At 38.3% G+C, this 245,578-nt stretch overlaps 5 protein-coding genes and 1 long non-coding RNA gene across 6 annotated transcripts; 2 read left to right on the forward strand and 4 right to left on the reverse strand.

The window, feature by feature from the left end:
• Positions 1 to 8,656: 8,656 nt before the first annotated feature.
• LOC140143031 (uncharacterized) lies at positions 8,657 to 9,946 on the reverse strand. Its single transcript, XM_072165064.1, has one exon. The coding sequence runs from the start codon at positions 9,944 to 9,946 to the stop codon at positions 8,657 to 8,659; it is 1,290 nt and encodes a 429-aa protein (XP_072021165.1).
• A 5,812-nt stretch (positions 9,947 to 15,758) lies between these two features.
• LOC140141778 (uncharacterized) lies at positions 15,759 to 18,640 on the reverse strand. The gene is made up of 3 exons (XR_011857448.1): positions 18,467 to 18,640; positions 17,267 to 17,335; positions 15,759 to 15,815 (listed from the first exon to the last, which is right to left on the reverse strand). It is a non-coding gene; the product is annotated as an uncharacterized lncRNA (long non-coding RNA).
• A 4,790-nt stretch (positions 18,641 to 23,430) lies between these two features.
• Positions 23,431 to 24,279, forward strand: LOC140143034 (uncharacterized protein F54H12.2-like). Its single transcript, XM_072165076.1, has one exon. It carries the CDS (start codon positions 23,431 to 23,433, stop codon positions 24,277 to 24,279), a length of 849 nt encoding a protein of 282 aa, XP_072021177.1.
• An 11,872-nt stretch (positions 24,280 to 36,151) lies between these two features.
• On the forward strand, positions 36,152 to 67,453 carry LOC140141889 (cytochrome P450 2J4-like). Its single transcript, XM_072163759.1, has 3 exons — positions 36,152 to 36,630; positions 61,018 to 61,977; positions 67,026 to 67,453. The coding sequence occupies exons 1-2, from the start codon at positions 36,267 to 36,269 to the stop codon at positions 61,278 to 61,280; spliced, it is 627 nt and encodes a 208-aa protein (XP_072019860.1). The 5' UTR covers positions 36,152 to 36,266; the 3' UTR covers positions 61,281 to 61,977; positions 67,026 to 67,453.
• Positions 67,454 to 83,323: 15,870 nt separating this feature from the next.
• Positions 83,324 to 96,552, reverse strand: LOC140141794 (uncharacterized). The gene is made up of 4 exons (XM_072163657.1): positions 96,454 to 96,552; positions 96,246 to 96,296; positions 92,135 to 92,185; positions 83,324 to 83,803 (listed from the first exon to the last, which is right to left on the reverse strand). Exons 1-4 carry the CDS (start codon positions 96,530 to 96,532, stop codon positions 83,571 to 83,573), a joined length of 414 nt encoding a protein of 137 aa, XP_072019758.1. The 5' UTR covers positions 96,533 to 96,552; the 3' UTR covers positions 83,324 to 83,570.
• A 1,113-nt stretch (positions 96,553 to 97,665) lies between these two features.
• On the reverse strand, positions 97,666 to 229,477 carry LOC140143035 (uncharacterized). The gene is made up of 54 exons (XM_072165077.1): positions 229,294 to 229,477; positions 227,452 to 228,558; positions 215,108 to 215,256; positions 214,720 to 214,841; positions 213,957 to 214,099; positions 211,654 to 211,871; positions 209,154 to 209,242; positions 207,103 to 207,212; positions 203,533 to 203,662; positions 194,892 to 194,974; positions 193,665 to 193,784; positions 190,581 to 190,652; positions 189,914 to 189,946; positions 189,243 to 189,401; positions 187,628 to 187,716; positions 185,804 to 185,945; positions 182,909 to 182,950; positions 181,442 to 181,615; positions 179,804 to 179,920; positions 175,670 to 175,780; positions 170,797 to 171,039; positions 170,046 to 170,261; positions 168,708 to 168,865; positions 158,840 to 158,947; positions 158,383 to 158,501; positions 156,512 to 156,660; positions 153,472 to 153,686; positions 151,979 to 152,115; positions 150,243 to 150,301; positions 147,924 to 148,094; positions 144,659 to 144,703; positions 142,369 to 142,541; positions 140,019 to 140,086; positions 139,133 to 139,233; positions 138,564 to 138,833; positions 137,928 to 138,088; positions 135,942 to 136,047; positions 129,148 to 129,392; positions 125,537 to 125,708; positions 115,734 to 115,991; positions 115,004 to 115,186; positions 114,215 to 114,429; positions 112,820 to 112,884; positions 112,244 to 112,344; positions 111,114 to 111,377; positions 109,993 to 110,150; positions 109,336 to 109,441; positions 108,351 to 108,595; positions 102,158 to 102,332; positions 99,574 to 99,828; positions 99,110 to 99,283; positions 98,690 to 98,758; positions 98,130 to 98,198; positions 97,666 to 97,805 (listed from the first exon to the last, which is right to left on the reverse strand). Exons 1-54 carry the CDS (start codon positions 229,475 to 229,477, stop codon positions 97,666 to 97,668), a joined length of 8,787 nt encoding a protein of 2,928 aa, XP_072021178.1.
• Between the last annotated feature and the right edge of the window lie 16,101 nt (positions 229,478 to 245,578).

Raw genomic sequence — 245,578 nt, forward strand, 5'->3', positions numbered from 1 at the left:
ATGTACCTCCCCTTTCCTTGCCATTTCCTGCCTTTTCTCGCCAAACTTGACCAGGATCTAAGCAAGACTTAGTTATCTTAAACTTGTCATTCCTCACCTTTTTTAACAGACTACCTCGCCTTTCCTCACCCTTTCTCGCCTAGACTCGCCACTTCTTGCCAAAATGGGTACTTTCTCGCCTTTGTGGGTTTCTATTGATAAGAGCAGCAGAAATTTAAGCATTACAGGACTTACCATGACCTTTCATTGGGGCCCGCATGATGCGGCATGTTGGCATCTTATGTGGTCGCTTAGATGTAGAGCTAACATGATAGCCACCAGACAAGTAGTGGCTATGGTCCGAATGGCGGAAAGCGTGAGCGGTTCGCTCTAAACGCTTCAAGACACGCTTTCTCTTATTTGTCAGTAATGCTTGGGCTTGAGCTGCTCTTATCCTGAGTTTGTCTTTACTTGCTAAAGTAAGCTGGGAAGAAGTAATGCACTCATTTCCTACTACCTCTGCCATCACGCGTTTACCTGCATCTAGCCAACCAACATTAAAAGAAATAGTTGACAAGCACATTGCTGTCCGAATCTGTGTTGCAGAGCTGTATTGCTCTTTTGGAGCCATTTTCCAGAGCAAGCTGTTGTAGGACTCATTGGCGTTCTGTGTCAGACACTGACTGCAATGCGATAGTAAGTCAACATCAGATAGGTCCTGTTGATAAATACACAGTTTCACATTCCATTATTAAGTAATGTCCATAATGTGTGATCACTTTGCGATTCATGTTTAATATCAATACTGTCAACATTATTAACATTCACTTGTTGCGATGAAGGTAATTTGTGGTGATATGAGTGGTATAAACTGCACTGAAGGTTATGATGAATACATCTCATGTCAAATATTTTTGATATACAATCCTTTCTTGGTATATACTGCAAAAGATTATTAGTGCTGTTAATAGTCACACATCCATTGAGGAACAGAATATTGAAACTTTCACTCCATTTAAAGCTTATTTATAAACTTTGCTTCAGTGCTGTGCTGAAATGAATGGGAGATATGTTGTAATGATCTTACAGAAGATGCCTAGATTTTATATAGTTTTGTGTAAATTAAAAGGAAATTTGATTTAGTTGCTTGGTGCTGTGGTGAAGCTACAAAGTTGCACTATCACATATATATCCTTACATCATATATGGGCTTCATTACTGCTACCATGGCTGGTGTAAATGGATCATCAACTGGTTCAGAGTTGTTAGTACCACTAAGCTCATCTTTCTTAAAATTGCACCAGGTGTCATTTCTTGTCGGGCAGTAACTGTGGTCCCCAGCATAGTGATACAGGCCAGCCATGGTTTCTGCTGACGCTGCTTCAGGATTCCCTTTGTTGGTCCTCAAAGCCTTGCCATAAAATGCTTGCAGCGCATCTACTCTTTTACGGTGGAGACGACCCTTCCCGTCCAATGTCTTCCCGTCGGCAAGTTTCACTCCTTTCACCACACAAAAGGAAAGGAATCAATGAAATCAGCTTGCTTTATGTAATAAATTGAGGTTTTATCTTATTTACATCTGTTTTATGATGTGTCCTGTCAAAATTTAATGACGTTTTAAAAACCACATATGATAAGCTTTTACACTTGTATAAAACTGTATGATACTCCATAGGTAGTTATTGCTACATGATCCTATGGCTGTGGAGCAGGCGTCTACAGGATTTCTCTATGCACAGCAATCATTGTGAAGTACGACTCTGGTCTCCAGCTATATACTGTCCTCTGATGGATGACCAGTGAAAAGGTTAAATACAAACTTTAATTATTAATACCTTTTTCTTCTCTACAAGCTTTCTGAGTCTGCATCCCATCCTCTTCTGTATGTGGCCGACACATTCCTCTTTAACGGTTGTAACATCTGGCCCATATGGCTGCTCCTGTGTAATTCTTGAAAATGAAGACGAATCACCATCCCCTACATAAGTTGTGTATCTCAGTCCAAGAGTGTCTTCTGATCTGTAAAATGAGTTTCAAATTAACGTCTATGTGAATACACAATATAAAATATAGGACGGAGTACCATCAAATTCCATCAATACAAAAGTTAATCACTTTGTGCATTGCAAGTTGACAACAGCAGAGTGTACAACAGAAATTTTGACCCCAAACTGACATCACTGAAATTAAAAGAAGAAACAAATGTTGTACACATCATACAGAAAAATCAAAACAAATGGTGCTTGAGAAATAAATTCATGATTGGTAATAACCTGTTAAACAACCGAGAAATGCCTTCTGCCTCCATTGCCTGGCTAGATCCATCGAAGTTCTTAGGGCACACATCTGAGTGCCCTACAAACCAATCTAAATATTCTTTTAAGCTATGCTCTTCCTCTTTGTGTTTGCTACATTCTCTGTGTGAAAAACAATATGAAGCAAATCAAAATGTAAAAATGAAATCCATGTGAGCAACTACATTGACTCATGATCAGTGTGAAGAGTGTTTATAGTGTTTGTTGAGGTTGTGGAAACTTGCTTGCCAGATTAAATGAAAGCAGTCACTCTGCATGAAGTTCCACAAAACAAAATTGAAGGTATACATGTTGCTCATGAGATGCACAATAATCACGGTTCATACTGTAACAGAGACACATTCAATGTTTGTTATCAAATTGTACATGACTACAATAATACAATTTCCTGACACTTTTCTTGTTAAAATAGAAAATGCTTGATAAGGGAATGTGATGGTTACTTACTTAACATAAATTTGAGATATACTCCATGTCCAAAATTTCCCCTGTATCTACACTAATGGCTGTCACCACACAATGGTGTGATGACAGACCCCGGTTCTTCCATGTGCCATCAAAAGATGCGGCACAGTCTACTACCAACTCATCAACAGCCTCGTCCCTCCAGGATGGTCTCAGGTGCCACATCTGGCACACTATCATCCAGGATTAGAAATCTTTTTAGCCGCCAAGCGTTGCTTGTACTTTCATTTCCTGAGTTACTGATATAAGCTGTTGTAAATAACATTTTGTCATGGATTAAGGAACACATTTTTCACATAGAAATGCACTTAGCATTATTATTACACCCCAAAACATTGAAATATATTGTGCAGTTTGTGAGTTACCAACATCATTTTACACTGTTGTCAATGTGATATACAACAATAATGTGATGGTTTAACCAGACCTATGTGATAACTTAGCTACGACACATTATCTTCATGCCTGTGTTCATCGTGGTTTCTGTAAGTTGCAAAGGTATTGTTTTGCTGCAATTTGCTCTTGCGTCCATCATCGTGGAACCTACAGGGTGTGACATGGGTTAAGGCTAGGTTAGAAGTATTTGACCTATCAAAGCATGTGTAAAATGTCTGATTATTTATTTTTTAAAACAAAGAAAGATTACATACACTGAAAAAAAAAAAGGCCAAGTGAATGGCTTTGCAAAATAATACACATGAACCCATTAAATAGTGTAAACTGATATAAATTGGGACCATGCAACATAATCACAATGCTCATAGCTCACCAATATAACATTAACTGAAGAAGGAATATTGACATTTAGTGCACTGTTGACATCCATCACCTTTGCATTTGTGGCTGACATTTAGTGCACTGTTGACATCCATCCCCTTTGCATTTGTGGCTGACATTTAGTGCACTGTTGACATCCATCACCTTTGCATTTGTGGCTGACATTTAGTGCACTGTTGACATCCATCACCTTTGTATTTGTGGCTGACATTTAGTGCACTGTTGACATCCATCATTTGTGGCTGACATTTAGTGCACTGTTGACATCCATCACCTTTGCATTTGTGGCCGACATTTAGTGCACTGTTGACATCCATCACCTTTGCCGTTGTGGCTGTGCAAAAATGATGAAGGGGAGGGGGATTTGCAAACCGCATAGCAAAAATTGCCCAGCCCATCCCGTGTGAATTTTTCCAAAAATTCTTTTCTTTCAATGTTACCCTCTCACAGGGCTCATTATTATTGCACAGCCTCGGGCTAAAATTATGACTAATACATTACTAAATTTACAATGTACATGTAGTAGCAATACGAAATGACAAATTCTGCATGCAAATCAATACCAACTGTAGCGCCTAATACGCTACTGAGGACGATGAATTGGTACTAGTTTCTACGGCTTCCAAACGCTGTTTTTACATGGATCCCTTGTTTACGTATAGAAGTTTACCTGACCGGACTCCAAGACTCACTGCCTAACGAGATGAATAAAGTTTCTTTGTGTCTTTAATACAGTGTAAATCTTACCAAGCAAACATCCATAACATAGCTGAGTTATTAATCCTTATGATTAGCAGCCTCATTTGTTCGTAATCATGCAAATATTGATCCAAATCAAATCAAACAGGTAGAAGAATTGTAGATGTTCCGAGATTCACAAGTCCTCCATATTAGAAGCAAATTACGCCAGCAAGCGAGGCGCTATTTAAGGCGTACAACCAGGGGAGTGCGAATGCAAGGAACCTCCACTAATCTTGAGAAATATATATAAAACTGCCAAATCTGCACTAACATTCCGGTAGCCTAATTGTGACACCTAGAGCACAATTACCAAAGATTGGAACAATATAGTGCTGATTTGATGCTTTACCAACCATCATTAACTTCAGTTCTAAGTTTGATCTCATACACCACAATAATCTTTGAACTAACAAAATTCAATAAATTTGAACTAACTATAATCAATGTGAATTACAATGTGTACAAACATGTGTTGACACTGGTCTGTATATAAACTTAATACAAAACTTTCATGAACTTTGAACTATTATACAATAAGCTTGTGTAAACTAACAATTACTGGCTTCCATTATAACCTAGAAGTGATGTTGAAACCTCAATTTGGAACCTTAATTGAAGTGCTCTATGCCAAATGAGCATACCTAAGTGAAATATGATCACTTGTTTTAAGTGAACTGTACATGTACATCAAAATACCAAAATAAACTTGACTTTGAAACCAAAGTATTTGTGACAATAAGTGACTTTCTTACTGTGACCGAGCACATGTCTAGTAAACTAAATCAACATTACATGAATCATGAATTACAAAGTTGACTACAATAGTACAATCATGAGCTTACATTATCAAGTGAGGTAGGCAACAGCAAGGTCTAACTTATAATGATGCTGGGCTAGCTGAAACAACAGCAAAACCTGAAAATTGCCAAAAAAGGTGTGTTAATTAACACACAAACACAGAGAAATGAGCAACAACATTCTTTAGAGCTGGCTGTTCCCTGCAATCAGAATAGCATTTTACAAACCATTTTGCTCGTGCTAATGTGCACACAATATTTCCTCAAAAAATTTAATAGGCTGGCAGTCTTTCACACAAAGTGGCAATATGGGAGAACTTGTGGCCACAAACTTATCACACCATAAAGCAAATTACAAATTCACAAATGATCAATGCCTGCAGCAGATTCCAAGCAACACAGAATGCTGTAACGCAACTTACAAAGGAAGCCCTTGAATTACACATCATCCTGGTGGTGAATGAAAACTACTGCATCCATTGTGAGCTTTGGGAATACCTTATAAATGATACACAAATAACAGTAGAATCCCCGCTGGCCACATTAATATTGTTTCACTGTATTCAGTGTCCATAAGATGTGCTATCCATGGGTACCTATGAGTTATCCAGTAAAATTAAATTCACACAATTACTGGAACTTAAAGAGGTACTGTAGTCTCTCAAAATGTCATAAAAATAGAAACCTTCCTTGAATCTTCATGCGTCACACAGAGGGTAGATTCCTCATCTGACTTAACTTCGCTGATCTGTGGACACACCCAAACTTCTGAAATCTTCATGCGTAGCAGAAGGTAGTTTCCACATCTGACTTTGCTGATCTGCTGACGCACCCAAACTTCTAACAGAGCCTGACTGTTAGTTGGACTTGCATCGTGCAAGTAGTAAGTCTGTACAATGTAGGCACTGGAAGTTGCAGTACAAGCCTTAAATGTCACAAAATTCAATGATAACAGCTGTGACCTTTCACTAGTCCACATGTACAGTGTAGGGCACTGATTGCACCATACATGTAATTATCTCATTGAAATCACCAACTGCAAAGTCTAATTTTCTTGTTTTCTTCATTGGTTTTGCTAGTTACATACAAAGTGCGAAAAAGGTTTGGGATGCACCACGAGGGGCAGATCAGTCCTCGCCGTGAACCTTGCACTAGGCTGGGCCGCTTCACCGGTTCTTGAATCATATCTATCTCTTTACTTTCAGATTCCACTAGTAAGCAGAGTTTGCTGATTGGACGTACTAATGTTGAAGAGGCGGTCTTTACTTGCACCTGTCGAACTAGTCCATCATTTCCTGGCATAGCTGCGATGACTCTTCCAAGCTGCCATGAGTTTCTTGTTCTGGAACTGTCAACAATTATCACAATATCCCCAACCTTGAAGTTCTCTGTTGGACTAACCCATTTCTGTCTTTTCTGGAGAAGGCACAGATATTCTTGACTCCACCGCTTCCAGAAAATATCCATGAGGTATTGTACCTGCTTCCATCTCTTTCTTGCATAGGGACCGGTTTCGCTGGCTAAGATGGGTGGCAACGTTGGCTTTCCCTTGAGAAGCAACAGATGATTTGGTGTTAACGGTTCCAAATCACCAGGGTCGCTTCTGACACTGTGGTGATAGGCCTTGAGTTGATTATCGCCTCAACTTCACAAAAGAAGGTGCTCAGGCTTTCATCAGTAAGTGGCTGTTGCTGCATTATCGACATCATTATCTTCCTCACCGTGCGAATTTGTCTCTCCCAAATTCCTCTTTTTTTGATTTTGCCGGTGGGTTGAACTTCCAATTGATTCCATTCTGCAGCAAGTAATCCTGGATCTTTGCTTCATTCCACTTATGTATTTCGCTCTTAACTCTCTTGCAGCGCCAACGGAGTTAGTCCCGTTGTCGGATATTAGTTCAGTTGCTTGTCCTCTGCGGGAAACGAACCTTCGAATTGCGTTTATACAGCTATCTGTGTCTAAAGAATCTGCCTTCTCCAAATGAATGGCTCTTGTAGATAGGCATGTAAACACGACACCGTATCTCTTCACTAGACATCTTCCTCTCTTGACTTCAAAAGGCCCAAAGTAGTCTAGGCCTACTCTAGTAAACGGGGGGTCATCTGGCATTAGTCTTTCAGATGGTAAATCTGCCATCATCTGCATTCCAGGTTTAGCTTTGTTCTTTCTACAAGTTACACATTTGTGTACTATCTTCCTGGCTGCTGAGTTAGCTGCAATAACCCAGTACTTCTTGTAAAGGCATGCAAGCATGTGACTTCTGCCACTATGACCTGTACAGCGATGAATCTCTTCTAGAATCAACTGTGTCACGTATGACCCTTTTGAAGTATTACAGGAAACTTAGTTTCCTCGGGCAGGGCTGATCTGGACAACCGCCACCCACTCTCAACACGCCATCGATCAAGACCGGATTTAGCTTAGATAATGGACTTGTCTTCTTCACACTATGTACAGGTCTCATACTCTGGTCCTTCTGGACTATCTGATCCCCTGGTAGCTGGCTTATGGTCTTTAGTTCTTCATGAAAGGCTCTTCGCTGAATGTACTTTATAACAGCTTTCTCTGCATCTTGAAGATCAGTCAGAGTTGGGCGACCAGTAGTGATGTCTGGTTCTTTGTTGTCTTCAGTAGATACACCTGCATTGGTGCTTTCTTCGTCTTGTTGATGTTCTTGACAGGGATGTTCTGGTAGTTGTCCCTTTCTCTTGTCTTTGACTTTCTGGAGCAAATGTTTCTTAACTCTGAGAATCCAGGTGATAGCCAGTCTAAGACGATACCAAGAAGAGTAGTGCTCAATTAACTTATTCAGAATATCTGCAGATTCTTCAGTGTGCACTGTAGCAACTTTAAGCTTCTTCTTAACCTCAGGATCATCTGTGAGGTCCATGCCTGTATCCCCAGGACTTTCAGCATTCTTAGGCCATTCACTTTCAGGGCCATATAGGAAATCAGGGCCTTGGATCCATCTTGTATTCCTTAGGAAATTCTCCACTGACATTCCTCGAGAACATTCGTCGGCAGGATTTAAGGCTGTGTTAACATACCTCCACTGTGATGGTTCTGATCCATCGTGTATCACTGCTACTCTGTTAGCCACGAATGTGTGAAATCTTGCTGAGCTGTTATTGATATATCTCAGTACGGTCATACTATCAGTCCAGAAGAATGTCTCAGTAGGAACGCCAACGTCCAATTCCTTATGTATCATCTGGTTCACTTTGACAGCAACGGTGGCCGATGTCAACTCCAGCCTAGGAATTGAGATTTTCTTAAGAGGAGCCACTCTTGATTTACTCATCACCAGTGAGCAATGTACTTTGTCATCTTCAGTCACTGTCTTCAGGTATGTGACTGTGCCGTATCCCACTTCACTGGCATCACAAAAGTGGTGCCATTGTGCCTTTACAGTGTGTGGGGGCTTTAGGCATCTGTCTACTTCAAATTCTGTCATCTTTGGTATTTCTTGAAGCCATTTTTGCCATCTAATCAGGTAGTCACATGGAATAGGCTGGTCCCAACCTAGTTTCTGCTGACACAAGCTCTGTAATATGTGCTTTGCTGGCAGAATAACCGGTGCAATCAAACCCAGTGGGTCATACACCGAACTAACGGTTGATAATATTCTCTCCTTGTTGGAGGTTTCTCCTGGAGATCAATGGAGTACCCAAAGGTATCACTCTCAACCTTCCATTTCATTCCAAGTGCTCTGTCTGGTGGCAAAGGATCTTGACTTAGATCTAGGCTTCTAATGTCTTTGGCTCTTTCTGCAGGAGGTACAGTCTTTAGGACTTCCCGGCTGTTACTCAACCACTTAGTGAGTCGGAAACCTCCACTTCTGCAAACTTCTTGTAGGTCCTTGACAAGACTTACTGCTTCTGACTCTGTGGGCACCGACCGTAGGCAGTCATCCACGTAGAAGTTATGCAACATGGTGTCGATCACTTCTTGACTATACTGAGAACTTGCTGCTTCTGCTGTTCTCCTTAGGGCGAAGTTTGCAATCGCCGGTGAAGAGGTGGCACCAAAGGGGTGAACACACATCCGGTATTCTTCGACTGGTCTTTCAATATCACCTTCCTGCCACCATAGGAAACGTAGGAGATCACGGTCTTTCCTGGATACTTCCACTTGATGGAACATGGCTTCTATGTCACCCATTAAAGCCACTGGCTCCTGCCTGAATCGCATAACAACTCCATGCAGATTGCTTGTGAGGTCAGGGCCTTGCAATAGCTCTTTGTTCAATGAAAAGCCCTTATAAGTTGCTGCGCAGTCATACACAACACGGAGCTTGTTCTTCCTGGGGTGAATCACGCCATGATGTGGTATGTACCACGTTCTTCCAGGTGAGCCTTCCAACTCTTCCACCGGTACTCTCTCTGCGTAGCCTTTCCGGATCATGTCATTGACTGTCGCCTTGTAATCTGTGTAGAAGGTCTGATTCTTGGATAGTTTTCTCTTAAGGTGTGCAGCTCTGACTTCTGCCTGAACCTTATTATTTGGAAAAGTAACTTCTTTGTCATCAAGTGGCAGGCCTATTTCATACTGTCCATGGTCAGTGAACTTTATGGTTTTTTCAACATTTGCCAGAAACTGCTTATCCTTCATGCTCTTCTCTGGCATGTCATCAGCTAGGCTCTCCTGAAAGTCATGATTATAGAGTTTCACTAGTTGACTATCGATGCTTTCTTGCACTGTTATTCTGTTCACTGATATACCTGCTGTTGAGTTGATAGACTTATGGATTCCATACACAATCCATCCTATTGGAGTGTAGCATGCATAAGGACCTTCCTGTTGGCTATTTATGACCTTCAGAGGCTCTGTAGCCTTTGGAATGTTGTTTCCAATTAGGATTCCCACTTGCATGTTGCTTGGCTTCGAGCAAGTTTTACTTCTTGCAAGTACTTCCATTGTGCAATGTCCTCTGGTTCAATCAATTGCTGTGGATTAGCTGGAATATGCTTAGTTGTGAATGCTTCTGGGAGTGTTATTATGTTCTCTCTATTCATGTCTGAAAGCTCTAGGCCACTGAGTATTACACTGTCTGTCAGGTTGTCATCATTTATGGTCTGAATTTCCAACCTTGTGGTCTTTCCCTTTGCATTTAGCTGTCGCTGAAGTTCTTCTGAAATGAAGACAGCATCACTTCCGTCGTCCATGAATGCAATTGTTTCCACTGTAATTCCAGTCTCTCTTGAATGTACCAAGACTGGTACAAGTAATGGCGACGAGTTTGATGACATCTTTCCGGCGCCAGTAAGACCACACATCACATTGCCTTTACTGGTATCTTTGGTTGGTTGATTGGTTGCACTTGCATTTTGTCCAGCATTTTGTGCATATTGCTTAGCTTTGTTCTGTATGTGCAATACAGTTGGGTGAGATTTCTTGCATTTTTACAAGTTAACTTCTTCGTGCAATCCTTGCTCATATGTGTAGCTTTTTCAGACACCAAACACACTCCTAGTTTTCTCAAACACTTCAGTCTTTCACCTACACTCATCTCCAGTAGCTTGTTACAGTCTTCAAGAGTGTGATCACCTTCACAGTGGCTGCATGGCTTACTCAATTGCTGAGTATTTATAGCAAAGGAGTTTTTCTTCACAGCTGGCTTTCCTTGTTTTTGTGGTCTTCTAACACCTGTGTCATCCTTTAGGTTTCCAAATGCTGGATTGTTCAAGATGCTTGCTTCTTTCGCTACGAATTGCACCTGGTCTCTGATAGTTTCCCGGCGATCTTTCTCCTCTAGTATTTCATCAGTCTTGCTGCGCCCATTTTCTTCTCAGAAAGTACGGCATTTTCTTACTTAGCATCCTGATAGTGCTGTTATGTTCCAATTCACTCATGAAGTCCAGTCCCTCCATCATCACCTCCGTCTCCTTTATGAACAGAGCAAACTCCTTCAACGCACCCGCGTCCTCAGCCTTTACCTCTGGCCAATTGTATGCTCTTTGCATAACTGCCTCCGCTATCTTGTGCTTGTTCCCAAAGTTTTTCTTTAAAAGTCTTTTGGCTTCTTTGAACCCTTCTTCTGGTTTAAGGTGGTGGCAGCTTTTGACCAGACTCTTGGCTTCACCTGTGGTTGATTTTTCTAAATGATACAGCTTTTCTTGATCACTGGGAGTATTGTTTTCGATAATGAATTCAAACGCCCGTGTGAATGATGCGTATTCTAGTGGGTCACCATTGTAAGGCGTTATGGTGTGTCTTGGTAGCTTAGTTTTCAAGTTCTGCTCTAGTAACAACTCTGTCAGATCACCTTGTCGTTTCACCACCCCTGCAATAGTGTCTTTATAATCTTTCTCACTATCCTGCTCCGTCGCATCAACATCTAATGAACTTGATACGTTGACATTCTGCACCGTGAACGAGCTAGGATGTTTTCCTTGTGATGTAGAGTTTGGCTGGGTTGAAAACGCTGATCTACTAACTTAGGAGTAGGAACTTGCTGTCTGCTATGATACTGGTAGGTTGGCTGATGAACTGAATAATTCTGGTGCCATAGCTGGTACTCTGTGTCACCACTTGCATGCCACGGTTGTTGACAAGCTGAGTTGTGTAATATTGTTTCGCCTTTAACACCATGCATACCAATGTAATTTGGAGCTGGGCCCATGGTGGTACCTACTTGAAATGTATTAGATCCAGGTACCTTGATGCTTTCTGTAGGCCTACTTGGCTGAATAGTTTGTTGTCTTGGGATACTCTCTCTTGCAGCACCAAACATGTCTATATGATCTGGAGCTGTAGACCTACTTGGCTGCGTAGTCTGTTTACTTTCCATGTTAAATGGAATCCTTTCTGTTGTAGCACCATATTCATGCGCTTGACTTGAAGCTGGCCCTGTAGTAACTGCTTGACTTGGAGCAGGATACATAGTCTTTATACCCTCTAGGATTTGAGTTGGTACCTTGGTACTTGGCTGCAAAGTTTGCTGACCGGTCATGTCATGTGAGGTATTTTCTCTCTATCGTCATCTAGCTTACTGGTATTGTGGTACCTATCCAGCCATTTTCTGACGCTATCTTTAGAGTTCACTTCCATCGAAATCATCAGTGACGATGCATCACCTTCGACTACAGAACCTCCTTGTTGCTGGTATAAGCAATTTACTTCTTTCGCAGCATTGTATTCTCCTTCTAATTTTATTTGTTCCTGCCTTCTGGTCAATTTATGCTGCTCATTCTCTATCTCTAGTTGCCGTCTGATTCGTGCTGCTTGCTCCTGGCTATTTCTTATTATTTCCTGTGCCTTTCTCAAACCCTCATCTTCTGCCAACTTAGCCTCTTCTTCATTCAATTTATTCTGTAACTCTCTCTTTTTTCTTCCAACAAGTCATGTTCCTTTGTTATCTTTAATCGTGCTGCCAACTCAATTTCTTTAGCTTGTGCACTTTGCTTCAATTTCAAGGAAATTTTGCTTGTATTGGATGAGCGAGTAACATGTGATTTGGCTGATACGTGAGATTTGGCCGATACAGGGGATTTGATTGATGCACTTTCCCTTAGGTCAACTTCATCTACTATATTTTTCTCAGTTGTCATGATTAAAAACAGTTATTTTCCGTTCTGCAATCAGTCTATTCGACTTTTTGTTCTTAGTTTTCTTTCACCATTCGATCTCCTTATGAAATCGCTTCTTGCACCCTTTGCGATCGTTGATCAGGTGACTAAACATGTGACCGTGTCCATGCGGTGCGAATTTGCAGTGGGGCGATTTTGCGTGACATAGTGACAAATTGACACTCAAAAGTTTTCAATGTTTACACTAATTGTTTACGCTGTAAACTTGACCCTGACGCACGCTTCTTTCTTCCAAGGCTTCTTTAATATCTTGACTTTGATATCCTTAATTCTTCTACTACAATGTAGCGCCTAATACGCTACTGAGGACGATGAATTGGTACTAGTTTCTACGGCTTCCAAACGCTGTTTTTACATGGATCCCTTGTTTACGTATAGAAGTTTACCTGACCGGACTCCAAGACTCACTGCCTAACGAGATGAATAAAGTTTCTTTGTGTCTTTAATACAGTGTAAATCTTACCAAGCAAACATCCATAACATAGCTGAGTTATTAATCCTTATGATTAGCAGCCTCATTTGTTCGTAATCATGCAAATATTGATCCAAATCAAATCAAACAGGTAGAAGAATTGTAGATGTTCCGAGATTCACAAGTCCTCCATATTAGAAGCAAATTACGCCAGCAAGCGAGGGCGCTATTTAAGGCGTATAACCAGGGGAGTGCGAATGCAAGGAACCTCCACTAATCTTGAGAAATATATATAAAACTGCCAAATCTGCACTAACACCAACTAAATGTGGTAAAATACTGCTCTGAAATTCTGTGGAAGTCTGATGATACATAATACAAATCAAATAAAAAAGTCAATATGATTAGTAATCCAAGTGATGCCATCCTTTGCCATTTTATGTATTAGTTTGACTATTATTATTTCTTAGAGACATTAACACCATGTTACTTCTTCATTGTTGGGCATATATAACCTACACTTTCTGCCATGCTGGCCTCATGTGACCGCCAATGAGATCGCACAAGTGGCTGCGGCAAACTCAGGAAGGCACTTAAGGTGACTGCTGCACTTCTCCCCTTCCCGATACTCCTCATGCCTAAAATAAGGCTCCTTTATACAAAGAAATAGAGGTATGGTACAGCACATAAAACAACAGTATATTAATGTAACAGTAAATGAGGAACTTCAACTTATGGGAAGTTGACATGATGACCATGAAGCATACTTTGCTATTACATTACTGCTGAACAGATTTCCAAGTAACAGATGAAATTTGTGTTTAAAACATATGCAAGGATCATTTCAAACAATCTAACCTTTATCTTTATAGTTAATATTGCACAGTCTAATAGACATGTAGATATGCAAGTGACATTAGTGAATGTGGACTATTTATTATTCCCTCTTTACCGATTAATTTCTTCAGAGTTATGGAGTTTCTCAACAGGCTTTGTGGAGTGATTAAACATATCCGCTTCGGTGTATTTGCGGCACCTAGAATTAGTGCACTGCAGCCCCAGGCGTGTAGCCCATCCGTGATCCTGTTCCACCCAGAGCTGCAGTGCACATCCTGTAGAGAGGCAAAACTTGCACACGCAAGTGTTCTTTATGAATGTTTCCAGCAGATCCATCGTCCACAAGACGATTTCCACATTTGCCATCGCCTTCTATTTGAGGCTCTGGTATCTGGGAAATTAAGGACCAAATCAAAATCAATTACACAAAACACAGTAAAGTTTCAGAACAATAACAACTTAGAATATTTATTGTATATCCAATGATGCAACATTCACAGCATACAGTGAATTAAAAAAAACCAACAAAAACCCACAGCAGCACTCAATCTGGTGAGATTAAACAAATTATATGAACCTGTTGGGCTAAATAAAAAAAGGTGGAATATAATATCTTCTTGTAACTGTAACTACCAACATATATTGAATTGTGCAATATTAGGCCAATTTGATAAAATATGGGCTAAAACATGCACTTTCAGTCACAAACTCAAATACTTAACACAGGTCTATAACCATTCACAATATTGAGCAAGACCCAAAGCTGTAAGAAAGTACTTGTAATCTTACTATTTTATGCTGTGATGATTGCAATACACGTTGTGTGAAGTGAAAAAACACATAGCAGTTCCTAAATCTAAAAGACAATCACATACAAATTAGCTATTTGTTATTACACATTCTGTAATCAAGAGTACCTCTGTTGATATACATGGAGGATTAACATCACATCCTGGATGTAGGATTGGGATGTAGGGTTGTGATGTACATCTTTTCAATGCTCAGTATAGATGACAGACAAGTGTAAATGTTAAGCTCTTCACTATGTCCCTATGATGTGAAACATGGAGATTATGAACTCACAACCAAGATATTATTATTATATATAATGGTATAACTTGTATTTTTATACATACTATTCTAACCAGATATGTTGGCCTCATACTATAATGAACCAATTGTTTTGACAACCGGGTATTGAACCAGGAACCTTCTGTGAGTCAGGTATTGAGGCCTTGATAACTTGTTGGTAACAGCATCCGCTAAAACAACTGGAAGATCCTGGGTTCAATTAGCGGTCAAGAAATTGACCATCTCAAAAGAAAGATTAGTTATTGCACAATGATTACATAAATAATGAGAAAGGGTATGTATACAAGTGGATATTCATACATGTATGTACTGGTAAATAAAATTGAGCAAGGCTTAGTACATACCCCATTTGAGCCCTAACCCCCCGACAGTAGCGTGCACCTGTGTGTGATACATACAAGACTGTGTATCTGTATGGAGCAGTGACTTTGCACAATGGTGCTCTCTGCAGATGCACTGCTTTTAATCTGTCTCAAAATGTAAACACACAGGAAAGTAACTTGCTGTGAGGAATGTCATACAACATACTGAAATGTTTTGTTGCAAATATTTCCGTCTCCATAACAAATTGTACATTGTGTTGCAAAGTTAAAATGACACTGAAGATTTGCACTGTATTGCAAATTAATAGCAATGCACATGGTGTTCTAAGTTATAGTTGTAAATTAAAATGAAATATCAGTTCTGTCTTAGTGTCTTTTAATGTTGAAGAAATCTTCAGCATTTCAATAGCATGCTTACCTTGGTTTCTGCAACGAATAGTGGTGGGTGTGGATCTGCTGGAAACCCCTTTATGTGATGGTGGTTGATTCTGCAATTATAAGTTTAATTCATTGTTATTAAATGTATTCCCAATTTCAGTTGGCACTTTTTGGTGGGTATGTTCCCCCAGAATTTTGAAGTGGTGGGTCTTTACGAGCTGAGAGCGTACCGGTAAAAGGGAAGTCTTTTGGACCTGTTAGTGTTAACAGTCAAAATCATTGGTCTTTTTGGGTTTCTGGTTGAAAATCACCTGAAAAACATAAATACAAGGAATGAGCAATTTTGGGGTCTTTTAGAGCTGAAATTATCAAAATCAAGGGTGTTTTGGAGCTCTATTTTGGTCACTTTCAGAGCTGCAAAATCCAAAAAGGGGGGTCTTTCCGTGGGAGCATACTTGTATGGCCATTTGTGTTAAATGCCCCCCCCCCCTTGCTGATTGTTTGGCGCTACTCAAAAAACTTGGCAACTTGCCGAAAATTGGGCTAGTTTACAAGAGTCAGGTCTACTTTAGCCAGGCTCAGTAGCAAGCGGGGGACAGGGTGGATTTAAGTCCATGGGCCCCGGGGTTCAGGGCCCCAAGCACAAAGACGAAAAATTAAATAAGAGCTGATAATGGAGAGCAGGGTCGGATTTTTATACCCCTAAAATTTTGGGGCCCCAAAATTGGCATATGCATCTTTCTTTTAACCTCAATAACGGCATGTTTTCTGGTCAAAATAGGGCAAAATTGTTCAATTTTCCATGCTTTTTGCTGCAGCTTTCAAATAGCAGAATTCATGTTGATCTTGGGCCAAAATAGTCTGAAATTGAATTGAACAAAATATGATAGTCCCCCTTTAGTTAAACCAAAAATTGACAACTGACTTGAGTGCACATGCTTTCCTCGGCACGTGAGTTCGGGGCCTCAAAATTTTGGCCTGGCCCAGGGCCCCCATAAGGTAGGCTAAATCTCGCCTGGTTAAAAGGGCCTGTACTGCTCCTTGTCCATGGCCCCTGAGGCTCTTGCTACGCCCCTGACTTTAGCGCTGAAAACCTTTGGCAACACTCCACAGAACTCAGTCATCCAAGAAACGTAGAAAATAAATTATCAAACAATGATGACAGTCACATGAAGTATGACCATGCTGGCTTTACCTTTTTGGAGGCACTGGGCCAGGCCAAAATTTGGAGGCCCAAACTCACCGTAAGGAAGGATATGCACTTAAGTGGACAAGTTTGGTTTAGGTATAAGATCCATAATGGCAGCGGAACCATTACAATTTAGAGACAGACACGCATATATTTAACCAGGATATTTGCGCCAGAAGAGCACAAAAATGAAGTGAAATTTGCTATGGGCCAGTGCCCAAGAAGCACTCAAAATTGTGCAATTGCCTATTTTGGCCAAAAACATGGTAATTTTGGGCCACAAAGCAAGATCCATAACTCAATTGTAGAGGCCCCAAAATTATGGGGCCATGGAACAAGGTCCATGGGTAATAGCCAAAAATGTGTCTTTACCTTGCTAGTATTCCTCTTCTCTGGAACAAACCCACTGCTTGTTGATGGTTCATTTTCCATTCTAGCTGACTTGATTATCTGGCATATTCAGAGAAAAACAATAAGATAAATAACAGAATTTAATATGTACTAGACCAGTTGAATGTCAAAAAAATAAGCCAATAATTATGTATGAGATAAGAAACCAAACACAAGATGCAATCCACATGCCAACATTGACAAGTTTAGATTTGTGACTGAAAACCAGTGAATATGAAACTGAATGACATTGACTACGGTACATAGTACAGCGTCAAGCACCCTATGTTTGAACATAGCCTCTCAAATGATGTCATTGCAAATTCAGTCCTGAAATAGTTGGTGTACTTTTACCCACTGGTGTAATTATAACTGGATCAGGTTTTACATATAACATTTGTAAGTGCAGGGAATGACCTTTTTTTCGCTTCCCATTAATAACTGCAAGTTCTACATGCGATGCCCCCCCCCCCCCCAAAAAAAATAACCTGTTTTTTTTAATATGGGTTGAAGGACATTTGAAGTAGGGTCAATTTGGGATTATTGTGGTATTTTTGATGAAATTTCTTTCCTGAAGGCTAAATATTACCCTATATGTGACCCTCGCACAACTGAGCCCTGAAGTCGCCAATCATCATTTTTGAGATATTGAACCAAAATATTCTGCTTGAAATTAGCTTTAAAATGATGTATATCATGTATATAGTACTTGACATTTAAGTAGTGAAAAATCAATAAAACAGTCAATAAAGCCTTTGTTTTCTATTGTTTACTGTTAAGTTTGATGGAGCATATCTCAATAGTGGCACTGGCGACATCCGCCTCAGTTGTGCCGAGGGTCACATATTATCACCGAAAGCTTGAAAATTGTGCAAATGTAATGATTTTTTGGCTAACATATCAATTTTGAACATGTACAGAGTATTTGTGAAAAAGTAATTTCTAAAAATCAATTAAATGTTAGCCCCAAAATGGCTTATTTGACCTGATTTTAGCCAAAACTTGTTAAAAACAAACATTTTCCGTAAAATCTGGGTTGGTCACTCCCGTAAAACCGAGGGTTTTTTTCATTGCCTAATGGAATCTGATGCATCCGGCTGATGCGACTCATCATTTTGTGCAACAAAGGTTTGAAATAAAATATTATTCAAAATCTGACAAATTATAATTTTTTAAACTTACATTCTTCTCAGTTGCTCCTCACTGCAGTGCTATGGGATAACGCAAAAAGATGACACGCTGAAAAGGATTGGAAAGATTTGGCATTAATAAAAGTGCAACCTTCCCTGACCCCTATTTTAGCACCAAAAATTTGATTACCCCCTACCACCGATACACCTTACCCTCTAAACAGGCAACAATTGAATTGAAATTGATCAGTTATTTTAAATAAAATAAACACACTATCTGTAGTCATCTTGTGACTGAATGCCTACATTTTGGTCATCAAACATGTGATGACCCTCCTATTTTTCTGTGCAAATATTAATACACACGTCACTTGTATGACCCACCCTAGGACCCCCGGGGGATGTGCGTCATGGTTGGGTCATTTACCAACCAATTAGTGACGCAGGGTACGGTCATTTACTCAATATATGCGTCTACAAACATACCCCGAGGGGTGCGTCAGTGTCAGTCACTTTACCTAGGTGCGCCAATGGTTAGGCGCATCAGTGTCAGTCAAAATACCTAAATGCCTAAAATGGTGAGTCAAATTTGCGTCATGAGGACAGTCATAATCCTTAACATGTGCGATTGTGCGTCACAATTTTGACCAGGGGCTCAGTCATTGTCGGCAAATGTCAGTCATTGTTTAGACGCACATGTGGGTCATGGTATAGTTAAATCCGACGCACCTATGTAAAGTGACTCACCACTCCCGGGGGTCATAGGGTGGGTCATACAAGTGACATGTGTATAAACCCCCTCCAGTATATTTGGGAGTGGGGACCCACCCCCTTCCAAAGAAAATGCCAGCCCCTTAGGTTGACAGCTAGTTATAAAAATATACTACTTAGGACTCAGCTTTCAATGCTTGTTGTGAGTTGAATTCAAAGCTAGACACTTCTCGATAATAATTATGTACCGTACTGATGCCTGCTCAACATGATCATTCGGACATTCAATCAAATTCAACTAGTATGCATATATGCAATGATGATGCATGCCACGTGTACATGCATCTGAAAACATTTTATGTATCAGCAGTTTATTCAACACGTATGATATGTACTATACTAGGTCTTCATACATGTATTGACAACTGACTGGTTCATTGATTGCGATATTCCAAATTTGTAGTTACTACAAAGTACAACTGCTTCATAAGGCCAATGAAAGTCAATTCCTTGTTTCCCGTTACACAATTTTTCATGACTGTGTAGGTGACCATTTCATTTTTCATTATTCATTATTTTATGCCATTTCATTATTGCATCTGTACGTTACAGGTGAAAACCAATAACTACCCATGTATGTGATAAATCACAGTTTGTAGTTAACTGATGTAGTTTACAACCACATGAAGGTGATTGTACAACTATTATCCAAAGTTTCACAATATTTTTTACGGAATAACATCAGAGCAGATAAAAAAGTGCGGGACATACGACATAGAAGTGAGTAGGTATTCATGATTAATATAATTAATTATTTTACCATACTGCAAAGAAAATCCGTGAAAATCAACAGAAAGATATTTATGATATATTTAAAACCACAATTATTTATTGGTTTGTTAGAAATCAACATTATATTAAAAAGAATGAAATATTTGGCCAGCAATTGGTTTTGAGCGGAGTAGGGTAACGGGAAACTAGGAATCGACTTTCATTAGCCTAACTAGGCATGTTCATAATATTTTGAAATTGAATAAATTCATCTAAAATTGCTTTCATTCAAAAGAGAATCATTTAACTTAAAAAATGAGGGGTCAATCATGTATGTAGGCCTACTATTGGCAATGTTATGAGGAAAAGTATGCTCGCCTGAATGTCCCAAATTTGGTGTCCCAGCATTATAATTATATCAGTAGCTTCCTATGTCTTATTATGTATATATTTTATGGCTAAATTTTTGAGCACGAAGGGCCATTTTACAAAAATGCACTAATGTTTCATGAAATGTGGCTTCTCCTTCTACTGCAATACTTGGCATAGTCCATCAGCTTGGATTTCCGCCAAGGCTTTCACTACTTGAATAGTATAGTATTCCACAAGTGCATTTTCACTCAAATTTATGCAGATTGGAATTTTTAGGGTCAAAATCCAAATTTTCTTCATTTCCCTATTGGATTACACAGTTAAGGCAGGATCTTGGATCACAAGATGCTTCCCAGACAAACAAGAACCTATAATTAAATTAGGAAATTCTTGGCCAAACTGGAACATGCTTGTTGCGTCCGTGTAGTGTACTAAGCGTGTACGCAGTGTAAGGCGCGTGTATACTTTCTTCTGTACCGCGCTATATTCGCGTGTGTCTATCGCGGAGCCACTAGCGTTCACAGTGTTCCAGTTTGGCCAAGAATTACTTCATTTGATTATAGACCAGTGACTTTGACTCGCGTAGCCGTAGTGAAGCTGACACTGCTTAGCAACGAATTTGACAAGGTCAAGGATGCATACTCGTACGCAAACAAGCAGACATGTCCGCGTCTCTCGGAACATGCTGCATTTGACGCGGGCGACAACGGCGCAGTAATCACGCAAGCGAGCGCGTCAAACATGTATGCAATATTTCTCCGTGCCTAGCCCTAACCCTGTCAATCCGTCAATATCACCTTGGATACGGGCCGGGCTTTGACCCCCCGCTGTGGTAAAGGATGGGCAGTCATAGGTCTAGGTATGTCTATGAGATGCTTAATGACGCCCGCCCTCACATGTTAGAGAATGTGATCATGCCTAGCCTAACAGGCTAGCAGTGCAAACAAAATTCGACACACATAAGATCAAGTTTGGCGGTTTTAGGTCGGTCTGATTTTTAGGGCAAAACTGAACTCTTTCGACAATTCTTAATTTATAGTTCATATTGTTTTTCTTACCTTAAAAGTTACCTTTGAGCTTGTAAATATTATAACCCACGACGCGATGACTTTACATGTATTTACTTTGGCAGCTATACGTACGTAGACAGTAGTAGTAGGTTTACCGAGTAAACTGTGTGGCGATCAGCTGTTCCACGACCACGTCAATAATTTACATAATTATTAGCAGGTCAACTAATTTCAATATGAATAGTATTACTGATCCGCCCACTAAATGGCTATAAATCAAAAGTATATCATGAAAATGGTAGTTTTTAAGATTTATACGTATCAGAAGTCAAATAAAATAATAATGAAAACAAAATGAAACCTAACAAATAAGAAATATGAAAATAAAAACGGGAAATTGTGAATAGCTCCGCCTCTTTGTCACGCCCATTTTGGGCACCTTTCCATGTCGTAACTTCCGGTAGCTCGCACAATTTATAGTTTTATAAAGCGATTTTGAATAAACCTATTATGAATGACATCTCATGATGTGACGTTGTGTTCCCATTGTTCATTGCCTGGGAGCATGCGTAATCATGGTGCTCATTTTTTTTTCATTTAGGACCTGTGCTTTGTAAAGTCCACCACAGTAAAATAAAGCTGTGACCATGATGACAGTGTCAGTGGTTGTATGTACACACCAGTCCCTTTGCCTTGTATCTAGACCTGGTCGCGCCGGAGTCGCGAGGTAAAGCGACCAGTCATCGGCATCCCCTAGGTCAATTAGAGTTTCATCGTTTGTAATGTTGGTTCACAATGTGAACTTAATGTGAACCGAACTTAGTCTTTAAGTTGATTTTGAGCTATGTTGTATTTCAAGTATTTTTTCCACTGAATGACATGTGTTTGTCAGATATGGGATGTTGGATTCAACTTTTGCAGGAAAAACCTGAAATAATCAACAGAAGATGATAATCGTGAGTATAAATCAAACCACAGAGCAAAGCATGTCTTGGCTTTGAAACGTGTCCAATTTCGGGTCGATACGTTCAATAAGTAAGCTTATATTCAAGGATTTTTTCCTCAAAAACTGCGTAGCACGAATTCGGCAGATTTGACATAAATGAGCTGAACGTAGCACTAAACGGAACGATTTAGACAGGAAATAACTACTGAATGCACGTAAATTTACTTTTCCTCGCTCCAACCAATGCTGCAGAACTCTTTTTCGTTGAAAAAGTGGGAACATTCGTGAATTTTCATTGACAAAATAGCATGTACACATGATCGTTTTCCCAAGATGCAAAATCACATGAATTTTCTGTCTTGACGAGACTAATTTAGGCATTTGTTGAACTCCGAAGTTCGAAATAAGTATCATAATTCTTTCTTTGGAGTTTTCAACATTTTATACCGAAATGATGCGGAAATCGGTAAAAGGGAAAGATATGAAATCTGGGGTGAAATAAAAAAGTGCGTGAGCCGATGTGGAACATTATATATACAGACATATTTACATAATTTCCTAGGACCTTGCACAAGTGATCATGCTCAAATAATAAACTAGAGAGGTTGGTGATTGATATGCACCATAAATTTTGAACCTATGATCAGTATTGCTAGGCAAAAATTAACAGCAAACATGGCCGATTTTTCCATTTTGGACCAATTTGAAACCAAGCTTGGCCCGAGCCCTTAAGTACCACAACAACAAACATTAAAATGGCTTTTGTTCACGATCAAAGTTGTGAATGTACATTATCTCAATTAGACCTATTTACCGTACCACCCACACAAACCACCGTGGTCAACGGAACATGGACAGAATTTTTCCCTGTGTCAAGCATCACTTCAGATACAGCTCCTCTAGAATTCAACATAAATGGTGGTCATGGTGGTGACGAGTATTTAGATATGAGTAGCACCATTCTTCAGGTTCAAGCCAAAATTACCAAGGCTAATGGAGATGATCTGGAGGCTGAGGAGCAAGTGGGCCAGTCAACCTGTTTCTTCACTCTCACAAGCGGACATCTCTCTGAATGGACGTCTGGTATCTCATTCTAGTAGCACCTATGGCTACAGAGCTCTATTTGAGACTCTATTGAACTATGGAAAAGATGCAACAGAAAGTCAGCTTACATCTAGTTTGTTCTACAAGGACACGGCAACCAAGATGGATGTGGCAAATCCTCTTGCCACCAACAACACAGCCAACCTGGGACTAAAGAAACGGGCCACATTTACAGCCACCAGCAAGGTGAGTGACATGAGTGGTCCTCTTCACGCCGACATCTGTTTTCAGAGCAAGTACCTTCTTTCAGGTCTAGATCTTAAAATAAAACTGCACCGTGCCAAAGATTCATTCTGCCTCATGAGCGACGAGCTAGCCGCAGACTTTAAAGTGAAGATCGTTGGAGCCTCTCTGTTAATGCGGAAAGTCACATTAAGTCCACCCATTATTCTAGCACATGCTAAAGCTTTGGAAAAAGGCACAGCCAAGTATCCCGTCAAGAGAGTTTTGGTCAAGTCATTTACGGTACCACAGGGAGATCTGTCCATCACTAAGGAAGGACTATTCACAGGTCAGCTTCCTACTCGTCTTGTAGTTGGATTGGTCGACAACAGAGCTTTCAACGGGACTTACAATTTAAATCCGTACAACTTTCAGCATTTTGACCTGAACAAATTTGGAGTCTATATTAATGGACAGCAAGTACCTCTTCTGGCTCTTCGTCCTTTCACACCTAAATTTTCTGCAGAAGGTGGACAGCAATTCGTTCTGAATTACCAAACACTCTTTTCAGGACTTAACAGACAATACAAAGATTTCGGTGGTTGTGTGAACCGAGAAGAGTACCCTAATGGTTATTCCATCATATGCTTATATTTAACTTCAGATTACTCAGGAGGCGGGCATTTCCAGTTGAGAAAGAACGGCAACCTGCGGATGGAACTAGGTTTTGGTGCACCTCTTCCATCAACGGTCAATAGCTGTCAATGCTGTTGTTTTTGCGGAATTTGAAAATATTATTGAAATTGATCAGTCCAGAAACGTTTTCCTTGACCAGGGAAGTTGAATACGGAGATAGAAACATGAATACTAGTGAATTGAATAATACTTTAAGTAATGTAATGTAAAAACTCATTTGTGGGTGTATTGCCATCAGATAAAATGTCAAAAATCAAAATGCAGAAACCTTTATCATGTATAGTCAATACTGATCCATCAACAGCTCCAGGCTCCCACTGGTTAGCAATTTACATAGACCAGCATGGTAATGGAGAGTTTTTTGATTCCTACGGCATGCATCCTAGCCAGTACGAAGTCTGTTTGTTGACTTTTTAAATGATCGTTGTAAAAGATGGTCATTCAATCAAGTGGGATTGCAGGGACCATTTTCTGCCACTTGTGGCCAATACTGTCTATTTTACCTTTTGCATAGATGTAAGGGAATGCCTTTGAATGAAATTCTTGGTATATTCACAACTGATAAGAACATGAACGATATAATGGTCAATGAATATGTAAGAAAAAACTATCCATTAGCAACTAAAATCTATGACATGAAAACTTTGAAAGAGCAGATCGCCATAGCCTTAATAAAATATAAATGATTTGTTTCATGAAATGGTGTTTGACACAACAAGCCAGTCATAACATATTGATTTAGATTGATGTAAATAAGGGGGACTACTATCTGGCACGTGTGTCATTGATTGTCAATAAATAATAGTCATGTGCCATGTATCATAATCATAACAAAGTCTTGTGTAAATATTGTAAATAATTATGTTAAAGTTTGCAGTGTTTGAAACTTTTGTTTTGTATGTACATAATTGGTTTAATAAAATGAATTCTTTCTTGATTCTGAATAAAGATGTCTTTGTGTAATTTTGTTCTGAGTCTGTCAAATACATAATACACAGTGAACACACATTCAAATGAAAAAAATTAACACACTGTCTCAGCAATTTTTCAATTTTTTTTTTCTTTTATTACTACAACTAAAATACAGAATATTTAAGTATAACATATTTACATTTAAAAAGTCTCAACATTAAGACAAAATACACAGCAAGCCTATTTACAGTAGGTTATGTTTACAGTCAACCTTCCCATGTTGTATTGTACAATGACATCTAAGTAATGATTTTTCTATAATACAATAACTTTAATATTTTCCAAAATGCAATTGGCTGTTAAATCAATTTCCTCTGCTACAATCAATATATATTTTCCATGGTCCAAATACAAAATTTTCTATAATCGAACTGCATGAGGAATCAATATTTTCTGTATTAGAAAGTCTGGTGTATCAACTAAATATATACGTATATAGCCCTGGGTAAATAAATTACAATTTTTCCCAAACTAGGTTTGGAATTTTATCAGTTCTTGATTTATTTGAAGATTTGCGTTTCTTAGTTTGAGATTGGAAAGGTGGGGGTGTTTTTATATCATTGTTTACTTGTCCACTCCCCCTTTTTGCTTTATAGTCTTTTATCATTATCCTCCTTTGGGGGTTACCCACTAGATATTCTGGTACATTCATTCGTGCAAGACCCCGATTAAATTCACGCCATCCCAATGGCTCTAAGGATTTACCCCGAGAGCGCAAGGTATCATGTAACAAATCGGTCATATTAGATCCTGTAATAGTTTCATCATTATACACAAGTTCATTGTTTTTATTCCAGCTGATAATTGTGAATTGTGAATGTGAATGTTATAATGTCACAGTAGTTACAAATTAAAAAATTGGGTCAAAAAAAATTGACTCCTTCCACCCACCACATCCTCCACAGTGATATACCAACATGGATTTGGAGTGGACCCTGAGTGATCCCATGTTCCAAATACCTGGACAAAATTGATAAGTGCACTGATGTACATCTTCTCAATAGACCCATTTCATACTAAATATCTATTCAATTTGATTACACACCTCCAGGCGCCTGAACTTGTCAGGGGTGGTGCAATAATTATGTGTAACCCGGGGTGGTGAATTATAGGGGGAGGGGGGGGGCAAAGATTTTTTGGCAGGCCAAAGGGGGGAAGCATTTTTTTGGCAGGTCGAAAGGGCGGGTCAAGCAATTTTTGGCAGGTCGAAAGGGTGGGTGGGGGGCATGCAATTTTTGGCACAGATATTTTGGGCACCGTTTCCATATTACACCCTAAAAAGGTGTAGGAAAACGTTAGGAACACGTTCAAATATGCAACATTTCTTGCTCGCTGCGATCGCATTATATGAAAAGACATAAGGTTTTACATTCAGGTTCCCAAAAGTCTTGCGTGCATGTAAAGGGGGGGGCAAAGATTTTTGGCACATCAAAAGGGGGAAAAGGTTTTTGGCACGTCAAAAGGCGGGGGTCACAGATTTTTTGGTAAGGCCAAAGGTGGGGCGATTTTGGCAGACCATTTTGAGAATTCACCATCCCGGGGGTACACATAATTATTGCACCACCCCTCAGGAACGGACACATCATGCAGTGGTGGCGCCAAGGGGCGTGACATTTCCCCCAATCTTAGGCTTTGTCTTCCGTACTATCGCTTTGCTCCAAAGCCAACCTATTTTCCATCCAATTGAAAGAAAAAATGAAAAACCATGCCATATGCCCTCTGACACTAATAGTAAAGACCTGGCGGCTCGGTGAGTGGACTTTCGCGGTTGGTGGGTTTTGTAGACCAATATCTCAGGTAGACAGTGATCTTTACTTCATAGTGGTCCTACTGCATAGTGGTCCTACTTAACTTGTTGGTGACTTTGTAGCTTGCCTATAGTGAAGCTTGCCTTTGGCAAGCTCTGTACATGTACATGTACTGCTGGGAGTGGTATTAATTTTTTTACAGAATGGTCTAAACCAGGCAGGGATGGCCTATATACATTTTCTTTACTAATACTAGTCACTTGCTTGGGTTTATTTTACTTGAGATCACTGGATCTTCTAAGGTACTGCGAGGGCTCTGATCAAGAGCTACCGTACTACACAGTTAAATGTTAGAATTTGAACTTTTTAAGTCCAACTCGTAATTTTCTAAGAAATTTGCACCCATTGATATAAACCTATTAATTTTTGGCCAAATCTAACACAAATTGTCTTAGTTTTTACAACTTACAACCAAGAATTTTTGAGAAATTTCAAACATTTTGACTACAGTGATGCAAAGTTGGTCTATTTTCCACAAAAAAACCAATCCGAGTGACTACTTTAGGGGGCATTCATTTCTTCGAAGGGGGGTTTACAAAAGGCTGCGTCAATAAAATCGCGATCCTCCCCTTTTCGGTAACAAACATTTTATGACCCACCGCCCCTCCTCCACACACACCACAGCACCTTACACCCTAAGGGACTGTGCAATAATTATGAGCCCTGGGGAGGGTAAAATTGGGGGGAAGACATTTTGGCGAGCCGAAAGGGGGGGGGCAAGGGATTTTGGCGGGCCGAGAGGGGCAAGCAATTTTGGCGAGCCGTTTGGAAATTTTACCACCTGGTGGCTCATAATTATTGCACAGCCCCTAAAGGGAGCACACCACTAAATCAATGCGCCATTTGTGAAACCCTACTGAGTTCCGGTAAAATTCAGACAGTTTTTGAGGTATTATGGGCTGCTCTTTGGACTAATAATCAGAAAGAGTAGCGAATTGTAGCTTAAATGAAAGTGTAAAGCCTGCGCATGAATTTGAATCACCAAAAAAGTGACATTTTTACAATTATCAAGAAAATAGGTCCGCGTATTAAAAAATGGGCAGAAACAGGTTGAAGCATTGACCTTTGTCTGTATTTGAAACCTTTCTCTGTTTTTGAGACCTTTCTCTGTTTTGAGACCTTTCTCTGTTTTTGAGACCTTTCTCCGTTTTTGAGACCTTTCTCTGTTTTGAGACCTTTCTCTGTTTTTGAGACCTCTCGCTGTTTTTGAGACCTTTCTCTGTTTTTGAGACCTTTCTCTGTTTTTGAGACCTTTCTCTAGCTGTATTTGAGACCTTTCTATGTTTTTGAGACCTTCTGGTACTATTGAGACCTTATTGTGTGGTTGTTTATGCATTGTTGGTTGTTAATTAATAACTCTCAGAAGTAGGCCTACTTAACCTTTTCATGGGGGGGGGGCAAGGGTTCGAATCGCCCCCCCTGCTAGTTACGCCACTGGGAACTGCACATACACACAAGACGAGATGTACAGTGGGTAAGAGTTTTTATTTTTTATTGTAGTCTCGCTGAGGAGAATAATTAAATTAATGTCGCATGTAATAATTACTGTCGCATGTCCGAATGTAGATATGAATTTATTCAATTCAATATTAGGCCTACTATCGTTTTACTTTTCGTTTCATTTGTTGTAATGAAAAGAAAATATATCTTGGAAAGTCTTGTCCGAAAGGCCGGTTTAGTATAGAGGCCTATAATATTAGTATTGAATGAAATTAATTTTTATTAAAATAAATTTTACACGCCTCTTAATGATGACTATTATAATAATGATCAACTTGACATTGTGACCACATTCTATTAAAGTTCCAACGGTTATCGATTACCAATTCACGCAGATCTCAAATGATGCACATCAATAGCACCGGTGAGATCAGAAAAGGGTCCATGTTTACGGTAATCAGTGGTAATCGTCAGCACATCTCAATTCAGCATCGAAGTGGTTACGTAATTCTCTTGGTTACCGGATCACGCTATTTTGATATGCCTTCAAGTGCCATATACTTTGTGTGGTGATTGTTTCGATCGTGGTTCATAACTCAAGCGCGTGATCCCGTTGACATAGTAACATTACGTAACTTCGATACTGAATAGAGGGTATTCATTACTACGTCATTGATGTGATTGCTCATGCATAAAATTCCTCCACATAGGTTGTTTAGCTTAATCGGGAGAGTGACCTCTTGAAATGATGATCACAGTTATCTTTGAGTTATTACAGTGAGGCCCACGTACAATGTTCAACACAAAGTGAACAATGCTATAACTTGAGGACAAACAAACCAACACCGCCAAATTCGACTGACATGTGTACAACGTGGGAAGCTATGGGAAATTGAACACTTGTTGTCTGATCATGCATGTGTTTATGGTTCGGGTAGCGGTTACTTAGCAACTCTCGTTCCGCTTGGGTTTATTGCATACACTCTATAGCCACCGGTCTTCATATTATAACTATGATATACCATGGATATACAAATCATCTAAACCAATAAGTATGATATATTATGACGAGTAATAGAAAACCCCTGAAAAACTTTTTTCTTTATCTTAAGTCTGGTTATTTTCTTTCTTGGCCCAAATTAGATGACTGACAAAAATTAAGCGATTTCACTCAATTATGCAATTTAGGTATCCAATATGGCCGCCGGAAGGGCGAAAATTAGACATTTTTGGGACATTTTTGGGACGTCATTTCTCCTCAACCCTACCACCTACAGAGTTAAAATTTGGCATGTATACTGTTGAAATGTATTCACTGTTTAGTTTTTGCATTTTCAATCACATATTTGAATAATTCTAAAAAAATATTAAGCATGCGCATAGCTAATTTTGCATGCGGAAATGCCACAAACAAATTGCAGTTCCCCATGCGGAAATATATTGCAGTTCCCCATGCGAAAATACACCAAAAATATAGCAGTTCCCCATGCGGAAATACACCAAAAATATTGCAGTTCACCATGCGGAAATACACCAAAAATATTGCAATTCCCCATGCGGAAATTCACCAAAAATATTGCAGTTCACCATGCGGAACTGCACATCCCGACCTGCATCACCGCATGCGGAAATGCAAGTTGGGATATGTAGTTCCTCATGCGGAAGTGCGTGACGGAATGTGTAGTTTCGCATGCGAAACTGCAAGCTGATATGTGCAGTACTGCATGCGGTACTGCACATATAACGGTCGATTGTAATACCCGATTTGAGACCATAACGTGTTTTTGAGACCATAACGTGTTTTTGAGACCATAACGTATTTTTGAGACCATAACGTGTTTTTGAGACCATAACGTGTTTTTGAGACCATAACGTGTTTTTGAGACCCTAACGTGTTTTTGAGACCATAACGTGTTTTTGAGACCATAACGTGTTTTTGAGATCATAACGTGTTTTTGAGACCTTTTTCTGTTTTTGAGACCTTTCTCTGTTTTTGAGACCTTTCTCTATGTTTGAGACCTTTCTCTGTTTTTGAGACCTTTCTCTGTTTTTGAGACCTTTCTCTGTATTTGAGACCTTTCTCTGTTTTTTGAGACCTTTCTCTGTTTTTGAGACCTTTCTCTGTATTTGAGACCTTTCTCTGTTTTTGAGACCTTTCTCTGTTTTTGAGACCTTTCTCTGTATTTGAGACCTTATTATACTATTGAGACATTGTTGTGTGTTTGTGTCTGAGACCTTTCTCTGTTTTTGAGACCGTATTGTGCTATTGAGACATTACTGTGTGTTTGTTTCTGAGAGCTTTCTGTGTTTTTGAGACCTTATTATACTTTTGAGACCTTGTTGTGTGTTTATTTCTGAGACCTTTGTGTGTTTTTGAGACCTTGTTGTACTTTTGAGACCCTTGTGTGGTTTTGAGACCCTTTTGGCCCTCACGGCCGCCCATAGTAAAGGCCATTATATACGCACTCATGCATAGGGAGACAAACATGATAAAGTTAATCTGCTCTTTTCATTCTCGATCATTAACCTTTGGAACATTTCACATGCATACTGTTTGTCTCAATGCCTTCTCGGCAATCTCGGGCCATTATAGGCCTATACAGTACGACAGCAACTTAGCTCATTTCCGGTCTTTTTTACCGGCGTGACCTCTGCTGTTACGTAACGCAATGTTGAAAATCAGGTGGCAAATACGGTTTTTAGAAAACATCAAAAAATGGAATACACGAGTCGTTTCTCCCTTCATTTCCATATTGAGCCCATAGATAAGATATGAAACATGAGTATAAGGCAAAGAATAACGTGTAAAAGTTGAATTATGTGGAAAAAATGAATGCTTTTGGTGCGCGAAGTAGCCTAAAAAATTAGAGAAAATGCATGTCACGATCACTAAAATGGTTATATCTGCAGCTTTGAGGAAACGCAGCACTAATGCTTTTCTGTTGTGATAAACATTAATTAAACATAGCTTGTATTAAAATTTCAGCGAAAATGAGCGGTGGAACAACCTAGTCGTAGGTTGAAAAGTTGTGTTCTTTGAGTCCTCGTGCCGGAAGCGCACGTTGCAAGTGTCACGATGCTTCACGAAATGGATCCCAGCCGGCGCTGTCTATTATACATGTTATATTGATTAATATAGCAATTAAAAACGTCTATTGTTATATATTTTATAAATGCAAAATACTCTATTGTGTAACAAAATATTGTAGTCGTCAAAGAAGGTAGTATCATCTCATTTAACTGAAGTACAAGCAGTTTTGAAAAGATTGTTGTTGAGTGAGACCTTGAACACGTTGAACGAGAAATAAGATAGCAAAAGAATACCCTTTGCCCGAACAAGTTGCGATGGCTTAGTGGACAGAACGAAGGTGTGCAGTGCCGAAGGTTGAGAGTTCGATTCCCATGTTATCTTATCGATGATGTGGAATTTTTCAGTTCGTTTTTCTTTTCTTTTTTCCTCTCCCTTTTGTCTTTAATAATATAGGCCTAATGAATGTCGGCTTGAAGGCACACTTTTTTCATGATTTATTTCTTGTTCATGTTTAAGCCTAATCCTACATTCGAGTTCATATCTTTTAAAAAAATGCATTTAAGTTCAGTAGCTTTCAATATGATATAATCAAATAAAGCATGTCAAACTTAAGTAATTTTTAAAAGTTCAAGAATATATATAGGCCTAGGCCTATCAAATAAAGGAACGTCAACACAGATTTTCACGATTTTTTAATTGGACTAGACCCCTCCTATATCGGCAACATATTTTATGAGCTTTTATGCATACATATCAAATCATGAGATGCACGAATTTCAAACCTAATATTTTGGCATATTTGTAATTTTTACACAATGTTCAACTTACACCTCGGATTACACCTAATATAATTGGAATCAGCCAAGTTCGTCGTCTAGACAAATCCCCCATAGAACACCACAGTTAAGCGGTCAAGATATTAAGTGTTTTCTTTCATTTTATCTCGCTCCTTCTGCTTCAAATGTAACGTGAAAACCTTCCTGGCAGTTATTTACTAATATTATAAATATTGTTATAATTTTTGGAATAACAAAACTTCAAATTTGCCCGAAATCGTATATTATGGCTTTAATAAAAATATGAAAACTAGGATTTAAAAATATGAGTTAAAATCAAATCAAAAATCAAAGAGAGGTACTTGCGGGGTTCGAACCAAGATCGAACTTCCAAATACATGTATTTACCACTAAGCCATACCAGAGATATGATTAATTCGATGACAATAATAGCAATGTTATTCCCACTCAGTAGCTCTCAGTGCCTCACTCGTACATTCTATTTCTGGAATGAATTAACACCGTCCAAATAATGTAACACAAACCTTTATGCTGACTTTTAAAATTGTTTGAACGTTGGGAGTATTATTTTCAAGTTAAATAACCAACAATGGACAATTGACAATGAAAGTTTCTTTGCAGGAAAAACATCGGACGTACAATATATGGCGTGACAGTAGTCACGCACAAAGATAAACATTTCAACATGTTCAATATACGACTACGAATATATACCCCAACCAAAATTCACGAAATTTTCAGGCAAGCTAACTTAAGTTATTCTATAACATGACACCCATTTTTGATTCCGGCGCTTTTTCTTGCTTGATGATATGAACATTTTTGTGTTCGTGACATGCAATTTTTCTCATTTTCCGAGCTACTTTGGACATGTTCAAGCTTCTTTTTTCCATTTAATTCAACTTTTACACGTTATTTGTTGCTTTACACAAATGTTTGATGTCTTATCTGTGGTCAGGGTATATGAATGATGCAATATACGACCCGTGTCTTCCATTTCTGGAGCTATTTTGATAAAAAGCGTTTGCCGGCTAAAATTTCAACATTGTGTTACGTAACCCGTGTTCACCAACCCGTATAAATTTTCTGTCGAACAAAAGAGGTAACGAAGTTGCTGTCGTACTGTATAGTAAATCTTGAAACCGCAGAACGATCTGTTGGTCAGCATAGATATTGAATAAAATGGAATCCCATCACATCAATTCAAAGCTATACCCGTTTTTGAAATACTGGTTACCAGCGACTTAAAATGCAGACGGTGATGGAAGCGATATCGCCAATTTTGAGGTCGCCATTGGATTAACACATAATCATGAAAGCTTCACAAACAATTCTAAATTTGTTATGTGGTGTCAAAGCAAAATTATTTTACTCTAAAATCGTCGGGGTTCGACAAAGTACCCCACTGCAAGTATGATAATTTTCCATTTGTAATTGCTAACCATGTATTTTGAATGGGGCTGTCAGCCCTGTATCTTCGCCAGCCTCGTACGTCACGTGTTGCGCTTCCTATGCCGCCTGTTAAAATGTATGAAGTATGATCGCCCGCGATCACTAATTTATTTAAGTTTCGCTATCTCTTAGGTTCGCTATCACTAATTGCAATTAAGGTTCTATACCTAAGGTTCGCTATCACTAATTTTAATTAAGGTTCGCTAGAACTAATTAATTAAGGTTCGCTATCTCTAAGGTTCGCTATCACTAATTTTGATTAAGGTTCGCTATATCTAAGGTTCGTTATCAGTAATTTTCAATAAGGCCATATCACTAATTTTCAATAAGGTCCACTATCTCTAATTTTACACAAGGTCCCCTATCTCTAATTTTAAATAAGGTTCGCTATCTCTAAAATAAGGCCCACTATCTCTAATTTTAAATTTGTTTCTCTATAGAAAGCCCTTATTTAAAATTAGAGCCGGCGCGCGCGGGCTTTATTTTAAATTAGAGATACCCTGCAAACACAAAACGTTTTCGACATCATTCACAAAAGGTTATAAAAGGTTACCAGAAAACGTTTAAATGTCGGGTTATATAAAGGGTATATTAAGGGTATAAAACGTTTTCATAACATTAAAAATCATTTTTTGATAATCTACTGCTCAGCAAACAAAAAATGTTTTACAGAAAACGTTTAAATGTCGGGTTATATAAAGGGTATAAAAACGTTTTAATAACATTCCAAAAACATTTTTGAAAACTTGATACAAAACATTCTAAACAGAATGTTATTTTGGGGTTGAAAAAATATTTTGCGAAAAATGTTTGCCCAAAATATTTGCAATAACGTTTTAAAAACGTTTTCATGACCTTTATATAACCCGACATTTAAATGTTATTAAAACGTTTTGAAAAAAACATTTTAAGAACATTTCTGTGTTTGCTGGGTGCAAATATTTTAACATAATGTTATTTAAGTGTTGACAAAATATATGGTAAAAATGTTTGCAAAAATAGTTTACAATAACATTTTGAAAACATTTAAAAATATTGTTGTAGTGTGTTTTCATACAAAACGTTTTAAAACGTTTTCATGACCTTTATATAACCCGACATTTTAATGTTATTAAAACGTTTTTATGTAAACCAAAAGCCAAAATATAACTTATTAAAAACGTTTTAAAAACGTTTTGTGTTTGCTGGGTAGCGAACCTTTTTTAAATTAGAGATAGCGAGCCGGATTTAAAATTAGAGATAACTTCGGGCCTGAGATAGCGAATCTTAGAGATAGCGAAACTTAGAGATAGCGGGCCTTATTCAAATTAGAGATAACGAACCTTAGGGATACCGGGCTTGTTAAAATTAGAAATAGCGGGCCTTATTTTAAATTAGTGATAGCGAACCATAGATATAGCGAACCTTCAATAAATTAGTAATAGCGGGCCTTATTCAAAATTAATGATAGTAAACCTTATCTAACATTAGTGATATCGAACCTTAGAAATACCGAACCTTATTCCAAATTAGTGATATCATATCAAACCTTAGGTATAGTGAACCTTTTTTGTAATTAGTGATAGCGAACCTTAGAGATAGCGAACCGGCACCATGTCCAATAACTCAATAATCCAAGATTTGTGATATCCACAATCAGAATCCTGGTCCGGCAAGATTGAAAATAATCCAGTCCAACAAAACTTGACAAGCCGTCTGACAACCAATATGACCACAGTCCCTTTATGGGGTGTTGTCTGTACGACCAGGGATATGAGATATTTTATCCTTTTTCAGGGATTTTATCTCATTTCCTTGGTCTGACCCAGAGACTAGCTAGAGAGGCTGTTTAAAAAACAAGAACTGTCTCTAAAAAGAAACGCGTTTAATCAGTGTTGATATGGCTAGCTCACGGTTTGTTTTTAAGCCCTTTTTAAAGGTGGCGCCTTTACTTTTGAGGCATAGTTCATAAAAAAGTGAAATGTAACTCTTTGTGTATGTGTGTGACGGGGGTCTAGGTGTGTTTTGTTTGTTTGTTTTAAATCAATACTAGAGACTTAACTTTGTTTTGTTTGGTTGTACTTTTCCATATATCAAAAAAGCACGGGCAGAGCCGGGAACGTAGCCATATTTTAGGGGGGCCTTCAATCAACCCTTTGAAAAAACGCTGCCTTTGAACGTTTTTTTACAGGAAAAAATGGATTGTTTTCGGATTTGTGCATCGCATCCTCTGGCTACGGTTTGCCGATAGGGTCGGAAAAGCAACCACTTATTAGTTCTACACAATGGAACTGAACAGTATTGCTTTAATTTTTCAAAGTACCGGGCTGGCAAAGTAAATCCTGGTAAGCTAGCAATAGGAAGCCAATTGTGTCATTTTATTGCTATCATATCCTACCACGCATGGATAGAGCCCTACAATGCTTACACGAGAACAAAATTATCACAAATGTATGACCTTCTCGGCTTGGGTTTTTTTCTTCATTTATATCCTCATTATACTTTCCTGTGATAGCTAGCTACCTATTTTATAGCGTAAACAGTTCCCGGTAAGCCTGCATTCAATTCAATGCATTGGGCTCACATTTCCTATTAAACAACATGGCCGTTATTGAAGCATTGATCAGTGCATTGGATTTAACAACCGGGCTTATAGCTTTATTAGCCTTATTTGCAGTATTATTTTGGATTCAAACGCCACCGAATCTTCCACCGGGACCGAATGGTTGGCCATTCCTAGGTTGTTTCCCGAATCTGGCCTGGATTAAATTCAGAACTGGATTAGAAATTCACGAAGTGTTCAAGCAATTTGGAGATGGTTACGGCGATGTGTGTAGTTTGTACTTGGGACGGCGATTAGTCGTGTTACTTAATAGTAACCGGGCTATTAAAGAGGCGTTTCAGAACCCTGGACTACAAGACAGACCTCAGAGTGCAGTACTAGATGACGTAGTCATCGCCAGAGGTATGTCTATACAATTTTGCTGAACCATGAAATGGCATCAGCCTATATAGTGTTGTATGATACTTGCTTACAGAATAGGCCTACTTACTTACCCCGGGGGGATCACTCACAAAATGGTCTGTACGCATGCGTGACCAAAAAACAAGTAAAAGGGGGTGTTTTTTTAGGCAAGGCAAGTTACGCGCGTGACGCGTTTAGGGTCTAAAAAACAGTGATTTTCAAGAATAAGGGTAGTTTTGAAACTGGACAACTTGTTTAGGGTACCTTTTCAAATTTTCGGTAAATTATGAGTCCAAAAGGGTACATTTGTTGCATTTTCACCAGCCAAAAACTCATTTAGGGGTAAATTCTACACTAAATTACCTTATTAAGGGGCTAAATTTGCTGGTAGGGTAAAACTCGTTTAGGGGGTGTTTGAAAAAAATTTGGTCACGCATGCGTACACTGCCATATTTGAGTGGCCCCCCCGGGTTACTTACTTACTTAACCATGCCAACTGACTAACGAACCCTTTGGTCTGAAATGACCATATCTCGAAATGCCACAAAAGTATGACCCGGGAGTATGACCCCCCAAGTGGTGTCAAATGAAAAAGAATAAAAAAGTAAAATATATATTAACCAAAATATTTCCCCACCCAGGGGTGACACTCATCATGAGACGCGGGTCAATTTTCATATGGGTCCTTTAAATACCTCCAAATGCCAAGAAGGTATGACTATACCCAAGTGGTGTCGAATGAAAGAGAAAAAAACAAAGAATATATAAAAATTTATATTAAAAATTATTCTCCCACCGGGGATGACACTCCTCATAAGCCCTGGGTCAGTATTCATATTTTGGGTCCCTTTCATATCTTAATGCCAAGTATGGATTCCCTGAGTGGTGCCAAATGAAAGAGAAGAAAGTAAAGAATATAATAAAAACAATCTCTCCACCAGGGGTAACATTCCTCATAAGACCTGGGTAAATATTCATAATGGACACATCTTGAAATGCCAAGTGTCAAGAACTTGAGGTATGATCCCCCAATGGTATTAAATAAAAGAGAACAAAGTAAAGAATATAATAAAAAATAATTTTCCCACCGAGGGTAACACTCCTCATAAGACCTGGGTCAATAACTTACGCCACATGGTTCAGCTATGGTGCGGTAACCGCTCTAGTTTCTTTGTGACCTCGAATTGTTTGCTAATGTACATTTTCAAAGCATTCAACTGTACTGAACATGCTAAAACTGTAACTGTCTTCGTAAATATTAAAGCAAACATTGTGATTGAGATAGAAGACTAATACATTGCAACCCGGGGGGGGGTCACTCCCATTGTGGCCTATACACCATCCGCGATAATCAACTTTTGAAAAGGACCCTAAACAAGGATTTAACCCTTGGCTAAAACGATACCCTAAACACGGATTTTCTTCCTTGCATCAAATTTCATACCCTAAATTTCATTTCCGCGTATTAACAATTGCAATTTTGCTACCCTTTTTTTTTTATTTTTATGTTTTTGACACCCTAAACACGTTACGCGCGTATCGTGCCTACCCACGAAAAACTACCCTTTTTACGCGTTTTCATTATCGCGGATGGTGTACAGGCCACAATGGGAGTGACCCCCCGGGATTGCAACACAAAGGGGTTGCTACATGTACCTCTGAGCATATCACACAAACAATTTTTTCCAAGTTTTGAATTTATCTTAGATTCAACTTCATATTGGTTAATTATTGTTCGAGCGATTTGCTTTCTAGCATTGTCTAGAAGCAAAATGATGTACATCAGTTTACAGTAGAAAACAATTCCCAGCGGACAACAGCGAACCACCGGCCTCCCCCAGCCCCGGGGCTAGCTCGGCCACCGGACCATTTCCTGGGCTTTATTACCCAGTGATGTGCCAATCGAGTTCCTGTTGAAAACGCACTATGTAGCATTTTGTTTATATCAAAGATACTCAATATCGATAGTGAAAATTAATTGTGAATTGTGAAATGACCCGTAAAGTCTACTACAATATTAAAGTAAATCATGTTTGCACTATTGATTGTAATGATTGATGTGACTATGGAATTAAAGATGATACGATTATTGATTATATTATACGTAACGCAATGTTGAAAATCAGGTGGCAAATACGATTTTTCAGAAAACATTAAAAAATGGAATACACGAGTCATTTCTCCCTTCATTTCCATATTGAGCCCATAGATAAGATATGAAACATGAGTATAAGGCAAAGAATAACGTGTAAAAGTTGAATTATTGTTGAAAAATGAATGCTTTTGGTGCGCGAAGTAGCCTAAAAAATTAGAGAAAATGCATGTCACGATCACTAAAATGGTTATATCTACAGCTTTGAGGAAACGCCGGTCTAATGCTTTTCTGTTATGATAAACATTAATTAACCAGAGCTTGTGTTAAATTTTCAGCGAAAATGAGCGGTGGAATAACCTAGTCGTAGGTTGAAAAGTTGCGTTCTTTGAGTCCTCGTGTCTTATGCGCACGTTGCAAGTGTCACGATGCTTCACGAAATGGATCCCAGCCGGCGCTGTCTATTATTATACATGTCATATTGATTAATATAGCAATTAAAAACGTCCATTGTAATATATTTTGTTAATGCAAAATACTCTATTGTGTATCAAAATATTGTAGTCGTCGAAGAAGGTAGTATCATCTCATTTAACTGAAGTACAAGCAGTTTTGAAAAGATTGTTGTTGAGTGACATACTTGAACATGTTGAACGAGAAATAAGATAGCAAAAGAATACCCATGAGCTAGAACAAGATGCGATGGCTTAAATATTGTTTAAAAAAATTTCATATTTAGGCCTAATCCTCCATTCGATTTGATATCTTTTTAAACAATTGCATTCAAGTTCAGTAGCATTCAACATGAAATAAAGCATGTCAAACTTAAGTAATTTTTAAAAGTTTTAATTGGACTAGACCCCTCCCCTATCGACAACATAATTTATGCATACATATTAAATCATGAGATGCACGAATTTTAAACCAAATATTTTGGCATATTTGTAATTTTTACACAATGTCCAACTCACCTCGGATTACACCTAATATAATTGGAATCAGCCAAATTCGTTGTCTAGATAGAGCAACTAACTTTGATGTCTTATTATTTATTTTATTTATTTATTTATTTATTTATTTATTTATAACATTTGGCACAAGGCCAGCCAGATCCAATATTGATTACACAATAAATTGAAGGATTGCCCTTACATAAAATCAGAACATTACTAGAAAATACATATAATCAATACAGAATAAAATAAAACAAAGACATTAAATCCCCCATAGAACACCACAGTTAAGCGGTCAAGATGTTAAGTGTTTTCTTTCATTTTATTTCGCTACTTCTGCTTCAAATGTAATGTGAAAACCTTCCTGACAGTTATTTACTAATATTATAAATATTGTTATAATTTTTGGAATAAGAAAACTTCAAATTTGCCCGAAATCGTATATTATGGCTTTAATAAAAATATGAAAACTAGGATTTAAAAAAAATAGTTAAAATAAAATCAATAATCAAAGAGCTGTGCTAGCGGGGTTCCAACCAAGATCGAACTTCCAAATATTTACCACTAGCCATACCAGTGGTTTGATAGATTCGGTAATAATAGCAATGTTATTCCCACTCATGGCTCACTCGAGTATTCTATTTCTGGAATGAATTAACACCGTCCAAATAATGTAACACAAACCTTTATGCTGACTTTAAAATTGTTTGAACGTTGGGAGTATTATTTTCAAGGTAAATAACCAACAATGGACAATTGACAATGAAAGTTTCTTTTCAGGAAAAACATCGGCCGTACAATATATCGCGTGACAGTAGTCACGCACAAAGATAAACATTTCAACATGTTCAATATACGACTAAGAATATACCCCAACCAAAATTCACGAAATTTTCAGGCAAGCTAACTTCAGTTATACTATAACATGACACCCATTTTTGATTCCGGCGCTTTTTCTTGCTTGATGATATGAACATTTTGGTGTTCGTGACATGCAATTTTTCTCATTTTCCGAGCTACTTTGGACATGTTCAAGCTTCTTTATTTTCCATTTAATTCAACTTTTACACGTTTTTTGTTGCTTTACACAAATGTTTGATATCTTATCTAAGGTCAGGGTACACAAATGGAGCAATATACGACCCGTGTCTTCCATTTCTGGAGCTATTTTGATAAAAGGCGTTTGCCGGCTAAATTTCAACATTGTGTTACGTAACTCGTGTTCACCAACCCGTATACATTTTCTGTCGAACAAAAGAGGTCACGAAGTTGCCGTCATACTGAATAAAGCAATGAAGCTTAGAACTTTATTTTGGGACAACGTATCTATGATGAATTCATTCAAAAGTGCGTATATTAGGGGTGGGCAAGGTGGGCGAAATCATCCACCATTGGAAACTTTGGAGGGACGGTTTGCAGGGACGAAGCGAAGTAAGGGGAAAGGAAAGCAGGGGAAATGGTAGGAAAGCAGTGGAAAGGAAAGGAGAGAAAGGGAAGACAGAACAGAACAGAACAGAATTGGGGGGAAAAGGGAAAGAAAGAGCCCGGCATGCCGCGCCCCGGGCGGCATGCCCGGGGCACTCCCACTTTAGAGGTGACCCGTATTTAGCGCTGTTAAAACAAAATGTTTACATCGTCGCTGTCGGGGACAGGTAAAAGGCGAGTTAAAATGGGCGAGTTACATGAAAAGCGAGTTAGATTGGCGAGTTACCCCCTGCAGAGATTAAAGAGTGACCCCTGCTGAGAATATGACAAGTCCCATCGGCGAGTTAAGATTTACAACAAGTCCTGCTGGCGAGTTACGACAAGTCCCATAAGCGAGTTTCGTGGGGGGTAATTGACAAAAAACCTAATCTCTGTGGGGGGTAACTCGCCTTTTTAACTCGCTTTTCTTTAACCCGCCTTTTTTTTAACTCGCCTAGTTACAGCTCCCAAAGACCCCATATTTGTTTACGAACACATGCTCTGTCACCCGAAGACCCCTTATTTTTCCATTTGATCCGTCACCCTAAGACCTACGGAAGCTCTGAAGGGACATGACGAGTTGACGACTTGACGAGTTGACGACTTGACGAGTTGACGACATAAACGATGACATAAAAGACCCTTATTTTTCAATTTAAACAGCGACTTTCATTTATCACTGATGTTGTTAGTTATTTTGAAAATTTTTTTGAAGCATTCATGATTTAGAGCTATTAGAAATTCAAATGTTCGAGGTTTCTGTGGCAACTGTTTCGCCTGGCACCCAAAGGTTCCATTTTGTAAAAAGGTCATGTTCTCACCCAATGACCCCATATTTTTCACATTTTGCTCTCACCGAATGCCCCTTGCTGTGAAAGTGTCAGCCCTACAACTATATCTATTCAATATTGAAGCCCCCCCCCCGAGAAAGCCAAGATAAAGAAAACGACGAAAAAGAAAAAAAGAAAGTGAATAAAAACAAAAGGGAAGGCTAAAGGAAAAGGGGAAGAAGAAGGGGGAGAAGACAAATTGAGTGAAAAACAAACCCATTTAGGACGGGGGAAGCAAATTCAAGCGCAAGCAAAGAACGGGGGAATAGGTGAAAAAAGGGGAAAAAACCCTGAGCTTTGCGTATAGAACTGCTTCTTTTCAATCTGCATACATCATCCTAAGCTCAGTGGACAGAGTGAAAAACTGGTACATTTCTTTTTAAAAAAAAGCTGTGAGCCGATTGAAATATTTTTTTCCAGTTTATTAAGGGAACTGGAATGAGCGTTTTGAGCGTTTCGACAGCATTTTTTGTGGGACATGAGAGCACATCAGACCTATCGAATTGCATTCTGAATACGAAGAATGTCTTTCTGATATCAAATAATTTTCATTTTATGAAATTCACGATATAATACAAATTTTATAACAAATTATTAAAATTTGATATTTTTCATATTTTGGAGATATAACAGTCCTCGAAGTAAATTTTATAAATTTAATGATAGTCTTAGGCCTATGTATAATATAGCTGGGAGGAAAAGCCGACGATCAATTGAAAATGTTGACCTTTCATATTGAAGATATGGATTTTTTTCCCATTTATAATTAGGGCTTAGTGGTGTGTTGTTTTAATCTTTGGAGTGAAGGAGAAGGTGGTTTTAGCTCGAATTATTTACCCACAGATGGAACCCAGACGGTGGGACAGTCTAATATAAAATTGGGTATCACGAATCGTTGTATATGATGTGCAGTTAATATTCATATTTTCTTTTATACAGTGCTTTTATGCTTCAGTTTTGACACAAAAATAATTTCATTGAAAACCCTCTCACTCGGTTATTTCAAAAAGGTAACCACGCTTCACTAGAATGTGCAATAAATTAGCATCAAAATATGTCTTATTTTAACAGCATTCTGGAAACTATGGGCGTTTGGCGAAAAGAGGGGTAGTTATTGAATGCAACATAATCTTGCATAGGCCTAATTATAATGGCTCACATCAATACTGAACAATTCGGAATTTGGAATCTACCAGTTTATTGATCGCGACAGCCCAAGTAAAAATCACTTGGGAAGCTAACAAACAGAGGGAGTACGGTTAATGAAAATATCAAATGTGAAAATCTATCAATTGCACACAAATTAATACAAATCAGAATTTTGGGCTTAAATGTAATAGCCAGGGTATGTAAAATGGGCAAATGGACTACGGAGAAGTCTAGAGCATCATTCATGTGCTTAGCCTTGTCGAATTCCTTGTGCCTATGTCGTGTCGTGAAACTTAAATTTGTCAACACGCGCCCAACGACATTAAATCAACATTTCAGAAAAGTAGACCTGCATTATTTTTATTTTTATTAAAAGAATATGCCTGCATAAAAACTAACTGTTTTGCATGGGAACTGACATGTTAATATCAAAATCCCATAATTTATTCAGACTGTAATTCAGTCAATTTGGAGAATGGCCGGCTTAAGGGGACTCGATCTTTTGTGCGTAATTATAGAGGGCCAGGGGATTCACTCTATCATTTAAAAAATTATTTGAAGAAGTTAAAGAGCCCTAAGAATAAAAAACTGTAGTGTAATTCACTCCAGATACAATTTCTTTATATGACAAAAATTTATTTTTGTAATCGATCAAAAAACAAACGTTTTATATCAATTTTAAATTTAGCCTGAATCGGTAAATATGGTACCTCTCGCCCTTTTTTAGGTCAAGGCTGTTTTTACCATTATGCAGCGAACCATTGTTGAAGCTATTTCACATACATGTACAAAACATTCTAGAGGAAGAATGGGGCCATATACTGTTGAAATATCTTTTGTTGATTTCGAATGATAATGTCATGAAGTCGTAAATTTTAAGGTCAAATTCCTAAAACCAAAACAAAACATTGCGACGCAGATATTTCCCGACTTACGCAATTTCATCATCACATCAGTGTCTTTATTATTTGTTTGAAACCTTTCCCAAACGTTGGTGCTCTTTATGCATAAAACGGCTAATCTATCTTTACAAAACTCCTCCACTCAACTGCCACCGTGGTCGAGCGGTAAAGCGTTAGACGCGTAATCAAAGGAAGTTACGAAACGCTGGTTCGAATCCCAACGAAGCCTGTGGAAACTTTTTTTCTTCAAAATTCATGATCGCATTCCGAAATGAGTCACTTGTCGGTAAATCATGTATCGCACATCGTCATCATCCCTATTTCTTCGTGTCAAAAATTGCCGCGATAGTACAGCGAATCCTCTCGTTTTTCAACAGCTATACGCATGGCGATTTTGTTCGAGATAGGCCGAGCGACTCAGGCTAAGCATATACCATGACTATCATATGAGATACCACAGAGTTTCTATATTCTACACATTATTACGATTTGTGAATGCTCTAGTACCCCATATGATGTTTCTATTACAAGAAAAATCGATTTGTTTTCAGGTAAAACCAGGGTTTTGTTTCCAGTACACTAACTCGAAAAGCAATACACTAATTAGCGGGGCCTTGCAGCTTGCTGTGGATATCTTTTACTGCATTTTATAAGTAAAGATTTTGAAATCCAAAGTAAAAATTGTGATATATTTAATTTTGAGAATTACAATTATACTTTATAGGTATAAAGGAACACGTTTAGCCCATTCAGTTAAGTTCCAGGTGCAAGTCCTATAACACAATGCATATGTAAACTTTCTTTATCTGTGTCAATAATAGAATATTGATTTCAACGGAATATAGAGCTGTATGGAAAAAAAATTTATAATACAGGGTGTTGACACTGTGTATCGTATCCTTTAATAAGCATTCGTGTCTTTTGTATACAAGAACAATCATCAAGACCGAATAATTAGGCATATGCTTTGTGAGTTTTGGCTAACAACACGCCGCAAAAGCTTACAAAGCTCGTTGCGGATTATGTTTTAAAATTCACTTATCGTAGATCCAGTCACAGACTTTAAGCATCATATTTCGAGGCGCGGAAAGACACCAAATTGGTGTCGTATGACCTTTGACATTCTTTTGTGGCGAGTGACATGACCTTTCAATTCACGCCGAGTGTCCTTGACAGGCTTGATTATGCTTCATGGTCATGAAAGAATTCAAAAGATAACCTCTGCCCCAATAATCCCAAGCTATTGTCTGAAACTGCACCTCGGAAGATGTATGGTAAAAACTCAGTCCTCAAATGATAAATTACTGACTATCATTGAGGACTGAGTTCCGCAGTCTAATGTAGATCCACCATGAGCTGTTGTGCATATGCATATCGATATGGTGTGATACGGAGCTCAGCGAAATGAAATCGCAAAAGCGCGCCGGTTCGAATCCGAACGGTTCTAATTTTTTTCTCTACTTTATTATAGTTCGCATCGCATGAACTTTACTTCTTCATACATTTTGGAAATCGTATGGCCTCAAGTTGTGGCAATTTCTAAAAGGGCAAATACATGAAGAGGTTTCCGGCTTGTGTTATCTTATCACATCAAGGAAACTGAGAGTAATTAAAGCGTACTATAAAGCCAGAAAATATACGATTTCGGTCAAATTTGATTTTGTTTTTCTTTGTCAAAAATTCTGAAATAATATTAGCAAACTGCTAGGAAGGTTTGCAAATATGTCGGGTCAATTTAAGCCGAAATAATGGGGTAAAATGGAAGAAAACCTACTTACAATCTGGATTATAACTCTTTTTCAAACTTCCTCACTCCCCTTTAATACACATTCATGTATAAGAATGAACTTCATGGAATGTAACTTGAAGTTTACGAATCGTGCCAAGTTAGCTATGAAATCCGGATAATAATGAAATAGATTGAATCTGGTGGGGAAAAGTTTAAGGACCCCTGTAGGTTATTGGTTTTAAATTGGTTTTAAATGCGTGGGTTGAAAAAAAAAGAATGAAGTTTCAGAAGCCTTTGACATTTCTCATGGTCCCCAGTTGGACGCTCGGACATTATGCGTCATTATCATAAGAACATGTTTCAATGGTTCCCACGTAAACAGACACCCATTATACCCAGTCGGCAAACCCACTATACAAATTAGGTTCCCTAAAATTCAATTGTTTGCCAATAAACCCAAATCTTTTGCAGAATTACGCGTAAAGCGTGATGTCATCATCACGATAAATGCACAGACGTATCAATAAAATAATAAATTTGGCGGGCTGATACGTTTTCTTGCAATGTGGTTTTCTTGTAAGTTGTATAAAGGATGACGGCTATTTTTACATAAGCAGTAAAGTAGCCAGCAGCGGGGGCGCAGACAAAAAATGAAAGAGAAAATCGGGAAGGAAAAGGACAACATTCACTCCGATGTTGGACCAAAATAGTGTAACATACAATTTTTTATGCGCGCACATTGTCCCAATAATAGGCCTAATGCCCTTTTTTTACCTTTTTTGGAAGCTCGAAGACATAACATAATATGTACAGTCTCTCTAAAAAATAACGGTATAGGGCCTACTGTATGTGTATTGTGTATCCCACCGATTTTATACCGGGTCAAAATGATGCAACCGACATTTTTTTCCTCTTTGCCCCCAATTTGTTTTATTTTGCCCCTCCCCCCCTTCCGGCCATGAAAGCGCCTGTATATGGTCAATTCCAGCCAAAGCGGACAAAATTCTCTCTGGGGCCATTTTGAAAATGTTTTCCTTTTCAATTCTAGACTTATCAAATGAGACGGTCATATCTAGTGAATCATCAGGTGGAAGTGCCATCGGATTGAAAAATAACTTTTCTTGCTAGACCAAATAAAGTGTTAAATGCGCATATGCATGTTACCCACGAATTCAAGCCTTTTTCACCTGTTGTAGGCCCCTACGCCATAAAATTTCACTTTCTTTAATATCTTTCAATATTTTATGTGTGACTCATATAGGCCTACACTAGAAATCGGTGAAGACTTTGAACGTAAAATAGAATTTTATTACATATATCTACAAAGAAATATCTTGGTTATTACATATTTGAAGAAAGAACCAGGTGTACAGTTAAGATTGTGTCAATTCTTAAAACTCTTTCCAAAGTGGCTGTCATTTAACATTACTGTATTATTTCGAAAGATTAGAATAAATTCTTCATATAAATATAAAGTTCGATTTTGTATCTCGTCGCAGGATGAGGATCTCGGATGGATTCGTGGGTAACAGCGTCTGGAAAATAGCATTTCCTAGTATTTTCTTTTAATAAAAATAAAAAATACTTTTCCGCATGTCAATAATTCAGGGTGCAATGGCACTAAAATGAATTTTAATCAAAATACAAACTACATGGAATATTTAGAATGGATCATTATGGCATGTTGGGTATAAAAATTTTGAGAATAATGAAGTTGCCAAATTCAAATAGACAGAGCAAACAGTTTTATATTATTATTTTAGTAAAATCATTCCATATTTTCATGCAGCAATATTCTATTAACTCGTGTTTGACAGTTCCTACGAACTAAAACACTATCAATACATTGTTAACTAAAATTTAAGTAGAGATTCGTGGGTAACCAAAATGTTCGTGGGTAACACATATTTGAAGGTATGTATTGGTAGGCGGCAAAATAAAAAATATTACAGAAGGTTGGAAACCATCATGCGGTTATTCCTCCATTGTGTTTCAATGATTCCCGTATTCTCTAACCGATTGCATTTACCCAAAAAATGGTAATTTAGGATAATCAATCAAAACCTCGTGATACAGCTTCAGTATACCTTCAAGAGGACGCTATTAAACAGGACTGTTTTGGAACCTATTTCGCATGTTTTCAAAATGTTAAGATGCATAAGAAACATATAATTTACGAGTAAATCCTTGGATTCGTGGGTAACGCCGAATTCGTGGGTAAAGCTATAAGTACTATAGTACCGTTTGGGGTTTGCGTTTCTTAGGTGCATAAACTGTAAGTACTGTAAAAATTATAGCATACCCATGGCTTGAATATGTGCTGATTTAAACTTAAAATAAATAAAAATTCCTTTAAAAAAGGAATGGGGCGCCCAATGTGAGCTTGGACGTGACGGTGAATTCCATGGTGTGTAGATTTGGTATTATAATGATTTTTCTAGGGAAGAGTAGAAGATGATCAAATGCAAGAGAAATGTGTTTGATTGGGGAAGGTGTGTGACAGGACCGTTTTGGATGAAATAAATGGGATTGAAGCTTTCGTGTCAATTTGCGATTATGTGGGGTGGGGATTTCTGTTTTGGGACCTATTGTAGTGAGGAGATTGCTTTGGATATTGAATATTGTTGAATTTCGTTATGCAGGGGTATATGATGAATAGTGCTTGGACGTGATATGGTGAATTCTATGGTGTGTAGATTTGGTATTATAATGATTTTTCTAGGGAAGAGTATAGGAAATGATCAAATGCAAGAGAAATGTGTTTGATTGGGGACAATGTATGACAGGACCGTTTTGGATGAAAAAATGGGAATGAAGCTTTCGTGTCAATTTGCGATTATGTGGGGTGGGGAAAATTCTGTTTTTGGGACCTATTATAGTGAGGATATTGCTTTGGATATTGAATATTGTTGAATTTCGTTATGCAGGGGTATATGATGAATAGTATAGAAGACACAAATAAGTAAGCTCCCCTGGCAAAATATGTGGGGGGGGGGGGTTATCCCCACCCGGGATCTACGCCTATGTTGACCAATAGAAAACGTTAAGTTTTTATAAATGTATAACGTCTGTGATACATATACATCATCTACTTGCTAATACACTGAAAATCAAATAGAGATGAAGGATAAAGAGGAAGAGTCTTTCAAAATGACACAGTTCACGAATCAGGTGTATAGTCATTTGTTGTAACTTTCCATTTTCATATCTAACCTACTCTGCACTAAATCTTACAATAATTCGTGATTTGAGGCATAATGATACCTACATCCTGACTCTGACATATAGGCCTATAACTCCCCAGCAAACAAACTTTCCAAGTCAATTATAGGCCTACCATGCAAATAATAACATTTGGCCTACTAGAGCTCTAATTAAGATAACATCTAATTAAGCAAACATTACTGGGTAGCATCGAGGTTTAAGAACTGTTCCCATGATAGATAAGCATGTTGTGGATCCTAGTGTATGGTCAAACTATATGCCGTGTTGTTTCCATACAGTTTGCCGCCCAATTGTGCCACCATATTACAACTCTGGCAATAACCGCTATATAGATTTGTTTATGGTAATTGGCAAACAAAGGCCATTGATCTTATGGTCAAATGTCATCGTCTATCGGGTTTTAAGACAAACGGTGGTCAGGTTGAAGGCATACAAAGGTCGCGGATTATGTGGTGTTTTACAAATCCATTAATTTTGTCTTTTAAACAAAGAATATACGCACACCATTTTATCCTGTGCATAACAGAAAACAATAATAAAATAAAATCCAAACATATTGTGGTTTTATTTCTGAGCAAGGGCATAATTTTAGCAAAACAATTGCGGAGTAAATCTAGTAAGAGTGAAATTAGAAACTTCTCACAAACACATGCCTATATTGTGGGACGCCTCCGTAGGGCGCCCCAACAATCACCTTGTTTTTCAAGGTTAGCATCTATTCGGGATTCGTGGGTAACAAAAGTTTAAACCGTCGTAGATTCTTGTTTAAAGCGGTGAACGTATTTTTACGATTTACAATTTTGAGCGCTTGTCAAACTAAATTCAGTGTCCAAAGTCATTAAATGTTAATTTAAGTTATGGCAATTATATTTGCTGGACTCGTGGGTAACAGTTGATACGTGGGTAACGTCAAATTTGATTTTATGGAATTTTATGGGTAAAACGTATTTGCATAAAATAATCACTTGGACCTCAGAATTATAGAACGAAACTTCGTTTCATGATATAGTCATTTATGGCATATTCACTTAACATTTTTCAGAACGATCATTTTATTTTTGATACGCGGATAACAAAATTATTAGCCAAATTGACTTAATGGCCTCTAGAGTCCACAAACTTTGGTGGAATTCAATCGTTTTACATATGATGAGAGATCACGCAAACGTCTTTCTAAGGCTGCGATCACATAGAAGTATACTATTCGGGTATACGGTGCACGTTTTGCAGGTGCACGCGTATAGCTCAAATCGGGCAAGGTAATTTCATAGTACCGGGTCACATAAGAGCTATTCGAAAAGGCCGTACACCTGCGTATAGTTTAGTATAGTGGAATCGTGCGTGTTCGATTTTAGTGCAGCGTATACCGTCCTAATTTTAAAAACCTAAACCATATGTGGGTAAATTCATTTTTTTAATAGATGCACTATCTAATTCTGCACATTATGACACCTCATTGAATGCAATGTGACCTCAAGAAGTAGGCCTAAAGTTACAAGCATTTGATAAGACGAAGAAAATGGGTAAACTGACATACTCGCTATCCGCTATACGAAATACGCTCATTCCATCAGGCTGAGTTCACATAGTATACTCCTATATGAACTCAGCCTGATCGAATGAGCGTATTTCGTATAGCGAATACCGTATACCGTATACCGTATACTTCTATGTGAACTCAGCCTAACGGTAATAATTTCATTTTGATTGAAGGACATTCAATGACATAAACACATCAAAAGAAATAAGCCCCCTCTGAACATGTCGTCATAACATAACTCCGCTTCTGGATATCGTTTGAAGTCAAATGATATACCATTTTAAGTTTATGATGTTTATTTTTAAACACGAAATAAAACAAAATTGACCGGGGAAGATTTACGGCTCATTCGCCGTGGACGGTCACATATAGCACCCAGTGTGGCATAGATTTCTTTTTGGGGCGCCCGCTACGGCGGCCACTATTGCCTTGTGGCTTGAAGTGTAGTTGTAAATTGCTTCAAATTTCGGTCTTTCTAGATTTATTTCGCTTTTTTGCTTAAAAGTAGGCTCCTTACGTGCTTAGAAATAAAAACGCAACTTACTTGGTTTTGATTTTATTATTGTTTACTATGCACATGATGTCAGTAAAGAAGTTGTATATGCATGCAGCAGGAATTAAGGCTTGAAATACAAAATTAGTGGAAACCCATTTAAGTCTTACGATATGGTACACACACGGAAGATGCCATTAGTTGGTTGATGTATATCCCTCCTATGATTTATGCTTTGTTATCAAAAGCACGACACATGATATTATGATTTGCACAAAAGCAGTGATAGATGATCATGATGACTCGTTGCTGTTCAAATGGAAATATAGGGATCTTTAGGTGACAAATCGAAAGGAAAAATGTCTTTAGGTGACAGAGCATGTGATCATAAAAAATATGGGGTCTTTGGGTGACAGCGGTACTGAAAAGGGGGTCTTAACAGCCCTACATACGCGTCACCTCCAAAGTGGGAGTGACCCCACCCCCGGATTTCAGCACATCACATCAAAGCTCCCGTTGGGCGCCCATTCCTTTTTTAAAGGAATTTTTATTGACAATGGGATGGGGTGGACTTAGTGCAAATCTCTGAAGTAGAGTGAATCACGTATTTTTGCTCACAAAATAACTTTTTTAGTCTATCAAGACATTAAAAGCTGTTATCATTACGATAAAGCTGACGGGTTGCCACCTAGTTAGCTATTAACCTCATTTTTTTTCACGAACAAATGTAGTAAATATCTAGAGAATTCCGTCAAGGAAAAATGGAACAATTTCAGTCATGCTAGTGGTCCAAACTGCAAAGCGAGGACAAACCCGCTAAATCTCCCATTACCTGTCCAATATCAACGATTGAGAAAATTAAAAATGGGCAAACAGTAAACCCCCTGTAACCAACCCGTTTTACAGTATGCTTCGACTATATTTATAAATACGTTTTTATAAATACGCGCGTGACCACGCAATGCCATGATGCATGGCAGCTTGTAGACTCGAAGTGACCTTCTACATAGTGGGTGGTCTTCCTATACATTTGAATGCAAAGCGGAACAACTTGAGACTAACTGTGCAGCAAATTTGTCTATTTTGTTCAGCTTAGTGATTATATTGCAATCGTTTCCGTCGTTGACTATTTTTTCCGTCGTCAAATACTTTCAAAATGTTGTTTTTAATAACATAATTAAAAATTCGGAATCCCCTCATGTGTAATAACTTTGCTATTCAATTAATACTTAAATTTGATATTTATCTACAGAGTTCCTATCCTTTTCTGTATAGTGGTCAATGAATGAGGATTTGGTCACACTTGCTTGTCTTGGTATGTCGTGCCTATATGGGTCACGTGCGTATTTATAAAAGCGTATTTATAAATATAGTCGAAGCATACTGTTTTACCTGATGTTGGGAAAATTAAAAAACAAAACAAAAAAACAAAAAAATCCAGCTGCATTTTTAGAAAAAGGTGGTTCTCGAACCACGAGTCTCAACCTTCTTTCGCGACCGCCTGCTTTCGCGATTACGGTTCTCGTCTGGGCACGTTATTATGACGTTAACCTGGCTGATAGTGACTGTACGCACCAAGTTTCATACCCATCCGACAGCACACCACTCTTCGTCATACATACATTCTCCCAGCCACATTTCCCTAACATAATATGAAATTTAAAAAAAAAAAGGAAATTAAATTTTGGCACAAGTGGGGCTCGAACCCACGCTGCACTGCGCCGCTATCATGTATACAGAATCGACATATCACCAGCGCCTTAGACCGCTTGTTGGTGTCATCGTAAAAATTTAAACATATAATCACAACTTCATTACTTCAACATACCACGTGACAAGCAAAGACAGAAAACGTACCATATTTTGGAATTTTATTTGTTTAAAAACATTAATGTGTATTAATAGCGCTCAATTGTTAATAACTGCTTGTTCTACATACAGAAATCCGACAATAAATGGGCAGTTATACATGCACAATACATAACCGATTTGAACTCGCTGGGCTGCTCCGGCTGCACGTGCTTTACTCCTATATTATACCGGGTATGTACATGTGGGTCAGTATGGAGCCTACCATTTTTCGTGTATACACGGTCTGGATTTTTGCAATTTAACGGAGAAGTCCACGTAGGTCCCCACAGTTTCTTTCAGATATTAAAAGATTAGATTCCCATGAAGACGAAACAGTAATCTTTAGTTGGGACCTACGTAAAATTTACATAAAATTTTTGCCATCAATCCAGTGTTCATTTCAACTAAATTCAGAAAAAATTTTGGCGTATATAAAATTGAAATAAAATTCTCTGCTTTCTAAACCACATAAACTGTAGCACCATTGGGTATCACGAATCGTCATATATGATGTACACTTAATATTCAAATATTTTTTTATACATATGATGCTTCAGTTTTTACACAAAAAATATTTCTTTGAAAACCCTCCCACTCGACTATTTTTAAAAAAGTAATCAGGCTTCCTCAGCATGTGCAAGAAAATAGCATTAAAATTTTTCTTATTCTAGCAGCCTTTTAGAAATACTGGTGAACGGCGTCCACTGCTGTAATCCGACAGTCTTTATTAATCTGACCTCAGCTGACACCTGATGACCCCGAAATGACCTTCCAAAAATTTGGCTCTAAATGTTGACTGTACCCACCAAGTTTCATGCACATATGATGGTTTTAGTCATTTGACCTCAGCTGACCCCTGGGTGACCTCGGATGACCCCGAAATGACCTTCCAAACTGTACCCACCAAGTTTCATGCCCATACGACAACATATATGGAGAGTAAGAAAGAATACAGCAGGATGGGGTCCCCGGGGTAGTTGCATAAGGTACTTAATTACCCTATTTTGCGGTGAAAATCTAATCAGGTCGAGAACCTCTGGCTAACACTCTCCATGGAAGAAAGAGATGAGAAGGAACCACAACGACTTCGATCGGCCAAGTTTTAATCCGCTTATCCATTGACGCATGAAAAGAAAAGCTATCAATGGTACTTACTTTCATGTATGATCCATTTACCGCGATCGATGCTTGGCGAAATCATTACTGGAAAAAACTATAACAAACCCATCCAAGAACAAACAAACGCTACCCAGAAGTAAGATTATGGAATTTCACTGATGCTCTGAACATGTATAGTAGCTTTGTTTTGGGATCTACAGTCAAACTGTTTTCTTGATCGTGTTGTGTAGAAAATGTCCTTTAACACATCGAAAAGGTCATCAAAATCGGCCGTTTTTTTGCTGAGTTTCATCTTTAGCAAATAAGGTAAAATTTTTCGATGAAAAATAGATGCAAAATGTTCTTAAATAATGCACAATGTTCCGGTTGAGTCCGGTACATGAAACCTGTTTAATTTAATAGTTTAGATGTGCATAATCGTAACTAGCTAACTCGTTGCAGTGCCAAAGACTGCCAACTCTGAGAAAAAAGTCATCAAAGTTCGGGAAAATTGGGCGAAATGGAAGAAAAAGATGTAGGCCATATCAATGACCGATGATTATACCTGATCTCATGTACCAATACCTTGCGATGATCACGTCACCAGAGAAAATCCTATAGAGTGCTTGCACGGAAGGTCATTAGTTCAAATCATCCTTCAGACACGCTCCAGAAGACATGCAAATACATGGAGTACAATACCAATCACCTATTTAACGCGGGGTATTGATCAAAGTAAATCCTCATGAATAACAATGTCAATTAAATGTCGGTGAAGGGAGTGGACAAAGTGAATGCGTTCGTTGTGGTTCCTTCTTATCTCTTTCTTCCATGCACTCTCCATCAAATTACATCACTGTACCCCATACGGATCTCCAGATAATCTGTTCACAAGGTGTTTTGCTTGATAAGCATATTATATTTATAGATTATGCAAATGAGGTACTTAATTAGCATATTTTGCCCTGGAAATCTGATCAGGTCGAGAACCTCTGGCCGCGCTACTCCACACCAAGTTACGTCACTGTACCCCATACGGAATCTCGAGATAATCTGTTCACAGGGTATTTTGCTTGTTATGCATAAATTATGCAAATTAGGTACTTCATTGCCATATTTTGCGCTGAAAATTTAATCAGGTCGAGAACCGCTGGTCACGCTATATACCCGCCCTATCAAGTTTCATCATCATCATGATCATAGCGCTTACCATGCTTATACACCACATTTCGCCATACTGCATTTTAGAAACGCTTGCTGTTAGAATAAGAATTTTAATGCTAATTTATTGCACATTCTAGGGAAGCGTGGATACCGTTTTGAAATAACCGAGTGAGAGGGTTTTCAAGAAAATATTTTTCCTGTCAAAACTGAAGCATCCTCTGTAAAAAAGAAAATATGAATATTAACTGCACATCATATCTACCAAAAAACGTTTCAAACGTAAAAAGGGGTCAAGTTTAAAAATTCTTTCCTGTGTGGCTTTTCACCCTTTTAAAACTTGGTCCCATTCAGTAAAGTAGTACCGTAATAACATGAAGAATGAGTCCTAATTTCTACATGCAACAATTAGGTTTAAGACTGTTCGAAAGCGGTGCAATATGACGTAGGCTATGTATTATCAAAAACATTTGAAGGTTTATGTTTCATTATATTGTGTGTTCATAAAGAGTAGTAGAGTATTATATATACTTAGCAAATTGACTGTCTATCAACCTGCTACATATAGGCCCTACATCTGTACATAAGGCGCAGAATCGCACAAGACGATGAAGAATTTAACAAAGTTAGTATTTGCTTATACTTTTGCTAAATACATTATAACGTCTTTACGGAAAAACTTCAATCAAGCACGAACATTAATTAATTTACTCTACAAAATGAACACTGACAACTAAGAAAACAAACAAGTAGCCTAAAGATGACTTCGTATGGGTCTTTAGAAACTTTCATAAATGGGACCAAGTTTAAAAAAGGGTGAAAAGCCACACAGGAAAGAATTTTTAAACTTGGCCCCTTTTTACGTTTGAAACGTTTTTTGGTAGATATTAATTCTTTTTTTGAGGTAAAAATATTTCGCGGTTAATGGTTCTTTGTAGCCCTGCTGGGCAAACTAGTTGGATATTCGTAGTTTTACACACCATTGATGACATCATATGTTTTGACCTGTAATAAATTACAGGTCAAAGGTTATTACAGGTCAAAGGTTATTACAGGTCAAAGGTTATTACTTTGAGTAGTTTGTTTACACATTGATGTCTCGGCAAAGCGGGCACACTTGGCCAGCACTTGTAAACTTGGTTGGTCTTCTCGTTTTATACCTTGTTTTGATTCGTGCAGAGTAAGATCTGCTGGTAATTTAAGCTTTTGTAGCGTGTCCTTTATCGCCGTAAACTCGGCTTGTATATCTGATTCGGTGTCAATGCCCACGGCGGTGCGATCATCAGTGAATTCTGCAGGACCGTGTTCATGTAGTACGCGACGATTGAATTTATCGTCTGCTGACTCTGCACACTCTCGAAAGTCTCGTGTGTTAAAATCGCGTCCTTGCGCTGCACCTTCTTTGTAAAGCTCCAATTTTTTCACTCTATCAGTCAGTGTTTTGTTATGTTCTTGAATTTCACCAACTGCTACATTTAAATTGTGCAAAGATTGCAAAACTGAGTCCAATTTTTGCGAAAACTCCTCTGCCATGATCCTGTCAGCGAGTTTTCAAACTGGCAATTGTGTGTAAATCAATGGTGTGGATTTAACGTAGGTTTACAAAAACCATATTTCGCGATGAGTGGTTTTTTAAAGCTTCGAGAGCCAAACTAGTTGGACATCCATATTTCGCGGTTAATGGTTCTTTGTAGCCCTGCTGGGCAAACTAGTTGGATATCCATATTTCGCGATGAGTGGTTTTTTGAAAGCTTCGAGGGGCAAACTAGTTGGATATCCATATTTCGCGGTAAGCAGTTCTTTGTAGCCCTACGGGGCAAACTAGTTGGATATCCATATCCCGGATCCATATTTCGCGGTTTGTGGTTTTTTGTAGCCCTGCGGGGCAAACTAGTTCGATATCCTCATTTCGCGGTTAGTGGTTTTAACGACCCGTAACCACCCCAATCAGCTGCATGGGGTAAAATATTTATTAAAAAAATTAATAGCTGAACCCAATAGTTCAGCCAGGGACTGGAAACGACATATTGATGACTATAATAGAGTGTATTCAATAAACCCAAGCGGAACGAGAGCTGCTAAGTAACCGCTATCCGAACCATAAACACATGCATGATTAGACAACGAGTGTTCAATTTCCTCATAGCATCCCACGTTGTACACACGTCAGTCAAATTTGGCGATGTTGGTTTGTTAGACAACGAACCTTTGTTTTGCTTAGTGGCCGCTACGGTTCGTTGTCTGTGTGGCAGGTCACATGGGAAAAAGTGAACACGGAACAAGGGCACACGCCACAAGGGAACATCCTATGGATACGATTCTTTTTAAAGTGTATGTAGGTGGGATGAAAAGCCGACGATCAATTGAAAATTTTGACCTTTCGTATTGAAGATATGGATTTTTTTCCCAAAACACCAAAAAAAATTGGTCTTTTGGGAAAAAAATCCATATCTTCAATATGAAAGGTCAAAATTTTCAATTGACCGTCGGCTTTTCCTCCCTGCTACATACACTTTAAGAATATATCATTAGATTTATATAATTTACTTCGAGGACTGTTATATATCAAAATTTGAAAAATATCAAATTTTTATAATTTGTCATAAAATTTGTATTATATTGTGATTTTCAAAAAATGAAAATTATTTGATATCAGAAAGACATGCTTCGTATTCAGAATGCAATTCGATAGGTCCGAGGTGCTCTCATGTCCCACAAAAATACTGTCGAAACACAATAAACGCTCATTTTAGATCCCTTAAAGCAAGTAGAAATAGCTTGTACACTTTCAACATGGGAACACGTTTTGACGTATCTATAATTAGTAAAAAGATGTAGCTCAGCGGCCAGCCAACAAAAAAAAATTGTCTATAGTAGGCCCTATACGAGAAACAAGATTTTCTCTCTGAATTGGCCGTATTTTTACGTGTAAGAAAATCAATCGCATTATTTAGAAAATAAATGGGCACTTCTGGGTTGGGTATCTATAAATTCTATAGAATTTAAGTATGATATATTTTCGATGGTAATATATTTTCACTTTCAAAGTTTGTAGTTTTCATAATTGCAATTTCTGAATATTATATAAAAAGCACTAATAAGTCTATAAATGTAAGAGTATCGGATCATTTTGAATGTTAATAAATGCAAAACGCCGGCGGTAAACACCAGCAATATCAGGGATTGCCGCGATTCTTGCAGTAGCTTTTATGAATAGAATACAATAGTGGATACAATAGCGGATACAATAGCGGAACAATAGAGCTCTCTTACGGGCAAATAAACCTCGTCGCGTTTTGCTAAATTTCACTTCTTCCTTTTCATGATCTAACCGTTATTTCATTAAGTAACCGTTATTTTTAAAACTTGGCAAAACATCGACCGATGTTTTTAATATAACGATTCGTGATACCCAATTGTGGCACATTTGTGTGTCGTTTATGAAGCAGAGAATTTTATTTCAATTTTATATACGCCAAAATATTTTTTTAATTGAGCGAGAATGGCGATAGAAAAAACCTTGAAAATTCCTTTAAAATGACATTAGACCCTACCAATGATTACTGTTTCGTTTGTATAATCTAATCTTTTATTTCCTGAAATAAAATTAGGGGTCTAATGTGTATAAATGATGAAAACATCGACGTGTATACAAGAAGCTACAAGAAAAATTTACATACTTTTGGTATACGGCGAGCCAAAATCGATATAATGTATGAAAAAACTATTGTGCGTAGACTCATTTATTGTATAGAACACGCAGTTATCAACAATTGAGCGCTATTAATACACATTAATGTTTTTAAACAAATAAAATTCCAAAATATGGTACGTTTTCTGTCTTTGCTTGTCACGTGGTATGTTGAAGTAATGAAGTTGCGATTATATCTTTAAATTTACGGCCGAGTGGTCTAAGGAGCTGGTGTTATGTCAATACTGTATAGCCTATTTGTACAAAAATGGTTCATTGGGTATAACAAGATGAAAAAGGGGTAATTTTTAAAGAAGGGGGTCATTTGGTATAACATTTTTTTTAATGGGGCATTATTTTTAAAAAAATGGAGCAACATTTTATATTTTGTTTCTATTTTGAAACTTTACAATAAAAATTTACTGAAAAAAGAAAATTTCAAAGATTCCGCATAATTTTATGGCATTTTGATGATAAAATTGTAGAAAAAGAAGTTCATTGGTCAAAGGTCACTCACTACATCATAGCACACACCGCTTTCCCTATACATTGTACACACCCACCCTACCGTGAAACCCCACCCCACCACACCTCACACAGTTGACATTTTAAAGACTCAATACAAGTCAACCAACCATACACACAATACTTCAAAGACCCATGTAACACCTGAACGTATGCATCAGATCACCTGTATCAGACAGCATACAGTCATGTGGGGATATTGGGGGTGGGGGGGGGGGTGTGTGTGTGGCACACTACATGTAAACTTTTGCACCCAGGGTCTAGAGAAGCATACATGTATGTACATGAATTGCAATGTATTCAAAATTTGAAATTATACAGTACAGAAATATAAGATCATCATCATCATCATCACCTACGTCATCATCGTTATCATCATTGTCATAATAATAATACTAACAGAAATTCACCTGTAATTCTAAACATCTTTTCAAAATTGTCCCACAAAAATGTGCAGTGAGTAGCACACACAAACCACTATGGATGAGTACCATTTTACTGAGTGGGAACTGAAATGTAGGGTCCAGTGTGCATGTTTCTCTCTTTCAACAGTTTAATTTTAATGGATTGGAAAGTTCTATGAAAGAACTCTTTGATATTTTTTTGTAGTCCAAATATTTAATAAAATTATGCATTTAATTAATTATCAATTATTTCATTAATGATATAGCCTAAATAATATGATTCTGCCAAGTGACAGATAAATATTTGGTGGATATGTAGGATATATGACAGATCACAGATTTCACAGCCTCAATTAATTTGGAAAATGGCCAAATTAAGTAAAGTCAACAAATTTGAGATCTATTTTGACATTTTTAGATAATCATTTCACTTTTACATGCATTTAATCTGACTGGACTCGGACCGGACTCGGCTTCGAGTCCGAGTCCTTTTGTGTCCGAGTCCGAGCCGAGCCGAGTCTTTTTTGTGTCCGAGTCCGAGCCAAGTCCGAGCCCAACAAAAAGCGGACTCGAGTCCGAGTCCGGACTCGAACGATACATCACTGCCATGCTTACGGTTCTTCTCCCCAGATACAGCTCCTCAAGGTGGATTTGTTCACATTTCCAACCATATTTGCATGTTTGTAGAAGCGTTCCGCATAAATTATGCAAATTCAGTAACAACTAAATGCTCGTACTTTTCGCCGAAAAACTAATCGGGTGATCAACTTGTGTGTATCAATCCTGCCACAAGGTTTCGCTCCCATACGCCCGGCGAATCTTGAGATAGTCTGGTCACAAACAAAATTTACGCTGATTTTCGCATAAATTATGCAATTTAGATATGTTTATTTGCATATTTTTCACCGAAAAACATACAGTCACGGAGCACATTTGAATATCCTTCCTCCCACCAACACCAAGTAGCGTCCCCGTAAGTCTTACGAATCTCCAGATACAGTCCGGACGGACACCCTCTCCCCCCACACACACACCCGACAGTCCCATCCTGAACATAGTTCAGGCGAGACGAAAAAAGGAGTCTGCGAGACTTCGAAATGTCCACGATGAGTAGTGTTTTCTTATCTTGGACGAGAAATAAGAATTCTCTATAATTTATACCACGAGAATGTTTTAACATTTTACAGACTGTAAAAAATTACAGAATGTGGTTTTAATAACAGTTCTGATGAACATTTTCAGGACTTGTCTTATATTCTCTCATTCGTTTATTCTTTCAGGTGTTGCACAAGCTAGCGGTGATTCATGGAAGCAACAGAGACGTTTCACTCAAAACACTTTCAGAAGTTTTGGTGTTGGTAAATCGAGTTTTGAAGATCAAATTCTAACCGAATCAGAGGCGCTTCTGGACCAGATAACCACAAACAACGGCGAAGCATTTGACGTCCGTCATGACTTGGGTAACGCAAGTGCCAATGTCATCTGTTCAACTGTTTTCGGCAAACGTTACAACTATAAAGACACCAAGTTCAGGAAGTTTTAGACCTTCTCTACCGACAGTTCATTTTAGTTGGATCTGGTGGTCTCAATCTTTTCTTACCGATCATGAAGTATTTGCAACCTTCAAAGCAAGAAATGATGAGAACAAATTACCGCGAGCTCTACTCATTCGTCGGTGAAGTAATTGAACAACATAAAGTTGTGTTTCAATCGGAAAATCTGCACGATTATATCGACGTTTACTTGCGCGAGATTGAAATAAGTGAAAAACTTGGGCGTGATAGCCACATTAGTGATAAAACTTTAGTTGCGTCTGTTGGCAACCTGTTCGGTGGCGGAACAGACACCACTGCGAATACATTATATTGGGCGCTTTTATTGATTTTGAGATATCCAGAGGTTCAGGATCAATTGCAAAAAAGAAATCGACGATGTTGTGGGAAGGAATCGATTGCCGAGATATTCGGACAAATCCCAAATGCCTTACACCGAAGCAACCCTGCTCGAAGTTTCACGGTGGGCGTCCGTGTTGCCATGTGGGGCCCCACATGCCGCTGGAGAAGCGACTATATTGCTGGGATACCATATACCAAAAGATACCATTGTCTTAGCAAATCTTTGGGGTGTCCATCACGATGCTTCTATATGGGGTGAAGATGTTGATGAGTTTAGACCAGAAAGGTTTTTGGATGGAAACGGCAAGGTCTGTCGAAAAGAAGAGGTTTTGTCGTTTTCTATTGGTAAGAAGCAGCCCAATACTGATAATTTTCACAGTGTCCTTTCCACAGAGCCATATAATTCACATCTGAACTTTCTTACCACCAGGTCAACTTCTTGGACGTTACCATGAGAAAGGAGAATCAGATCTCTACACCAAGTCCATGACACAGACAGTCACCGTCCGCAGTATTAAATAGGCCTACACTCTGCCATCCAGACAGCTTGCCGCAGCTACGTCAGTCAAGCTCTCCGTCTCCGCCGCATTATATTTATACTACCGGTATTGTTTGTGACTTTTCACAGCAGACCACCAACGAAGTCAAATCTGTTCCTAGGTCAGATGAAGCAGAAGCCCAGAGCTAGTACACCAATAGCAGAGTCCCTCTTGTCATGCTTGTTGTTTATCATGCTAACATTCCTCCTCTCCACTCTATCACTAATGACAAACCCTAGTCCGACAAGTAGGACCTTTTTTCTTATAGTAGTCAGCACAGACTCTATATCTCCATGATCTCATGTTTTCGGGCCGCAGTCAAGTTGAGCAATCACAATCTGAATTTAGATGGTAACTAAGAAAAACAGGTCCTACTCGTCGATCTTCCATACTATTTAAAACCTCAGATCGGCAACAACGTACAGTTCCCGAGCAACATCCTGGTCTATCACTGTCTATACAGACATTGACAGACGATCTCACAATCTTCTTGTGCACTTCGTGAGAGCTGAAGCTCCCCCCTCTTTCTGATACCATTTCTCCCACACAACAAGTACCGTGTCCCATTGCAGGGATCATTAGTAGAGGCCACATCGGTCTATCTGGTTTTCGTGCATCATTTTTAGACAAAGGTGACAGCCAGGTTAACATTAACCATAAGAGTCTCATCTTTCTGATTAACCCGGCTGGCATTTCTGAAAAGTGACGTGAGCTGAGATATTTGGGTTAAAAAAATGCAATTTTTGTGATTTCCCCCCCCCTTTTTTTTACCAAAAATTCCAGTTATTAAAAAGATATAAATTTGAAGTAAATATGGTAAGAACTTCATATTTGCTGTTGAGAATACATGTCACATGTCTTTGAACAAGTTCGTTAGGAATGTTGATATAAACTGTGAATTTTGTTCATTTTGAACAATTCCAAGTAAAAACGAGGTGATTTACTCACGTTTTAGTGACGTTTCACCACTACACTAGTGGCTTCATCAGACTGGCAACTCATCACATCTGACAGCTTGCTTTTATAGGCAACATGATGCAAGAACAAGAAGGTTCGATCCCCTTACCTCGACACCCTAATCACTAGAAACCCGGATCAGTGAAACTCTGTATCTACCGAAAGAAAACACACACTGACCAATATCTTCAGTTCTCCTTACGGGTTAAGCAGCGCCAAGGATTTATCATTTAAAACCCACCCATATAAATCATATACCAAAATCGCTGAAAAGGTACGGTACCCTAAAACCGTGGCACATCCCCGTGTACCCCCGCTCAATCGCTATTCATGACCACACAATTCGTTTATTCCACTGAATACTGTGTGAACTACATCTAGACCTATAGGCCTACTCACACGCAAAATACGGGAGTTGTGAGGAGATAAGACTGTTTATATCAACTTACCATGCTGCACTGAAGACCTAGATGAAAATGATGACGTAACAGCTGTTATCAGTCGCTAGTATGCTTGACTCGCAATGCATTATGTTTTCACTCTCATGTAATCTCTTTCTCAGTCAGTTACTGACATATGTAAAACAAACCCATGACAAATGACTGTTAAAAAGACCAACTATGTTTAATCTCTTTCTCAGTCATGTACTGCCATACAAAACAAACTCATAAGAAATACAAAATGTGCATGCGCTTAACCTACAATTTTCGATCACATTTGAGCTCGATTATCGTATGTATTTTGAATGGTGTATCGGGCATATCACCTATCGTATGCATGTCATTTCGGTGAAATTAAATAGGGAAGCATCGCCTGCGGGCGCTGCTTCAAAAAACCAAAGGCATACTATATAGAGGGCGTATCCGAGCGTGTATCCTGGGTGTTTAAAAAACACGGATTTTCCACAGCCATGAAACCACATCGTACCATCCGCAATATGCTCGTCCATCCGAAGGATAAACTTCTCCCTCAACAGAAAGCGGAAGCCATTTATGAAATCCCCTGCGGTGACTGCCCCAGTTCCTATATTGGTGAAACTGGTCGCCCCTTTGGTATCCGACTCAAAGAGCACCAGAAAGAGGTGGAGAAATTTGAATCAAAACCATTTACTCGAGCAACACGCAAATCATCTGTCACGGACATTCACAAATCCGCCATCACTGATCATGTGGCCTCTACAAATCACTCCATCAATTGGGAGGACTCAAAAGTTATTGATCGTGAAGCCGACAAGACCATCGATCAGGTGGCTGAAAGAAGCCATCTGGATCCGCCGAAAAGGACATGACACTCTAAACAAGGACGAGGGGGGCCTACGCACTCAACAACATCTTTAACCAACTCATCACGCCCTCCACGGTGCATCCTGCTGCCTATAAAAGCAAGCAGGCAGATGTGATGAGTTGCCAGTCTGCTGAAGCCAGTGGCGTACCGTGGCCGCCCCTTCCCCGGGGGGCTGAAGAAAAGCCAATTTTGCCGCCCCTTCCTCAACAGCCCGAAAACGTTGCCCCAATTTTTTTTACGGTCCTTTTTAATTTGAAAAAGTGAAGAGCAAAAAAAAATAATAATAATTTATAGGCGCTACCGCCCCATTTTGATGTATATTACAATTTTTTCACATTGTTCGCCATTTTATCTTTACTAATTCTTTTTGCCGCCGCTCCTCTTTTTGCCGCCCTTCTTCTTCCCGCCGCCCTTCGATTTTGTCGCCCCTGCTTTGACCCCGGGGGCTGGCGCCCCAAGGCCCCCCCAAATACGCGCAAGGAAGCCACTAGTGTAGTGGTCAAACGTCACTAAAACGTGAGTAAATCACCTCGTTTTTAATTGGAATTGTTCAAAATAAACAAAATTCACACATGTCACATGTGTATTCAATATTGTTAACAAAAAAAAATCGTCTTTATAATATGAAGACGATTTTTTTGTTGTTAACAAATATTGAATACACATGTGACATGTGTGAATTTTGTTTATTTTGAACAATTTATCTTGATGCAATATTTTGGGTGAAATACATTATTTGGATGAATTTGTTCAATTTTGACCACAAAAAAGTTAATTTTACATGGTAAAAATGGAATTAAAAAAAAATTAAAATATTTGAAAGGAAACGAGCGCTTTACATTTATTCCGCCGTCATTATAATATATCGGAGCCACGTTTGCAGGCTACAAATGGCGCAGGGTTCATCAGTACAACGACTGTGACTACCCCTAACAGCTTCCCCTTGCACCTGGGTGGGGTGAGGCAAGCGATTCAAAGCGCCTTGCCCATGGGCGCAACACGGTGGTGGGACGGGGACTCGAACCCACGCACGTCGAGCAATCTCTCAGATTATGAGTCCAAGTCCGTAACCACTGAGCCACCGTGTCCTCCTTAGACAAAATATTCCATTTTCCCTCAAATATTTTGTCAAAATATAAAAGTGCAATTGTTTTGTTAACGAATATTGAATAAACACGTGACATATATTCTGCACAGCAAATATGAAGTTCATATTTTATTTACTTTCAAAGTTATAGTTGGTCTGATAATTGACAAAATAATTGAAAAAAGGTCAACCCAAATATCCAAGCCCACGTCGCTTTTTAGAAATGCCAGCCGGGTAAAATGATAAGATCAGAGTGTGTAGATACATTTTAACACCATAAGAAGTTTTGTCCAAAAATGTTGGAAGAAAACTTCAAAATCTCTATCCGGGATCTCTATATCTTAAGGGAACTGGAATGAGCGTTTTGAGCGTTTCGACAGCATTTTTTGTGGGACATGAGAGCACTGCATCAGACCTATCGAATTGCATTCTGAATACGAAGAATGTCTTTCTGATATCAAATAATTTTCATTTTATGAAATTCACGATACAATACAAATTTTATGACAAATTATTAAAATTTGATATTTTTCACATTTTGGAGATATAACAGTCCTCGAAGTAAATTTTATAAATTTAATGATATAGTCTTAAAGTATATGTAGCTGGGAGGAAAAGCGGACGGACAATTGAAAAAGTTGATATTTCATATTGAAGAGATGGATTTTTTACCCAAAAAGACCTAAATTTTTTTGGTGTTTTGGAAAAAAAATCCATATCTTCAATACGAAAGGTCAAAATTTTCAATTGATCGTCGGCTTTTCATCCCACCTACATACACTTTAGGTAGAAATCATCAGATTTATAAAGTTTTCTTCGAGTACTGTTAAATATCAAAAATATCAATTTTAATGATTTGCCATAAAATGTGTATTACATTGCGAATTTCAAAAATCAAAATTATTTGATATCAGAAGGCCATTCTTCGTATTCAGAATGCAATTCGATATGTCTGATGTGCTCTAACGTCCCACAATAAATACTGTCCAAACGTTCATACCCCACCCCTTAAATCATAGAACTTTTTATTGTGGCCTTCCTGCTGTAGGCCTCTATATTTACACGTATAAAAGTGGGAAAATACAAATAACATGTAGGCTATTTCATGTTGAAATGGCCTACGGTTTTCTGCTACCACGGTTATATGCACCATTAGCTAAAACTCAACATGATCCTCCGGCTAGCTGAAATCCTCGCATCCAAGCCACAAGGAGGTTTGGATTGAGTTGCCCGCGAGCATTCACTGTGCCAGCTCTGCGGGCCTTGCCGGACGTCACAAACTATGGGTCACTTACGTCATATAGGTCCCAGCTGGGCGAACGATCGGCGAGGCAATACACACATTGGCGATCATTGTGCGTTGGAATGAAATTGAACTTTGTTTTACCCCATTTGTTGGCTCGAAATAATAGGGAACATCATGTGATCAGTGAAAACTATAACATTTTGTGGAAAACAAAATAATAAGAATCTATTTTTTTATTGACATTGCTTGATTTCGTTTCACTTTGTTTGCATGCATACAGGTCGGCGATATTGCCCTGGAGAGAACCTGGCAAGAATGGAACTTTTCTTACTCTTCACCCACATTCTTCACAAGTTTACTCTGAAAAAAGAAACACAAGATACTGCACTCAACTTAAAAGGTATTGTTGGTGGCAGTCATTTCCCGCAACCATTTAAGATTCGTGCAATCCACCGGGAATAAAGGCAAAAGATGGGCAGAGTAACCATGGTAACATGCTATATTTAAAGTTTTAAATTGGCAAACATAATCTGACTGACCAAAGTTATGGTAATCAAGGTAATAATTCATTTAGTATGATAGCGTTTTGAATTGAGAAATGCTAGCATCTGTAACAAGCCAATGACTTGACGAGACTCGACTCGACACTCCATGCATCAGTGACTCGACACTCCATGACTCAGACTCGACTTTCAGGCTTGACTATTAAAACTAGAGCGGTTCTCGGCTATCGCGGTTCTCGGCATTCGCGGTTCTCGGTAGTGTGGGTTGGTCCGTATGTGACGTTTCTGTTCAGAACCTTGTGTGACCTTCCCCGAAAAAACATCCGCCACCACTGGTTATAACAAGGGCCTTGTAAATGCAACTGGTGAGACAGAGCCTCGAATGACGTTTGTGTTTTCAGTCTGATTTCAGTTCCCTAACAGGTACAAAGTTTACGCATTATCATAAGGCCTACCAAGTAGTGTATGTCCTATAATCTCTTATGTATGACATGGATCTTTACCATGATTGTGCAAGCAAATCGGCTTTTGCCGGGCCTCTCTTTTTCGGCGTTTTTCTCATTAAATTAGGGTCCCGTTCAAATAAAAAATAAACTGGTGTCTAGATGTAATCACAGTTAACACACCAGGAAAATTATAGAATATACAACAACCTAGTTACACCTGTAGACTGCGAACAAACATGCACCTGGCCAGACCTGGCCGTAAAACAAAGTGTTCTCCCTACGGATACCCTTAAGGGTCACACAATTATGACTCGAAAGTTCATAAATTAGCCTAAGGAAAAATAAAATTAATGTCAGAGAGATTGCGATGCATGTTCAAACGTCTTGCACAGTATACGGGCGGGCATTCAACGTACGTGCGTACCGCTAGTCTCGGGTCTAAGCGGCATGGATTGGGTCGTGGAGAACACATCTGGCCAGACAGAAGAGGGCGACTAACAAGATATTTAGCGGTCATACCCGGGTATTACGTCTACTTTAAGGGTCGAATCATTCATATTAACATGATTAATTTTTAAAGAAACCAGTCAATTGATAGGCTGTGTAGTTCAGGGATCATGACGGCAAACAAATCAAAGGTTCATGACCTTTTACTTAAAGCCATATTATAACATTTGCTGAGGAGGACGCCCTCACTGAATTTTTCAATTTTTTTTCCACACGATTATATTGTACTTTATTAAACCAATATACCTTGCAAAAATCAAGACTCTAGGTGGTGTAGTTTTGTCAAAATCCGAGATTTTGAATAAAACGCCTGAATCAACGTTTTATTATTACGATGGAATTATTACTCGAACGCATACACGATGTTCATAACACACAGTACGTACACGGCGTGCCGGACGGTAATATACACAACAAAGGGTCGTACCATAACATGACCGAAGGAGTGGTACGTATTGGCGACATGTGCGCTGGTAGTAAATTCCAATTTTCTTTGCTTTGCCGTAGTTGTTCGGCTCAAAATAAAAGGATATATCTGACAGTAAAAGCTAACATTTTATGGCAAAGAAATGCTAATCTATTTTGTTTGAAAATGTTATAACATGGCTTTAACATGTAAACTTTATGTTTAGGTATGCAAACTTTATGTAACCCAAAAAAACAAAAACACGTTTCACGTCCGGAATTTTGAAAAAAAGGAGGAAGAGTGGGCTTTTTATTTTTTATCGCAAAATCGGTGTAAACACCCAAACTTGACGCTGTTTTTGCGGATACAATAATGCTTGGAAAAAGGAAAAGCCTTATTTTATTTGTTGTTCTGAGAGGTAAGACCCCTCTAATTATCACAAAACCTTCCAAAAGTGTTTCTTGTATATACCATGTAGTAAGGCTATAGAAAGCATCTTAACTTCCTAGACATATTTTTAGAAATATAAGCGAAGAAATCTCAAACTAGAATCACACAGTTCGGTATCAAGGTGGCCCACACAAAGGTGTGTAAATAACAAAGGTTTGTAAATACAAATAATATAAATATGCAAATAACATGACACAAAACTATACCGCACATCAGGCCACCATATACTATCACCATCCCAGCAAACACAGCACGTTTTCGACATCATTCACAAAAGATTATAAAAAAGGTCGGGTTATATAAAGGGTATAAAAACGTTTTAATAACATTCCAAAAACATTTTTGAAAACTTGATACAAAACATTCTAAACAGAATGTTATTTTGGGGTTGAAAAAATATTTTGCGAAAAATGTTTGCCCAAAATATATGCAATAACGTTTTAAAACATTTTTATGACCTTTATATAACCCGACATTTAAATGTTATTAAAACGTCTTGAAAACACATTTTAAGAACATTTCTGTGTTTGCTAGGTGCAGATATTTTAATATAATGTTATTTAAGTGTTGACGAAATATTTGGCAAAAATGTTTGAAAAATAGTTTATAATAACATTTTGAAAAACATTTTAAAAATATTGTTGTAGTGTGTTTTTATACAAAACGTTTTAAAACGGTTTCATGACCTTTATATAACCCGACATTTTAATGTTATTAAAACGTTTTTACCTAAACCAAATGCCAAAATATAACTTGTTTTTAACGTTTTTAAAACGTTTTTGTGTTTGCTGGGATACCAAGTTTGATATAATATTGGATGGCTGAGCCATAACATATCGGATGAGTCATGAAAATATCGGACGAGCCAACGGCGAGTTCGATATTTGTATGACGAATCCGATATGTTATGGTATCATGCGAAATAAGCCATCCAATATTATCATTATTAGGTTTTCTTAACTCCTAATAACCCTGAAAACATAATAATGAAGTTGATCAGTTATTGCGTTTAATCCGCAGAGTGGATTAATGAAAATGTTGGCAAAATATGCAAATAAGCTCATTAATATTCAGAAATATGCAAACAACATGACACAAAACTATAAGAACATCAGCTATCAGCATACAAATAATGATATAAAATTGGACGGATTGAGTGTGATACCTGAATTTATCGGTCGAGCTAGAGTTTTCAAATATCATGCGAGACGAAGTCGAGCGTGATATTTGAAAACTCTAGCGAGACTGATAAATTCAGGTATCATGCGAAATTATCCGTCCAATTTTATCATTATTATGTCTTCAGAATCTATTTTTTGGTCAAAAATATGATTTTTGGTCAAAAATGCGATTATTGGTCAAAAATGATTTTTGACATGATTTTTGATTTAAAATGTGATTTTTGGTCAAAAAATGTTTTTTTGGTCAAAATGTGATTTTTGGTCAAAAATGTAATTTTTGGTCAAAATGTGTTTTTTGGTCAAAAATGTGATTTTTGGTCATGGCTTGTCACATAAACAACAAAAAATCACACCAACAAAGACTTTTACATATAAAGTATATGAACTATGCACTCTATGAAGAGGCTACAGATATGAAAAAACCCTGTAGCTCCAGGTGACCGATACACAAATTAATCGGACAGCTGGGTTATGTACAAAGGTATAGGATGCAAGATTCTGAAGACATAATAATGAAGTTGATCGGTTATCGCCATTAAGCAGCAGAGTGGATTATGAATTTGCAACCAGGCAGCCAAACAGACGTAGACCTTTGCATGATAAGTGCAAAAGGTTTTTCGGCATCATTCACAAAAAGTTAGATAAGGTTGCCAGAAAACGTTTAAATGTCGGGTTATATATATAAAGGGCATATGGGCAATTCCAAGCATCATTCCGCAACGCATATGCAAATTAGGGTCGTTTGGAAAAGTTTCTCCCACCTTAATCTTTCACTTACCAAAAATAGTATAATTTATCTAATTGGCTGCTGCATTATAAAGAATTCATGTGCAAACTGCGCGTTGCGGAATGATGGTGCGTTTCCATGACCTTTATATACGTTTTTATCTAAACCAAAACCCAAAATATAACTTGTTTAAAACGTTTAATGAACATTTTTGTGTTTGCTGGGTAGGCATACCAATGCGTGTGTTGGAATTGAATGTAAATTGCATAAAATACGCATCAAGTTTATTTGCAAAGTAGGCTATGTATTTGTAACAATAATCTATTTATAGGCCTATAATATTTTGTTCATTTTGATAGAACCGACGATGCAGAGGCCCAAGTGCAGAGTAGGATTAGACGGCGGAAGCAATAACTGCCCCGTGCATCTTTCCTTTTAACCCGAAAAGGGTCAAAACCGATAATTCGGCAGTAGGCCTACTTGGAATTGAAAAATCGGCAAATTGAAAAATCGGTAAAAATAAAGTACCTCTAAACTACTCCCTTTTTTTAAATCAAAGGCAATCCTTCTAAGTTTCATTCTGGAAAATATGACGATCAAATCTTGTGAACTTTTATTTTTACATCAATTTCAAAAATGCCCATGTGTTTTCTATGGGTAACTTACGTTACTAAGGGAAACATACGTTACCATTAGATTGAAAGGAGTACTGCAAGCTCTTTTGTTGACAGTACAAAACTATAATTGTTTTGGCATAAAACAATGCAATGTCGCCTTTTAGTTCGAAAAGAAATTTTTGTAAATGCCCGACAAGTATGTTGGAAATGCGTTAATGAAATAACATTAATAAAGTTTATCTATTGCACCTTCGGCTATAATTTGCTCAACAGTTTATAGCCACTTTTTGTTTTAATTCTGCACTTTATGGTAAATGTTCCAACTAAATATCAAAAATATTTCACCTGCGACACAGTGTTTAGACTATAAATCCCTCAAACAACCTGCTGTGGTTTATAAAAGGAATTAATATAAGATTAAAAAACATTACCATTTTTCTGAGTGTAGTCTGCTTGTTTGATTATACAAAAGAAATTAAAGCATTCGTGAAAATTATAATTCAATGTGTTTTTCCAAGTACTGCCGATTTATCAGTTTTGACCCCAAAACACCGAATGTTGGGCCAAAATATGGTTAACTTTTGCGCACGCAATTGCCCATCAAATAACAAAATTCACCTGCATTTTGGGCTACAATACTCAAAAGTCTGAAATTCAACATTTATCGAGCGCTTCGCTAAATGGAAACAAAATGCTCGTTCCACCCACACCCCCTTCCGTTGCCATCGGCAATAGGTCTAACTGCATCGTAACCGCTAAAACCATGTTATTTTTCTACTCTTTTTTTTTACTCCAAACAAGATGTGAAAAGCACATAATATCAAACTTTCGATATTCTGCACTTCGGTTTTATGTTAACTCATATATGTGCATATATGGCAGATATACACATCATTTTCAAGGGTTTTGCCTATACTATCCGATATGCAATGTTCATTTTTGTGCAATATTATCACTTATTTTTTTCAAATCAATATTTTAGAAGTATGAATAAAATACGATACAAAAGTGTAGTTATATATCAAGTTAATTATCTTGATTCTATCATAGTTTTAACAAGAAGTTCAATTCTGGAGGCATAATAATTTATTTATTATTATTACTATTATTTTCATCAATATTTTGTACATTACCGTCGATTTAGTTATAAGTACCACAGTAAAATGGTACAATTTTATTTGAATGTTGTGCAAGCTACGCATGAACCATTCCTAAAAATTCCTTAAAGGCTGTGCAATAATTATGAGCCCTGGGGCGGGTAAAATTAGGGGGGGGGGAATTTTTGGCTAGCCGATAGTGGGGACAAGCAATTTTTGGCCAGCTGAGAGGGGGGGGGGGCAAGCGATTTTTGGCACACATTCATTACATGGGGCGCCTTAAGTTAAATAAAACGCTCTAAAAAGGCTTAGGAAAACATTACGGAAACGCTTTATCATGAAAATTTTCCTGCTCGCTGCGCTCATAAGGTTTACAAATTGGGATCCCAGAAATTGGGCATGTGTAAAGGGGGGGGGCAAAGATTTTTGGCGGGCCGAGAGGGGGGGAGCGATCTTTGACAAGCCGGGTGGGGGGGGCAAGCGATTTTGGCGGGCTGTTCGAAAATTGTATCCCCCGGGCTCATAATTATTGCACAGTCCCTTATGTATTTACAATTATTACTGCACATTGCAAATTTTCCTGTCACTATTTTGATTTGTTTTGCAGCTTAAAAATTCCACACAACTTCAATGTCATAATTATGATATTTACTTATATATAAATATATATATATATATATATATTAAACATCTCAGAGATGCAGATTGAAAAAAATTGTATGTACAAAGTGTTTTTTTTAATCTAAGTATCGGACACTTAAAGGAGTATTTCGTGATCCTATAGCATCCTCTTTTTATGATATTTTGCAGTATCCATGAAAAAAGCTTATTCCCAAAATTTCAGTTGATTCCGATTTTGCGTTTGCGAGTTATGTATGATGTGTATTACACTGCTCCATAGACAATGTGTTGTAATTTCGTTCTGGTATACCAGAACGAAATTAAAATTTCACGATATCTTTGCTAAACGAAGTAATCTGCAAGAATATTTTTGCACATAAACATACCAGAGGTTTCCAGTGATATAAAAATCTCAACTTTTTTTGAGAAAGTGGGGCACAGTGACATCGCCCCGATATCTTCATGGTAGAAATCGCCATGGTAGGTTGAATCCACAGGCACCCATGGCCATTTTATTCGGACCTTATGAGATGCATAATTAGCGAAGTGACCTGACTAAGGCTACTGACAATAACCGGGGTAATTGATTTCTCGCTGTGTGAGTAAGCTTGTATACGGCATTGCGGTCAATGGTTACGGTATACTGCCTCCACTGAGTAGTGAGTGCAGCAGACTATAGCCTGCTGCGCGCTGTAGTCCATACAGGACCAACGCAATATAACAGAGTTTTGGTTAGATTTTGAGTTCAAAGCGCACGGCCAATTTTCAAAGCGCACGCTAACGACTATCATATCTGTTCAACACGTATTTTCAAGTGTATGAGACCACACCTGGTTTCTTGAGAAAAAATCATTTGCGGGAGATATTCATCATTTTCTAACCCAGTATCCGAAGATTTTCGTCTGATATCAAAATCGTGCATAGCAATTCACGTGTATCGATCCCGTGTATTCGTTTTAGTGTCTCTGCTGCACCAAATAATTATTAGCCAGGCGATGTCGGTGTGTGGGGGGATGATGCTGTGGATCACGAAATGCCCTTTTAATCACTACGCATTTTATGTAATAACGAAATTCGGCTAATATAGTCCACAGTGATAAATTATATTGTATATCTACCAACATGTTCTCTTTAAATCACTCAATATCAGCTCATAAATTCGACAAGTGTCTTCAATGATAACCGGATGCTTCCGATTTTGAAATATGAGTGGTGAGTTTAGTATATAGCCCTAATTTTTTGCGCCGCAAAAATATCGAAAAAAGTCAATGGTCATCGATATACTAGTATGGCGACCAAAGTTTTGGAATCTATAGAAACAGAGCTTTAATTTGATACCAAATTTAATTTGGCAAGTATTGCAGGGACCTCAGGAAAGGTTGAATTCACACGTTATCATATGGGACGCTGAGTGAATCGCAATGCTCCTTCACCTAAGAAGGCAGTGAATACTAGGGGTGTACAGCATTTTTTGTCGACGGAAATATTTTGTGAATTGTAGACCCAAATATTTAAAGCCAGGACGGCGCTCAAGAATCTAAAAAAAGGGGGGGGGAAGGGTCAAAAAATGTTCAGACAATTTTTTTAATTAGTATACTATAACATTAACAATAGGCCTATAAGGTCTACGTAACAACAGCACAATTCGTAACACGATAATCATTTATGTTCACATGTTCACTTTAAATCACTCAATATCAGCTCATATGAATTCGGTAAGTGTCTTCAATGATAGCATGTAGAAAAAAACCGGACATTTTTTTTAAATCTCAACAATTCTCTGTGGCGGATTAAGACAACTTCCGATTTTGAAATGTGAGTGGTGATTTTTAGCACCGCGAAATAGCGAAAAAAGTCAATGGTCATCGATTATGCCGACCAAAGTTTTGGAATCTACAGAAACAGACCTGTAATTTGATACCAAATTTATTTAGCCAAGTAATGCAGGGAAGCTGATTGAATCGCAATGCCCCTTCGCCTCCGAAGAAGGCGATTTAGTGTGCCCATGTAAGCAGTATCGTAGCCAGCAAGGGGGGGGCAGGGCAGAGTACCCCCCTGATAAAAATGAAAGAAAAAAGTGCCCTTTGACAAAAAACTGAAAGAGAAAATCAGGAGGGCAAAGGAAAAGAAAAGGGGCAAGGGGCCCCTTTACTACCAAAATTCAGCCAGATTACGGGCCAAAATAGTGTAAAATACAACATTTATGCGCGCTAAGTGCGCACATTGTAAAAATAAAGCCATTTCCATCCTGAGAATGGGCGAAAATTTTTGAATAACCGCTTCCTCAGGGTTTCAGTGTGTGTTGCTATCTACCTTCAATAAACCCCTTTTTTTGAAGCTCGAAGACATAGGCTACAGTCTATGTATTGTATGATGGAACTGTAATTTTTTTCATATGTGCCCCAATTTTTTTATTTCCCCCCCCCCCCCCGACTAAAAAAGCTCGCTACGCCCCTGCCTGTAAGGGCACAACACTAAGGGGGATGTCATTTTCTTCGGCAGGGGGATCATGAATATGTCAGTGACCGGTGTCAATTTTTTACGACCCCCCCTATGTTGGGTCGAAATTTTGTATGACCCCCCTTCACAGACTCAAGACAAATTATTCATTGCCAGAACAAAGCCGAGGAGCATTAGAACGAAAGATTGTTCGCACATTTTGATTGTTAAATTAAAAGAATGCACGCGCGCAAGTTTTGAGTTACCATCCCTTAATAATTCTATAACCCCCCTATTTTGGGTGTTAAAAAGTTATAACCCCCCTTTGGTCTAAAAATTCTATGACCCCTCCGCAGAAAATGACAGCCCCCTAAATGCTTCCGCATTTGGTGTAATAGTCCCGGTTAAAATAGCCTCTTTCGCGGGTACTGAATTTGAGTGAATCGTGTCTGTTTTTATGAAAACAATAAAGTGGGGACTTCAGATGGTCGAAATTCCAATAAAGATAGCCCAGTCGTCCAATGAAACATACATTATCAAGGCCGATATCAGCTATAGATATTTTATTTATAATCAATCAAATAATTCTTTAACTCCGAAATCAGCTCAGCTGATTTACAAATGAAACTTACTTCATATCAAGGCCGATATCAGCAGTTAAACTTACTATAATCAATCAGATCTTCATCATTGATATCAGCTTAGCTGATTTATCAAATGAAACCTACTTCATCAAGGCCCATGTCAGCACTCAGCAGTAGATAGCTTTCTTATAAATAAATTAAATAGTTCTTTAACACCAAACTCATCTCATTTATCAAATGAAACCTACTTCATCAAGGCTGATGTCATCAGTAGATAGCTTATTTATAATCAAATAGTTCTCTAACATCAATATCAGCTTAGCCGATTTATGAAATGAAACCTACTTCATCAAGGACCATGTCAGCAGTAGATAGCTTCTTCTTCTTCCTAATATGTAAGTGCAGACTTCAAGGGATGGGTATTCAGCAGGATCTGTCCTCAGAAGATTCCAATCCCGGCTGGATCTTGGGAAGAAGGAGGAAGCAAATTGGTTTGAGTTGCACTGACCAATCCAGAATCTGGAGCTTTGACCTCTGGTGCGGGATTTCGCCTCGTTGAGGTACTCTCTCCATCTGATGTCGACCAAGTTGTAGCGGATGCGATACAGCATGGACATTTTACTTTGGTGTCGTCTGCTTTCCAGAGTTGGCCATTGGAGGTCTTTTAGTAGGTCATATTTCCCCATGACATAACGTGTTCCACTGCGCTGTACCTACTCAACCTTCTTTATGTTCCGTTGAGTATGTGGGTCCCAAGCCACTGCGGCGTATTCTGCTATTGGGCGAACATAAGTCATGTAGGTGGCTTCTTTGATTGATCTGCTGCAGTGGTGGAAATTGCGTCCCAGGAAAGCACGGGTTGAGTCACTGACTTGAGTTTGCTTTCTTTGTGATGGCGTCAATGTGGTCGTTGAAGTTAAAGCCATATTATAACATTTGCTGAGGAAGACGCCCTCACTGAATTTTTAAAATTCCTTTTTTACACAATTAAATTGTACTTTATTAAACCAATATACCCTGCAAAAATCAAGACTCTAGGTGCTGTAGTTTTGTCAAAATCCGAGATTTTGAATAAAACGCCGGAATCCGCGCTTTATTATTACGACGGAATTATTAGTCGAACGCATACACGATGTTCATAACACACGTATGTCTATGGTACGTACGGCGTGCGGGACGGTGATATACACAACAAAGGGTCGTACCACAACATGACCGAAGGAGTGGTACGTATTGGCGACATGTGCGCTGGTAGTAAATTCCAATTTTCTTTGCTTTGCCGTAGTTGTTCGGCTCCAAATTAAAAGGGGATATATATGACAGTAAAAGCTAACATTTTATGGCAAAGAAATGCTAATCTATTTTGTTTGAAAATGTTATAATATGGCAATCACATGCAGGCCCAAGTACTTGGCTGACGAGACAGTCTCCAGGATTTCACCATAGATGATGTGAGGTGTGCATCATTGGTTTGTTTTTATTTGTGATTCTTACGACCTGGCATTTGGATGGATGATTAAGCTTATCTTACTTATCATGTATAAAGGCTCCGTCAGTTTCCATCCAAATGTCACCAAATTCATATGGGATAACGGGATTAGGCCTACGAAGACTATAAAATATCGTAAAGGTTTACTATGGTAGGCCTATACGCCATACGGGATGGGATAACGGGATAAGGCCTACGAAGACTATAAATATAATAAGGGTACAGGAGGAAGGAAGCAAAAATAATAAAGAAAGAAAGAAAGACGAAAAAAGAAAGGAGAGAAAGCGAGCGAGCTAAAAAGATTATAAAGAAAGGACGATACATTGATCTTACGATATAGGGTGGTAGGCACTGCAAAAACAGCAGAGCAACACTTAATAAACACTTTAACACTTCATAAACACTTGTTTGTACAGTGAAGGTACAGGGGTGTTAATTTATAAACACCAAAACACGTTTAGAAATATGAAGATGTTTATGTTTTCAGTTTAACACAAGATGGTGTTTAAATACATATTTTAAACACTATCTTGTGTTACTGTACAAACATCTTTATATTTAAACGTGTTTATTAAGTGTTCCTCTATTTTTTGCAGTGCGGGGTTATAGTTTTAGGGCATTTACGTAATAAAATAGCAATTCGGCGTGGTATTAAAGACCATTTAGGCCCTAGGCCTATAGTCTCTATCATCATGTAGGCCTAATCTGTTCAGCGATTCTTCCCGTTTTAGTAATCGCTCCCGTTTACTCAACTACATCATCAAGGTGGATATCAGTGGTAGATAGCTTTCTGAGTGATGTGTCATATAGTAGGACACCTAATTTTGAGAAAACATTGCATCTGAACAAACCTTTTTGGTGGGTTTAGCAAGCTGCTACAAAACAGTCCAATTGTATTAAATTTGGGCTCATTTAAACATGTTGAAACCATGTGTATTATTCTTTTCTTTCCCAATATGTATTAGTTATTATGGACATCAGGTTTCCTGTTGCGGTTTTAATTAAGCAAAATGCTAACAAAGCCAACTGCGGAAGCGCAACATGTGTTTGAAAGTCTATTAGTCCGGTGGCAGAGCAAGGTTAGATGGTTTTATCAGTTAAAGTAGTTTTCTTTGCTGATTATTACTCTTTCAGTGGTACAAAATAAGATTTTTGGGGATGTAAACTGGTAACCCTTGGGCAATTAGAAATATTCAAGATGGCCGCTATGGATACTAAAATTAAGCTGGGTTATTCACTAGCGTTACCATAATAAATGATAACTTAAAGTATTTTGTGTAAATTATTTTCCTTTTGGATGCTTTAAATATAAACTGTATACAGTTTTAAACATGACACTCTCGCAATTCAAAATGGCCGCTGTTAAACGTCATAAGCAAAAACCATTAGTTTCAAGGTAAAGTTCTTTTGCCAGATTTTGTTTCTTACAATAATTAATGTACACCCTAGAATTAAGCAGATCCAGTTTGACATTTTACTCCTTAACAATCGCATAAAAATTCCAAGATGGCTACCACCGAAATGAAAGGTAGAAATATAACACATTTTGGAAGACTTAGTTTGCAGGGAGTGTATTGCGTGACAACTCGGGGTAAACAGCTTTCCATTTGGTGATATCTGAACTGATATCTGTATCGAAATTATCTGCCCAACTTGTACCAATCCCCTGAGCTGAGCGCCTTCAATTCCTTGACTAATATCAACAGCGCCTGCAACTGCAGCCGAAATTCTTGAAGTGTAGGACCGATCATTATAGCAACATGTAACCCGGTAGTCGAACAGATGGTTTATAATTATCTTTGAATCTCCGAGTAATGACACCAAATGCCACTTTAAGATCCATTGCTTGCTTTTGCACAGGACTTTGTTGCCTATCAGTAAAGCTGACAAGGACTTCTTCAACTTCGGCGAGGAAATTGCAGCATGTCAGATACTGATTATACAGCCAAATCTTCGTCGATAGGGACATTGTAGTGTGACTTTACAATGCGAATGTCTTTGCACTCTCGTTTGGCTACTCTGTGGATGCTACTGCCTATAACAGTTTCATTATAACTTCATATTTCACGTGCGTTAACGTTGCAATGGAATACGATAATTAATACTAGAATAACTTTGTGATGAAAGAACTAGAAGCTCTCCGGTAAAGTTTGTTTGGAGTTCTTCATTGAGTCACCTACGATCAGCACGAGTTAATGTGATTTCCAAATATGTGCAGCATTCCTGATACAATTCAGCAGGTTTCCAAATGTGACTCTTATTACCAGATAGGACATCTACAGCATGTTTTAGGAATTCATCAGTTGCATCTTCTTTAGATGCTGCAACATCACATCGTGTATTGCTTTTGTCACTAAAAACAGTAAAATAATAAAGTTTGTTTGCTTGTTTTATTTCTTCTTTAACCTGGAACACTCACTGAATTGAAAACACAATTATCTGTTCTTCCTTGAGGCACAGAATCTCTGTGATGCCTAATTCCCATCGCGTGAAGATCAGTTTAGATCACTCACTTCTAAACGTTCTCTGATTTCCTTTGCCTAGCTATCGCCACGATCGCGCATTTTGCTATCATATAATGGATGCTTTGAATCTTTTGGAGTTCACACAGTTCCCCACATTAGTATTCCTAAAAGTCAAAGTGTGGGGGAAGATCAACGTAGTCGTTTGGCGGACTGGGTAGAACCATCTTCTACATAATTGCCAATATTAGTTTTGCGTGTGTATTGACAATTTTTATGATAGTTAATCTTAAGAAACTTCAGGCTGACATAAGCTGACATACAAATCATACTCATGGCCCATTGTTGGAGAGCAACGATCTAATTGGTGTATTCTATTGCTAAAATGGTCTGAAAGACAGTTAAAACTTTTTGCAAATGGACCATGGTTAAGAATGATTAAATTAAATAACAAGAAACGTATGAGTATGATATGTTATGCAAACCATTCAATATGTTAAGAAAAGACAGTTACCTATTATGAGCATACATCACACAACTCACGGGACGTCATCATTGCATTTTGGGATCATTAATTATTTGGTATGATACCATTTGTCACTAAAACACCATTTGAATGCTGTTCCAGAGTTACGGATCGGCCATTTTGAATATCTCGGATTGCCCAAGGGTGACAATTTTACACCCCCTAGAATCTTATTCTACACCACTCAAAGATCATTTATCAGCAAAAAAAAACACCTTTAACTGCCCAGAACAGTATTTGGTATGATAACTTTTGTCAATAAAACACCATTTGAATGCTATTTCAGAGATACGTGGCGGCCATCTTGAATATCTTGGATTGCCCAAGGGTGATAATTTCACCCGGGTAATTTCACACCCCTTAGAATCTTATTCTACACCACTCAAAGATCATTTATCAGCAAAAAATAAACTTTAACTGCCCAAAACACTATAATTATTCGGTATGATACCTTTTGTCACTAAAACACCATTTGAATGTTATTTCAGAGATACGTGGCGGCCATCTTGAATATCTCGGATTGCCCAAGGGTGACGATTTTACATCCCACAGAATCTTTTTCTACACCACTCAAAGATCAATAACCAGCAAAAAAACAAACTTTAACTGGCAAAACCATCTAACCCCCAAAATATGGTGTTTGCAGCCGGACTATATATGGGTTTTTTTGTTGACATGTCCATTAATTTCTGTAATTGTTGTAAAATGCAAACTACTAGAGCAATAGAGTTTTTTGTATTACACATAAGTTAAGCACATCATCTTAATTCAAAATTCAAGTACTACCATCTGGATTGACACTTATATTGTAATTAATTAGCTAAGATTGAATTAACAATTAATAACTTGAGAGTACTGTGATTTCTGTGTATCATGATGAAGTGTAAACAAACAAAGTAAATGCGCAAGAGTGCACACCAGTTAATATAGTCCCTATTGACTATTGAAACATAATTTTCTTGACCTGAAAGCGACTCAGTTCTTCAAAACTTAACACTTTCTGCAAGTTGAAGGTCAGATAAAGACAGGCAGTTCAGTGAAAACAGACAGGGTCCAGTGACTTTTCGCAGGTTGCCGATTTGATCACTCACAAATAGCTCTGTGTTTCTGAAATTGTAACACATTTTGAAACTTCATAATAAAAAGGACCTAATAGTTAGGTTTAAGCCTTTTCTAATGTATTCATAGGTGTAGATCCCGGGGATGGGGATTTATTCCCCCCTCAATATTTTGCCAGGAGATGGTCCATACAATCATCCCCCAATGTTGATGCCTGATAATAGCCCCAAATGTGAAAATTTTCACGTGCTTCACGCGCATTTATTCTGCTTTTACACCATATGTGACCAGTCACAACAAAAGATACCTCTTGTCGGTACCTGCATAGATCATATTTTGGTAGTGCAAGTCAAACACCTTTTTAACTTTATTCTTTCTATAATCCTATTGTTGAAGAGGATAATAGGATATTATCTATAGAATGGTTATATAGCTCTAATCTTTGGTTGCTTTATATAAACCTTTCTCAAATTGTGGACAACAAAGCATTGCAATTTGCGTAGGTACACATATTAGCCAGCTGTTAACAAAGAGAGGACATTCTTGAACCCTCGTTACCTTGAGGATGATTTGAACTGACCACCAATTATGATGGTCTGATATTGATTGATTTTTACCCTTGCAATGTTCAAAAAGAGACCCATGTAGCAACCGACAAGAAGTACCTTTTGTTGTGACTCGTCACAATATTTCATCAGTTTAGCTTCAAAATAGTAAAAAAAAAATTTGCGCGCTTTGCGTGCAATTGTACCATAAACTTATTCTGTTGCCAAAAGGTGCTGCATTGACTATACTTGAAGAATTTTTTCCAACTCCATCCCCCCAATGTCAAAAAGAAATCTACGCCACTGAATGTATTACTTTAAAAGTCACCTGGCACTTTCTCCAGGGGCGAGCCCATGGACAAGGAGCAGTGCGGGCCCTTTAACGCCTCCTTTATCAGCACTTATGTCATTTTTGCCTTTGCTCAGGCCCCTGAACTCTCGGGCCCATGGACTTTGTCCACCCTGTCCACACGCTTGCTACATGTACGCCCCTGACTTTCTCACTTTTCGAAACACTGATTTCAAGGTGTATAGGAGATTTGTTTTTACTGATGTGCATTCTGAAAGTCATTCACAATAATGAGTCATTGTGTTTATGTACAATTTAAGATGTGGGGTAAAAAGTTTAGAGCAATATGGGCATATAGTGTATAAATGATGAACTAAAAGGTAAAATATGGCTTCAAATGGACATTCATTTTGAAACATTTTGACTTGTCAGACCCCCCTGCATACTTTGTACACCTGCACACTTTAGGCCTATATTTAAAGCAATAATTACAGTAATAAGAGAAAATGGCACATGAATGGTTTCAATTGGTCTTTATTAAACAAAATGACTGATTAATATTTCATAAATTAGGTAGTAAAATATTTTGAAATAAAAACTCAAAGGTTGGTGATATTTGTATTGTTACAGTGTTTATTTCAGATTTCGGTGCTTTTTCAGTGATTTTTATTTCATAGTGATTACAGTTGGTGTCATAACTTTCAACTACTGGGTATTTATCATGTCTTACGGGCTAGATAGTGAATTGGCTATACTTAATTGCTATAGCTAAGGTCGTGTATACGTCTAATGCAATTAATTGTAGTTTTTTTCTTTTTGCGGAGTAAAATTATGGAATATAATGACAAGTATGAAATCTTCTGCAAATTATTCCTTCTCATGCTTCAGCAGTATCATCTTCTGCTACCGTCTTGGTGGTTTCCATAGTAACACCTCCACTGCTAGGATTATATAAAATATTCTCAAATCCAGACTTGGCTAGTTCTTCTTCGTCTTCAGGAGGATATTTATTTTTACGATGATCAAAGAAAACAACAAGTCCAACAATAGCGATAAGAACTAGGATGGCTAAGACAATTCCTACAATGGCTCCAGATGATAGACCACTACCTGTAACAATGAAAGATAACAACAGTTAGAGATCTACCAAACAGTCTATTGCCATTTGGTCTAATACCATTTGGTTTAATTCCCACTTAGTCTTTATTGAAATTGTTCTATTACCAGAATGGCTAATTATCACTCAGTCTAATAATCATATAATCTAATATTCATTTAGTCTGATATTGTTTGGTCCAATGACCAGTATAACCATATAGTATAAGAACCATTTGGTCTAAAAACGGTTAGGTCCAATAATCATAAATTAATGGTCTAATAACCAGTTAGTAGTATAATAGCATTTTTTCTATTTGCCAGGTAATGTATATATTCGAGTGAAAGTGACAATTTGCCGAGCGATTTGTCATTCTTTCACCGGTCTTTTCAAGGTTAATTATAATATAGGCTCATCAGGCATCACCAGGGATGCCACGGTTATGTGTAAATCATAGGTCTGTTGTTTATATAACCCCGAGAGCAGAGACACCCTTCTTTCAATCTTCAAAGGTGCTATCCCTATGCAGCAACAACTATTACACTGGGACTTGGTGCAGAGGTGAAGTTACAGGCAAGGGTGCAGAAACAAGGGTGAAGATAAGGTGAAGACTGCAACAAAATGACGAAACCAAGACTGGTGATGAACTGAGGGTGCACTAGTATATACAAGGATTGGTGAACTACAGCAGTTTGGAACCAACAGGAAGCCTCATCGGCTCATCTGCTGGATGGCCAGCAGGCTGACTTCCTGGAAGGCTGGTAGTGAAGGAGCAAATACTGCAGGAGTTGGTTCCAGAGTCTCACGGTGCGTGGATAGAAGGAGAACTGATAGCTGTCTATTGTTGCTTCTGGTAGCTTGAACTTAGGTTGGTGGTCCTGTCTGCTGAAGCTGGTTGGATGATGGTGGGGAACTGGATGTTTAAGAGTTAAGACCACAGTGACCCAATACTATGACATCACATTTATTTTTTTAGTGGCAGAGTAACAGCCTAGTGAAGGCTTAATTAGCTGTTCACTTTGGTAAGGGCTGGTACCACTACTCGCAGATGACCATGTGTTGATGTCTACCAGCATGATAAAAAACCTTGCTACCACTACTGACAGCTGACCATGTGTTGATGTCTACCAGCATGATAAAAACCCTGGTACCACTACTGACAGCTGACCATGTGTTGATGTCTACCAGCATAAAAACACTGGTACCACTACTAGCAGCTGACCATGTGTTGATGTCTACCAGCATGATAAAACCCTGGTACCACTACTGACAGCTGACCATGTGTTGATGTCTACCAGCATGATAAAAAACCTTGCTACCACTACTGACAGCTGACCATGTGTTGATGTCTACCAGCATGATAAAACCCTGGTACCACTACTGACAGCTGACCATGTGTTGATGTCTACCAGCATGATAAAAACCCTGGTACCACTGCTGACAGCTGACCATTTGTTGATGTCTACCAGCATGATAAAAAACCTTGCTACCACTACTGACAGCTGACCATGTGTTGATGTCTACCAGCATGATAAAACCCTGGTACCACTACTGACAGCTGACCATGTGTTGATGTCTACCAGCATGATAAAAAAACCCTGGTACCACTACTGACAGCTGACCATGTGTTGATGTCTACCAGCATGATAAAAAACCTTGCTACCACTACTGACAGCTGACCATGTGTTGATGTCTACCAGCATGATAAAAAACCTGCTACCACTACTGACAGCTGACCATGTATTGATGTCTACCAGCATGATAAAAAACCTTGCTACCACTACTGACAGCTGACCATGTGTTGATGTCTACCAGCATGGTAAAACCCTGGTACCACTACTGACAGATGACCATTTGTTGATGTCTACCAGCATGATAAAACCATGGTACCACTACTGACAGCTGACCATGTGTTGATGTCTACCAGCATGATAAAAACCCTGCTACCACTACTGACAGCTGACCATGTGTTGATGTCTACCAGCATGATAAAAAAACCTTGCTACCACTACTGACAGCTGACCATGTGTTGATGTCTACCAGCATGATAAAACCCTGGTAACACTACTGACAGATGACCATTTGTTGATGTCTACCAGCATCATAAAACCCTGGTACAACTACTGACAGCTGACCATTTGTTGATGAATACCAGCATGATAAAAAACCCTGCTACTGACAGCTGACCATGTGTTGATGTCTACCAGCATGATAAAACCCTGGTACCACTACTGACAGATGACCATGTGTTGATGTCTACCAGCATGATAAAACCCTGGTACCACTACTGACAGCTGACCATGTGTTGATGTCTACCAGCATGATAAAAAACCCTGCTACCACTACTGACAGCTGACCATGTGTTGATGTCTACCAGCATTGTGATGTGCCCTGAGTAATTTAATTTGATGATTTATCTTTGTTTACCATTAAAATCTATTTCATGAGACATTTTAGGGATTCTCCTTTCTTGCAACAACTTGATCAAAAAACAAATTGAATCATTTCTAATTTTGGATCATATGTGAATTCCCCTGAGATTGTAAAGTAATGTTTTACATCATATATGGGATTCCCCTCAAGAAGTGATGTCAAGGGATGGGGATTCCCCTCAGGAAGTGATGTCAAGGGATTCTCCTCAGGAAGTGATGTCATGTGAAAGGTTAATGTTATAGAAAAGAAAACAAGCAAGGTACACAAACTTGATGTGGGGAAACAAGTACAGACTAGACAATATGCAGGGGGGGGGGCAAAACCAGCAAATGTAGGCATAGGAAGTAGGCAAAGTTCGATAGCCAAAAATTACCAGTTCCAAGGTTAAAAGTGCTAAACCTGCAAAAACAACAAGGAGATAAAGTAACCTGGAGCAGACAAACAGACAAAAAACAACCGTTGTTTCGAGCAGATAAACTGCTCTTCTTCAGGGACAGACAACAAAATATAAAAGCAAACAACGGAAACTACATGCTGTAGTTTAAAAACAAATTCAAGTCAAAAACTGAAGGCAAGTTCAAATAGAACTCAGTAGCAAACAAATAGAACTCTGTAGTAAACTGTGCTTCATTGAAGTAAGACATGCTTATTTTGCTCTGAGCTTATCTTGTTTGCTACTGAGTTCTATTTGAACTTGCCTTCAGTTTTTGACTTGAATTTGTTTTAAACTACAGCATGTAGTTTCCGTTGTTTGCTTTTATATTTTGTTGTCTGTCCCTGAAGAAGAGCAGTTTATCTGCTCGAAACGTCGGTTGTTTTTTGTCTGGTTTTGTTTGTCTGCTTGTTGTTTTTGCAGGTTTAGCACTTTTGTGAGCCTTGAACTGGTAATTTTTGGCTATCGAACTTTGCCTACTTCCTATGCCTACATTTGCTGGTTTTGCCCCCCCCTGCATATTGTCTAGTCTGTACTTGTTTCCCACATCAAGTTGGTGTACCTTGCTTGTTTTCTTTTCTGTTGTTCATATTCAAGGTATCCTCTTGTATCATTTATTGATCCTTGATGTGTTTTGTGTCCTCGTCCGTTGGATTCACCATTACCCACTTTTTTTTGTTAATGTTATAATTAAGACTTGGGATTTTCCATGTCTTGTGAAAAAAGCACTTGGCTATTAATATTTTGGAGTTCCCAGAGCTTGGTATATAAGAAAATGTAAATATAATTCTTCACAGTTTATAGTGTTGATCTGGACTAGCTAGCTAATGTGCTTAAAGTACAATTCCTTCAAAGAAAGGAAATTGCAAACCAGAAATATTTTACGTAGTCAATGTACTTCTGCCTGCCAGTGTTGTCGGAGAAGATCTACAATACGTCAAAGAATGTACTTCGTCCAAGAAAGGAATATATATTCTTCTGTCGACTTGCTGAAGTCTGGTTTATGAATAGATTATCTAAATATGATGATCTATGGTTTTTGATACAACACATCTGACAATATAAGTGGGGACAACTGCATCGCAGTTCTGCTTCCTGAAGATATTGTGTGAAAGGTGGAAATAGCACAATTTTTGAGAAAGCAGCGCAAGGAGTTAAGTTTGGAGAAAGCAGCGCAAGGAGTTAAGTTTGGAGAAAGCAGCACAAGGAGATAAATGTTTGGAGAAAGCAGCACCATTTTTGTGTGAGGATTTTATACGCAAGGATATGCAAGTGTACAAAGGACTTTGCTGATTTTCACAGGACAAGTGATTTACATCAGGAATCTAGAACATTGCAAGAACTCCATGATCACCTACAAGAAGACTGCTGGTTAATTGTGATTGTGTGATTATTTTTGTATATGCATTTATTGTCATATATTGTACCAATCATATCTTACTTTCAATTAAAGACTTAGATTTTGTTCGCTAAATCAATCAGTGTATTTGTGTTTCGCATTCGTGTGAATTTGGGTAAGAGATGAATTTGGCCTTGAGTCAAGTACGACTCGTAACAGCATGATAAAAACCCTGGTACCACTTCTGACAGCTGACCATGTGTTGATGTCTACCAGCATGATAAAAACCCTCCCTTACCATAAATGAAGGCATTCAATTAGCTGTTTGAAAGCCTTCACTAAACAGGTAATTTAACCTTCAGATAGTAGCTGTTATTTAGCATGTACTAAGCCTTCAAAATGATGAATTATGTAAATTAGGTACAGCTAGTGACAACTTTCAATAGCTGTTCAATAATAGCCTTCACTAGCTGTTCAATAATAGCCTTCACTAGCTGATCAGTAATAGCCTTCACTAGCTATTCAATAATAGCTTTCACTAGTTGTTCAATAATAGCCTTCTCTAGCTATTCAATGATTATAGCCGTCACTTAGCATGTACTAAGCCTGCAAAATGATGAATTATGTCGTCGGGTGTATTACATAGTGACGGATGTTAAACTTCGCCAGAAAAAAGTTTTTGAGTTAGACGCGATCAAAGAGTACGCCGATTTGTGATCAACCATAGCAGAACACTAACAAGTAAAATCCTCCAAAAGTTGCTGTATTTTTAAAAACTAGTATCTAAAGTATCTTGAAACATCTATCACATGAAGAATTATTCGCTATTAAATCAGTAAAATGATTACAAAGTTATACGTCAGTATGTAAAAACGTGAAAACGTTGCACCCTAACATCCGTCACACATCCGTCACTATGTCTTGCGCCAATATCGCGCACGCTAATCTGGTCTCTCGTGTTGATCTATGGATATCCGTCACACATCCGTCACTATGTCTTGCGCATAAAAGTCGGATCAAGGAAGGACTTCGAAGCATCCGTCGGTTCTTTACGCTTATTATTAAACACTTTTTTCATGATAAAACCGACTCGTCACGAGTGCCCACGACATACATGGCATATTGTATTTGAGTATTTACTCCTGATCTTACTAGTTCTCACTCTCATGATATAGCTAATCACACAAGCTGTAACTTCTTTTTACAATAACGCCAATGATTGTATTCAGTTTTTACTAATTTACACTGTATTATCTGTCAATTTGGAGCCGCCTCTAAACGCCTCTGAACATATTTTGATCATGTTTCAATAACCTACTCATTAAAAAGGATCATATTTTCATTTTTTATTACTTAATCATCCCTTTTATATTGTAAAGCTTTGAAATAATGTCTCTAAATATTTGCCGAATCAACTCGAACCATTAAAAATTTATTAAAAGTGATATTTTACTAAAATAATGATCCATTGAATATCTGCTCTACGTAAACGTTTTTGGTTTATACCCAGTTATCAACATCCGTCAAGAAATCATGTAGGTTTCAATGAACAATATTGAATTACGTACGTTCAAATTGAAAAATAATGTTTTTACATAGTGACGGATGTGACAGATACGCCATACAATTTAGTTGTTTTTCCCGAGTAAACAGCGTTTTACATAGTGACGGATGTTTAGATACGCCACTATGTAAAACGTCGGGTAATGTAATATATCAACATCCGTCATTTGCATAATTAATTAACTAATTAATTATGCAAACTTGAGCACCAAATCTTGGTAATACTATACTACTCACTATTTAAAATACATTGGCCAATTTTCATAAAAATGACAAAAATCAACATACGTCACTATGTAATGCACCCGACGATGTAAATTAGGTACAGCTAGTGACAGCCTTCACTAGCTGTTCAGAAATATCCTTCACTAGCTGTTCAGTAATAGCCTTCACTAGCTGTTCAGTAATAGCCTTCACTAGCTGTTCAGTAATAGCCTTCACTAGCTGTTCAGTAATAGCCTTCACTAGCTGTTCAGTAATAGCCTTCACTAGCTATTCAATAATGGCCTTCACTAGCTGTTCGATGATTATAGCCTATTCACTTAGCATGTAAGCCTGCAAAATTTAAGCTTAACTATACTTACATTATCCATGATGCTGCATATATCATTGCACACAAGATAACTAGATATGCATGCATTACATATGATATTGTCCACATAACATGCATCCCAAATGTAAAAAGTGAAAAACAATGCCTATAAATAAAGCTGGAAACATATATCCAAAGGATTAGACTCCATCTGCATTCATCCACACAACTTCAAAATTGCAGTTAGAAATATATTCCCACCATGCACCTAGTTGACCCTTGGGTCAACCACTGATGAAGTGAAGGCTAGTGAAGGCTATAACTGGCTAACAGCTATGAGCCAAGTTCAACTAGAGCGGTTCTCGGCTTTCGCGGTTCTCAGCATTTGCGGTTCTCGGTGGGTGTTTTCGACACAAGGCGTCGAATGGGATGCCTCCACCATGGGGCGATTTAAATGTGTACAAATCTTATAACGCTAAAAGTCAACTAAGTGGTAAACAAACAAACATAAAAAATATGGGCAAAAATAAGAGTCACATAAATGAGGTTGAAATAGTGTATAGGGAATTCCATAGACATTTAGAAAAGTTGCAACTTTCCAAGTTTCATGCCCATATGAAAGTTTCACTAATTTGACCTCAGATGACCACTTCCAAAAATTTGAATCTAAATGTTGACTGTATCCACCAAGTTTCATGCCCATACGACAGTTTTTACTAATTTGACCTCAGATGACCTCTAGGTAACCCCAGATGACCCAAAAATGACCTTCCAAAAATTTGGCTCAAAATGTTGACTGTACCCACCAAGTTTCCTGCCCATATGATAGTTTGTACTAATTTGACCTCAGATGACCCCAGCTGACCCAAAATGACCTTCCAAAAATTCAGCCCTCAATGTTGATGGTACCCACCAAGTTTCATGCCCATACAACAGTTTTTACTAATTTGACCTCAGATGACCCCTGGGTGACCCCAAAATAACCTTCCAAAAATTGGCTCCAAATGTTGACTATACCCAACAAGTGTCATGCCCATACGACAGTTTTTACTAATTTGACCTCAAATGACCCCTGGGTGACCCCAGATGACCCCAAAATAACCTTCCAAAAATTTGGCTCCAAATGTTGACTATACCCACCAAGTGTCATGCCCATAGGATTTGAACTGTTCATATGAGACCAAATTTACAAGTTGACCTCAAATGACCTTTGACCTCAGTATATGACATGCAACCCCACCCCCACCCCCCAAAAAAGTATCCAGGGTTTCTGACCATGACCCACCTATCCTGAAAATCTGAAGTCAATCCGCCCATCATCCATGCCCGAGATACAGCATCCGGACGGAAGTACGGAAGGAAGCACGGACATTGCAAAAACAGTATGCCTCGCGGTGGAGGCATAAAAATCGAACAGCTATAGCTAACTAGCTGTTCAAAAATGTGAAGGCTAAATTATATAGCTGTTCCAAGCATGTAGCAGCTAAGCTACTGGCTATTCAAACTTACAACTGCTGAGTAACAGCCTAGTGAAGGCTTAATTAGCTGTTCACTTTGGTAAGGGCTGGTACCACTACTCGCAGATGACCATGTGTTGATGTCTACCAGCATGATAAAAACCCTGGTACCACTACTGACAGCTGACCATGTGTTGATGTCTACCAGCATGATAAAAACACTGGTACCACTACTAGCAGCTGACCATGTGTTGATGTCTACCAGCATGATAAAAACCCTGAGTCTAGTTGTTACAAGTCTAATAAATGTTACAGAAATTTCTGAAATTCCAGAAATTGGGCAAAAGATAAAATCCGGAAACGCAGGCCCTAATTTTGATATCACACATCACACTAGACCCACTTGGATGGACAATATGAATAAAAATAGGTTGGTATTGTTTAATACAGAAAATGAACCAAAACAGATGGTATAGATGTTATGGTAGTAATATTTGTGTTTGAAACCGCAAAAGTGCAATCTAGCCTTATGGCAAATTCCTCTATCAATGTCTATTGTAAGCATTTCCTTTTGTGTGTTCAACATACCTGTGTTTGGTTCTGGGTTTGATGGAGTAGAAAATGTTCTACGAGTAGTTGCTGAAAAACAAAAAACAAACAATGTTTGGAGGATAACGACTACACAACAGTTGTTTTGATGGTATTGTGAAAAATCTAAACATTTTGCTTTTGGAACCATCCTTGATCTAAGCAAAATGTTTAGATTTTTTACAGTAACAGAAACATAACTGATGCAAAGTCAATAACCTCATTCAAATAAAACATCACTTTTCAATTTGTTTTATTAAATCTGTATAATATTATCATTTTTCTTTAAAAAAAATACAATTTTAACTTTTCCCTTAACAAATAACTGACCCATTAATTCATGCAATATCCCAAAAAAGATTAAGTTCATTATCTTGTTGGTCCTGTGCAGACATGTTTAAAATTGTGGGAGATGGTGGTTAGAACACTACAAATGTATACTTATTTAGGTGCGGTTTTTCCACCTCCCATGTCAGTGTTTACTGGGTTGGCTGTTTTCCACCTCCCATGTTAGTTTTTACTGGGTTGGCTGTTTTCCACCTCCCATGTCAGTGTTTACTGGGTTGGCTGTTTTCCACCTCCCATGTCAGTGTTTACTGGGTTGGCTGTTTTCCACCTCCCATGTCAGTGTTTACTGGGTTGGCTGTTTTCCACCTCCCATGTCAGTTTTTACTGGGTTGGCCGTTTTCCACCTCCCATGTTAGTTTTTACTGGGTTGGCTGTTTTCCACCTCCCATGTCAGTGTTTACTGGGTTGGCTGTTTTCCACCTCCCATGTCAGTGTTTACTGGGTTGGCTGTTTTCCACCTCCCATGTCAGTGTTTACTGGGTTGGCTGTTTTCCACCTCCCATGTCAGTGTTTACTGGGTTGGCTGTTTTCCACCTCCCATGTTAGTTTTTACTGGGTTGGCTGTTTTCCACCTCCCATGTCAGTGTTTACTGGGTTGGCCATTTTCCACCTCCCATGTCAGTGTTTACTGGGTTGGCTGTTTTCCACCTCCCATGTCAGTTTTTACTGGGTTGGCCGTTTTCCACCTCCCATGTTAGTTTTTACTGGGTTGGCTGTTTTCCACCTCCCATGTCAGTGTTTACTGGTTGGCTGTTTTCCACCCCCCCTGGCAGTTTTTACTTGGTTGGCTGTTTTCCACCTCCCATGTCAGTGTTTACTGGGTTGGCTGTTTTCCACCTCCCATGTTAGTTCTTACTGGGTTGGCCGTTTTCCACCTCCCATGTCAGTGTTTACTGGGTTGGCTGTTTTCCACCTCCCATGTCAGTGTTTACTGGGTTGGCTGTTTTCCACCTCCCATGTCAGTGTTTACTGGGTTGGCTGTTTTCCACCTCCCATGTTAGTTTTTACTGGGTTGGCTGTTTTCCACCTCCCATGTCAGTGTTTACTGGGTTGGCCGTTTTCCACCTCCCATGTCAGTGTTTACTGGGTTGGCTGTTTTCCACCTCCCATGTCAGTGTTTACTGGGTTGGCTGTTTTCCACCTCCCATGTTAGTTTTTACTGGGTTGGCTGTTTTCCACCTCCCATGTCAGTGTTTACTGGGTTGGCTGTTTTCCACCTCCCATGTCAGTGTTTACTGGGTTGGCTGTTTTCCACCTCCCATGTCAGTTTTTACTGGGTTGGCTGTTTTCCACCTCCCATGTTAGTTTTTACTGGGTTGGCTGTTTTGCACCTCCCATGTCAGTGTTTACTGGGTTGGCTGTTTTCCACCTCCCATGTCAGTGTTTACTGGGTTGGCTGTTTTCCACCTCCCATGTCAGTGTTTACTGGGTTGGCTGTTTTCCACCTCCCATGTTAGTTTTTACTGGGTTGGCTGTTTTCCACCTCCCATGTCAGTGTTTACTGGGTTGGCTGTTTTCCACCTCCCATGTCAGTGTTTACTGGGTTGGCTGTTTTCCACCTCTCATGTCAGTTTTTACTGGGTTGGCCGTTTTCCACCTCCCATGTTAGTTTTTGCTGGGTTGGCTGTTTTCCACCTCCCATGTCAGTGTTTACTGGGTTGGCTGTTTTCCACCTCCCATGTCAGTGTTTACTGGGTTGGCTGTTTTCCACCTCCCATGTCAGTGTTTACTGGGTTGGCTGTTTTCCACCTCCCATGTTAGTTTTTACTGGGTTGGCCGTTTTCCACCTCCCATGTCAGTGTTTACTGGGTTGGCTGTTTTCCACCTCCCATGTTAGTTTTTACTGGGTTGGCTGTTTTCCACCTCCCATGTCAGTGTTTACTGGGTTGGCTGTTTTCCACCTCCCATGTCAGTGTTTACTGGGTTGGCTGTTTTCCACCTCCCATGTTAGTTTTTACTGGGTTGGCCGTTTTCCACCTCCCATGTCAGTGTTTACTGGGTTGGCTGTTTTCCACCTCCCATGTCAGTGTTTACTGGGTTGGCTGTTTTCCACCTCCCATGTCAGTGTTTACTGGGTTGGCTGTTTTCCACCTCCCATTTTAGTTTTTACTGGGTTGGCTGGTTTCCACCTCCCATGTCAGTTTTTACTGGGGGTTGGCTGTTTTCCACCTCCCATGTCAGTGTTTACTGGGTTGGCTGTTTTCCACCTCCCATGTTAGTGTTTACTGGGTTGGCTGTTTTCCACCTCCCATGTTAGTTTTCACTGGGTTGGCTGTTTTCCACCTCCCATGTCAGTTTTTACTGGGTTGGCCGTTTTCCACCTCCCCATGTCAGTGTTTACTGGGTTGGCTGTTTTCCACCTCCCATGTCAGTTTTTACTGGGTTGGCTGTTTTCCACCTCCCATGTCAGTGTTTACTGGGTTGGCTGTTTTCCACCTCCCATGTCAGTGTTTACTGGGTTGGCTGTTTTCCACCTCCCATGTTAGTTTTTACTGGGTTGGCTGTTTTCCACCTCCCATGTCAGTTTTTACTGGGTTGGCTGTTTCCCACCTCCCATGTCAGTGTTTACTGGGTTGGCTGTTTTCCACCTCCCATGTTAGTGTTTACTGGGTTGGCTGTTTTCCACCTCCCATGTCAGTGTTTACTGGGTTGGCTGTTTTCCACCTCCCATGTTAGTTTTTACTGGGTTGGCTGTTTTCCACCTCCCATGTCAGTTTTTACTGGGTTGGCTGTTTTCCACCTCCCATGTCAGTGTTTACTGGGTTGGCTGTTTTCCACCTCCCATGTCAGTTTTTACTGGGTTGGCTGTTTTCCACCTCCCATGTCAGTGTTTACTGGGTTGGCTGTTTTCCACCTCCCATGTCAGTTTTTACTGGGTTGGCTGTTTTCCACCTCCCATGTCAGTGTTTACTGGGTTGGCTGTTTTCCACCTCCCATGTCAGTTTTTACTGGGTTGGCTGTTTTACCTTGCCACTGGTATGCTCTATTATGTGTTTTATGTATGTATGTTTAAATTGTATTTTAAGATGCACAGCCCTCTGTGATCTTTTTTATGTAAAGCACTAAATAAAACTATGCTATTATAAATGATTACATTCTCCAGCATTTCTTCAACATGTGTGATGCCCTTCTAGACTTAACAGACATTAGTGGAGATCCAGGGGAGGGAGGAAGGTACGACTACCAAAGCATTTCCCACCATTCAAGTTAAGCATACTAATGCAATAGCAACAAATTTAGTTCGATCTTTTGATTGATCATCAATGCTCGGTTGATCCTAATTATTGATGAAATCAATTAATTTACTATTTTTAATTGTGGTAACACAGTAATTTTTGCCTGTACTGATATTGACCAATATATAAACAAGCATCAATGCAGCATCGACGGTTGATCCAAAGATCAAACAAATTTGTTTCTGGTGCCTAATCCTGATTTTCATAAACACCTTGACTATGGGTCTTATTGGGGACTTCTTTGATGCCAATGGATATTCACATATCAAACATTGTGAGTGGTGCTTTGCATGAGAGGTGAAATTGAAATGGGATATTCCAGCTGAAATCCATACACCTACTATGGAAGATATGACCTTAATCTTCCACACAGGGAGTGTGAGTTTCAAAAGAGGTTTAATACCTAATAGGTGACTCCACTTAAAACTAACACCACTGTATGATTTTAAATGGACCATCCCAAATGCATGAGTCTGACAAGGAAGGTGTTAGTGTTAACAGGTATAAGACATGAAGATGTAGCTTACCACCTGATGGAAGAGTAGGTTTTTGGCCTCCAGTAGTTGCAATACCAGGTACTGTAAAGAAATAGATAGGTATCATGTTGAAATAACACACCATGTGCAGGACTGGCAATGTGTGTCTTCCCATTTACCATATTGGTTTGGATACATATCTACACAACCATTATCTATGTCATAAGTTTACTAGGAACCTTTAATAGTTCATTCTTACCTTTGGGCACCATACAGACATAGGCAGCATTAGACTGGCAATCTGTGTCTTCCCATTTACCATATTGGTATGGATACATATCTACACAACCATTATCTATGTCATTAGTTTACTAGGAACCTTTAATAGTTCATTCTTACCTTTGGGCACCATACACATATAGGCAGCATTAGACTGGCAATCTGTGTCTTCCCATTTACCATATTGGTTTGGATACATATCTACACAACCATTATCTATGTCATTAGTTTACTAGGAATCTTTAATAGTTCATTCTTACCTTTGGGCACCATACACATATAGGCAGCATTAGACTGGCAATCTGTCTTTTCCCATTTACCATATTGGTCTGGATACATCTACATAACCATTATCTATGTCATTAGTTTACTAGGATCCCTTAATAGTTCATTCTTACCTTTGGGCACCATACAGACATAGGCAGCATTAGACTGGCAATCTGTGTCTTCTCATTTACCATATTGGTCTGGATACATATCTACACAACCATTATCTATGTCATTAGTTTACTAGGAATCTTTAATAGTTCATTCTTACCTTTGGGCACCATACACATATAGGCAGCATTAGACTGGCAATCTGTCTTTTCCCATTTACCATATTGGTCTGGATACATCTACATAACCATTATCTATGTCATTAGTTTACTAGGATCCCTTAATAGTTCATTCTTACCTTTGGGCACCATACAGACATAGGCAGCATTAGACTGGCAATCTGTCTTTTCCCATTTACCATATTGGTCTGGATACATATCTACACAACCATTATCTATGTCATTAGTTTACTAGGATCCCTTAATAGTTCATTCTTACCTTTGGGCACCATACAGACATAGGCAGCATTAGACTAGCAATCTGTGTCTTCCCATTTACCATATTGGTTTGGATACATATCTACACAACCATTATCTATGTCATTAGTTTACTAGGAACCTTTAATAGTTCATTCTTACCTTTGGGCACCATACAGACATAGGCAGCATTAGACTGGCAATCTGTGTCTTCTCATTTACCATATTGGTCTGGATACATATCTACACAACCATTATCTATGTCATAAGTTTACTAGGAACCTTTAATAGTTCATTCTTACCTTTGGGCACCATACAGACATAGGCAGCATTAGACTGGCAATCTGTGTCTTCCCATTTACCATATTGGTCTGGATACATATCTACACAACCATTATCTATGTCATAAGTTTACTAGGAACCTTTAATAGTTGATTCTTACCTTTGGGCACCATACACACATAGGCAGCATTAGCCTGGCAATCTGTGTCTTCCCATTTACCATATTGGTCTGGATACATATCTACACAACCATTATCTATGTCATAAGTTTACTAGGAACCTTTAATAGTTCATTCTTACCTTTGGGCACCATACAGACATAGGCAGCATTAGACTGGCAATCTGTGTCTTCCCATTTACCATATTGGTCTGGATACATATCTACACAACCATTATCTATGTCATAAGTTTACTAGGAACCTTTAATAGTTGATTCTTACCTTTGGGCACCATACACACATAGGCAGCATTAGACTGGCAATCTGTGTCTTCCCATTTACCATATTGGTCTGGATACATATCTACACAACCATTATCTATGTCATTAGTTTACTAGGAACCTTTAATAGTTCATTCTTACCTTTGGGCACCATACACACATAGGCAGCATTAGACTGGCAATCTGTGTCTTCCCATTTACCATATTGGTCTGGATACATATCTAAACAACCATTATCTATGTCATTAGTTTACTAGGACCCTTTAATAGTTCAGTCTTACCTTTGGGCACCATACAGACATAGGCAGCATTAGACTGGCAATCTGTGTCTTCCCATTTACCATATTGGTCTGGATACATATCTACACAACCATTATCTATGTCATTAGTTTACTAGGACCCTTTAATAGTTTAGTCTTACCTTTGGGCACCATACACACATAGGCAGCATTAGCCTGGCAATCTGTGTCTTCCCATTTACCATATTGGTCTGGATACATATCTACACAACCATTATCTATGTCATTAGTTTACTAGGACCCTTTAATAGTTCAGTCTTACCTTTGGGCACCATACAGACATAGGCAGCATTAGACTGGCAATCTGTGTCTTCCCATTTACCATATTGGTCTGGATACATATCTATACAACCATTATCTATGTCATTAGTTTACTAGGACCCTTTAATAGTTCATTCTTACCTTTGGGCACCATACAGACATAGGCAGCATTAGCCTGGCAATCTGTGTCTTCCCATTTACCATATTGGTCTGGATACATATCTATACAACCATTATCTATGTCATTAGTTTACTAGGACCCTTTAATAGTTCATTCTTACCTTTGGGCACCATACAGACATAGGCAGCATTAGACTGGCAATCTGTGTCTTCCCATTTACCATATTGGTCTGGATACATATCTACACAACCATTATCTATGTCATAAGTTTACTAGGAACCTTTAATAGTTCAGTCTTACCTTTGGGCACCATACAGACATAGGCAGCATTAGCCTGGCAATCTGTGTCTTCCCATTTACCATATTGGTCTGGATACATATCTACACAACCATTATCTATGTCATAAGTTTACTAGGAACCTTTAATAGTTCATTCTTACCTTTGGGCACCATACAGACATAGGCAGCATTAGCCTGGCAATCTGTGTCTTCCCATTTACCATATTGGTCTGGATACATATCTACACAACCATTATCTATGTCATCACCATCTGGCTCATTATTGGCCCAGTTGGTGTAGTCTACTACTGTGTCATCCTTCCATTCAAAATCACCTGCATTGAAATAAATACAAATGTCATATAAGTTTGTCTTCAACAATATAGTATATCTGTCATAACTGAAGGAATCTACCAGCTGATCATATTCAAACGTGTAATGAATCAATTTCAGTTTGATGTTTGAGATAATGCTGATACTACATGAATAATGTTGATCTTGTAAGAATCTAGACACTCATGTATATGTCATTTGATATTAAAAAAAACAGAGAGAGACTAATGAGTTATTCTCAAGCATATCACTTCTCATGTTTGGGGCTTGGGGATGAATTGATTGTACTCACCACCATCATTTAGAGCCAATCCCAGCCATACACTAGTAACACCAATGGCTCGCTGAGCATACTGCCTAATGAACTCATTCTCTACTTTGGTGTGTACACTAGCTAAGTTAGCCCCACTTGCTTCACAATCATACTGAGCCTCAAACCATGATGCTCTGTCATGTCTCACGTCAAATTTGTAACAGTTGGAACCAAATGGCTGCCAGCTTTCTGGGCAATATCCTTCAACAGGTGCTGGGGTGGTCGGCTTTGTAGCTGCATGAAGAAGTTTGAAAAAATGCTAAATGTTGTTGATGCCATTACAGTATAACTCGCACACAAGTGTTGCTGTTTAAGACGAACATGTCAGAATAATTGAAATCCTTTGCAATCATATGACACAGTGTCACCAATCAGAAGCAGACCCATGGGAGTGAGTCAAAGAGGCTAACATTGGCTGAATAAATATGAAATGAAAGGAAGACTGACTTATCAGTATCAAAATATAAGGAACAAAAACTCTCAAAAACCGTGGTACTGCCTTTGGGTTAGATTTCTGCGAAAATTATCAAATGATCAATGTCTGTTAGCTAGTGCTGTGGTAGTCCCAGAAATACAATGATCCCGGGCCTGTAGGCTAATTTACTGGGATAGTCCCAGGAACACAATGATCCCAGCCCGTGGGCTAATTTACTGGGATAGTCCCAGAAACACAATGATCTCAGCCTGTGGGCTAATTTACTGGGATAGTCCCAGAAACACAATGATCTCAGCCCGTAGGCTAATATACTGGGATAGTCCCAGAAACAAAATGATCCCATCCCCTGGGCTAATTTACTGGGATAGAGTCAGAAACACAATGTTATTGCCTGTAGGCTACTTAACTGTGATTTATCATCATTGATATTGTTTTTGTTATTGTATCTTTTACCTAGGTTTCGTTTAAAACAGTGTGAATAAAACTAATTACTAAAACTGATTTCAATGGACTACCATCATACAGGAATCTGTGCTTGAATCATTGTTATAGTTAGCTTGATCATCCAATTTTATGTAACTCGTTCAAAGATTCTTGTCATCTGATTGGCCAATTAATATTGAATATTTTGCTATTTTAAAGTGTGAGTGAAATAGTCCATTTTCCATTGCACTCACACGTAGCTACAATAGCAACACTAAAAATGCAAAGCATTGGAGACCACCTCAACTTCCCAATTATACACGGTGTCCCAATAAAAACAGAACCCTCATTGTGCCCTATTTTTCTCCTATTTCTGAAAAGTCGATTAAATGTATTTTGGTATGTAAAGAAACCTTAAATCGTTAGCTTTAATAAACCAAAACAATTATTTCGATCCGCTCACACTTTTTGAAGATATGCCCTCTTTAAGAAATGTACTCGTTTTTCACTCTGTCCATGGATGAGGTTTGGCTACATCAAAGATTAAAACGAAACACATGGTTAATGACATGGATAGATAATAGCATTAGGCTTTGGAACGCATTCACTATGAGCGAGGATCACCAGCTAGCCTCCAACATCTTTGCAAGTATACGGCGGACAAGGAGGGTACGCAATGCAATTGATGCAATGAGGACCAGGGCTGAAACCTGTATTCGTCAAGGAGGCAACTAATCAGGTAGAGGGCAAAGCAGCACAGTAAACTCACTTCAGAAGAACCAAGGACATACCAAACAGCCCTTTTCAGGCTACCTTTTATCCCAAAAAGAAAATGACATGTTGTTAATAAAAAAGGCAAGAAACAACAAAGTAAGAAAGTAAGAAACATAAAGGCATAAATAACCAAGAAAAAATTAGTTTAATTGCAAGTATATCATGAGAAATCCCATCCCACATCAATTTTGCCCACAAGTTAATGACACTTTTACAATCCATAGCCCATAAGCCCACTGGTAAAGCCCATTTCCTAAATAAAGTTTGTTAATTTATAAAGTTATCACCGAAGAATACTTGATATTCATGCATGGTATGTGTACTCTTTTTGAATTTTTGAAGTAGCCAAAACTCCTCTGTGGACAGAGTGAAAAACAGGTACATTTCTTTAAAAGAGCATATCTTCAAAAGTTTTGAGCTAATTGAAATATTTCTTTCAGTTTATTAAAGTTAACAAATAAAGGTTTCTTTACATACCAAAATATATTTGATTATCTTTCAGAAATAGGAGAAAAAGAGGGCGCAATGAGGGGTCTCTTTTTAGGGACACCCTGTAGGTGTGGATGTTACTTATAAAATAAATATAATTTAGATATTCTTTCATTTTTTTAATTGATTTTGTTTTCCTGGTGATTTTTAAAATTAAGTGGAAAAAAGGGAATTTTATTATGAATTATATAAAACCAATATTGAATGTTTTTATTCATTCTTGGAAAGATATTTTCATTTGGTGAAACATGTTCCATTGAATGGAACAGTCCATATTTCACCTCATGAAATTAATCTTACAATTGTACTGATAATATTATATAATATTTGTATACCATTACAGTGCTGCTGCATCCCCCTGCTGCAAATGCTGTCACCATCTCCACCACAATTTATCATTAACAGCTTGTGGTACTATTTTACAGACTTTTCATCACTTACCACCCACAGTATATTTGCACATAGATACTTGTTGTATATCACAATTGGTGTTATCCCAGTCTCCATCGGAGGTTACTGTCACACAGCCTTCACCTGGTAGCTGAGTAGGTTCTCTTGGTCCCCAATTGGTCCACAGCAATGGCCAACCATCAACCCATTTGAACTCTTCTGTATTCTAGAAATTTGAACATATGTCAATAAAATTATTGACAGGATTCTTGTTCTTGGAATATTTTCTAGCTGATGATCTTGTATCTTCCCTCAACCCCAATGCCTAAAAACCTTTTTGGGGACTGGAAGGGAAACACTTAAGAAAGAAATTGAACAAAGAAGTTGTTTGCTTTGGTCGGGATTCGATCCCAAGACCCCTCATATTTGACCATTTTAGCCTTAAGAGTGCCAATTTTTGCGTGCTTTGCGTGTGCCAATTTTTGGGCAATTTGTGTTAATTTGTTCCGTCTTTTTACCGTATTTCACCATTTTAGCTTTAATATGGCAAAAATGTTTGTGTCTCATTTGTACCATAAACTTATTCTGTTGCCTAAAGGTGTTGGATTCACTATACTTCAAGAAAATTTTCAAATCTTATCCCCTATATCAAAAAGAAATCTACGCCACTGAGGATGCTTATAATACAAACTGTATCTTCCAATCAAATCAAAATCAACTGAAATCTTGATTCTTCTAAGGGTTGTGACGGTATGACCATCATGTTCTGGTCATATCTAGTAAAAATTACAGAATTATGATTGTATTCGGTGACTGCCAGCTCAGTTTACTTCAGAGCAGTTTATTATATATCAGAAAATCATGCCAGGAAACATTGGATGATTGAGCAAAATAAATCAAGTTTGTCTACCCTAGAATCAGCTTAAGGCAGGTCAGAGGTGTAGGCACTCAAATATTAATACAAATAAAGCTAACACACAAGACAAATGGTATGGGCTCTATATAGTAGATTGCAAGGCATGATATAAGGGGTGTCATTTCTGCCATATGTGCATGATTTTGGGGAAAGGCCCAAAACATTCATTGTTATATATTATTGGTCTTAGCTACAAGGCCTATGGAAATGTAACTCTTACTTTTAAAGATCAATGAATTAATATCAAGAAGTAGTCTGCAGGTTTTTAGTTAAATGACTAAAACTGGAAAATATGACTCCTGTCATTACTTAAAAAATCAAGCAAATCATCCTATATACTTCATATATGTCAGATATAAGAGACATTATGGGTGAAAAAAAATAAGAATACAATTCAACAAATTCATGATCAGTTCCATTAATGGGGTACTACACCCCTGCCCAAATTTGTGCCTATTTTTGCATTTTTCTTTAAAATTATAGCGCATTGGGACAAGTAAGATATGTATTATAGGGGAAAGGACTACAACTACTGCACTGGAAATTTTATTTCAGCACAGACAACAGTTGTGGGGTTACAGTCAAAAATGAGGGGAAACCAATATTTGATCAATAAATCAATAACTACTTGCTTTGAGTTGCTGAATTTTCAGTACAGTCAGTAGTTATAGTCCTATAATATTAGAGTCACGCGGTAGCATGACCAGCAAGTTTTAAAAAAAAACGACTGATAAAGAAGAATAAACAGATGCGCTGCGAGACTATATTTACACGGAACAAAACGCTATTGTTCTATGATATTTTTCGCTGGGTACAAAATATATCTAAAACCATGCTAAATCGTATTTACTGTCCAAAGTGTCATATTTTAACAACTCTTTATTTAAAAAGTTACACCAATCTTACAGTCAATCCGATTGTTTGATAATAAACAAACATTCTTGCTTTATTTCACGCGCTATTTCATAGCCAAAATTAGTGGCAAATCATAGCTGATCATACTGATATCCACAATCTTTCGTCACTGCTACAGCCATACATGGCTGTCACTGTCGCACTAATTTTTCAGATTCACTTTCAAATATACCCAGACATTTTCCTGGATACCCTACATACAAATTCTGGACCCCATTCGCCAAAAAATCAAGTTTTTCACAATTCTTTTATTCTTTCCGGACCACAGCATATATTCATATTAATAAATATTCCACTTTCACACAGCGTAATAACGGGACGTCCCCGTGGCGAAGTGGTTAAGGCCATGGACTTCTAATCCATTCATGAAGTTTTGCTCAAGTTCGAAACTTCCCACCACTTTTTTTAAATGTTTTATTAATCAATTTATTGTCGTAAATCAAGAATAACACCATTTCGAACATCCATTGCTATTGTGATATTTTTTTTTTTCATCAAACAAACATGTTTGATTTTTTTATTCACATTTAGTCCTAGGCCTAGGGCCTACTTTCACCATCCAGATGCTATCACCATGCCTGACTATCATGGCATGGCATCTTCATCATTTAAAACACATTTATCAGTGGCTCTGTTCACAGCTCAGACTGAAATTATATTTGATATAAATATAGGTTTTCTCAGTTAATTTAATACATTTTTCGTTATATTTAATATCCCGTTAAGTTTGAATTCGTCCCTAAAATTTGGAAGTGTCTATTTGTAAACTTAAATTTCGTCTTTGGTCAAATAAATTCATATTTTGATCAAAAAGATTCATACAATGTTCATTTGATTTCGTCCTAGAGCGCATTGAAATCGTCTCACCTGCTGCATGGACAGTACTTGCACAAATATAATTCGTCTTTGTTCATTAATTTTCATGCTTTGATCAAAGCAATTCGTCCTCCATAATGCATTGTAGGCCTTCATTAATTACATCTTAGATTTCAACCACTGGTATTGAGTTCTCACTAGTGGTATTTCGATTCAGAAAATTAATTTCAATTCAATTCAGATTCACTTTCTTATTACCGGTTTATAAAATCATTTTGATGCAATTTCAATTCAATTCTTCTCTACTTTAAATCATTTTGATTCAATTCCAATTCAATGCATAAAACTTACTGCTAACCAATTTCAATTCCAATTCACAGCATTTGAATTCAATTCCAATTCACAGCATTCGTATTAATGAACATTCGATTCAATACATTGAATTGAAATGAAAGAATAAAAACAATGAATTGAAAAGAATTTAATTGAATTCAAATTAAAAAAAAGTTTCGATTCACTTCACTGAATTGAAATGAAAAATGGCCTAAATCAAATTCAATTCAATAACAGTTATCACAATATATAATATGGGAGTAAGAGGGCCATAAAACCACGTTTGAAATATATAATGATGTAAAAATATGAAAGAAACAAAAAACAAAACAATAACAAACAAAACAAAAACAAAACAAAAACATAAAACAAAACAAAGACAGAAAAGAAAAGAAAAGAAAAGAAAAGAAAAGAAAAGAAAAGAAAAGAAAAGAAAAGAAAAGAAAAGAAAAGAAAAGAAAAGAAAGAAAATAACGAAAGAAAGAAAACAAAATAAAGAAAATATGAAATATATATAAATGGAAAGATAAACAGAAAGAATGAAAGAGAGAAAGACAGAGAAAAAGAAAATATGCAGGCCTACTTCTACATGCTTTATGTTAAAGACGAAATTAAATGACCCGAATATGAAAATATTTGATCAAAGACGAAATATATTTACACATTAAGTTGATAACCCCTACATTGGACGAAATTTAAATACATTTGGACGAAATTAAATGAACATTGTATGAATATGTTTGATCAAAATATGAATATATTTGACCAAAGACGAAATTTAAGTTTACAAATAGACAATTCAAAATTTTATGGACGAATTCAAACTTAACGGGATATTAAATATAACGAAAAATGTGTTAAATTAACTGAGAAAACCTATATTATAAATTAAAATCACAAACCGCGAAAGATCGCCAACAACTGCCGCTGAATATAGATATCCAACTAGATTTCCCCACAGGGCTATAAAGAACCACAAACCTTGAAAGTTGGATATCCAACTACATTGCCCCGCAGGGCTACAAAGAATCACACTCCACGAAATATGGATATCCAACAAGCTTAAACTATAAATTAAGCTCCCGATACAGGACAGTTAAAATCACAAACCACAAAAGATCGCCGACAACCGCCGCTTAATAGGGGTATCCAACTAGATTGCCCCGCAGGGCTACAAAGAACTACAAACCGTGAAATTTGGATATCCAACCAGATTGCCCACAGGCCTATTGATTATAAAGAACCACAAACCGCGAAATATGGATATCCAACAAATTAAGACCACAAACCGCGAAAGATCGCCAACAACTGCCGCTCAATATTGATATCCAAGTAGATTGCCCTGCAGGGCTATAAAGAACCACAAACCGCGAAATTTGGATATGGAACTATTGCCCCACAGGGCTTCAAAGAACCACAAACCACGAAATATGGATATCCAACAAGCTTAAACTACAGATTAGCTCCCGATAGAGAGCAGGACTTAATGAGGGAAATTAAAACCACAAAACACGAAAGATTACAAAGAACCACAAACCGCGAAAGACTAGATTGCCCGCAGGCCTATCGATTATAAAGAATCACAAACCACGAAATACGGATATCCAACAAGCTTAGACTATAAATTAGCTCCCGATAGAGGGAAATTAAAACCACAAATCACGATATTCAACTATATTGCCCCGCTGGGCTACAAAGAGCCACAAACCGCGAAATTTGGATATCCAATTAGATTGCCCGCAGGCCTATCGATTATAAAGAACCACAAACCGCGAAAGATCAACAACAACTGCCGCTCAATATTGATACCAACTAGATTGCCCTGCAGGGCTATAAAGAGCCACAAACCGCGAAATTTGGATATGCAACTAGATTGCCCCACAGGGCTACAAAGAACCACAAACCACAAAATATGGATATTCAACAAGCTTAAACTATAAATTAGCTCCCGATAGAGTGCAGGGCTTGATGAAAACCACAAACCACGAAAGATCGCCGACAACCGCCGCTTAATAGGAATATTCAACTAGGTTGCCCGAAGGGCTACAAAGAACCACAAACCGCGAAATTCGGATAGCCAAGTAGATTGCCCCGCAGGGCTACAAAGAACCACAAACATTAAAACACGATTATCTGGGCACTTAGACGCTTCCGTAGTGTAGGCTTAAATATATGCGCATTTACCAGTTCCGACATGAAGTAGGCCTAAATCGGATTTACTCTATGTGTGTCTCTCTGGCATTGTCAACATTGGGTGTGTTGTTCATATTTACATTTTCTTTACATATTTACGTAGCCTTGAATAATTAAAGTATATTAAAATGTTTATTGATCATTGTGTACGCCTCTGAACATTACAGTCACACGTGACGAGCAAGTTTTAAAAATAAACAACTGAAGTTTTGTTTAATTATTTATTGTCATGAATCAAGAATAGCAACTTCAAACATCCATTTTTCGTTTTATTCGTTTTATGGTGCACTTCGTAACCTGATGACCTTCCAAGCTTGGAGCTGCTTGGCTACATTCATAAAAAGAAAAGAAATGTACCAAAAAAACATTGACAACGTAAAGAAATCAGCAAGTTAAAAAAACCCACCTCGGCTCACTTTTTGAAACTTGGTCCCATTTGTAAAAGTTACTGATTTAAACTTTATCATATTTATATAAATTTAAAACATTTCCAGAAGTGTTAGGTATCTTTAATGTGCAGATGCGATATTAATTTGTAAGCTTTCTGGAACGACCTGAAAGGTTATTATCTTGTTCTTGCATGGTAAGCCAATATCCTATTGTGTTTTGTTTTATAATAATCATGATTAACATGATTAATGATTGAATTAAACCAATAACAAGTAGGCTTGTAATTTTGTTGGAAATGCTGTATTCTGTTGAAATAAAATAAAAACACTGATTTGCTGTTGGTGTTCAAAATGGGACCAAGTTTCAAAAAGTGAGCCGAGGTGGGTTTTTTTAAACTTGCTGATTTCTTTACGTTGTCAACGTTTTTTTGGTAGATACATATCTTACTTGTCACCAATGTGTTATAATTTTTGAGAAAAATGCAAAAATAGGCATAAATTGGCCAGGGGTGTAGTACCCCCTAAAGTTTAGTCTTGACTCTTTTAACATAGATTGTTAAGCCCTGACCTTGATGTCTGTTTTTAACTCGCCCTTCCTGAAGATTAAAGAATGCAATCCCAACCAAAAGATTGTCTACATTTGTAAACTGCATATCTACATGCACAACTGAATTCCAATTACCGGATCTCTTTGCAGTCCAATCCATACATTCTGATATCCATTATTGAGCATAAGAGTTTCTACAAACGCCTCATCATATCCATCATTGATGGTAGCCAGAGCAGCACCCTCATCAGCACACATCACCTTTGCATCCTCATAAACCCTGGCCAAAGTGTCTAGTCTAAAACAGGACTCAAAATAGGACTGGTAACCAGCTCTGGAACAGTCACTGTTGAAAGTTGGGTTGGGTCCATAGATTGGGTCTAGAAAATTAACACAGCAGATGTTAGTAATTTAGTTAATAATACACCAGTATTAGTGCATTAATTTTGTCCAATGTTTGGCTTATGAGCATGACTGGAATTTGAGGCAAGAGGCCACATGTTCAAAAGAAGTGAAGTGAAATGAGTCATAAGGTGCTGTAAATAATCAATAAAAAGTATCTGTTCTCTCCATTACTGCATTCCAATTGCATGTCAGGTGTAGTGAGTGACAATGCAGTGGTATGTACAAAGGTGGGAGAAGGGGTAAAGAAGAGTCCTTTTGTTGGTCAGTTGGTAGAAATGCACTCAGTTAGGGAAAATGAAAGAAAGTCAATGGAAAATGAAGGGTATGTACATTATAGGTGTTAAGGTAAAGACTTTATGGCATTAGCAAATTTGGTTTGCTCTGTTTTGCTCTGGTGAGTGACATCATTTTTCAAAATGGATTAGCTCCTGTTTACTAGCTCCAGGTGACTGTCACCCACCCACATCAACTGCACCACCCACACATCAACTGCACCACCCACACATTTCCTCCCTCCCATCCCCACCCATCAACTGCACCACCCACACATTTCCTCCCTCCCTCCCCACCCATCAACTGCACCACCCACACATTTCCTCCCTCCCTCCCCACCCATCAACTGCACCACCCACACATTTCCTCCCTCCCCTCCCCACCCATCAACTGCACCACCCACACATTTCCCCACCCATCCTACCTTCCCTCAGCTACTCACCTACAGGTCTCTGACATAAATAAGCTCGTTGAAGACTACAATCCACATCATCCCATTTGCCTGGATGGTCTGGGTCATTGGTCATCTCAACACAGTCTATGTCATCCTGAAATCAATCAGCAATCAGACACAAGGTAATTGAAATTTTTTGTATTTCTTGTAACCTGTTGTGAAGGTATGTAGTCCGCTACACTGACACAATGCTACCACAAGAAGGTGAGTTGTGTGGCCAATCTACACTACCCCAATCTATGGAATATTCAATGAATTTGATATCATTGATATAAATGTGCACCAGAACACCAACTTACAGAATTCATAATAAACATTTTCCAAAATTTTTCACATGTGGATATCCAGTGGCAGGTTAAGCAATTTTACCCTATTATTGGCCTAAAAATAATTCTGTTCCAATTCTGTCTGTGCAGCATTTTTGTTTTATTTTTGTTATGTTTTCCCATTATGTGTAAAACTTGCGCCGCATATGCTGATTTCTTTTCATCTATTTACATATCTGTCCCCTATATTACCACACCCTTTACAAATACAAATACTCTTTACTCCCAAACCTCATATATAAACATCCCCACACACTCACCCCACATACACAAACACAAATGGATGAATACAAATTATTATTTATTTAAACCTACGTACAGGTCTAGTAGCAATACCATCTGGTTGTCCAGCTGCCCAGTTGGTATAGTCTAATGTGGTCTCATCAGTCCAATGAAATTTACCAAATGAGCCTCTATCACTCAGACCTATCCATACATTCAGATCTGCACTGTTCTTCATCAAAGATGTTATCAAAGCTGAATGCAAAGAGCAACAAGCAATAATTATTTTCCGAGTGCCTCCTGAGCAGATTTGAGGAGACTTGCCATAGGCTTCAACATAACAAGTCCAGGTTTTTAGATATTTTCTCACAACATCAAGAACTATCTTAAGAACCACTGAACCAAATACGGTTATGAAAATTACACAATTCTGAAAAGTTTGAATTTTCAAAAAAAAATGGAACTTAATAGTAGGAAACTCTCTTTTCAGAAGGCAATGATTCCTAGAAAAGTGGTTTCTTGCCTTTAAGTACTGTTATTTTTTGCCATTTTCTGCCATTCCTTTTCCCAGATCGGCACCAGATAAATCAACCTTCCTTTTACGCACTATTAACCAATCAAGGGTTGTGGGCAGTTTGATTGACAGTGATGTTACACACAAATTAGTTTTTTTAATTCTGTCTAGGATTATAGTTTGACTTCTTTGCTACTTGCAAGGACAAAATATCCAAATAGAAACACAAAATATGTGTTTCTAGCTTTTTTTTTTAAATCATCAAATTTACTTTGTTTAAGAAATACAGCAATGTCACCAAAATTAATGATATTGTCCACGGTTGAATAACAACACAAATAACAAGGAATCACTTGAACATGACTGATATCATTTCTGTTATTAGTGTTTAAAAAACTCATGCAGGTGATGAAAAGTACGTAATAGGGATGACTCATAACATCACGGATTGCTATAGAATGGTGTACACTCAGCTGGGCACAGCACTCAGTTTTGAAAACTGCACTTTGCATGACTTAAGCATGTGTGACTTTTGTGAACTCATGCATGCATAAGTTGGAACTTGCACAGTGATAAAATTGAATGCTTCTTGCCTATTACAAGCTGATCATAGTACAATGTATACCAAAAAAATCTGACCAGGAATAGAATGTTTTGTTTGAATTACCCCTAGTCAGTTATATGAGTGTTGATTTGTAACCTACCCTGTACTCCCTGGTGATGTATAGATGCTAGTTCACCGCCAGGATATTGCTGACAAGCTGTCCTAGCATTCTCCCAGCCCAGCTTATCAGGTGTAGATAAACCTAGCGTGTGGTAACATATAGACCCTAGACGGTACCAGCCTGATGGACAACCACCCTCTGTTGGTGTTGTTTGTGGCTTTGTGATTGGCATTGTGTTGTCATACTGCTTCTTGCAGACAAAGGCTTGCTTGATACCACATGCCATGTCATTCCAGCGACCATCTAACAGGATAAAGGAAGGGTTATTGAGAGTATTAGTTATTATAATTATTTCAAAGATTTATTATGCATTTCCAAAAAGATCAATGTGCTTTACATCTTTAGGCAAAATACATACAAAGTACATGTACAAGTGACATGTTATCAAACCTGATATAAAAGTAGCATTAACAATTACAACAACAAAATTCAAAATAAACAAGAAATATTAAAACCTGTACCATTAAGGGCTTTGTAACCCACCTTTGCAGACACACCAAATTGCATCATGAATACAAGGAATGTTCTTCAGATATCAAATAAAATTTTATTTATTGTGATATAATACAAATTTTATGGCAAATTAGAAAAAAACATAATAAACAGTAGCCAAAATGAGAAACAAATGACTATGGCTTAAAAATTCTAAGCAGCACGTATGTGAATGGCAAGTTGTTCCACAGTCTGAAAACAAGAAATGAATTAACTCCAAAGGATCGTTTAGTTGGGGTATGGCAAGAAGAGTATGATCTAGGTTAAATCTGAGTCCTTGACATCCTGTATTTAGTAGGGATATCTTGTAAATAAATAAGATTTTAAATTAGATAAAGATAAGATTTAAATTAAATTTGTTGCTGGACAGGCAAGCATTGCAACTCACAAATGAGAGGGGTCATGCTGGTGCATTTGCTGATCAGCATTGCAACTCACAAATGAGAGGGGTCATGCTGGTGCATTAAATATATAGGATGCGCCACTAATCAATCAATTTTGACCAAAAAACGGCTGATTTTAACAAAATTTAACAAAACAATATTCTCAAAATTCCAAATGTGGGTTGCCGTTGGTCAGGCTCTGAAAATGGGGTTAGCTAGTTTTATTTGACTCACTATCAAATACTTCCATTTCAGCACATGCTTCTTGTCCATCCCAGTCATTAGGCTCGCCAGGGTTCCAATTCACATAGTCAACATCACTGCCATCTGACCAACTGCAAAATAACATTAATGAAATGTCACTTACACAGAAGTGATGGCTTTCACACGTACAGTCAGTCAAAATATACATTGGGTTTTGGCATGATGGAAATTACAATCAAATGCAGTATCACAGTACCACTTTTAAGGTGACACTGAATGTTGGTCCCAAGATTTAAAATCTTCTTTTCAGTTTAACAAATTGGGTCCTTTATCTTCAGAAAGCATACAGCTCTTTTTGAGGTCACTAAATCTGAAATAATAATTTAGTCTTGTTGATTCTAAGGTGGGTATTTTCTCAGTTTTTATTTTAGGTAATTGCTCTTTGGGATGCTGGCATTTCTCTTGAAATTATTTATGCAATTATCATGTGTTTCTGAAGTTGTTCATTAATTAATACTTCATATTAATACTTAACTACACTCAAGTTTCAAACACCAAGTTTCGTAATCTTTTAAGACCAGTGTTTACACCAGCCGGCCATCTCACCTGTAGTCATTGCTGCCAGACGTTTCTCTAAAGCCAATCCAATAATTAGGTACAGATCTTCTTACCTACCAGTGACAAGAAAACAAATGTATTATGGAATGGTATATTTACAGACTGACTGGCCCTGAAATGACGAGTACTACATATTCCAGAAAAATAAGGCACTCATTTTTTGGAAGTAAAAAAAATATTATCCTGTTTTGGCAAATGAAACATAGCTATTCCTAATCATTTACTTAGTAAAAAAAGTCAAATTTTGATTAAAAACCCAGATGTTTCTGAAAATAAAATGTGCAAATTTTATTACCGGAAAAGCAATAGGCTATTCCAGTTGAAATCCACACACACCCTTAATCTTCCACACAGGGAGTGTGAATTTCAAATGGAGTTATCTAAATGGGTGGTGGGTACATTTGAAAGCTACACACCCTGTGTCAGAGATTAATATCTTGTCAGATGGTGTACAGATTTCAAATGGAATAGCCCAACCCCGGGGGGGCCACTCAAATATGACAGTGTACGCATGCGTGACCAAATTTTTTTCAAACACCCCCTAAACGAGTTTTACCCTACCAGCAAATTTAGCCCCTTAATAAGGTAATTTAGTGTAGAATTTACCCCCTAATGAGTTTTTGGCTGGTGAAAATGCGACAAATGTACCCTTTTTGGACTCATAATTTACCAAAAATTTGAAAAGGTACCCTAAACAAGTTGTCCAGTTTCAGAAAACTACCCTTATTCTTGAAAATCACTGTTTTTAGACCCTAAACGCGTCACGCGCAGAATTTGCCTTGCCTAAAAAAACACCCCTTTTACTTGTTTTTTTTTGGTCACGCATGCGTACAGACCATTTATGTGAGTGATCCCCCCGGGAGCCCAACACAGACGGATTAATTGAAAGTCTGTAAGTATTTCTATTCTCCATGAGCAAACTGTAAAATGAATTCCAAAGCTATGCTTGCAATGTTAATGCACACAGCCAATGCACTATTTCCAAAATAACCAGAGAAAGGTGATTTGCAATTATTGGAGTTTATATCAAGCGTGTCATAAGTGGGGAGTCTGTGGTGCCCATGGGTGCCCCACTTTTTTGCATTTTTGGGGGCTCTTTTTTGCCGTTTCAAGTAATTTTGGGCGCCCCACTTTTTGTCACCTTGCTACATGCCTAGTGTATATCACTGTCATGTGCATTGATGTGAAATAAGCCAGGCCACATTCTTTTTGGCATAAACTGGATTTTCCCTCAAGTATTATTCAATGTTTCAAAGGATAAATACCAGAGATATACCAGGGGTAATCAGTAGCTAAAAGTGTGTAAATGCTGGGCTTCATTATTCCATAAACTGGGATATTCTAGCTTGCAACAGAAAATACCATTAGTGATATTCTACTTACAATAGAGTTGATAAAGTTCTGTTCTGTTGAGCTATGAATTGATGCCAGATAACCACCCTCTGACATACAGTAGTTGTTGGCATCAGTCCATGTCCTCACTGGGTTTCCTATAGCTCCACTCACATAGTAACAGTATGGATGCATGTAAACCCAGTTAGGGTTAGTTGGACAAGGTGTTGCGGTAGGTACTGGTGTTGTTGGTGTAAATGGAATCACTAATTAACACACACACAAAAAAAGGTATATCAACAATTATACACAGGCATGTATCTGTCAACCTCCCCCCAAAAAAAAAAAAAAAGAAGAAAGAAATAATAATAAAATAAATGGACTTCTGCATATGGAGTAGCAGATCCGGGCGGACTAGTCCTTCCATGCTTGGCAGAGTTGCTTTTATGTCCACAAATTGTGCATTTCCAAAAGCTTTAGGAAATATGGGTGCAACAATTTTGTGGTGGTAACGATGCAGGAATGACTGCCCCCTTCAGATGCTGGCCTGGATGGATTAGTGCGCTTGTCTGCAAATATGCACTTTCAAGTAGTTCAATGCTGTAGAATTATGTGAAAATTTAACTAAAATGTCAAAGTATCTGATGAATTGCTAGTACAATCACCATTCTTCATGATACCCTCATTCCCTTTATATATATATTTGGACATCTTAACCAGATCAAAAATTAATCCATGGCATGCTGAGGTTATTCGAGTCAGAGTGACATTTATGGAATTTATATGGATTGAGTTAATAAAGTTTTATATTATACCATAAAGATGTTGTTCTTGACTTACTTTTAGGCATTTTGCAAACATAAGCAGCCCCTCTGTAACAGTCGTCATCATACCATTTACCATAAGCATCATCAGTGAATTCTACACAATCTTGTGGGCTGCCATCTTGACCAACTCCACTAGGTTCGCCATTAGCCCAGTTAACATAGTCTACAGGTGTACCATCCTCATACTGAAATTCACCTATCAAAATATACAGAGGCCATGGAATGTATGAATTCTACACAATCTTGTGGGCTTCCATCTTGATCAACTATATTACACCACCATTGGCCCAGTTAACATAAGTTGTGTTCATAAAATCTTGAAGATCCCCATGTGCCTGTCCACACGACTCAATTACAGCCTGGAATCCTTGAGTTTTTTAATACCTGATGACATCCACTCTGGGATTGCAATAGGAAACTTACTGTAACTCATCTAGTGGTTCGCTCAACACTCAAGAATTGCAAAACATATGGATCCTTCACATAACATGAGCATCACTTGGGGAAATCGCGAAATCCCCCTATATTGCTTGGGAATAAATTTGGTGGCAAACTTAGGGATTGGAAATCTTGTTTAACTAAACTAAAAGCCCTGTGTGTGGACGTGCCTATAGTCTACTCTGCTTATTCTAATGAAATTCATCCATCCAAATAACCAGAATCATTATTTGTAGAATAGTGGTTAACCAACACTACAAGAATAAACTAATTACTATTGTTGTGTGCTTGTTCCTCTTACTCACCTTCAAACCCTCTTCTCAAACCCAGCCATATGGCTCTAACACCAACAACTCCCTGAGCATTCTGTCTCACAAATTCATTCTCTTGTTTACTGTGGATGCTAGCAAGATGAGCACCATGAGCTCTCTGACAATCATCATTGGCCTCTGGCCAAGAAGCAAAATCTCGATCCAAATCAAACTTGTAGCACCAGTCTCCATAAGTCAGCCAGCCTTCCAAGCAGACCCCCTCTCCTGGTGCATGGGTTGTGGGTCTTGGAGCTGTAGAGTAATAATATTACAGACAAAGTATACATTACAAAACAAGGGACAACAAAAATGAATTACAAAAAATAATCATGGTTTATAATACAAGTTTGGAATAGCAATTGCTCATACTTGAAGCATCCTACTTGGTACGAGGGGCGGTCAAAAAGTTTGTAGAACTCGGTATGCTACTTTGTTGCACGGTATCGAGTTTGGCCTCATTTGAAACCTTGTTCCTTCAAAACATTAGTGCAAAGATATTAGATTTTTGCTTCACTGTATATGGGCAGGACACTCTTCAGAGGAAGCCTACCTCCATGAATTCACAACTACTACCAGAAGTGAATACAGGGTCATCATTCACTCGGTCGGACATCCGGGAACATTGTCCCCTTCGTCCCCTTTGCACAAGCGCGCATAGCAACCAGATCAAGAAAGGGGAACTGGTTTTACAAGGCTATTTCCCCTTTGTGACATCAGTCCGACCAAGAGAATGGAAATTTCTCTGGACGATGGTGAAAACTCAAATGAAATTTAACAATGTACAGTTGCTGTAAATGGAAATGAAGTCCTTGATATTCAACAGCAATGAAATGGTTCTTAGAGTTCAAGAATGGAATGAGCGCCCTTGAGATCAAAGGTCCAAAAGACTTGCTGACGTCACCATTAATGATATACGGGCTGGTACAGTGACATTGATAATAAATAAAGAACTTAACAAGAAAGATGAACTAGCCACGAAGTATAACAGTTCTGATGAAAGTGTTTAAAGTAAAATCCATTAACATTTGGATATTCCAGGGTGTCTTCTAGATGGAGGTCCGTGAATCTTCATGCAAAAATGATGCCAGTTGACTTGATCCAGTCCACACCTGCTATACACCTAGAATGTATTTAGCTAGAGGTAATGAGGCATACATTAATCACTGGAATTATGAGTCCATTCAGTGGAAGCACCTGGATCTGCCACCCCTAAGAAGATCATCACTCAGTCACTATAGGTCAAGGTCTTCATCTCTGTTTTCTGAGATTCAGGGAGTCTTGATGACAGGTTATTTGTCAAATGAAAGTATAATCATAGGCATATATCATACAGTTTTGATAGCAAAATTGAGGCAAGCCATCAAGTGAAGAAGGTTGATGGTAGGAATGGGTCTGTTCTCGGATTGTGTCCTGTGCATTATTCTCAGTTTGTCAAGCTGCCATTCACAACAGAGAGGTCAAATAACTAAAACAACCATATTGTGGTCTAGGCATGACATGCGCGTATTTTGGGGGTGGGGGCTTTGAGGCGCCAGCCCCGGGTCAAAGTAGAGGCGGCAAAAACGAAGGGCGGCGGAAGACGAAGGCGCGGCAAAAACAGGGCGGCAAAAAGGAAGGGGGCGGCAAAACGAATTAGCAAATAAAAAGGGCGCAAAAAATTGGAACAGCATAAAAATATTGAAAAAATGTTGCTTTTAGGGCGCTATCGCCTAAAATCCTTTCTTTTTTTTTTTTTTTTTTTTTTTTTTGCTCTTCACTTTTTCAAACGACCGTGAAAAAAATTGGGTCAACCTTTTCGGGCTGTTAAAGAAGGGGCGGCAAAATTGTTTCTTCTTCAGCCCCCCGGGGTTGGGGCAGCCACGGTACGCCACTGCATGAAGCTGCAAGCTTATAAATAAAACTGAGCAGGCTAGTAAAAGTAAACCTGTCTGTGATTAGAAAATCAAGTCAAGTGACTGATTTTGAAAGGAGCGCTTCGAGCTGCTTTCTTGATTTCAGCTAAAAATCAAGCCGGTGGCACGTCCCTTAGGCGAACAAATACACGCTCAATTACACACATCAGTCGTCTGCGCTCCGCGGCTCTCTTGATCTCAGCTTAAGATTAAGCCAGATGCGCTTCGAGCGAAGTTAAATACACACGCATGACATACAACGGCCTTTCTTGGTTGGTGGTCAAAACCAAGATTCCTGAGTTTTCAGGAGCGCATCGGTGCCTTTCTTGATTTTCGGGTTAAAATCAAGCGCGCTTTGATACAGCGAAATAGGTGAACACGTACACAGTTAAAACACAAATAGAGCCATGGCCGATCAGGCAACAGTAGCTAGTTGAATAACACTCTCACAACCAGAACCATTGGTTTTAGATGGGAATCTTTCAGAAAATTGGAAGAAATTCAAACAAAGGTTTGAATTGTTTAGGGTTGCATCAGGTTTGACGGCAAGTACCGATGCACAACAAACGTCAACATTCCTTCACGTAGTGGGTGATGAAGCTCTTAGCCTATATAATACATTTGAATTCACGAACGATGATGACAAAATGAAACTAGAGCCAGTAATGCTGAAGTACGAGCAGTACTGCGCAGTGCGCACCCAAGAAAAACGTAACGTACCAAAGGTACCTGTTCTTTTCTCGTCATCAGGACACAAATGAAAATATTGATCAGTATATGACAGAGCTGCGTACTTGTAGCCAATCCTGTGAGTTTGATACGCTCAAGGATGGACTGATCAGAGACATGATAGCTAGAGGTGTCAAAGACAATAAGTTGAGAGAAACTTTGCTTCAAAAAGCTGACCTAACATTGGATACTGCATTAAAAAAGTGCAGAGCAAAAGAGCAATCGCAAAAACAGGCTAAAGAATTAGTCAAATCAGGTATATCATCACATGTTGACACGGTCAATAGAAATAAAAGATCTACTAGATCTAGACAACAACCGCCACAAGCTAGGCAACAGTCACATCAAAAGACATACCCACAGCAGAAAACTGAAAGTTCAAGTTCAAAATGTGGAAAATGTGGAAAGCACCACAAAAAAAAAGATGAGTGCAAAGCGCTAAAAATAGAACGCTTCAAATGTGGAAAAAAGGAGCATTTCGCAACCTTCTGTCTTTCTAAAAAGTCTCAACAAAGCAGAAGCAAAGTAGATGAAATAAATGAAAGCGATTCAGATCAAGAATACTTTGTTGACATTCATGCGATCACTTATGAGCTCACAACACGGAAACGTGATGAGTGGGTTGTTAAGTTACCAGTCAATAAGCACAATGTTTCATTGAAACTTGACACTGGTGCTCAGGTCAACATATTACATTACCTCACTCAGTGTATAAGAAACTGAAACCCAGACCAAAACTGCAGAAAAGTTTTGTGAAACTTAGGGGATATTCTGGTACAGTCATTCCAGTTCTTGGTAGATGTAAAGCAGAAATAAAACACAAAGGCAAAACACAAGAACTATCTTTCATAGTCATACCTAACCAAACAAGACAAGGCGTCAAATTTAGACCAGTGCTTGGGTTAAAGGCGTGTGAGTCCTTGGGTCTCATTAAGTTAGTTTGGAATGTGGAGGTAGACTCGGTTGAAGATAAACTGACAGATACTGTTATGGAAGAATTTAGCCATGTCTTTAAAGGGCTTGGATGTTTACCAGATACACATACAATACATGTAGATCCCTCAGTACCACCAGTACAACATGGTTGTAGAAAATTCCATTCAAATTATGTGACAAAGTCAAAGCAGAATTGCAAAAGAATGGAGAGTATTGGTGTTATAGTTAAGCAAGAAGAACCTACTGACTGGGTCAGTAGCCTAGTCACAGTCAAAAAGAAAAATGGTGATATTCGAGTATGTCTCGATCCTGTAACTTGAATAAGGCTATGAAGCGCGAGCATTTCAAGCTACCATCACGCGCGGAGATAATGGCTGAATTTGCTGGAGCAAAGTATTGCAGTAAATTAGATGCCTCATCAGGGTTTTGGCAAATAAAGCTCGATGCAGAAAGCAGTAAACTTACATGCTTTATCACACCCTTCGTAGATACCGATATTTGAGATTACCATTTGGGTTAAATATGGCACCTGAAGCCTACCACCAGAAGATTCATAGACTGTTTGAATCTATAGATGGAGTAAATACAATGATGGATGACATTATTGTATGGGGAGCTACTCGTGAAGAGCACGATACTGGCCTACGCAAAGTATTAGAAACCGCATCTAAAAATAACATGAAGCTAAATAGAAGCAAGTGTGAGTTTGGAGTAACCAAACTGATCTTCATGGGAGATCACACTGATCAAGGCATTATAGAAGATCCAAGTAAGATAAGTGCCATAACCAACATGCCGCGCCCTCAGCAGAAAGCTGATCTTCAAAGATTTTTGGGCATGACAAATTACTTAGCCAAATTTGTGCCAGAACTGTCATCAATGACAGCACCTATGAGAGAACTTCTTGATCAGCAGAATGAGTGGATTTGGGGTGATGCGCAAGAAAAATCTTGGCAGCAAGTGAAGAAAGTGCTTTCTTCAGCCCCTGTACTTAAGTTTTATAATCCAGATAAACAATGCAAAGTATCTGCTGATGCATATAATGACGGTCTTGGAGCAGTCTTTCTCCAACAACACAATGATGAGCAGTGGGCACCAATAGCCTATGCATCTCGGCAATGACAAGCGCTGAAACGCGATACGCGCAAATCAAGCGATTTCATCAGTTCCTGTATGGCCAGAAAGTACAAGCTGAAACGGACCACAAACAATTGGTAGCCATATTTAAGAAGCCACTTTCTGAAAGTCCGCTAAGATTACAGTTGATGCGCATTAGATTGCAAAGATATGATCTTGAGTTAGAGTACACACCAGGTAAACTGTTATTTACAGCTGACGCTCTCTCTCGAGCTGTAGATATTAATGCATCATCGCATCCTGATGAAAGTATGGAAGATGACATAGATGTTTATATTGTTATGATCATGACATCACTTCCAGTAACCACAAGCTCAACTAAAAAAATCAAAGAAGAAACTTTGATAGATCCTGTGCTGAAAAAGTTAATCAAAGCCATAATGGAAGGATGGCCAGTACAGAGACAACAGTGTCCAGTAGAAATTAGTGATTTCTGGAACTACAGAGATGAATGACCATGTTCAAAAGTGAGATAGATAGTACCTTGTTCTACAAACTTATTGACCACCCCTCATATTGTGTGATGAAACTGTCATCAGAGCAATTATTGCAAACACCTCATCTAAAGATTCCTGCCATCTGATTGGTTAAAAGGGCGTGCCCGCAAAAGTAACTATTCCCCAGGCATAGTTCTGCATGTGCTTTGTTCGCAGCGTGAAATGACGATACTTAGGGGGCTGGCATTTTCTTCGGAAAGGGGGGGGGGTCCCAAAAATACAGGGGGGGTCATAGAATTTTCAGACCAAAAATAGGGGGGTATAATTTTTTAACACCCAAAATAGGGGGTTATAGAATTATTAAGGGCTGGTGACTCAAAATTTTCTTTAACTTCGCAATCGAAATGTGCATACAATCTATGCAAAATTTTTACACACTCCGCGCGCCTTCTTTACCCTTACAATAAAAATTTTAACGCGCTCCACACACTTTTTTCACTTTTAATTTTTCCGGCAATGAATAATTTTTCTTGAGTCTGTGTAGTTGGAAGGGGGGGTCATAAATGTTTCACCCGCGATGGGGGGTCGTAAAATTTTTGCTTGTGATAGGGGGTCATAAAACAAGGCGGTTCTCGAACCACGAGTCTCGCCTGCTTTTGTGACCGCCTGCTTTTTGCGATAACTGTTGGTAGAGAGGTAAATGAATTTGGCGGTTATCGGCTGGGCACGATTATCTGGCTGATGGTAACTGTACTGTACCCACCAAGTTTCATGCCCATGCAACAGTTTTATTTGGCTTTAAATGTTGACTGTACCCACCAAGTTTCATGCCCATACGAGTTTTCACTAATTTGACCTCAGATGACCCTGGTGACCCCAAAATGACCTTCCAAAAATTTGGCTTTAAATGTTGACTGTACCCACCAAGTTTCATGCCCATATGACAGTTTCTACTAATTTGACCTCAGATGACCCCTGGTGACCCCAAAATGAACTTCCAAAAATTTGGCTTGAAATGTTGACTGTACCCATCAAGTTTCATGCCCATACGACAGTTTTTAATTACTTGACCTCAGATGACCCCTGCGTGACCTCGGATGACCCCGGTAATGACCTTCCAAAAATTTGGCAAACCAAAGAACTATTTCATCAAAGTAATAAATCAAAACAGAAAGATGCTTCCTTTACGAGTTATCACTCATTGAAAGTGCTACTTTGCTATAGTTTACATGGAAAGCGACTATCTTAAAGTCCTCATATTTCCTTAATTACATGACCGATCAAGCTTTTTTTTGGATATGTGATGCACAGTTGAAAATTAATTATTAAAAGATTTGGTGACCTCAGTTGACCTTTGACCTTGTATGTGACCTTTGACCTCACGAAATTGGATAAAGTATGTTGCGCTGAAAAATCAAATTAGGCAATACCAAAGAACTATTTCATGAAATAAATCAAAACAGAAAGATGCTTCCTTTACGAGTTATCACTCATTGAAAGTGCTACTTTGCTATACTTTACATGGAAAGCGACTATCTTAAGGTTAGCCGAGAGTTTTTCATGCGCTTGATTTCAGAGGGGCGTAAGTTCATAACAGAAACAGCCATGCAGAAAATGAACAACCGTACCGGGACGTAGGCCTACTTACAATAGAATATCGATCCACGGTCAAGACATGAAAAGGCTATGAAACTTGCCGGGGAAACTTGGCTCAGCTCGTGCCCGGAGCTCGGATGCCGGGGGGGGGGCACTTCGTCAAGCTACGCCCTGGAAAATGTGTTGATTTTAAATTTATAGCCTTGATATCTTTGATGAAATCAATGCTGCTATTCCCCTGATTACAATGTAAGGGTAGGCAACAACAACAATATGACTAGGCCTATATCAAAAAGCAATTATTTGTAAATCGAATTTGGGATGAAAATCAACAAGACAGACTTAGCAGGCCTACAAAGTGAAAAACAATCAATCACGATTCACTGCACTCAGCGAATCAATCAAATAAAACTAAAAAGAAAGGAGCAAGAAAGAATAAAGAAATAGTGAAAAGAGAAAAGAGAGAGAAAGAAAATGAACGAAAAAGAAAGAAAGAAAGAAATGAAAGAAATGAAAAAAAAAGAAATGATAAAAGAAAGGGAGAAAGAAAAGAGGAAAGAAAGGAAGTAAAAATATAAAAGAGAAAAAAAAAAAAAGAAAATTCAGCCACACGGAGACTCGAACCCACAAAAATAGTTCATAATAGATTCCCAGTCCAACGCTCTATCCACTCGCCACAGATCAACTTACACAAATTGACTGTTCTCAAAGCGGATGATATAACTATAATTGGATGCAATTACATATGATTACAATCGCGTCCGCATTATGGCTCTTAGAATAAACACGCATGTCGGCGCTGAAATTTTGAACGAACTGATATAGGACAACCTCGTTTTTTGCAAAACTAGCTTCAATTTGGAGTGAAAATCAAATGGAATAGCAATTGGCAGAATGTTGAGAAATAATGTAGGTATTCAGATGTCTAAATTAACGCCTCGTAATCAAGATATCGATAATTTCACAAACCAGCTTTTTCTCAAGCAAATTCTCCAAAATTTTCCCCCAAAACAGGCTTTTAAAATTTAATCGGTACTGTATTTGGTTCTTCCCCATGGCAACATTATTTCTTTGATCGATTTGTAATACAATACGAAAAAGAAGAAAACAATCGCTCTGTGTGGATTTATACGGAGCGCACATTTGAAAAAAACCTCATGGAACGTGTTTTTGATCTTGTGAACATGGTGGGTAAAAATGCTTTAAACGAAGGATTTTAAAATTTATTCTAATAATTTGTATATAACACACACAAAAATGTTAAGCTACATCCAATGCACCAACATTTCACTCGCTGCGATATTTGATTACTGAGAAAACTCTGTTTTAGAGAACAACTTTATACGTCTTTTATACGTTTTTTATACGTCTCTTTGTGTAACCTTAAAGTCGTCATATTTCCTTAATTACATGATCGATCAAGCTGTTAGTTGGATATGTGATGCACAGTTGAAAATTAGTTATTAAAAGATTTGGTGACCTCAGTTGACCTTTGACCTTGTATGTGACCTTTGACCTCACGAAATTGGATAAAGTATGTTGCGCTGAAAAATCAAATTAGGTCGAGTACACTGGCCACGCAACTCCCCACCAAGTTACGTCACTGTACCCCATACGGATCTCCAGATAATCTGTTCACAAGGTATTTTGCTTATTACGCATATATTATGCAAATTAGGTACGTAATACCATAATTTACGCTCAAAATCTAATCAGGTCAAGAACCTCTGGCCCCACTACTCCTCACCAAGTTACATCACTGTACCCCATACGGATCTCCAGATAAGCTGTTCACAAGGGTTTTTTGCTTGATACGCATCAAATACGCATAAATTATGCAACTTAGGTACTTAATTACCATAGTTTGCGCTGAAAATCAAATCGGGTTGAGATCCTCTGGTCATACTACCCCCTACCACGTTATGTTGACCGTACCCACCAAGTTTCGTGCCCATAGGACAGTTTTTAGTCATTTGACCTCAGATGACCCCTGGATGACCTTGGGTGACCTTGACGCACTAACCAATACAAACTTGTTCTGTCTGGGGTGAAGATGCACCCACCCACCAAGTTTGAAGAACGTACGACCCCTAGTCTCCGAGAAAATAGGTTTTGCATTTTATGCATAAATTATGCAAATTAGGTACTTAATTACCATATTTTGCGCTGAAAATCGAATCGGGTTGAGATCCTCTGGTCATACTACCCCTACCACGTTTCATCATCATAGGGCTTATGGATCTTACGGATCCCCAGATACAGCTCCATAAGGCGGATTTCTTCAGATTTCCAACCATATTTGTAGAATCGTTCCGCATAAATTATGCAAATTAACAACTAAATGCGCATACTTTTCGCCGCAACGCTACTAATCAGGTGATCAGCAGGTGTGTATCATTCCTGTCACCAGGTTTCGTTACCATGCGCCCGACGGATCTTGAGATAGTCTGTCCACAAACTCCGCTATCAATTTGCGCTGATTTTCGCATAAATTATGCAAATTAGCTATGTTAATTTGCATATTTTTCACCGAAAACATACGGTTACGGAGCAAACTTGGATACCCTTCCTCCCACCAAGTAGCGTCGCCGTAAGTCTTACGGTTCCCCAGATACAGCTCCGGACGGACACACATACATCCACACACACACCCCCACACACATCCACACGGACGGACGGACGGACAGACAGAAATAGTGATTACTAAGTCCCATCCTGAACAAAGTTCAGGCGAGACAAAAATTGACTCCGTCACCGACATATTTGGGACCCCCTTCCGAAGAAAATGCCAGCCCCTTACGTGTTAATGTTTTCGCTTATAATTACAGATCACAGATTGTAATCTGTGCTGTTTGCATTGAAACTATTTATTTCTCTTGCCAAAATCGATGCTTTTAACCAGACAGATGACAAGAATCTTAAGATTAGGTAAATAAAAAAACAACTATTGACTGCTTTTTATTCGGGGCATGGTTAAAATTACTATAGGCCCGCTGTGATCTCAAAACCATGGTTTTCAATCAATTTTAACCATGCTCCTCATAGCAGTGAATTCTTGCAAACCATGTACCTCCAGAGCTATAGCAGACTGGGTAATGCTGTTCATTGCATGGTATGTTATCCCATATACCATCAGCAGTAACCACAACACAAGCCTCTCCATCACCTACACTTGGCTCATTATCACCCCAGTTGGTGTACCACACAGGCCAACCATCCAACCATACAAATTTACCAGTTGCCTGCAACAAAGCATGTAAACATTATCTTGTATTATACTTACCACCATTCACTGTTACCTTAATGCTCTACTATAGTCCATCATACTATAAATAGGCTAATGTTGTATGTATGTGAGTATGAGTACTGTATATGAGTCCATGAAAGGCTCCCTCAGTTTCGATCCAAATGTTGCCAAATTCATACGGGAGATCGAGGAATATACCGAGATAGCAGGGTCGAAATTTGGTTGAAAATGGTCAAGAATTGGCCTTAAAATCAGTAAAAAAGTGACTTTTTCGGGCAAATATATAGACCACCTAGCGGCTGTTTGTTTACAGGCTATGCCAACCAATGCGTCAACTTGGCTAGCAGAAATAGCGCCGTCATTAGCGGGTCAGCGTACCGTCCCCGCGCCACTTGACTCGCACGCGGGTGCGCATAGCCAACTTGCGCAAAAAAAAGGGTACGGTTTATGGTATACGGGATGGGATCATGGGATTAGGCCTACTACATATCGTAAGGGTACGGGAGTGGGTACATGGATGTAGTTACACCTCCCCACCACCACCACCCAAAAAAGGCCCTTTGGAAAAAAGTCCACTTTTAAGGCTAAAAATGCATGAGCCCCAAATTGAATGAAAAATGAATAAAGGGTCCACTAAAACACCCTTCAAAAGTCTTTTCAAGGGTGTGAAGACCACTACTTGCAAGCAAATAAGGGAGGGAGAGGAGGTCTAGATTTGAGAAATTATTCCATAAATAATCCTGAATTTGGACCTGTGCTTAACAGTAGCAAGATATCATTTTTCCTTGATCAATGAACAGTCCTCATTAACTACCTTACAATTTAGGGACCTACTTCTGAGCAATTCAATGAAATATAATTATATTGAGCAACTCATCAATGGCTACCCTTGAGCATTAAATGAACAGTGTTACTAGGGCACAGAGCTTCAGGTAACTTCTCTGATTTACCGCTCCCCATTTCACTTTGACACCCCCCCCTTGCTATTACAAATTTCTTGTGCTGCCATTGAAAATGAACCCATCCAATTATCTATCCTTACACAGCTGTCTTCATACAGTTGCATAGCCTGGCAACAACTTTATACAGGGTGTCCCTGAAAGAACTGTATTGTCATAAATTTAATTTTTTTGGTATCAAAATGTGCGAACCAAAAATAATGAGGTAAATGTGGTTGAGGAATAAATCAGATACTTTTGAATTTTGACAATTGACCACTCCGTTCTTGAAATATAAGAGTTTTACAAAACTACCTCATTTTCAAACCATTTCATGGATTCAACTTTCAATCAATAAATAATCTGTATTAGGAGTGCCAATCACACTGCGCATGATAGACTGGTTCTATTTTGGACATATGTGCTTATTTAAGCATCAAGCAGCAAGTTCATGTAAAAGCTGGCAATTAAATTATTGTAGTTAATTTGGGTATGCTGAATTCAAATATTTTGTCTGCCAAGCTGTATTCGAACCCTGTGATCCTAAAAAGATCCCGCAAAACCCCTACATGATCATCTCTCTCTCTCTGTGTCAGGTGGCGCTGTGTAGCGCTGCTGTGGTCTTCACAAGAGTATGCCATCTCACTCGATCCGATGCCAAGTGTGTTGCACCTTGCATTCCCTGGTTAGAAACCAGCTTCACGTCATTAGTCCAAGATGTTGGTGGACGCCCTCTTCCTCGCTTGCCTTCCATGGCCCCTTGCAAAATCTGTTTTTCTACACCTCCATGTTTCCTGACAATATGGCCAAAGTACTTCAGCTTTCTCTCCATTATGCCGCTTCTGATGGTTAGACTTGTACCAATCTTGTCAAGGATCCAGGAATTTGTTCTCCTGTCTTTCCATGTCACTCGTAGAAGCCTCCTGTAGCACCACATCTCAAAAGCATCTACTCTTTTCCTATCATTCTTGGTCATAGCCCAAGACTCGCATCCATAAGTGGCAATGGAAAACACAGTTGCACGGGCGGGCGTACCTTGAGGTCAATGGATAGGCCTCTGCTTTTCCATATGCTTGACATGCCCTGCACAGTTGTCCTTGCAATAGCCAGTCTTCTCTTAATTTCAGTTGTGCTGTCACCACTGTTGTTAATCATTGAACCCAGATATTCAAATTGCTTCACCTCCTCAATCTGTTGTCCATCTATCACAAACTCATCACTTTTTCTCTCTCTGTCTACAACCAATATTTTTGTCTTCTTTGTGTTCAGGAGAAGGTGTTTTTCTTCACTGGCCTCTTTGATGCGCTTCAAAAGATCAATCAGCTCTACTCTGCTGCTACAAATAAGAGTGGTATCATCGGCGTACCTCAGGTTAGTAATTCTTGTACCGCCAAACTTCACTCCACCTTCAAACCCCTCCAAAGCTGTTCTCCTTATGTCTTCAGAGTAGATGTTAAATAGGTTTGGTGATAGCACACAGCCCTGTCGTAAGCCTCTTCCAATCTTGAACCAATCTGTGTCTCCACTACTTGTTCTGACTGCCGATTCTTGGTCTTCATATAAGCAGCTGATCAGATCCACAAGATGACTTGGAAAACCCATATTTTTCATAGTTTCCCACATCTGAGGGTGGCTAACACAGTCAAAAGCTTTACTGTAATCTATGAAGCACATGTAAAGAGGAAGTCTATGCTCTCTGCATTTCTCAATCACATTCCTGATATTGACAATTTGGTCCCTAGTACCCCTTCCTTCACGAAATCCTGCCTGCTCATCAGATATTTCCTGCTCCATTTTGTTCTTCATTCTCTTGATGATGATCTTCAGAAGCACTTTACTTGCATGACAAATCAGGCTGATGGTCCGGTGATTGGCACACTCTTTCAAATTTCCCTTCTTTGGCAGTGGAATAAATATGATCATACATGGGCAAAAATTAAAGATGCTCTAAATTCACTAAAAACATGTCAAATTATTCGTCTGGGCCTAAGGATTACAAAAATGTAACATATTTTTGTGTGGGACATATATTTACCAAGTTATGAGACTCCAAGGTCAATTTGAATGTTGTAGAGGGATGAAAAATTAAAGTTGCTCCTATTTTCATAACAAGGCTGTTATTGAACCATGCGTCTCGCCTGCTTTCACAGAACCGCCTGCTTTCCAAAAAATTTGGCTCTAAATGTTGACTGTACCCACCAAGTTTCATGCCCATACAAGAGTTTTCAGTAATTTGACCTCAGATGACCCCTGGGTGACCTCAGATGACCCCAAAATGACCTTCCAAAAAATTTGACTCTAACTGTTGACTGTACCTACCAAGTTTCATGCCCATATGACAGTTTTTAGTAATTTATTTTATTAGAATAAAATTATTGAATCCCTAAATTGACACAGCATGCAGTGGGCTGCATTCTCATTCACAGACGTCAGTTTTGACCAATTGAGGGCACCCTTTCAACAAAATCTGTATCTGACCAAATTATGTGTGTTTACCTGATCATTAAGCAAACCAATCCACAATGATTCATCACCGTTCTTAAATAATTGAGTTTCAAGAAAAGCTTCCTGGAAACCATCAGTAACAGTAGCTAGTATAGTGCCATCACCTTCACACATAGCCTTAGCCTCTGAGAAAGTCTTGAGAACTGGGTAGACTCTGTAACAGGTGCCAAAGTAGTCAAAGTAGCCATCATTGATACAAGTACCGGAGTCAGGTGGAATGATGGGTAGAGAAGGGTCTGAAAATGAACACAATAGACCATTAGTTGTTCACCTTATGTGATGATGTTCAGGCATGGGATGAGTTTAAGGTCTGGATTGGAAATAGTAGCGATTTCAAAAGTCCCTTCCTGTAGACAATGTGACCTGCCTTTACCTAAATCTATTTGCTTACACTATGTAATGACTTAACCCTTAATCAGGCTAATTTGAATGATTTACCATGAAAAAGTTGTCCCTGTGTTTTTCTTTGGACCTTCTTAAGTACACTTTTTCCTTTTTTCCCTAAACAGTGGACCCTTTTTATCATCTGGAGGGGGAGATGCATTATACCCTGCACTCCTTGGTGACACCCCTGCTTCAATAGAAAACTAAGGAATTTCTAGACGGAATATTGATTTTTGAAGACCAAAGCAAGGAGCAATGCTAACATGTTTGGCATGCCTACAAACCTTATACAATAAGAATTCACATCTGTAATATCTGAGAGAGTTGTCAACTTTCTGCTAATTTTGTGCGAACAGGTCACAAATGGTAATGGAACAAAATGCAGTGCACAGGTATGATGAGAGACTTTAGTAATGGAACAAAATGCAGTGGACAGGTATGATGAGAGACTTTAGTAATGGAACAAAATGCAGTGGACAGGTATGATGCGAGACTTTAGTAATGGAACAAAATGCAGTGCATAGGTATGATGAGAGACTTTAGTAATGGAACAAAATGCAGTGCACAGGTATGATGAGAGACTTGAGTAATGGAACAAAATGCAGTGGACAGGTATAATGAGAGACTTTAGTAATGGAACAAAATGCAGTGCACAGGTATGATGCGAGACTTTAGAAATGGAACAAAATGCAGTGCACAGGTATGATGAGAGACTTTAGTAATGGAACAAAATGCAGTGCACAGGTATGATGAGAGACTTTAGTAATGGAACAAAATGCAGTGCACAGGTATGATGAGAGACTTTAGTAATGGAACAAAATGCAGTGCACAGGTATGATGAGAGACTTTAGTTATGGAACAAAATGCAGTGCACAGGTATGATGAGAGACTTTAGTAATGGAACAAAATGCAGTGCACAGGTATGATGAGAGACTTTAGTAATGGAAACAAAATGCAGTGCACAGGTATGATGAGAGAATTTAGTAATGGAACAAAATGCAGTGCACAGGTATGATGAGAGACTTTAGTTATGGAACAAAATGCAGTGCACAGGTATGATGAGAGACTTTAGTAATGGAACAAAATGCAGTGCACAGGTATGATGCAAGACTTTAGTTATGGAACAAAATGCAGTGCACAGGTATGATGAGAGACTTTAGTTATGGAACAAAATGCAGTGCACAGGTATGATGAGAGACTTTAGTAATGAAAAATGCAGTGCACGGGTATGATGAGAGACTTTAGTAATGGAAACAAAATGCAGTGCACAGGTATGATGAGAGACTTTAGTAATGGAAACAAAATGCAGTGCACAGGTATGATGAGAGACTTTAGTAATGGAACAAAATGCAGTGCACAGGTATGATGAGAGACTTTAGTAATGGAACAAAATGCAGTGCACAGGTATGATGAGAGACTTTAGTAATGGAAACAAAATGCAGTGCACAGGTATGATGAGAGACTTTAGTAATGGAAACAAAATGCAGTGCACAGGTATGATGAGAGACTTTAGTAATGGAACAAAATGCAGTGCACAGGTATGATGAGAGACTTTAGTAATGGAACAAAATGCAGTGCACAGGTATGATGAGAGACTTTAGTAATGGAACAAAATGCAGTGCACATGTATGATGAGAGACTTTAGTAATGGAAACAAAATGCAGTGCACAGGTATGATGAGAGACTTTAGTAATGGAAACAAAATGCAGTGCACAGGTATGATGAGAGACTTTAGTAATGGAACAAAATGCAGTGCACAGGTATGATGAGAGACGTTAGTAATGGAACAAAATGCAGTGCACATGTATGATGAGAGACGTTAGTAATGGAGCAAAATGCAGTGCACAGGTATGATGAGAGACTTTAGTAATGGAACAAAATGCAGTGCACAGGTATGATGAGAGACTTTAGTTATGGAACAAAATGCAGTGCACAGGTATGATGAGAGACTTTAGTAATGGAAACAAAATGCAGTGCACAGGTATGATGAGAGACTTTAGTAATGGAACAAAATGCAGTGCACAGGTATGATGAGAGACTTTAGTAATGGAACAAAATGCAGTGCACATGTATGATGAAAGACTTTAGTAATGGAGCAAAATGCAGTGCACAGGTATGATGAGAGACTTTAGTAATGGAAACAAAATGCTGTGCACAGGTATGATGAGAGACTTTAGTAATGGAACAAAATGCAGTGCACAGGTATGATGAGAGACTTTAGTAATGGAACAAAATGCAGTGCACAGGTATGATGAGAGACTTTAGTAATGGAACAAAATGCAGTGCACAGGTATGATGAGAGACTTTAGTAATGGAACAAAATGCAGTGCACAGGTATGATGAGAGACTTTAGTAATGGAACAAAATGCAGTGCACAGGTATGATGAGAGACTTTAGTAATGGAACAAAATGCAGTGCACATGTATGATGAGAGACTTTAGTAATGGAAACAAAATGCAGTGCACAGGTATGATGAGAGACTTTAGTAATGGAACAAAATGCAGTGCACAGGTATGATGAGAGACTTTAGTAATGGAAACAAAATGCAGTGCACAGGTATGATGAGAGACTTTAGTAATGGAACAAAATGCAGTGCACAGGTATGATGAGAGACTTTAGTAATGGATCAAAATGCAGTGCACAGGTATGATGAGAGACTTTAGTAATGGAACAAAATGCAGTGCACAGGTATGATGAGAGACTTTAGTTATGGAACAAAATGCAGTGCACAGGTATGATGAGAGACTTTAGTAATGGAAACAAAATGCAGTGCACAGGTATGATGAGAGACTTTAGTAATGGAAACAAAATGCAGTGCACAGGTATGATGAGAGACTTTAGTAATGGAACAAAATGCAGTGCACAGGTATGATGAGAGACTTTAGTAATGGAACAAAATGCAGTGCACATGTATGATGAAAGACTTTAGTAATGGAGCAAAATGCAGTGCACAGGTATGATGAGAGACTTTAGTAATGGAAACAAAATGCTGTGCACAGGTATGATGAGAGACTTTAGTAATGGAACAAAATGCAGTGCACAGGTATGATGAGAGACTTTAGTAATGGAACAAAATGCAGTGCACAGGTATGATGAGAGACTTTAGTAATGGAACAAAATGCAGTGCACAGGTATGATGAGAGACTTTAGTAATGGAACAAAATGCAGTGCACAGGTATGATGAGAGACTTTAGTAATGGAACAAAATGCAGTGCACAGGTATGATGAGAGACTTTAGTAATGGAAACAAAATGCAGTGCACAGGTATGATGAGAGACTTTAGTAATGGAACAAAATGCAGTGCACAGGTATGATGAGAGACTTTAGTAATGGAACAAAATGCAGTGCACAGGTATGATGAGAGACTTTAGTAATGGAACAAAATGCAGTGCACAGGTATGATGAGAGACTTTAGTAATGGAACAAAATGCAGTGCACATGTATGATGAGAGACTTAAGTAATGGAACAAAATGCAGTGCACAGGTATGATGCGAGACGTTAGTTTTGGGCAAATTATCGGAAATATGAATTGATGTAAAAAGGGCAAAACTTATGTTATATTATCAAATATAAATAGACTATTCTTGAAAAGTTATAGAATTTATTATTATGTATATGGTGTAACCAATGGGGCTAAAATGAAACATACCCTATGTCACTGTGTAAGAGTGATTGCAACCAATTTTAACTGTCTTAAATTCGACTGATGGCAGCAAATATCATTACTTCAAGAAAGATGGATTGTTCCACTGACCTCATGATTAGGGGCTGTGCAATAATTACCCCCAGTAAATAGTGGGATGCAAGCCATTTTTGACAGGTCAAATGGGGGCAAGCAATTTTTGGCAAGTCAAAGGGGGGGAGATATTTTGGACACATTCATGAGGTACCTGTTAAATAAAATAAAAAGGCTTAAGAAAACAGTACCGAAACGTTCTAATATGCAAAATTTCCTGCTCCCTATGCTTGCATTATATATCTAAATCATTAAAAGGTTTGCAGATTGGGTTCCAAAGAAATTGGCATGTGCAAAGGGGATGAATGAGGATTTTTGGCAGGCCGAGAGGGGGAAAGCAATTTTGGCAGGCTGAGAGGGGAAAGCAGTTTTGGCAGGCCAAGAGGGGAAAGCAATTTTGGCAGGCCGAGAGGGGGGAAAGAAATTTTGGCAGGCCAAGAGTGGGAAAAAGCAATTTTTGGCAGGCCGAGAGGGGGAAAGCAATTTTTGGCAGGCCGAGGGGGGAAAGCAATTTGTAGCAGGCCGAGAAGGGGTGGGCAAGGTTTACACAGCCAATTATACTAATCATTAGGCTACAAAAAGTTTGTTTCCTGAAGTTGGCCCGAAAACCTAAATGCACTTTTTTTTATCATTTTTAAAATCATTTTTAGAGTCATGATGTATGGTAACATATAGGATATACCATAACGTACTTAATTTTTATCACTGCATATGATAAAATTGTTTCTGACCTAGATAAGAATTTTCATTCCATGGGAATCTTTTTGGACCTCTCGAAGGCATTCGACACCATTGACCATAACATTCTCCTGTCCAAACTTAATCACTATGGGGTCAGAGGAAGTGCCTTTGAGTGGTTCAAGAATTACCTTTTGAACAGAACTCAGTATGTTGACTTCAAAAATCATAAATCATCATTTCGTTCTGTATCATGTGTTGTGCCACAAGGCTCAGTGTTAGGTCTACTGCTTTTTATTATTTTCTTAAATGATATTGTATTCTCCTCTGACAAATTCAATTTTGTAACTTTTGCAGATGATACTAATGTCATCGTCTCACATCCAAATCTTTCTGATCCAATTACTATTGTAAACACTGAGTTGGAAAATCTTTCTGTATGGTTTAAATGCAATAAGTTATCACTTAACATCGATGTTTCTTTGTTTTTTCTCTCTTCCTCATTTTCTCTCTCTCTAAAAATATTACTATTGTATGAACTTAGTTCAGACAATAAATTCTTTTCTTGGAAAAAAATGTTACTTTTTTTTGTGGCAATCATGTGGAGCCGCCTGTTGTGGAGTGTTTAAGTGGTCTGGGTAAGGGTATTTTGTTTTGGAAATGACAGGGTAGATACTGCCGCACAAGTGTTTGCGGGTATTCTTTCCAATAATAATTTTTCATATATAACTGGTAATTATGATATTACATCACCACTGTCAGGATCAATCCCACCCCCTCACAATACTCTCACCATGCCTGCCCACCCTACTCAAACCACGGCATAGCCATGCAGCTTTCTTGGTGGTGGGGGAGATAATAAAATTCTTCCTGGTTTTGCGGGGGGGGCAAAGATGAAAAAATGCGTAATTTTGATCCCGTATTATTGGTGGGATATATACATACAAGGGGTATCAAAAGTTTTTGAAATCACCGAGAAGTGAAGGAGCTATAGCGATGAAATTTTGTCGGTGTAATCAATGATCCTTATGGTCCAAAACTGGTCTCATAAGTATGTTTACCTTTTTTACAGGTGGCACTAGATGGGCGGTAAGCGCATAACCTTGAAGATCATAACCAGTGAAGATCCTGCACTTTCTTCACTGTGGCCGCATCATCCCTAACTGATGGACGTCCACTTTTTGGCTCTTTTGTGAGGGATATGAGGCCAGTTTGGAAATTCCTTTTTCAAAAGCAATAGTGCCATATCCATATGATGGGCAAGCATCACCGTACACAACTTTCATTTCATCATTGATTTTCTGGACATTGTAGGCCTAACCCTTCAAATGCAGGAACTTAATCACGCTGCATGCCTCATTTCGCAGGTCATTCACTTACCACCCATCTAGTGCCACCTGTAAAGAAAGTAAACATTCTTATGAGACTATTTTTGGACCATAATGTACATAAGGATCCGTGATTACACTGACAAAATTTCATCTATATCTAGCTCTTTCACTTCTGGGCGATTTCAAAAACTTTTTGATACCACCTCGTATACCGTTAAATATTTGTTATTTTTTAGAGAGACTGTTCATGTAAAGGGGGCTTTAATAGGACAATGTGTGTACGTAGCATGTAAAATTTGGTATTTTGCACTATTTTGGCCCATGAACAGGGTGAATTTTGGTGGGAAACAGGTAGCACAGACGATCAATGCACCAGGCAATTTTGAGAAGCTTCTTTGAATTTCCCTATCCACTCTTTTCTTTTTGTCTTCTTTTCTTTTCCTTTTTCTGATTTTACTTCCTTTTCTTCCCCTTTTCTTTTCATTTGCCTTCCCTGATTTTCTATTTCATTTTTTTTTTGTATGAGGCACTTTCCTTTTTTCTCAGGGGGGCACTTTCCCCCCCTATGCATCTATCACATGCATCATCGGCATCATCATCCCCCTACTCCATGCATCCCCATGACAGACCCCCACACAAACACCCTGATACTTACTAGGCATAGTTTGACATAGATATGCATTGATAGAGTCACATGCCACATCATTCCATTTGCCAGGTTCATCCATTTCATTAATCATCTTGGCACAGTCACTCTTACTCTGCAAAATATAAATTGAATAGAAAAACAATTTCTTGTCTGTATCACATACTGTCGTTATCTCAAAAGGCTGCTTTGTGTCACTATTTGGTCATCTATAATAAATTCATTTTACCTCGACAGTCATGGGGTTGTTTGGAAAGTACCAACAGGGCCCAAACTTTAGCTAGAGTGAAATGCGGTTAATTTTCTTACACGTAAAATGCGGCCAATTCAGAAAGAAAATCTTGTTTATCTTATAGGGCCTACTACACACAATTACTTTTTGTTGGCCACTGAACTTCTTTTTTTCACTGACATAGGCCTGTGCATTTCAGAACTATACTTCTACTTGCTTTAAAGAGAACACAAGTATGAACACAGTATAGACAATTGAATGTAGACAATTTATTTGTATTTAAGGTCAAAGGTCATTAAGGGGTCACTTCAGGTATAAAACCAAATTCATAGTAGGTATGCACCTTTAACCTTTTCTTTTCCTGCTTGGCATGAATAGTTCAAAAATCAAATACTGCTTACCACTACTCAAAAAAACATGCCACTACTTGCATAAAATGTGGCTACTTTTGCAAGTATCATACAGCTGTACATGCATTTGACGTATTTTCCTTTCACTATAGCCAAATTATAAAGGTTTATAGTCTGAAAATACAAATTTCAATAACAATGGGGTTTGTGACAATTTGTTCATCAGTCGGTTGAGTACCAGAAGTTTATCAGTCAAGTGCTTTTTTGCCTACGAGTGATTTACCTTCCAAATTTGGGTAAAACCGTCCAAATCTCTGGTATTGGCCGCTTTGTTGGAAAAATTGGGCTACTTGAGAGTCATTCATTGTGGCATGGTGAGCCAGTTCACTGTACCATGGCATTGAAAAGTTTTGGCAACACTGGTTATATGCAACTCAGAATATAGGCAATTCTCACTAATTTTATTAGTAGCTCACACATTATACTATTTTTCACCTCAAGTTTGGTAGTGATGGTCAGTGCTGTTGTACCACCAATACCTGTGTGCACACTATCTGTGTAGGTTAGTATCACAGAATTAAAAGCAGAGAACCTGGACTCCCCCATACACCGCCACCTATAATACAGCCATCAGCTATGGGGATAAATTGGGGGTATTCGGGTCCTTCATGCTGACGGTGCACAGAAGCAATTGTGCATCTCATCTGAAGCGTATAACATCGCATCAAGTGTGTCTCTCTAATGCATCTAGTATGTGATGACACATGACCTCAAAACCAAATACCCCCAATTTTTGCTCCATGTGTGTATGGTGGCCAGGCGAGTCCTGGTTCTCTGGTTAGTGTGCACAATCAGATCAGTGAAATATGTACCTATATCTTTACCAAACCCAGGATGCAATCAAGTTTAGGATGTAGTCAAGCCTGCATATGAAATCTCTCACACTTGTTGACATTAAAAAGAGGGATTCATGCCACACATTTATTACAGCCAGGGATTATACCCAGGGAGATATTTCATGCAATGATTCCAACTACTAGCCTACTTCCATATTTGCTGCCTCTCAATAGCTCTTGCTAACTTACCCCATCTCATTGGTAGTAAAATATTACCATCAGGTTGACCCCAAGCCCAGTAGGTATAGTCCATAGTAGTTCCATCAACCCAATGAAATTTACCCTCAGCTCCCAAATCAGATTGTTTACCTGCCTTGTCTATCTCAATTCTTAATATGTACCCCTCATAACTTACCCCATCTGGTAGTACAATATTACAATCAGGTTGACCCCAAGCCCAGTTGGTATAATCCATAGTAGTTCCATCAACCCAATGAAATTTACCCTCAGCTCCCAAATCAGATTGTTTACCTGCCTTGTCTATCTCAATTCTTAATATGTACCCCTCATAACTTACCCCATCTGGTAGTAAAATATTACCATCAGGTTGACCCCAAGCCCAGTTGGTATAATCCATAGTAGTTCCATCAACCCAATGAAATTTACTCTCAGCTCCCAAATCAGATAAGCCAATCCAAACATCGCTAGCTGCAGATATCATCAGAGCTGTGATTTCCGCTGTACAGACAAAGAACATTACTATTATAATGACAATCTCCAGCAGGTAAATGTCATCAATCCTTGTTACTGAGTTACTTTGGTTGGGCACTGGGCAGTGACATTCTTGGATTTTGGTATATGAAATAAACACTTTTCACCTAAATGATATCAAATTTGCAGTATCTTGAAATAATCCCTCTTATAATATTAAAGCAAGTGGCAGGGTATTAGTACTTGAAAAGATACTCAAAACAGGTCCTTAAAGTTAACTGCTGGAATTATTAGGATTGGCTTGTCTCTTAAAACTGGAGGACAACTGGACAGTTCATACATAATATATGTACAATGTATAACATCCCATACAAAATATGTACATGACTATAGATAACAATCACTCCCCAGCCCTGTATGTGTTGTACATGTGAGCACTAATATTCAATGAATGAACAAACTAAAAATATAAGTAGATTTCATAATTGTAAAACACACTTACATTGTGTTCTTTGAGAGTGTATAACAGCCAGTATGCCACCAGATGTAAGTTGTGCACATTTATCACGAGCACCCTGCCATGTTTCTTTCTGCGCATCATTGATACCTTCTACATGGTAACACCTATCATCAAGTTTGATCCAATTGGTTGGGCAACCACCTTGTGGGGGCGCTGTTGGTAGGTGTGTGACTGGTTGGATATTGTCATAGTCTTTCTTACATACAAATGCCATGGGTATGCCACAATTCATGTCTCTCCATTTGCCTTTATCTGAAATTATTGTAAATAATGATTAGTAAATTATATGGTGTGGGTGAAATATGTCCACATCAAATTAGGAGATCAGTGAAAGTGAACACTGAAAAAAATTTATAATTCAGAATAATGAAGCCATTTCCATATATGTGTAAGCCTGGTAAGCTTAAAGCAAACCCATGGATCAATAGGCCTACAAAGACCAATGTCTAGTTTTGAGATGTAGCTTTCATAATTACTTGTTTACTTGTCTCAAAATAAATCTTGGTCTAAATCCCTGCAAGATGCAAATAGACTTAATTGGTAAAACTTACTGAGATCTACATAATGTTCAGCACACTGTTCCATTCCATTGTTGTCATCAGGCTGTCCATTGGCCCAATTGGTATAATCTAAAACAGTTTCATCACTCCAACTAAAGAATAAAGGAAAAAATACAAACTTATGTTAGTGTCACAACACCAGAATCAATTTGGCAAAGGGTATGATGATGAACTGCAAAGCAAAAAGCAGAATTTTCACAACCAGTTCTTCACAAACGTTTGAGACTTGAAAATTGATTTTTAAGCAAGTTTATTTCAAGAAAAAATATTCCAAAATTATGACAAAAAGTAGCCCTTTTGGATTAAAAAAATCAAAGAGACTTCATAAAGTCTAGTATGGTGAATATCGGTATTATCCTTCTCCGAACTTTAAACAAAATTTTACTGGCAAATTCAAAGTAAAATCAATTATTTATCTTTTTTAATGCTCTGCGAGCTGCCCATAAGCTTCAACATAAAAAGTCAACGTTTTGAGATACTTGATCAAATGATCAAGATCTATCTCAAGAACCACTAAACCAATACAAAACTTGTTTGTACTCATTCTAATGCATTTTTCATGTTGATTCCAAATATGGTCATATCAATGTGTAATTCTGAAATTGTCAAATTTTCAAAGATAATATGAGACTTGTCATCTGCAGTTGACACATGTGTGGAGAGGATTCAATGTGAAGAATTTGGCTCTAAAATAAAGTGCAAACCTTTTGTTACCATTTCTCATGCAAAAGATGTTAAACACTGATGTGAATCACATGTGTGTGGGTAACTGATTTACTATTCATATTCAATTCATCCAAAGAACTGCTAGCAGGTGAGGTACATGTAAATAAAGTGAGTCATTTGATGCAGGCCCATTCAGTAGAATTGATCTTACCTGTACATGCCATTGCCACTGGTCTCCCTTAATCCAATCCAATACTCAGTCACCAAGAAATAACGCAGCTATCAAATACACACAAAACAACTGTTATAGTATCTTACTTTTTAACATACAAATTCAAAGTCATATCACCAAATCAAAGATATATACAAAAATGCACCAATAATATCTTGAGATTAAAAAAATATTATCCTGTTGCCAAATAAAACTAAATCCTAATCCTTTATTTTCTGGACCAAACTGGCAATTTTGGCTATTTTTTTTAAATAAGGCCAAAAACATTGTGCTTTATATGGTGTTTTTTGTATGTGCTGACAATCAAGCCTTAAGACCTGTACAAAGTATTAGTTTATGCACTCAAATTTTTGGCAAACACTTCTTCTATTTTATTTTATATCCAAACATTAAAATTAACATAAAATAAACAACATCTTAGCCTATAAAAGATTCTGACTGCTTAAAAATTGCAGGATTTTGTCCCTTTCCCAAAAAGTTGAAAAAATACAGGTTTTGAAACAAAGAAACAAAGATTGGTTTACATTTGCACACCCTGTATTTTGGTTCTTGTGTGAAACAGTATATACTGGAGCCCCGACATTTCTCATAAAATGACTGAATTAGCCTGAAATTCTACTGACTATAAACAGCTGATTTTGTTTATTATGTTGTGACTAAGGTTTTATATGGACCGGTAATAAAAGTTTGGAATTAAAGAAACTATAGGCGGAGTCTGCCAATCAAAGTCTCCTTGATCAAAAATAAAACTCTACTATTGCTTAGTAGCACTGGTGCCTTCAGCAGAGAAAATGAATTACTTTTACAAGGTGAAGAGCAACTTTTCTGGCATTGTTGACATGGTGCCTTCAGGAAAGAAATTTCATATTACTAAAATTTTGATCATCCCAAGAAAATGGTCTGTAAGTTTGATTGACATGTGACATCAGACACCAACCACTCCCCATTCCAGAAAAATATAGCACTAATTATTGCGAATTAAAAAGATATTACCTTGTTTTGCCAAATCAATCATAGTTAAATAGTTCTAACTGGCAATAAAAGTCAAATTTGGAAAAAAAAATTGGAAAAATGAGCCAAAAACTGTTTTCTTACAATTGTACAAAATTCTACGACTTGGCAAAAGTCTAAGCATTCAAATTATTGAGTATAGGCTAAGAGTTAGTTCACAATTTTAACATTTTGTGTTATTTTTGATAAATGGTTATGAAAAAGATTAGAAAATTGTGTTTTCTAAAAATTAGAATGCATAACAGCCATAACTTGACATTAGTCTTTGTACAAATCTTTGCGCTTGATTATCACAGCATATGAAAAACACCCTAAAACACATGTTTTTGGCCCTTATTTCCAAAAATTGACCAAATATGAAAATTTGACTTTCATTGCCAGTTAGAACTAATTAAAGGATTGTAATTTAGGTTATATTTCAATTGGGCAAACAGAATAATATCTTTTAATCTCAAAAAAATTAGTGCTGTATTTTTCTGGCATGGGGAGTAGTATCTTTTATTATAGTAAGACCGGCCAATTCCTGAATAATCAGTGCTTACTAGTTGATTGGATCACTAGCTGTGATCAGCGATAATAAATGTGTGAAAGTCTAATGTATACTATAAATCTTTTTTTTTCATAAGAACAAAATATATAATTATCAGTTTACATAATTGCATATGAGTGGCATAGATTTCTTTTGTGATATGGGGGACGGAGGTCATCCATCAACCTAGTAGGGGTTATAAATGTAGCCAAGTCCTCCCCTTGCCAAAGTCATCCAGCTGATATTCTCACACAATTATGTCCATTATATAATCAAGGTGAATTTCATACCTTAACAGCTCTCATAATGTTTACTTTTTTGTTTTTGTTTTTAAAACTTCAGTTTTTCACAAATTCAGGTCTTAAAATGATGTTTCCTTTAGAATGTAGAGGACATGCATTTTTACCATCTTTAAGCCTTTTTCACACCAACTTGGCCACCATTAATGTGAATTTTGGTTACAAATGGGTTTAAAAGAAGAACCTGACTGCAAGTTTGAGTCAATTTTGTCCCGTCCATATTGAGCCAAAGGGGTTTGGGTAGGCCTGCATTACAGGCTGTATCTTGTCCCGTCCATATTGAGCCAAAGGGGTTTGGGTAGGCCTGCATTACAGGCTGTATCTTGTCCCGTCCATATTGAGCCAAAGGGGTTTGGGTAGGCCTGCATTACAGGCTGTATCTTTGCTCTTATTCTATATTATTCCATGTCAAATATTTGGGGTTTATCCCCCATCCCCTGGGGATCTACACCTATGTTTCATATACATAGAATAATCAGTGTTTTCTTACCATATCATTAATAAATCTCTGTTCATCATCATCATGTACAGAGAGCAAATGTCCTCCTTTCTCGTGGCAGTAGTCCTCTGCTTCTGTCCAACCTTTACGTCCAAAGTCTGTAGGTTCACTGTTCCAATAGCAGTATGGATGACGGTAGGTCCACTCAGGGTCAGATGGACAGACTAAATGACAAATACAAAATTAGAATTCAGTAAGTCTGTAGGTTCAGTGTCCTAATAGCAGTAGGAATTACGGTAGGTTCACTCAGGGTCAGATGGACAGACTATGACAAATACAAAATTAGAATTCAGTAAGTCTGTAGGTTCAGTGTCCTAATAGCAGTAGGAATTACGGTAGGTTCACTCAGGGTCAGATGGACAGACTATGACAAATACAAAATTAGAATTCAGTAAGTCTGTAGGTTCAGTGTCCTAATAGCAGTAGGAATTACGGTAGGTTCACTCAGGGTCAGATGGACAGACTATAACAAATACAAAATTAGAATTCAGTAAGTCTGTAGGTTCAGTGTCCTAATAGCAGTAAGAATTACGGTAGGTCCACTCAGGGTCAGATGGACAGACTATGAAAAAATACAAAATTAAGTAGAATTTATAAGGCAATCAAACATTGTATACAGGTTCACTGTTCCAATATTAGTATGGATGACGATAGGTCCACTCATGTAATAGACACACTATCACAAATAAATGAGTAGAATTAAATAAGACTATCATCAAAGTCTGCAGCTTCACTGTTCTAATAGCAGTTGGGATGATGGTAGGCCCACTAAGGGTCAGATGGACAGACTGTGACCAATAATGAAGTAGAATTTAATAATGACGCTATCAAAGTCTACAAGTTGACTGTCCTAATAGCAGTATGGATGCTAGACTTCAAAGTCTACAGGTTGACTGTCCTAATAGCAGTATGGATGCTAGACTTCAAAGTCTACAGGTTGACTGTCCTAATAGCAGTATGGGTGCTAGACTTCAAAGTCTACAGGTTGACTGTCCTAATAGCAGTATGGATGCTAGACTTCAAAGTCTACAGGTTGACTGTCCTAATAGCAGTATGGATGCTAGACTTCAAAGTCTACAGGTTGACTGTCCTAATAGCAGTATGGATGCTAGACTTCAAAGTCTACAGGTTGACTGTCCTAATAGCAGTATGGGTGCTAGACTTCAAAGTCTACAGGTTGACTGTCCTAATAGCAGTATGGATGCTAGACTTCAAAGTCTACAGGTTGACTGTCCTAATAGCAGTATGGATGCTAGACTTCAAAGTCTACAGGTTGACTGTCCTAATAGCAGTATGGATGCTAGACTTCAAAGTCTACAGGTTGACTGTCCTAATAGCAGTATGGATGCTAGACTTCAAAGTCTACAGGTTGACTGTCCTAATAGCAGTATGGATGCTAGACTTCAAAGTCTACAGGTTGACTGTCCTAATAGCAGTATGGATGCTAGACTTCAAAGTCTACAGGTTGACTGTCCTAATAGCAGTATGGATGCTAGACTTCAAAGTCTACAGGTTGACTGTCCTAATAGCAGTATGGATGCTAGACTTTGGATGACCTAACAGAATATCCAATGCAGATCTAAGAAACCCATTAGAGCAAGAAAATAAAGAAACAACAGCTATCATGGCTAGGACATCTACATAGACATCCAGAAGACATACCTGACAGGAAAGCCATGACAGAATATCTGAGCAATTTGCCTAGAGGAAAGCCAAAAATTATTTGGATGTCTTTGATCCACAAAGAACTAAAACAACGAAATGTGTATGTAAAACATCAATTGAAATTTAATGTTTCATGTATATCTGCACAGAGACAACAAGTTATAACCACTGATTGATCCAGAAACATGATATCTACACACAGATTATCTGAAATAATCCAATTTTAAAAACCAAACCATACATTTCAAATTGCCCTATGGAGAGTGGCAGGAGGATGTCCTGTTTAGTATTTCAACAAAAGTCAGCATTATTTTTGTCTAAATTAATTTTAATTTTCCACTTCTTTGTGTCCATGTCGATCTTCATATTTATATTATTAGAAATGTCAGGCATTAGTTGCTCTCTATATTGGTCACCAAGAGTTACAGTCACAATGAGCTCCTCTATTTAAAAAAAAAGGACCATGTTTGGGTGTTCATCAAGGACCACAGAAAACTTACAATTCATCCATTTTGTATTATAAGTGTCAGCCATTTTAGTAAAAGGGAAAGCAAAGCTGATGAGACAGTTATAATAGAAACTATATTGATATGACAGAACTTAACACTCAACTTACTTGTACCCGGAGTGGGTGATGGTGGCGGTGTGCGTGGTGATTGACCTGTACACAAAATATCAAAAAGGTTAACAGTTAAGATGACTATTCTAAAGTTGAAATGCATGTAATCTAGATCATTGATCTTCAAAATCAATGATTGAAATGCTGAAATAAAACAGTTATAATATCATGTATGATAATGAACTCTTCATTAAACAGTATAAGCAAACTGATAGAAGTGAATACCAAGATGTTTTTGGATGGGGGCCAGCTATCACTGCATGACTGTGATGATATGGAACAAGGAGAATGGCATAACACCCAAAGCGCATACTAAATGTATATTCGCTTAAATTCATGTTGTCAAATGTCTGTACCAACAAATTGCCGCAACATTGCCCAAAAAGTGGCATTAACCTGGATTAGCTGTTTTCAGTCTTATCAGTATAGGGGCCAATTTGCAGCCAAAAAGGGCTCTAAAGACTTGAGTAGAAACTTCATATTTGGTGTACAGAAGGTATGACACATAGGTACTGTAAAACAAGTTAATTTCGCGAGGTATTTAATTTCGCGAATTTCATGAGGTCTACAAATTCGCGAAATTAAATACTCATGAAATTGATCCTTGAAAACACACACAGAAAGCTTAAAACAAGCTTTATGTATATTTTTAAGCTTATTCTGTCTACACAAACCATCATATTTATATCCATTTACATCGCTCAGAATACAGCATGAAATTAATTTTTCATGATGCATGGAGGTAAAGTAATATTTTAATTTTATTAGTGCACATCCATTTTGTTAATTTTTCAGTCCTTCTGGACTTATTTTGACATTCTTTTTTGATATATTTTCTGGTATTTTTCTTATCAAATCGGCCATCTTTAACCCCCTGAGCACTACCTGCCAATCTAACATTGCCTCTGATTGGTCAATTACGTGATAGCTTCATTTTAATCACCAATCAGAATGGAGCTTTGCAAATAATTCACCCCAATTTTTTTGCATGATGAAATTATTCTAACAATATTGTTGATTGGTCCAATCGATAATGAAAGCTTCTTTTTGGCCAATCGGCAGGTAGTTCTCATGGGGTTAATTTGTTTATTTCTGAACTCCAGTAATGCACCAACATCCTGAAATAATAGGTTAAATCCATGTGTCTGTTAAAAGCTATGCATGGTCTTCAATCTTTAGGAAGAGGAGAGGAACTTAGGCTAATTTTACTCACAGCATTGTGGGTAATAGGCAAGGGGCATTGGGAATAAGGTAATCAAATATGGCCGATGGTCCAACTTGGAAGTGGTAAAATATCGCAAAACTATCATCAAAATAGACAGTCAAAATGACAAAATATAAAAAAAATCAAGGTTTAATCTGAATTACTAGATATTCATTGTACATTATAGGCCTAGAAAAGGGAAATTTATCCAGTGTTTAGAGCGATGTAAACGGATAGAAATATGAAAGTTAGTGCAGAATTCTGTGGAGTTCAAAATTTGGCATACTTTGTAGGTGTAAGCTTATATCGAAATTGTAAATTCGCGAAATTAAATACTCGCGAAAATGTCGATCATCGCCAATTCGCGAAATAAAGTACCCGCGAAATTAAAGTGTTTTACAGTATTTAAAATATATGAAAAAAATCAACGCTTAATTCCATACATTTAATTTATGGGTAAAAATGCCATTTTTGGTGATTTTTGAGCAAAAATAGTAATTTTTACATGGGAAATGTTAGAAAAATGACATATGAATCGTGGAAAGTATATCAGTCTACTAAAATGGATGTTTGGATCAAAAAAGTCAATCACAACATTTTCTGTGACCCTATGATCTCCTGCAATTCATAAGTAGGGCTAATGCATGTTTTTAGTGATTTTGATCATTTTGGGCAAAAATGGACCCTTTTCGCCATTTTTAGCAATTTCTTGCATTACAAAAGTTTAAATAATACTTAACTTTATTGACAAACAAGGCTTCTGTAATTCTGGGCTATTGAGAGAATAACGAGTATGCAGTTTCCATGGCAATGGCCATTAATGCTCATTTTTAAGCAAATATCTCCTGTAAAATAGAGCTAATTTCCCAGTAAATTTCCCAGTGTAAATAGCCATTTCCATGGAAACTGTCTTCTCTTTGAATTCTCATAATAGCTTAAAATTAAAGAATACCTCTATATCAATAATACAAAGTGTAATTCAAACTTTCATAATGCAAGAAATTGCTAAAAATGGTGAAAAGGGGTCCATTTTTGGCCAAGATGACCAAATCACTAAAAACATGCATTTTAGGCCTACTTATGAATTCCAAAAGGTCATAGGTCAAAAACCATAGGTCGCAGAAAAATGTTATGATTGACTTTTTTGATTCAAACATCCATCTTAGTAAATTGATACACTTTCCATGATGCATATGCCAATTTTCAAAATACTTCCAATGCAAAAATTACATTTTTTGGTCAAAACTAAACAAAAATCTTCAAAAATGGCATTTTTACCCATTAATTAAATGTATTGAATTAAGCAATGATTTTGTTTACATATTTGAAATATCCTTGTCACATGTGTTCTTCACACAAAATATGAAGTTTCTACTCCATTTAGTTTTCCAAGAAATAGCTAGTTAAAATGTGCCATTTTTAGGTAAAAAATAACAACAATCCTTAATGTGACTGTTGTCATGGAAATGAAAATCGAAATTTGACACAGTGGTGTAACTAGGGGACGGGGAGGGGGGGCACCCTTAGGGGGCGCCAAATTGAGCAATTCAGCATCAATTCTGCGCCCCTCCAAGCCATGAAAGTCAAAATTTTCGAACACATTTCAGCACAAAATCAATTGAAAGAACATTTTAAGACCGATATTCAATTTCTAGTAACCAAAATTAATTAGTGGTAGGCCTTATTTGTATAAAATTTAGCGCAGCATATTCTCGAGTGGGGGGTAGGGGCGCCAATTTTGTTTCTTGCCCCGGGCGCTACCAAACCTAGTTATGCCACTGATTTGACAACATGCCAGAAAAGATTCTACAGTCTCTTCTGAACATTTTAATATATGATTTGTCCATTTTGAAACATCTGTCCAACGACACAGAAATTTCATGGGGCTGGCCCCTATACTGTATCTTATCACTTCATGGGGCTGGCCCCTATACTGTATCTTATCACTTCATGGGGCTGGCCCCTATACTGCTGGCCCCTATACTGTATCTTATCACTTTCCTGATTTGGGCAAATCACTTTTAGATTATCGTAAAAGATAATTTGAACTAATAGTACCTTTAGGCATTTTGCATATCCAGTTTCGGGCTGCATAGCAATTATTATCATTCCATCCTTTTCCAGTATTCATGAATGCTTCTACACATTCCTCTGAGCCTCCTGAATCATTAGGCTCTCCAGGTTCCCAGTTGGTGTAGTCTACTGGACTAGAATCACTCCACTCATAACCTTTTACAATAACAACAAAACAAAACATTATTTGTTTCAGCAGCATAGATTCCATTTTATGGAGATGTACACTATTCATTGCTTAGAGGTTAATGATTGCGCATCATTTGTTTTGAGGGTATTGTGAAATATCTAAACATTGTGCTTTGGAACCGAGGTATATCCCGAGGGGCGGAGCCCCGAGTGATATTCCGAGGTCCCAAAGCACAATGTTTAGATATTTCACAATACCCGAAAAATAACTGATGCAAAGTCATTAACCTCATTCATAACCGTCACTATTCACTTTTTTAAATTAAATTTACGTCACATTTTCTTCTTTTAATTTAAAATAGAACACAATTTTAACCTTATCTGTCGTTTTCCCTGTAAAAATCGAATAGTCCATTAAGGAAATACCGCTAGCGACCAATCACACTAGCACACAATCATGCGGTGTCCAAATACGGCGGCCAGCGTCCGCGTAAATTGTTCGAATGCGTAACACGTAACATAACGCGGTCATTGTAGAGCGTACTTTTAGCTACGTCACGAGACGCGGTCATTATACTTTTTCAATGACCTGCATTTGCGTCCGCGTATTTGAAAGTTACTATCTGTGATTGGATCCCACTTGCTGCATATATTAATGAGGTTATGAATGACAATTAGTACTGGATGATTGAATGATTTCCTAATGCCACTTCAGCACAATGCTTAAATTGACAAAGTGTGGTGTTGTCATTGTCACCTGTGACTATTGATATGGACATTGAATTCCCAGCGGAGCAGTGCCTTGCTTGACCCACATTTGGATCATGCTCCATTTCTGTAGCCTCAAACCATGACAATGTAGCTCTTTAGTTTAAAGGCCCGTAACCCGATCGACAACATCATCCCCCACCCCGTTTTTTTGATAGCCAATGAGTTTTTGGTATCACACAATAGATCATATTTCTCTCATTACTACACTTTAAATTTGACGCACCAAGTCAAAGTATTTCCAGAGAATTCATGCAAAAACTGCTTCCTGGGTGGCTACCACTTTATAAATACTTCGGATTTCTGAGCAGGCATTATTATGAATGAAATAGCATAGTTAGCTAGTTTTGGTTGTGCCTCATTCAGACAAACATTGTTTGTGTGGAAAGAGCGAGCCATATTAACTGTTGAAGATACTCGGCTCCCTTATGGTATTATATAATTTCTAAAATTCCCAACGTAAATATAGTTGTCTTTGTGGTGCAGTTGATTAGCACGCTGATAATTGAACACCAGGTCCGTTTTCATATCCATTTTTAACCAAACCATTTTACTTTCATTTGAAATGTACATATTGGAAGGGGAATATATTTTGTCTGCTTTTTTTAAAATCGGTACTGCATGAGAGCAAAACAGAGCTAAAAACGCAGTTTGGAAAAACAAATTTTCTGTTCAATGAACGGACATTGCAGCATCACAGGGCAACCGTTTTGCTTTTTATATTGGCTTATTTGGCTACTGATACACAAAATTCTATCAAGAACGGCCAGGAATATGAAAAATTTACTAGAGAGCATGCCACGGTTAAGCCACCTCTTCAAAACTGGTTGTGGGGAGTGGTATAAAAATGTCACAACATAGTACATGTACCTAGTAGGGTAAACTGGTACGGTGGTTGTCAGTGCAACCATGCACGCACAGCAGCATGACACATGCACAACAATGGGAATTACAGCACATGTTGTTTGCCTGTCCAGAATGCAATTCATGCATACCAAGGTATTGGATTGCAAATTTTGCTATTTATTCACATTTACACTGACAATGCTCTTGTGTTTTTTTTCACAAAGCTGCATAAAGGGGACAATATTTGATATTGCATGTAAGTTTAAAGACAATCTATATCCAAAACCAATAGGGTTACGCCCCTTTAAAATTGGAAATTTTAGCTCCACAGCTTACTGATAATTTGGCATAATTTTAGTTCACTAAAGCCCCCTAAAATTTGGACCTTTCAGTTCAGCAAGCCAATATTTGCACAAAAATCCCCCCCCCCCCATCGCCGCTAAATTATTGTTCAGCGTAAATGTGAATAAATAGCAAAATTTGCAATCCAATACCTTGGTATGCATGAATTGCATTCTGGGCAGGCAAACAACATGTGACAACCAGCTGTATGGTACTCACCTCCTTCTATAGCCTGGTCATTGAGACCTACCCAATAGCCATATAAATAAAATGGGTCCCTGAAAACAAATGCAAAAGCAAACATTACTCCTGAGTCCACAAAAATAAAGCAACACATATTTTTGATCAGAAAATTACATACATATTTTTTCATTGAAAATATATCATCCTATTTTGCCAAATGAACTATACAAATCATTTTGTTAGCATTAAATGGCAATATCACTTTTTTGGAAATAAGGGCCACAAACATGGATTTTAGGGTGTTTTTCATATGCTGTTGCAATTAAGCCCAAAGACTTTTACAGAGACTCGTATTAGATTATGCATTCTGACTTTTTTTAAACAGATCTTCTTATCTATGCAGTCAAGTTACCTTATCAATAAGGTGTTTGACTATGGTGCAAGAGGTTGCTTGTTCAAACCCTGGTGGTGGTTTAGTAAGCTCTTGTGGAAAAACTGAGTTATCTTGAAACTCCCCTAGACAGGGAACTTATTGTTAATTGTCTTGTTGTAACCTATACAAAGCTCGGAGAGCTTATCCTGGCTGTGAAGGTCAATTGTGGAATGTCTAGGATGTGCTTCTAAAAATATTCTCAATATATAGGACCTGCCTGTCGTCTATCACACGGTAGAGGTTAGTAAAAACAAAAATTTGTTTAATTATTCTCTAAATGACTGTTAGATGTGAAGTGATAATAGAAGAATAATTTCATTGATGATCTGAATATTGTACCTTATTATGTTTCAGATTGTTTGATCAATTTTGTTATTATTTGAATGATTTTATCCTAGGAGAGTACCCCTTCCCACCTTTTTTTCCCTGGTCCTGTTAATCACAATTTCAGCAGTGGACTTTTTGCACCTTGGGATTTGGTTGTATTTTTTTGCTTTATGTGTTTTTGGATATTTTATATGTCATGCAATTTGTTGTATCTTATTGATGATTGTAAATTGCACATCAATTCAGCGTTTAGCTGCAACTGTGTTTTTAATAAACAGTGAATAAAAACACTTGGGTGCATCTGGCCAGGTTCAAAACCTTCATAAATGCCCTATCCAACTGAGCAACAGATGCATACTGGAGAAGAACTGAAGATTTAAATCTATAGGTTCTAAATAATCTAAACTTTTAGCCTATACTTTTAGCCTATGAATTTTGAGACTGCAATTATTAAAAGACATGCCAACTTGCATGTTTTTTGCTACCACCATGCCCAATTGACCTACCTGGCTGACCCTCTCCCCAGCTACCACCATGCCCAATTGACCTACCTGGTTGAGCCTCTCACCAGTTACTACCATGTCCAACTGCATGTTTTTTGGTACATTTTCCCGCAAAAATATTAAAATATAAAATATTACTTTTAATGCCAGTTAGCACTTAAATACTAAAGTATTAGGATTAAGCTATATGTTTCATTTGCAAAAATAATTTAAATCCAAAACAATCATTACTGACAAACTTCATATTACTTCAAAATGTTGCTATACAATTTTATAAAGTGAACACACAAACTCACTCCATCCATCACAACTTGTATAGATAGCAGCCTTGTATTTTAGTCCAAGGATGGCCATGGTTTGTTGCCAAAGTGGAAGACCATCATAAGTGAAGTAGAATCTAACAGCTGTCATTTGCAATATTTCAATAAATGTACTTATTTGGATCAATAACACCTGTTTTTCTTAAACAAATTTGTAAATAAAGAGACACAAACAAACTCATGACTTACTGTGGTATATAAGAATCAACAATGTGTTGTTCTTCTCCTGGTCCATGTAAACTAGCCAGCTCTGCACCTAACTCAATACAGGCAGTCCTAGCATCAAACCAGGTTAATCTCAGGCTATCATCTACCATCTCATTCACCTAGATGGCAAAATACATATTGGGTTTATCATCATAGAGTAAAATAAGAATCCAAGTCAGCATTACATTCTACCAGGATTCTGGAGAAAATTCAGACACTTCTTTAGCATGTTAGTTGTCAACCCAGAAAGTTGGTGAATGAGGGCAGCACTCTATGGGAAATGAACCCAGAGTGAACCCTGTGTATATTGCTGTGGGAAATGAACCTAGAGTGAACCCTGTGTATAATGCTGTGGGAAATGAACCTAGAGTGAACCCTGTGTATAATGCTGTGGGAAATGAACCTAGAGTGAACCCTGTGTATAATGCTGTGGGAAATGAACCCAGAGTGAACCCTGTGTATAATGCTGTGGGAAATGAACCTAGAGTGAACCCTGTGTATAATGCTGTGGGAAATGAACCCAGAGTGAACCCTGTGTATAATGCTGTGGGAAATGAACCTAGAGTGAACCCTGTGTATAATGCTGTGGGAAATGAACCCAGAGTGAACCCTGTGTATAATGCTGTGGGAAATGAACCTAGAGTGAACCCTGTGTATAATGCTGTGGGAAATGAACCTAGAGTGAACCCTGTGTATAATGCTGTGGGAAATGAACCTAGAGTGAACCCTGTGTATAATGCGTGGGAAATGAACCCAGAGTGAACCCTGTGTATAATGCTGTGGGAAATGAACCTAGAGTGAACCCTGTGTATAATGCTGTGGGAAATGAACCTAGAGTGAACCCTGTGTATAATGCTGTGGGAAATGAACCTAGAGTGAACCCTGTGTATAATGCTGTGGGAAATGAACCAAGAGTGAACCCTGTGTATAATGCTGTGGGAAATGAACCTAGAGTGAACCCTGTGTATAATGCTGTGGGAAATGAACCTAGAGTGAACCCTGTGTATAATGCTGTGGGAAATGAACCTAGAGTGAACCCTGTGTATAATGCTGTGGGAAATAAACCTAGAGTGAACCCTGTGTATAATGCTGTGGGAAATGAACCTAGAGTGAACCCTGTGTATAATGCTGTGGGAAATGAACCCAGAGTGAACCCTGTGTATAATGCTGTGGGAAATGAACCCAGAGTGAACCCTGTGTATAATGCTGTGGGAAATGAACCCAGAGTGAACCCTGTGTATAATGCTGTGGGAAATGAACCTAGAGTGAACCCTGTGTATAATGCTGTGGGAAATGAACCCAGAGTGAACCCTGTGTATAATGCTGTGGGAAATGAACCTAGAGTGAACCCTGTGTATAATGCTGTGGGAAATTCAGTATCATAGTATAATGAAACACACATCCACAACATTGAAGTCAGTGAACACTTTTTTATGAACAAAGCTCTTCAAATATGCAGGGTTGATATTTCATACCTGAAAGCAGTTCCCTCCAAAGCCAATCCAACCAGCTGCACATCCCACATTGTTTGGTGGAGTCGTAGGGACAGGTGGGGGCGCTCTTGTGGTTGTGAATCCATATCGCAATTTCTCACATACGTATGGCATATATAATTGACAGTTTGCATTAAACCAATACCCAGCAGCTGGGGAACCTGAGTTGGCCATAACACAATCACCAGAGCTACTATCTGTATTATTAAAAGAAATACAAAATAATGACCATTTAACTCTCTCCACACAGGTGTCGACTGCAGACAAAAAGTTTCTATTTCTTTTAATTAAAAAAAATGTCATGTCCATATTTGGAATCAGCATGAAAAATGCATTAAAATGAGTACAAACAAGCCTAGTAATGGATCAGTGGTTCTTAAGATAGCTCTTACTGGTTTGAGAAGATATCTCAATGCAGATGGAATAGTCCCACTCCATCTTACTTCAATGAGTAACCATAGGACATCTGATATATTACATTGTCAAGTATGGGACCAAAATAGTGTATGACTTCCACAGGAGTCAAAATGAAATCAATACCTTAAACCCAGTACACACTAAGTGAATTAATGAATTGAAGCAATTAATTATATAAAAATAAATTGATGCAAATGAGCTACCAAATATATGCAAATAAGCAATCAAATTAGCATATTTTGCAGCAAAAACCTAATGGAATTTGAAGACCACTAATTGCTACCCCTATTAGGAAAAAATATGCTAATTTGGTAGCTCAGTTGAATAAATTTGAATAAATTGCATCATTCCGTCCATCCATCCTAGGGCAGACTCGGACAGATGGAATGATGGAGTGACGGAATGACAGACAACCAGGAAACTTTTATACCTCTGGTGGAGGCATAAAAATGTTTCTTTTTATTTTCACAAAAATAGTAAGAATAATGCTGTACTCAACAAATTCAACCTGCATCACATCTTTTTTCCTCTTCTTACTGGTCTATAAATCCTATGTTGACAGAGGGAAACAGATAAAATATAGGGCCTAAATTATCAATGTTGCACAACTATTACATCAAATTCCCTTCCATGCCCAATTGACTTACCTGATTGAGCCTCTTCCCAATCATATGCCAGTAACTACCATGTCCAATTGACCTACGTGGCTGACCCTCTCACCAGTTACTACCATGCCCAATTGACCTACGCGGCTGACCCTCTCCCCAATTACCACCATGTCCAATTGACCTACCTGGTTGACCCTCTCACCAGTTACTACCATGTCCAATTGACCTACCTGGCTGACCCTCTCACCAGTTACTACCATGTCCAATTGACCTACCTGGTTGTGGCTGACCCTCGCCCCCAGCTACCACCATGCCCAATTGACCTACCTGGTTGACCCTCTCCCCAGCTACCACCATGCCCAATTGACCTACCTGGTTGACCCTCTCACCAGTTACTACCATGTCCAATTGACCTACCTGGCTGACCCTCTCACCAGTTACTACCATGTCCAATTGACCTACCTGGTTGTGGCTGACCCTCTCCCCAGCTACCACCATGCCCAATTGACCTACCTGGTTGACCCTCTCCCCAGCTACCACCATGCCCAATTGACCTACCTGGCTGACCCTCTCACCAGTTACTACCATGTCCAATTGACCTACCTGGTTGACCCTCTCACCATTTACTACCATGCCAATTGACCTACCTGGTTGTGGCTGACCCTCTCCCCAGCTACCACCATGCCCAATTGACCTACCTGGTTGACCCTCTCCCCCAGCTACCACCATGCCCAATTGACCTACCTGGTTGACCCTCTCACCAGTTACTACCATGTCCAATTGACCTACCTGGTTGTGGCTGACCCTCCCCCAGCTACCACCATGCCCAATTGACCTACCTGGTTGACCCTCTCCCCAGCTACCACCATGCCCAATTGACCTACCTGGTTGACCCTCTCACCAGTTACTACCATGCCAATTGACCTACCTGGTTGACCCTCTCACCATTTACTACCATGCCAATTGACCTACCTGGTTGTGGCTGACCCTCTCCCCAGCTACCACCATGCCCAATTGACCTACCTGGTTGACCCTCTCCCCAGCTACCACCATGCCCAATTGACCTACCTGGTTGACCCTCTCACCAGTTACTACCATGCCAATTGACCTACCTGGTTGACCCTCTCACCATTTACTACCATGCCAATTGACCTACCTGGTTGTGACTGACCCTCTCCCCAGCTACCACCATGCCCAATTGACCTACCTGGTTGACCCTCTCCCCAGCTACCACCATGCCCAATTGACCTACCTGGTTGACCCTCTCACCAGTTACTACCATGCCAATTGACCTACCTGGCTGAACCTCTCACCATTTACTACCATGCATATTGACCTACCTGGTTGACCCTCTCACCAGTTACTACCATGCCAATTGACCTACCTGGTTGACCCTCTCACCAGCTACCATGCCAATTGACCTACCTGGTTGACCCTCTCACCAGTTACTACCATGCCAATTGACCTACCTGGCTGAACCTCTCACCATTTACTACCATGCATATTGACCTACCTGGTTGACCCTCTCACCAGTTACTACCATGCCAATTGACCTACTTGGTTGACCCTCTCACCAGCTACCATGCCAATTGACCTACCTGGTTGGCCCTCTCACCATTTACTACCATGCCAATTGACCTACCTGGTTGGCCCTCTCACCATTTACTACCATGCCAATTGACCTACCTGGCTGACCCTCTCACCAGTTACTACCATGTCCAATTGACCTACCTGGTTGAACCTCTCACCATTTACTACCATGTCCAATTGACCTACCTGGTTGAACCTCTCACCATTTACTACCATGCCAATTGACCTACCTGGCTGACCCTCTCACCATTTACTACCATGCCCAATTGACCTACCTGGTTGGCCCTCTCACCATTTACTACCATGCCAATTGACCTACCTGGCTGACCCTCTCACCATTTACTACCATGCCAATTGACCTACCTGGTTGACCCTCTCACCAGTTACTACCATGCCAATTGACCTACCTGGTTGGCCCTCTCCCCAATTGTCATAGAACAAGAAATTGTCATCAATCCATTTGTATGTGCCGTCATCTCGACGATATAGACCTATCCAGTAATTCACACCAGTTTGGTCCAGCCCTAGCTGACTGTTTAAGAAAAACTGCTCATATCTGCAATAACAGACATAATATCAATGAAAAAATGACTACTTTACTAAAAATTATGAAGTCATTAAACAACACAAGGTTCAATCATATCATAATGGTCATGTCATAGTCGTGCAAAGACTTATGATGTTTTTGGCATCAACATCCATTATCACGCCAGGTATACACTCTTAGTTGCTTGCCATGGTTGGTGCATAGATGACCATGTCAACAGTGGTTGCAATTTTACCTTCATTGTGGTTTAAACAGTTGTTAACAACCATGTTACCCACAATTGTTTTTAACCACTGCGTTTCATTTCACCCAATACTTCATAGCCAAAAATAGTGGGAAATAATATTGATATCCGAAAGTCGCCAATGGTCAACAAAAGGGCAAGTCCATCACAACATTCTAGGACTTCTTCTGATGAAGATGTGTGTCACACATCAAAAATTCAAGGTTAGTTGGATTTCTGTACTGAAAGTCTGTTTAAACTTTTAGAAAAAGAATTTTTAATGGCAGCTACAGCCCTAGCTACGAATTACTTTCGCACTATTTTTCCGTTTCCCTTTCAAATATACCGTAGCATACTCTGAGACACCCTGTATACAAATTCTGAACCCCATTTGCCAAAAAAATCAAGTTTTTTGCATTCCTTTTATTCTTTTTGGACGACAACATCCATTCATATTATAAATACTGTACTTTCACACATCGATCTATTACAGTTTTTCTGTGGCCCAGTGATTAGAGTGTTTGACTCTTATCTGGTCTTCTGATTTTGTGGCCCCCAGTTCAAAAGTGGGGACCACTTGAATGTTTTTGTGAATTTGTTTATATTAGTCATTCACTTTTAATACACTTTCAACATCATATAGGCTAGCCACTTATTTGGATTTGGGGATATCCATCATCATGTCAATTGCAGTTTACGTTAACTTATACTCAATAAACACCAACATCAATAAACTTTTTATACCAGTATACCATATACCAGTTGCAAACTGACTATCTGTGTCTCAATGGCATTGTGAAGATTGGCAATGTGTTGTTCATATGTGCATTTTTTTAGTTGTCTTGAATAATTAAAGTACATTAAGATGTATAGAGTCACACTGAAGCTGTGACCAGCAAGTTTTAAAAAATAAACAACTGATAAAGTTTTATTAAAATAATTTTAGTCATAAACTAAGGATAACATAATTTCAAAATTCTATATTTCTTTGTAACCTGATGACTTTCTAAGCCTGGCTACATTAACAAAAAGAAAGAAAATCCACCAAAAAATGTTGGCAACGTAAAGAAAGCATCAAGTTTAAAAAAGTCCCCAACTCGGCTCACTGTTTGAAACTTGGTCCCATTATGAACATCAACAGCAAATAAGTGTTTTTATTATATATTCAATAAAATACCAGGTTTTCAACACGATATACCATTTTGATAATAACATCACTACAATTACATGCCTAGGTCAATTGTTGATTTCAATCATTTAATCATGACATTAATATCATAAAACAAAACATGTTCAAGATATAGGCTTATCATGGAACCTTTCTGGTCATTCCATAAAGCTTACAAATTAATATCGCATCTCCAATTGAAAGATACCTAACACTTCTGGAAATGCTTTAAGTTGATAATATGATAAAGCCAAGGTGGATGATTTTTATAAACTTGCTGCTTTCTTCATGTTGTTACTCATTTACAAATGTAAAACAGTTGTGTGTAACAAATACTTACAAATCATTAATGACGGCTAAATGACCACCAAGTCCCTCACATAAAGTCTGCGCTCCACTCCATGATGACTGAATACTATTCTCTAATCTATAACATGATGATATATAACCAAACCAACCCTGCATGAAAACAAATGTCAAGTTGCTGAAGTCAAACTATTTTCTACAATCAACTTTATAAATCCTGTTTTGTATAATGAGCCTAACATACAGTGCAAAAATCGGAAACCATCTACAAGCAAAGCGAAAATTATTCAGTGCCAAAAGTAAGAAACCCTACAAACAAAATGAACAAGATATCTTATTGCTTTCAGAGCCCACACAATAAAATGACACTCTCTCTTGCCTAAAGGTTGTTTTATTGGTAAGAATAAATTCTGATTTGCTTTTAATTTTTAAAGAAAATTTGGAACTTGTTGTATGCAGCCGACATCCGATAGGGTTAATATGTAACTTACATCTGGACAGCCTTCATCAGTAGGTGGTATGGTTCCAATGTCACTCATTGGCTTCTTACATACAGAAGGGAAAGAATATCCAGTACAAGGCATGTCATTCCAACGGCCCTGAAAACAAACAAACAAATAAAAGGCTTGTTTAATTGCTTTACTATTTATGAAGGGGTCAATGCTTTTTCTTTTTTTTTAACCTTGGATGTTTTAGGGGCAAGTTGAACTTGGTCATCCAGATGTTATGCCACAGTTGTGTATTTACGATCAGAGTGTCCCTTTTCCTTTCTTGGCATTCAATATAATATAATTACAGCATGTGTAGGTGTCATATCATACAAAATATTATTTGTACATCTATGAACACTCCTCAGGTGCATCTCAACCCAGGCCCATATCCATGTTCTTGTTCCAAGGTGCCAAAATTGAACCCTTTTGAAGGGAGAAAATATTTTCGGTGGGTGTTTAATCCTCCCTTTGCCAAGGGCATTCTGGGCACGTAACCCTAATGTAGTAATGCATATAAAGTAATCAATAGCCTACATAGGCCAATAGTATTAGCTCATATATCATAAAAAGGTTAAAATTTCTCATAACAAGCTGATTTTTTCAGGATAGGTCCAGGAATATGTATAGAATCAAATTCCAAAAGTCCCCGAGAATCCTCCTTGTGCTTCCTTCAAAATCCAAGATGGCGATCCTAAGTAGCCAAAATCCAAGATGGCGTCCAAAATGGCCGCCATTTTCAGTTTTTATCATAACTTTGCACCCAGACATGTTAAAATCACAAACAAAGCATCTAAATATATATTTTGAGGTACAAGGAATGTTTTAAAAACATTTGCAAGAGGTTTCAATGATCCTAAGTAGCCAAATTCCAATATGGCGGCCAAAATGGCTGCCATTTTAGTTAGTAAAATTAGTTTTCAACCAGACATGTTAAATACATATATACAAAATATCTCACATAGGTTTGAGGTACAATGGATATATTCAAAATGTACTCGAAGGATTTCAATACCTAGATATAAAGCCAAAATACAAGATGGCGTCCAAAATGACCGCCTAAGTGTTTAAGATGTGTTAATTGGCATTGGAGAAAGTTCGAAACTCATGATTTGTAAGCAGACTTATAATGCACATCATCCAAATTCACTACCATTATTACCATCATTATTTTACAATATTGATTCAGTGCTTTTGCCATGTGTACAATACAATAGTTACCATTATTTTCTATTTGCCTCTAAACTAGCTGAGCTCATGCCAAGATGACTTAAGCCTATGTTCACATCGGTATCCATGTGATTTAATGCAATCAAATGGTATACCTTAAACTTAATCAACTTGCACTGTGTCTTCTGCATTAATGTTCTGCAATGTTGGTTCGGTCTCCTCCTCATTGTCCCCAACTAGTACAGGTGCTGTGTTGCTGCAAGACTGACCACAGCATTTGCTGCACATCAATGTATAGGAAGAGTCTCAAGTTTCTTGCAGCTGCATGTCATGTTGTTGCATCTTGTTTGCATCCACATGGTACCATGTTGAGCAATGTGTCTGGTGCAACAGCGACTTGTTTCTACTTGAACAAGAATTCCATCTTGTGATCTCCATCCCCAGTCAGTTGGACTTAGGTTGTTCCCCATCCATTCTTGAACCGTGAGGAAAGTGCGGAATGAGTGCAGTTTTGCAGCAGCACAAGCGTAGGGGGGAAACGCGCGAGCTCAAAGGAAGAGCTAAGGGAACTGCGACCAACTGCCCGTTTGTATACAGTGTGTGGCGGTATTCATTCAATGAACCATTGCTAACCCCATACATCTTCAGGATGAAGCTCTCCCCTGCTCTCTGTACCTCATCATGCATGCTGCTGGCATTTGTAAAGGTATCTAACAAGTCATATTCATGTTTCTTGTTCAGGGTTTGCGCTTTCCTCAACGATAAATGGCTGAGATTGTGTCACAGCCTGTAATAGCGTGAAGAGACATCAAAGCAGGTGAAAGCAGAATTGGGAAGCTGTGGGTGCAATACATCAGACAGGTGGCCCTTATTCGGCATTTCATTAGAGCTGAAAGAACAGGGAATTGGAAGCTCCACCTCTACTGCATAAGAGAGATGATGCCTCACTTCTACGCTGCAGGGCATCTCCACTATGCCAAATCTGCAAGGTTGTATTTACAACAGATGGAGTCTTTGGGGAAAAACATGCCCGCAGATGAGTACCAACTGTTCACAGACAAGGGATATTTCACCATCCGACGTCTCTGACCAAACCATTGAGCAGTTTTTGTTGTGGACTTTGAAGATATCAGGGGGAATGACACATGGTCGCGGCATCACAGACAGTACATTAACCAAGTGAGTCCACACACTTTCTCGATGTGCCCCAGATTGTGATGCTTTAGAGCAGTTCACGGGTGTTCATACGGGAACATAAGGGATCGTAACGTTTTTGTTGGTTGGCTGAAGGCACATCCCCCTTTACTGGGTATGGACCGGATCGTCTGGTATCTGTGTCAACTGGGACTGTAGCAGATTCATCCGCTAACTGTGATAGAGCGGTGGAAGTTGGCACGAAGTCAGCAATAGAAATAACGGGTATGAAGTTTACAAACCTTGCCTTACGCCGAAATGACAAGGTTACTATGATTGGAGCAAAGGACAAGATGGTGCGAGTTAGGGGACAACAAGTAGAAGTGAATCCGTCTCTATTATTTAATAGAATCACATGTGTACTGAACAACAGCTCTGAGATAGCATCGTTCTTTACGTACGAACTAGGTCCTCTGCCACCTTCTCTCTTTGAAGATGACCTTATGCGTAAACCGTCAAAGAGTTCCCTGGGCCTTCTGTTGAAATCGTTCACTGAGCATTCCAAGCTGCCAGAGAATTGTCTCTTTGTAGTAGATGGTGGTTACCTACTTCCACATGCCATTTGGCCACATCTCTCCACCTATGCAGGCATATGTCACACATCACACATGCTAAAGCATTATGGAGCACACCCGATTGTTGTATTTGATGGATATGGCACTTTTCTCACGGTTCAAGAATGGATGGGGAACAACCTAAGTCCAACTGACTGGAGATGGAGATCACAAGATGGAATTCTTGTTCCAGTAGAAACAGAACTCGCTGGTGCACCAGACACATTGCTCAACATGATATCATGTGGATGCAAACAAGATGGCTGCAACAACATGACATGCAGCTGCAAGAAACTTGAGACTCTTCTGTACATTGATGTGCAGCAAATGCTGTGGTTAGTCTTGCAGCAACACGTACAGCACCTGTACTAGTTGGGGACAATGAGGAGGATACCGAACCAGCATTGAAGAACATTAATGCCGAAAACACAAGTTGATCAAGTTTAAGGTGTACCATTTGATTGCATTACATACCAATGTGAACATAGGCTTAAGCCAACTTGGCATGAGCTCAGCTCTTTTGGAGGCAAATAGAAAATAATGGTAACTATTCATCCCACTGTTTTTCCGTGGTAACTATTGTATTGTACACATGATAAAAGAACTGAATCAATATTGTAAAATAATGATGGTAATAATGGTAGTGAATTTGTTTGTGATTTTAACATGTCTGGGGGCAAAGTTATGATAAAAACTGAAAATGGCGGCCATTTTGGACGCCATCTTGGATTTTGGCTACTTAGGATTATTGAAACCTCTTGCAAATGTTTTTAAAACATTTCTTGTACCTCAAAACATATATTTAGATGCTTTGTTTGTGATTTTAACATGTCTGGGGGCAAAGTTATGATAAAAACTGAAAATGGCGGCCATTTTGGACGCCATCTTGGATTGTGAAGGAAGCACAAGGGGGATTTTCGGGGACTTTTGGAATTTGATTCTACACATGTTCCTGGACCTATCCTGAAAAAATCAGCTTGTTATGAGACATTTTGGGGTTATAGCTAATACTATTGGCCTAACACAATGTCAGGGGATAGTGTGCCACACAGGATGACCCAGCAATGTTGCCTACACAATGTCAGGGGAAAGTGTGCCACACAGGATGACCCAGAAATGTTGCCTACACAATGTCAGGGGATAGTGTGCCACACAGGATGACCCAGCAATGTTAACTACACAATGTCAGGGGATAGTGTGCCACACAGGATGACCCAGCAATGTTAACTACACAATGTCAGGGGATAGTGTGCCACACAGGATGACCCAGCAATGTTGCTTACACAATGTCAGGGGATAGTGTGCCACACAGGATGACCCAACAATGTTGCTTACACATTGTCAGGGGATAGTGTGCCACACAGGATGACCCAGCAATGTTGCTTACACAATGTCAGGGGATAGTGTGCCACACAGGATGACCCAGCAATGTTAACTACACAATGTCAGGGGATAGTGTGCCACACAGGATGACCCAGCAATGTTAACTACACAATGTCAGGGGAAAGTGTGCCACACAGGATGACCCAGCAATGTTAACTACACAATGTCAGGGGATAGTGTGCCACACAGGATGACCCAGCAATGTTAACTACACAATGTCAGGGGATAGTGTGCCACACAGGATGACCCAGCAATGTTAACTACACAATGTCAGGGAATAGTGTGCCACACAGGATGACCCAGCAATGTTAACTACACAATGTCAGGGGAAAGTGTGCCACACAGGATGACCCAGCAATGTTAACTACACAATGTCAGGGGAAAGTGTGCCACACAGGATGACCCAGCAATGTTAACTACACAATGTCAGGGGATAGTGTGCCACACAGGATGACCCAGCAATGTTGCTTTTCCTGGAAATATTGCCTAGTATGCAACTGTAAGTGACCCAGCTTACTTGCCACACCAAGTACACCTCCATTCACTGTACCTTGCAATGCATTACTCTTTAAGCATCCCTCATTGGCCAACTATTTTTATCAATGACATTACGTCACAGAATCCCCGGGATAAGTGCTGTGTTAAACCTTTTGCAATTGCCTGATATTTTTGGTGCAAGGTATATTGTAAAATACACCAATCAAAGAGCATTTTATATGGCACCAATCACTACATCACAAAATATACCACTTAGCTGACTAGCTTGTGGGTCAATGTTAGCGGATATTTGCAATTGCCAGCGAGTAGGAAACTGAGAAACCAAAAGGTGAGCAAAATTTCATTAAAATTCACTGTAATTTTCAAAAGAAAGTAATCAGCTAACTGCATAGTTTTCTCCGGAATATTTTGATATATGTTTCATGGGGTACAGTGTATTTTACCCATAGGAAAAATCATTCTTTACCATGCGTGTACAGGTCACTGACAGTGATGCAATCAACCAATCAGCATTCGGAAAATCGTTGACCCAATGACATCATCCCTGGATTTCCATTCATAAATTTGCAGAATCATTCAAAAACATGATTTCTAATGGCAGATATTTAATTTGTTTGTGTATGAATGTCAATGTCTACCTCAAATTGACATGGTATATTATCGTAGTGTTGAGTGCACCGAGGCTTATGAAGTGGGTCTGTTGCCAATTTTGTAGTTCTTTTGTTTTTTGTGACATTAAAAATCCATCGTTCACATGGCCGGTGTGTGGGTGGGTGGGGTGTGTGTGTGTGTGAATAGGGGTCAGCTATGCGCGCATGGATTCTGTTGATTACGACCTGCATGCAGAAACACTAATACTGCTGGCCGAGTGTACCAGTCATACCAGGGTGTAAAAATACACAAAAAAGTCAATGTTTATTCTCAAATATATTATGGTGTAAATATAAGCATTTGAATAATTTAACAATAATTTGAACATGAAAAAGAATGAACATGATAGTTCATGAGTGATTTTTCAACATATTTGACTGTTGGATAAATTTGGGTGCTGCAGCTTTGGAGCTAAGGCAATATGGCGCATTACTTTGAAGTTGGTAATGGGTAAATTACACTGTGTGGGGGTGATTATATTTGTGGCGCTCTTTAGCTGCAGCCGGTCGTATTATATTTCGTTCCCGATTCAACATTTATTTTCACTCATTTCTTCGTCTGTTTGTGTTGTTTTCGTGCAATGAATATACGTCATCAACTTTTCCGGAGCAGTTATTCCATAAACTAAAAGCTGAACTATTGCAGGTGTGTACTTTGGTGACAATCATTCCTTGTCATTCTGACCTGTCAGAATTCTTCACCTTTGCATCGCTATATCATGTATGCCTATTAACACATCATTGTATATAAGGTTGACATTACTATTTCCAGTCAACACAAGCGCCACCGCCCAAGTGTCACAAATGTCAGCCCTGTGCAAAATGACTGTTTGATTTGCCTGGGCTACGACGGTGAACATACAGAAACGTCATCAATCTGTAGGCCTGCTACTCGAATTGTTTTCTGTGAACATGGAGAGAATTTCGTACTCCTCGTGTGACCTCAAAAACTTGAACAGTGACCTCCTGATCCCATCACAAGATCTGAAAATCAAACTTGATGAGCTTCAACGCTATAAAAGAACTAAACGCTGTGGTTGCCGTGCGGGAAAATTTTTGCAGAGAAAAATTCAGGTCATCGTGAACCCTAATCATAATGCCCATCATCAATTTCCTGCGGCCCCTCAGAAAGGTGCTAATTTGTCAAATCTGAGGCAATTACCTCAAGCCCCAACTCGTGGAATCCCACATGAACGCCCAAGAAGTGACTTTCCCACCTTTACGCTAACGAACGCTCACAACGCTCAGTCAATAGTAAATAAATTTGACGAATTTGAACTCTTATTAGATCAGGAGCACATAGATGTTGGCGTTGTCACCGAATCATGGTTTCACAAAGACCATCCTGACACCATGCTATCAATTGACGGCTACAAACTTTTTACTAAATCTCGCAGCCAAAAAAGGGGCGGCGGCGTGGCTATTTACGTCAAATCCAATATTGCTGCCAGTGAGATCCAGGAAATCGCTGTCCCAGATGAACTGGAGTGCTTATGGGTCCTATTAAAACCAAAACGACTCCCCAGAGATGTCTCTGTCATCGCTGTGTGTGGCATCTATATTCCACGCGACTCGCCTCATCGGGATCTTCTCGATCAACATCTGCTGGAATCCATGGATTTTCTTCATACCAAATATCCCGAAATAGGATTCACAATAATGGGGGACTTTAACAGAATGAATGTGAACAATGTTCTTAAGAACTGTAACCTCAAGCAACTAGTTACTTTTCCAACTCGTGGTGAAGCTACACTAGATCTTATCGTGACCAATATTAGCTCACATTTCAAAGATCCCATACCAGTTTCGGCATTAGGAAAGAGTGATCATATTTGTATTATTTGGAGACCAACAGTGCTTCACATTGCCAAACATCGCAATGACAAAAGGACTCATCGTCCTATGAAAGACTCCCAGATCAGAGAATTTGGATTATGGATCCAAGATCATGACTGGTCCAATGTTCTCACTGCTAGTACCACACAGCTAAAAGCAGATACACTCTACCGGTCTCTGCATGATGCTATTGATTCACACTTTCCTCTTGCCACACTCAAAGTCCATAGCAATAATAAACCATGGATGACACAGAAAATCAAGTCCCTTGTAAAAGATCGTCAGAAAGCATTTGCAGCCCATAATGTAGAGCGTTATAAAATGTTACACAATAAGGTCCAGCGTGCTATTAAGAAATCTAAGGTTGATTATTATGCAAATAGAGTAAGAAATCTTCAAGCTACTGAGCCACGGAAGTGGCACCAACAAATAAGATCAATGACCAGGAACACCAAATCTGAGCTCAGTATTCCTATTTCAGGGGTAAGTGTTGATGATCATGGTACAATTGCCAACACAATTAACGACCAATTTGTCAGCATCTCGTCTAACATACCTCCGCTGGATCTGGGCTCTCTTGAGGCCTACCTACCGGCCCCGGATCAATCACCATCACTCTATACCCTTGGGATGTGTATGCTGAGCTCAAAAAGGTCAAGTCTACCAAAGCCAGTGGCCCAGATGGTATCTCTCCCAAATTAATTAAGGAATTTGCATATGAATTGAGTGTCCCCTTGACCAATATTCTGAACAGCTCATACGCTGAAGGTGTTGTGCCCACTCAATGGAAAAGAGCCATAGTGGTTCCAATCCCCAAAACAAAGCCTCCTAGGGCTGATAAACTCAGGCCTATTTCTTTAACAGACTGTTTTTCCAAAATCAGTGAAGGGTTTATCACTGACTGGGTGCTGGAGGATATCCAGGACAAGATTGACCCCCAACAGTATGGTAATATTAAGGGCATTTCCACATCGCACTATTTGGTCAGCCTTCTTCACTCAATTCACCAAGGTGCTGACAAAGTCAACAACATTGGAACGGTGGTTCTGACGGACTTCTCAAAGGCGTTCGATATGATCGACCACACTATCCTCATTAGTAAGTTTATCCGCCTTGGAGTCCGCAGATCCATCGTTCCATGGTTGTGTGACTTTGTCAGTAACCGTGTCCAATGTGTGCGCTATAACCAAACTCTCTCTGAGTATAGGGTCCTCAATGGAGCTCTTCCCCAGGGAACTAAACTTGGTCCCATTGGATTTCAAGTGGTGATCAATGATGCAGCCCAAAACATGGATTCTGATAACAAATGTTGGAAGTACGTGGATGACTTGACACTTGCAGAGAATCGCTCACATCCACAACCAAGCAAGCTTCAGGATGAACTGACTAAGTTCAATGACTGGACTAACACCAACAAGCTTAGCTTAAATCCCTCCAAGTGTCAAGCCATCTAGATCTGCTTCAAAACAGACCCTCCTGCTCATTCTAATCTAAATATTTCTGGCATCCCCCTGAATTTTGTAGATGAAGCAAAAATCTTAGGCGTGTGGATCCAAAATGATCTCCGTTGGAACAAGAACATATCTCAGATCACATCTAAAGCAAACCAAAAATTATACATGCTGCGCATGCTGAAAAAATTTGGTTTTAATGAACATGAGTTGATCACCGTATACAAAGGCTACATTCGCCCTCTTTTAGAATATGCTGATGTAGCCTGGCACTCCTCACTCTCTGCTGGTCAGAGTAGTGCCCTGGAAAGGCTACAACGTTGTGCATGCAGGATTACGCTGGGCCAAAATTTCACCTCCTATGCTGAGGCCTTGCGGACTTGCGAGCTTGAGTCCCTGTTTGATAGGAGAGAGAACCATTGCCGCAGGTTTGCCGAAGGACTTGCCAACTCATCGCGTACCAATGATCTTCTTCCCCCTACCAGACAGGCGAGTCATGCTCGCAATCTCCGCAATGCGCACCACTACTCGCAGCTGCGTTTCAGAACATCTCGCTTCAAAAACAGCCCCATCCCCTATTTTGTTGATGCATTAAACAAGTAGGGCGCCGTTTATTCGAGTTTTCCTGCATGCACGCCCATTTCAGCTTTTATATTTATTTATTGTGCAATAATAGTGTGATTTTATCGTATTTACTTGTGTCTGCCATTTTATGTTATTTTATATTATACTTTTTTCATATTTATATCAATTTTAATGAATGCTTTTACTCTGTACATTGACATGTAATTTGACCTTCGGGTCACAATATGTTGGTTTTTAATAAATATACTTGATTTTTGTCATATTCGCAATATTTTGTATACTGTAAGTTTCCGTGGCTATTTGCGGCGTTAGCACTGTTACCATGATCGTGAAAATGTTTGAAGTATATTGTATTTTATCAAGGAACAGGCAACTTTTATGCATACAATGTTATGTTAAATACAAAGTGTAATGTCACAGGTTTTGTTGGGGGAAGGGTGGTGTCAAGTTAAGTCATAGTTTCATACAATTTACATGCAATGACTGAACCATAACAATTACACTGTGAGTAATAAGACATCTACAGTCTTTGTTGTTTTGATATACTTACTTCCGTATAGACTTCCACACAGTCTTCATCAAAAGCATTGTTAGGTTCATAGTAATTCCAGTTGGTATAAGTCACCTCTGATCCATCACTCCATTCAAAGTACATCTCTTGATCCATGTCATTCAAACCAAGCCAAATTTTCTGGTAGAATGGGGAAGCTGTATAGAAAAATATGCATGCAACAATTTGAAGAAAGTATAATCAAGTTCTTGTACTCTATTCAAGGCTCTGACTGTGAAATGTGGGCCAGCTAACTTGCACACACTACGAAGTCTGAAAAGAACCTGCCTCGAATCACAACACACATACGGGAACCAGCTGGCATTGGGATGCTGGAGTTCTGAGCCTGATCATGTAGACCGGATCCCAACTTTGCAATAATCAATGCATACAATATGCGTTCCCAGTGTCAATGACCATGAGCTTGACGACAAATTCTAAATAGACTAGCTCCAAGTCTTACATGTTATGATTGAAATTTTGAGCGATTTCTCTTGAATGAAACAGCATTTTCTATGAATTCTTGGATGGACCTTGGTCAATTTCATGTATTTAATAAAATTAAGTTCACATCATTGCACATGATAAAATCACAAATAAAATACCTTTTCAACATTTGAAAAAATTCTTGTATAGCAGGCTTGAAACAGTCTAATGATGAATGTACCAAATGACAATAGTGCTTGAAAGTGTGAGCATTGTGTGCAATGCACTCTGTAAATCGCAGCACTGAGTGTTTCAGGCCTATGTGATGCATAATGATACATAATGCTAGGGTGATCAGCTTCCATAGCTTTACTACTTATGCATTCCCTGACATAGCCTAAATTGTAAATGGATGACCACAAATCATATAGCCTACAACATTCTTCAAGTAAACTGAAATATTATACCACACTATTAAAAGTTCAAATATCCAAAATCATACCACACTATTAAAAGTTCAAATATCCTAAATTAGCCAATTATCTGACCTATTAAAGCTTACAGATATTCACAACTTAGTTTTTTTTCACAACCACAAAATAATACCACAAAATGATACCTCAGAGGCTACTAAATTCAAGGGATGCCATCCAGATATGACGAGACAGGTATATGGGAAGAGGTCCGATTTTAGATGCAGGAGGAAATTGGAGCACCCAGAGAAAAACCAGAGGACGAGCAACCAAACTCACATGTGGCACCGCAGGGAATTGAACCCCGGCCACAGCGGTGATAAGCGAGTGAGAAGACCACTACACTAACCCACCCTCCCAATCCTGAAATGTTCCTTTTCATAAATAGCTAATATTTAAGGAAAGCATCATACTTGTACTTTTTTATTTACAACATCACCTTCATTTGTCAATGCCGCTATAAATCCATTTTCATTAGCATCCCAAACTGAGGCAAGTTCTGCCCCTTGGTCTTGGCACCTTTTCCTTGCATCAGCAAACTCTTCATAGAAGTCCATATGTTTGTAGCAATAGCCATTATAGGGTCTCCAATCACCTGTGCATCCATAGGTAGGAGGCAGTGGAGTGGGCGGTGGGGCTGTTGTTACACTCATGTCTGATACAAAATATAACAATACATACACCATTAAATTTTGGTATTATTTTTTCAGAGCTGGTTAAAAGTATCAGTTTTATTAGTAGCACAAAATACATGCTCATTGTTGTCATAGCAATGTAACCACAAATGTACATACTATCCACCAACAAGTCCCAGTATCACCCGTTAATGAGGGCCAATCATTCCAAGAAGTGCGAGAAAAGAAACTGCTATGCACATACCGCATATTCTTATGATCTTTTGCTGAAACGTAAAGACACACAGTGCAACACTGACGTGATTGTTAGAATCGAACGATTTGTTAGAAACAATGAATATGCAAGAAATCACAGCATACAAAGCACAGGGACTTTGCCTGTTGAAAGATGGTTTGTATATTTTCTTGTCTGTGGATACAATATAACAGAGGTGTTGGTAAAATAATTATATTTCTGATAATTTCCCCGAAACATTACATCTAGCCTATGCAGTTATAATAATCTATGTCTAAACAAGTCACATGACCTTCATTTTGAGCGTCCATTGGACTTACCTCTTTCATAGTAATCAAATGGGTACGTATCCTGTGTAGGTAACAAACCAACTGTGTCCGCATTGATGTTGCTAAGATAACATACACGGTTAATACGATCATAGTCAAAAGATCGGCATGTAAATGATGTAGTGGAGACACATTGTTTGGCGCAGTCTTGAGGCCACATATCACCAAGGATGGCGTTATCATAGCCATCAATCTTGGCAAGGGTGTAAACATAGAAATTCTTAGAAAGGTAGGCTGGGAATTAAAAAAACAGAACAAGTCAAAATGAGATTCGTTCCACAACTGTCTCTGGCACCACAGGAATGGAATGAACTAACCATCAGGGAGTCCAGGTTTAAATTAGCTTTATTGTTTCATTTTCCATGCTTATTTGTCTTACGCAGCACTTCGGTGAATTTTAAAGGTGCTTTACAAATAACTCTATAATGTATTTTTCATCACTATAACAGTTTTATTACTATAACAATTTCATTACTATAATAGTTGCAAAATATGCTTATCTGGATATAGTATTTAAGTTCATCAAAATAACCACCAAACACCTATTATCTCTGACAAAAAGAGACCTCCTCTACAAAGGGCGAAAGCAGGAATTCAACTCGGCACCAGAACTAAACTGGAAACGGGGACTGACATTGCCTATATTATGCCCTCATTCTATCAATGGTCACCAAAAGGGCCAGCATCACAGGATTTCTTTTAGTTCTAGTTCTAGTTGGTTACGACTCAACACCCCTGGTGAAAGACGAATCGGGTATGGTGTGCGCTAGTTCTTCTTTAAATGGTGAAATGATCCGTTGAGCTGGTTTTTGAATACTTAGGGTTCTTGGATATTGCTTATTTCTTGTGGTAGATTGTTCCAGTCTATGACGGTTCTTGGAATAAATGAATACTTGTAGCAATCTTTTGTTGGTTGAAGTTCAATGAATGATTGTGAATGAGATCTCCTGGTGGAGCGCTGTAGGCCTACCGGGCGCAGTAGTGTTCGCACTGGTATGGAAAGGTAACCCTGTAGCGATTTTTGGAATGTGGCTAGACGGTTGATGTTTCTTCTTCTGGCTAGTGTTCTCCATTGTAGTTGTTGGATCATGGTGGTGACACTGCTGTATCTGTCGTAGTCATTTTTTTTACAAAACGGGATGCTCTCCATTGAACTGCCTCCACCTGATGTATGAGTTCTGTGGTATACGGGTCCCAGACCGCTGAGCAATATTCAAGTGATGGCCTAACTAGTGAGCGGTATGCCAGATCTTTAATGTCTTGTGTGCATGAACGTAAATTTCTTTTAATGAACCCCAATGACCTGTTTCCTTTTGCAGTCATATGGTCTATGTGCTTACTCCATTTTAGGTCATTTGACAATTCTACCCCGAGGTATGTGTGTGAGTTCGTCTCCTGCAGGGTAGTGTTATTTAATGTGTATGAGCTTTTGGGTTGCGTGAGTTTGTAACTTTCAGAACAAAACTTTTTCTTGGTTAAATTTCATTTGCCAAGTATACTCCCACACTGTAAGTCAGTCAAGGTCAGTCTGTAGAAGGTCAGCGTCACAGTCACCAGAGATGGTTCTGTAGATTACGCAATCGTCTGCGAATAATCGTACAGTGGGAGGTTATATCGTCAGGAAGGTCATTGATATACATCAAGAATAAGAGTGGACCGAGTACAGTGCCTTGCGGAACGCCAGATTTGACACTGACCCAGTCCGAACATTCACCTCCGATAACTACCCTTTGCTCTCGGACCATTTGGAAGTTTGGATTTCTTTTGTTTTTTGCTTTATTTCTTCTTTAACCTGGGACACTCAATCAGTTGAAAACACAATTATTAATCATCTGTTCTTCCTTGAGGCCTTCATTTCTTCAAATGAATAATGTTCCCTCACTCATCAAAAAATCTAAAATTCAAGGATAGTTGAATTTTCAATTCCTATGCCGAGAGTCAGTTGAAACTCTTCACATCTCTCCATCAAAGACGTCGAGTAGCTGCAGCAACAGTCCTCTACAAAATGCACACTAGCTTGTGCCCGCTTGTGCCCACCAGACCTGAAGGCACTGCTACCAAAGCCATTTGTAGTCAGAAGAGCTACCAACTCTCGAGCTTGTCCATGCCTTGCTATGCTCTCACAGTCAGTTTCTAGAACCATATCTACTGGCAGGACCTTCATCCACATTGTAGTTCACATTTGAAATAGCCTACCAGATGGAGTAGTCAGAGACATATCTGACAATTGTGCACCATCCTTCAAGAGCAGAGTGCATAAGCATCTTATTTCATGTGCCTGATGTTTTACTGTACGCCTTCACCCTTATTGTTCCTAAGCTGTGGTGAACCACTGATTGGCCCATGTAGTTGTCTTTTATAGTGCCTAGGTGCCTATACGTTCTTGTGTCACTCCTCATGGGCTATAATTGTTCACTCTAGCATTTTAGCACCATAGCCCCCTTCCAACTAAACTAAAAGATATGGTAAATATAAATGTTTTTTATTGCATTTGGTTATTTTGGTGAAGATCTGAAGATGGATATATGTGTACACAAAAAAACCTTCCTTGGTAACAAACAAGGGAAGAGGCCTACGCATCATACACTGGAACATGGAAACATTCAAACATTACAAACTAGCGCACGAGATCAAATTAATGATGCTTAATCGTATTCTTAATATATCAATATACAGGGGAAAGAAGAATTACGCATCACACACTAGCACAATTAAACATGAATTTACAAATGGAAACATTACATGCAAAGGCAGATATGCCAGAGTAAAAACTCCGGACATACCTGCCTGTGCGGGACTCGAACCCCAGACCTCTCGCTTGTCGGGCGAGCGCTCTTACCACTGAGCTACACAGACTGTCCCTGATAAACAGGACTCAAGTCTGGTACTTATGGATATGAGCAGTCATGCGGGGTAAACAGTACAAACAACACATTACATACCAGTGTATCGAGATCAATTAATGATGCTTACCCGCCGACCTAATATAATCATGCAAACAAGGGAAGAGGCCTACGCATCATACACTGGAACATGGAAACATTCAAACATTACAAACTAGCGCATCGAGATCAAATTAATGATGCTTAATCGTATTCTTAATATATCAATAGACAGGGGAAAGAAGAATTACGCATCGCACACTAGCACAATTAAACATGAATTTACAAATGGAAACATTACATGCAAAGGCAGATATGCCAGAGTAAAAACTCCGGACATACCTGCCTGCAAAAGGGGACTCGAACCCCAGACCTCTCGCTTGTCGGGCGAGCGCTCTTACCACTGAGCTACACAGACTGTCCCTGATAAACAGGACTCAAGTCTGGTACTTATGGATATGAGCAGTCATGCGGGTAAACAGTACAAACAACACATTACATACCAGTGTACGAGATCAATTAATGATGCTTACCCGCCGCCTAATATAATCATGCAAACAAGGGAAGAGGCCTACGCATCATACACTGGAACATGGAAACATTCAAACATTACAAACTAGCGCATACGAGATCAAATTAATGATGCTTAATCGTATTCTTAATATATCAATATACAGGGGAAAGAAGAATTACGCATCACACACTAGCACAATTAAACATGAATTTACAAATGGAAACATTACATGCAAAGGCAGATATGCCAGAGTAAAAACTCGGACATACCTGCCAAAAGCGGACTCGAACCCCAGACCTCTCGCTTGTCGGGCGAGCGCTCTTACCACTGAGCTACACAGACTGTCCCTGATAAACAGGACTCAAGTCTGGTACTTATGGATATGAGCAGTCATGCAATTAATGATGCTTACCCGACATAAGGTGTATGTACCTTCCTTGGTACATACACCTTATTTTATATTAATTTTAATAAGCAAATTAATAGAAACAGATATGCCGTCAAGTTGGTCCACTTTGCGGTGACACAATCAGAGATGTCTACTGACTCAGCACTGAAACAGTATGTGATCTGAAATGTGCCCATCCACCACAAAAAGGGCCATAATGTTGGCAGAACTAGTTTTAGTTCTGCAGGGTTCCAAAATTCCATATAACACTAGTGACAACACCGTAGAGACTGTATACAGTCCTTGGCTAAAGAAAGATGATGTTGTGGATGAGGATAATGCTTTGGACCCATTCAAGTGTATACTGCAATCTGGGTCCCATTTTTGCACTAATAATCACATTTTTGTCCACCATCATAATTAGTTGCTCATGCAGGCCACTTAATGTACTTCTGGCATTTATCGACTAGGGCCTGAAATTGAATGATAATTTACCTTGAAATTCTCACTGTAGACCTCCTTGTGGAAGTGTAACACAGGGCTGACGAGAGTTTGTGATATTAATGTTTACTTCTGTTTGTCGCCGAGGTCTGGTTAACTTCCAAAATAGCTTGCCTAAAGAGTTCAGTCGTTTTGATGTCTACGGTCGATTGGGGCAATTGGTTCCAGGATGAATTTGCTTCTTTAAGTTTGAGCACTTCAAAGGCATGTAGTGCTTAGCATACATTTTGCCAGGCCCATAACAAAATAATCTGGAGGTACATACTCCATGAGAGACACACAAACATGATTGGTTGCAAATAATTCACATGATACAAACAGTTAATGTAAACCACAAATATTAATAGTACATAAAGCACCAAATTGCACACAATTTATGGTCTGGGCCTCAAATAATTGTCTTGCACAATTACTTCAGACACTTCTGATTGAGAAAAATTTGTATGTATCAATCCTTGGCTAAAATCTTAAATATTTAACTGACAGAGTCTCAATCATAATCATTTCATTTTCTCTTTTGCAAATATTTTATTTTCTAGCTTTCACTGGTAGTATTTGTATTGGAATAGGTAAACTTACAACTTCTCTTGCATATGTATCCCATTTGAGAATCGCAATCATAATCATTCCATTTGCCATTAATGAACAGCATGTGCGCACAATGTTCACTTCCACCATTACTTGGTTCCCCTGAAAAGGGCAATAAAACATAATAAAAATATTCATAGATTAATCTTTGTCAGGCATGAATTTCATGGCAGCATATATGGTCGAATCCAACCAAAAGTGTCCACGGGCCAAAAATAAAAGTCCGAAATAAAAATGTCTCCACAATTTTTTTCCTTTTGCCCATTGATTGATGACATATTGGCCTTATAGGAACCAAAAGTGCCATTACTAATCTTGAAAAATAAATCCAGGACGTGTGATAGTAAATGTGATATCAAAACCCAATGTTACCTACGAATACCACTAGGATGCTTTCACTATCGCAATACTAATCAACCTAAAAGAAATGGAATATTCCCATTAACGCTTTTTTCGTGTAATATAGACCACAGGGTGTCAGGAAAATGCTAGCTCAACCAGAAAATATTTGTTTTTATTTTTATAACGCGATCAATATGATCTTAGTCAATTTATGCTAGTTTATTTTTGAAAATGAAGTTTATGTCAGTTTCTGTATTTTATTTATCAAATGAGAATGAATCAATTTACACATTGTATTAGAACGAGTAGGATATATGTTTTCAAAAATATTAGGAATTATACGCATACACATAACGCTTTATACAATGAAAAGGTGAAGAAACCCGGGTATTCGTGGGTAACATGAGCGACTTAACAATATCTATATTGAGTTTAGAGGTTTAAATTTTGCTATTATGGTAATGAATTAATAAAATGGTAGTTTTTAGATCTCTTTCAGATGGTATGTCCAAATGAATAAATGCTATTACCTTAGATCAAAAAATGTTGATGCTTTTAGCAAGATTTTGACCACTTCATTTTGATATACAAGTAGTTAGTCAGCAATTTTACATAATAAATAATTGTTGAATGAATCCGTATATGGGTAATAATAGTGTCCTGGGGTACCGCTTAAAGTGTTTGACAATTAATTTCCATTGGTAGAGACACTTCATTACACATGTCATGTATTATGCTGTATTCGTAAGTAACATTTCAGTATTTGTAGGTAAGAATTAGACTTTTGGTGGATATCGCAATCAAAACTTCATTTTATAAAGCACTTTGAATGTATTATTTTCTTTTATGTGTTTATTGATACTTAAGACCCTATCATGTATTAATAATGTCGGTTCACAGCGGTTGAAAGAGGATTGAAGTAAGAAACAAAGGCACTAAAGTGACTTTAATTTGCTTAATTGCACACAAATCGCTTAAAACCGTTATTGCAGACATGTGAAGTCCATCTTGGAGTCAGTTACGTCTTGTGGCCTTTCGTTTGAGGGCAACTACAATTAGCTTTATATCAGGGTCCATCAATGTGTTGTCTAGATCATGAGACAATGAGAACAGTCGTTTTTCCATGGTATTCGTAGGTAACCTTAGCGAAAACGTCAAAAGTTACCTTCGAATAAATCAATTTGGACACAAATTACTCAGAAACCAGAAGGTCGGTAAACATTTAAAATGAAGCACACATGACAGTTGACAAATCCAAGTATTTATCCCCTTCTAATCTTCTTTGAATCTGATTTTTCTTTCAAATGAGCAGACCGCCGTCTATTTCAGTACATATTTTTCACCAATTAAACCGTATTCAGTTTTGCATGGTGGGCATGTTTGTGAATTCGCAACTTTCATTGACATATGATTTGATAGCAAACATACAGGCCTTTGTTATGTACCAATATGGGCATTGGCATGAATGGCGGTGTTTCACAATACTGTCATGATGTCAAATTGTATTCGTAGGTAACATTCGGTTACCGAAATTTACCTACGAATACTTGCTTTTATTGTTGAAATCTCAGAAATATTTAAACGCAGGCTATTGAAACTTGGTAGAAATAAAGAGTGTATTACCCTGCACCTATTGCTTAACTATTGTTTACTATTCTCTCACTTTGTGGAAATGGCACAGCTTTTATTTTTTACCAAACTTACCCTTGTGCCATTTAGAATTTCTGGCAGCTAAACACAATAATAAAGATGTCCGTCTTTAAGAAATATTTTGAAAAAATTGGTAAAAATAGCATGTTTTGGGGTCTCTGTGTCTAAGTTTTTCACAGAAGGGGGTCTTATTATATATGGCGCGAAGCGCATGATCAAGGTGAATAAACACAATACAAAAACGAATGGCAATTGATTAATACTTTTAAGTTATGGCCCTGAACATGCCGTGTACACTTTTCGTTGGATTCGACCATATATCCTTGCCAGAATGCCTTTACAACACGCTATATCAACCTCATTTCATCAAATTATACTCCCTTTTTGCATTTTGAGAATAGACTGGTTAAATATGGATTGATAGTCACAAAATAAACAAGTGTTGCAAGATCTGATGCTCTGTTCATTGAGTTTCTTTTTGTCACTACAGTCCCTAGATAGAAAATCAGTACAGAAAACTGAAATAGAAGAAATGCATTGTGGGAAGTGTAAGATATCTTCTCTGCGCCTGAGGTAACGTATTGTGTGAAAGAGGTCTGCATATGACTGATGTGTTTAAATCATCTGTATAACTTACAAGACCCATTCAGTGATCCCAGCACACATGTAAAAAAATTAAAATTGTTTATAAATTGCTTAAAAGTGAAGGATAGGTCATTCAAATTGTCATTTGGTATTTTTGAAATGCAAAATTTGGCAAACAAAACCAAAGAAAACAGCAGTATTGATGAAGTTGATTGATTGAGTTGAACCCCATTCAAATACATGTAGCTAATTTATATACTGTCAGTATAAAAATTACAGATTCATGAAAAATGCCTTATTTCGTCTTACTAGTAGGCTATATTTAGAGAATAAACAATGGGAATTTTTGTTTTTACTATCCTCTACCGTGTGATAGATGACAGGCAGGTCCAATATTTTGAGTAGTGGATGCCGGCGCACTACGATAAAACCGTTATAAAAACTCCCCTTTTTCTAAAATGAACGAAAGTTGTTTACAGCTTCATGTCTTTTATTACAGCGTACTGCTAGCGCCTCACGAGTATTCCGCTTTTCGTCTCACGCATACAACGCGATACATACGCTCACCTCTACAAGCGTGTTATGCGTTATCAACACGCATGATGATGTGGGGTCGTCTACGGCCTGATAGACAGCACCCAAAATCATTCGATTATCCAATCAGATTATGTGTCTACGAACTAGACCACTCCCACTGACTAAGAATGGCACATCTATGACAATGACAAAGGTCCCAAAACCTATATTTTGATGATTTTTACAATCATCCTGATGAGCAAATCACTGAGTGGGCCTTTAATTAAGCCATAATGTGTGATTTGCTCCACAGCATTTCTACTTGATTTTAAAACCCAATGGTGTACTAAAATACCATGTAAAAGACTAAGCCTGAAGTGCTTTAATTAGAGTAACATTTAAGCTTTTATATTAAAACCAGAGATCTTCGGTTTTATTCCGAGTTCACCAACCAAGTGCTTGCTAATGTCTTGTGAATGTCAGCCTGTGTGCATATCACTACTCATCTTACATCTTGTTTGTACATCCCAGCTGTGTGATGCTCCATGAAAAAAAACATGAAAAAAGATCGCCGAGCTAATATACACTTTGTAGGCACTGGAATGAAATCACAATTTTTTTCATTTTACCTCATTTGTTTGCCTCAAAATTCAAAACGGAAAATGTGATCAGTGAAAACTAACATTTAAGTAGGAATCTATTCTTTATGCAAATCACACATTATTGTTTTAACCAATAAATTGAACTAAGCTGAACTTACTAAGCTGACTAAACTGGACTGACTAAGCTGACTTGCAACTTAGTTATTAAAATATTTAAATGGCACCCAGACCTCTTCAGCACTTTGGTCACTTCCTCCAATCCACACATCAAAATAATCAACAGGATTGGAACACAAGACCTACCTGCATCCCAGTTGATATATCTAAATGACACACTATCAACCATTCTCACACACCTTCAGCACTTAGATCACTACCTCCAATACACACACACCAAAAATAATCAACAAGATTGGAACCCAAGACCTACCTGCATCCCAGTTGATATATCTAAATGGCATACTATCAGACCATTCCCATCCTCCTTCAGCACTTAGATCACTGCCTCCAATCCAAGCCTGACCCTGGATAGAATCACCAACTCGATCTGAACATATAAGATAAAAGACAATAGTTGTTTTGCATATGGAAACCTTTGGGGAACTAAGATTTTCCCAAGCTGTTCCACGGTTTAACTCCTACAGGTAATATGGCCTAAAATTGAGTGTTTTTTTTTTATATCTGTTGCCACCACTATATAAATTGGTCAGGAATAAGTTAGTTCTGCCAGTTAAATGGAACCATGGTTTTCTGAATTTTTCAAAAATTGGGAAATTCAATTATCTTGGGATAAACTCTGTATTTTTGGTTAAAATTTCCCAGATTTCTGAGCAAAATGAATGTCTGCTGAAACAGTGTGAGGTTCTAATCAGCAGAAAATCAAACAGCACCATCTAATCTCTTAGTGAAATTTCTGCAGAATGTCAACTTTCCAGTGATGTAACATTCAAAATCTTTGTTTAAATCATTAAGTTTCAGTTCCGTGTATATAGACAAATCCAATGAGTGATGGTCAGAATTCATTTGGCCATTGCTGGGTACAGACCCAATGAGTGGATAAAGCCGCTTAAAATTTATCTTATATTATATTGGGTTGTAAACTTTCATCATTCTTTGGTCTACTATGGTTTCAAGTCTCAAAAGAAGATGTTATTCAAAACATATGCAACACTTTATATTTATGAGACAATGTCAAAACTGTCACTCTGCAATTGTTTGTCGGAGAGCACATTTGCCAAAAACTTGTCTGAAAAGTGCTATATTCATAACCGGGTTGTTGGAAAATGGCTTGACCAAAACATACAGATCTTTCCGCCAGGCAGGCCCACTATGTCTTTATATTGTATGCCATGTCATATGTAAACAATGGTAAATATCACCCAAACAACCATACAACACAAGTTATGGTAATTATTGATTGCTCCATTCGTTGTTTGCATAGAATTTGGTCAATAAATAAAAAATAAATAAAAAAGCGCATTGATTTATAGTGCGCTACGCACAGGCACAATGCCTAAACGTTGATCCACAAGCCTCAGCACACTTTACAGGTTGTCGCTGAGCACTACAGCCTCACATCATTCCATAAATCATTTGACAACATATCAGGGACTTTGCTGCTTCAAGAGCGCACACCCTAGACATTCCACAAATGACCTTCGCAACCAGGATCAGCTCCCAAGTTTAGTACGGGTTACAACAAGACAATTAGCAGTAAATTCCTTGTCCAGGGGAATTTCAAGCTAACTCAATTTTTCCATGAGAGCGTACTAGGCACCACCAGGGTTTGAACCCGCACTTTCTTGCACCATAGTCGAACACCTTATCGATTGAGCTAACTTGACAGCTTAATATAATAACATACAGTCAATAGGGAGAGTGGTATATGGTGACTATGGAATAATCCAGTTTAGTGAGATAAAGGTTGTGGAATTTGCAGTGGAGATAACTGCATGATGACGATGGCAAATCCATAAAAGAAGGGGATGTGCAGGTGATCAACTCACTGCAACCCTCAGCTGGACTGATTTGCCATTATTTGTAATCTTACTTAATTGTTGACACTCACCCAGTATATAAGTTTCTTCATCATAACCTCCAATGCTAGTTAAATCACCACCTTCCATCCTACACTGTGTTCTTGATTCAGCCCAGGGCTTATAGGTGACAAGCTCAAATTTATAGCACAGGCCAGAATCCACATTCAATTCCCACTTCTCACCACAATGAAGGTCATGTGCATCTGGATGATATCACAAATCATTATCATCATAAAATACAAAGTATTCTTGTAGCATCTACATGCAGATGAATGTGGCATGAATGTTTGAGTTTAACTGTCTATTTTGTTTTGTATTCTTATTTTTATGTTTTTCTGTTTGCTTTGTTTTTTATGATATTTGTTTTAGATTATTTTCTTTTCTTAGAATGGATTTTTGTATTTGTTTTGTTTTCTAATGTATTTTTGTTTTTCTTTTGTTATATAATGAATGTTTGTTTGTTTTTTCTGATATCGTGTTTTTTACCTTCCATTTTGTTTACCTTTATAACACAATGTTTGCAATTGATCACATTTTTTCCTTTCAAAGTATTACTGTTACTAGGCACAGTCCTTTGTTTTGATTGCATGGTAAAACATGTTGTAATTCACACTTGATCAAGGTGAAAGACACACATTATAATAATAAACAAGTCAATATTGTAGACTTTCATTGAGGATGCTCCTGCCTTTAAATTGAACTTATATTGTTATTAAGGGGGTACTACACCCCTGGCCAATTTTGTGCCTGTTTTTGCATTTTTCTCAAAAATTATAGAACATTGGTGACAAGTAAGATATGTATATTGTAGGGGCAAGGACTACAACTACTGCACTGAAAATTCAGCAACTCAAGGAAAGTAGTTATTGATTTATTGATCAAATATTGGTTTTCCCTCATTTTTGACTGTAACTCCACAACTGTTGTCTGAGCTGAAATTAAATTTCCAGTACAGTAGTTGTAGTCCTTGCCCCTATAATTATCTTACTTGTCACCAATGCGCTATAATTTTTGAGAAAATGCAAAAATAGGCCCAAAATTGGGTAGGGGTGTAGTACCCCCTTAAAGTTAAAATTGAACTTGAAATTTAGAGTCACTTCAAGAAAAGCCATATAATTATAGACCACTTGTCATCATTGTTTATCAACAAAGGCAAGGACTGGTCTATCGATGTGCTTGAACGAACCGCTACACTGTTCAATGGCTTTCTTGTACTATATGAAATGTGGTGGGTGATTTAAACTGCACATGCCCTGAACAAACTACGATGCGTATGCACAAACAATTGAAATTGCCATAATTTGTGTGCATACTGCCAGGCAATGATGTCACATGTCAAGTGGTCTAGAAATACTGTATGACAATAATAATCCATTTCAAAGAAAATATTATTTGTCATAAGTCTCTAAAAATGCTTCTTTGAAACCCTGGGAAAAATCTTAGACATCATTATCTAAAATGATCTAAACTAATACAAGTGAATAATTCAAACTTACATGAAGGTTTTACACTGGGTGTCACTGGTGTGTTATCATCAACTAAAGAAAGAAGAATTAAATAGAAATAACCAAAATAAATTAATTATCACACAGTGGAATTAGGTTGGTCTCTATATAGCCCTGTGCTAAACACCATTATGCTAAATACCATGTTGGATTATTATTTTGGAAATCACATGATACCGACTTCTTAGAAAACCTGATCAAACAAAGATTTGCATGTGTAACACATTTAAATCAGCACAGGAACTAGTTATCACATATAGCTAAAGCATTACTGTTTGTGCGTATTTATGCGATGACTGCAGGTTGCATTAGTTTTTGCATGTAAGTTATGCAATTGCGCCATAATGAAACATATTTTGTTACAACTGATGGGAAGAAGTAGAGGCAGAGGGCAGAAAAACTTGAGGGATTGAGGATAAGAGACAAGTGGGAGAAGAGGGATGTGAGGTAAAGGGGGAAAGAGAGTGTGGCAGGGACAACAAAGATGTTGATAAGATTAAGCTGAATTAAATGAAACAACCGATCAATCTGTAATAATTATATTAAGGAGTTGGTAAAATTGTTTGCAATAAAAAGAATTTGGTGAAGCATTTGCAAATATTTGACTTCATTTACGAACCGCAAAAAAACTGGTGACCGCTAGTTTGACATTAATCACAGAAAGCTAGAAAAGGTTGCCAGAAAATGTTTAAATGTCAGTTAATATTTAAAGAGTATAAAATGTTTTCATAACATTCAAAAACATTTTTTGATAACTCACTGAAAAATATTCTAACATACTGTTATTTAAGTGTTGACAAAATATTTGGTATAAAACATTTGATCAACATTTTCAAAATGTTGTTGTAGCGTGTTTTCATACAAAATGTTCTAAAAAACATTTTCATGACCATTATATAATGAAACATTTAATGTTATGAAAACATTTTACTAAAACCAAACCCCAAAATATAACCTGTTTGAAACGTTTTAAAAGTTTTGTGTTTGCTGGGTAGTGCCTCCCTAATAAGCACCCACTGTAGAAATTTTAAAATGACAACTGTCTAAGCACCCCAATATTTAATGCACTGGTACAAATAAATTATGTCAAATGTCAAAATAAAATTACAATCTTAATTTGCATGCTTGGATTATTAGGAGTTTGCCTTCAGATACACCGTATCTTTTATGGATTATGTGTGTGTATTCCCAATTTTGACTTGCTTTTTTTTTAATTCATTTATTTATTCACGCACACAAGTAGCCAGCAGGCAGCATGAGCTGAAGATGCAGGCTTTACAAAGTACAATTTACACATCAAATAAAAAAATATATATACACATACACACAACAACAAGTTACTTAAAACAAAACAAAAAACAGAGATACAGGCAGAGGAGTTAAATACCGGCAGAAGCATAGGATTACACTAATTTTCCCAATTGAGTTTACTGATGATGAACAGAATGGTGGAATTTGAAACCTGTTTGCTTTACAGAAGGGTTCAGGAAATAGGTTGTATTTCAGTGTTCTAATAAGTGCCTCCTAAATGTAGCTGACACAAACATTTGGGTACTTATTAGGTCTAACACAGATCATAAACAAGACAGCACTAACATCCAAATTAAAGCCATATTGTAACATTTGCATAAAACCCACAAAATGTTAGTTTTCATTGTCTTCTTTTAAGAAATTCACTATATACAATACCAGCGCATTATGTCGCCGATGCAACTATGTCAAATGTGACTCAGATCAGTTCTTTTTTTTATGTTATATACTTCTTGTACATGTACAGTGTTATATGGGTATCTGGTATGCATTCAACTAATATATCAATCACAATAAAACATGAAAACAGGGTTTATTATTATTAAATCTCAGATTTTGTCAGAAATACATCATATGTGACACAATCTGGTCCATATAGGCCAAAGGAGGCATTTTTTTAAATTGAGTTACTACAAGTACTACCTTATACAAACATTATGCTATCATATATTGAAAACACCATAGGTCTAGTATACTTGGTTCTAAAGTTATGCGGTTTTGTGATGTCCGTTTTCTTATGTATTTTATTGTTTTTTACTACATACTTTTGCCTTAATCTCAATTTCAAATTTGCTGCCTTTGGCCTCCATGGACCATATCATGTCACATATTTAGGGTTAGATTTTTGTAGGGTATCTTAGTCCATCAAAGTTCACAGGGTCAGAAATTCGGCGAGAATCCGAGAATCCATTCTCGCAAAGATTCTCATCAACAAAATTGCAAGAATCTAAATGGATTCTCATAAATATTTCAATTTATCATACAAAGTAAATTGGCGAGAATCCATTGATTCTTGCAAAATTCCACCGGGAGAATTCAAAAGGATTCTCGCACTTGGTTGCGAATTTCTGACCCTGGTACATTAGATTAGTGCAAACATCTAGATTTCTAGAAAAATTGAGGATGCACTCATGAGAAAATGTTACAATATGGCTTTAACGGGACTGTGCATTTTTCAGCTAAATTGTTTGGGCCTGCTACATAGAATCTCACAGCTAAAATAGGCTTAAACAACATTATAAAGTTGTTGTTTTTTACATAATTTTTTAAACATAAATACAAATTCTCAAATAAAATGTATAGGCTAAAAATATGTGACATGATCTGGTCCACAGGGCCAAAGGTGGCAAATTTGAAATTGAGATAAAGGAAAAAATATGGAGTAAAACACAATGAAATACATAAGAAAATAGACATCACAAAACGTCATATCTTTAGAACCAGGTATGCTAGACCTTTGGTGTTTTCAGTATGATTAGCCTAAATGTTTGTGTAAGGTAATAATTATGGAAATTCAAAAAATGCATACTTTGGCCCCCATGGAGCAGATTGTGTCACATTATTAGAAAAACTTACTTTTTGGTTTCTTACAAATATAGTTTGAGCCTGATCCACATGTAAAATCACGCCAAGATCCCATAGCCTCAATGCCAGATTTCAATCTACCGCAGTCACCACCACCATCAGGCATATTGGTCCACCAATTTTTGAAATCAAGCTAAAGGAAATGAATGGAACAAATTTTGCTGCAAATTTTTGAGAGAAAATTGGAAATGCGACCCTTTTTTAACCATTTTCTTACAATGTAAACGACCCATTGATTACCTGAGCAGAGTAACAGTAGTGTACTCATTTTGGTATGAAACAAACAGGCCTAAAGCATGAAGCAGCGTGGCACACTTCTGGTTAAGACCTTTGCCATTGGTGCAAGATGTCACAGGCTCAAATTAAAATCAAATTCTACTCTCTCCATGGCTCATCTTGTAAAGGCAGGGCAGATGACCCATGATAAAAGACCTTGTTACGGTTCAGATCAGGGTAATAAGCCCGATTGTTGGCTGTCACTTGTGCCTAACCAGCTATCTACGGCAATCCCCTTCACCAGGTCACTTGTGCCTAACCAGCTATCTATGGCAATCCCCTTCACCAGGTCACTTGTGCCTAACCAGCTATCTACGGCAATCCCCTTCATCAGGTCACTTTTGCCTAACCAGCTATCTATGGCAATCCCCATCACCAGGTCACTTGTGCCTAACCAGCTATCTACGGCAATCCCCATCACCAGGTCACTTGTGCCTAACCAGCTATCTACGGCAATACCCTTCACCAGGTCACTTGTGCCTAACCAGCTATCTACGGCAATCCCCATCACCAGGTCACTTGTGTCTAACCAGCTATCTACGGCAATCCCCTTCACCAGGTCACTTGTGCCTAACCAGCTATCTATGGCAATCCCCTTCACCAGGTCACTTGTGCCTAACCAGCTATCTACGGCAATCCCCATCACCAGGTCACTTGTGTCTAACCAGCTAACCAGGTCACTTGTGCCTAACCAGCTATCTATGGCAATCCCCATCACCAGGTCACTTGTGCCTAACCAGCTATCTATGGCAATCCCTTCACCAGGTCACTTGTGCCTAACCAGCTATCTACGGCAATCGCCATCACCAGGTCACTTGTGTCTAACCAGCTATCTATGGCAATCCCTTCACCAGGTCACTTGTGCCTAACCAGCTGTCTATGGCAATCCCCTTCACCAGGTCACTTGTGCCTAACCAGCTATCTACGAAAATTCCCTTCACCAGGTCACTTGTGCCTAACCAGCTATCTATGGCAATCCCTTCACCAGGTCACTTGTGCCTAACCAGCTATCTACGGCAATACCCTTCACCAGGTCACTTGTGCCTAACCAGCTATCTACGGCAATCCCCTTCACCAGGTCACTTGTGCCTAACCAGCTATCTATGGCAATCCCTTCACTAGGTCACTTGTGGCTAACCAGCTATCTACGGCAATCCCCTTCACCAGGTCACTTGTGCCTAACCAGCTGTCTATGGCAATCCCCTTCACCAGGTCACTTGTGGCTAACCAGCTATCTACGAAAATTCCCTTCACCAGGTCACTTGTGCCTAACCAAAGTTTCATCAGCATTATCTTATATATTTCAGCTGTTAATAAATAATAAATAATGCTTAGATATGCTTGACATAAAAAAATGGAGATGTACATCACACATTTTGGTCAATTTTGTTACACCATTTCGAGCTAAAATTAGCATACTTCCAGTTACTTGAGATTGTAACTAAGCTATTCTTAGCAGCCACCAACCTTTCTACCAAATCTCACCAGGAGGGGTTATATTTGTGTGAAATGAAAATAAGTTGTTAAAGCATTTCTTACTGGTGTGCCATCATTCCACTCAAACGTTCCCTCTGTAGTCTTATCATTTAAGCCTATCCATGTAGCTATCTTGTAGACGTCCATTCGAGCTACAAAAGAAAACAAACAAAAATATAAAATGAACAAATAGCAAGAGTCAGGTAAGACAGTCAAAATTCATGAAAAGATAGAAATAGGAAATATTGCAGTATTAAAATACCTAAATGGGAGAAATAAAAAACATGTAGGGATTGCATTATTGAGGTCCTCTATAAGAAACATGCAGATTGCATGATTGAGGTCCTCTATAAAAAAAAACCCTGCAGATTGCATGATTGAGGTCCTCTAAAAGAAACATTGTTTCAAATATCTTGGCATTTGGTCAGACCCCTCTCTCACTTGGAGTGTTAACACTGATAAATTGGTCTCTAAACTTAGGCGTGTTCAGAATATTCTCCCGCAACACACACTAAATTTGCTTTTTAAATCACTTATTGTCCCTCATTTCGATTATTGTGACATTGTATGGGGAATAAAATAAGATAAAATATATTGCATGATTGAGGTCCTTTACTGTAATTTAGCTGTACAGGTGCATTGGAAAGGAGGTGCTTAGAAAGTTGCTCACTTGAAAAATATTGAAGGGCACTTAGGTCAAATACATTTTTTTTGCTTCAATTTTACACAATTAAGTTGACCAACAGATTTTTTCTCAAGACACTTTAAATTAGTCTACTAATATTTATAATGGATTCCAGCTAAGATGTCACCTCGTAACATCATGCTGGACAAATTTCATTCACTGCCAGAGGAGGTTTGTGGATGTGAATTCAATGAAGCAAATTAATCTGCAATCAATACAGCTTTGATTTGCTTAGAATTGAAAAGAGTACCTAACCTAATCAAACCTTCCTTCCTTCCATATATGTGCTTACCTCAAATGGTTGAGTATCAACGCAAAGGCTTTACGTGCACAGTTTTACCTATGCCAATCCTGGAACCTAGGATTGATTGCAGATATCAGAACCGGGATGGTCCCCCTTCTCTTTTCGAATAGCTCTGACACTTAATGTGCACACTGTGCACTGCACAGCGGTTGACTCTTCCTGTACATGGGACCAACAGCTTTACGTGACTTCCAAATCACGGATGTCGCACACACACCACCTATATCTGCACATGCTAAATCACTCTAAACCTCTTCAAAAATAACAGATAACAGATTTGTAATTTGTTATTTCCTTTCCAGTGCACTGAACAACAAGTCATCATTTATTGATACTTGTCCACATGGTCCCTCCTCACAGTCGTTAACCCTAACCACTCCATATTAGCTGCAGCTATTGCTTTGTGTTAGTGCGCTACCACAGAGATTTCTCGGTGGTACATCTTTTGGGTTAAGCTACAGGTAGCTTAGTGTTAGCCTAACACAAACTTAACTCTAAGCCCATCTGAACAAGGCTTTAAGAGTTTGTTTTTACTTTACCTACAAACCAAATAACATTATGAGGTAGGCAAGGTCACACTACAGTGTTCGAACCTGAAAATATGATAGGGCTATCACTTCTGAAAGCAGAGATGAGACAGAACTTCATGACCCTCATGAAAAAAACTACATTCAGTATTGTGTCCTTACATGTAATAAATGATTGTTCCTCCGCACTGTGTATACTAAGTAATTGGGCACTCATTGTCGCACATATGTCGATTGCTTCTTCCCAAGTAGATCTTACACTGGAGAAAAAGTAACAGGAGTCACCAAAAAGTTGCCACGCCGATTCACATCGACCTGTGTCTACAAGATATAAAAACACAAAAATTGAGGTACTGATCATGAAGGTAAATTCATCAGGTAATTCCATCTAAAACCCACACTACCCCTGTGGAAGATTTAGCTAAAGTCTTCCATTTTCAAGTTTTGAATAGAATGACAATTGGGTAACTTCCAATTGGGAAATACTCACTCCAGTTGTGGAAGATATAGGTAAAGCAGGGGGAGTAGGAGCTAGTTAGTTTCAAAATGATTAGCTCTGACCAATTACATTTGAAAAAAAAACCATACTTCTCCTGTGGAAGAGGGCCAGCCTTGTGCTTGGGAAATGGGAATAATTTTTAAAAACTTAACAAAATTTGATCATACATCAATACATCCACATCACACCAAAAGAATTTGGACAGGTTAGTGTCCCCAACAAACATTTGTTCACACAAATATACTTTTTATGGATTTAAGAAAACCTACTTCAAAATAATAAAGTCAAAGTAAGCTTGCTTGTAAAGAAAATGTTAGAGAAATGTGCAACTTACTTTGGTCTGGTGGAACAGGTGTAATTACTCTGCCTGTGAAAAGAAAAGGTGATACATGTACATTAGAAAAGATGTTCTTTTAAGAACATTTTGTTTTCCTTTAATTTCATTGGTTCTTGCTCAGGTTATATGAGACGATAGAGAGTAGGGGTGGGTGTGTATTGAAAGGCCTTGATGGAGAAATCGTCAAGCAGTGATCAACAACAGCTGTTCAGCGATCATCACATCAACAGTAGCATTGAGAAAGATAGCTGGTAGCTATCGAAACGTCTGCATGTAAGTGTGTTTAACTTAGACTAGTATATGAAAAATATACAGAGTATGAGCTCTCTTACACCTCACATAACCACACTTCCACCGTCACCTGCATTTTCATCCTCTCACTGCCATCGGGTTGTTTCTACTGCGCTATTGCATGGTGACAATTTACTACTCATATATTTAGCGGGGAACATGAAGAAGTCCATAAAATATCTTTTGTGACCTTCAAGAACAGATTTTGAATGCTTGAACTGTTTTGTAGTAGGCCAACACAAGAAATGTTTCTACTGATAATGTTACCACATATTCACTGGCAACAGTCTGGTGAGTAGAAGATTATGAATAGTGTTCATGGATTCTGTACAGTATGTATTGCGTTTACTATATCTCTCTGTCTTTTACTTACCCAATTGAACCTTGCATATGAAAGCTTGTAGAAGATAGCAATTCTTTGTATCCCAACGTCCAGCCAGATCACCTAGGGTAAATGGATCAAATCACAATAGAGCAAAGGTGTGCATATAATGCTTTCCGTGTTACCAAACCTTATTTTCAGGCCATGTTCAAAAGCAAATAGTGGAAGTTTTACTTTTACCAATCATGGTTGTCAATTCTCTCTAATTACTCCCAATTCCAGAAAAATGCAACACTACTTTTTTTTTGGATTAAAAATACCTTGTTTTACCAAATGAAAAATAGTTCAATTACAACCCTTTGTTAAGGTGGTTTTAAATGCAAATTAAAGATCTATGGAACGTTTTCATCTTTGGCACAGAAGAAGATAATAATTTAAAAAAAATTTTGGCAGTGTTTTCAGCACCCTACCTCCTCTGATTATTTCTCTCCAGGGACCGAGAAATTTCAGACCTGGATACTGCCCTCATATGTTGAAATTGCAAATGTCCAAATAAATATTGGAATGGTGTCAAATCGTTCAAGAACATCACAAATGACCTCTGCTGATTTTCCCGTAAAAAGTTTGTAAGTACCGTAACCACTCGGTTATAAGCCCACCCCCTAGATGGACAATTTCACTTCAAAACTGGGGGTGGGCTTATAACCGGGGAGGGGCTAGTAGTTGAATTTAAAAATAAGAAAAATCTTCCCCATTTGTATATGCCCAATGTTCATATCAGTAATTTCCATCATCTTCGTCAATTTTTTTTGAAATTTTAAGTATGGAATGTTTATTTTTAACTGATATTTTGTAAATATATGTTCTTAAATGTGAAAGAAAAGCATTGATATGATTCAAGAACTAAACCAAAATGACTACTGGGCTTATACCCGAGTGCACCCTTGTTCCCCGAATGGTTTGAAAAATAGGGGGTGGGCTTATACCTGAGTGGTTACGGTAATATGGAATCTGTGGCCAAGAAACAAAAATTTCACTTCCCCGAATTCCACTGGGATTTTTTACGGGAAAATCAGTGGAGGTGCGCAGGAACATGACTCAACATGTGAGTATACTTTGCGAAAAACAGGAAAAAACCAACCTTCAATGTGATTGGTCAGAAGCCAATAGCGACTGCTTGGTTACCATGGCAACGGTTTTATTACCTTCATAACATGGCCAACATATTCCTACATAAGTACAAACTCACTTGAGATTGTACCATGAAAGAATGCAAAAATGTTGGAATTCATGATTTCCCTAATCCTTGCCTTTAACGCCACCTTAACCTAAACGGGTACAATACATTTATTTGAAAGAGCATATCTGCAAAAGTTGTTAGCCTATTGAAATAATTGGTTTGGTTTATTAAAGCTAACGATTAAAGGTTTCTTTACAAACCAAAATATATTCCATCAACTTTTCAGAAATAGGAGAAAAAGTTTCCGCAATGAGGTTTCTCTTTTTGGGGGACACCCTGTACATGGCATACGGCATGGTTAACCCATCAAAGAGCCGACTGAGCACGACCAACAGAGACACATGCATTGGTGACATTGGCACTGGAATAAATTTCAATTTTCTCTTTACCTTACCTCAGTTGTTTGGCTTAGAATTAAAAGGGGACATAATCATGCCTTTATGGTGCCTGTATTTGTTACAAAATTCAACATTTTTTAATAAAACGACATGTCCCATCATTTTATTTACACAATTATGAAATATTAATGTTATCAAAAGGTATATCTGCAGTGTCGCCAAGGGCCATCACAGGCCTGGGGGTTAAATTTCTCTTTACCTTACCTCAGTTGTTTGGCTTAGAATTAAAAGGGGACATAATCATGCCTTTATGGTGCCTGTATTTGTTACAAAATTCAACATTTTTTAATAAAACGACATGTCCCATCATTTTATTTACACAATTATGAAATATTAATGTTATCAAAAGGTATATCTGCAGTGTCGCCAAGAGCCATCACAGGCCTGGGGGTTAAATTTCTCTTTACCTTACCTCAGTTGTTTGGCTTAGAATTAAAAGGGGACATAATCATGCCTTTATGGTGCCTGTATTTGTTACAAAATTCAACATCTATATAAATAAAAGGAAGTCGCTAAATCTTGTGCACGAATAGACTCAGAGATGATTTCACTTTCAGCTCTGATTTATTCGTACATTGATCGGGTACATATTGCCATTAAACCATCTGAGGTTCATTTTTGCACAAATTGATGGTAACTAAGAGAATAACATAAAAAACTGTTGTGTTGCTATGCAAAATCGCATGCAGTGGCATTGTGGGTAATAAGGACAGTGTGAACCGCGTAATAATATTTCCATTAAAAAACCATACGCAGAACAACATTGCCCTGTTTTCTGCCAACTGCGAGGTGGCCAAGAAATGATTCAGGCTAATCTCGAAAAATAAATAACAACTGAAGGAAACGGGAAATCACAAGCTAAGCAGCTGATAAAAATGAAGCTATAAAGGGAAACGTATAAGAAAGGATAGATTTAGAAAATAATGGGAATGGGGTTAGGCCTAGATAGATAAATAACATGGAAACGGAAAATCACAAGCTAAATAGCATTTTGTTTTAATGGAAACAAACTAGGCCCGTGCAGAATAAACTGAAAAGAAAATGGAAATGCAAGAAGGGACAGGTTTAGAAAAATAAAATTTACCTTTCAATGATTCTACCTTTTCAGTAATTCCTCCTGTTTTAGTGATCGCTCCCATTTACTCATCTAGCGGGGACCCGCGCGAAGCGCGGGTATCCCGCTAGTTTTTTAATAAAACGACATGTCCCATCATTTTATTTACACAATTATGAAATATTAATGTTATCAAAAGGTATATCTGCAGTGTCGCCAAGAGCCATCACAGGCCTGGGGGTTAAATGAACGCACATGGGCCCATTAAGGTATACTTTCTTTATTTTTTACAGGCCCCTAGGACCCCGGGCCCAGGGGTAACATACCCCCTTAACCCCCCTTGTCGGCGGCACTACATATCTTACATACCTGAAAACATACTGCCAGTCATATTGGCCTGGATTAACATAAGGCATATCTGTAGTGCAATACCTGTAACATACCTGTATACATACTGCCACAGTCATCTTGGCCTGGGTTATCATAAGGCATATCTGTATTCCAGTTGTTATAAGTCACAGCACTTCCTTGTGTCCATTTAAACTCACCATCATTCACCACATCTATAGTATATACAATTCAAATGAAAATTATATGAACATATAATAACTATTGAGATTTATAATGCACGCCTTTATCATTAACAAAATTTATGGGGTGCATGCAGTTTATATCGGACCTGTTGGTCAATTTCAATTTATGGAGTACAAACCACAAATGTAAGGGGCACATGATGCACAAGAATGTGACCCTGGTGTAGCGGTGAAATGTCACAAAAATATGAGTAGAAGATCTTCATTTTTCATTGGAATTGTTCCAAATGAACAAAATCTTCAGTTGAAATTAACATTCCTAATGAACTTGTTCAAAAAAGCAAAGTATCCCCGGGAAAGTATCAGCTGAAAGTGTTTCTTTCTTTCTTTGGTTTGTAAACATATTCCTGAAAAGAATCATGCTTTTAATCCAATAAGGTGCTGTGCAATAATTATGAGCCTTCGGAGGTAAAATTCCCAATGGCATGCCAAAAATGCTTGCCACCTCTCAGCCTACTAAAAATTGCTTGCCTTCCCCTACATCAGTCAGCCTGTCAAAAAATATTTGCCCCTTCCCCTTTGCACACATGCCAAATTTTTGGGATCATAATTAGCAAACCATATTCTAGATATATATTGAGAGCGCAGTGAACAGAGAAATATGCATAAATTATTTGTGATGTAAACAAGCTAAATGAGTCTGATGTTGATCAAAATCATAATTCAGTTTTCAATTTCATTACATGAGCCATTCTCAGAGCTTCCTTTTGCTAAAAACCCCATTATAATTAGACTTATGGTTCCAGAAATATGGTCATTTTAGTGTTGCTCAGAACAATAAAATACAAAGGAAGTTGAATACTATTGTTGGCTATAGGTCAAAATCAATTCTGACATCCGCCTCACTTTGCTTCATCGCATCACATTTAAGCATTTCCGTACTGTTTTCCTAAGCCTTTTTAGAGCAATTCTATTTAAAAGGTGCAACATGAATGTGTTCAAAATATTGCTTGCACCCTCTCAGTTTGCTATAGACCCCCCATTGGCTGGCAACAAAACTCTTTGTTCCCCACCAATTTGACACTCCCCAGGACTCATAATTATTGCACAGCCCCTTAGATTTTGATGACAACATACCTGATATCCCAATGTAGACATCAGTCACTCCAATGTTTCGCAAACTTTCAAATTGACTGGTAATAAACTGGTTCTCTCCATCCCTGTGATTAACACATGTCATAATAGCAACCATTATAAACTAAGTTCCTATCAGCTTGTAATCAGCGTACCTTATAACATCGTGGATTAATATCAATATATTTTATGTCAAGAATTGTTTTGTGATATCTCACCAGCAGTATCACAAATTATTAATTCAAAGTCCTGTACTCTATATGTAATGTACTTTATATAACATGCACAAAATAGATCAGAGAGGCCAACTATATCACTCTTAACGTGGGTCTACTTTTCAGCATAGTGGTAAAAGCCATCCACCCATCTAGACTAATTCCAATCAGCTGCCTACACTGTGCATGTACTGTGTTTATGCTTCATAGTGACGACTGATTATCTTACAGTCCATATCATGACGGACTTCTGAAAATAGTCAATGCAACTTTGGTTGTGCGGCGCTATAGCGCGGCTGACTAGCGGCGCCTGTGTACCGCTTCGCTGTAGCGCGCCGTTGTGAACAAGATCACGCTTTGAAGTTCTAAAAACAAGAAACTCAGTCAAAAGGTCAATTTGGCACAACTGCGCATGCTCTATGCCACAGGAATCCTGTTGCAAAATCTGTTACTTTTTTTCCACATAGTTTTCTCAGTCGTCAATCCAGACGGTTGACGACTGAGGGCACCCATCATTTTGAATGGGCAGTTTGCTCCATGCAAAATTAATGCCTGTAACAACTAGCACAGCAGATTTTTGTGAAAATGAACCGTTTTTGAGAAAAGCACTTGATTTCCCATGCCAATTTTTTTTTGTCCACCAAATTGCATATGTTCTAAAGATACAAAACTAGAAACAGTTTTAGGATTTTATACTGTTTTTATACAGCAGAGGCTTAAAAGCATTCTTACAATGCACTATGTTTGGGATATTTGATCAATATAACCTAATTTTAAAGGCAAAGTCTCCATTGCCACACACACACAAAATGGTAATTTTAAAACTGCAGCCAACAAGCTAATGGTTGAGACTTATAACTTATATTTGACTTTCTTACAGGAAACATTCATATTGTCCCACTGCATTAATTTTATTCATAAGTCTCAATGTTTTGAATGTTAAATAAAAGAATGAAAACACCAGACATCTGCACACAATCCCAATACAAGGTATGGTCAACTATACCACATGTGTACAAAAGCCAGACATACCAAGGTCAGAAACCCCATTGGGTTATGGGAATGCCTTTAAACATCCTCCAGATTTTGTTCAAAATAAGCAAAAAATTTTATTTTGATCAGTTTTGACCCATATTTTAAAAATGAAGAAAAAAATTTTGACAAAAAGTTCTAGGTTTGTGTCTTTAGAACATAAATACCGTAAAACCCTGTCTACAAGCATATATAGTGTTTTTTATGAAAGCTAAATTAATTCGAAGCAAGCGTAAATATACCAATATAATAGATTGGTCTTAAAATAATACTTGGTTGCATATGCTTGGATCCGTAATTTATTTGTTCAAACTCCATAATGGTGCCTGGATTAATGTAGCTTTCATCAGAAGCACTCTGCTTGTAGACGGGGTTTTATGGTATGCAGTTTTCATTGATTTAGAAATTTAAGGTAAATTGTTATGGTGGACGAATAAAAGTTGGCATGGAAACAAACCAAAAGTCCTATTTTAAAATAATATTTTCCCAAGGCTTTGAATATTATGACTATTATTATTTAAAACATGGAAAGTAAGGGACTTGTCCTTTTCTCAAACCATTTACCATATTGACAGTAAGATTGTCATCCCTGTTAGCCTAATTTAACTAATACTTTCCAGTGCTATAACTGCAAATTCATTCACTTTTAGAACCATATAGCCATTAAAAAGCCATTCGAAAATTATGCAGAGTGCATAAATAGTGTACAATACTCGCGTACTATGCACTAATCTGAGAGTGCATAAATAGTGTACAATACTCGCGTACTACATGCTGTACTAATCTGCAGAGTGCATAAATAGTGTACAATACTCGCGTACTACATGCTGTACTAATCTGCAGAGTGCATAAATAGTGTACAATACTCGCGTACTACATGCTGTACTAATCTGCAGAGTGCATAAATAGTGTACAATACTCGCGTACTACATGCTGTACTAATCTGCAGAGTGCATAAATAGTGTACAATACTCGCATACTACATGCTGTACTAATCTGCAGAGTGCATAAATAGTGTACAATACTCGCGTACTACATGCTGTACTAATATGCAGAGTGCATAAATAGTGTACAATACTCGCGTACTACATGCTGTACTTTTACATCTTGCAGGATTGATGTGGCAGAGTGCATAAATAGTGTACAATACTCGCATTACTACATGCTGTACTTGTACATCTTGCAGGATTGATGTGGCAGAGTGCATAAATAGTGTACAATACTCGCGTACTACATGCTGTACTTTTACATCTTGCAGGATTGATGTGGCAGAGTGCATAAATAGTGTACAATACTCGCGTACTACATGCTGTACTTTTACATCTTGCAGGATTGATGTGGCAGAGTGCATAAATAGTGTACAATACTCGCATACTACATGCTGTACTTTTACATCTTGCAGGATTGATGTGGCAGAGTGCATAAATAGTGTACAATACTGCGTACTACATGCTGTACTTTTACATCTTGCAGGATTGATGTGGCGGAGTGCATAAATAGTGTACAATACTCGCGTACTACATGCTGTACTTTTACATCTTGCAGGATTGATGTGGCGGGGTGCATAAATAGTGTACAATACTCGCATACTACATGCTGTACTTGTACATCTTGCAGGATTGATGTGGCAGAGTGCATAAATAGTGTACAATACTCAGCATACTACATGCTGTACTTGTACATCTTGCAGGATTGATGTGGCAGAGTGCATAAATAGTGTACAATACTCGCGTACTACATGCTGTACTTTTTACATCTTGCAGGATTGATGTGGCAGAGTGCATAAATAGTGTACAATACTCGCGTGCTACTACATGCTGTACTTTTTACATCTTGCAGGATTGATGTGGCAGAGTGCATAAATAGTGTACAATACTCGCGTACTACATGCTGTACTTGTACATCTTGCAGGATTGATGTGGCAGAGTGCATAAATAGTGTACAATACTCGCGTACTACATGCTGTACTTGTACATCTTGCAGGATTGATGTGGCAGAGTGCATAAATAGTGTACAATACTCGCGTACTACATGCTGTACTTGTACATCTTGCAGGATTGATGTGGCGGGTGCATAAATAGTGTACAATACTCGCGTACTACATGCTGTACTTGTACATCTTGCAGGATTGATGTGGCAGAGTGCATAAATAGTGTACAATACTGCGTACTACATGCTGTACTTGTACATCTTGCAGGATTGATGTGGCAGAGTGCATAAATAGTGTACAATACTCGCGTACTACATGCTGTACTTTTACATCTTGCAGGATTGATGTGGCGGAGTGCATAAATAGTGTACAATACTGCGTACTACATGCTGTACTTGTACATCTTGCAGGATTGATGTGGCAGAGTGCATAAATAGTGTACAATACTCGCGTACTACATGCTGTACTTGTACATCTTGCAGGATTGATGTGGCAGAGTGCATAAATAGTGTACAATACTCGCGTACTACATGCTGTACTTTTACATCTTGCAGGATTGATGTGGCAGAGTGCATAAATAGTGTACAATGCTCGCGTAGTACATGCTGTACTTTTACATCTTGCAGGATTGATGTGGCAGAGTGCATAAATAGTGTACAATACTCGCGTACTACATGCTGTACTTGTACATCTTGCAGGATTGATGTGGCAGAGTGCATAAATAGTGTACAATACTCGCGTACTACATGCTGTACTTGTACATCTTGCAGGATTGATGTGGCAGAGTGCATAAATAGTGTACAATACTGCGTACTACATGCTGTACTTTTTACATCTTGCAGGATTGATGTGGCAGAGTGCATAAATAGTGTACAATACTCGCGTACTACATGCTGTACTTTTACATCTTGCAGGATTGATGTGGCGGAGTGCATAAATAGTGTACAATACTCGCGTACTACATGCTGTACTTGTACATCTTGCAGGATTGATGTGGCAGAGTGCATAAATAGTGTACAATACTCGCGTATACATGCTGTACTTTTACATCTTGCAGGATTGATGTGGCAGAGTGCATAAATAGTGTACAATACTCGCGTACTACATGCTGTACTTTTACATCTTGCAGGATTGATGTGGCAGAGTGCATAAATAGTGTACAATACTCGCGTACTACATGCTGTACTTGTACATCTTGCAGGATTGATGTGGCAGAGTGCATAAATAGTGTACAATACTCGCGTACTACATGCTGTACTTTTACATCTTGCAGGATTGATGTGGCAGAGTGCATAAATAGTGTACAATACTCGCGTACTACATGCTGTACTTTTACATCTTGCAGGATTGATGTGGCGGGTGCATAAATAGTGTACAATACTCGCGTACTACATGCTGTACTTGTACATCTTGCAGGATTGATGTGGCGGGGTGCATAAATAGTGTACAATACTCGCGTTACATGCTGTACTTTTACATCTTGCAGGATTGATGTGGCAGAGTGCATAAATAGTGTACAATACTCGCGTACTACATGCTGTACTTTTACATCTTGCAGGATTGATGTGGCAGAGTGCATAAATAGTGTACAATACTGCGTACTACATGCTGTACTTTTACATCTTGCAGGATTGATGTGGCGGAGTGCATAAATAGTGTACAATACTGGCGTAATACATGCTGTACTTTTACATCTTGCAGGATTGATGTGGCGGGGTGCATAAATAGTGTACAATACGCGCGGACTACATGCTGTACTTATACATCTTGCAGGATTGATGTGGCAGAGTGCATAAATAGTGTACAATACTCGCGTACTACATGCTGTACTTTTACATCTTGCAGGATTGATGTGGCAGAGTGCATAAATAGTGTACAATACTCGCGTACTACATGCTGTACTTTTTACATCTTGCAGGATTGATGTGGCAGAGTGCATAAATAGTGTACAATACTCGCATACTACATGCTGTACTTTTTACATCTTGCAGGATTGATGTGGCGGGGTGCATAAATAGTGTACAATACTCGCGTACTACATGCTGTACTTTTACATCTTGCAGGATTGATGTGGCGGGTGCATAAATAGTGTACAATACTCGCGTACTACATGCTGTACTTTTTACATCTTGCAGGATTGATGTGGCGGGTGCATAAATAGTGTACAATACTCGCGTACTACATGCTGTACTTTTACATCTTGCAGGATTGATGTGGCGGGTGCATAAATAGTGTACAATACTCGCGTACTACATGCTGTACTTTTACATCTTGCAGGATTGATGTGGCAGAGTGCATAAATAGTGTACAATACTCGCGTACTACATGCTGTACCTTTACATCTTGCAGGATTGATGTGGCGGGTGCATAAATAGTGTACAATACTGCGTACTACATGCTGTACTTTTACATCTTGCAGGATTGATGTGGCAGAGTGCATAAATAGTGTACAATACTCGCGTACTACATGCTGTACTTGTACATCTTGCAGGATTGATGTGGCGGGTGCATAAATAGTGTACAATACTCGCGTACTACATGCTGTACTTTTACATCTTGCAGGATTGATGTGGCAGAGTGCATAAATAGTGTACAATACTGCGTACTACATGCTGTACTTGTACATCTTGCAGGATTGATGTGGCGGGTGCATAAATAGTGTACAATACTCGCGTACTACATGCTGTACTTTTACATCTTGCAGGATTGATGTGGCAGAGTGCATAAATAGTGTACAATACTCGCGTGCTACATGCTGTACTTTTACATCTTGCAGGATTGATGTGGCGGTGCATAAATAGTGTACAATACTGCGTTACATGCTGTACTTTTACATCTTGCAGGATTGATGTGGCGGTGCATAAATAGTGTACAATACTCGCGTACTACATGCTGTACTTTTACATCTTGCAGGATTGATGTGGCGGAGTGCATAAATAGTGTACAATACTCGCGTACTACATGCTGTACTTTTACATCTTGCAGGATTGATGTGGCAGAGTGCATAAATAGTGTACAATACTCGCGTACTACATGCTGTACTTTTACATCTTGCAGGATTGATGTGGCGGGGTGCATAAATAGTGTACAATACTCGCGTACTACATGCTGTACTTTTACATCTTGCAGGATTGATGTGGCAGAGTGCATAAATAGTGTACAATACTCGCGTACTACATGCTGTACTTGTACATCTTGCAGGATTGATGTGGCAGAGTGCATAAATAGTGTACAATACTCGCGTACTACATGCTGTACTTTTACATCTTGCAGGATTGATGTGGCAGAGTGCATAAATAGTGTACAATACTCGCGTACTACATGCTGTACTTTTACATCTTGCAGGATTGATGTGGCAGAGTGCATAAATAGTGTACAATACTCGCGTACTACATGCTGTACTTTTACATCTTGCAGGATTGATGTGGCAGAGTGCATAAATAGTGTACAATACTCGCGTACTACATGCTGTACTTGTACATCTTGCAGGATTGATGTGGCAGAGTGCATAAATAGTGTACAATACTCGCGTACTACATGCTGTACTTGTACATCTTGCAGGATTGATGTGGCAGAGTGCATAAATAGTGTACAATACTCGCGTACTACATGCTGTACTTTACATCTTGCAGGATTGATGTGGCGGGGTGCATTCATTATTGGTCAAATTTGAAGATATTCTTAGTTCCTTTCTCTTTTTGTTATTATTTTCTCAAAAAAATAGCAGAAATTCTTTGTTGTGTATGAAATAGGTAAATACATACACTCATTGTTCAAGAGATTCTACACTATACGCTAGCACTGAATGGGGATGCATCCATTGCCCTGCAGGGATTGTGCATTGGACGCATTGAAATCTCAGCGTGTGTGCAATATTGAGTCCAATTTCTTTCTCAACAAGTGATAGGCATTTATGATCCTTTAAAGTCATCAGTGACATAACCAGTAGGAGGGGGGGGGGACAGGGGGGCTGGTGCCCCCCTCACTCATCATGGCTGTAGATTCATGTAAGGCCGTCCATGTATGGAAATCCTGGCTACGCCACTGTAAGTCATACAGTCTTTTATATTTTTGTCAACCTTGAAAGTTAGGGAATGTGAGAAATAGCAACTTACCTGATTATGGTAGTGATATATGATCCCTGTGCATCACAGTAATATTTGAAATGGCAACTTGCGTGAGTATGGTAGTGATATATGCTCCCTGTGCATCACAGTAATGTTTGAAATGGCAACTTACGTGAGTATGGTAGTGATATATGCTCCCTGTGCATCACAGTAATATTTGAAATGGCAACTTGCGTGAGTATTGTAGTGATATATGCTCCCTGTGCATCACAGTAATATTTGAAATGGCAACTTGCGTGAGTATGGTAGTGATATATGCTCCCTGTGCATCACAGTAATGTTTGAAATGGCAACTTGCGTGAGTATGGTAGTGATATATGCTCCTGTGCATCACAGTAATGTTTGAAATGGCAACTTGCGTGAGTATGGTAGTGATATATGCTCCTGTGCATCACAGTAATGTTTGAAATGGCAACTTGCGTGAGTATGGTAGTGATATATGCTCCTGTGCATCACAGTAATGTTTGAAATGGCAACTTACGTGAGTATGGTAGTGATATATGCTCCTGTGCATCACAGTAATGTTTGAAATGGCAACTTGCGTGAGTATGGTAGTGATATATGCTCCCTGTGCATCACAGTAATGTTTAAAATGGCAACTTAACGTGAGTATGGTAGTGATATATGCTCCTGTGCATCACAGTAATGTTTGAAATGGCAACTTGCGTGAGTATGGTAGTGATATATGATCCTGTGCATAACAGTAATGTTTGAAATGGCAACTTACGTGAGTATGGTAGTGATATATGCTCCCTGTGCATCACAGTAATGTTTGAAATGGCAACTTAACGTGAGTATGGTAGTGATATATGCTCCCTGTGCATCACAGTAATGTTTGAAATGGCAACTTACGTGAGTATGGTAGTGATATATGCTCCCTGTGCATAACAGTAATGTTTGAAATGGCAACTTGCGTGAGTATGGTAGTGATATATGCTCCCTGTGCATCACAGTAATGTTTGAAATGGCAACTTGCGTGAGTATGGTAGTGATATATGTGATAACAGTAATGTTTGAAATGGCAACTTACGTGAGTATGGTAGTGATATATGCTCCCTGTGCATCAGAGTAATGTTTGAAATGGCAACTTACGTGAGTATGGTAGTGATATATGCTCCCTGTGCATCACAGTAATGTTTGAAATGGCAACTTATGTGAGTATGGTAGTGATATATGCTCCCTGTGCATCACAGTAATGTTTGAAATGGCAACTTACGTGAGTATGGTAGTGATATATGCTCCCTGTGCATCACAGTAATGTTTGAAATGGCAACTTACGTGAGTATGGTAGTGATATATGCTCCCTGTGCATCACAGTAATGTTTGAAATAGCAACTTACGTGAGTATAGTAGTGATATATGCTCCCTGTGCATCACAGTAATGTTTAGCATCTGTCCATGTCTTCTTGTTATTGGCATTAATTTGATAGCACTGACCTTGGTACATCTTCCAACCTGCTGCACAAGTGCCTTTGTGGTAATGAATAAAGCATAATATTAGGATATGCAGTAATCCCCCTCAACTCAAACTCTAATACATGTACTATTAGTTTTTATATTGGGCTGTTCCAGCTTTTAAGCTAAACAGCCCATCTAAACTAGAATTTTGCGGTTCTCGACTTGCGCGGTTCTCGACGCAAAGCGTCGGCCGCGATGCCTCCACCTTGACGCGTATTATTTGAAGCGGTGCCCATACAACAGTTTAGTTACTTGACCTTAGATGACCCCTGGGTGACCTTGGATGACCCTGGAATGACCTTCCAAAAATTTGACTCTAAATGTTGACTGTACCCACCAAGTTTCATGCCCAAAAGACAATTTTTAGTAATTTGACCTCAGATGACCCCTGGGTGACCTTGGCTGACCCTGAAATGAGCTTCAAAAAGTTGGCTCTAAATATTGACTGTACTCACCCAGTTTCATGCCCATACGGCAGTTTTTGCTAATTTGACCTCAGATGACCCCTGAGGTGACCTTGACCCACTGACCAATACAAACTTGTTCTGTCTAGGGTCAAGATGCACCCACCCACCAAATTTGAGGAACGTGCGACTTCTAGTCTCAGAGAAAATGGTATTTTGCTTGTTACGCATAAATTATGCAAATTAGGTACTTAATAACCATATTTTGAGCTGAAAATCTAAACAGGTTAAGAACCTCTAGCCCTGCTACTCCCCCACCAAGTTACGTCACTGTAACCCATACGGATCTCCAGATAATCTGTTCACAAGGTTTTTTTGCTTATTACGCATATTACACATAAATTATGCAAATTAGGTACTTAATTACCATATTTTGCGATGAAAACCTCCTATAATTTGAAGGCCTCCAATGACCATCCTTCCACCAACTTGCATCACTGTACGTCTTACCAGTTCTGAGAAATTGCACTCGCAAGCTCGGACGGACAGACAGACAGACGGACAACCAGGAAACATAATACCTCCGGTGGAGGCATAAAAATCTATACACCCCTGTGGAAGACTGACCTTCAACTTTACACAGAAAATGTGAATTTCAAATGGTGTTACCTGAATGACTGATTCTATATGAAATCAGGGGTGTGTGGATTTCAACTGGAATAGCCCATTTTCATTTATTTGTCCACTTTGCAGTAAATGTTTGATATTCATAGATATGCAAGTAACCTGACACAAAACTATATGCAGCACAACAAGTGATCATAGTCATCATACCAAGTACAAAAAATTAATTGGTTATTGCATGTAGGCTGCAGAGTGAATTAATGGGATTGCAGGCAAAATATGCAAATAAGCTCTTTAATATTCATAAATATACAAATACATTGGCTCTATACTCTATCATTCTACCAAGTTAGTTATGTGTATAGGTTGCAGAGTGGCTAATGGAATTTCAGGCGAAATATGAAAATAAGCACACTAATATTCATCAATATTGTAACAGGACCAAGCTTGCCCTTAATACTTTTGTAAAGACTGAGGGAGAAGACTAACCTTCTAAACATAAACAAGTGGTAGTTAAAAGTGGACATTTTCATAATGAAACATCCCTAGTCCTTGTTTATGTGACCTGTTCTGACAAAAACCAGGACACAAGTCACAGTTTTGACATTTCATGATTTGAATAAAAATGTAAGCACTAGACAATAAGCTTTAAAATGATATATAAATAGCATCAATACGTTTCAAGATATGGATAATTTTGTAAATGATACCTTAATATTTTTGCCAAATTGCTATTCTGAGTAATGGGCCAATTCAATTCCTGCCTTACACAGGATTGAAAAGAGAATATCATAGTTCAACTGTTATTTATTGAAACTTCTTTTTAATATGTACTTTCAAGGATTTGAAAGTCCATTTAGTCCTACCATAGGCGTAGATCCCTGGGGTGGGGGGATAAATCCCCCCAATATTTTGCCAGGGGGATGGTCCATACAATCATTCCCCTAATGTTGAAGCCTGAATGTGGGTTTCTGACCAAATTAACCTCATATTTGGCCATTTTAGCCCAAAACTGCAAATTTTTTCCGCGCTTCGCGCGAATTTATTCCACTTTTGCACCATATTTCATCAATTAGCTTCAATATGCCAAAATTTTGCTTCCAGGGCCGGATTTACCTTTTGGGGGGCCCTGGGCCAGGCCAAAATTTGGAGGCCCCAAATGCACCATAAGGAACGCATGTGCACTCAAATGGCCAAGTTTTAGATTTTATTAGGGCATTTGTGCGCGAAGCGTGTGAAAAAATTAAATTTTAGACATTTGAAGCTGAATCTTTGTATAAATATGTAAGTGTGCGCGAAGCGCGAACATTTTTGGTCCAAAACATGGTGTTTTTCGGCTAAAATGGAAGATGCACACTGCACAGGAGAATTTTGGGGGCCCCCCAAAATTTGGGGCCCTGGGCCCGGGCCCATCTGGCCCTATGGTAAATCCGTCCCTGTGCGCTTCAGGCGCATTGGTACCATTAACTTATTCTGTCGCTAAAAGGTGCTTGATTCACTATACTTCAAGAAATTTGTTCCAACCCCATTCCCCCCAATTTCAAAAAGAAATTTACGCTGGGTCCTACAGTCAACTACCATGAAATTAAGAATTCCAAAATTTTTTATGGGAATGTCATCTTTAATGGCCTATAACTCAAAAACATATCAGATGACTTGTTCCGGGTTTTATTGCAGCTGGTCACAAATGTCCTTGTATGAACTGTCCATGTGGTGAATTAATTGGACAGAGTGGATTAATGAATTTACTTTTGCCCAACTGAACAGCAACCAAACAACCATCTGCTCTATAACATGTACACAGGTTGTTGTGGTGCCATGAGGCCAATGATCATGTTTTCATGTCCTTGAATACTGGTGGATACACATAGAGGACTGTTTTATTATTACCTCCAAATGGGTACATAAGTGTGATACCCTAATTCCAACTGGTGAGCTCACAGGAACCGGGGAACATCCCTGTTTTATAAATATTATGCAATTGGCTGCAAATAACATAAATAAAAAATAGGAACAGCAGTCCCAGATAGGTCGTCCGAAGATATGAGACATTTTTCCCCATTTCAGCCTATTTTACAGGTTGACCTCAAATTTGACCAAATTTTAACCAAAAGCGTTACATTGTTGACAATTGACACACACGGAGGGACTGACGGCCACACAAATCAAGATGCGATAATGTCTTTTCCTTCGGACGACCTTAAAACTGAGAGTACCCCCTCTATCTCTGAACAAAAAATATGTCCCAGGTTGATGGTTGATAGATTCATGTCATAAAAATGATCGATATATAACGTCTTCAGTTAACTGATTAAAATCAGGAAGTAACATCCCCCTTTCATTGTCCTATGCAATATCCCCATTTGGGGGGGTCACATGGGGGTGTGTGGGGTGCATGCATGAGCATATGTATGTACTTCATACCTTGGTCCCTTTCACATACAAATTGTTTACTCTCAGTGCATGCCAAGGTACTCCACTGGTGATTATCAACGTTACGCATTCTGGCACAGTTTCCTCCTTGGTCATAGTTCCTATTAAAATTAAAGTTTTGAAGAAAGGTTAGAGGCTACATACCAGCCACAATTGATATAACATAAGTACAATTGATCTAGTGGCACATATAGAAACTACAGAACAGCATGGCTAAAGATACATACGTTACAAAAGAAATTACAAGAAATGTTTTAAAACAAATGTTGATCACTTGTATACTAGACATTAATATAGTTGGATTAAATTATGATTCTGTTCAACTATATTTATCTATCTGGATGATTGAAAATATTCATAAATACATATTAGACATTAATATTGGCATGACCATAACACTTAAAATACAAGTAAATGTTCACCTTAAACTTGAAGGAATTACCTTGCCAGCATTTTGCTTAATGAGAAAATTTTGCAGCGCCGGCCCCTAAAGATCACAGGTAAATGAGATGTTTTGAGAATTCCCAGAGCAGTGTTTTAATTAAAGTAAAAGTTTAATCAACTTGATGATCTAATTTCAGAAATAAAATGAATGTAGTGTCTTAGCTAGGGGCAAGGGAGGCCATGTACCCTGGACGCCATCATAACGGGTGCCGAATTGATAAATTACCTGCCCCTAGATCGATTCTACGCTCCTCCAAGGCATTTCAACATAATCAATCATTTGAAAGAGTGTTTTCAGAGCAAAATTCACCTTCATTATGACCAAATTAATGTCATGCATGTAATTGGTAAATTGTTTGAGGAATTGGAGTGGGGCATTCTGTATCTTTGCTCAGGGCACCATAACCCATAGTTATGCCACTGCTATAATGCAACCTGTATCTTTGCTCAGGGCACCATAACCCATAGTTATGTCACTGCTATAATGCAACCTGTATCTTTGCTCAGGGCACCATAACCCATAGTTATGCCACTGCTATAATGCAACCTGTATCTTTGCTCAGGGCACCATAACCCATAGTTATGCCACTGCTATAATGCAACCTGTATCTTTTGCTCAGGGCACCATAACCCATAGTTATGCCACTGCTATAATGCAACCTGTATCTTTGCTCAGGGCACCATAACCCATAGTTATGCCACTGCTAGAATGCAACCTGTATCTTTGCTCAGGGCACCATAACCCATAGTTATGCCACTGCTATAATGCAACCTGTATCTTTGCTCAGGGCACCATAACCCATAGTTATGCCACTGCTATAATGCAACCTGTATCTTTGCTCAGGGCACCACAACCCATAGTTATGCCACTGCTATAATGCAACCTGTATCTTTGCTCAGGGCACCATAACCCATAGTTATGCCACTGCTATAATGCAACCTGTATCTTTGCTCAGGGCACCATAACCCATAGTTATGCCACTGCTATAATGCAACCTGTATCTTTGCTCAGGGCACCATAACCCATAGTTATGCCACTGCTAGAATGCAACCTGTATCTTTGCTCAGGGCACCATAACCCATAGTTATGCCACTGCTATAATGCAACCTGTATCTTTGCTCAGGGCACCACAACCCATAGTTATGCCACTGCTATAATGCAACCTGTATCTTTGCTCAGGGCACCATAACCCATAGTTATGCCACTGCTATAATGCAACCTGTATCTTTGCTCAGGGCACCATAACCCATAGTTATGCCACTGCTAGAATGCAACCTGTATCTTTGCTCAGGGCACCATAACCCATAGTTATGCCACTGCTATAATGCAACCTGTATCTTTGCTCAGGGCACCATAACCCATAGTTATGCCACTGCTATAATGCAACCTGTATCTTTGCTCAGGGCACCATAACCCATAGTTATGCCACTGCTATAATGCAACCTGTATCTTTGCTCAGGGCACCACAACCCATAGTTATGCCACTGCTATAATGCAACCTGTATCTTTGCTCAGGGCACCACAACCCATAGTTATGCCACTGCTAGAATGCCAATAAAACATTTGTGGAGTACCATCTATCCACTGCCTCACTTACGTGTTATCTGGTTGATTCTTGGCCCAGTTTAGATAGCTTGTAGATGATGACCCATCACTCCATGTGTACTTGCCAGCTGCATCGCTATCCTGTATAAGACATAATGTAGTGTCATCAGAACCTCTGCTAAAAACTAATAGCCTTCTTAAGGGCACTAGCTCTAAACACATATGAATCTAGTACTATTTATGTGAGTAAGGTGTTAGCTGTCAATTGTACTTTGACTTTGACTCTGCAACTCCTCCTAATGAGGTCACCCGCAGAGGGTAGTGAGGGCGTACAGAATAGCTTTTCTAGTAGTCTTTTGGTGGTGTTTCTCTTAAGTGTGCTGTTACTTGCTGCTAGAAATTATCAGTGGTGGCTATGTTAATCCTTACACCCAAAAAAACCACAGAATACCATGATGAAAAATTCTGCGCATGCATGCATCCCAGGGTCTGCGATGACGCAATCACCCTAAGTGTCAAATGCTCACAGAATTGCGGGCCGGGCAGCAATTAGCCGTGTAGCTCCCGGTCCGCGATTGTGTGGTTGGCATGCAGGGGGTCAAAGGTTCAAATCCCGGGGGTGCCAAGTCAAAAATTCTTCTTCTTCTTGAAAAAATCGGATCTTCTGTGACTTCCGATAGCAAAAGACCTGGGTCAGTGTTAGGGTTGGTTAAGATGTATTTTTCCAGGTTAGGGCCTATGTTAACCCTTACACCCAAAACAAAAAAAACCACAGAATACCACGATGAAAAAATTCTGCGCATGCATGCATCCCAGGGTCTGCGATGACACAATCACCCTAAGTGTCAAATGCTCACAGAATTGCGGGCCGGGCAGCAATTAGTCGTGTAGCTCCCGGTCCGCGATTGTGTGCTTGGCATGCGGGGGGTCAAAGGTTCGAATCCCGGGGTGCCAAGTCAAAAATTCTTCTTCTTCTTGAAAAAATCGGATCTTCTGTGACTTCCGATAGCAAAAGACCTGGGTCAGTGTTAGGGTTAGTTAAGATGTATTTTTCCAGGTTAGGGCCTATGTTAACCCTTACACCCAAAAAAACCACAGAATACCACGATGAAAAATTCTGCGCATGCATGCATCCCAGGGTCTGCGATGACGCAATCACCCTAAGTGTCAAATGCTCACGGAATTGCGGGCCGGGCAGCAATTAGCCGTGTAGCTCCTGGTCCGTGATTGTGTGGTTGGCATGCAGGGGGTCAAAGGTTTGAATTCCGGGGGTGCCAAGTCAAAAATTCTTCTTCTTCTTGAGAAAATCGGATCTTCTGTGACTTCCGATAGCAAAAGACCTGGGTCAGTGTTAGGGTTAGTTAAGATGTATTTTTCCGGACTAGGGCCTATGTTAACCCTTACACCCAAAAAAAAACCACAGAATACCATGATGAAAAATTCTGCGCATGCATGCATCCCAGGGTCTACGATGACGCAATCACCCTAAGTGTCAAATGCTAACGGAATTGCGGGCCGGGCAGCAATTAGCCGTGTAGCTCCTGGTCCGCGATTGTGTGGTTGGCATGCAGGGGGTCAAAGGTTTGAATTCCGGGGGTGCCAAGTCAAAAATTCTTCTTCTTCTTGAGTAAATTGGATCTTCTGTGACTTCCGATAGCAAAAGACCTGGGTCAGAGTTAGGGTTAATCAAATATTCAGGGATGTACGTGTGACTCGCCATTTAAAAATAGGGACAGTGATGCCAGATAGTTCTTCCGAAGATATGAGACAATTTCTTTTTTCATTTCTAGCCTATTTTACAAGTTGACCTCTAATGACCTTTGACGTTAGTGACTTTGGATATCACCAATACATATAGGTACCCATAATGCAGCTATAAGTTTGGTTGCAACAGTATTTGAACTGTTCATATCAGACCATAAGCCCTATATATTTGTTGATGGACACACACCGACAGACACAAATCCAGACATCCCCCATCCACTGATGGACACACAAGTCGTGATGCCATAAGGTCTTTTCCTTCAGCCAACCTAAAAATGAGTCCTAATCAGTTTCTCATGAAAAGTATACTGTAACATGGTTATTCTTTGGTTCACCTCAAGTTCAATAGTGATGTAGGTACATATTTTGCTGGTCGCAGTATTGAATCATGTGCGTAAAGATTATCGGGCAGAGGGTATACGCATGTGTACAAGGACCGTTTATTGGCACACTTGCTGACAAATTGCAAACTAGAGGTGAACCAAAGAATACATACAATGTTTGTGATTACATTTAAAATCCACACTCCCTCTGTAGACGATTTTGGAAATAACTTCCACAGGGGGAGTATGAATTTCAAATGGAATTAACACATTAGACAGCTCCATTTGAGTTTCAAATAAAGTTGATTAAGGTGCTCATTCCATTTGAAATTCACTCTCCCTGTGGAAGATTTTGGAAATAGGGGGAATGTGGATATAAAATGAAATATCCCAATGAGTGAGAACTTGACGAGTGTAACACTTCAGTTTAGATTAAGCATGTCTTCCTCCAGAGTCATTTCTTACCTTATCAGTAAATCCCAGAAAGATTGTTTTTTCAAAGACAACCTGTAATCCTTCCAGGAAGGTCTGTTCTTCAGGGCTGTTGATGGATACAAGATGTCCATTAAGCTGAGTACACTGGGTCTCAGCAGCTTCCCATGTCTTGGCATTATCCTCCCAGTAGTAGCACTTATCGTTGAATGTTCGCCAGCCATTCAAGTGATCACACTTGATGGCAGTGTCTAGATTTGAGAGGGAGCATAATACAATAGTTTGGTACTTGGGCACTTAAAAGATAACCATTATTTGGTATCAAAATAAAGCAAATAACATATAATCAATTTCTAGAACAACTGAAGATTCATGTATTTCGAAAATAAAAATACAACAAAAACACTGTGCTCCATTTAACTCTTTCCGATGCTACAATGCAAGTTAATGATCAAAATATGGTGCTTTTTACGTCCACAAGGGACCCCTAGACCCAAATGTTTTTGGGCTCATGCTACCCGTTTCTATTATCAAAACTTTACTTTGGCATTTTCTTTTATTAATCGAAACATCATGGCACAAACGCACCCAATTCAAAATGCTCTGGCAAACAACCAGTTTTTTGGCAACATCAACATAGTCAATTGTGCTATAACATTATGTAGATATTATGTGAAACAGCTCTTCGAAGGGATCAAAAGCTACAAGTCAAAAGCGGGCCTATGAGATGCTCCACTTAATAACCACTGAAGAGGGAGGGACAAGTGGGTAGCCATAATTAATATTTATGTTTATTAACCATGACATTCTAAAGTGTTTAGAAATAATTTCATCTTAAAAATACATATAATTCTACATTACTTTGTGTGCTTAAATTTGCAAAATGTGTGGAGTTATAATTACATCAAATATGGAATATCAGAAGGTCTACATTGACTTTTGCAAGTATAATAATAATTTCAATAGCTGGTTGAAGAGGTGCTCTTTTTAAGATGAAAACATTCAAAAAGTAGGATGGAAATATGGGGGGGTGGCAAGCCTGTATGGGGCGGGGGCCCAAATCCACCAAACAAAAATGGGGGTAGAGTGCGGGTGGTGCAACGCACCCACGAAAAAAAGTGTACTTTCAAAGAAAAGTACACTTTCAAATATATCAAATAAAAAAAAAAAATAAGTTTAAATTTGGCAATACAGTCGCCCAAGAGAGAAAATGGTAAACTGGGTTATTACTTTTTTTATGGAATTGCACGCTCCACAAGAAAAATATGCTTTTTTATTACTAATTTGGTCTTAATAGAAATGAATTTTGGCCATAATTCTTGCTAATTTCCTGGTTCTTGGCATAAGCGTGCTAAAATTTCAATTTCAGACAATTTTAGCGAAAATGAAGGTAAAATTTATGTAAAGGCCAGTCTTGGCATAAAGTGTGCAAAATTTTGCAATGTTACCATATTTCGGTCCAAAACATGGTGTTTTGGGTAACATACCTTAGGCTATTTTAGGACCCGTACCCATCTGGTTTATTGGTAAATCCGGCCCTAAGTTTGAAATAGCCCAATGGTAAATGACTTAATCGGCCAATTTTGTGTCGATACTGAAAATTTTCGGTTGGGGCATGTAATACAAGAAACATGTTGGACACAGCCTTCTTGACCACCTTTTTTGACTTTTCTTTTTGGGTTGGCCATTTTATTGTTTTATTTGTTTGATTCAATATACTACTCCTATAGGTGCTTTTGTGCAATTAGCATTTCAAAAGATTTCTATTTCTTTGTCTTCAAGAAGTCAAGTATATTGTCGAGTATATTGATAATAATCGTATGGCACTACATATCGTAGGCCTATGGATTCCCTCTTTCTCTTTCCCTTCTCTCCCCCATCTTTTTCCTCTCTCGCCCTCCTCAGTTTTCTTTTTTCCCTGCACTAGGGGGGCGGGGGCCCAAATAGACAATTTTTGCCAGGCTTATTCCCATCTCTTTTACCCTTCTCTCCCTCTCTCCCCCTCTCTTTTCCCCTCCTCTCCCTCCCCCTTCTCTTTTTTCCTCTCTCTCTCCTTTTTCTTTTTTTTTCTTTTCGCTAGGGGGCGGGTGCTTTTTATGCTGTGAATTCTTGCATATTCAAGAGATTCAAACGTGTGTACTTAACAATCACATCAGTGTTGCGTGCCTTCATGTATATGTGATAGAGTGTCTTCACGTTTACGTAAAGGCCATAAAAATATGCGGCATGTGCATAGCAGTTTTGTGTGTTGCATTTCATGGGTTGATCAGCCATCGGGGGACTTGAGCTGTTTGTGGTTAGTCTGTATCTTTAGTCTAATGTGAACTGAATCTTACTTATAGATCGTTGACAGACATAATACTGTGAGTTGGTGCAGTCCATATCATTCCACATGCCACTTTGATCACCATCATTATAGCGCACTTCTACACAATCTTCACCCTGTCCTCCATTGTTTGGTTCACCTGGAGCCCAATTTCTGCAACAAAATATACAATTACACAAGTAGAGGTTGTGAGTTTACAAGAGTGAGCAAAGAGTGTCAGTACAATTGTTAATACATAATACAGGTGTGTGCAAAGGGTGTAAGTACAGGTGCTAATGCACTAATGCAGGTATCAAGCTGGACTAAAGTTGACTACAATAAGAACAGGCACAACAAACAGATATTTTTGAATGAAAATTCTGGCTACCTGCTCCACTAAATACTAAGAAAGCAAAATAATTCAGTGTGATCATAATTAATAGTTAATTCATATTATATTTTTTCATTAAAATTACTTGAGAATTCACTTGTAATACATTTTGTAGACATGCCCAAAGAATACAATTATCTTGTGTAGAAAAATAACAAGGGTACCACTTTTTCATGTTACAACTGTTTAAAAAACCTGCATAAGTCAATTTTAAATGGATTGAGTTGGCACTGCAGTGGCCTTCTTTTCATTGATCCTTATCTTCAAATCTGTTTCTCCCTTTTATTTCCACATAGGTCAGCATGCTAATAGACTTTTTAGGCTGGCTTGAGCATTTAGTTTGAGCCTGGTCCCATCAGGACCCAAGTGTATCTTCATACAGAGTGACCATTTAAAAACTTACGTGTATCCTTTCTGTGCTGGTGTCTCTCCATCCACCCACTTAAAGTCCCCTTCTAATGACACATCATGGAGGCCTATCCAATAGTGACGCATGGTAGGGGACAACCAGCCATCTAGAAAATTCTACAAAAAGTTTTCATATTTGGTCAACCAAATGTAAAAGCATATTTTATACTTAATAAATGTATTAAATTATGGCAAATCGGGCTTGACAAAAAGCAACAGGGTTTCTAATACATTGTTTTCATTCATGCTGTACTAGGTACAGTTAACTATTAGGCTACGTCGTCACACTTTATCCCAGGTGCATCTTCAGGCCGTCTGATGATCTTGCCGCAATTACAAAATAATTTCTAGGTGGGTACAACTAATGATGAAAGTTTACTTACGTCAATATCTGCTGATGACACAATAACTAAATCTGCTTCTTCTGTGTGACATGCCTGCCCAGCAGCTTTCCATCCTATGCTGGTGGAACTTACAAGGTAGCATTGATCTTGGAACTTCTTCCAGTTGCCCCCACAATCTTGGCCAATAACTGTAACATGATATGATAAGAGTGAATCACATTTCGATTAAAATTTTAATAATTACCATTTGGCGGCAAAACAACCAAATTACATACCTATACAAAATAAAATGCTTATACAAATAAGGTTATGTATTCAGATTAATACCTCTTGAAAATATGATTATGACATATACCGTAACCACGCAGGTATAAGCCCACCTTCGGCTATAAGCCCATCACCTATTTTTCAAAACATTCTGGGCACAAGGATGCACTCGGGTATAAGCCCAGTAGTAAGTTTGGCTATGTTCTTAAATCAAATCAATGCTTTTTCTCTCACATCTATGAACAAATATAAAATAAATATCAGTTGATAATTAACATTCCATATTTATAATTAAAAAACATTGACATAGATAATAGAAATTAGTGGCATATCGGTCATATACAAATGGGGATGATTGTTCTTATTTTTAAATTCAAGTACTAGCCCCTCCCTGGTTATAAGCCCACCCCAATTTTGAAGTGAAATCTGCCATCTAGGGGGGTGGGCTTATACCCGAGTGGTTACGGTAATAGCATATGCTAACTTTCAACATAAACTGCAATCCCGGAAAAAATGGGTTCAAACACCTACTCCAATGTTACTGTTCTTCTTACTATAGTGCGCTCGCACGCTATATTCATGAGTTACTGAAAACAAAGAATTATAATACTAGATAATAGTGTTGTCTCAATGTTCATCTTACGCGTACCTCTTTTCCCCACCAAACAATGTTGGGAGAAGATATGGTAGATGAATTGTACAGGGGTAGAAGGGGGACTATTTCCAATAAGGCCTTTAAAGTGTTTGAACAAGATTGTGGTTTGCTATCGTGTAAATATGTGTGCAAACCAGTGTGTCCACAGCCATTGCATAAGAGTCGTTCCATATCAACTCACCTAATTTTCAGAAAAGGTTGGCTGGTCACCCTCTCAGATTTTCTTTAAAATCACTTATATCATACACCTATGGGTCAAATGAACACATTTTAAACGGTAGGTCTCAACTCCTTGTCGTTTCTGAGTTATGGCTCGTTGAATATTTGATGTTTTTTGACGCAATTTGTCCACTTCCCATTGAAATACACACAAAATTGTCCTAAATACCAACCCAAATTTTATTATGTGGGAAATGAGCCACCATAATCAAACTCACACATATTCAAAATACTTCTATGATGTTCCTCTGTACCAGAAATCAAGGTGGTGTCAAGCCATCTTCATGGTTAAATGACTGTTTGGAGATCGCATTGAAATACACAGTAATGTTCTAATTCCCAGAATGCAAAGTTCATCAATTTACTGTGTATTTCAATGAGAGATTCAAACACTAATTTAACCATGAAGATGGCTTGACACCACTAAGATTTTTGGTACAGAGGAACATCATGCAAGTATTTTGAATTTGTGTGAGTTTGGTCATGGTAGATTATTTCCCACAAGGTCAAATGGGGTCACGAACGGGGCTTTTGGCTGAGGAGTCACCTTTGAGCCCCTGTGAAATTTTTATTAAGCCAATGAGTGGTCTACCCTGCTATAGCGGGTCACACCTGAACCTATATTGCCTACTGAAGGCAAAATAGATGATGTCTGACATCTAGGATGAAGAGGAGGGGGGTCAAAAACAGGAATTTGTCATGTGCGTCAGCACAAACATGCATTTTTATACATTGTATGTCTATATCAGCAAATGGGGGTGAGATACATTGTTTATGAGTCCAGAATCTGGTTATTTAGGTCAAAGACACCCTAGATTCCAATTTATAGCCCTGTAGTTTACCCCTAAGGGAAGATATGGATGTCTAAACTTGTTAGAAAATTAATGTCGCGACACACGTGCCCAAAAAGGGGGGGTCTGACCCAATTTTCAATAGGCCGGTTCTCAAAAACGACAAGGAGTAGAGACCTACCGTTTGAAATGTGTTCATTTGGCACATAGGGCTATGATATAAGTGATTTTAAACAAAATCTGAGAGGGTGACCAGCCAACCCATTAGGTGATTTGAGATGGACTGACCCATAAAGAACACGCAATGTTTTACAAAGCATTTTTTACGAACGAACGAATGGAAGGACAGAGGTACTGCCTGAGCTGTCTTCGCCGCTATAAACAGCATATAGGTAGATACTTACAGCTCTATATCAGTCAACATTAATGGGTATATTTTCACGCGAAAATTTTCTGGACACGTGACCGATGCGTATCAATGTGAGTTTAACCTCAAGCCTGATCTCTGACCCCTGGTGTTGACCTCGCTTTTCAAGTCTTAGTAATTTTGAATTCGAATAGCATTCTTGGCCACAATTTCGATCGAAATTCGTGCATTGCAAATTTATTGAATATCATGCAATCTTAATTTCTTCACAATATCATCAAAATGTAATTTCAATAATATCTACCTACGGAAAAAAATATTTATCTACGGAAACTCTGACCATCATATTATTAACTTGCGACAAGTAACTCATTTTGCATCAATGGAGGAATTCTTCCTATTCAAATACATTGGTAGACCATCCGCTGTGCTCGGGGTCACATTCCACAATGCTAATATGTCTGTGGCCATGGGTGTCACATGTCCAGAAAATTGACCTATTAATTTTGACTGTAGATCAACTAGTGTTATGCCATTTATTCCGTCAAATACTCATAAAAATCACTAAACTTCTGGATTGCCCTGGGTTTGCCTGTTATTTTCCCGGGGGCTACTCATGCATAAAAGTTGTAAGCATCCGCGTGAATTGACATTCAAATATGACCCTAAGAGGGGATGTCAAAATTTTGTCAAACTAACCAAGGATTTTACTCAGACAAAAACACACTAAGTGAGGAATTGGTTTGAAATTTGTCCCTAAACAAGGAGAGACATAAAAACATCCTACAATCTACGAAAAAAGTCCTTGGAACGCTTGGTACACTCTGTCGAAATTCCGAATTTCATATGATCATGGAAATGACGTATATTTTGCCTGGGAACAAGCATGACATCTACAACAATGATTTACCCTTCCCCCCTCCCCATCAATCAATGTAGGAACACATTGGGAAACCGCTGAAGACTTTGGTATTTCTCAACATTTGCACGGGGGAGAGGGGGTGACAGTTTTCCGTTATTTACACGCAAGCGTTCCAAGACATTTTTCGTTGATTGTCTCTACCGAATGCACAATATTTCATCTAAATTTTGTTTTTTCGGATTTGAGAGTGGATTATATGCTTTGAAATCATAACAAAATTGTTAATAAAGAAATTGGTTTATTTAGGGAGTGGTCACTGAAACCATCCCTTATGCTAAACAACACATGTTTCGTAATTATGGCTCTAAACTGCTCTAAAATGTCATTTTTGTCCCATAACTTAAAAACAAAATGTTGTACGAGCTTCATATTGCACACGATTTGGGAGTATATAATATCCCTTTGAATCACAATAAAATTGTTGATAAAGATGTTGGATTATTTAGGGAATGGTCACTGAAAACACCTCCTATGCTATATTACACACATTTCGTAATTATGACTAAAATCTCGTTTCTGTCTCATAATTCAAAAACACTACAAATATAGTTTTAAAAAAATATTACAATGTTTTGCAGCATGTTTTCCAAAATGTTTTTGAATTTTATTAAAACGTTCTGTACCCTTTATAATATAACCCAACATGTAAATCTTTTCTGTAAAACTTGCGTTTGCTGAGTATAGGCTTATCCGAACGAATCAGAAAGATTGTGATATAACAATTTGAAACAACTCATTTCTGAATATTATTTATAATAAAATACGCTTTTGCGATGAGAAAAAAAAAGAAAAAAGAAAACAACAATTGAATACACTTAAAGAAAAAAATCGACCACCACGGGGACTCGAACCATTCGCATCAATCAATAGTCAAAAGATTACCAGTCGAAGGACTAAGCCGTTGCGCCACGCTGCCATTTCGCAATCGAAGTAATCAGTTTTGGTCTTTTATAGTAGTCAGGTATCGGGAAAGTGTAAAGCTGCATAGTGCAAAATGGCAAAGTGGATCAGTTTACCATAATGACAAAATGGTCCAAAATCGACATTTTATGGTTTTTAGGCCGCATCTCATGGAGCGTGACGTTCGTTTACCTTGGCTATACCAATTGAGAATGTTTGAATACAAAAGGAATGACAAATTGATCGCATTTATGACATTTGTTAACAGTTTGCCATTTTGAATTGAAATAAATATCTATACGTATATATTAATATCAATGCAGGGCAAACTGCTCAGTATGCACGCTATTCAATGCAGCAGTTTACCATTACAGATTACCATTATGGGTTTACACTTTACGCCCTTTGACTATTCGTGTTTTAATTGCGTGAATCATTGCTAAATTATCCATTCATTATTTTCAATGATTCTTTTTTCTTTCTTTGTATTAAAAATAAAGAAAGAAAGAAAGAAAGAAAGAAAGAAAGAAAGAAAGAAAGAAAGAAAGAAAGAAAGAAAGAAAGAAAGAAAAAGGAAAGAAAGAAAAATAAAGAAAGGAAAGAAAATGAATGAATGAATGAATGAATGAATGAATGAATGAATGAATGAATGAATGAATGAATAAACGAAAGACATTTGAAATAAATAAAAACGTGAACGTGGAAAAAGTTTGAGGTGACCGCTTATAGGTTCAAATTGCAAGCAGCTTAATCACGAAGCTCACGTGGCTGAGTGGTTAAGGCATAGGTCTTGTAAACATGAGGTCCTGGGTTCGATTCCCAGGCGGTATTACTTTTTATGTTTCATTTATTATTTGCGACGGTGAACCGGTGAAAATATTTGTTTATTATAAATACATGAAGTATACATTTTTTTTTTATTTTTTCTGTCTTTCTTTCTTCCTTTGTTTCTCTATGTTTGATTAATTAATTTAATTATTTCTTTCTTTCTTTCCCAAAAGCCCCCAAATGAAATACTTTCCGATTTAAATGTGATCTTATAATAGTCCTACAAACTCCCTCCGCCCTACCCAACATACATCACATGCCCAACACCTCGCACGCACACACCCCCACATTATACACACACCCAATACACAAAAATGTGAAGCACAAATCTGCTGAAGATAGTTGTTACATCATGTCAAAAACAAGTTAATGCTATCTACTGAAGATAGTCATAGTTTATAATTGACTTCATTACAATCTAAACATACGTGCGGTTTTAGTATTTAATTAAAACTCATTTTTCTGTTTTGTAACGCTCGTTCACCTATCTGACAAGTGCTATGAAGGTGAACTTTAAATATTAATTTCAAAAATAAATTAAACAACTCGGAATCATGCAGCTTAGAGCCGTGATACGATTTCTCGGTTTTAAGATATAGCATAAAAATTTCATTAAATGTGTGTATGTTAGGGTATGGGGTGTTTCAGTGTCCACTCCCTGAAGCAACCAATTTCTTTATCAACAATTGTATTATGATTCCTAAGTACATGGTCTACTTCCAAATCCTGTGAAATATGAAGATCATACAACATTCTGTTTTTGAGTTATGGGACAAAAACGACATTTTAGAGCAGTTTAGAGCTATAATTGCGAAATGTGTGTATTTTAGCATAGTGGGTGATTGCAGTGACCACTTCCTAAAGAAACCAATTTCTTTATGAACAATTTTGTTATGATTCTAAAGCATATAATCCACTCTCAAATCATGTGCAATGAGAAGCTCATACGACATTCCGTTTTTGAGTTATGAGACAAAAACGAAATTTAGATGAAATATTTTGCATTCAGCAGAGACAATCTACGAAAAAAGTCCTTGGAACGCTTGGTACACTCTGTCGAAATTCTGTGCAGAATTTCATATGATCATGGAAATGACGTATATTTTGCCTGGGAACAAGCATGACATCTACAACAATGATTTACCCTTCCCCTCCCCCATCAATCAATGTTGGAACACATTGGGAAACCGCTGAAGACTTTGGTATTTCTCAACATTGCACGGGGGAGAGGGGGTGACAGTTTTCAGTTATTTACACGCAAGCGTTCCAAGACATTTTTCGTTGATTGTCTCTACCGAATGCACAATATTTCATCTAAATTTTGTTTTTTCGGATTTGAGAGTGGATTATATGCTTTGAAATCATAACAAAATTGTTAATAAAGAAATTGGTTTATTTAGGGAGTGGTCACTGAAACCATCCCTTATGCTAAACAACACATGTTTCGTAAATTATGGCTCTAAACTGCTCTAAAATGTCATTTTTGTCCCATAACTTAAAAACAAAATGTTGTATGAGCTTCATATTGCACACGATTTGGGAGTATATAATATCCCTTTGAATCACAATAAAATTGTTGATAAAGATGTTGGATTATTTAGGGAATGGTCACTGAAATCACCTCCTATGCTATATTACACACATTTCGTAATTATGACTAAAATCTCGTTTCTGTCTCATAATTCAAAAACACTACAAATATAGTTTTAAAAAAATATTACAATGTTTTGCAGCATGTTTTCCAAAATGTTTTTGAATTTTATTAAAACGTTCTGTACCCTTTATAATATAACCCAACATGTAAATCTTTTCTGTAAAACTTGCGTTTGCTGAGTATAGGCTTATCCGAACGAATCAGAAAGATTGTGATATAACAATTTGAAACAACTCATTTCTGAATATTATTTATAATAAAATACGCTTTTGTGGTGAGAAAAAAAAAAAAAAAGAAAACAACAATTGAATACACTTAAAGAAAAAAAATCGACCACCACGGGGACTCGAACCATTCGCATCAATCAATAGTCAAAAGATTACCAGTCGAAGGACTAAGCCGTTAAGCCACGCTGCCATTTCGCAATCGAAGTAATCAGTTTTGGTCTTTTATAGTAGTCAGGTATCGGGGAAAGTGTAAAGCTGCATAGTGCAAAATGGCAAAGTGGATCAGTTTACCATAATGACAAAATGGTCCAAAATCGACATTTTATGGTTTTTAGGCCGCATCTCATGGAGCGTGACGTTCGTTTACCTTGGCTATACCAATTGAGAATGTTTGAATACAAAAGGAATGACAAATTGATCGCATTTATGACATTTGTTAACAGTTTGCCATTTTGAATTGAAATAAATATCTATACGTATATATTAATATCAATGCAGGGCAAACTGCTCAGTATGCACGCTATTCAATGCAGCAGTTTACCATTACAGATTACCATTATGGGTTTACACTTTACGCCCTTTGACTATTCGTGTTTTAATTGCGTGAATCATTGCTAAATTATCCATTCATTATTTTCAATGATTCTTTTTTCTTTCTTTGTATTAAAAAGAAAGAAAGAAAGAAAGAAAGAAAGAAAGAAAGAAAGACAGAAAGAAAGAAAGAAAGAAAGAAAGAAAGAAAAAAGGAAAGAAAGAAAAAAAAGGAAAGAAAGAAAAAATAAAGAAAGGAAAGAAAAATGAATGAATGAATGAATGAATGAATGAATGAATGAATGAATGAATGAATGAATAAACGAAAGACATTTGAAATAAATAAAAACATGAACGTGGAAAAAGTTTGAGGTGACCGCTTATAGGTTCAAATTGCAAGCAGCTTAATCACGAAGCTCACGTGGCTGAGTGGTTAAGGCATAGGTCTTGTAAACATGAGGTCCTGGGTTCGATTCCCAGGCGGGATTACTTTTTATGTTTCATTTATTATTTGCGACGGTGAACCCGGTGAAAATATTTGTTTATTATAAATACATGAAGTATACATTTTGATTTATTTTTCTGTCTTTCTTTCTTCCTTTCTTTCTCTATGTTTGATTAATTAATTTAATTATTTCTTTCTTTCTTTCCCAAAAGCCCCCAAATGAAATACTTTCCGATTTAAATGTGATCTTATAATAGTCCTACAAACTCCCTCCGCCCTACCCAACATACATCACACGCCCAACACCTCGCACGCACACACCCCCACATTATACACACACCCAATACACAAAAATGTGAAGCACAAATCTGCTGAAGATAGTTGTTACATCATGTCAAAAACAAGTTAATGCTATCTACTGAAGATAGTCATAGTTTATTATTGACTTCATTACAATCTAAACATACGTGCGGTTTTAGTATTTAATTAAAACTCATTTTTCTGTTTTGTACGGTCGTTCACCTATCTGACAAGTGCTATGAAGGTGAACTTTAAATATTAATTTCAAAAATAAATTAAACAACTCGGAATCATGCAGCTTAGAGCCGTGATACGATTTCTCGGTTTTAAGATATAGCATAAAAATTTCATTAAATGTGTGTATGTTAGGGTATGGGGTGTTTCAGTGTCCACTCCCTGAACCAACCAATTTCTTTATCAACAATTGTATTATGATTCCTAAGTACATGGTCTACTTCCAAATCCTGTGAAATATGAAGATCATACAACATTCTGTTTTTGAGTTATGGGACAAAAACGACATTTTAGAGCAGTTTAGAGCTATAATTGCGAAATGTGTGTATTACCCTCAGACCGAGAAAGCCAAAAAGGACAAGGACACAAAGATTTTGCTAATCATGGATGGCACTCCATCAAGTTGCCTTTTATTGAGCGTTTGAATTTGTTTCAGAATTCACACCAATTACCTTTGATCTCAGCCGAAATAAAATTAACAAAATATATAATATTCTCATAGAGAAAACGTTATTGGACACATTTGGAACACGACAGCCGCCATCGAATTCCCCTTACCCCAGTGACCGCGACTGGAGTAAAGTGTTACACTTTGTACTATTGAAATCAGATCAAAACCTATCCTAGGGTAGACCTACCCCCCTAGAATTAAATTCCCGAGTGTACAACTCTGAAACCGTTGATTAACATAACATATCATGGCTGAGACCCACACAAGGTATATATACTACTGGTGCATACAATACAAGATCTCCGAGGGTGGCTGTTCCCTGGGATTCCACCAACAGGTGTGTAATTGACCTGAAGGTTACAATGGATAAAAGGATTATTGTGACTTACTCGTCTACCTGTGCATGTGTATCATTATAATTTACAAAAAGAATATCTAAAATCCCAATCTTCAACAATTACTAATGTACTATACTCGAGCAACAACCAAATTTTTGCACATATAACTCTTTTAACATGTACTGATTAATGACAGCTCTCCATTTTCTAGAACTGATATATATATAATTTATAGAAGGGGGAACAATATTATATTGTGACCCTTATCTTTGAAGATCTTGTGCTTATTTGAAGATCTCTGAAAGCCTTTCTCTCTGTTACCTATGGCATCTGTGATAAACACATTTGGAACTTACAGGCTGGTTAATTTAAAATAACATTCTGAAAATTTGTACCATTTTGCTTGTACTCCTGATCTATTGAGACTTTCTGCTTATCCAGTATTTCTCTATATTGCAATAACATAATTTATATAACATTTAACGATAATGTCCTCACTACTTTACTTGCAGCTATTTCTGTAAAGGATTCCCTCTTCGCATGTGCTGATTTAAGCCCTTATATCACCTAAGGACAATTATAAATAATCATGCTAATGCAACATAATTGACATATCATAATACATTTCCTTTGTTTGTTATTGAGCTGTTCTCTCTATTCCCTTTACTTCATGAGAGTGAATTATCACTCTTAATTATGTGTTCACTAATATATACTTTTCATTGCCCCCATACCCTTATTGGGAGTGGTGGGTGGGGAAATTTCTTTCCGATGTTTACTTGATGGAGAGACATTCATAAATGACTCACAAACTCGATCGCGCACTACATGTAGATGTTTACAAAATCGATGTCACCTATTGATCCCCATGCCAACACCACAACACACAGCATGGAGCTAGCATGACCATACCCGGATCGACAAACACAATAGGGATCGTCCATTTCTCGCCATGGGTAAATTTGTTTTCCTTTCGCTTTGCTCGTAAAACATTATTTTAGCATAGTGGGTGATTGCAGTGACCACTTCCTAAAGAAACCAATTTCTTTATGAACAATTTTGTTATGATTCCAAAGCATATAATCCACTCTCAAATCATGTGCAATGAGAAGCTCATACGACATTCTGTTTTTGAGTTATGAGACAAAAACGAAATTTAGATGAAATATTTTGCATTCGGCAGAGACAATCTACGAAAAAAGTCCTTGGAACGCTTGGTACACTCTGTCGAAATTCTGTGCAGAATTTCATATGATCATGGAAATGACGTATATTTTGCCTGGGAACAAGCATGACATCTACAACAATGATTTACCTTCCCTCTCCCCATCAATCAATGTTGGAACACATTGGGAAACCGCTGAAGACTTTGGTATTTCTCAACATTGCACGGGGGAGAGGGGGTGACAGTTTTCCGTTATTTACACGCAAGCGTTCCAAGATATTTTTCGTTGATTGTAAGTGAGGAATTGGTTTGAAATTTGTCCCTAAAGTTTCTAAACAAGGAGAGACATTATAAAAACACCCTAAGTGATGAATTGGTTTGAAATCTGTCCCTAAATAAGGAGAGACATTATAAAAAAAAACAAGTGAGGAATTGGTTTGAAATTTGTCCCTAAATAAGGAGAGACATTATAAAAACACCCTAAGTGCACAAATTGCGTGTGTCGGTATGAGTGTCATTTAGTGATGATGATCCGCTATTCCTGGTGCTGTTGAAATCGGCTCCAAATTTTTTATAATCTGGTTTGTAAAATCGCTCGGACACCACTCTTTCGTGCCAAATAACTTGATAAATACGCGTAACCCTGCGTTCGTGTATATGCTACTGGACTGTGGATTCATCACCAATTAATAATGCTTGGCCCCTGTATTGGTAATATCTTTATACAACTAAGTGATCTGATACATAACTGTAGACGTCGGATCCTCAGATTTGATGATTGTCTACCAATTAATGGACAGCCCCAATATAATGGACATACTGTTTTTAAAATAAAGGCTACACTCTTTATGAAATGATTGGAGCCAAGAAGTTTAATGAATTTGTTCAGCAACAAATGAATTCCAGGTTTGATAGAACTGAATTGAATAAACATTCTTCTTAGAAATAGCGTTCATCCGGGGGTTTATTATTTGTTTCACACATGCGTGCGTGTGTGTGTCCTTTTTTCTTTTGTTGCTCACAGCTCAGACTTTGTAACCAGAGATACCAGTGGAAATCGCAGACTGAGAGTGTTTCGTGCTGGTCATCGCAACTTTATGATATTTAATAATTTTAGTATATTCATAGACTCGCTCACCAGTCCTATATACGCCATACCTATGTTTATTAAGGACTGGCTCACACCATATCTGAATCTGAAGAATATTCTCAACGCTTCTCATTCGAAGCCAACCGAGAAGATATGGTGTGTGCAAGAATATAATTAGTCCACGTCTTTAGCTAGCCAGGGTTTCCTTGAATATATTTGTATCCTCTATGTTTATGTTCAATTTGGTCTACCAGATCCTTAGTGTAGGGATCCCACACCGTAGAGCAATACTCCACGTGTGGGCATACTAGAGTCTTGAAAGCTGTGGCTCTAAGGTCACATGGGCAAGAATGGAGATTTCTCCTCACAAATCCAAGGACCCTACTAGCTCTAGCAGTGATTTTGTTGATGTGATTCGACCACCTGAGGTCACTAGAGATCTCAATACCCAAGTAATTATGTTGCATTGCCCAGTGTGTATTTATGTTGTTTACGCTGTCTTGCACGGGATATTTTCAAGGTGTAGCATTTTTCTGTATTGAATGTCATCTGCCAGTTATTTTGCCATGTGGTTTAAGTGTCGAAGTTGTCTAGCGTCTGTGTCGTTTTTGATGGGTCTATATAGTACACAGTCGTCTGCAAATAACCTAACTGTTGATGTGATGTTGAGAGGAAGGTCATTGATGTAGAGTTCTATTTGGTGTGTACCGATCAAGTCGTTTCTGAGCGCCACGAATACACCACTTTTACGTACTGTTACCCGATCTTTATGGAAAGCCGTAAATATACATATTGTCTGTCTATGGATATACACACTTAACGATTTGCAAAGGTCAGATATTTGACAAATTTCTTCAAAAGTTGGTCAACGGTATATAATTTTGGTACCCACCTTATTGTGCTTGTTAATTTAAGACTCAGTTGAAACAAAATTAAGGATCAAATGCATTTTAGTGTCCAAAAAGGCAAAATTATCGTCAATGTTGAAGCCTGGCATACCTGGATATGATGATGCATCAGGGTCATCGATCTTGGACATGGACTCTTCCTCGGTGAAAACCGACTCAAACTGCCTGTTTAGGATGTTAGCCTTGGTGGTACTATCTGAAAAGAGCTTCCCGTTCTCTCTGAGGCTTTGGATGCCACAAGTGTCATTCTTCAGCCGTTTGATAAAACCCCAGAAATGCTTTGGAGATTCGAGGCAGGTGTTGCGGACGTAACTCCAATAAGCCCTTTTGGTGTCTTTCTGGACTTCCTTCCTAACTGTTCTAAACTTCTCCCAGTCGCAGTCTTTGTTGGAATCTCTAGCCCGGTTATACGCGCGTTGTTTGCGGCGTAAGCCACTCCTAACAGTGGAGTTTATCCATGGTGTTTGGTCTCTCTTCTTGATGATCTTGGTTGGAATATGATCGTCCATCGCTTTAAAGACACCATCTTTGAATTTGTTCCATAGGCTGGTGGATGTAGTCTCAGAGTTGTCACGGTTGGTCATAGTCTCAGTCAGGTTCCTAAGGTCTTGCTTGATGCTTTCGTTGTTGGCTTTGTGGAATTGGTAGATCTTTCTTGGTGGAGGTCTGTTAACTTTTGGTTTGGTGCTGAGGTCGATCATTGGTATGCCGTCATGGTCGCTGATTCCAGGCGTCATTGTAACTTTGTTGACAAGAGTGGGGTGGGTGGTAAGGAAAAGGTCCAGTATGTTGCGTCCTCTAGTGGGTTCAGTAAATAGTTGCTCCAACGAGTGGTCCTGGATGATCTCTATGAACCTTCTGGAGACATTTGGGTACTTAGCTCCTTTTTTCAAGGAAAGAGTATCCCAAAGGATGTCAGGAAAATTAAAGTCTCCAGCTAAGCAGACAACAGTTCCTTTGTCCAACTTCATGCGAGATAATGACAACTCCAGCTGGTCTATGAACCTTGTATGAGGCGTATTTGGAGGCTGATAAAACGCCCCAAGGAGGATGTTCTTACACTTAGCAAGCTGAACGCTCACCCAGATGGATTCACAATCGCTATCAAGGTCTGTCACCTGAGTGCCAATGAGGTCACTTCTGAGGGCGATGAATACTCCTCCACGACCATTCTTTGTATTACGATCCTTGCGGAAGGCTGTGAAGTTGGATGGAAAGACTTCGCTGGTGGCTATGTTGCTATTTAGCTACGACTCGGACCCGATGACGACATGGGGTTTGTGGGTGTCAATGCATGTGGCTAAAGACTCTTTTTTGGCTTTAGCACTCTGGCAGTTTACAACCAATACTCTAAGTGAGCCAAAATGTTTGTTTGATTTGTTGGGTTTGCGTCTACATGTATTTTGAACGGTGAAGATGTTTGTGTAGGCTGAAACTCATCTGGTCCCTGAACTGAACCAATACTGCTAAAGCTGTTTGACAGCTCAATGGGACTACTAGCGGATAAGCTGTAGGACGAGTAATTGGGATTACCACATGAGTGGCAAATGCACACAAAGCAGGAATGGTCAACCTCTTGATAAGTCAAACCATGTTCATGCAATCGGCATGATACCATCCATTACAGGTATCACACTGGACGCCTCTCTGGCCCCACTTGCAAGCTAATTGACACAACTGACATGGGTACTTGGGCTTATAGGGCCCGGGGTTGACCTCGGTATCGTGAACATTAACAATAAGCAGAATGCACAGATAGGACAAACTGAGTTTTGCTCTACTGTCAATGTTTGTAACATTTGTCTTACGTATGTTGGAGTGTATCATGCGTGAGCCAGTTTCACTAATAATAAGGACGTTGAACTCTCTTGGAGTGAAACTGAGTGCCATGACTGGTGATACGCAAACTGAGCATAGTGATCAATGAATGTACCTAATGCAATACCAAAGAGGGTAATTGAGCCTCTGAATGGCCCAGAAGGCCATGAAGGCTGGACATCAATATCTAAACCACTACTGTAACCAACAGGTTCTGGTAGGTCATAGAGACCTAAGCCCTGTTTATTAGTACCAAGCAAAAGTATTTTGATGATTAAATACAAGGTAGCTAGCAGCATTGAGATGATGGGTAGTCAGTGTAAATGGTAGAAAACAGGTAGCTAACATCGGTGGGGACAGGTAAGCCAACCCAGCAGTACTAGTTCGCTACAAACCGACCTGCATCAATGCTTTAACACTGCATCGTCGATCCTATGGGTGACGCCATTTTTAAAAATCAACACAAGTAGCAAAAGTTAAACAAGTTCACACACTACTTACAAACCGTGTTTTATCAAAATACACGGTTCAAGATGAATAAAAACACTGGAACAATCACTTAGTTGATGGAAACCTGAGCGATGACGAACACAAGTAGGGATATTTTTAGATGAAAAATCCCCGACACACAAAGACAACCACTCTCCTAGAGAGAGTGGTTGTCTATGGATATACACACTTGGGTATTTCTCTGAAAAGGTGTACTATTTGAAGATAGGCAAATATGAATTTGAAAATGATTATAAAAATGTTTCATTTACATATCTGTAAGGATGTAAGTCTCTAGTGCATGAAAACAATATTTGGCGCAATCTTTAGGGCGCCTCTATATTATAGAGGGCGTAATCTGCAGGTTGTGCCAGGTGAGCATCATCTCCGTCACATTTAGGCCAAAAAGGAAATAAGGACAAAAAAATTGTTAAAACTCTTAATAATGAGTTTTATGGATAACTTGTAAGTTGCTTGATTCATGTGTGCTTTTTTCATTTAAAAAAAAATATGATTTTGTACTTTCGTCATTTAGTTGGGACAATGAGAAGCAGGCTGTACGGAAAATGTCATGTCTGTTAGTATTTTTTATACAAACTTAAGTATATTCATAATTTTGCTTGAAATAACTAAATAAATTTCTATTGACATAGTAAACACATACAATATTAATTACATTTCCAAATAGTAAATTCCATGTTGTCTGGGTCAAAGGTCCAATAAAGGTCAACAACAATTGTGATGGAGATGACAATGCTGTGATGGAGATGATAGTGATGTGACGGAGATGATATTTCTACACAAATTCCTATAGAGAATCATCTCCGTCACAGACATTTGATTTCAGTAATGTTTTCACACTACTTGAAAATTAAATTCATACAGATGAGAAGGTCTAGAATTGGTAAGCATTTTCTGATAAACTAAACTGGACTTCGCTGTATCTCAAGATCCGGTGATGTGATGGAGATGATGGTGATGTGACGGAGATGATATTTCTACACGAATTCCTATAGAGAATCATCTCCGCCACGGCAAATTGTGACGCCAACTGATGTAGCGGAGATGATGGTTCAGACATTGCTTACGATTAATAGCAGGGTTAATCTTACCCACGTGTTACATATCACCACAACAGCTTGTGGGACATATTCAACCATCATTATTTTCCGGAAAATTTCAACAATAAGACTTCTATCAAATTGATCAGAAACGTTTGGAGATGATGTTGAATAAAGGTATGCACAGATATACTTGAAGATACCCTCAAAATTGGCAGGAAAAGAGTGCCAATGTGCACCTATTCGGGTTGATGTTTTTCGTTGTCTGTAAAAGGCAGCGCACAGGGTCAAATTATTGACCTCTGATATTTGGTCTTCACCTCCAGTCGTTTTGATGCCAATGTGACGGCAATGATGCAAAACCAAGGGACAGCAATTTTTTGACACAAAGTTTTGAATTATTCCATAATATTGACTTTAGAAGTGGTTTTAAGCATTTAAACCTTCTTAGACATGATATTTACCCCAGTCAGTGGTAATTTTCACTTCCCACACTTGCTCACAAAAATACTACAAAATCACTAAAATTCGGTGCGTGACATCGGGACATGGGGTTTTCAGGGGGGTCGTCAGATATTGAAGAATTTTTTGACTCCAAGAAATTAATTTTTCCCCACTTGGATGGTCTTAACTGTTTTTATACATACAAAAGTCCATGACTAAGCCAAAAAAAAAAAAAAAAATCCGCATTTAAAACTTTTATGAGCGCCGAAAGTCGCGGGACTTAAAAGTTACTCTTTTCAGAGAATCACCCACTTAGCGATTTGCAAAGGTCAGATATTTGAAAAATTTCTTCAAAAGTTGGTCAACGGTATATAATTTTGGTACCCACCTTATTGTGCTTGTTAATTTAAGACTCGGTTGAAACAAAATTAAGGATCAAATGCATTTTAGTGTCCAAAAAGGCAAAATTATCGTCAAAGTTTTGCCAAATTCTGCAAATTGCGAATGGTGCAGAATTCGATCTTTGCGATCAAAAACTCAAAATTACAACTTTGGACGTACTATTGGCAAAAGACATTATTGCCAAACAATATAGAATAGAACATTTAATGTCAACTTGTCAAAATATTGAAGAAATGTGCTCCCCAAACATGCGGTGGGTAGGCAAAATAATTCCCATTCAAACTTGTGGGAAACTGAAACTAGTGCATAATCCAGTCTAGTTTATTCATGTATTTCCTGTTCCTGTCTTTTCATTTACCAGTACATGTACACTATTGCCCCACGAACAAGTCATTAATGTGGAAATGTTACTATTAATGTGGTCTTTAAAAGTACATGAAAAGTAAGCTTACCATCATCATGCTTTTACTCTAGACGTTCGCCTTTTGTATCTCTTTCCTTGTTGGAAAGGTATAACGTTGTGGAGATAGGAACATGTACGACCATCCGGGACCTACTCTGCCATGTTTGGCTGAGTAACGCTACGTTGAACACGGTCTTTTGTGCCTATGTAAATTATCCTCTGACAGGTATTGTGTTGAGAAATGACCTCACGACTTTCACGTGCTTGGAATTGTACCATTGACATTTATCAAATTTTGACGTTCGGACAACGATCGGATCTTTCTATATATGCAGATCATATTCGTTAGCCTGATATCTGGCCTTTAAACTTACCAATATTCTTCAGAAACTTGCTCATACTTCTTTACGGTATGAAATAAGCCCAATCGGCATTGGAAGTTTGCAATGCATTGTGGGACAGTTTTTGCAGTTTTAGGACACTTTGTCCTTTGACCTTTCAGAAATATTGGGTTTTTGTACATACAAAATATAATCTAAAATGTTTTACAATATTTTAAACAAATATAAAAAATATTAGTGTTTTATAAATTAATTATTTGGTATTTTTAATGATCAAAATTGTGATCTTTTGTGTGATTTGTGTGATATTGGCAATGTCAAAGGTTACGATAATCAGGACTATTTTACTTTACGGGGGAGTCCGAAAATGAACTTTGGCAGGGGCTGAAATGCATTTTTTACTAGCGCAATCTCTGTTTGTAACTAAAGCATTTGGAGTTCCAAGACAATCCAGCATGTATTTTTTATTCCAACGGGCGGCCGGCCGGTCGGACATGCGTGAGTTATTCTCGTTTTATACAGGTGTTTTACGTTTCATGTTAATTTACTATTCCTAGTCCACTACTCCGTCATTTATCCACCCCACAAGTAAAATGGACATGACGACCCCGAGATGTGGCGAGGTCAGATGCGGTATAATTGAAAACCGAATTAAAAAGACTAGTTTGCGTCTGACGTCAGGGCAAAGGCGCGACGTGATTGGTTACTGACCTGCGCAGTACGGCATTTTTGGTCTGGTTGACAGGACGTCATACGCAAACTAGTCTTTTCAATTCGGTCTTCAATTATAGGGAAGATTTCGCATCAGGTCAAGAGGTCAAATGATGCCAATGATGTAAATAACGCAAGAACCGAACAATTCCCTCCAAGTAAATGCAAGCGTTTTCACGGCAAATCAACAGGGATCGTCGAATTGAAGGTAACACAAATGGGTACAATATGATGGTCAATATTGAGGTTCATTTAAATAGGTAGGGAAAGTGTGTATATATCTGAGGTATATGTTTTTTCAAATGGAATTTTACAGCTCTTGCGGTGACCCACGAACACAATGAAAAGGTCAATTTTCATCATTTATTTGTTCTGTTGCATTCAACCATCTCCAACAATTTTTTCAATGTAAGTGCCTCTGGCCCTAGTGGAAGTAAAAACGGATACTATGGCCAGAGTTCTAGGGCTACTTTTACTCACTGCCAAATTTGGTACCTACAAATGTCCGGGACAAAATGTATCTCTGAATTGCATGTAGTTGAGATTTTCAAACCCCGTGTTTCAAACACTCTACCGGTGCAGAAGTGAGCCGTCGCTGGCAGGCTACTGATGATGACGATTTAAAGGTGATTTTTGATCTGAGTAGTGAAACCAGGCCTGAGTGAAACCACAACCTGGCGTAGTGAAAGTTGACGCGAAAGTAAACATTGCTATACGCAACTCGTCGGCCATTAGCTTATTTGCAGCCCAGTTCAACTTTCGATTTTATGATTGGTCATTTACTTTTTCAGACTATTCCAATTAATTTAAATGGGGGTGAGCATATCGATTGCTGAAGCACAGTTTTGAGGAAAAACGCAATTGGAAAATTTTGATTTTGCATCCAAAAAACCAATGTATTTTTTTTTTAACGATGGTGTTCCACAGTGATTGTGTGAATAGATATATACAAATAATTCAACTAAAAAAAAGCTAATCATCACAACATAGGCCTAAGTGGAAGTACAAAGTCTCCATCAACATAAGAAATATTTACAGATAAAATATTTAAATTATACATGTTATATTTATGTGAATAAATGACAACTTCAGAATAATAACTTGCATTAATTACTTCTGTTCTTAATTTTAGTTACAGGTTTAATTTATCATACAGGTTTTTTAATAATATTGTTCAATGCCCTGGTGCCCATCCCCGGGTGCCCATCCATTTGACCATTAAAAATATTACGAGCCCGGGTATTTCGTGATTTTAGCATCTTCTTTTTACTAGTTACTTCTACTTCTTCCTATTTTTCTTATTTCTGCCAATTTCTTTTTCACGTATTGGTATATATCGTAAGTTCTACTTCTACGGTGAATCTTGGTAGACCAATGCTCACTGGTATCTCGCTAAGTGGTGCAAACATACATCACATTCGGTGCAAGTAAAAGGACTGGTTTTGGTGCTGACTTAGATGAAGGGTGAAGGAGACATCTGCCGCAGAAGTTGAGCCTATGGACAGCTCGGCTTGGCTTCTGGTGGCACTAGTGGTCTGGTCCTGCATGAGTGAACATCTTGACTTTGGGTTTGTTGATGATTATTTGTGGTAGTTTGTCCCATACTGTAATATGTTTCTGGTAAAAGCTGTACTTGTATGAATCTGATCTTGATGTGATGATGTTATAGGCATATACTGTGCTTCATGCTGGTCCTAACTGTTTATGACTTTAATATTGTGTAGTAGCTGGGAATTTCTGCCTTAACTTCCTGCTCTACTTATATATCATGGAGAGTCCTGAAACTGGTCTTCTCTGCTGAAGTGTTGACAGTTCCTGTTGAAGTTGCTAGCAATGAACCTAGCTGATTTTCTTTATTATAGCTGGCAGGGAAGTTATGTCTGTCTGTGAATGTTTGTCTATACTTCCTTTTGGACAGCTGTAGGTTCCTCTGAAATATATTTGACATGGTGTTTCCATTCTAAACCAGAGGAGAGTTCTATACTCCAAGGTATGGATGATGTTCTAGTTGGAGCTCTGATCCCATCGTGCTATACATTATATGCTGGATGACTTTCTTTTTTAACACAAACAATGATGCACTTCTTTGGGTTGAAGCTCATTTGCTGCTGTTTTGACAAGTAATTCATTATGTTAAGATCAGGTTGGAGTTTATAACTTTAGCTTCAGTCTGCATGGGGTTGGAATGGATCCACGGGTTTGGATCTTCTTGTAGACAAAGCAATCATCAGCAAAGAGCTTTATTGTGCTAGATGTATCTACTTCAATGTCGTTTATGTAAAGGATGAATAGCAGATGAGTGAGAGGACTTCTAGTACCGTCCCTGACATTATTTTCGTCCAAGCACTCTCCGTCAACTACCATTGATTGGGTTCTTCCCGTGAGCCAATGCTACAATCAAGGAAATTAATAGTTGGCACACCTTGACAATATGTTGTAACTATGTTTGATGAGAAGTACAAACCTTCTCCTTTCCCTTCCCTCCCCCATTCCCCCTCAATCAATAGTGGGGAGACTGGAGAGCACAATGGAAAAAGTGCTTTCATCAACATTGAACTGGGGGAGTGAGGTGGCGATTTATACATTTTATGCCAGAGTGTGCCAACATTGATTTCCTTGATTGTAGATCCAGTTGAGAGCGGCCCGATTTGTGCCAAATGATTATGGCAGATATAGAAGTGTAACCACCATGATTGAAGATCTACAATGGGGAACACTAGCCAGGAGAAGGAACGTCACTCGTCTAGCCATATTCCAGAAAGTAATTTAGGGTTAGACTACCTTTCCATACCTGTACGAACGCTACTGCGTCCGGTTCAGCGCTCCATCGGGAGGTCACATTCTCAATCCTTAATTGAATTACAACGCACAAAAGACATGCTACAACTTTTAAACAAGTACTCGTGTACCCCAAGAAGAGTCAAACACTGTTAGAACGCTGGATAAAAAACGATTGGGTAAGGGATTTTACCAAACACTGGGTTAATTTTACCCAACATTGCATGTGTTATTCTCAGTAAGTTACCCAATGTTGGGTAAAATGTTATTAACCAATATTGGGTAAAAATCCCCCACCAAACTCCTAAGGGTTGTTCATAATTATGGTACCGTTGGGTAAAATAGTAAAGAGTTTCATATCAAATAGCAAGCTTCATCTTACCTGTAGCCACCAAAATGGAGAATATAACAGGTTTAAGTAGCATGATGAAATTAAATCATAACTTTCTGCATAATACTATATATTCACACGTGCCATGCCGTCCTAGTACTAATCAGGCACTGATTGTTCTATGTATAGACAGTATGGTACTATCAATCATTATTATCATTTCATATTTTGTTCTAGATCAAAGTTCTACTTTTTCACAACCTCGACTGACTTGTATCGATATTAAAGGCCCACTCAGTGATTTGCATTCAAAAAATCATCAAAATCATCAAAATTCATTTTTTGCAACTTTGTTAGTAGCATAGATGTGCTAACATACGGTAGCCTGCTAGTGTGGTTAAGCCATATATATTAAAGACAAAATAGGACATTTCACATGAAAATGTAATTTCTCTACTTAAATACAGAAATGAGCTTCATGTATTTGAATAAGGCTTTAACTTTGTCAATAGTGCTATTTTCCTCATTTTTTTTTTTTGTTTTGCCAAACTGTTCATTTGAAAAATACAATTTGATTGACATATCCTTCATATCTTGTATGCAATTTATACAGTCTTTCTAAATTTTTTTGTTTACATTTTCGCTGGGACCACTGAATAGGTCTTTAATATTCAAATAAAACCATCGCGAACGGACAGGTAGAAGAAGGCAAGGTACAATAACAAGTCCATCTGCAAACAACTGTTGCTAGAGTTGGAATTACACTGGGTTATTTGTTACACAAAAGTGGATACTAAGAATAATCAGGACAGACTACGCCAAATACGTTGTCTCAAAGAAGAGCAAACCAGACCATTGTGATGCATGATGATTGTGTTGTGTAGCCAAAGTAATTCGGCCACTGGACGAAGGAGAATACACTGAAAACACAAGTTAGTCAAAAAAAGGGTCTTATTTAACTAATTAAAAATTAGTCATACACGATTTATCGCGATTTAATTAGTCATTTACGTGCATTACTAATTGATTGACTAATTAAATGACTAATTATTTATCAAAAATCAGATTTTTGATAAATAATTAGTCATTTAATTAGTCATTCAAGTAGTAATCAATTAGTAATGCACATAAATGACTAATTAAATCGCGATAAATCGTGAAGTCATAAATTCGTCATTAGTCATGCAATTTCTTATTCTTTACAAATTGAATATTATAAGTCATAAAAATATGTTGAAATGATGTAAATTAATGTGAAATGATATTACTGTTCTTTTAGCATTATAAATACATAATTTCAGTACTCTTGAATAAAAGAATTACATGTATATCTTGTATGACTAATTTTTAATTAGTTAAATAAGACCCTTTTTTTGACTAACTTTCAGTGTACGCAAAAAGTACACATCTTTCCCAAAAGGGAATATCTCTGTTTTCTTACTGTATTTATGGATTTTTATACCGTAATGATTTATTTTGAAAAATATTGGTCTTCTTCCGACATGGTGAAGTCTGGTTTATGAAACGACACGTCTTCCTGAAGAAAGGAGTTGTCGACGCGGTGCAAGTAACGGCGTTTTGGAAATTGCCATCTGTGCAAAGTAAGGATATGCAAGTTGACTATTACTTCTGAGAGTCGTGTATTCAAAGTACGAAACAGATCAGCAGAAGACTTTTTGTTAAGCATCCACTTTACAAAGATTGACAAAGCCATTTGTGATATAATGCTAATTTGCATGTTAAAGCATTGTCCAACCGTTATCGTACTGACTTTCAACCAAATCATAATTAATTGAACAATTTCTTGGTCCACTTTTGAGGTAAAGACATAGAAATAATGACCAAAAGAATGAACATTTTCTTGTTTATACCATGATATCGTAATATGTTAATGCTATCACAACTTACGTAAATCCCGTTAAAAAGTGGTTCTTTTAATTTTAAAAACAATTTTAAAATCACGCTGGTTTTGTACTGATAGACTACTTATTTATCGAAGCGCGTCACGTTTTTTTCGATACACACTAATTATAAAATGGCCTCAAAAAGAAACTTGTAATTTTTCACAAGGCCATATCTTAAAATCCTCTCCATAAAATTGAACAAAAATTGCACACAGGATTACTTCAATACTCTACTCTAAACACTGGTCAGTAACCAAACAGTTGTCCAACTGACACAACAGCAAAATGCACTGACATGGAACACCTTCCTGGCCCACATTAACAGCCCAACAGACTTCTTTTGCTGGGTTCCAATTATTCGCCTGTACATGAACAAAATTACACAGGATTACTTCAATACTTACTTTAAACACATGTCAGTAACCAAGCATTTGTCCAACTGACACAACAGTAAAATGCACTGACACGGAACAGCTTCCGGGACCACATTCACAGGCGAATAATTGGAACCCAGCCAAAGAAATCTGTTGGGATGTGAATGTGGTCCAGGAAAGTGTTCCATGTCAGTACATTTTGCTGTTGTGTCAGTTGGACAAATGCTTGGTTACTGACATGTGTTTAGAGTAGAGGATTGAAGTAATCCTGTGTGTAAGTTTTGTTCATTTTTGTAGACAGGATTTTAAGATATGACCTTGTGAAAAATTATAAGTTTCTTTTTGAAGCCAGTTTACATGATAACTCTATATAGATCACACCTCTTTTGAGTTTAAGTTTCTCTTTTCTTCAGAAACCAAAAACCAGGGAATTCAAAACAAGAATAAACGCCTAAAACTGAATTTATACTACTAGTAGGCCTACATCGCTAAGCAGTGCCGTAGCTGTCGGGTTTCGCTGGGCATGCGTACAGAAGCAAAAATGAGCCTGTAGCCAAGCTGATCCATTGGACACCAAAACATGGAAGCATTAGAATATTAGAATATTATCATAAATTGGAAAGATTCATTCTTTTAAAAGATTCAAAATACCGAATTTATCAAAATAAATGGCAGGTTTGGAAGGGACTTTTCAACTAAACATTTTGTTCTTATTGTAAAAGCTAGACAATTCAAATGCTATATAAATATGTATGTGCGGGGGTGCTGGTACTGTTTATGTATTGTTTAATATTTAAAAAAAACCTGGTGTATAAAAACCAAATTTCTGTATTTATCTGAGTAAACTATGATTGTAAAATGTACACTGGAAAAAACGAAATTTAAAAAAAAAACATGGAAGCAGCAAACCTGGTAGACCCCTCTAACATACGTGGATGTATTGAAACAGGACACGGGACTGGATGTGATGGATTTGGGGATGGCCATGCAGGACAGAAGGACTTGGCGTGCTGTTGTAGTTCGAATACACCGCTCATCTTAAGCAAGTAAGTAAGCAAGAATGAGAGTAAAAGATAGCATTTTGTTTTCTTCCTATCCAATCATTAGCATATCAATTTGTAAGCGCTTTTTACCAAAGTCATAGTTCATTGATTGAATTTACAACCGTATGACAAAACAGGCGTCCAGCGCGTATTATTTTGCACATGGTCCAATGCACACGCTTGACGTCGCGCACGTATACGCGATGGGTAATTTAATTTGTAAAAGGAAATCTGAATAATACTTTAGTAACTTTTTGCACAAGATTTGTAATTTAAAGAGAATTGGTCATTGCTCATTCTAGTGACGCTAGTATATGGACAATATAAGTGTGCTTTTTCATTTAATGACATAAAATTAGAATAATATTTTAAGGAATACTTGAGGTTTTGAGTTTTAAACCCTACATTTTGGTCAAAAAATGTGCTTGGATAGGTAGTTTTCAACAGATATTCCACATTCGTCTTGCTATAACATTGAATTGCGTTATCTGTTGACCTAGTGACTAAAAGTGTTTTTAGGGGGAAGTGTTAGCTTTCGATTGATACAAAAAATTCTGATTGGATGAAGGAGACACTTGAGGTTTCGACAAAAATCAATCAAAGAGGCCCAATTTTCAGCTATAAGCTCCACAGCTCTTACATTGTTGTGCACTCAACCGTGTAGCGTAATCAAAGACTGTGCGGAGACATTCACTGCTTGCTTGAGAGCTCTTGGACGTAAATGTGTGCTCAGGTTTATCGAGGTGGAAACTGTGCACATAATGGTTTATAAGAGAATCGTTTTTGTATAGAAACCTTTCCATGTGTCGGCTACAAGCTTTCTCCAACTATTGCGATCTTGAGCAAGCGAAACAATTTTGTTTAGCTGCAGCATCCCTTCAGTATCTCCCAGGAGGTGCTGGACATACTGTAAGTATAGTGTACGTGGCTGTCCCGGTTTTCTTTTCCCATGTGGTGGAATATAAACATGATAAAAGGGCATAATTATTCTTTCTCAGGTTCGCCGTCTTCAAGACGCAGTATATATATGGCCGAGAATTTTGAGTTGATGAATCTTGACTCTGGTAACCAGTGGAGTGGTGTTGGTCAGATTGTAGATGGTTTCATTTAAAATCGATCCACTCGCTTGATGTTTAACATGACTCTGTAACAAGATGTTGCAAAGGCATTGATCTTGTTTTCCATGCGGATGATTACCCATGACTCGCACCCGTACAGAAAGACAGTAACACACGTTGTCTCAAACAGCTTGATTTTTGTTTCGATTGGCAGGGACGGGCTTCTCCAAAGGCGTTTCAATTTCCAGAAAGCTGCCCCTGAGGCTAGTGCGTTTCTTCTTTTAGGTCTCCAACACTAGAGCCCATCTTGGAACCCACGTACTTGAAGTCTGTGACAGGTTGATGGTACTACCATAGATTCCAAGTGCTGGTTGGGCGTTACAGTTTGCAGTCGTATATGCTGTCTTAGATGCGCTGATGACAAGACCTAGATCTGCTGCTGCAGTTGCAGTTCTTGTAAACTGTGACTGGGCCCGGACAATGGAAGATTCCAACAAGGCAATATCATCAGCAAAATGCAGATCATTCAGCATCCTAGCAGGTATCTGCTTGACCGACGTGGGTAGGTAACAATTCCAGCGTCAATTCCAGAAGTTGATTTCTTCAGAAGGTAGTCTACCAGGATAATAAACAGGAATGGTGCCAACACATCACTCTGAAGCACTCCAGTTGTTACTTGGAAATGCTCTGAGATACTTCCATCTACCGTAACGGCACTATTGGAGTCCCTGTAGAGCACCTGATGGATGGCCTTGACCAATGACCACAACATCAGATTTATAAGAGTTTTTAAGGCTAGTGTTCAAGTTCCTCCATCTTTCTGTAGATTGACAAAACTTTGAAACGGAGTACCGCTTTTTGGCCTCATACATTTTCAAGTTTAAGTCAGATGGTTGCAACTGATACCCTACTTGGCAGTCCGCATGGCTCTTGCTTTCCAATAACTGTCTCAGCAACTTCACGAACCGCTGTTTCGAAGAGATGGGTGTAGCATAATCCATGCTCAAGACCTGGAATCTTGTTTGATAGATCCATCTGACAATTCTCTTTGTATCAGGATCTTGCCACTTCTTCCAGTGAATTTTGGTCTCTTGCAAGGTTTTCCTTTGCTAGTTCGCAGACTGGCAGCTAGACGGACGCTTCCACTTCTACTGAGTTGTATGCTCGACAGTTGCGGAGAGAATTTACCCACTTGCTGTTTATTAGAATGTGATCTAACTGTGCATGGGTTGATCCAGCTGGATGGGTCCAAGTCCAGAGACGGTTCCTGGGTTGGGGAATCTCATCTGGGCCGGTCTGAGATTGTACTTCTGGCAAGCGTTGACCAGACGCTCACCATTGTCATTGGTTGAATCATGGTAGCAATGTGGACCAATGACACAAGGATGGGAAAGATCTGTTCCTATTCTGGCATTAAAATCGCCGAGGACGAGATGGATGTTGTGCCTTTTCATACCATCCAGGTGGTCAGACAGAGATGAATAGAATTCCTCTTTGTCAGAAGATGTTAAGCGCTCATTGGGTGCATATACAAAAGTGATGCTAAGCTGAGGGTTACCATGGAATGTTACACATAGTATCCTCTCGGAAACAGCTTAAGACACTCTTAAGACACATGTGAATGTGCTTGGACATGACCAGACCCACTCCTTCGTGCCTTTGCATGGTAGCAGAACTGAATACTAAAACCCAGTTCCTATCGTCTGACCAAAGTTCATCAGTTCGGCTTGGTGTAATGAGACGATGTTTTGAATTCCGAAATGTCAATACCTGCATCAACACAGCCCATGAATAGCTGATGGATTTTCCCTTGTTGATTTACAGTACAGACATTATAAGTAGACATTACAAGAAGTTTGAAGGTAGACTTGGTAAGTCTCGGTCCCAGCTGATTTGTGCTATACTTCGTCACCACTGACAAGACTATTGTGTATCTTTCCCCGAGATATTTCCGTGTACTTGGATGGAAGGCGTAATTTTGGCCTTCGGTCTTTCTAGATCGTCAAACTGTTTACAAACAAAAAATATAAATTAGACAATGTCTTTGTCAAATGTCCGACGAATTTGTAAGAAAAGTTATGCACATATTAATGTCGTATTCTTTAGTTTCTGATCGTATTAAAAAAATCTCAATGTTTTTGGAGTAAGTTGGGGATGTATGTGGATCACGACGTAACCCATAAAAAATGTCGTAAACATTGCGGCTGCAGTATAATTTTTTTTATGTAACATTATCTGAAAAGAGATACCTTCCGCCGGGACCTTCATTCTGTAACGAAATTATCTATCACACAACTTATCTTAAGCTTAAATATCAACGAAAACAGTTACCTTGCATTGCGGGTCCTCCCCTAAAAGGTGGGGTGTTGTCGCGGGTGTTGTGCACTACTCGTACTATCTATTTTTTGAAGATGCTGAAGTAAATAATGACGGAGAATTTGTTATCGCTGCCTTTTTACAATTTTGCACAATATTTGCCATAATGCACTACTGCATGGTATGATAACGTTTCGTTTTTCTGTATATAAAGCGTGTGGAATTAAATTCACGTAGGCACTTTGTGATATATAGAAGAACGTATTCATCAATGGTGAGAGAAAAAGTATAGCAGTGCGGGTGCAGCTGTCCCGGCCCGGGTCCCATGTGAAACGCTTTGCCCCCCCCCCCCGACAAAAAGGTGAAAGAAAAAGTGCCCCTCTGAGAAAAAATGAAAGAGAAAATCAGGAGGGCAAAGGAAAAGAAAATGGGCAAGGAGCCCCTTTTCTAGCAAAATTCAGGGCCAAAATAGTGTAAAATACAAAATTTTCCGCGCTGGGCGCGCACATTGTAACAATAAAGCCCTTTTTTTTAGCCGGATAACATTTAGTGGGCGAAAATAGTGTAAAATACCATTTTTTTCGCGCTACGCGCGCACATTATCCCAATAAGGCCCTTTTCGGGAATCTCGAAAACATACAGTCTCTATGTATTGTATGATGGAACTGCAATTTTTTTCGTCTTTGCCCTCAAAATTGTATTTTGCCCCCCCCTGACCAAGAAAGCTGGCTACGCCCCTGGTAAACACCGCATTCTGGGCCAAAAATAGTACACTGGTCAAATCGGGCAAGTGATATTGATTTTTTTTTTCGTGTGCTTTGCGCGCAAATATTCCAGTCAAATCGAGCACAAAATTTGCTCGCCCCTCCCTCCCATTTGAATGCTTCCACCACCACCGCTAGAATGATGTTTTACTTTAGACTATAGAGTGTATGGTTTTTGGTGTATCTATGATCTGACCATGGACTCGTATACTTGCTTGATCTGACTATGGAACCTTCGATTAATGCGCGGTTTTATTTCTTATTTCATAAGGGAGCTATAGAATGAGCCCAATCAGCGCAGTGTGTATTCGAATAGTAGACCTGGTCTGATTTGCTTGTGCAATTTAGATAAGATTGCAGTTGATAATATCATTAGTCAAGATCTCTTTGAAATAAGATACATAATACGTTCACAGTGAACACATACCAGGTCGGAATCATGATGATATGAACAACTTAAATTTGATTTATGAATAATATGCTACAATCATATCAGAGCAATTTCTTAGAGTTCATATGCATTATTTTTTGTGCATGAGTTTACGCATTTGTTGAAAGGACACCATGAGGGGGAATTTACTGCATCTGCTGCTGCTGTTTATCTTATTTAATACAGGTAAGCCTAATCGTGAACTTCTTGTAACAAAGTCTGATCCAACCATACGTACAGTAGATGAGAAGCTGGTCTCCCGTGTGCATGGGCGTCAATCTGGGGGGGGGGAGCAGGAGATGGTCCCCACCTTCTGCACAATGGCCCATTTTCTGTTCTTTTCAGCCACTTGGACAAATCAGGCCGATTGTTCCCTCACATTTCAAGCCGGATTGGCGCTAATGCCCATGAAATACTGATGAATAAATTACAAACCAACATGAAATAAATCTCCCAAAACTATTTGTTTGTTTAGAGAGTAAACGAAATGCTTTTATATGTTAGGTAAATGACACTGCTATATCATAACATGGTATATAAATGAAACTATTCAACAAATCATAGAAATATAATATGCTTAGCCAATTCCATTATTAAATGTGGCATTTATTAATGTATTCATGAAAATATAATCTTTAAAAAAATCAGCAAAGCAAACAACTTATGTTAGTGTTGTTTTTAAGGATACTTTGCGTTATCGATCAAGTGACATAGGGCCTTTCAGTCGAACTTTTGAGCTAAGGGCACTTTAGACAAACGAGCATGTAGACGACTTTGGTTCTAGTAGTGAAGCCAACACTGACTGCATAGCAAAAAGTTATTCAGATTTATTTAATTATTTCGATTAGTTATTTAGTTATTATTATTTATTTATTTAGATTTATTAATAGTTAGTTTTGTTATCTCGAGATAATTTCCGAAAAAAAACATCCCCAAAAAATCATTTTTGCTCATGTCACTCGTGAATTTATTATTACATGTAGCTACATAATAATTTCACGATGCACGAGCAAACTGAGCATGGTAACATTTTTTTTTGGGATGTTAAAAATATTTTTCGGATACTATCTCAATAATAAAATTATCTCAATAATAAAATTATCTCGAATAATAAAATAATCTCGAGATCTTATTTCAATAATTTTATTATCTCGAATAATTTCTGAATAACTTTGTTGCTATGCAGTCAGTGTTGTTTCACCATACTAATAACTTTGTTGCAAAGTCGTCTAACGTGCTCTACGTGCTCGTTTGTCTAGTGCCCGTAGCTCAAAAGTTTGACTGAAAGGCCCTATGTCACTTGATCGATAACGCAAAGTATCCTTAAAAAACAAATTATTTTAGAATATCTCCTGAAATTACGTGTTACCTTAGAATATCTACTGATATTTTCCATTATTTTAGAGAATGTTGTGAATTTTTGTGTTTTTTTTACAATATTCTTGTCTTTTCTTAGGTTTTATTAAAATGTTTCGTTATTTTGTGTTATCGATCATGTGACATACGGTACGGTACCGGTAAGGCCAACTGAAATGGAAAAGGTCCAATCCA

This window comes from Amphiura filiformis, chromosome 20 (assembly GCF_039555335.1).
Source record: "Amphiura filiformis chromosome 20, Afil_fr2py, whole genome shotgun sequence".
NCBI classification, from domain to species: domain Eukaryota; kingdom Metazoa; phylum Echinodermata; class Ophiuroidea; order Amphilepidida; family Amphiuridae; genus Amphiura; species Amphiura filiformis.

What these genes read in the sequence shown, in the direction of transcription:
- LOC140143031 (XM_072165064.1), bottom strand. Translation starts at nt 9,946, where the DNA reads ATGCAAGTGGGAATCCTAATTGGAAACAACATTCCAAAGGCTACAGAG.
- LOC140143034 (XM_072165076.1), top strand. Translation starts at nt 23,431, where the DNA reads ATGGATGTGGCAAATCCTCTTGCCACCAACAACACAGCCAACCTGGGA.
- LOC140141889 (XM_072163759.1), top strand. Translation starts at nt 36,267, where the DNA reads ATGGCCGTTATTGAAGCATTGATCAGTGCATTGGATTTAACAACCGGG. An exon ending in TGACGTAGTCATCGCCAGAG is followed by an intron (nt 36,631 to 61,017) that starts GTATGTCTATAC and finishes TTATTCTTTCAG; the next exon opens with GTGTTGCACAAGCTAGCGGT.
- LOC140141794 (XM_072163657.1), bottom strand. Translation starts at nt 96,532, where the DNA reads ATGTATCCATACCAATATGGTAAATGGGAAGACACAGATTGCCAGTCT. An exon ending in TGTCTGTATGGTGCCCAAAG is followed by an intron (nt 96,297 to 96,453) that starts GTAAGAATGAAC and finishes ATTTCTTTACAG; the next exon opens with TACCTGGTATTGCAACTACT. An exon ending in ACCTACTCTTCCATCAGGTG is followed by an intron (nt 92,186 to 96,245) that starts GTAAGCTACATC and finishes TTTGTTTTTCAG; the next exon opens with CAACTACTCGTAGAACATTT.
- LOC140143035 (XM_072165077.1), bottom strand. Translation starts at nt 229,477, where the DNA reads ATGCTGCTAGCTACCTTGTATTTAATCATCAAAATACTTTTGCTTGGT. An exon ending in TGAACATTATGTAGATCTCA is followed by an intron (nt 138,834 to 139,132) that starts GTAAGTTTTACC and finishes CAATAATTTCAG; the next exon opens with ATAAAGGCAAATGGAGAGAC. An exon ending in ATGGTATTGCTACTAGACCT is followed by an intron (nt 109,442 to 109,992) that starts GTACGTAGGTTT and finishes GATTGATTTCAG; the next exon opens with GATGACATAGACTGTGTTGA.